The 288,358-nt window shown below is 44.1% G+C and overlaps 1 protein-coding gene across 1 annotated transcript; it reads left to right on the top strand.

The window, feature by feature from the left end:
• The first annotated feature begins 71,021 nt into the window (after positions 1–71,021).
• Positions 71,022–283,336, top strand: HRH2 (histamine receptor H2). The gene is made up of 3 exons (XM_044277768.1): positions 71,022–72,278; positions 222,896–223,056; positions 283,020–283,336. Exons 1-2 carry the CDS (start codon positions 71,161–71,163, stop codon positions 222,906–222,908), a joined length of 1,131 nt encoding a protein of 376 aa, XP_044133703.1. The 5' UTR covers positions 71,022–71,160; the 3' UTR covers positions 222,909–223,056; positions 283,020–283,336.
• The last annotated feature ends 5,022 nt before the right edge of the window (positions 283,337–288,358 follow it).

The following is a 288,358-nucleotide window of genomic DNA, read 5'->3' as shown; positions in this document are numbered from 1 at the left end:
ACGTACTGACTGATGGTTCGGCACCATTGAACTACTGGGTCTCTAAATTGTCCACGTGGCCAGAGCTAGCCTTTTATGCCTTGGAGGTGCTGGCCTGCCCGGCGGCCAGCGTTTTGTCTGAACGTGTATTCAGCACGGCAGGGGGTGTCATTACAGACAAACGCAGCCGCCTGTCTACAGCCAATGTGGACAAGCTGACGTTCATAAAAATTAACCAGGCATGGATCCCACAGGACCTGTCCGTCCCTTGTCCAGATTAGACATTAACTACCTCCCCTTAACCATATATTATTGTACTCCAGGGCATTTCCTCATTCAATCCTATTTTTATTTTAATTTTACCATTATATTGCGAGGCTACCCAAATTTGAATGAACCTCTCCTCTGTCTGGGTGCCGGGGCCTAAATATATGCCAATGGACTGTTCCAATGTTGGGTGACGTGAAGCCTGATTCTCTGCTATGACATGCAGACTAATTCTCTGCTGACATGAAGCCAGATACTCTGTTACGGGACCTCTCTCCTCTGCCTGGGTGCTGGGCCTAAATATATGCCAATGGACTGTTGCACTGGTGGCTGACGTGAAGCCTGATTGTCTGTTACGGTCCTCTCTCCTCTGCCTGGGTGCTGGGCCTAAATATCTGACAATGGACTGTTGCATTGGTGGCTGACGTGAAGCCTGATTCTCTGCAATGATATGAAGACTGAGTCTCTGCTGACATGAAGCCAGATTGTCTGTTACGGGACCTCTCTCCTCTGCCTGGGTGCTGGGCCTAAATTTATGAAAATGGACTCTTACAGTGGTGGGTGACGTGAAGCCTGATTCTCTGCTATGATATGAAGACTGATTCTCTGCTGACATGAAGCCAGATTGTCTGTTACGGGACCTCTCTCCTCTGCCTGGGTGCTTGGCCTAAATTTATGAAAATGGACTGTTGCAGTGGTGGCTGACGTGAAGCCTGATTCTCTGCTATGACATGCAGACTGATTCTCTGCTGACATGAAGCCAGATTCTCTGTTACAGGACCTCTCTCCTCTGCCTGGGTGCTGGGCCTAAATATATGCCAATGGACTGTTGCACTGGTGGCTGACGTGAAGCCTGATTGTCTGTTACGGGACCTCTCTCCTCTGCCTGGGTGCTCGGCCTAAATATCTGACAATGGACTGTTGCATTGGTGGCTGACGTGAAGCCTGATTCTCTGCTATGATATGAAGACTGATTCTCTGCTGACATGAAGCCATATTGTCTGTTACGGGACCTCTCTCCTCTGCCTTGGTGCTGGGCCTAAATTTATGAAAATGGACTCTTACAGTGGTGGGTGACGTGAAGCCTGATTCTCTGCTATGATATGAAGACTGATTCTCTGCAGACATGAAGCCAGATTGTCTGTTACGGGACCTCTCTCCTCTGCCTGGGTGCTTGGCCTAAATTTATGAAAATGGACTGTTGCAGTAGTGGCTGACGTGAAGCCTGATTCTCTGCCATGACATGCAGACTGATTCTCTGCTGATATGAAGCCAGATTCTCTGTTACGGGACCTCTCTCCTCTGCCTGGGTGCTTGGCCTAAATTTATGACAATGGTCTGTTGCAGTGGTGGCTGACGTGAAGCCTGATTCTCTGCTATGACATACAGACTGATTCTCTGCTGACATGAAGACAGATTCTCTGTTACGGGACCTCTCTCCTCTGCCTGGGTGTCGGGGCCTAAATATCTGAGAATGGACTGTTCCAGTGGTGGGTGACGTGAAGCCAGATTCTCTGCTATGGGACCTCTCTCCAATTGATTTTGGTTAATTTTTATTTATTTAATTTAATTTTTATTTTAATTAATTTCCCTATCCACATTTGTTTGCAGGGGATTTACCTACATGTTGCTGCCTTTTGCAGCCCTCTAGCCCTTTCCTGGGCTGTTTTACAGCCTTTTTAGTACCGAAAAGTTCGGGTCCCCATTGACTTTAATGGGGTTCGGGTTCGGGACGAAGTTCGGATCGGGTTCGGATCCCGAACCCGAACATTTCCGGGAAGTTCGGCCGAACTTCTCAAACCCGAACATCCAGGTGTTCGCTCAACTCTAGTGTTTTCTTAATAACAGAATAGAACAGCACTAACTAACACATGTATCTCACACTGCCAGAAGCAGCAAAGGCTGCAAATTTAGTATTTTGCCCAAAATGGGTGTTTTTTAAATAACAGAATAGAATACTCTTATTATTGTGTATTTCACACAGACAGATGCAGCAAAGGCTGCAAATTTAGTATTTTGCCCAAAATGGGTGTTTTTTTAAACCCAGATTATTATTGCAGTATTTTTAGCTTGTATGTCACACTAACAAATGCAGCATAGGCCCCAGATGTAGAATATTGGTAAAAATTGTTTTTTTTTTAAACCCATAATATTATTGCATTATTTCAAGCTTGTATCTCACAATGACAGATGCAGCCAAAGCTGGCCCAAAATGGTTGTTTTTATAATAACAGAATAGGATATCAGTATATAACGCTTGTATTTCACACTGACAGATTCCACGAGGGCTGTAAAATGTAGTATTTTGCCCAAAAAGGGTGTAAAACCCTCAAAACTATTGCTGTATTTCAAGCTTAAATTGTACACTGACTAATGCTGCATAGGCCCCAGATGTAGGGTACTGCCAAACATGGGTGTTTTTTAAACCCTGAATATTATTGCAGTATTTCAAGCTTGTATCTCACACTGACAGATACAGCAAAGGCTGCAAATTAAGTATTTTGCCCAAAATGGATGTATTTTAAAAGCAAAACTGAATAAAACAGCAGTATCTAATCCATGTATCTCACACTGACAGATGCTACAAAGGCTGCAAAATTAAGTTTTTTTTAATACCAGAATAGAACACCAGTATCTAATGTGTGTATTTCACACTGACAGATGAAGCATAGGCCACTTATGTAGGGTATTGCCAAAAATGGGTGTTTTATTAAACCCAGAATATTATTGCAGTATTTCTAGCTTGTTTGTCACACTATCAAATGCAGCATAGGCCCCAGATGTAGGGTGTTGCCAAAAATTTGTGTTTTTTTAAACCCAGAATATTATTGCAATATTACACTGACAGATGCAGCCAAAGCCCCAAATTTAGTATTTTCCCCAAAATGTTTTTTTTTCTTTTTTAAAATAAAAGAATAGAACACCAGTATCTTACGCATGTATCTCACATTGACAGATGCAGCAAAGGCTGCAAATTTAGTATTTTGCACAAAATGGGTGTTTTTTTATTAACAGAATAGAAAAACAGTATCTAATGCGTGTATCTCACACTGGCAGATGCAGCAAAGGCTGCAAATTTTGTTTTTTGCCCCAAAATGGGTGTTTCTTTAATAATAGAATATAACACCAGTATCTAACGCGTGTATATCACACTGACAGATGCAGCAAAGGCTGCAAAATAATGTTTTTTGCCTAAAATAAGTGTTTTTTTTATAACAGAATAGAACACGAGTATCTAACGCGTGTATCTCACACTGACAGATGCAGCAAGGGCTATAAAATGTTGTATCTTGCCCAAAAAGGGTGTTTTTCAAAACCCAGAAAATTATTGCTGTATTTCAAGCTTAAATTGCACCCTGACAAATGCGGCATAGGCCACAGATGGAGGGTATTGCCAAAAATAGGTTCTATTTTAAATCCAGAAAATTATTGCTGTATTTCAAGCTTGTATTTAACAATGACAGATGCAGCAAACACTGCAAAAATAGGATTTTGCCCTACATGGGTGTTTTTTTAAATAATAGAATATGACCGCAGTATATAACGCTTGTATTTCACAGTGACAGATGCAGCAAGGGCTGTAAAATTTTGTATTTTGCCCAAAAAGGGTGTTTTTAAAAAACCCAGTAAATTATGGCTGTATTTCTAGCTTAAAGGGAACCTGTCACCAGTTTTATGGTGTCCTAACTAAGGGTAACATAAATAAGTGACTGATTCTCTTGCTGGGTAACTTTTATAATTGACCCAGTCAATCTGCCAGCATCTTGTATTGAAAAGCTCCAGCTGATAATGATGGGTCCTGAATAGGGATGAGCGAACCCGAACTGTATAGTTCGGGTTCGTACCGAATTTTGGGGTGTCCGTGACACGGACCCGAACCCGGACATTTTCGTAAAAGTCCGGGTTCGGGTTCGGTGTTCGTCGCTTTCTTCGCGCTTTTGTGACGCTTTCTTGGCGCTTTTTGAAAGGCTGCAAAGCAGCCAATCAACAAGCGTCATACTACTTGCCCCAAGAGGCCATCACAGCCATGCCTACTATTGGCATGGCTGTGATTGGCCAGAGCACCATGTGACCCAGCCTCTATTTAAGCTGGAGTCACATAGCGCCGCCCGTCACTCTGCTCTGATTAGCGTAGGGAGAGGTTGCGGCTGCGACAGTAGGGCGAGATTAGGCAGATTAACTCCTCCAAAGGACTTGATTAACTGATCGATCTGCAGCTGTGGATCATTGAGCTGCTGATCCTCAATTGCTCACTGTTTTTAGGCTGCACAGACCGTTTGTCAGTCTCATTTTTCTGGGGTGATCGGCGGCCATTTTGTGTCTTGTGGTGCGCCAGCACAAGCTGCGACCAAGTGCATTTAACCCTCAATGGTGTGGTTGTTTTTTGGCTAAAGCCTACATCAGGGTGAAGCTGTGACACCAAGTGCATTTAACCAGCAATAGTCTGTTCATTTTTTGGCCATATACAAAATCAGGGGCAAGCTGCGCCTGTCACCAAGTGCATTTAACCCTCAATGGTGTGGTTGTTTTTTGGCTAAAGCCTACATCAGGGTGAAGCTGTCACACCAAGTGCATTTAACCAGCAATAGTCTGTTCATTTTTTGGCCATATACAAAATCAGGGGCAAGCTGCGCCTGTCACCAAGTGCATTTAACCCTCAATGGTGTGGTTGTTTTTTGGCTAAAGCCTACATCAGGGTGAAGCTGTCACACCAAGTGCATTTAACCAGCAATAGTCTGTTCATTTTTTGGCCATATACAAAATCAGGGGCAAGCTGCGCCTGTCACCAAGTGCATTTAACCCTCAATGGTGTGGTTGTTTTTTGGCTAAAGCCTACATCAGGGTGAAGCTGTCACACCAAGTGCATTTAACCAGCAATAGTCTGTTCATTTTTTGGCCATATCCCAGTCTAATTCTGTCACTAAATCCATACCGGTCACCCAGCGCCTAAATACTAGGCCTCAAATTTATATCCAGCTAAATCTGTCCCTAGTGCTGTAGCTGGGCGAGTTATTTAGTGTCCGTTCAAGCACATTTCTTGTTCTGGGTTGAAATACAATTCCCAATTTAGCAATTTCATAATTTAGTGGTTCCTGCTATATCAGAGCTCTTTGAAATCTATCCCAAAAAGGGTATATAATATTGAAGGTGCACATAGGGTCATTCAGAGTAACTTCACACACACCCGCTACTGTGTATTTCCAAGTCTAATTCTGTCACTAAATCCATACCGGTGACCCAGCGCCTAAATACTAGGCCTCAAATTTAATTCCCTCTAAATCTCTCGTTACCCACCGCTGTACTGTTGTTGCTGGGCAAGATATTTAGTGTCCGTCAAAGCACATTTTTTGTTCTGGGTTGAAGTACAATTCCCAATTTAGCAATTTCATAATTTAGTGGTTTCTGCTATATCAGAGCTATTTGAAATCTATCCCAAAAAGGGTATATAATATTGAAGGTGCACATAGGGTCATTCAGAATAACTTCACACACACCCGCTACTGTGTATTTCCAAGTCTAATTCTGTCACTAAACCCATACCTGTCACCCAGCGCCTAAATACTAGGCCTCAAATTTAAATCCCTCTAAATCTCTCGTTACCGTTGTCCTGTTGTAGCTGGGAAAGTTATTTAGTGCCCGTCAAAGCACATTTTTTGTTCTGGGTTGAAGTACAATTCCCAATTTAGCAATTTCATAATTTAGTGGTTCCTGCTATATCAGAGCTATTTGAAATCTATCCCAAAAAGGGTATATAATATTGAAGGTGCACATAGGGTCATTCAGAATAATTTCACACACACCCGCTACTGTGTATTTCCAAGTCTAATTCTGTCACTAAATCCATACCGGTGACCCAGCGCCTAAATACTAGGCCTCAAATTTAATTCCCTCTAAATCTCTCGTTACCCACCGCTGTACTGTTGTTGCTGGGCAAGATATTTAGTGTCCGTCAAAGCACATTTTTTGTTCTGGGTTGAAGTACAATTCCCAATTTAGCAATTTCATAATTTAGTGGTTTCTGCTATATCAGAGCTATTTGAAATCTATCCCTAAAAGGGTATATAATATTGAAGGTGCACATAGGGTCATTCAGAATAACTTCACACACACCCGCTACTGTGTATTTCCAAGTCTAATTCTGTCACTAAACCCATACCTGTCACCCAGCGCCTAAATACTAGGCCTCAAATTTATATCCAGCTAAATCTGTCCCTAGTGCTGTAGCTGGGCGAGTTATTTAGTGTCCGTTCAAGCACATTTCTTGTTCTGGGTTGAAATACAATTCCCAATTTAGCAATTTCATAATTTAGTGGTTCCTGCTATATCAGAGCTCTTTGAAATCTATCCCAAAAAGGGTATATAATATTGAAGGTGCACATAGGGTCATTCAGAGTAACTTCACACACACCCGCTACTGTGTATTTCCAAGTCTAATTCTGTCACTAAATCCATACCGGTGACCCAGCGCCTAAATACTAGGCCTCAAATTTAATTCCCTCTAAATCTCTCGTTACCCACCGCTGTACTGTTGTTGCTGGGCAAGATATTTAGTGTCCGTCAAAGCACATTTTTTGTTCTGGGTTGAAGTACAATTCCCAATTTAGCAATTTCATAATTTAGTGGTTTCTGCTATATCAGAGCTATTTGAAATCTATCCCAAAAAGGGTATATAATATTGAAGGTGCACATAGGGTCATTCAGAATAACTTCACACACACCCGCTACTGTGTATTTCCAAGTCTAATTCTGTCACTAAACCCATACCTGTCACCCAGCGCCTAAATACTAGGCCTCAAATTTAAATCCCTCTAAATCTCTCGTTACCGTTGTCCTGTTGTAGCTGGGAAAGTTATTTAGTGCCCGTCAAAGCACATTTTTTGTTCTGGGTTGAAGTACAATTCCCAATTTAGCAATTTCATAATTTAGTGGTTCCTGCTATATCAGAGCTATTTGAAATCTATCCCAAAAAGGGTATATAATATTGAAGGTGCACATAGGGTCATTCAGAATAACTTCACACACACCCGCTACTGTGTATTTCCAAGTCTAATTCTGTCACTAAATCCATACCGGTGACCCAGCGCCTAAATACTAGGCCTCAAATTTAATTCCCTCTAAATCTCTCGTTACCCACCGGTGTACTGTTGTTGCTGGGCAAGATATTTAGTGTCCGTCAAAGCACATTTTTTGTTCTGGGTTGAAGTACAATTCCCAATTTAGCAATTTCATAATTTAGTGGTTTCTGCTATATCAGAGCTATTTGAAATCTATCCCTAAAAGGGTATATAATATTGAAGGTGCACATAGGGTCATTCAGAATAACTTCACACACACCCGCTACTGTGTATTTCCAAGTCTAATTCTGTCACTAAACCCATACCTGTCACCCAGCGCCTAAATACTAGGCCTCAAATTTAAATCCCTCTAAATCTCTCGTTACCGTTGTCCTGTTGTAGCTGGGAAAGTTATTTAGTGCCCGTCAAAGCACATTTTTTGTTCTGGGTTGAAGTACAATTCCCAATTTAGCAATTTCATAATTTAGTGGTTCCTGCTATATCAGAGCTATTTGAAATCTATCCCAAAAAGGGTATATAATATTGAAGGTGCACATTGGGTCATTCAGAATAACTTCACACACACGCTTCTGTGCATTTCCAAGTCTAATTCTGTCACTAAATCCATACCGGTGACCCAGCGCCTAAATACTAGGCCTCAAATTTAATTCCCTCTAAATCTCTCGTTACCCACCGCTGTACTGTTGTTGCTGGGCAAGATATTTAGTGTCCGTCAAAGCACATTTTTTGTTCTGGGTTGAAGTACAATTCCCAATTTAGCAATTTCATAATTTAGTGGTTTCTGCTATATCAGAGCTATTTGAAATCTATCCCTAAAAGGGTATATAATATTGAAGGTGCACATAGGGTCATTCAGAATAACTTCACACACACCCGCTACTGTGTATTTCCAAGTCTAATTCTGTCACTAAATCCATACCGGTGACCCAGCGCCTAAATACTAGGCCTCAAATTTAATTCCCTCTAAATCTCTCGTTACCCACCGTTGTACTGTTGTTGCTGGGCAAGATATTTAGTGTCCGTCAAAGCACATTTTTTGTTCTGGGTTGAAGTACAATTCCCAATTTAGCAATTTCATAATTTAGTGGTTTCTGCTATATCAGAGCTATTTGAAATCTATCCCTAAAAGGGTATATAATATTCAAGGTGCACATTGGGTCATTCAGAATAACTTCACACACACACGCTTCTGTGCATTTCCAAGTCTAATTCTGTCACTAAATCCATACCGGTCACCCAGCGCCTAAATACTAGGCCTCAAATTTATATCCCGCTGAATTTGAATACAATACATTGGGCCAAATAATATATTTGTTGTTGTGGTGAACCATAACAATGAGAAAAACATCTAGTAAGGGACGCGGACGTGGACATGGTCGTGGTGGTGTTAGTGGACCCTCTGGTGCTGGGAGAGGACGTGGCCGTTCTGCCACATCCACACGTCCTAGTGTACCAACTACCTCAGGTCCCAGTAGCCGCCAGAATTTACAGCGATATATGGTGGGGCCCAATGCCGTTCTAAGGATGGTAAGGCCTGAGCAGGTACAGGCATTAGTCAATTGGGTGGCCGACAGTGGATCCAGCACGTTCACATTATCTCCCACCCAGTCTTCTGCAGAAAGCGCACAGATGGCGCCTGAAAACCAACCCCATCAGTCTGTCACATCACCCCCATGCATACCAGGGAAACTGTCTCAGCCTCAAGTTATGCAGCAGTCTCTTATGCTGTTTGAAGACTCCGCTGGCAGGGTTTCCCAAGGGCATCCACCTAGCCCTTCCCCAGCGGTGAAAGACATAGAATGCACTGACGCACAACCACTTATGTTTCCTGATGATGAGGACATGGGAATACCACCTCAGCATGTCTCTGATGATGACGAAACACAGGTGCCAACTGCTGCGTCTTTCTGCAGTGTGCAGACTGAACAGGAGGTCAGGGATCAAGACTGGGTGGAAGACGATGCAGGGGACGATGAGGTCTTAGACCCCACATGGAATGAAGGTCGTGCCACTGACTTTCACAGTTCGGAGGAAGAGGCAGTGGTGAGACCGAGCCAACAGCGTAGCAAAAGAGGGAGCAGTGGGCAAAAGCAGAACACCCGCCGCCAAGAGACTCCGCCTGCTACTGACCGCCGCCATCTGGGACCGAGCACCCCAAAGGCAGCTTCAAGGAGTTCCCTGGCATGGCACTTCTTCAAACAATGTGCTGACGACAAGACCCGAGTGGTTTGCACGCTGTGCCATCAGAGCCTGAAGCGAGGCATTAACGTTCTGAACCTGAGCACAACCTGCATGACCAGGCACCTGCATGCAAAGCATGAACTGCAGTGGAGTAAACACCTTAAAACCAAGGAAGTCACTCAGGCTCCCCCTGCTACCTCTTCTGCTGCTGCCGCCTCGGCCTATTCTGCTGCTGCCGCCTCGGCCTCTTCCTCCGCCTCTGGAGGAACGTTGGCACCTGCCGCCCAGCAAACAGGGGATGTACCACCAACACCACCACCACCACCTCCGTCACCAAGCGTCTCAACCATGTCACACGCCAGCGTTCAGCTCTCCATCTCACAAACATTTGATAGAAAGCGTAAATTCCCACCTAGCCACCCTCGATCCCTGGCCCTGAATGCCAGCATTTCTAAACTACTGGCCTATGAAATGCTGTCATTTAGGCTGGTGGACACAGACAGCTTCAAACAGCTCATGTCGCTTGCTGTCCCACAGTATGTTGTTCCCAGCCGGCACTACTTCTCCAAGAGAGCCGTGCCTTCCCTGCACAACCAAGTATCCGATAAAATCAAGTGTGCACTGCGCAACGCCATCTGTAGCAAGGTCCACCTAACCACAGATACGTGGACCAGTAAGCACGGCCAGGGACGCTATATCTCCCTAACTGCACACTGGGTAAATGTAGTGGCAGCTGGGCCCCAGGCGGAGAGCTGTTTGGCGCACGTCCTTCCGCCGCCAAGGATCGCAGGGCAACATTCTTTGCCTCCTGTTGCCACCTCCTCCTTCTCGGCTTCCTCCTCCTCTTCTTCCACCTGCTCATCCAGTCAGCCACACACCTTCACCACCAACTTCAGCACAGCCCGGGGTAAACGTCAGCAGGCCATTCTGAAACTCATATGTTTGGGGGACAGGCCCCACACCGCACAGGAGTTGTGGCGGGGTATAGAACAACAGACCGACGAGTGGTTGCTGCCGGTGAGCCTCAAGCCCGGCCTGGTGGTGTGTGATAATGGGCGAAATCTCGTTGCAGCTCTGGGACTAGCCAATTTGACGCACATCCCTTGCTTGGCGCATGTGCTGAATTTGGTGGTGCAGAAGTTCATTCACAACTACCCCGACATGTCAGAGCTGCTGCATAAAGTGCGGGCCGTCTGTTCGCGCTTCCGGCGTTCACATCCTGCTGCTGCTCGCCTGTCTGCGCTACAGCGTAACTTCGGCCTTCCCGCTCACCGCCTCATATGCGACGTGCCCACCAGGTGGAACTCCACCTTGCACATGCTGGACAGACTGTGCGAGCAGCAGCAGGCCATAGTGGAGTTTCAGCTGCAGCACGCACGGGTCAGTCGCACTACAGAACAGCACCACTTCACCACCAATGACTGGGCCTCCATGCGAGACCTGTGTGCCCTGTTGCGCTGTTTCGAGTACTCCACCAACATGGCCAGTGGCGATGACACCGTTATCAGCGTTACAATACCACTTCTATGTCTCCTTGAGAAAACACTTAGGGCGATGATGGAAGAGGAGGTGGCCCAGGAGGAGGAGGAGGAGGAGGAGGAAGAGGGGTCATTTTTAGCACTTTCAGGCCAGTCTCTTCGAAGTGACTCAGAGGGAGGTTTTTGGCAACAGCAGAGGCCAGGTACAAATGTGGCCAGCCAGGGCCCACTACTGGAGGACGAGGAGGACGAGGATGAGGAGGAGGTGGAGGAGGATGAGGATGAAGCATGGTCACAGCGGGGTGGCACCCAACGCAGCTCGGGTCCATCACTGGTGCGTGGCTGGGGGGAAAGGCAGGACGATGACGATACGCCTCCCACAGAGGACAGCTTGTCCTTATCCCTGGGCAGCCTGGCACACATGAGCGACTACATGCTGCAGTGCCTGCGCAACGACAGCAGAGTTGCCCACATTTTAACCTGTGCGGACTACTGGGTTGCCACCCTGCTGGATCCACGCTACAAAGACAATGTGCCCACCTTACTTCCTGCACTGGAGCGTGATAGGAAGATGCGCGAGTACAAGCGCACGTTGGTAGACACGCTACTGAGAGCATTCCCAAATGTCACAGGGGAACAAGTGGAAGCCCAAGGCCAAGGCAGAGGAGGAGCAAGAGGTCGCCAAGGCAGCTGTGTCACGGCCAGCTCCTCTGAGGGCAGGGTTAGCATGGCAGAGATGTGGAAAACTTTTGTCAACACGCCACAGCTAACTGCACCACCACCTGATACGCAACGTGTTAGCAGGAGGCAACATTTCACTAACATGGTGGAACAGTACGTGTGCACACCCCTCCACGTACTGACTGATGGTTCGGCCCCATTCAACTTCTGGGTCTCTAAATTGTCCACGTGGCCAGAGCTAGCCTTTTATGCCTTGGAGGTGCTGGCCTGCCCGGCAGCCAGCGTTTTGTCTGAACGTGTATTCAGCACGGCAGGGGGCGTCATTACAGACAAACGCAGCCGCCTGTCTACAGCCAATGTGGACAAGCTGACGTTCATAAAAATGAACCAGGCATGGATCCCACAGGACCTGTCCGTCCCTTGTCCAGATTAGACATTAACTACCTCCCCATAACCATATATTATTGGACTCCAGGGCACTTCCTCATTCAATCCTATTTTTATTTTCATTTTACCATTATATTGCGAGGCTACCCAAAGTTGAATGAACCTCTCCTCTGCCTGTGTGCTAGGCCTAAATATATGCCAATGGACTGTTGCAGTGGTGGGTGACGTGAAGCCTCATTCTCTGCTATGACATGCAGACTGATTCTCTGCTGACATGAAGCCAGATCCTCTGTTACGGGAGCTCTCTCCTCTGCCTGGGTGCTGGGCCTAAATTTATGACAATTGACTGTTGCAGTGGTGGGTGACGTGAAGCCTGATTCTCTGCTATGATATGAAGACTGATTCTCTGCTGACATGAAGCCAGATTGTCTGTTACGGGACCTTTCTCCTCTGCCTGGGTTCTGGGCCTAAATTTATGAAAATTGACTGTTGCAGTGGTGGGTGACGTGAAGCCTGATTCTCTGCTATGATATGAAGACTGATTCTCTGCTGACATGAAGCCAGATTGTCTGTTACGGGACCTTTCTCCTCTGCCTGGGTTCTGGGCCTAAATTTATGAAAATTGACTCTTACAGTGGTGGGTGACGTGAAGCCTGATTCTCTGCTATGATATGAAGACTGATTCTCTGCTGACATGAAGCCAGATTCTCTGTTACGGGACCTCTCTCCTCTGCCTGGGTGCTGGGCCTAAATTTATGACAATGGACTGTTGCAGTGGTGGCTGACGTGAAGCCTGATTCTCTGCTATGACATGCAGACTGATTCTCTGCTGTCATGAAGCCAGATTGTCTGTTACGGGACCTCTCTGCTCTGCCTGTGTGCTAGGCCTAAATATATGCCAATGGACTGTTGCAGTGGTGGCTGACGTGAAGCCTCATTCTCTGCTATGACATGCAGACTGATTCTCTGCTGTCATGAAGCCAGATTGTCTGTTACGGGACCTCTCTGCTCTGCCTGTGTGCTAGGCCTAAATATATGCCAATGGACTGTTGCAGTGGTGGGTGACGTGAAGCCTCATTCTCTGCTATGACATGCAGACTGATTCTCTGCTGACATGAAGCCAGATTGTCTGTTACGGGACCTCTCTGCTCTGCCTGTGTGCTAGGCCTAAATATATGCCAATGGACTGTTGCAGTGGTGGGTGACGTGAAGCCTCATTCTCTGCTATGACATGCAGACTGATTCTCTGCTGACATGAAGCCAGATTGTCTGTTACGGGACCTCTCTGCTCTGCCTGTGTGCTAGGCCTAAATATATGCCAATGGACTGTTGCAGTGGTGGGTGACGTGAAGCCTCATTCTCTGCTATGACATGCAGACTGATTCTCTGCTGACATGAAGCCAGATTGTCTGTTACGGGACCTCTCTGCTCTGCCTGTGTGCTAGGCCTAAATATATGCCAATGGACTGTTGCAGTGGTGGGTGACGTGAAGCCTCATTCTCTGCTATGACATGCAGACTGATTCTCTGCTGACATGAAGCCAGATTGTCTGTTACGGGACCTCTCTGCTCTGCCTGTGTGCTAGGCCTAAATATATGCCAATGGACTGTTGCAGTGGTGGGTGACGTGAAGCCTCATTCTCTGCTATGACATGCAGACTGATTCTCTGCTGACATGAAGCCAGATCCTCTGTTACGGGAGCTCTCTCCTCTGCCTGGGTGCTGGGCCTAAATTTATGACAATTGACTGTTGCAGTGGTGGGTGACGTGAAGCCTGATTCTCTGCTATGATATGAAGACTGATTCTCTGCTGACATGAAGCCAGATTGTCTGTTACGGGACCTTTCTCCTCTGCCTGGGTTCTGGGCCTAAATTTATGAAAATTGACTCTTACAGTGGTGGGTGACGTGAAGCCTGATTCTCTGCTATGATATGAAGACTGATTCTCTGCTGACATGAAGCCAGATTCTCTGTTACGGGACCTCTCTCCTCTGCCTGGGTGCTGGGTAGTGTTGAGCGCGAATATTCGAAAAGCAAATTTTTTTCGCGAATATCGCAACTTCGCGATTTCGCGAATATTTCGAATATAGTGCTATATATTCGTAAAAACGAATATTCGTTTTTTGTTTCCCCCCCCCCCCCACAAAATTACAGTACACATATAATTGATTGTTTCCCAAAGGTCCAACAGCTCAGATCTTACTCACATTGCCTAGAAAGTGATTGAGGCGCGAATCTTCGTAAGGCGATTTTATTAGCGCACATGCGAATATCGGCACGTCCCAGAACAGAGGCAAAGGGCTTTGCATTCATACATTAGTGAATTGAGTTGCGAATCTTCGTAAGGCGATTTTATTAGCGCACATGCGAATATCTACACTTGTCCCAGAACAGAGGCAAAGGGCTTTGCATTCATACATTAGTGATTGAATTGAGCTGCGAATCTTCGTAAGGCGATTTTATTAACGCAAATGCAAATATCTACACTTGTCCCCAGAACAGAGAGGCAAAGGCCTGTGCATTCATATAGTATAGCACCATATTCGCGAATACGTAGAACTTCGTAAAAGTCGATTTACGAATATTCGTATTTTTTATTTTACTTTCCACCTTACAGATTACATTGATCTGTACTCTGTCAACTACTGTCATCACCCCCCACTGTATCTCGATTGATTCCCAAAAGTCTCACATTCCCTAGAAAGTGATTGAGGTGCGAATCTTCGTAAGGCGATTTTATTAGCGCACATGCGAATATCTACACTTGTCCCAGAACAGAGGCAAAGGGCATTGCATTCATACATTAGTGATTGAATTGAGTTGCGAATCTTCGTAAGGCGATTTCATTAGCGCACATGTGAATTTTGCATAGCATATGTATTATGCGATAATTCGAATTATCGCATATGCGAAATAATAACGAATTTGAATAATCGCGAATATTTTACGAATATTCTTTCGAATATTCACAAAATTTCGCGAATTCGAATATGGGACATGCCGCTCAACACTAGTGCTGGGCCTAAATTTATGACAATGGACTGTTGCAGTGGTGGGTGACGTGAAGCCTGATTCTCCGCTATGACATGCAGACTGATTCTCTGCTGACATGAAGCCAGATTGTCTGTTACGGGACCTCTCTCCTCTGCCTGGGTGCTGGGCCTAAATATATGCCAATGGACTGTTGCAGTGGTGGCTGACGTGAAGCCTCATTCTCTGCTATGACATGCAGACTAATTCTCTGCTGACATGAAGACAGATTCTCTGTTACGGGACCTCTCTCCTCTGCCTGGGTGCCGGGGCCTAAATATCTGAGAATGGACTGTTCCAGTGGTGGGTGACGTGAAGCCTCATTCTCTGCTATGACATGCAGACTAATTCTCTGCTGACATGAAGACAGATTCTCTGTTACGGGACCTCCCTCCTCTGCCTGGGTGCTGGGCCTAAATATATGCCAATGGACTGTTGCAGTGGTGGCTGACGTGAAGCCTCATTCTCTGCTATGACATGCAGACTAATTCTCTGCTGACATGAAGACAGATTCTCTGTTACGGGACCTCCCTCCTCTGCCTGGGTGCTGGGCCTAAATATATGCCAATGGACTGTTGCAGTGGTGGCTGACGTGAAGCCTCATTCTCTGCTATGACATGCAGACTGATTCTCTGCTGACATGAAGCCAGATTCTCTGTTACGGGACCTCTCTCCTCTGCCTGTGTGTGTGCTGGGCCTAAATATATGCCAATGGACTGTTGCAGTGGTGGCTGACGTGAAGCCTCATTCTCTGCTATGACATGCAGACTGATTCTCTGCTGACATGAAGCCAGATTCTCTGTTACGGGACCTCTCTCCTCTGCCTGTGTGTGTGCTGGGCCTAAATATATGCCAATGGACTGTTGCAGTGGTGGCTGACGTGAAGCCTCATTCTCTGCTATGACATGCAGACTAATTCTCTGCTGACATGAAGACAGATTCTCTGTTACGGGACCTCCCTCCTCTGCCTGGGTGCTGGGCCTAAATATATGCCAATGGACTGTTGCAGTGGTGGCTGACGTGAAGCCTCATTCTCTGCTATGACATGCAGACTGATTCTCTGCTGACATGAAGCCAGATTCTCTGTTACGGGACCTCTCTCCTCTGCCTGTGTGTGTGCTGGGCCTAAATATATGCCAATGGACTGTTGCAGTGGTGGCTGACGTGAAGCCTCATTCTCTGCTATGACATGCAGACTGATTCTCTGCTGACATGAAGCCAGATTCTCTGTTACGGGACCTCTCTCCTCTGCCTGTGTGTGTGCTGGGCCTAAATATATGCCAATGGACTGTTGCAGTGGTGGCTGACGTGAAGCCTCATTCTCTGCTATGACATGCAGACTAATTCTCTGCTGACATGAAGACAGATTCTCTGTTACGGGACCTCCCTCCTCTGCCTGGGTGCTGGGCCTAAATATATGCCAATGGACTGTTGCAGTGGTGGCTGACGTGAAGCCTCATTCTCTGCTATGACATGCAGACTAATTCTCTGCTGACATGAAGACAGATTCTCTGTTACGGGACCTCTCTCCTCTGCCTGGGTGCCGGGGCCTAAATATCTGAGAATGGACTGTTCCAGTGGTGGGTGACGGGAAGCCAGATTCTCTGCTATGGAACCTCTCTCCAATTGATTTTGGTTAATTTTTATTTATTTAATTTTTATTTTAATTCATTTCCCTATCCACATTTGTTTGCAGGGGATTTACCTACATGTTGCTGCCTTTTGCAGCCCTCTAGCTCTTTCCTGGGCTGTTTTACAGCCTTTTTAGTGCCGAAAAGTTCGGGTCCCCATTGACTTCAATGGGGTTCGGGTTCGGGACGAAGTTCGGATCGGGTTCGGATCCCGAACCCGAACATTTCCGGGATGTTCGGCCGAACTTCTCGAACCCGAACATCCAGGTGTTCGCTCAACTCTAGTCCTGAATATTCATGAGCTCCTGACTCTCCCCGCCCACCTGCTGCTGATTGACAGTAATTTTCCATATGAATCAGTAGCAGGTGGGCAGGGGAGTGGCTATAGCTCTGAATTAAATATACGCTGGACTCAATGACATCACGCAGGACTCAAATCAGCTAATTAGCATGTGGCATGCAGCATCTTTGTGTGTATATTATGAGGTAACCATCTGTCACACCAGTGTGAATACATCTAAGGTACTTTTTAGTAGTTAATGATTGTATATAATTAGATTATAATCAAATATCCACATGACAGGTTCCCTTTAAATTGCACACTGACAAATGCGACATATGCCCCAGATGGAGGGTATTGCCAAAAATTGTTGTTTTTTAAAACCCAGAAAATGATTGCATTATTTCAAGCTTAGTTTGCACACAGACAAATGCTGCTAAGGCCACAGATGTAGGGTCTTGCCAAAAATGGGTGATCTTTTTAAACCTAGACTATAATTGCAGTATTTCAAGCTTTTCTTTGACTGTCACAAATGCACATATGCTGTGCTGGTGCACATAACTTGAATAAAATGGCCGCCGCCGCCCACCTAAATAACAGACGGATAAAAGTAATTTTTCTGGGTCACTGGGCTCAGGGCAGGGTAAAAAAATTGTGCACTGCACCCACAAAACATAATCTAGGTAGATCGCTGAGTTAACAAGCACTTCAGATTAAAGATTCTGTCCTATTCTCCCCCTCATAGAAGCATCATTCTATCCCTACCCTAAACGAACCCGAACTTTACAGCTCAACCCTACAAATCAGTTCAGCCAATTTTGATTAGTTTAGAAGAAACAGTTTTGAGCAAACAAATTATACATAAAACAAATTTGTTATGAATTTCCAAAGAAAATCCAATTTCAGTGTATCTGAAACTTTTGTAATTTGTCCTGCACAAATTGATCAAAATGGCAACTACCATTTTACGAATAAGAAGACAGAGAAGATGGTGTCTGCCACCAAAAAGGGATTTTTGTTTTATCCTTTATGTCCAGTTATACAAAAAAAAAAATATCTCTGCACATATAACTGTAAGTCACTGGAGCAGTTTAAGCTGGCACCTATAGTATATAGAAGCATTGTGTACACCTCATTTGGAAAAATTCATCTGACGTATTAGTATGAGTCAGATTGGTATAAGTCGGATTGCTATAGTGTACTAATAATAATATAGTTTTATTTTCATATAAAAATATAAGGATCAAATTCAAACAATATCTGTATTGAGTTATTTTGTAAGAATGTCAGAGATACTCAGCAACCGGGACCGTGGTTAATGTGGACCAAGGGGTGGTGAGGTTCTCCGCAATGGGTATCTTGGATATTGCCCTTGCCGCTAATCACTTACGCTGACCGGCTGAGGAGCCAGTAGAGGATGAGGAAGCGGAGTAGGAGGATGGAGCAACAGGAGGCAAACTGAAGCGCCCTGCAATCCTCAGTGGTGAAAGGACATACACCAAACTGCTATCCGCCTCAGGCCCAGCCGCCACTGCATTTACCCAATGGGCTGTTATGGAGATATAACGTCCCTGACCGTGCTTACTAGTCCACGTATCCGTAGTTATGTGGACCTTGCCCCAGATGGCTCCACTTGTCCTCCACTTGATTGTGCAGGGAAGGGATGGCTCGCCTGGAAAAGTAGTGGTGGCTGGGCATGACGTACTGTGGGACAGCCACCAACCTAAGGCTTTTAAAACTCCCCGTCTCCACCAGATGGAATGACAGCATTTCAAAGGCCAGTATTTTGAAATGCTGGCATTCAGGGCCAGGGATCGCGTGTGGGTAGTGGGGTACCTCCTCTTCCGCTCCAGCGTTTGGGATATGGAGAGTTGAAAGCTTCCAAGGGAAATTGTGGCGATGCTCGGTGACCCAGGTGGTGGTGTTGCTGGCAGATCCTCTGTTTGCGGGGTGGCAGGTAATACTGTCACTCCAGAGGTGGATGAAGAGGCTAAGACTTAACTGTAAGTCACTGGAGCAGTTTAAGCTGGCACCTATAGTATATAGAAGCATTGTGCACACCTCATTTGGAAAAATTCATCTGACGTATTAGTATGAGTCAGATTAGTATGAGTCGGATTGCTATAATAAAATAGTTTTATTTTCATATAAAAATATAAGGATCAAATTAAAAAAAAATATCTGGATCAAATTTAAACAATATCTTATATGTATTGAGTTATTTTGGAAGAATGTCTGAGATACTCAGCAACCGGGACCGTGGTTGATGTGGACCAAGGGGTGGTGAGGTTCACCACAATGGGTATCCTGGACAGTCTTCAAATAGCCATATGATGCCCTGATGGTTTAGGAAGATGATAATTCATATGTGCTGCTCATCAAATAAGCATAGGCTCATCAAATAGATTACAATGTAAACATCAATCCACTTGGGATGTGGTTGATCCAGCAAGTGGTAGACAAACAAAACAAAAAGTGACTACTTCATCTACTGAAGGACTATATATATTATATCGCAGTGCAAAAGTGAAGTCCACTTGTAAACAGATCTGTTGAAAAATCTATTAAAAAGTCATTTGCAAAAAAGATTGTGCCTATAAAAAGGATATTGCACCTATAAGAAGGATAATTATAAGCATAAACTGGATAATTCCACCTGTAAAAGAGAGAGTAATTCCACCTGTAGAAAAAATATTCGCCAGCAAATAGTTCATCCACAGTATGACCGCAATGGGTGAAAATGCAGAAGGTTTAAAATGTGTTTAATTTAATAATTCATCCAGCAAATTATTCCTCTATTGAAAGACTGTGTTGTTTATTGAAGTATATAGATGTGAGTCATTCATCTATTGTAAGACCGTGTTATTTGTTGAAGTACTTCTGTTTGTGCAACAATGTGCAACAATATAACATTTCATTGCTCCAAATAGGGTAACATAAACATTGTGAATGAGTCTATAGGAATAAATTTGTTGCTCAATATAGATTCCTTATATATTTCTGCAGTTTTCTTAAACTCCAGCAATTTTCATATACCGGCTTGATAGATTTTAATTACGTAGGCGATAAGGCTGGATAGTATAACCTTACTCACGGTTGTTCTAACAAGGAATCAGCCCGACTGAATCGTAACAGATGGGGGATTGAAGAATTTCCCTCAATGTGAAACATGTATGCCACAGATTATGCAGTCAACATCACGATATTTGGAGTGACACGGTAGTGATGTCTGTGGCCGCGGCGTCAACGTGCCTACAGAACTCACGGTGCTTGAGTCTTCCGCCTAATCATATTCATCCCACTTGGTGGCCAAATCTCAGTGTGAAATATTTGTACTCAAACTAAAGAGATATTGCAGGCAGAGTGTTTGTGCAGGTGCATTACATTCTACTCCACCTACATTCATAGTTAGTCTGTACTTTAGGTACTGTGCGGTCAGTATTACAGGTGTAATTAATCTATATCAATGTGCAGTGCACCAAGATTCATAGCTAATTCTTCCTGTTAAACAAAAAGGAAAGCATACAGCACCCTTTAGTAAAGCCAAAAACCTGTGTGCACCCCTGCAATGGAAAAAAAGAAGAAATAAATGAAGGCAGCACCGATAAAGTAGTAGAGAAAAAAAAAAGATCTTTTAATTCATATTGTGGCAGTCCAAATACATGCTTTTTAATCTCTTCTGTTAGCTGTAGATTTACTGTGCATCAGTATTTCAGCTTACTGTTACTGTCAGGTCTAATTTAAGCGTGCAGTGCCCCAAGATTCCAGTAGTGGCCCTTTAACAGAGTGGGGAGGGTGGCAACAGCTCAACAAGATGCACACAGTGATAGACTACCCATTAATACTGAGGCAGAGTAATCTATATATATATATATATATATATATATATAAAGAAGGACGTATATATGTGTGTGTGTATGTTCCGCGATTAATCAAAAATGCAACCATTGATATCAACGAAACTTCGTATACACATCCCTTGCTACCTGGAAAGAAATCGTGTGGGGTCACTGCTCTCTAGGATATACTTTTCTTGACAAATTCCCCCAAAATGACCTGCATTACCCAATACAAGCCTGCAAGACTTTTTCTTCATATCCCAACTGTCATACACACGGTCACATGTTCCTTACCAGCCAATAGAAGCTCACAGGCCCTTAGTCTCTACATCCACACAGTTTTACTCCAGATTTCCATAAGAACCCAGCCATTTTTCTTCACTTCTGTAGGTCAGCTTTAGGCTAGGGCTACACAACGACATGTCGTACGACAGTAAGTCGAACGACACATAGGGCACAACTACACTGCTACATGTGTCGCATGACATTGACGTTGCACAACAATTTTTAGAATGATATTCCATGGTGTTGCACTGTGACATGTGACATTTTACGACTGCGACCTGACAGTCTCTGAAAAATCTATCTTGGATGGATTTTTTGCAAGTGTCGCGTCACACTCGCAGAATGTAAGATTTTGCAGTGCGACACCATAGCCTATCATTATCAAAATTGTTGAGACAAAATTTTGTGCGACACATGTCGTCGTGTATCCTTAGCATTAAAGGGGTGAAGGTCACTGGCGGTGTGACGAATACCGTAGCCCGACTGATGCCGGACGTCAACTACATCGAGCTCAAGGGTTACCAAGGCATGACGTTACACCCTCCTGGAGGAGCGGGTAAGGTTCGTCTTGGTACAGTTTTCACAGATTCTTCCTGTCCACAGGGGCACAGAGCAACAAGCTGAGAGAAACTTTTCACTGCCCCAGTGAAACAGTGCATTCTCATCCCAGAAAGACTGCCACCATTTCTTTGTTTGACATTAGCCCGGTCCGCTAACGGGATTATATAGGGTAAGAAACCAACCCGTGGTAGCGTATTACTAGGTCGAAACACGGACATGGGGATTTGTGATCTAGATACAAGACAGCACAAAATTAAATTATATATTTAATCACCTTAAGGGCTATCTAGACAATACACTATACACACAAGGATATATACAGTTGTCTGAGGTTACAAATACAGATGGCATGGTACAAACAGATTTAAACAGAACAAAGGTCAGTTTACCAGGTTTAGGAGTCCTTTGGGTGGTGATGAGTTCTTTGCTGTAGTCACATGGAGGGCAGTGATGTCAGCAGGTCCCACTAAACACATGGCACGATGTGGCCCTCCTTCAGAGTAAAGACACGCCCACTTGCTGGCACAAGCCTTTTAATCTGTAGCTTGCCCCTCCCCTCCCAGCCTCCCAGGGGTGCACTTCCCTCTGCTGGGCTGGCAGCACATGAGCCACAAAACCAATTAGGGATCATGGCTCCAGACCAGAATGTCGCTTGGAGGTGTTTCTGGGACCAATGGACCCACCTGTGTTCCGGCTACAAGTATAGTCTGTGACGCGATGTCACGCCACTGTCCAGACCTTACTCATAAAAATGTCTTTATGACTGAGGTCCGATTGACCGTCCGTTTATTATGAACCACTTCCAAGGAGAATTAGAGTTCTACCTTAGCCAGGTAACAGGATGTCCAGATATGCCCGTTCCTGTAGCTATGATTACTCTGTTACCCCCCTGCTGAGAGTATTGCACAGTCAGGGCAAGCTTCAAAGGAGAGAATTGAAACCTAGGATACAGGTTCAGTGTAAGTTCAAAGGAAACCTTCAGACATGTGTCCCCCAACGGCTTTCATAGCCACCCAGGGTAAACGAATGCTTATTCCCAACTTCCCTCCACTGTCAAAGGAATGGCATGTGGTGTCCACAGGGAGGGCCTGGGAGCCAATCTCTTAGTCACCCAGGACAACATATTTGGCCATAACTCGGGCCGGAATTAGGGTACCGGCATGGGAGCCCCTCAAAACGAAGCTTATATCTAGGGGAGCAGACAGAACCCAGACATGACAGAGCTAGGACACCCCTCATATGAGAAACAGGGTACCAGTCTCCTGTAAGGCAGAGGGGTGGCATGTCACCCACGAAATTGTTTATAAAATCATGGGGAACCCAGCCAAGCGCCCGATTTTCCATAACTATTGCACAAGCGAAATTCTGGGTCCTTTTGGTAATAATGGGAAAACTCTGGCCGTGGGCGGCAGTGAGGCAAAGCAGACCCACCTTAGGAAACACCCACTGAACAGCTTCCCCTGTTTAGTGACTGACCGGGCCAAACCCCTGCCGATCCCAGAATATGGTACATAAAAATTCCTGCACAAGAAAAAAGGGGACTTTTTGCTCTGTGGACACACTACCGATAGGCTGCCCGTTGGAACGTAAGTTTGTGCCTGGATTTTGCATAGGTAAGGTCCAAGATAGTAATTTCTCTTTTTATCCCTGTTTATTTTACACATGCTTCCCAGCTTGCTATTGCACTCTTTTCTGTAAATTTTTGTATGCATTGTTTGTCTTACTTCTGTGTTACTCAAAGTAATAGATATTTTTATATCTTTTAAATTGTCTCTCTCTTATTGCTCTAAGCCACACTGCAACAAAGTACTTGTACGCCCTGAAGAGACCTAGCTGTTTTATAGTCAACTCGTATTAGAGACATAACTAAGTTGTGACTTGATTGGTGTTTGATTGTAGCGTGGTATCGGGGCTGATCTGTGAGTGGTCCGAACCCCTAACCCTACAATTACAGAGTCGTTCCCTCATGAACGTGGTGGCAGCAGAAAATAAGGGGGATCCAGGATTGACTGTTTGGGTAATTCTGTACCTTCCCACTGTCTCAGCCCACCCCCAGTTGGGCTTTTCTCCCCGCTGGGCCATCCTGGTAGTCATAAATCTGAATTAAGCGGGGGTGGTCGTGAGTCCAAACCTGGTACCGTTGTGTGGTTTCTGTGGGGAGATATGTATATCTCCCTTCCCTGGCCTCCCAACACCAGACTATGACCACGGGCATGTTCATCATGGCCACAGGGACACAAATATGTATCTGGTTTGTGTCTGGGATGGCTGGGCGATTCATAATACCTTATAAATCGCCGGTTCCATGCTGTCTGCTAAATTTGATTGAACTGGAGACTGGCCTAGACCCTCTGCAGAGAGGTCTTTCCTGTTCCATTAACTGGGTTCCTGGCTGGCTGAATGGATGTGTGAAATTGTAAACAAAGGTGGCCTGCTAGAGGTTCTCTGCCATATGGCTGAGCTTTGAAGCAGGACCCTCCTGTGGAGTTCACTACCTCTGCTATCTGACAGCTGATGGCTGGTGTTGGAACATGGCGGACAGCAAATATTAATCCATATTCCTCACAGGCGGGCGCTGTAGAGATCACTGTTAAAGCACAGTGCGCTCTGGAGGTCACTGTTAAAGGGGCAGGCACTGTGGAGGTCACTATTAAAGGGGTGGGCTCTGTGGAGGTCAATGTTAAAGAGGCAAGCACTGTGGAGGTCACTGTCAAAGGGGCAGGGCACTGTGAAGGTCACTGTTAAATGGGCAGGGCACTGTGAAGGTCACTGTTAAAGGGGAAGGCACTGTGAAGGTCACTGTTAAAGGGGCAGGCACTGTGAAGGTCACAGTTAAAAAGGTGAACACAGTGGAGGTCACTTTCAAAGGGGCGGGTGGTTTGGAGGTCACTGTTAAAGGGACGGGCACTGTAATGGTCACTTTTAAAGAGGTGTTCACTGTGGATGTTACTGTTAAGGGGGCAGGCCACTGTGGAGGTCACTTTTAAAGGGGAAACTGCTGTGAAGGTCACTGTTAAGGCAGCAGGGTTCTGTGAGGTCACTGTCAAGGGAGTGGGGCGGGCTACTGTGAAGGTCAAAATTAAGGGGATAGGCTGCTGTGGAGGTCCCATTCTAAAGTGGCAGGGCACTGTGGGGGGGGGGGGTCAGTGTTAAGGGGTGGGGGACTGTGGAGATTGCTCTTAAAGGGGGGGTGCTGTAGAAGTCACTGTTATGGGTGATACTGTCGATATCTTTTAACAACACACACAAACATTAAATGAAATAGATAAAATATACCCATGCGAAGCCAGGTCCTTCTGTTAGTTCTATATACAAACAAAAAGATTATCTGCGAATGTACCAGCATTTCAATAAGATGCAAAGGACTATATATTAGGCTGTCCTTTAATACTGAAGCACAGTAATTCTATATCTAAACTATGAGTTTAAGGCCTCAAGCACACAACAGTATTTTTTCACGGTCCGCTTGACGTTGACACAATATGGTGCAATTGCAAACAGATCCGTCCCCCGTTGACTTTTAATGTAAAGTCAGGAGTCCCTTTATACCATCGGATCAGAGTTTTCTCCAATCCGATGGTATATTTTAACTTGAAGCGTCCCCATCACCATGAGAAACGCCTGTATGTTAGAATATACTGTTGGATATGAGTTACATCGTGAAACTCAGATCCGACAGTATATTCTAACACAGAGGCGTTCCCATGGTGATGGGGACGCTTCAGGTTAGAATATACTAAAAAACTGTGTACATGACTGCCCCCTGCTGCCTGGCAGGTGCTGCCAGGCAGCAGGGGGCAGGCCCCCCCTGTTTTTAACTCACTGGTGGCCAGTGCGGCTGGCCCCCCCTCCCTCCCTGTAGTTAACTCGTTGGTAGCCAGCCCCCCCTTCCCTCCCCTGTAGTTAACTCGTTGGTGGCCAGCCCCCCCTCCCTCCCCTGTAGGTAACTCGTTGGTGGCCAGCCCCCCCCTCCCTCCCCTGTATAACTCGTTGGTAGCCAGCCCCCCCCTCCCTCACCTGTAGTTAACTCGTTGGTGGCCAGCCCCCCTCCTTCCCCTGTAGTTAACTCATTTGTAGCCAGTGGGCCCCCCCTCCCTCCCCTGTAGTTAACTCATTTGTAGCCAGTGCCCCCCCCCCTCCCTCCCCTGTAGTTAACTCATTGGTGGCCAGTGGGCCCCCCTCTCTCCCCTGTAGTTAACTCATTGGTGGCCAGCGGGCCCCCCCTTCCCTCCCCTGTAGTTAACTCGTTGGTGGCCAGTGGGCCCTCTCCCCTCCCTCCCCCTCCAAATTAAAATCTCCCCCCCCTATCATTGGTGGCAGTGGAGAGTACCGATCGGAGTCCCAGTTTAATAGCTGGGGTTCCGATCGGTAACCATGGCAACCGGGACGCTACTGCAGTCCCGGTTGCCATGGTTACTTAGCAATTTGTAGAAGCATCATACTTCCCTGCAAGCTGCGATGTCTGTGTCCGGCCAGGAGCTCCTCCTACTGGTAAGTGACAGATCATTAGGAAATGCACAGCACAGACCTGTCACTTACCAGTAGGAGGAGCTCCCGGCCGGACACAGACGTCGCAGCTCACAGGTAAGTATGATGCTTCTGCAAATTGCTAAGTAACCATGGCAACCGGGACTGCAGTAGCATCCCGGTTGCCATGGTTACCGATCGGAGCCCCAGCGATTAAACTGTGACTCCGACCAGTACTCTCCACTGCCACCAATGATAGGGGGGGAGATTTTAATTAGGAGGGGGAGGGAGGGCCCACTGGCCACCAACGAGTTAACTACAGGGGAGGGAGGGGGGAGGCCCACTGGCCACCAATGAGTTAACTACAGGGGAGGGAGGGGGGGGCTGGCCACCAACGAGTTAACTACAGGGGAGGAACGGGGGGCCACTGGATTCCAACAAGTTACCTACAGGGAAGGAAGGGAGTACTGGTTACCAACGAGTTAACTACAGGGGAGGGAGGAGGGGGGCACACTGGCTACCAATGAGTTAACTACAGGGGAGGGAGGGGGGGCGGCCGCACTGGCCACTAATGTGTTAACTACGGGGGGGAACGGGGGCTGCCTGGCAGCTCCTGCCAGGCAGCAGGGGGCAGTCATGTACACAGTTCTTTTAGTATATTCTAACCTGAAGCGTCCCCATCACTATGGGAATGCCTCTGTGTTAGAATATACTTTCGGATCTCAGTGAAACAGCGCTCTGAAAAAGCTTTTATGCAGACGGATCTTCGGATCCGTCTGTATGAAAGTAACCTACGGCCACAGATCACCGACACGGATGCCAATCTTGTGTGCATCCGTGTTCTTTCACGGACCCGTTGACTTGAATGGGTCCGTGAACCGTTGTCCGTCAAGAAAATTGGACAGGTCATATTTTTTTGATGGACAGGATACACGGATCACGGTCTCGGCTACAAAACGGTGCATTTTTGAAAGTCAATGGGTCCGCGAAAAAAAAACGGAAAACGGCACAACGGCCACAGATGCACACAACGGTCGTGTGCATGAGGCCTAACTGTGAATGTGCTAGCATATCAGCAAGATGCAGACATAGATTAAATGGGATTGTGGCAGCAGTTCAACAAGATGCACACAGTGTTCTCCCTACAATATCTAAAAACTCTCCCTAGCCAATATTCTACAATAAGAAGCTTTCTGCAACACAGTCCCTAACACATAAGTGTTTATCATGTCTTTCCCTATTATTGCATCAAAATCAACAACACCTCATACTTAATCAATATTTAAACACACTTTATCAATAGTTCAAAAATTAGATTAAAACAATGATAAAATGTTCATCAGTTGGCAGCAACCAGATATCCAACAGAGGATATAGGGGGCGCCACAATATCTGGCCACAACAATCCACATTATAATTCAAAAACTCATAGTACAGCCGGAAAACAAGAAATAACTCAGAATGCTAAAAGGACTCCAAAAGGAATTCTCAATCAGTAGTATACAATGCTATAAGCAGAACAATAAAAGAGAGGCAAATAAATGGATTACAGAGCGATATTGCGGCGCCCTCCTCCCTATAACGGTCACGGATAACAGAAAATGAAAAATATTGCGTCTCAATGGTACAATAGATTTACGGATAGGGAGTGAGGATGCTAAAACTACAAATTTTATTAGGTATGCGTTAAAAGGGGCAGGGAAATACAACCCTAAAATACATAAGGACCACCTATCAGAGATGATAGAGTTGAACCATGCACAGAGGACTTTTAGAGCATAGGCCTTGAGCATGGGGGGCTAGGAAGACAACACACTCTCAGTCTGTACCCTCCAGTCCATCAACAAATAAGGGTATTTTCTGTAAATTTTTTATATAAATATAGGTAAAATATATTGACCAGAATTTACCACTAACATGAAATACGTTTTGTCCAAGAAATTAATCTCAGAATCAGTTAGATAAGAAAACAATATTACATATTCCATAAATATTACAGTTATTACCGCATAAACTTACATGTCATATTTGCAAAAATAGGCTCTGACAGAACGGTGAAAAATTACTACGTCCGGAAGGGTTGAAGAAAAAACACTAAATGGTGGATGTTTTCTATACCTCTCCACTTGAGCCAAAGACAGCAATGATAATTTGTAGGAAAGACACAGCATTAGACAATATTGAAATAGATTTGCACCCAGCCAATTATTATTATTATTATTATTATTATTATTATTTATTATTAAAGCGCAAGTCATTCCATAGCGCTGTACAATGTTGGGTATATATTAGTGTTGTGCGAATCAAAGTTTACAAAGTGGAATTCAATATGAGTTTTAGGAAAAATTTGATTCGCCACAAATCAGAATTTCTTGTGGTAACAAATCCATTTTTCCTGAAATGGTGGTAAAAACAAACAAACATACCAGCATGATGACGTGGTGATGTTAACATGTCAACGTGCAAGAAAATTGGTGTGTTTTCGCCAATAAAGATGGTCACAATCAAAAGGATGAGCTGAGTATGTATTTATTTATTTTTTGCTTTAACCCCCGATTAACCCCTTAATAGGCTGAATGTTGCAGATGACGCATTCAGGGTTGAATGCAGCATTTGAGGGGTTGAATGATGTGGGAGACAATCACAATTTCCTGTCATTGCATCCTCTTCATATAAGGGAATGCGATTCATTATGGAGTAATTTTTAACAAATCAAATTTCCTGGCGAAATTCAGCGAAGCAGCCAAATGAAGTTTTTTTTTTAAACTTTGCTTATCACTAGGGATGAGCGAACCCGAACTGTATAGTTTTGGGGTGTCCGTGACACGGACCCGAACCCGGACATTTTCGTAAAAGTCTGGGTTCGGTTTCGGTGTTCGTCGCTTTCTTGGCGCTTTTTGAAAGGCTGCAAAGCAGCCAATCAACAAGCATCATACTACTTGCCCCAAGAGGCCGTCACAGCCATGCCTACTATTGGCATGGCTGTGATTGGCCAGAGCACCATGTGACCCAGCCTCTATTTAAGCTGGAGTCACATAGCACCGCCCGTCACTCTGCTCTGATTAGCGTAGGGAGAGGTTGCAGCTGCGACAGTAGGGCGAGATTAGGCTGATTAACTCCTCCAAAAGACTCCATCCAGTGATCGATCTGCAGATGTGGATGATTGAACTGCTGCTATTGAATTGCTCACTGTTTTTAGGCTGCCTAGAGCGTTTTTCAGTCACTTTTTTCTGGGGTGATCGGCGGCCATTTTGTATCTTGTGTTGCGCCAGCACAAGCTGCCACCAAGTGCATTTAACCCTCAATGGTTTGGTTGTTTTTTGGCTAAAGCCTACATCAGGGTCAAGCTGTCACACCAAGTGCACTTAACCAGCAATAGTCTGTTTATTTTTTGGCCATATACTACATCAGGGGCAAGCTGCGCCCGTCACCAAGTGCATTTAACCCTCAATGGTGTGGTTGTTATTTGGCTAAATCCTACATCAGGGTGAAGCTGTCACACCAAGTGCATTTAACCAGCAATAGTCTGTTTATTTTTTGGCCATATACTACATCAGGGGCAAGCTGTCACCAAGTGCATTTAACAATCAATGGTGTGTTGTTTTTGGGCTAAATCCTACATCAGGGTGAAGCTGTCACACCAAGTGCATTTAACCTGCAATAGTCTGTTTATTTTTTCGCCATATACTACATCAGGGGCAAGCTGCTGCTGTCACCAAGTGCTTTTAACCCTCAGTAGTGTAGTTGGTCAAGCTGTCACACCAAGTGCATTTAACCAGGAATAGTCTGTTTATTTGTTGGCCATATACTACATCAGGGGCAAGCTGCGCCTGTCACCAAGTGCATTTAACCCTCAGTAGTGTGGTTGGTCAAGCTGTCACACCAAGTGCATTTAACCATCAATAGTGTGGTTATTTTTTGGCAATATCCCAGTCTAATTCTGTCAGGAAACGTATACCTGTCACCCAGCGCCTAAATACTAGGCCTCAAGTTTATATCCAGCTAAATCTGTCATTACTGGTGTGGCTGGTCAAGTTATTTAGTGTCCCTCAAAGCACAGTTTTTGTTCTGGGTTGAAATACAATTCCCAATTTAGCAATTTCCTAATTTAGTAGTTTCTGCTGTATCAGAGCTATTTTAAATCTATCCCTAAAAGGGTATATAATATTCAAGGTGCACAGCGTAACTTCTGCCTTCCCGCTCACCGCCTCATATGCGACGTGCCCACCAGGTGGAACTCCACCTTGCACATGCTGGACAGACTGTGCGAGCAGCAGCAGGCCATAGTGGAGTTTCAGCTGCAGCACGCACGGGTCAGTCGCACTGCGGAACAGCACCACTTCACCTCCAATGACTGGGCGTCCATGCGAGACCTGTGTGCCCTGTTGCGCTGTTTCGAGTACTCCACCAACATGGCCAGTGGCGATGACGCCGTTATCAGCGTTACAATACCACTTCTATGTCTCCTTGAGAAAACACTTAGAGCGATGATGGAAGAGAAGGTGGCCCAGGAGGAGGAGGAGGATGAGGAGGAGGAAGAGGGGTCAATTTTAACACTTTCAGGCCAGTCTCTTCGAAGTGACTCAGAGGGAGGTTTTTTGCAACAGCAGAGGCCAGGTACAAATGTGGCCAGCCAGGGCCCACTACTGGAGGACGAGGAGGACGAGGATGAGGAGGAGGTGGAGGAGGATGAGGATGAAGCATGGTCACAGCGGGGTGGCACCCAACGCAGCTCGGGCCCATCACTGGTGCGTGGCTGGGGGGAAAGGCAGGACGATGACGATACGCCTCCCACAGAGGACAGCTTGTCCTTACCCCTGGGCAGCCTGGCACACATGAGCGACTACATGCTGCAGTGCCTGCGCAACGACAGCAGAGTTGCCCACATTTTAACCTGTGCGGACTACTGGGTTGCCACCCTGCTGGATCCACGGTACAAAGACAATGTGCCCACCTTACTTCCTGCACTGGAGAGTGATAGGAAGATGCGCGAGTACAAGCGTACGTTGGTAGACGCGCTACTGAGAGCATTCCCAAATGTCACAGGGGAACAAGTGGAAGCCCAAGGCCAAGGCAGAGGAGGAGCAAGAGGTCGCCAAGGCAGCTGTGTCACGGCCAGCTCCTCTGAGGGCAGGGTTAGCATGGCAGAGATGTGGAAAAGTTTTGTCAACACTCCACAGCTAACTGCACCACCACCTGATACGCAACGTGTTAACAGGAGGCAACAATTCACTAACATGGTGGAACAGTACGTGTGCACACCCCTCCACGTACTGACTGATGGTTTGGCCCTATTCAACTTCTGGGTCTCTAAATTGTCCACGTGGCCAGAGCTAGCCTTTTATGCCTTGGAGGTGCTGGCCTGCCCGGCGGCCAGCGTTTTGTCTGTACGTGTATTCAGCACGGCAGGGGGCGTCATTACAGACAAACGCAGCCGCCTGTCTACAGCCAATGTGGACAAGCTGACGTTCATAAAAATGAACCAGCCATGGATCCCATAGGACCTGTCCATCCCTTGTGCAGATTAGACATTAACTACCTCCCCTTACCCATATATTATTGCACTCCAGGGCACTTCCTCATTCAATCCTATTTTTATTTTCATTTTACCATTATATTGCGAGGCTACCCAAAGTTGAATGAACCTCTCCTCTGTCTGGGCCTAAATATATGCCAATGGACTGTTCCAATGTTGGGTGACGTGAAGCCTGATTCTCTGCTATGACATGCAGACTAATTCTCTGCTGACAGGAAGCCAGATTCTCTGTTACGGGACCTCTCTCCTCTGCCTGGGTGCCTGGGCTTAAATATATGCCAATGGACTGTTGCAGTGGTGGCTGACGTGAAGCCTGATACTCTGCTATGACATGCAGACTGATTCTCTGCTGACTTGAAGCCAGAGTCTCTGTTACGGGACCTCTCTCCTCTGCCTGGGTGCTGGGCCTAAATATATGACAACGGACTGTTGCACTGGTGGCTGACGTGAAGCCTGATTCTCTGCTATGACATGCAGACTGATTCTCTGCTGACATGAAGACAGATTCTCTGTTACGGGACCTCTCTCCTCTGCCTGGGTGCTGGGCCTAAATATCTGACAATGGACTGTTGCAGTGGTGGCTGACTTGAAGCCTGATTCTCTGCTATGACATTCAGACTGATTCTCTGCTGACATGAAGCCAGAGTCTCTGTTACGGGACCTCTCTCCTCTGCCTGGGTGCCTGGGCCTAAATATATGCCAATGGACTGTTCCAATGTTGGGTGACGTGAAGCCTGATTCTCTGATATGACATGCAGACTGATTCTCTGCTGACATGAAGACAGATTCTCTGTTACGGGACCTCTCTCCTCTGCCTGGGTGCTGGGCCTAAATATATGACAATGGACTGTTACAGTGGTGGCTGACGTGAAGCCTGATTCTCTGCTATGACATGCAGACTGATTCTCTGCTGACATGAAGACAGATTCTCTGTTACGGGACCTCTCTCCTCTGCCTGTGTGCTGGGCCTAAATATATGCCAATGGACTGTTGCAGTGGTGGCTGACGTGAAGCCTGATTCTCTGCTATGACATGCAGACTGATTCTCTGCTGACATGAAGCCAGAGTCTCTGTTACGGGACCTCTCTCCTCTGCCTGGGTGCTGGGCCTAAATATATGCCAATAGATTGTTCCAATGTTGGGTGACGTGAAGTTTGATTCTCTGCTATGACATGCAGACTGATTCTCTGCTGACATGAAGACAGATTCTCTGTTACGGGACCTTTCTCCTCTGCCTAGGTGCCTGGGCCTAAATATATGCCAATAGACTGTTCCAATGTTGGGTGACGTGAAGCCTGATTCTCTGCTATGACATGCAGACTAATTCTCTGCTGACATGAAGACAGATTCTCTGTTACGGGACCTCTCTCCTCTGCCTGTGTGCTGGGCCTAAATATATGACAATGGACTGTTGCAGTGGTGGCTGACGTGAAGCCTGATTCTCTGCTATGACATGCATACTGATTCTCTGCTGACATGAAGCCAGATCCTCTGTTACGGGACCTCTCTCCTCTGCCTGGGTGCTGGGCCTAAATATATTCCAATGGACTGTTGCAGTGGTGGCTGACATGAAGCCTGATTCTCTGCTATGACATGCAGACTGATTCTCTGCTGACATGAAGCCAGATCCTCTGTTACGGGACCTCTCTCCTCTGCCTGGGTGCTGGGCCTAAATATATGCCAATGGACTGTTGCAGTGGTGGCTGACTTGAAGCCTGATTCTCTGCTATGACATGCAGACTGATTCTCTGCTGACATGAAGACAGATTCTCTGTTACGGGACCTCTCTCCTCTGCCTGTGTGCTGGGCCTAAATATATGCCAATGGACTGTTGCAGTGGTGGCTGACGTGAAGCCTGATTCTCTGCTATGACATGCAGACTGATTCTCTGCTGACATGAAGCCAGATCCTCTGTTACGGGACCTCTCTCCTCTGCCTGGGTGCTGGGCCTAAATATATTCCAATGGACTGTTGCAGTGGTGGCTGACATGAAGCCTGATTCTCTGCTATGACATGCAGACTGATTCTCTGCTGACATGAAGCCAGATCCTCTGTTACGGGACCTCTCTCCTCTGCCTGGGTGCTGGGCCTAAATATATGCCAATGGACTGTTGCAGTGGTGGCTGACTTGAAGCCTGATTCTCTGCTATGACATGCAGACTGATTCTCTGCTGACATGAAGACAGATTCTCTGTTACGGGACCTCTCTCCTCTGCCTGTGTGCTGGGCCTAAATATATGCCAATGGACTGTTGCAGTGGTGGCTGACGTGAAGCCTGATTCTCTGCTATGACATGCAGACTGATTCTCTGCTGACATGAAGCCAGATCCTCTGTTACGGGACCTCTCTCCTCTGCCTGGGTGCTGGGCCTAAATATCTGACAATGGACTGTTGCAGTGGTGGCTGACATGAAGCCTGATTCTCTGCTATGACATGCAGACTGATTCTCTGCTGACATGAAGCCAGAGTCTCTGTTACGGGACCTCTCTCCTCTGCCTGGGTGCTGGGCCTAAATATATGCCAATGGATTGTTCCAATGTTGGGTGTCGTGAAGCTTGATTCTCTGCTATGACATGCAGACTGATTCTCTGCTGACATGAAGACAGATTCTCTGTTACGTGACCTCTCTCCTCTGCCTAGGTGCCCTGGCCTAAATATATGCCAATAGACTGTTTCAATGTTGGGTGACGTGAAGCCTGATTCTCTGCTATGACATGCAGACTGATTCTCTGCTGACATGAAGACAGATTCTCTGTTACGGGACCTCTCTCCTCTGCCTGGGTGCTGGGCCTAAATATATGCCAATGGACTGTTGCAGTGGTGGCTGACATGAAGCCTGATTCTCTGCTATGACATGCAGACTGATTCTCTGCTGACATGAAGCCAGATCCTCTGTTACGGGACCTCTCTCCTCTGCCTGGGTGCTGGGCCTAAATATATGCCTATGGACTGTTGCAGTGGTGGCTGACGTGAAGCCTGATTCTCTGCTATGACATGCAGACTGATTCTCTGCTGACATGAAGCCAGATCCTCTGTTACGGGACCTCTCTCCTCTGCCTGGGTGCTGGGCCTAAATATATGCCAATGGACTGTTGCAGTGGTGGCTGACGTGAAGCCTGATTCTCTGCTATGACATGCAGACTGATTCTCTGTTGACATGAAGACAGATTCTCTGTTACGGGACCTCTCTCCTCTGCCTGGGTGCTGGGCCTAAATATATGCCAATGGACTGCTGCAGTGGTGGCTGCCATGAAGCCTGATTCTCTGCTATGACATGCAGACTGATTCTCTGCTGACATGAAGCTAGATCCTCTGTTACGGGACCCCTCTCCTCTGCCTGGGTGCTGGGCCTAAATATATGACAATGGACTGTTGCAGTGGTGGCTGACGTGAAGCCTGATTCTCTGCTATGACATGCAGACTGATTCTCTGCTGATATGATGCCAGATTCTCTGTTACGGGACCTCTCTCCTCTGCCTGGGTGCTGGGCCTAAATATATGCCAATGGACTGTTGCAGTGGTGGCTGACGTGAAGCCTGATTCTCTGCTATGACATGCAGACTGATTCTCTGTTGACATGAAGACAGATTCTCTGTTACGGGACCTCTCTCCTCTGCCTGGGTGCTGGGCCTAAATATATGCCAATGGACTGCTGCAGTGGTGGCTGCCATGAAGCCTGATTCTCTGCTATGACATGCAGACTGATTCTCTGCTGACATGAAGCTAGATCCTCTGTTACGGGACCCCTCTCCTCTGCCTGGGTGCTGGGCCTAAATATATGACAATGGACTGTTGCAGTGGTGGCTGACGTGAAGCCTGATTCTCTGCTATGACATGAAGACTGATTCTCTGCTGACATGAAGCCAGATTGTCTGTTACGGGACCTCTCTCCTCTGCCTGGGTGCCGGGGCCTAAATATCTGAGAATGGACTCTTCCAGTGGTGGGTGACGTGAAGCCAGATTCTCTGCTATGGGACCTCTCTCCAATTGATATTGGTTAATTTTTATTTATTTTATTTTTATTCATTTCCCTATCCACATTTGTTTGCATGGGATTTACCTACATGTTGCTGCCTTTTGTAGCCCTCTAGCCGTTTCCTGGGCTGTTTTACAGCCTTTTTAGTAATGGGGTTCGGGGTCGGGATGAAGTTTGGATTGGGTTCGGATCCCGAACCCGAACATTTCCGGGATGTTCGGCCGAACTTTTCGAACCCGAACATCCAGGTGTCCGCTCAACTCTACTTATCACTAGTATATATGCTAGTAATATCATAAACAAATCAATCATAAGAAAAATGCCCATTATACATGTACTGTACTATATCTCATGAACTGTTTACTGGCAAAGTTCCTATAGTGAGTTTGAACCATACCAAATAAAGGAAAGAATGTAAGATAGTAACACTAGAATATATAAAATGTTGAAAACAATATAAACAGTTTAAATCATGTTTTTTCTTACAAAAAAAGGTTTGTAAAGCACGGAAAGTCAGTGGGAAAGTAGCATTTGTACTGTTAGTTCAGTGGTAATAAAGGAAACTACTGATAAAAGCTACATTAAAGCAATTCCTTTAATGACTAATTGCAGTGCAATAATAAGTACAGTACACAATAAGGATGAGTCACTAGAAGATTTATGATTACATAACATGATTATGAACAGTATTGGTGTATGAAATCTAAAGTGACTTCAAATACCAAACTTAAACCACACAATGTTACATAGCATTCATGTCAATGAACGAACAGAAGATAGAGCAATGTATGAGGCTTGGTACCACAAAGTGATTTATTTCAAGTGTTTATTTCTTCTAATGTCAATGATTATGACTAGAGATGAGCGAATCGATTCGTCCCAAAGTCTAATTTCCTTGCGCTTTGTGGTAACGAATCACAAGTGCTGTCTGATATAATCAGTTTTGGGGTGTGTTCATTTTAAATGTAAAAAAGATGCTGTAAAAGGACTGCAATCTTTCACTCTATAGTAGAATCTTGGGCCACTGCACGGTTCTCTATACCTGACGCTAACATTGATAGTGTCTGTGACAGACTCTCTGCTTATAGATTTCACCACTATTCATTTGCCCACCTGGTTATTCATTGGATGCCCACTGTTCCCTTTTCTATATGGCTCCTGTAATGTATTTGACTTTATACCCTTTTTTTCTGCCTATGAGTGATTAAGTTAGCCCATTATGTTTCGTAATTGTATTACAGGCAGAGCCTATTGCATTTTGTTAATTGTGTTGGGTAATTGTATCTGTCCTAATTATCCCCCTGACCTAATTATCGCCCAGGCAGAGGGGAGGGATTGTGTGTCCTGTTTCCATTGCTCTGTGTGTTTGTCACGCAGTTCCCCATCAGGTCCAGATGGGAGGTCCCCTTGCAATGGCCAAGTGTGGCACCAATAAAGGAAGTTCATCTTCACTGTCAATGCCGAGTTCTGTCTCTTATTGGGGAAAACGCTATATCACAGTTCACTAGCTCTTGTAAGAGCTGTTCCTGCTTCCCTCACAAATGACCCTGGAGTTCCTGCAGCACCTCTCACTATTGGGAAAAAGATGTCTCTGGCATTGAAACCCTTCTGCTACAAAGTGTCACTTAACAGTGACCTCCACAAACCTCTACAATACCCCGCCCCTTAACACTGACCTCCATAGTGGACCGTCCACTTAACTGTGACCTCCACCGTTCCCTTCCCTCTTAACAAAGACCTACACAGTGCCTGACCTTTTAACAGTGACCTCCACAGCATCTCGACCCCTTAACAGTGACCTCCACAGCGGCCGCCCCTTTATTAGTGACCTCCACAGTACCCCATCTCCTTAACAGTGATTTCCAGAACACCCCACCCCCTTAACTGTGATCTCCACAGCAGCCTGTCCCTAGGGTGGCCAGAGGTCCGGTTTTAGGCCGGACAGTCCAGCTTTCAGACTCCCTTTCTTCTGTCCAGCGCAGGGCCTGTACTTCAAGAGCCCCAACACAGATGTATCCAAGACATGGGCTCCAATTGTTGTGTTCCTTGTGTCAAGCCACTGATGACCCAGAGACATCAGAAGCATTTTACCTGGGGTAAGGAGAAAAAGGATTGCACTGTCGCTGTCACAATGTAAGTGGAGAGGGCGAACACCAGAAGGAAAATGACCTGGAACTAGGCCTGATGGCAAGGGAAGCAGTAACCACCTAGGAAACCCTAAACCTAGCCCTGACTCCTGTCAGAATGAATAGACCGTGAAGGTGGAAATATTCATACACCGGAAACTCTAGTAACCCTGAAAATCCCTAGAAGTAGTGACAGGGTCTGAGACTACTGGTTCCTTCCCAGATGAACGAACAAGCATCTTCCTGAGGCCTAGTAAACAATGAGCAAATAGGAACAACAAAATACAAAGAGAAGTACACTTATCTTCAATAGAAAATGGATGAGCAGGAACTCGGATGAGAACCAGACACCAGTTCTTCCAACTCCAGGCAGATAGTATCAACCACATAGAAACATAGAATGTGTCGGCAGATAAGAACCATTTGGCCCATCTAGTCTGCCCAATATACTAAGTACTATGGATAGCCCCTGGCCCTATCTTATATGAAGGATGGCCTTATGCCTTTCCCATGCAAGCTTAAACTCCTTCACTGTATTTGCAGCTACCACTTCTGCAGGAAGGCTATTCCATGCATCCACTACTCTCTCAGTAAAGTAATACTTCCTGATATTACTTTCAAACCTTTGCCCCGCTAATTTAAAACTATGTCCTCTTGTAGCAGTTTTTCTTCTTTTAAATATTCTCTCCTCTTTTACCTTGTTAATTCCCTTTATGTATTTAAAAGTTTCTATCATATCCCCTCTGTCTCGTCTTTCTTCCAAGCTATACATGGTAAGAAGTGTAAGTCCAGACTAAATAGAGGAGCAGTAATGACCACAAGCTACACCTGAGACAAAAGGTGTGGTCATTACCAACAACAACACTGCAACAAGTGAAAACTGAGAGGCTGTCAGAAAACCTCACATGCAGCCAGTCTCTCAGATCTTCTAACCTCTGTCATGGGAGGGATTGTGACAGTTGCTCAGTGGTCCAAAGTCATGTTTTCAGATTAAAGTAAATTTTGCATTTCATTTGGAAGTAAAGGTCCCAGAGTCTGGAGGAATAGTGGAGGGTAACACAATCCAAGTTGCTTGAGGTCCAGTGTAAAGTTTCCACAGTCAGTGATGGTTTGGGAAGCCATGTCATCTGCTGGTTTTGGTCCACTGTATTATATCAAGTCCAAAGTCAGCATAGCAGTCTACCAGGATATTTTAGAGCATATCATGCTTCCTTCTGCTGACAAACTTTATGGAGATCTTGATTTAATTTTCCAGCTGGACTTAGCACCTACCCACACTGCCAAAAGTACCAATACCTGCTGGTTTGATTGGCCAGCAAACTCACCTGATCTAAACCCCATAAAGGGTCAAGAGGAAGATGCCACTCCACATTGACGCAGTAATTCATATAAAAGAGCCCCGACCAAGTATTGCATATACTGTACATACTTTTCAGCAAGCCAATATTTCTGCATTAAAAATAATTTTTAATTGGTCTTATATAATATTCTAATTTTCTTTGATACCAACTTTTGGGTTTTCATTAGCTGTAAGTCATAATAATTAACATTTAAAAAAAATATCACTTGAAATAAATCACTCTGTGTGTAATGAATCTATATAATATATTTTCGTTTTTGAATTGAATTACTGAAATAAATTGACTTTTTTGATGATATTCTAACTTATTGAAATGCACCCATATTAGATTGGTGGGGGTCCTACTGCTGGGACCCCACCAATGATGAGAACGGGGGCTCCAATCTGTGAATAGCAGATAAATTAATCTAACTGTAATACCCCTTTAAATTAGTTGTCCCACGAAAAATATTCTACAATTTTCAAACCACCCCTGGATCTGAATACTTTTGTAATTGCATGTAATTAAACATTTAGAATAGTGACCGAGTTATTCAAGAAAATGTATCTATATAGCACCACCTGCTCTTCTTTTCTTATTTCTTTGTCCTACTTACTGAGAAGGCCATGCTCAGTTTCATCCTGCAACTGTCTCCTGAGCTGTGAGTGGGAGAAAGCTAACTAAGAAAGACACGTCCGCTGAGACACTCCTCTTGAGCTGCCAGTTTGATATAAGTCCAGCAGAACAATTTGAGCAATTAATGGGGAGATCTATGGATCCATGTGAGGTACAGGACTGGTTCTAGCTTTGTTAGAAAGAGATTGTCATGTATTTCATGATGTCTGATTACATTTTTTACATTAATCATTGGATAACGACTTTTAGCTAATTGGGCCCATTTCCCAGCTGTCAGCAGCAATAGGTGAAAAAAATAATAATCTTGAATCTCATGAATGACTCAATGTACAATGTACAATATATAACATATTATGATTAGGGATGAGCGAACTCGAACTGTATAGTTCGGGTTCGTACCGAATTTTGGGGTGTCCGTGACACGGACCCGAACCCGGACATTTTCGTAAAAGTCCGGGTTCGGGTTCGGTGTTCGTCGCTTTCTTGGCGCTTTTGTGACGCTTTCTTGGCGCTTTTTGAAAGGCTGCAAAGCAGCCAATCAACAAGCGTCATACTACTTGCCCCAAGAGGCCATCACAGCCATGCCTACTATTGGCATGGCTGTGATTGGCCAGAGCACCATGTGACCCAGCCTCTATTTAAGCTGGAGTCACATAGCGCCGCCCGTCACTCTGCTCTGATTAGCGTAGGGAGAGGTTGCGGCTGCGACAGTAGGGCGAGATTAGGCAGATTAACTCCTCCAAAGGACTTGATTAACTGATCGATCTGCAGCTGTGGATCATTGAGCTGCTGATCCTCAATTGCTCACTGTTTTTAGGCTGCACAGACCGTTTGTCAGTCTCATTTTTCTGGGGTGATCGGCGGCCATTTTGTGTCTTGTGGTGCGCCAGCACAAGCTGCGACCAAGTGCATTTAACCCTCAATGGTGTGGTTGTTTTTTGGCTAAAGCCTACATCAGGGTGAAGCTGTCACACCAAGTGCATTTAACCAGCAATAGTCTGTTCATTTTTTGGCCATATACAAAATCAGGGGCAAGCTGCGCCTGTCACCAAGTGCATTTAACCCTCAATGGTGTGGTTGTTTTTTGGCTAAAGCCTACATCAGGGTGAAGCTGTCACACCAAGTGCATTTAACCAGCAATAGTCTGTTCATTTTTTGGCCATATACAAAATCAGGGGCAAGCTGCGCCTGTCACCAAGTGCATTTAACCCTCAATGGTGTGGTTGTTTTTTGGCTAAAGCCTACATCAGGGTGAAGCTGTCACACCAAGTGCATTTAACCAGCAATAGTCTGTTCATTTTTTGGCCATATACAAAATCAGGGGCAAGCTGCGCCTGTCACCAAGTGCATTTAACCCTCAATGGTGTGGTTGTTTTTTGGCTAAAGCCTACATCAGGGTGAAGCTGTCACACCAAGTGCATTTAACCAGCAATAGTCTGTTCATTTTTTGGCCATATCCCAGTCTAATTCTGTCACTAAATCCATACCGGTCACCCAGCGCCTAAATACTAGGCCTCAAATTTATATCCAGCTAAATCTGTCCCTAGTGCTGTAGCTGGGCGAGTTATTTAGTGTCCGTTCAAGCACATTTCTTGTTCTGGGTTGAAATACAATTCCCAATTTAGCAATTTCATAATTTAGTGGTTCCTGCTATATCAGAGCTCTTTGAAATCTATCCCAAAAAGGGTATATAATATTGAAGGTGCACATAGGGTCATTCAGAGTAACTTCACACACACCCGCTACTGTGTATTTCCAAGTCTAATTCTGTCACTAAATCCATACCGGTGACCCAGCGCCTAAATACTAGGCCTCAAATTTAATTCCCTCTAAATCTCTCGTTACCCACCGCTGTACTGTTGTTGCTGGGCAAGATATTTAGTGTCCGTCAAAGCACATTTTTTGTTCTGGGTTGAAGTACAATTCCCAATTTAGCAATTTCATAATTTAGTGGTTTCTGCTATATCAGAGCTATTTGAAATCTATCCCAAAAAGGGTATATAATATTGAAGGTGCACATAGGGTCATTCAGAATAACTTCACACACACCCGCTACTGTGTATTTCCAAGTCTAATTCTGTCACTAAACCCATACCTGTCACCCAGCGCCTAAATACTAGGCCTCAAATTTAAATCCCTCTAAATCTCTCGTTACCGTTGTCCTGTTGTAGCTGGGAAAGTTATTTAGTGCCCGTCAAAGCACATTTTTTGTTCTGGGTTGAAGTACAATTCCCAATTTAGCAATTTCATAATTTAGTGGTTCCTGCTATATCAGAGCTATTTGAAATCTATCCCAAAAAGGGTATATAATATTGAAGGTGCACATAGGGTCATTCAGAATAACTTCACACACACGCTTCTGTGCATTTCCAAGTCTAATTCTGTCACTAAATCCATACCGGTGACCCAGCGCCTAAATACTAGGCCTCAAATTTAATTCCCTCTAAATCTCTCGTTACCCACCGCTGTACTGTTGTTGCTGGGCAAGATATTTAGTGTCCGTCAAAGCACATTTTTTGTTCTGGGTTGAAGTACAATTCCCAATTTAGCAATTTCATAATTTAGTGGTTTCTGCTATATCAGAGCTATTTGAAATCTATCCCTAAAAGGGTATATAATATTGAAGGTGCACATAGGGTCATTCAGAATAACTTCACACACACCCGCTACTGTGTATTTCCAAGTCTAATTCTGTCACTAAATCCATACCGGTGACCCAGCGCCTAAATACTAGGCCTCAAATTTAATTCCCTCTAAATCTCTCGTTACCCACCGGTGTACTGTTGTTGCTGGGCAAGATATTTAGTGTCCGTCAAAGCACATTTTTTGTTCTGGGTTGAAGTACAATTCCCAATTTAGCAATTTCATAATTTAGTGGTTTCTGCTATATCAGAGCTATTTGAAATCTATCCCTAAAAGGGTATATAATATTGAAGGTGCACATAGGGTCATTCAGAATAACTTCACACACACGCTTCTGTGCATTTCCAAGTCTAATTCTGTCACTAAATCCATACCTGTGACCCAGCGCCTAAATACTAGGCCTCAAATTTAAATCCCTCTAAATCTCTCGTTACCCACCGCTGTACTGTTGTTGCTGGGCAAGATATTTAGTGTCCGTCAAAGCACATTTTTTGTTCTGGGTTGAAGTACAATTCCCAATTTAGCAATTTCATAATTTAGTGGTTTCTGCTATATCAGAGCTATTTGAAATCTATCCCTAAAAGGGTATATAATATTGAAGGTGCACATAGGGTCATTCAGAATAACTTCACACACACGCTTCTGTGCATTTCCAAGTCTAATTCTGTCACTAAATCCATACCGGTGACCCAGCGCCTAAATACTAGGCCTCAAATTTAAATCCCTCTAAATCTCTCGTTACCCACCGCTGTACTGTTGTTGCTGGGCAAGATATTTAGTGTCCGTCAAAGCACATTTTTTGTTCTGGGTTGAAGTACAATTCCCAATTTAGCAATTTCATAATTTAGTGGTTTCTGCTATATCAGAGCTATTTGAAATCTATCCCTAAAAGGGTATATAATATTGAAGGTGCACATAGGGTCATTCAGAATAACTTCACACACACGCTTCTGTGCATTTCCAAGTCTAATTCTGTCACTAAATCCATACCGGTCACCCAGCGCCTAAATACTAGGCCTCAAATTTATATCCCGCTGAATTTGAATACAATACATTGGGCCAAATAATATATTTGTTGTTGTGGTGAACCATAACAATGAGAAAAACATCTAGTAAGGGACGCGGACGTGGACATGGTCGTGGTGGTGTTAGTGGACCCTCTGGTGCTGGGAGAGGACGTGGCCGTTCTGCCACATCCACACGTCCTAGTGTACCAACTACCTCAGGTCCCAGTAGCCGCCAGAATTTACAGCGATATATGGTGGGGCCCAATGCCGTTCTAAGGATGGTAAGGCCTGAGCAGGTACAGGCATTAGTCAATTGGGTGGCCGACAGTGGATCCAGCACGTTCACATTATCTCCCACCCAGTCTTCTGCAGAAAGCGCACAGATGGCGCCTGAAAACCAACCCCATCAGTCTGTCACATCACCCCCATGCATACCAGGGAAACTGTCTCAGCCTCAAGTTATGCAGCAGTCTCTTATGCTGTTTGAAGACTCCGCTGGCAGGGTTTCCCAAGGGCATCCACCTAGCCCTTCCCCAGCGGTGAAAGACATAGAATGCACTGACGCACAACCACTTATGTTTCCTGATGATGAGGACATGGGAATACCACCTCAGCATGTCTCTGATGATGACGAAACACAGGTGCCAACTGCTGCGTCTTTCTGCAGTGTGCAGACTGAACAGGAGGTCAGGGATCAAGACTGGGTGGAAGACGATGCAGGGGACGATGAGGTCCTAGACCCCACATGGAATGAAGGTCGTGCCACTGACTTTCACAGTTCGGAGGAAGAGGCAGTGGTGAGACCGAGCCAACAGCGTAGCAAAAGAGGGAGCAGTGGGCAAAAGCAGAACACCCGCCGCCAAGAGACTCCGCCTGCTACTGACCGCCGCCATCTGGGACCGAGCACCCCAAAGGCAGCTTCAAGGAGTTCCCTGGCATGGCACTTCTTCAAACAATGTGCTGACGACAAGACCCGAGTGGTTTGCACGCTGTGCCATCAGAGCCTGAAGCGAGGCATTAACGTTCTGAACCTGAGCACAACCTGCATGACCAGGCACCTGCATGCAAAGCATGAACTGCAGTGGAGTAAACACCTTAAAACCAAGGAAGTCACTCAGGCTCCCCCTGCTACCTCTTCTGCTGCTGCCGCCTCGGCCTATTCTGCTGCTGCCGCCTCGGCCTCTTCCTCCGCCTCTGGAGGAACGTTGGCACCTGCCGCCCAGCAAACAGGGGATGTACCACCAACACCACCACCACCACCTCCGTCACCAAGCGTCTCAACCATGTCACACGCCAGCGTTCAGCTCTCCATCTCACAAACATTTGATAGAAAGCGTAAATTCCCACCTAGCCACCCTCGATCCCTGGCCCTGAATGCCAGCATTTCTAAACTACTGGCCTATGAAATGCTGTCATTTAGGCTGGTGGACACAGACAGCTTCAAACAGCTCATGTCGCTTGCTGTCCCACAGTATGTTGTTCCCAGCCGGCACTACTTCTCCAAGAGAGCCGTGCCTTCCCTGCACAACCAAGTATCCCATAAAATCAAGTGTGCACTGCGCAACGCCATCTGTAGCAAGGTCCACCTAACCACAGATACGTGGACCAGTAAGCACGGCCAGGGACGCTATATCTCCCTAACTGCACACTGGGTAAATGTAGTGGCAGCTGGGCCCCAGGCGGAGAGCTGTTTGGCGCACGTCCTGCCGCCGCCAAGGATCGCAGGGCAACATTCTTTGCCTCCTGTTGCCACCTCCTCCTTCTCGGCTTCCTCCTCCTCTTCTTCCACCTGCTCATCCAGTCAGCCACACACCTTCACCACCAACTTCAGCACAGCCCGGGGTAAACGTCAGCAGGCCATTCTGAAACTCATATGTTTGGGGGACAGGCCCCACACCGCACAGGAGTTGTGGCGGGGTATTGAACAACAGACCGACGAGTGGTTGCTGCCGGTGAGCCTCAAGCCCGGCCTGGTGGTGTGTGATAATGGGCGAAATCTCGTTGCAGCTCTGGGACTAGCCAATTTGACGCACATCCCTTGCTTGGCGCATGTGCTGAATTTGGTGGTGCAGAAGTTCATTCACAACTACCCCGACATGTCAGAGCTGCTGCATAAAGTGCGGGCCGTCTGTTCGCGCTTCCGGCGTTCACATCCTGCCGCTGCTCGCCTGTCTGCGCTACAGCGTAACTTCGGCCTTCCCGCTCACCGCCTCATATGCGACGTGCCCACCAGGTGGAACTCCACCTTGCACATGCTGGACAGACTGTGCGAGCAGCAGCAGGCCATAGTGGAGTTTCAGCTGCAGCACGCACGGGTCAGTCGCACTACAGAACAGCACCACTTCACCACCAATGACTGGGCCTCCATGCGAGACCTGTGTGCCCTGTTGCGCTGTTTCGAGTACTCCACCAACATGGCCAGTGGCGATGACACCGTTATCAGCGTTACAATACCACTTCTATGTCTCCTTGAGAAAACACTTAGGGCGATGATGGAACAGGAGGTGGCCCAGGAGGAGGAGGAGGAGGATGAGGAAGAGGGGTCATTTTTAGCACTTTCAGGCCAGTCTCTTCGAAGTGACTCAGAGGGAGGTTTTTTGCAACAGCAGAGGCCAGGTACAAATGTGGCCAGCCAGGGCCCACTACTGGAGGACGAGGAGGACGAGGATGAGGAGGAGGTGGAGGAGGATGAGGATGAAGCATGGTCACAGCGGGGTGGCACCCAACGCAGCTCGGGTCCATCACTGGTGCGTGGCTGGGGGGAAAGGCAGGACGATGACGATACGCCTCCCACAGAGGACAGCTTGTCCTTACCCCTGGGCAGCCTGGCACACATGAGCGACTACATGCTGCAGTGCCTGCGCAACGACAGCAGAGTTGCCCACATTTTAACCTGTGCGGACTACTGGGTTGCCACCCTGCTGGATCCACGCTACAAAGACAATGTGCCCACCTTACTTCCTGCACTGGAGCGTGATAGGAAGATGCGCGAGTACAAGCGCACGTTGGTAGACGCGCTACTGAGAGCATTCCCAAATGTCACAGGGGAACAAGTGGAAGCCCAAGGCCAAGGCAGAGGAGGAGCAAGAGGTCGCCAAGGCAGCTGTGTCACGGCCAGCTCCTCTGAGGGCAGGGTTAGCATGGCAGAGATGTGGAAAACTTTTGTCAACACGCCACAGCTAACTGCACCACCACCTGATACGCAACGTGTTAGCAGGAGGCAACATTTCACTAACATGGTGGAACAGTACGTGTGCACACCCCTCCACGTACTGACTGATGGTTCGGCCCCATTCAACTTCTGGGTCTCTAAATTGTCCACGTGGCCAGAGCTAGCCTTTTATGCCTTGGAGGTGCTGGCCTGCCCGGCAGCCAGCGTTTTGTCTGAACGTGTATTCAGCACGGCAGGGGGCGTCATTACAGACAAACGCAGCCGCCTGTCTACAGCCAATGTGGACAAGCTGACGTTCATAAAAATGAACCAGGCATGGATCCCACAGGACCTGTCCGTCCCTTGTCCAGATTAGACATTAACTACCTCCCCATAACCATATATTATTGGACTCCAGGGCACTTCCTCATTCAATCCTATTTTTATTTTCATTTTACCATTATATTGCGATGCTACCCAAAGTTGAATGAACCTCTCCTCTGCCTGTGTGCTAGGCCTAAATATATGCCAATGGACTGTTGCAGTGGTGGCTGACATGAAGCCTGATTCTCTGCTATGACATGCAGACTAATTCTCTGCTGACATGAAGCCAGATTGTCTGTTACGGGACCTCTCTCCTCTGCCTGGGTGCTGGGCCTAAATTTATGACCATGGACTGTTGCAGTGGTGGCTGACGTGAAGCCTGATTCTCTGCTATGACATGCAGACTGATTCTCTGCTGACATGAAGCCAGATCGTCTGTTACGGGACCTCTCTGCTCTGCCTGTGTGCTAGGCCTAAATATATGCCAATGGACTGTTGCAGTGGTGGGTGACGTGAAGCCTCATTCTCTGCTATGACATGCAGACTGATTCTCTGCTGACATGAAGCCAGATTGTCTGTTACGGGACCTCTCTGCTCTGCCTGTGTGCTAGGCCTAAATATATGCCAATGGACTGTTGCAGTGGTGGGTGACGTGAAGCCTCATTCTCTGCTATGACATGCAGACTGATTCTCTGCTGTCATGAAGCCAGATTGTCTGTTACGGGACCTCTCTGCTCTGCCTGTGTGCTAGGCCTAAATATATGCCAATGGACTGTTGCAGTGGTGGGTGACGTGAAGCCTCATTCTCTGCTATGACATGCAGACTGATTCTCTGCTGACATGAAGCCAGATTGTCTGTTACGGGACCTCTCTGCTCTGCCTGTGTGCTAGGCCTAAATATATGCCAATGGACTGTTGCAGTGGTGGGTGACGTGAAGCCTCATTCTCTGCTATGACATGCAGACTGATTCTCTGCTGTCATGAAGCCAGATTGTCTGTTACGGGACCTCTCTGCTCTGCCTGTGTGCTAGGCCTAAATATATGCCAATGGACTGTTGCAGTGGTGGGTGACGTGAAGCCTCATTCTCTGCTATGACATGCAGACTGATTCTCTGCTGACATGAAGCCAGATTGTCTGTTACGGGACCTCTCTGCTCTGCCTGTGTGCTAGGCCTAAATATATGCCAATGGACTGTTGCAGTGGTGGGTGACGTGAAGCCTCATTCTCTGCTATGACATGCAGACTGATTCTCTGCTGACATGAAGCCAGATCCTCTGTTACGGGAGCTCTCTCCTCTGCCTGGGTGCTGGGCCTAAATTTATGACAATTGACTGTTGCAGTGGTGGGTGACGTGAAGCCTGATTCTCTGCTATGATATGAAGACTGATTCTCTGCTGACATGAAGCCAGATTGTCTGTTACGGGACCTTTCTCCTCTGCCTGGGTTCTGGGCCTAAATTTATGAAAATTGACTCTTACAGTGGTGGGTGACGTGAAGCCTGATTCTAGGCTATGATATGAAGACTGATTCTCTGCTGACATGAAGCCAGATTGTCTGTTACGGGACCTTTCTCCTCTGCCTGGGTTCTGGGCCTAAATTTATGAAAATTGACTCTTACAGTGGTGGGTGACGTGAAGCCTGATTCTCTGCTATGATATGAAGACTGATTCTCTGCTGACATGAAGCCAGATTCTCTGTTACGGGACCTCTCTCCTCTGCCTGGGTGCTGGGCCTAAATTTATGACAATGGACTGTTGCAGTGGTGGCTGACGTGAAGCCTGATTCTCTGCTATGACATGCAGACTGATTCTCTGCTGTCATGAAGCCAGATTGTCTGTTACGGGACCTCTCTGCTCTGCCTGTGTGCTAGGCCTAAATATATGCCAATGGACTGTTGCAGTGGTGGCTGACGTGAAGCCTCATTCTCTGCTATGACATGCAGACTAATTCTCTGCTGACATGAAGCCAGATTGTCTGTTACGGGACCTCTCTCCTCTGCCTGGGTGCTGGGCCTAAATTTATGACAATGGACTGTTGCAGTGGTGGCTGACGTGAAGCCTGATTCTCTGCTATGACATGCAGACTAATTCTCTGCTGACATGAAGCCAGATTGTCTGTTACGGGACCTCTCTCCTCTGCCTGGGTGCTGGGCCTAAATATATGCCAATGGACTGTTGCAGTGGTGGCTGACGTGAAGCCTCATTCTCTGCTATGACATGCAGACTAATTCTCTGCTGTCATGAAGCCAGATTGTCTGTTACGGGACCTCTCTGCTCTGCCTGTGTGCTAGGCCTAAATATATGCCAATGGACTGTTGCAGTGGTGGGTGACGTGAAGCCTCATTCTCTGCTATGACATGCAGACTGATTCTCTGCTGACATGAAGCCAGATTGTCTGTTACGGGACCTCTCTGCTCTGCCTGTGTGCTAGGCCTAAATATATGCCAATGGACTGTTGCAGTGGTGGGTGACGTGAAGCCTCATTCTCTGCTATGACATGCAGACTGATTCTCTGCTGACATGAAGCCAGATTCTCTGTTACGGGACCTCTCTCCTCTGCCTGTGTGTGTGCTGGGCCTAAATATATGCCAATGGACTGTTGCAGTGGTGGCTGACGTGAAGCCTCATTCTCTGCTATGACATGCAGACTAATTCTCTGCTGACATGAAGACAGATTCTCTGTTACGGGACCTCCCTCCTCTGCCTGGGTGCTGGGCCTAAATATATGCCAATGGACTGTTGCAGTGGTGGCTGACGTGAAGCCTCATTCTCTGCTATGACATGCAGACTGATTCTCTGCTGACATGAAGCCAGATTCTCTGTTACGGGACCTCTCTCCTCTGCCTGTGTGTGTGCTGGGCCTAAATATATGCCAATGGACTGTTGCAGTGGTGGCTGACGTGAAGCCTCATTCTCTGCTATGACATGCAGACTGATTCTCTGCTGACATGAAGCCAGATTCTCTGTTACGGGACCTCTCTCCTCTGCCTGTGTGTGTGCTGGGCCTAAATATATGCCAATGGACTGTTGCAGTGGTGGCTGACGTGAAGCCTCATTCTCTGCTATGACATGCAGACTAATTCTCTGCTGTCATGAAGCCAGATTGTCTGTTACGGGACCTCTCTGCTCTGCCTGTGTGCTAGGCCTAAATATATGCCAATGGACTGTTGCAGTGGTGGGTGACGTGAAGCCTCATTCTCTGCTATGACATGCAGACTGATTCTCTGCTGACATGAAGCCAGATTGTCTGTTACGGGACCTCTCTGCTCTGCCTGTGTGCTAGGCCTAAATATATGCCAATGGACTGTTGCAGTGGTGGGTGACGTGAAGCCTCATTCTCTGCTATGACATGCAGACTGATTCTCTGCTGACATGAAGCCAGATTCTCTGTTACGGGACCTCTCTCCTCTGCCTGTGTGTGTGCTGGGCCTAAATATATGCCAATGGACTGTTGCAGTGGTGGCTGACGTGAAGCCTCATTCTCTGCTATGACATGCAGACTAATTCTCTGCTGACATGAAGACAGATTCTCTGTTACGGGACCTCCCTCCTCTGCCTGGGTGCTGGGCCTAAATATATGCCAATGGACTGTTGCAGTGGTGGCTGACGTGAAGCCTCATTCTCTGCTATGACATGCAGACTGATTCTCTGCTGACATGAAGCCAGATTCTCTGTTACGGGACCTCTCTCCTCTGCCTGTGTGTGTGCTGGGCCTAAATATATGCCAATGGACTGTTGCAGTGGTGGCTGACGTGAAGCCTCATTCTCTGCTATGACATGCAGACTGATTCTCTGCTGACATGAAGCCAGATTCTCTGTTACGGGACCTCTCTCCTCTGCCTGTGTGTGTGCTGGGCCTAAATATATGCCAATGGACTGTTGCAGTGGTGGCTGACGTGAAGCCTCATTCTCTGCTATGACATGCAGACTAATTCTCTGCTGACATGAAGACAGATTCTCTGTTACGGGACCTCCCTCCTCTGCCTGGGTGCTGGGCCTAAATATATGCCAATGGACTGTTGCAGTGGTGGCTGACGTGAAGCCTCATTCTCTGCTATGACATGCAGACTAATTCTCTGCTGACATGAAGACAGATTCTCTGTTACGGGACCTCTCTCCTCTGCCTGGGTGCCGGGGCCTAAATATCTGAGAATGGACTGTTCCAGTGGTGGGTGACGGGAAGCCAGATTCTCTGCTATGGAACCTCTCTCCAATTGATTTTGGTTAATTTTTATTTATTTAATTTTTATTTTAATTCATTTCCCTATCCACATTTGTTTGCAGGGGATTTACCTACATGTTGCTGCCTTTTGCAGCCCTCTAGCTCTTTCCTGGGCTGTTTTACAGCCTTTTTAGTGCCGAAAAGTTCGGGTCCCCATTGACTTCAATGGGGTTCGGGTTCGGGACGAAGTTCGGATCGGGTTCGGATCCCGAACCCGAACATTTCCGGGATGTTCGGCCGAACTTCTCGAACCCGAACATCCAGGTGTTCGCTCAACTCTAATTATGATATAATGAATAATCTTTATTTACTTAGAACTTCACAATTCCTTTAAGATTTCAGGCCAGACTTCACATAAAAACTACTGTTTTTATGTGAAGTCTGGCTGTACAAAAACTACTGTACAAAAAATGAGTTGAAAAAATTGAGACAACAAGATATGGATGACATTTAGGCTTTTGAGATATACAGTAATTATGGTTAGTTATGAATTTTATAATTGACACTATTTTTTTGCAATGTTTTAGCATTTATTTAGATGAAAGATATCAAAACTGGTATTTCATATGTCAGTCTTGATGTGGTTTATGCAGGAGTGAGATGCTCTGGTCTCTTAATTAATTAGATGCCACTCTAGCCATCTGTACAACAAAATAGTCCATAGCAGCTATAGGCTGATGTAAATTTAAGCTATCACTTGTTGGTTTCAGGTGTTGTAATGACCGGCGTCACACACAGGGAGGAAAACAGGGAAAGCCCTGCCCAAGGGAGAGGGAAAGGTGGTGACCCCTAACTCACCTTGCGGCTGGCACCTGACTGCCCTGACGTCCCTAGACAGGTTCCTCACCCGTGCGGCGATCACGTGCCTAAACCCTGGCTTTCCCTGAAATGAGCCCTAGATAGTGAACGGGCCGGTGGGATCGCTAGTTCGCACCACTGCACTAAGAGGGAAACACCAGGGAGAGGACAGACAAATACAAACAAACACAAACACCCAGGTGGGCGACCACAGCAGTCCACAAAGGTCCAACAGGGATCCGGAGGGTAGCGTTCTGAAACAACCATCCGAGAACGCAGCAACACAGCTCCAGTGGGTCAGAATAGATGTCCAGGCAGGAAGCTCTATCTCTGGCAACCAGAGAAGTGTGAGAGAGGAATATAAGGAGGTTTGGGAGTGCTGGACAAGGAACAGCTGAGGAGAAGGAGCTACGGGTCCCTGAGTGAGCCAAAAGGGTTTGCAAAGCAAACCCAGAAAGCTACCATAAGGAAAACAGCCCTATCTTAAATAGAGCGTGCAGCCAACCGCTGCGACTTCCTGACCCCGGGTATAACGGAGTCAGGCGTGGTTCTCGATACCCTCGTGACAGGTGTAAATGATAGTACTGTAAATATGCTGGGCTGTGGAGGCCACATCTCCTTCATAAGCCATGTGTTGAGCCAGGGAAATAAGCAAAACTGGGGTTTAGATCATTTGACGGATTCCCCCTATGTGTTTATGCACTAAGCAAGTCTTCTATGTTTGATTTATTTTCTTACGTAATGTCTGAAATCAATCAGTGATGGAAGGCCACTTGAAAGGCATCCTTCCAAACACAAAGTGAGGATTATAGCAAAAAGAACATGTTATAAAAATGTGGCAAAAAGTCAATTTTGTAGAAAAAAATAAAAGTAGTTTGCCTATGAACGACAAACATAAACTCCATACCTATTTGTCTGCCTTTATATCTGTTATACATTAGGATATGTTAATTGAGATGGAAGTGTTGAAGTGTTAGTGGACTCAGGGAATTGTATTTCAGCCAAATCAGGTACCAAAGGCAAAATAAATGAAGGGGTTTGGCATTATCACAATCTATACGCAACAAGCTATTGAGGTGGCTCACCTGACTAGTGTATTGGATGAGGTGCAACTGTATAATTAGTTCACCCAAACCAGAAGAGGATAAAGTATAAACAACAAGAGAGGTTTGAAATACAGGCACTCAAGCAGCTGGAAATTAAATTAGTGTGATGCGGACAATTCTGGATGTGTTAAAATGTGTAAATATAAACCTTTTATTTTATATCACAATAGATATAAAATTAAAGAGAATAAAAAATTAAAGAGTAGATGGCATATAAAAAAATCTTGGAAAAAATGTAAAAACAAAAAAGGACGGTGGTTAGTTATGGTGCCGACAAAGATAAAGATAAAAAATATAAAAAAATGATAGTCAGTACTGAGATGATACAAAGTGTTTTTAGTATATCCAAAAATATGGGATCTCCCCTTCTAATACTGAAGACGATCTCTGATTGTCCAAAGGGGGAGTATCCGTTAGTACAGATTTTATGGTGGGAACAGCCAGAGGGAGAATTGAGTGGAAAAATGAGCCCCTTCAGAATAATCCCTCCAAATTACACATTTAAGGTCTTACAGTCTTCTTATTGATGAAATGCTGAGCTTTACAATGGAATTAATTAAGTGAGGGGGGGGGGGGGTATCCCTTTAGAGCTATCAGCCCCTTAAAGTGTTCAGGGGGATACAACCCTTTGGGGTGAATGGTCTTCCTGTATATGTTAATTGCGATCAAATGGCAGGGGTGTTTACAGTGAGGGGCATAAGCTACCTTAGTGTGGTGTCCCACACTGTAGCGGTGTTGTGCCTTAATACCTTAAAATCCCCTGCAGTCTGTCCTCTGTGATTCTGTGCTGTTGCTTGGCGGCTGCTCCTGAGCAGCTCGTGGGCAGTGTGCGTCTCCTCTGTCCGGCATTCCACATGGTGGTGATGTCACCGGATGTGATGATTTTTCGCGGTCAGCCGAGGGATGCTATAAGGTGGTGCTGTAGTCGCGGGTATCCGCTTTCACAGTATTGAGATTCCCTGTGGCTGGATCCATGTGTGTGTTCATCCAATCTTAGTCCAGAATATGCAGGGTTTCTTGGGTACCATACGCGTTACGGGGAGTGTCCTTCCCCTTCATCAGTGGTACCTGCATGTTCCTAATTCGGGCTTTATATACCGTCTGGCTGAGTACAATTATCTAATCAATTTGATTAATCAATAAAGGCTATACTGAGATAAATGGGATATTATAAAACCATCTGTTTGAGTGTAGCTGACTAGTAGTTATTTTTGATTAATCAATAAAGGTTATAAAAAAAGAGATGTAAACAATAGGTTGGGATCCGTTCTAAGTGTCAATTGTTGTGGTGATTATTTTTTAGAGATAATTCGTTATTTTATAACCCTGCATATCCTGGACTAAGATTGGATGAACACACACAAGGATCCAGCCACAGGGAATCTCAATACTGTTTAAGCGGATACCCGCGACTACAGCACCACCTGATAGCATCCCTCGGCTGACCGCGAAAAATCATCACATCTGGTGAAGTCACCACCACGTGGAACGCCGGACAGAGGAGACGCACGCTGCCCACAAGCCGCTCAGGAGCAGCCGCCAAGCCACAGCACAGAATCACCAAGGACAGACTGCGGGGGATTTGAAGATATTAAGGCACAACACCACTACAGTGTGGGATGCCACACTAAGGTACCTTATGCCCCTCACTTTAAACACCCCTGCCATTTGATTGCAATCAACAGATACAGGAAGACCAGTTCACCCCAAAGGGGTTGTATCCCCCTGAACACTTTAAAGGGCCGACAGCTCTAAAGGGGCCTAGCCCCCTCACTTAATTAACTCCATTGTAAAGCTCAGCATTTAAACAATAAAAAGACTGTATGACCTTAAATGTGTAATTTAGAGGTATTATTCTGAAGGGGCTCATTTTTCCCTCAATTCTTCCTCTGACTGTTCCCACCATAAAAGTGAATCCCGTACTAAGGCCTCATGCACACGACCGTTGAGGGTCCGTTGAAAACTCGGCTTCTGCACCGTTTTTACACCGCGCCCGTGACCTGTTTCCAGGCCGTGAAAAAAAATATAACCTGTCCTATTTTTTTCAGCTAACGGCTAACGGATCGCGGCCCCATTCAAGTCAATGGGGCCGTTAAAAACGCGGTTGCACACCCGTTTGACACCCGCGTCCGTGTCCGTTTTATTTATTTAATTTGCCATGGGCACTCTGTCTGACAAAAGTTGTGGCAATAAATTGAAAAAATATAATATGTACAGGAAGTTTAGGGTCACAGGTTATGCTAATTTCTAGCCACCTGTGTCTGGAAGCTTCTGTGTGTGGTGAGGCAGCCATTAATTTTCCAGACAAAATGCCTAGGTGGAATGTTGAAAAATTAATCACCCTGGTCCAGGAGAGGCCTGAGATTTGGGATACCCACAGCAATCTGTATATGGATCGTACCAGAAAAGATGCTGCGTGGGAGCAGGTGGCCCGTAGCCTCCGCAGAAACAAATGGGCCAAAGCAGATAGCAGAGGCCGTGCCGACTTAGGTAAGTGAAAGCAATGTAGTTGACTGTGCCTGTCCTCTGGATGGCAGCCAGATTTTGTTTTTAACCCTGAGTTCCCAATAGTGTTTTCTGTGCGGTGCAGCTTCATTTTCCATAAAGGGCTGCACATGCTTTGTTAAAGTGACGTCTATTACATACCATACAACACCATTTCTAAGTGTAAATGGCTGTCCCTCCCTTTGCTCCAGCATACAGTTCTCATGTTTATAATCACATGTTTGTGCCCTTTTTGTCCCAGACACATGTCCTTGTATTTGAGCATCTTAGAGTTGTGACCTACACTTTTTTTTTTTAAAGTTAGGGCCACAAGGCTTACACGACTAGTATCCTCCATCTTGTTCGTCTGCATTAGTATCCAGACACCTGCTGGACTGTACCATGTGCTGTTTATTCTGTCCTTTTTTGTTGGTACCTTGTTTTTCCCTATTTGCTCCCTTTTTTGTAAAATGACATTTTATGCTGGTTTATTTGGTTCCATTAAAAAAAAATTTTTATTATTTTTTTTGCTTCATTATGAACAGTGAAACAAACCAAAACACGGTGGGCCAGTTGCCGGGACCAATTTCGGCGTGAGGTCTCTAGCAAGGGCCGTAGTGGAGAGGGTACCTCCCGGAAGAGACCGTATATCTACACTGCCCAGTTGCAGTTTCTCAAACCCGTTATGGACTTGAGGCCGTAATTAATTTATGATTTGTTGTTCCATTTCTCATTGTGCTTAATCTTTCAATTGTGTATGCCTCACCTAATGTGTACACGAAAGTAATGGGTTCATTTGTGTTGTACTTTGGAAGGCATATACTTTCTGGGGGCCTGCCATGTACAAAATGACTCAATCCCGCATTTTTTGTAGGCACACGCCAAGCATGCCTGAATAGCTGTAAGTTAACCAGTCCTTCTTGGACTTGTCGTTGTGCATCAGATGGTGGGCATCAGTTTGCACATGCCTGGGGTAGGTTGTGTCCATCACTTTATGTGGAAGAGTCACACCAGTCAATCCCGCTGCTGAGCTGTATGATGAGACGACACGTGTAGTGCGCATATAGCACCCCCCCTCTCTGTTTGGTTCCCGCTGCCGCAAATTTGGGCAGGTCCCAGAACATAGATGTTTGTAATATTGTAAGGATTTCACAAACGACAAGCCACGTGCGCTCTGCACGCATTATCTCATCATACAGATGTTCTGCGTGTTTGGCTCCTGTTGGTGCACCACGATAATCTTTGGAACTTTTCATAGGGATAGGTCATTTATACCTCAAAATGTACATGTCTCCCGTTTTGATGCGAGTCCTGATTAGTATATCAGTTTTGACATTAGCGGGTGCTTTTATAGTTCCCATATAGATACCTTTTATTTTTACTGACATGTCGGAATTTGAAACCCATTTGGTATTGCCCACGTCATTTACATTGCTTTCAATGTATGGCACCAGGACCAACATTGATTCCTTGGTTTGTTCGTGTACAATGAAAAAAACCCTGAATCCTATGAAATTGGTTTAAAATGATGTTCCTTCTAGGCTTGACCAGCCGTCTTTGAATGACTGCTCTCATCATGCTCAATTGTGGACCAGTACATGTTATTAGTTAGCCGTAAAAGAAGTTCAACCAGTTAGACCCTACGTCTTGTATGTTGGTATGGTTGAAGCATAATTAAGGGGGGGTGTTATTAAGGGAGAGGGTGTAATTAAGGGGAGAAGAGAGGGTGTAATTAAGGGGGGGGTGCAGGAGTTGTTCATTTTATTGATGGGGATTTGGATTTTTTTTCTTTTTGGTGCAGATGGAAAGTGATTTTTTTTTAAGGGGGTGCAGGTTTTTATTTTATTAACCACCTCCGGACCGACTAATGCAGATGTGCGGTCCGGAGGTGGCAGCGCTGCGCACAGCGACGCATATACGCGTCATCTCGCGAGACGCGAGATTTCCTGTGAACGTGCGCACACAGGCGCGCGCGCTCACAGGAACGGAAGGTAAGCGTTAGCGAGTGGATCTCCAGCCAGCCAGCGGTGATCGCTCACTGGCAGGCTGGAGATGTGATTTTTTTAACCCCTAACAGGTATATTAGACGCTGTTTTGATAAGAGCGTCTAATATACCTGCTACCTGGTCCTCTGGTGTCCCTTTTGTTTGGATCGACCACCATAGGACACAGGTAGCTGTGTAAAGTACCACAAAACACCACTACACTACACTACACCCCCCCCCCTGTCACTTATTAACCCCTTTTGAACCACTGATCACCCCATATAGACTCCCTGATCACCCCCCTGTCATTGATCACCCCCCTGTCATTGATCACCCCCCTGTAAGGCTCCATTCAGAGGTCCGTATGATTTTTACAGATCCACTGATACATGGATCGGATCCGCAAAACACATGCGGATGTCTGAATGGAGCCTTACAGGGGGGTGATCAATGACAGAGGGGTGATCACCCATATAGACTCCCTGATCACCTCCGTCATTGATCACCCCCCTGTAAGGCTCCATTCAGACGTCCGTATGATTTTTACGGATTCACTGATACATGGATCGGATCCGCAAAACACATGCGGATGTCTGAATGGAGCCTTACAGGGGGGTTATCAATGACGGAGGTGATCAGGGAGTCTATATGGGTGATCACCCCTCTGTCATTGATCACCCCCCTGTAAGGCTCCATTCAGACGTCCGCACATGTTATGCGGATCCGAAAATTTGTAATAAATATTATTGAAAACATTGAAAAAAGTTTGTGCATGTTTTCTTAACTTTCTTGGGGGGGGGGGGGGCAAACAAAGGGTTCGCCCCGGGTGCCAAATGCTCTAAGTACGCCCCTGCTCACAGCAGCCATTTTCTAGCACATGTTCCCCCTGACACAAGCCTTGCACATTACTGGTGAAACTTAACAAGTAGTATACTGCTTACCTCAACGTGACGATGAGCCTTTCCTCAGGAGTAATGCTGCGCCTCATATTGGTGTCCATAAAGGTAAGGACAGTACGTAGAGACGACAGCAAGCGATCAAATGTACCCACTGACATCCGACAGAAGGAAAAGAACTTCTCTGGATGCAGCCGCAGATCTTGGTAGAGGGTATGGAAGTGTCCTTTCCGGTAGCGTTGGGAAACAATCAGATGGACCCAAAAATGTCGCCTTCTAGTCGGTTCATCATTCAACAAAGGAGGGCACGGACCCCATTGCCGAGAAACAAGCCAATGCAGTAAGACCTCTTCCTCTGAACCCGACATGGTGATACAGCAAAGAGAGCAGCCAAAATAACCTCTGTACTCTGGAAAGACTACAGAAAATGGCCACAAATGCATACTCAGGTGCCCCTGATTTATACCAGTATCCTGGGTGGAGATATTAAAATGCCATTTTTTTCACCATTCCAGGATTTCTGACGGGCAGTAAAAAACACGGCAACACGGACACACGGAAGCGCAACGGAAGCAAAAACGGCCACGGATCACGGAACAACAGAACCAGGTTTTGCGGGACGCTAAAAAATACTGTTGTGTGCATGAGGCCTAATGGATACTCCCCCTTTGGACAATCAGAGATCGTCTTCAGTATTAGAAGGGGAGATTGCATGTTTTTGGATATACTAAAGACACTTTGTATCATCTCAGTACTGATTATCATTTTTTATATTTTTTATCTTTATCTTTGTCGACACCATAACTAACCACCGTCTTTTTTTGTTTTTACATTTTTTGCAAGATTTTTTATGTCATCTATTTTTTAATTTTTTATTCTCTTATCTTACCACAATGTGATATAAAATAAAGGTGTATATTTACACATTTTAACACATCCAGGATTGTCCGCATCACACTACTTTAAATTCCAGTTGCTTGAGTGCCTGTCTTTCAAACCTCTCTTGTTGATTATCACAATCTACCTCATTGCTTTTAATAATGACGTTGTTTTCCAGACACACATAATTAAAGATTTCAGTTTAATTCGAGCAAAGTTTGGAAATAAGCTAATTACAAAATTTGCTCCTGTTTTGTGCTTTTGACTCTTGCCTGATTTTGGCTCACAAACACAAATGAAAATCACTGACTAAACACTGACTGAAACATTGACATGATAAGATATAAAATGAACAAAAACAGCTCCGAACCCCTCAAAGAGTAGTAATGTAATGCAAAAACAGGAGCCCTGAAGGCTTTTTAGATGGTGAATGGAGCAAGCACTGTAATTACACTCACTTCCAAGATGATAGGCACTGTAGTAAACAGGAAGCAGCGCTCACAAGGAGCGCCACCTCCTCTTGAAACAGCTGATCGGCAAGGGTGCCGGTTGTCAGACCCCTGCCAATCAGATATTGAGGATCTATTCTGAGGATAGGTCATCAATGTAACACTCCTGCATAACCCCTTTAAGTGCATGTAACAGATCTCACTAGATGCTCAGACTGCGAGGTACCAAAATGACACAGAGAAGGAACTGGACGTCAGTTTCTGGCATGGATAAGAGGGCCAAGATTCTCAGGTGACAATAGAAGGATTCATGCATCAAACCAGAGATGATCTGGAATGTACTTTATTAAATCCACAAATAATGTGTTTCGTGAAACACTCATCTTCTTCAGATATAAATGGTCCATTTATATCTGAAGAAGGGGAGTGTTTCACCTAAATGCGTTATATGTGGAAATAATAAAGTATTTTCTGGATCATCTCTGGTTTGAGGCATGAATCCTATTGTCACCTCAGAGTTTGGGCCATCTTATCGCTGCTTGAAAAATTGGCATGTGAACTAAGCCTAAGAAATTATGGATTACACCATATTTGTAACTTGATCTGAGAGATTTATATACCACATTAATATTTTTCGACAACACCAGAGACAATACAGTACAGCAATACTTTCTTCATGCATACTATGATAAATATGCGTTCCATTAAATACATGTAAATTAGGATTTGCTTTTCTGACATTGCACAAAATGTTTGTCACGCTAGAAATAATCCACATCTGCCATCTTTACACATGTAACTGTTCACTGTGACTGAAAAAAAAATAGACTTACAAATAATGTATTACTGGATACCTCACAATATGAAAGAAAGTGTAGGAAGATTATCTCATAAAGGTACTAATTACAGAAATACAGATGAAATGCCATGTGTTGAAGTAATAGTGTGATATTAGTAGAATTAATTGGAGCTAATTGGAGCATAGACAGAAAATATGAAATATAATTATTTTGCACATTTCATTATTCATTCACATTTCATTGGAAGCAGACTAGGCTGAAAAGCTTCCGATTTGTTATTTTTTTTAATTAGCCTTAAAAAGGTATCAACAATTGGGGAATCTCAGTTTTTATCCTTTCTATCTATTGGCCAGAATGGTGGAAAGATAGCATACATCTGGTAAGCAATGGAGGAGCAAGTTGAAAAACAAATTGAATTGCATCACAACGGTATGGTTGTATTCGCCCTCTAGTATTGACCACTTAGTGACCACCAATAAGTCTAGTCTAGGCAATGCACAGGTCTCTCGTACAGAGAGGAGGAAGAGTAGGAGCTCAGATCTCTTATGACAGGTGGGCTTCTGCTATAACAGTATGGATCATCACAATCACCAGTCCAGCCCATTTAACTCCTTAGATGCTGTGACCGCAGCATCTAAGTGGTTTCAGAAGGAGAGGGCTCCCACTGCCACCCTTCGGAACCACCAAAAATGAGATCAAGGGGTGCTGATGCCCATACATGGCAACTGGAGATATAATGAAGTCCTGCAGGCCTGCCCTCTGTGTTGTCAGACTAGCAGTGTCTTACTGAAAGTATAATGTACTACATTACATAAGTAGTATAGTGCTTTATGGAAACGACCAAAGTCCCTCGGGGGACTAATAAGAATAACGTAAAGAATTTGTTTTGTAAAAAATAAAAAATCTCTTGGCTGATTCTAACTAAAAAATTATCCCATAATTTAACCTCTAAAAAAAAAAAAAAAAAAAAAAAAAAAAAAAAAAAAAAGCCAGCATTGCTGTTTCAGGAATTTCAACAAGAAATTTGGTTCCTTCTCAATGGGATTGTTTTGGAGGAAGGCATATCAATTTATAGAAAATGTATTTCAGATGCATGAGACAGAGACATTTCTACAACAATTCTGCAGCATGCAGATACACTATACTGCTTCCTCTGTTTGGTTTTATCATTAGCAAACAATCAATGCTTGTTCATTTTAAAATATACACCACTTGTGTGTCCAAAAATAGTCTGACACTGTTCCCCAACTGGGAACGTTCATTTGTTAACTTGTTTATACATTGCTTGGAGGAGAAAGAGAGAAGTGGCATAACATAAAATTATAAGAAAAAGATGCTCCACAGTAGGGCAATACAACTGTTTGCTAGAACAGATGTGTAAGAGCTTACTGGTCCTTTTGTTTGTTAGGCAGAGTTGTAACTGCATGCCCTTTTAAAGCAGAATTGGATCCTAAATAAAATGATAAATAAAGGTTAAAAAAATCCCTGCAGTCACTATGTCATGACCTTACTGTGTGAACCAGACTGAATAAATATTTACATTTTCAATGCATTTTATGCAGGCAAGAAAAGATGCCCTATCCAAATCATGCTATGCTTTGACAAAATATGTCACAGACCCCCAAAACTCCACAAAAACACCATAAATAATAATGTCTGCAGACTTGCAGACTATTCGGCATTACACTGTAGACTTTAAAGTAATATCCAACCGCAGTGTTTGCAATAATTTCAATAAAAACGTCATGAAAAATCAGCTTTAATGTACTTTTTAATGTAGGTGACTGATGAACCTATACAAACATTAGCTGGTGAGATATATAATGCCATGGAGTACAAATGCCATCACACTTGAGGAAGGAATAGTAAAAGCTTCTGCATCTCATTCCGCTAACCCCCTTCCCGGGCAAGTAATGGAGGGTGTGGATAAGGGCTGTTTCACACGAGCGGATGCCGTGCGTGACATCCGCTGTGTGAATGACAGCCAAGACCCGATGCAGACAGCAGAAGCACGGAGCATTAACATGACTGATAATGCTCCGTGCCTCTCTGTGCTCTCTTTACTACAAAATCACAGTGACAACTTTATCTCACTGTGATTTTGTAGTAAAGAGATCACAGAGAGGCACGGAGCATTATCAGTCATGTTACTGCTCCGTGCTTCTGCTGTCCGCATCGGGTCTTGGCTGTCATTCACGGAGCTATACACAAATACTGCTCTTCTATAGGAACATTGTCACAGGGTCACTTTGAAAATGGCAGGCAGAGGAAAAGGTAGGCCTTTCCGCAGGGGTGGTAGGGGTTGGGCAGATGCACCAGGCTGGAGCCTAAGTGGGAAGTTGGAGAAGGTGCGTTACGTCAAAGGACGCACCAGACTTGGTTGAGTGGCTCACTCAGCCTTCTGCTCCTGCACCCTCCTCATCCTCTGTATCTGCACCCTCCTCACTCTCTGCTATGAGCACCCCCAAAGACACCACGATCACCACCATAGCCCCTCCACTCGAGTCAGAAGAATTATTTCCCCATCAATTCCAAGACCTTACCGATGCGCAGCCATTCTTGGCATCGTATGAGGAAGAGGAGGTAGCAACGGCCGCCACCCAGTGGTCTGACGATAGTACCCAGATCTGCCCAAGGAGGGTGGTCCCCGCTGTTGCTGCCTACTCTGAGATCTCTAATGTCAGTGGTGGTGAAGGTGATGATGATGACATGTCGATAGATATCACGTGAGTGCCCACAAAAGATGAAGAGGACGGGAGTTCAGAGGGAGGCGGAGCAGCAGATAGGAAGGAGAGAGTGGAGAAGCAGGCAGATCTCGCAGTGCATAGGAGGCGAAAAGCAGACTGCAAATGTATCTGGAGCGAGCCATCCACCATGTTCGGTCACATCTGGCGCTCTCAGGACGCTGCAGTGTGTTTTTTTTTTTTAACTTGTCAGCTGCTTATAATAATGTTGCCATCTGCAGCCTGTGCTGTCAACGCATAAGTCTCAGTAAACCCAACACTCACCTAGGGACGACCGTCTTAAGAAGGCACCTGGTCTCCCATCACCGAGCCCAGTGGGAGCAACGCCATCAGAACCCACAAACCCACACTCCTGGTGCTCCACATCCTGCCTCTTCTCCTTCTCCTCTCTCCTCCCATTTGTTCTCCACTCCACCTTCCACCATGCCGTTGTCGTGTTCATCTGGCACAAGACAGGCTTCCGTGGCCCAAATGTTCAAGCGTAAAAAAAATTATGACGCCGGATAAACCTCCTGCCCAGCGTCTGGCCGCTGGCTTGTCGGAACTGCTAGTCTGCCAACTACTGCCATATAAATTGGTGGACTTGGAGGCCTTTAGAATATTTGTGGCCATTGGTGCATATTTCTCCCAAAAGGGCATCCTAGCGATATATGGCCACGTTCAGCGGCAATTTAATGTATCTCTGGCACAGTGTCGGTGCCAAGATAAATCTGACCACAGACATGTGGTCTAGCAAACACGGGCAGAGAAGGTACATAACTGTTACTCCCCACTGGCTGAATCTTCTGACGACCGTCAAGCATGTAACCCGTGGCACCCGTGTGGATTTTATGTTACCACCACGGATTGCATGCAGGCCTGCCTCTTTTTCTCCTCCTCCTACTCCATCCTCTGTCTCCTCCTCGGCTGACTCCTCCTTTTCCACTGCTACCGCCTCTTCAGCTGCACCCCCAGGCTTCCCAGAAACTATTCGACGTGCCAGGTGAGACGTTGCCATGCTGTGCTGCAGCTGCTGTGCTACACTGGTCCTGCACTGCTTTCAGCTCTGTGGTCACAGGCAAATCAGTGGCTAATCAGGCTCAATTTGACAGTTGGTAAAGTGGAGCGCGTCAACGATACCAATCTTCAGAGCATGCTGAAACAGGGAAAAATCACACACATGCCGTGCATGGCACATGTCCTGAACTTAGTTGTGCAGCAATTTGTTGCCAAATGCCCCGGGGTCCAGGGCATCTTGTGGCAGGCCAGGAAAATCTCTGTCCATTTTAGAAGATTTTACACGCCCATGGCTCGCCTTACTGACGTTCAGCGGTGACACCATTTTCCTGCAGACATCTATTGGTTTTATAGTCTTATGACAAGAGTATTAGCCTTGTAATAAGACTATGAAACCAATAGATGGAGCTGTTCATGAGTCATTACAAGCAGGGCAATAGTCCTCAGATACACCCTAGCTTATATTACCGCAGATAAAGTGCTAGAAGATGTGTGAATGATAGCAGCAATCCGATATACAACTTAGTGTTAGCACAGGCTATTATAGGCTGAGTGCTACACGGTGTGTGCCCCACTTACTAGCGCCCCAACAAGATGAACAGTGCCATCTATTGGTTTTATAGTCTTATGACAAGAGTAATCGTCTTGTCATAAGACTATGAAACCAATAGATGGTGCTTCTCATGAGTACTGTAGATCGCAAATATTCTAACCGCAAATTTTTAGCACAAATTTTCCATGCAAAAGGCTACACTAATAAACTTGTTATAAAACTACTAAACCAATAGATGGTGTTGTTCATGAGTAGTGTAGATAGAAAATTTTCCATGCAAATGGTTTTTTAGCTGGAAAACAAGGCAGATTCTGCTCATTTACATGTCTTTCCCATATGCCCGTGTTTATGCAAAGAGATCTGGTTTGGAATGTCTCATAGTGCACAAGGCTGCCATTGTAACGTATGCTGACTAAGCCGGTAATGTGTCTCATAAATAGATTGATGGCTTACATATACCTGGCTTTTGGCATATAGCTTTTGTGTGGTTGTCTATTGTATGTCGTAGATAATAGGAGTCCAAGACGCATCCAGCCATTATCTAAATGCTGTTTTCAAACCATTTTGATGGGGTTTCCATCAATTTCTAATCTTTTTTTTGTGAACCAGGCCCCCTCTGTTTTTCAGAGCAGGGGGTGGCCGGTTTGATGCTCAGGTCACCCATTGACTTTCATTGTATTAAATTCTGCTTGAGCACCTGCAGTATTCGGCCGAGCCCTTGGATGTGCCGAGCATATCAATGCTCAAGCCGAACAGCAGTTCAGCCGAGCATGCTCGCTCAACACTAGGCCTGTCACGCCCTGCCCTGTGGGTGTTCTGAGGAGATCTGTCAGAGTTGCTGCATGTGACTCGATCTGACAGTTTGTTATGTTGTGGGTTTGAGCAGAATCCCACCTCCTCCCAAGTGTTGCTCTTTGGGTAATTAGTGAGGCTATTTATTCCTTTCTCTCCCTATAGCCTTTACGGGTTATAGTTCTGCCTTGTGTGAGCTCTGGAAGTTTGGTGGATCGTCTGCTCCAACACATCTCTAGATAAGTCCTTTTCCCTTGTTCCTCCTGTGTCTGTTTTGACTAGGCCTCTAGGATGATGCTAGCTCATTTGGTTGTTGAAGGAGCTAGCGTCACCCTAGAGGAGTCAGAGCAGGCATATTTGTATCCTACCGGCAGTACCCGATTTCTCCTGCCTGCCATGGTGGCGCTAGACTCTTGAAATTTTGAGTTAAAGGTATTTGTTGACAGTCGCGCAGGGGTCAATCTAATTGATTTTCAATTTCTTCAGAGTCATAGTTTTAAAACTAGCACATTAATAGATACCAAAGAGATACCAGTGTTTGCTATAAATTTCTCTCCCCTCTTGCAAAGATATCTAACTCATATTGTTCAGGATATTCATTTGAGGGTGGGTGATTCTCATGTTGAGTTCATTTCTTGTTTTGTTATGAAATGTTTGCCTGCTCCGATGGTTCTTGGTTTACCATGGTTGATAAAACATAACCCTACCATTGACTGGCAAACAAGACAAATCAGTAATTGGAATGATTTTTGTCTTAGTGTCTCTTTTTTGGGGGTGTCCACTAAGGCTACTTTCACACTTGCGGCAGTGTGATCCGGCGGGCAGTTCTGTTGTCGGAACTGGCCGCCAGATCCGCCGATCTGCCGCTGACTGAAAGCATTTGTGAGACGGATCCGGATGCGGATCCGTCTCACAAATGCATTGCAAGGACGGATCTGTCTCTCCGCTTGTCATGCGGACCGACGGATCCGTCTTGTACATTTTTCTAATTGTTACCGATCTGCGCATGCCGGAATGACGGATCCGGCATTCCGTATTCTGAATGCCGCATCCGGCGCTAATACATTCCTATGGGAAAAAATGCCGGATCCGGCGTTCAGGCGAGTCTTCAGTTTTTTTTCGCCGGAGAGAAAACCGTAGCATGCTACGGTTTTCTCTTTTGCCTGATCAGTCAAAACAACTGAACTGAAGACATCCTGATGCAAACTGAACGGATTACTCTCCATTCAGAATGCATGGGGATAAAACTGATCAGTTCTTTTCCGGTATAGAGCCCCTGTGACGGAACTCTATGCCGGAAAAGAAAAACGCAAGTGTGAAAGTACCCTAAGGTGTTGCCTCAGTTTCTTTCCAATTTTTAGGACGTATTCTCGGAGGGTGGAGCTCAGGAGTTGTCCAATCACCAAGAGTTTGATTGTCCGGTCAATCTTATCCCCGAAGCAAAATTGCCCAAATCTCGGTTATATAATCTTTCTCAACCCGAAAGAGTAGCTATGCGGGAGTATATTGCCAAGAGTTTGGCAAAGGGACATATTAGACCATCTAAGTCTCCTATGGCCACTGGCTTCTTTTTCGTAAAGAAGAAGGACAGATCCCTTAGACCATGCCTAGATTTCCGGGAACTGAATCTCATTACTGTCTGTGATCCTTATCCCCTTCCCTTGATTCCGGATCACATTCTTGGTGACAAGGTGTTTTCTAAGTTGGGTTTAAGAGGAGTTTATAATCTGATCTGAATAAGGGAAGGAGATGAATGCAAAACGCCCTTCAATACCCCCGAGGGTCACTTTGAGAACCTAGTCATGCTCTTTGGTTTAACTAATGCTCCAGTAGTCTTTCAGTGCATTATCAATTACATTTTTCATCATTTGGTGGGGAGGTTCGTTGTTATTTACCTCAATTACATACTAATTTACTCTTCCGATATGAAGACTGATCAGGATCTTTTGAGACAAGTGTTATTGATCCTTCGGGAGAATAAATTGTATGCTAAGTTGGAAAAATGTGTGTTTGCTGTTCAGGAGCTGCCGTTTTTGGGGTACTTGCTTTCTGCCTCCGGTTTTCGTATGGATCCCGAAAAAGTCCATGCGGTACTGGAATGGGACCGGCTGGAGAATCAGAAAGCCCTGATGTGGTTTTTAGGATTTACTAATTACTACAGAAAATTCATCCTAAATTATTCTACCATTGTCAAACCTTTGACAGATATGACTAGGAAGGGCGCTGTCTTCTCTGTCTGGTTGGATGAGGCTTTACAGGCTTTTTCTGCTATTAAGAAATGTTTTTCTTCTGCTCCCATTCTGATGCAACCTGATGTGTCTCAACCATTCATTGTGGAGGTTGACGCATCAGAAGTGGGAGTCGGAGCAGTCTTGTCGCAGGGTCCCTCTCCTAGCAATTGGCGCCCGTGTGATTTTTTCTCCTAGAAACTCTCGGCCGCCAAAATAAATTATGATGTTGGGACTAGAGAGCTGTTGGCCATCAAATTGGCCTTTGAAGAGTGGCGTCATTGACTAGAAGAGGCTACTCATCCGATTACGGTATTTACTGACATAAGAATCTGGCTTACCTGCAATCTGCCGGCTTGATGGTCATTGTTTTTTTTACCAGGTTCAATTTTGTGGTCACCTATCGCCCTGGGATTAAAAACGTCAAAGCGGATGCGTTGTCGCGTAGCTTTTCTGGGGGGGGGGGGGGGATTCGGAGGATCCCGATCCAATTTTGGCTGGTGGGGTGGTGGTTTCTGCTCTTTACCCCGAGCTGGAGACGGAAGTGTTGGGGGCTCAAGATTAGGCACCTGATTCTTGTCCTCCAGGCAAGTTGTTTGTTCCTTCTGAACTGAGATACAAGATGTTTAAGGAACATCATAATACTGTCATAGTGGGACATCCTGGAAGTAGATCCACTATAGATCTTATTTCCCAGAGATTCTGGTGGCCAGGGTTGCGTAAAGGTGTTGAGGGTTATGTAGCAGCTTGTGAGACCTGTGCACGCGTGAAGGTGTCTCACACTCGGCCATCAGGATCTTTTCTTGCTTTGCCCATCCTATCTCGTCCTTGGATGCATTTGTCCATGGACTTTATTACTGATTTGCCGAGTTCCTCTGGGAAAACTGTGATTTTGGTGGTAGTGGACCGCTTCAGCAAGATGGCTCACTTTGTACCATTATCAGGTTTGCCCAATGCGAAAACTCTTGCTCAGGTTTTTATTGATAACATTGTGAAATTACATGGCATTCCCTCTGATGTGGTGTCTGATATGGGGACGCAATTTGTTTCCAGGTTTTGAAGGGCGTTTTGTTCTCGTCTGGGTATTCAGTTGTCTTTCTCTTCGGATTTTCATTCTCAGTCGAATGGTCAAACAGAGCGCACTAACCAAAACCTTGAGATCTATTTAAGGTGTTTTGTCACTGAGAATCAGGATGAATGGTCCTCGTTCTTATCTTTAGCTGAGTTTGCCTTGAATAACCGTAGGCAGGAGTCAACTGATAAGTCACCATTTTTTGGTGCATATGGTTTTCACCCTCAGTTTGGTACTTTTTCTAGGACCAAATCTTCTGGGATACCGGAAGAGGAGAGATTATCTTCCTTTTGGTCATCTATCTGGTGGAATATTCAAGTTAATTAGAAAAAAATGGGTGAAAGATATACACGGATGGCTGACAAGAGACGTATGACTGGTGTGTGGGTGATTTGGTGTGTTTGTCCACTAAAAACATTAAGCTGAAGGTACTCTCTTGGAAATTGGGTCCAAGATTTATTGGCCCTTACAAAATCTCAGCCATTATCAATCCAGTGGCGTTTCGTCTGGAACTTCCGCAGGCTTGGAAGATCCATAATGTGTTTCACAGGTCCTTGTTGAAGAAATATGTGGGGGCTGCGGAACCATCTCCTTTGCCTCCTCCTCCTGTTTTGGTTGATGGTAATCTGAAGTTTAAGGTCTCTAGAATTTTCAACTCACATGTTTTTCGGGGTTCCCTTCAGTACCTGGTGCATTGGAGGGGATAGAGTGCAGAGGAAAGAATGTGGGTTCCGGCTACCGATGTTAATGCTGGCTGCATTGTGAATGTCTTTCACAGGGCACACCCGGATAAAGTTGGGCAGAGGTGGCCAGAGCTCACCCGTAGATGGGTGCGGGTACTGTCACGCCCTGCCCTGTGGGTGCTCTGAGTATATCTGTCAGAGTTGCTGCACATGACTCGATCTTACAGTTTGTTTTGTTGTGGGTTTGAGCAGAATCCCACCTCCTCCCAGGTGTTGCTCTTTAGGTAATTGGTGAGGCTATTTATTCCTCCCTCTCCCTATAACCTTTGCGGGTTATAGTTCTGCCTTGTGTGAGCTCTGGAAGTTTGGTGCATCGTCTGCTCCAACACATCTCTAGATAAGTCCTTTTGCCTTGTTCCTTCTGTGTCTGTTTTGACTAGGCCTCTAGGGTGATGCTTGCTCCTTTGGTTGTTGAAGGAGCTGGGTGCCTCTTTCCCTCTTCCCTACAGCTAAAGGGTTTGGTTCAGTGCATTACAGTCTTAGGTATGTGGGCATGTGCATATTTACCATCAAGATTAGCACATGGGCATAGAAGCTTAGGGAAAGTGTTTTAGGGATTGCTAGGTGGTGACTCCTTTGTTCTCTAGCATTTGGGGCCTAGTCAGTTGTTTTGTTTGTTCTGTTCCGAACCCATTATGGTGTGTGTCCATTGACTATAAATATCCAGACAGTCTCCACTTATTTCTGCAATAATGTTCCTAAACGTCCTTGCTATTCGTCTTCTATGACCTTATAGATAAATAAATAAATAAAAAAATACATGCAAAATAAAAATATATTAAAAGAAACACCACAGCTTCTAGCCTTACCCCCTATTTTTCCTATTTTTTTTATGTTCTGCATATACGGTAAGAAAAAAATGCTAAAATGTTTTTAAAATAATGTCCCATGTCTCACTGAAAAAAAGGTCAAAATAAGTTATAGATTTCATAGACATGCTTAAAATCTGAAAATTTGTGTAGTCAGAAACTGGTTTAAATTGCCTGGTTGAACAGTTACATAGCATATTAAATGTATATAAAAACCATTAGAATTTATGTAATATATTACACAATAGATGTGACTTAACTGACACAACTCCCATAAATATTTTTCAAGACTTGATACTTTTAATCAAAATCTAATTTTTTTCATTTTTTTTCAGGTTGATATAAAGTTTTTCAGAAGCCCTCCTGCCAATTGAGAAATATGCTCCAAACTCAAGACTGCCGCAAGTGCAAAAGCAATGTTGTTGCTGCTCGCTATGAATTATCTATTATAGTAAGAGCTTTAAGATGGCAGCACAAATGGTCAGCACTAATAAATGTGGAAAAGGCAACAAAATCCAACATTTAACAAATTGACTTGACGTAGAGGAAAAAAAAAAACAAGGATAAATAGATACATCAGTGGACCCTATCAAGCAATTTCATACTAACCAGTGGGGTCCAGCAATGCATAGCTGAATATTGCATTGCTGGACCCCTCTATACAACTATACTAATGACTAAGATCCTCCACAAAATTTCATTTTATTCTTAGCCACTCAAAGCAATGTGTTCTATCATGGACGACGACCTTAAGAATTCAGTTTCTTTATGTTGGAAGACAATTCTATATAATGTGCTCATTGGCGTTGTGCTAGCTCTAATTATAGTCATTACCATATGTGGAAATGTGGTGGTATGCCTGGCGGTTGGATTTGACCGACGCCTCCGAAGCATGACAAATTGTTTTATTGTCTCTTTGGCTATCACAGACCTTCTGTTGGGTATTCTGGTGCTACCCTTTTCAGCCTTGAACTTGTTACATGAAGAATGGCCATTTGGATCTACATTTTGCAATATTTATACAAGCCTGGATGTTATGCTGTGCACAGCCTCTATTCTAAATCTTTTCATGATCAGCTTGGATCGTTACTATGGAGTTACAGCCCCTCTGCGTTATTCCATGCTCGTGACTCCTTGCCGGGTAGCCATAGCTATGGGAGTTATATGGGTGGTATCACTCATGGTCTCTTTCTTACCAATACACCTTGGCTGGAATACAAAAGATAAATCTATCCAAAACCTTAGAGGAGATGGAAGCAAACAATGCAAGTTGGAGCTGAACAAGGAATATGTTTTAGTGGATGGCTTACTAACGTTTTATCTTCCTTTGGTCATAATGTGTCTGATGTACTACAAAATCTTCAAGATTGCCAGAGAACAAGCCAAAAGAATAAATCATGCTAATTGCTGCAATGCGGTTAGCCCAACACTACCTACTGTTCGAGAACACAAAGCTACTGTTACTTTGGCAGCTGTGATGGGGGCCTTCATAATCTGTTGGTTCCCTTATTTTACGGTATTTACATATGAAGGAGTGAATGACATTGAAGTTGATGAAACAGCCTTCCTAATTGTTCTTTGGCTAGGCTATGCCAACTCTGCTCTCAACCCAATTTTATATGCTGCTCTAAATAGGGACTTTCGTACAGCCTATCAACGCCTCCTTCACTGTAGACGTGTAGGTCCACTTAGCAATGAAACCCCATTTACCCTGATTCACATTCGACGTTCAGGAGAACGAACTCTACAAGATATGCAGAGGATTCATGAAGACAAGTCACATAATCTACAAGAAAGTAACGGAAAAGAATGTAGCCCTTTCATCAAAGATGTTAAAGACAGGTAAAATTGAAATACTGAAATGATAGATAATATTAATTTAAAAAAAATATTTTTATACTTGTGATAAATTATTTTTCTACAAAAATCTATCATTCATATTAAGAATGGAATGAATAACTTGTAATCCCTAAGCAGTTTCTCAACATACATTTATTCTGAAAACTTTTACTTGAAATTAAAAGGGTATTCAATTTTATGAAGTGATGGTTTTGAATTATTTTGGCTGTGCTATGTTTCAGAGCAGGTTTAGTTCTTTATTTCTGCTCACTGTCTTTCACCGTTCTCCCCTTGAATCACATTATCTTCATCTGTCTGCTCTGTTGCCAGACTTCCATCTCCATATTATGTGATCATTATTCAGTTCATGTCATTATTAGTGTGATATTTCTATGTATTTATTACCTACAAATGTTGATACCTGCTTCATATATTTTTCTTGCAACTATATGGCTGTTATGCAAACCTGCTCTGCTATTGACAAGTAGGTGCTTGGTGTGCCTATTCTCAAACCTGCTGCCACAGGACCAATCACATCCAAGAAGAGAAAGATGAAGCAGTATTGCAGACTTTTTACTTCTAAGAATGCTGGGGTGGGGGCAGGGCCAGTGCAAGGGTTTTTGCCAACACAAGCAAGGCTACATTTTGGCGCCCCCCACCCCCCCCCCCCCGCAGCTCACCTGGCCCTGATCCCTCCTGCAGCAGCTGGCTCTCCTCTGTGTGGTCCTGGTATCTTCTCTCTCTCTACATCAATCGCTGGTTTGAGAACCGTATTTTTGGTCCTATAAGATGCACCGGCCCAAATATGCACCTAAGTTTTAGAGGAGGATAATACGAAAAAAAAAAAAATTCCATTGCATCTCAGGTCAGACCAGCAATCAGACCCCCAATGTTAATCATACCTCAGCTCACAGCCCCAATCAGACCCCCAATGCCTAAGATCAGCCCCCCATGTCAGCCATCATGCCCCCATGTTAGCCATCATGCCCCCCATGTTAGCCATCATGCCCCCCATGTTAGCCATCATGCCCCCCCATGTTAGCCATCATGCCCCCCCATGTTAGCCATCATGCCCCCCATGTTAGCCATCATGCCCCCCATGTTAGCCAGCAGCCCCCCATGTCAGCCAGCAGCCCCCCATGTCAGCCAGCAGCCTCCATCCATCAGCCCCCCATTATCAGAAATCATGCCCCCATGTCAGCCATCATGCCTCCATGTCAGCCATAAGCTCCACATGTCAGCCATCAGCCTCCATCCATCAGCCCCCCATTGTCAGCCATCATGCCCCCCCATGTCAGCCATTATGCTCCCCCCATGTCAGCCATCAGCACAAATATAAAATTATAATGCCTTACCTCTCCTGCTCCTGGACGCCACCTCTCCTCACCACCAGTGCTCTCTCTCTTCTTTCTGGTTCTCGGCTGTCAGCTGTGAAGGCTGCGCACAGTAAGGTCACATGGTGCGCAGCCCTGCACAGCAGACAGCCAAGGGGAGGACCAGGAAGCAGTGAGTACAGATCCTTCACCGCTTCCCAGTCCTCCGGTACTAATGAAGCGCTTCCAAAATGGAACCGCTTCATTAGTTTTCACCCGATAGGACACAGGAAAAAAAACAACGTCTTATGGGGCGAAAAATACAGGGTAGTAAAAAAAAGTAGAAATTTTTCCGCCCCCCCCCTTCTTTACGGCCTAAGGCAGCCGCCTGGTCTGCCTTATTAGAGCGCCGGGCATGGGTGGGGGTGGATGTTCCTCTGTGGATACTCCTACTTACTACTTAGGCCCCTTTCACACAGGCGAGATTTCCGTGCGGGTGCAATGCGTGAGGTGAACGCATTGCACCAGCACTGAATCTGGACCCATTAATTTCTATGGGGCTGTGCACATGAGCGGTGATTTTCACACATCACTTGTGCATTGCGTGAAAATTGCAGCATGCTCCTCTTTGTGCATTTTTCACGTAATGCAGGCCCCATAGAAATGATTATAAGGGAAAATAATATCATTTTGAATACAGAATGCATAGTACAATAGGGCTGTAGGGGTTAAAAAATAAGTAAAAATACATTTAACTCACCTTAATCCACTTGTTCGTGCAGCCGGCATCTCTTCTGTCTTCTTTTGTGAGGAATAGGACCTTTGATGACGTCACTACGCTCATCACATGGTCCGTCACCATGGTGATCGATCATGTGACGGACCATGTGATGAGCGTAGTGACGTCATCAAAGGTCCTAGTCCTCACAAAAGAAGACAGAAGAGATGCCGGCTGCGCGAACAAGTGGATTAAGGTGAGTTAAACAATTTTTTATTTTTATTTTTTACCCCTCCAGCCCTATTGTACTATGCATTCTGTATTCAGAATGATATTATTTTCCTTTATGACCATGTTATAAGGGAAAATAATGCAATCTAAACAACCTTGAACCCAAACCTGAACTTCTGTGAAGAAGTTTGGGTCTGGGTACAACATTCAGTTTTTTCTCACGCACGTGCAAAACGCATTGCACCCGCGTGATAAAAACTGAACAACGGAACGCAATTGCAGTCCAAACTGACTGCAATTGCGTACCTACTCGCGCGGGTTTGCCACAATGCACCGGGACGCATCCGGACCTAATCCGGACACTCTCGTCTGCAATGGGCCTTAATGTTGCCTGAATAAGGACAATTTGGTCGGAAATGTTGCTGCTGGCTACCATTTTACTCACACCTTATGAAACTCTGATATAAGAAGTAGTTGCAGCAAAAAGTCTGGACTTTTGCTTTATATTTCTCTGTGTTCTAGGCAAGGCATAGGGCATGTAGTCACCTGAACTACTTCTACAGTCAAGATGGTAAACAGACATTATTCTCTTCTCAAAGAAGAAAAATTTATGAACACTGTTAGGCCTCTTTCACACGAACGTGTGCACTCCGTGGGCATATTGCGGACCGCATTTGTGGACCCGCAACACACGGACGCCATTCTGTGGGCAGTACGCATCCCGGATGTGTACCCATTTACTTGAATGAGTCCGCAAATCCGAAGATGTGGAATGATGCTGAACGGAAGCACGGAACGGAACCCTACGGAAACACTCCAGACTGCTTTCGCAGGGTATCGTCCTGTACTTCCGTTCTGCAAAAAGATAGGACATGTCCTAAAAGAACATGTCCTATCTTTTTGCGTAGCAGGTGGATTGCGGACCCATTAAAGTGAATGGCTCCGCGATCAGCTGCGGCTGCCCCACGGTTAGTATTCATGCATTGTGGCCGCAGCACGGCCACGGGGCGCACACGTTTGTGTGCAAGAGGCCTTATAAAGCAGCTAGGTTAAAAAGTGATCAGCAGTAGGTATATAGAGCAGACATTCAAAATTTGTCTGGTTTTGTGACCAGACACTCACTGCAAGCTGTGGTTTTGCGAAACGGAAAAAAAAACCCGGATCCATCACCCATTGACTGGTTTGTTCCATTTCAATTTCACACAACTGCATCCTAACACAATGGATGTATGCTGATATGTAATCAAAACGTGACCATTTTGGTCAGATCTCAAAACTTCAAAACAAAATGTATATGTGAAAGTAGCCTTAGGCCCCTTTCACACGAACAAGTATTCCGCGCAGGTGCAATGAGTGATGCGAACGCATTGCGTCAGCACAGAATCCAGAGCCATTCATTTCAATGGGGCTGTGTACATGTGTGTTGGTTTTCACGCATTACTTGTGCGTTGCGTGAAAATTGCAGCATGTTCTATTTTCACGCAACGCTGGCCCATAGAAGTGAATGGAGCTGTGTGAAAATCGCATCGGCAAGCAAGTGCGGGTGCAATGCGTCTTTCATGGATGGTTGCTAAGACATGTTATTTGTATACCTTCAGTTTTTTATCACGCGTGTGCAAAATGCATTAAATCGCATTACACCTGTGCGATAAAAACTGAACGCGATCGAAGAAAAAACTGAATGACTTTGTTTGAGAAATTGCGCAATTTTCACTGAACGCATTTGCGCGCATCCGGACCTAATCCACACACGCTCGTCTGCAAGGGGCCTTAAAAGTGGTAAATGCAGCGGGCTTGCTCCATACACTACGGGTGCTGGCTTTATCATATATCCGACACCTGCCCACACTGACAGGAAGCAATGAAGCCCCTGTCATTTAGCCCCTCAAGTGCCACGATCAATGCTGATCACAGCACCTGTGAGTGAAGAGAGAGGGATGCGGCTCTCTCTTCCTTCCGATCGGAGCCCCAGCAGATGTATGGTAATGCATTGTAGAGGGGATCAGACCCTCAAAAGTTGAAGTACCAGAGTGGGAAAGAAATTAAGTTTAAAAAATCTAATGAAAAGTGTTTTTAATAAATTAAAAAATACATGAATTATATAAAACTGAAACAAACAAAGAAAGTAGACATATTTGATATTATTGCATCCGTAACCTGCTCTATAAAAATAGCACATGATCTATCCTGTCAGATGAATGTTGTGTGGGGATGTACTCGTGGTAGGCTACAGTAGCGGCGGCAATATTGAGTCAATCACAGACAGTCTTTTTGATACACCATGACTTTATTCACACCAAAGGCATAACAGGCAGTTTGCAGACCACACAGGTGCATATCCTCCAGCATGCATAGAACAAAAGTCCTTCCATAGAAAATAAACAGCAGGTTTGAGTCACCTTGTTTTGGACAGACCACAGCGGTCCTGCAGGCTTGTAAGCTACCTGCCTTTGTCTCCCTTAGGCCAGAGCCCCTTCAGCTAGTAGCACCACAGGTACCAGGGCTATCCTTCAAAGTGTGCTGCGCCCAGACTCTCCTTTACGAGCACTGACTCTGTGGAAATCTCCGGCACAGCAAGACACACCCCACCCCCATCTTCAGCAGGCTGGGTTCTTTAAAAGGTCCAACTCGACCAAAAACCTGGGCTGGCCATGGGGAACAGGCACCCACCCAGCTCTTTACCTGTTCCCAGTAAGAACCGGCCCGCCACTGTAACCGCAATGATCCGGTTCTTACTCCACCGAGGCCAGGACCTCTGGTGGCACGTATTGTCCGTCCATTATTATCCCGGGGACTCTCCTACAGTTGTAAAAAGTAAAAAATAAAAACTGCCAAAACATCCATTTGTTAGTTACCTCACAAAAAAATGTAATATAGAGCAATTAAAAATCATATGCACCCCAATATAGTACCAATAAAACTGGCACTTTATCCCCTAGTTTCCAAAATGGGATCACTTTTTGGGAGTTTCTACTGTAAGGGTGCATCAGGGGGGCTTCAAATGGGACATGGCATCTAAATCCCAGTCCAGAAAAATCTGCCTTCCAAAAACCATATAGTGCTCCTTTTCTTCTGTGCCCTGCCGTGTGCCTTTACATCAGTTTACGACCACATGTGGGGTGTTTCTGTTAGGCCTTCTGCACACGACCGTATTTTTTTCTGTTTCCGTTCAGTTTTTAATGGATCCGTAAAAACAGCGGAAGGTACTCCGTATGCATCCCGTTTACATATTTCCATTCCAAGATAGAACATGTCCTATTATTGCACGCAAATAACGTTCCATGGCTCCATTCAAATCAATGGTTCCGCAAAAAAAAATGAATGCATCCATATGTCTTCCGTATCCGTTCCGTTTTTGCAGAAGTTTTTGCCCAGCCCAATTTTTTTTAATGTACTTACTGTTTAAGCATTATTGTATGCTTCAGTTTCCGTTTACCAAATGGAAAAACAGAACAGCAAAACGGAACTGAAGCTGAAACACTACTGAAACAAAATAATAGGAAAAACCAATCCGTTTAAAACGGACCGCAAAATACAGAAAAAAACCATACGGTCATGTGCAAGAGGCCTAAACAGCAGAGGCAGGGTGATAAATATAGAGTTTTGTTTGGCTGTTAACCCTCGATGTGTCAAAGAAAAAAAAAAGAAGAATGAAGATAGAAGAGAAGCCGGGCTGCGCGAACAAGTGGATTAAGGTGAGCTAAATTTTTATTTTATTTTTTAACCCCTCCAGCCCTATTCTACTAAGCATTTGTATTAAGAATGCAATTATTTTCCCTTATAACCATGTTATAATAATAATAAAATCTACACAACACCTAACCCAAACCTGAAAAAGTCTGGGTTCGGGTCTGGGTACTATACATGCCGATTTTTCTCACGCGCGTGCAAAATGCATTTTTTTTTTGCACTCGCTCGGAAAAAATTTGCATTTTCCCGCGACGCACCCGCATTTTATCCGGGCCAAAAACATGACGCCTAATGGGAAAAAATAAAACATGTGATTTCCTATTTTTTTTCCCCATCTTGTCCACCCAAAAAATTGAATAACGGTGATCAAAAAAGTCTTACATACTACAAAAAATGATACCAATAAAAACTACAGTTTGTTATGCAAAAAACAAGCCCTCATACAGCTCTGCAGACCGAAATATAAAAAAGTTATGGTTGTCAGAATATGGTGATGCAAAGAAAATGTAGATTTTTCCATTTTTTTTTATTAGTAAAAAAAAATAAAAAATATTCAAGATTGGTATTGCCACATTTGTATTTAGCCGCAGAATAAGGGTGTCAGGTCATTTTTAGTACATTGTAAACGCTGTGATGTCAAAACTCCAAAAACCTTGCCAGAATTAAATTTTGCCACACAAAAGACTTTTTTTCCCATTTTATAATAGAAGATATGGTAAATTAAATGGTGGCATAAAAAAATGCATCTTGTCCTACAAAAAATAAGCCCTCATATAACTATGTGAACGGAAAAATAAAAAGGTTATAGCTATTGGAACGTCGAGAGGAAAAATCCAAAATGTAAAAATGGAAATAGGTCTTTAAGGAGTCGAAAACACAACTAGGTTTGCACAGACTTGTCTAATGTTTAGGGGAACGCATTAGAAAGATAAAATCTGATAAAATTGGAAGTTGTATAGCCAAATGATTATATGGCACATGTTTGTATTGATAGCTGTCTGATAAAAAAAAATGATGGATGAACATGAATTCTGATTTGCTGCTATGTTTCACGAAGGCTATGTTTTAACTGAGACAGTTTTGAGATGAGGCTCTTAGGCCTCTTACACACGAGTGTTGCGGGAAAAGGTGCGGGTGCGTTGCGGGAAAATTATTTTTCCACTCGAGTGCAAAACATTGTAATGCGTTTTGCACACTCGTGAGAAAAATCGGCATGTTTGGTACCCAAACCCCAACTTCTTCACAGAAGTTCGGGCCTGGGATCGGTGTTCTGTAGATTGTATTATTTTCCCTTATAACATAGTTATAAGGTAAAATAATAGCATTCTGAATACAGAATGCATAGTACAATAGTGATGGAGGGGTTACATTTTTTTTAACTCACCTTAATCCACTTGCTCACGCAGCCCGGCTTCTCTTCTTTGCTGTGTACAGGAAAAAGACTTGTGGTGATGTCACTCCGGTCATCACATGGTCCATCACATGAGCCATCACCATAGTAAAAGATCATGTGATGGACCATGTGATGACCGGAGTGACGTCACCACAGGTCCTTTTCCTGTACACAGCAAAGAAGAGAAGCTGGGCTGTGTGAGCAAGTGGATTAAGGTGAGTTAATTTTATTTTTTTTAACCCCTCCAGCGCTATTGTACTATGCATTCTGTATTCAGAATGCTATTATTTTCCTTTATAACCATGTTATAAGGGAAAATAATAAAGATCAGGTCCCCATCCCGATTGTCATCTAGCAACCGTGCGTGAAAATGTCACCGCATCCGCAATCGCTTGTGGATGCTTGCAATTTTCACGCAGCCCCATTCACTTCTATGGGGCCTAAATAGAGCTTGCTGCGGTTTTTACGCAACGCACAAGTGATAAGTGAAAATCACCACTCATATGAACAGCCCCATAGAAATGAATGAGTCCTGATTCAGTGCGGGTGCAATGCGCTCAACTCACACATTGCACCTGCACGGAAAAGTTCTCTAGTTAAAATGATCTAATTTTCAGTTTTATTTTCTATATCTAAAATTATTTGTTCAAACTCCTTTTGTAGAATAGTAGAAGCAAAGCATTTTGCTTCTGATTTCAATGAATGTTTGGTATTTGTTTAGATGATCTATTTTTAAAGTAAAATTTGCAGACAACGCAGGCTCTTAACTTTGCACTGCTGGATCCTGAACCCTTAATTCATCACAGCTGCATTTGATGCTTGGTTGTCTCACTTTGATTTCGCTATTTTTGGAAAAAGATTATCAAAATTAGGCAGTAACGGAAGCGTATGTGACTCTTTAGTATGGAGCTATTCATTCTCTGTGCACTGCCATACAGACTCCATTGAGTGCCATATGTGCAGTGAAATCCTCCTCTAGAAGCAATGCTTTTAGGAGAGGATACTATGTTATTTTATGAATCAGTGAAAACTGGATTTGCATGATCCTTATGATATGACATATAATAAATATATTTTTCACTGGTTTATATGATATATGGAATGTATAAATATGATGTACCTTGAAATGATGCATTAGGTTAGTGTCTTGCATATACCTTGCATACTTTACTATGATTTTTTTTCAAATAAGTGAAAAATAAAGTTTGTATTTGGATATTTTTCAGAGAAATAGAACTGTCTCGCTAGTGCGACACTTTGGAAGATTCTTCCTATGAGGCAAAGTCTGACTTTTTTAAAGAAAAAAAATCACGGAAAATAATGCACTAACACAATAAATGCAAGCATTATATATGGACTAAGCCCTCACTTTGATATGATAAAATCTGAGACTCTCAGCCACTATATTTTGATCAAAACACAAATTGTGATCAAAACACAAATTTGAGGATGAGGATTTTCAGCTGGTAGAAAGAGTCCTCCTGGCAGTGTCTTTCCAGATGCTTTTTTTTAGCTGGACACTAGGCAGAAGAGGTATCTGATCATAAAAGCTTACAATGTGTCAACAATTGTCATCTTTATAGGCCTATTTCACTCTGTCCGACCCTTTCCATATCCCCATAAAATTAAATAGAAAATCATGGTAGGAATCTCCATTTAGGACTGCCCCTTTGTTAGCAAAAGTTTTTTTTTTTTTTTTTGCTGGACTTTATTTTACAGCAACCAACATATAACGCATAAACATATATCTGTATTAGTGTTGGGCGAGCATGCTTATACAGCAAGTATTCCTATACAGCAGAAGTTTCATTATTTTTTTTTTTTTAAGTAACATAGTAACATAGTACATAAGGCCGAAAAAAGACATTTGTCCATCCAGTTCGACCTGTCATCCTGCAAGTTGATCCAGAGGAAGGCAAAAAAACCCTGTGAGGTAGAAGCCAATTTTCCTCACTTTAGGGGAATAAAAATTCCTTCCCGACTCCAATCAGGCAATCAGAATAAATCCCTGGATCAACCATCTCTCTCTAGTAGCTATAGCCTGTAATATTATTACGCTCCAGAAATACATCCAGGCCCCTCTTGAATTCCTTTATTGTACTCACCATCACCACCTCCTCAGGCAGAGAGTTCCATAGTCTCACTGCTCTTACCGTAAAGAATCCTCTTCTATGTTTGTGTACAAACCTTCTTTCCTCCAGACGCATAGGATGTCCCCTCGTCACAGTCACCGTCCTGGGAATAAATAGATGACGGGATAGATCTCTGTACTGACCCCTGATATATTTATACATATTAATTAGATCTCCTCTCAGTCGTCTTTTTTCTAAAGTGAATAACCCTAATTTTGATAATCTTTCAGGGTACTGTAGTTGCCCCATTCCAGTTATCACTTTAGTTGTCCTCCTGTGGACCCTCTCCAGCTCTGCTATGTCTGCTTAGTTCACTGGAGCCCAGAACTGTACACAGTACTCCATGTGTGGTCTGACTAATGATTTGTAAAGTGGTAGGACTATGTTCTCATCACAGGCATCTATGCCCCTTTTGATGCAACTCATTATCTTATTTGCCTTGGCAGCAGCTGCCTGACACTGTTTTTTGCAGCTTAGTTTGCTGTTTATTAAAATTCCTAGATCTTTTTCCATGTCAGTGTTACCGAGTGTTTTACCATTTAATAAGTACGGGTGACTTGCATTATTCCTTCCCATGTGCATAACTTTACATTTGCCAGTGTTAAATCTCATCTACCACTTATCTGCCCAAACCTCCAATCTATCCAGATCACTCTGTAGTAGTATACTGTCCTCTTCAGTGTTAATTACTTTACACAGTTTAGTGTCATCTGCAAAAATTGATATTTTACTATGCAAGCCTTCTACAAAGATCATTAATAAATATATTGAAGAGAATAGGGCCCAATACTGACCCCTGAGGTACGCCACTAGTGACAGTGACCCAATCTGAGTATTTACCATTAATAACCACGCTCTGTTTTCTATCACTGGGCCAGTTACTTACCCACTTACAGATGTTTTCTCCCAGTCCGAGCATTCTCATTTTATATACTAACCTTTTATGTGGTACAGTGTCAAATGCTTTGGAGAAGTCAAGATACATGACATCCATTGATTCGCCGCTGTCAAGTCTAGAACTTACCTCCTCATAGAAACTGATTAAATTTGTTTGACATGATCGATCCCTCACAAAGCCATCCTGATATGGCGTTATTTGCTTATTTCCGTTAAGATGCTCTAACATAGCATCTCTCAGAAAACCTTCAAACAGTTTACCCACAACAGATGTTAAACTTACCGGCCTATAGTTTCCAGGCTCTGTTTTTGGACCCTTTTTGAATATTGGCACCACATTTGCCATGCGCCAATCCTGTGGGACATTCCCTGTCAATATAGAATCTGCAAATATCAGAAATAAGGGTCTGGCTATGACATTACTTAATTCCCTTAGGATACGAGGGTGTATGCCAACCGGTCCTGGCGATTTGTCTATTTTAATCTTTTTAAGTCGCTGATGTACTTCTTCCTGGGTCAGACAGGACACTTTTAATGGGGAATTTATTTCAACATTCGGCATGTCATCTGACAGTTTATTTTCCTCAGTGAATACATATTTAACAGCTTTGCTTTCTCCTCGTCGCTCTCTGCGACTAACCATGCAGCTCTATAGTCTAGTGGTTAACATTCTTGGCTGTAATGTAGAAGGTTGTGAGTTGAAATCCCATCAGAAACTTTTCAGAAATAGAGGCTATGTTTAATTTAAACATATATGTATACACACATTTTTAACTATATTTACACACATATATATATATATATATATATATATATATATATATATTTGTGGTCATGGCTACGGCCAAGAGGTATCTGAAGAACCCTAGGGAGAAAACAAAGGGAACAACCTAACCCAGCTAGGCGTGTCTTAGCTGACCTGACTAAAAGGCTTGTTGTGTGCCCTAAGCCATGATCGTGGGTAGGCTCATAAGTGGGCAAAAACCAAGCCAAGTAGGGTAGAAAAGGAATTTGAATGGCATGTACAAACTCATCCCCAAGCCAACTGCAAGGCGTCCGGGATCTAGAGCAAAAATTCGGGGTACGTGAGGCAAGACCAGTAGGAAACCTACAACCCATCTTGTGGATGACAAGGCCAGAGACATGATGCTCAATATTGCGGATACTGCCCCAAAGCGGAATGGAGGACCGGGAATACGTTGTTAAATGGATCATAAAAACTAACTGAAACTTGTAAAGTTTGGTTCTAGTGCGAGTACTGGCAATGCCCTAGCGTCAGGAGATTGTGGGACCGAAACCTAACTGCCTAGATTATGCAGGAATGAGGGCCAAAAAGAACAATGTAGATAGGAAGGGAATCCTTGAATAGTTCCCCAGACAACAGCTATCCGCGCGTTGTTCTACTGTGCTCCCCTGAGAATTGTTTTTACGCTTGAGACGTGAAGACCGACCTACTATCTGAATCTTCTACCATGAGGAAATGCTGGACCTTGTCCAAAATCCGATTCAACGTGGTTGTAGGGAGTCGGAGGTTAGTGCGGCAAGAAGCTATGAAGCCATAATATACAAGATTCTGTCTATGCCCTCCCATGAGTGAGGGAATGCAATGCAATGAAGCTACTGGCGAAAATGGATTCCTGTTCGTGGTAAAAAGGCGCGGGTACCTGGTTGACAAGATATGATCGACTACTATCAGAGACTGAAATGCTAGAGCGAATTGCCCTACTTATTCTTCCTCTGGCAGGACCTGAACGAAAGCATGCACAATTAAAGAAAGACGAAATATCTGTGTAAGACATGACAATGATGCTGTAGGGCGAACCGGACCAGTTTGCGGTCAAAACATAAAGTGAGCGATAAACATGGATTATTAGGAAATTAGGGAAGCAGGTGTGTATGCGATACATAGGGGCCAAATCAGCCTAGATGCGCAGACAACCAACCAGGCAATCAGCCCAGCAGGACTGAAAATAGTAGTTGGGCCCCCGAAGTCAAGGGGCCGAAGCAGTCGTCGGGCCCCAGAAGCCATTGATCAACATGGATTATTAGGAAATTAGGGAAGCAGATATGTATGCTAAACATAGGGGCCAGCCTAGATGCACAGATGGACAGCCAACCAGGCAATCAGCCCAGCAGGACTGAAAACAGTCGTCGGGCCACCGAAGCCAAGGGGCCGAAGCAGTCGTTGGGCCCCCAAAGCCAAGGGGCCGAAGCAGTCGTCGGGCCCCTGAAGCCAAGGGGCCGAAGCAGTCGTCGGGCCCCCGAAGCCATGGGGCCGAGTTTTTTTAATTTTTTTTTAAGAATTAGAACTATGAAAAGTGACATGAATAAGGTGCAGGTGAAATTAAATCATGAGCCTGAACGATGTGGCAGGCGATACCCAAGATAAACTACGTGGCCTGAATAACATGCAAGGCGAAATATTGTTAGGAATGAGACCTGACCGACGTGGAAGGTGACCCCAATAGTTCAACTGCATGACCTGAAAAGACGAAGGGAAACGTGACAGAAAATGGAGATAATAACGGACATTAACTAAAATTAATAACATAAGCTGGCAAGCAGGTAAAGATATGAGTCATTCAAAAGCAAAACTGCACAGGTGGACAGACAACCATTGGTCAGACCCCTGAAGCCATGGGGCTGAAGCAACCACCATGATGCGAACCTTAGAATTAAGGACGGCTGGGGAAATTATTGGGGCTTAACCCAACGGGTTTAGTAAGCAACCGGGACTCGATAACCTAGAAAGACAAAGACATGGACTTGCATAACCATGACCCCCTACAACAGAATCCTGGGACACTAACCAGCCTACAACCATGTTGTACCCTTAACAAACAAAACATGAAAAAACGGTCATGGGCCCCCCGGAGCCATGAGGCCGGATCAGTCATAGGGCCCCGAAGCCAGAGGGATGACGTTGCGGTGACTATAAGTAATTAAAACGTAAGCCAGACCTGATGGCATATGAAGCGACTTGAATGATTGGATTGGCTAGAAGGTGGAATAAGGAACATGACTGCCAATAGGCGTTAAAAATATAGACATTAGTAATCCGAAGCGCGTGCGTACATAAAACACTAACCACCGCGAACCATAAATGTAAACATGAAATGCCTGGGGCTTTGCAAGTTCGCTACAAATGAACAGCTTGTGAAAACATAGCAGGAACCTTACTCCTATCGGCCCACTGACCTCCGCTGAGGAGCTGTTTGGTGAACTGGGGCAGTAGACCAATCTGAGTGAATACGAACCAGAAGTAAAAGGAGACCAGTCTGAGTGATTACGAACCAGGATTAAACAGAAAGTAGGCCTATGGAATGTAACAGACCACCGAGGAAAGGAACGTAAGCTTGAAAAGAACGCAGTTATGTTTGTCAGGAGAGAGGTACCAGAGTGGTGGGTGCAGACTGCCCTGGTGAGATTGAGCAAAACCATGATGTAGCAATAAACAGGAGAATCCAGCTTTGAGTGGGAGCAGAGTACAACACATGATGTAACAACAAATAGGTGAATGCAGCTTTGGATGTGAGTGGTACCTAAAAACATGGTATAGGCGCAGCTCTGAGTATGGGTAGCGCATGAAAAGCATGGTATAAAGACAAGATGTGAAAAGCAGACATGCGGACGCAGCTTTGGATGTGAACGGAATATTAACTTGATGTGACCGCAGACATGGAAAGCGGCTTGGGTGAGTGGGGTATACAACCTGGTGTAGCAGTAGAAGTGTGAACACAACTTTGGGTATAAGCAGAGCATGAAAATTGGTATAAATGCAGCTCTGGTTGTGAGTGGAGCAAGGTGGGAACACCAGGGTGGTGCGTCCAGAGCATGAAAACGGAGTAACAGTAGCAGCTATGGCTGTAAGCCGAGTATACAACATGTAATAACAGGCATGTAATACGGATCCGGCTGGGGTCGGAATGAGATGTAACAGCCAACAGGTGAGCGCAGCTTGAATGTGAGACCAATCTGAGTGAATACGAACCAAGAGTAGAAAAGTGCAGTACAGTAAGGACATGCGGATGCAGCATAAGACATGAAATAAAAGCCGAAAGTGTAAAAGCCGCTCAGGATAACAGCAGAGCATGAAAGTATGAGATTGTGGAGAAGCTCTGCCTGTATATTTGTGTTTAAATTGTATTGGAGCTGTCATTTGGCATTCTGGGCACTAGAGGCCGCTGTTTTGCAGCACAGTCAGCATGCTTCTGGGTGAACCAGGAAGTAATGATCTGACATGGTGGAAGGATTATGCTGTGAGGGGCTGAATCCGATTCCATCCTGGCTTGCGGATGTCCGGCAGTGAATGGGCACTCAAAGGAAGGAGAGTATCTGCTGTACCCTGTCAGGATCCAGCACTTTGAAAGAAAGGTTGTCCCAGAAAGACCAGTTCCAGTGTATGGACAGAAAACCTTAGCATCAAGCAAGGCCGCACGGTTGCTGAGAGCTTGGTGGCCTTCCCGGGTAAGCGCCATCCTAGGGCCCAGAACGGACGCATGTCAGTACACCAGATTACCAATTGTACTTTAAAGTTTAGCGCCTAAAGTAACAGAGACTAGCCTAGGCCTTGTATGCGCTAGTTAGATAGGGTTATAGCTTTGTTAGGCCTTATTGTACTGGACTGCAGTGCAGTAATTGATTTGCAGGCTCTGCTGCGTCTGCCACCGGTTAGGTGTGTCTTCTATAGCGGAGTACGACTTGTAGGCTCTGCTGTGTACGCCAACAGGCTAGGCCTGTCCCTCGGACAGGGACAGTGACTGTGGGCCTGGGGTATTACGTATACTGTTTGTACGTGTGTTAATACTGTTTCCAAAGTAAAGTTTATATTCTTGCATGTAAAGCTGGTGTCAGTGTTGCTTCCATGTCTGTGACTTTGCTGTATCCTGGGGAGCCCACCCCGGTACACGGCTTACGAAAGTGAAATGCATGAAGTTTAAAGATGGTGGTAGCGGGGGGAGGCGGGTGGGGAGACACATGGCATGGAACAGCTACAGCAAAAGGCCCAAACAATAAACACTGTGTCCGATCTCCAAACATGACGTCACGTGCAGCCCGGGTAACTCTTACTTCAGCCGGTTTGCTGTAAAGAAACTTTTCATACGAGACGAACGAAGCAAAGTGAAACATGTAAGATTTATAGGAACCAACTCTTATTACCAACAAACAAAATTGAAAAGCAAATGGAAGTATTTAGGCCCACGAACAAACCTGAGGTAGCAGATTCTGAGGTGAAGCCTCTCGTTCGCTTGCAAAATCGGATCCGACCAGCCAGGAGAGACGGCCCCGGCCCAACCTACTTACATAGTATGGTGTGTGCATGCTACGGTAGCAGAGAGCAAAATAACAAGCTCCATGCTGCAAAGAAAGACTCCTACCACCAGAGAAGCTGGTCTGCTAATGGCACCTGAAAACACACACCTGTGAGTGAGGGTGTGGCTTGTATATGAAGAGCCTCCGCCCCTCCCACAAATGCAGGCTGACTAATCAGCCTTACCAACATATATATATATATATATATATAAAGTGCAAAGAGAGAGCAGCAGCACTGTGCAGGTGTAGTCGGGTGCAAAAATCCTCTGACCTTAGGCTGTTCGGTCAATAATGTTGTAGGTATTGCAAAAACGAGGCAGCACTCCAGAATAAAGCAAAACGACCCTCTTTATTTCCCCTGTGCAACGTTTCAACTGCTCATTGCAGTCTTTTTCAAGCATATATATATATTTAGAATATATAATATATATAAATATATTATTGCTAAAACATCAGTAGTAGTTTCCCACATATTATGCATTCATATATATCAGAAGTATGATAATATATATATATATATATATATATATATATATATATATATATATATTTGTAATTAGTATTTACAAAAAAAAAATGTGTATATATATATATATTGTGAGGCAGTGACAGGCCTCATGGTTGTTAGGGGAGATATATGGCAGGATTTGCTGCATCTTTTAGACCAACCTATAAGAAAAAACTTACATATAATGTATAGATTACACTGGGGTCTAGTATAATATACTGAGCCAACCCAAAAACAGAACCAATAACCCCAAAGAAAAGTGGGAGACACACATATAAAATATATGTAATTTATTGAGACATGATCACATAACAAACAATATATGAAACAAAAGGCACAAGTGTACAGGAGGGGGGGAGACCTCATGTAAGGGGGTCAAATAAAACCTCTCTCCCAAACACCCAGCTGGCAAGGAAAAGATGCCACAGCCCTAGGTATACATCAGCATGAAAATTGTGAGAACTGTAGGTTCACTCAAAGTAACATGTACTGGTATGTATGTTGCATGCACAGAAAGATAAATGAAAAAATGTACAAATAGCACAAGGCAAACTAGCCCACCCAAAAACCTGGGGTGGCCGCATAAGATATGCACATAGCCATTGAACTGTACAATACAGACAGAGGCAAGTGTGCCAAGTGCAGGTGGTAATAGAGATATAAACATAAATGTAACAACTAACTGATCAAAACAACAAAACATGTATTACCCATGATATGCTGGACCCAGAGCGTGTGTTTTGCTCAGTTAGTTGTTACATTTCTTTTTATATCTCTATTGCCACCTGCACTTGGCACACTTGCCTCTGTCTGTATTGTACAGTTCAATGGCTATGTGCATATCTTATGCGGCCATCCTAGGTTTTTGGGTGGGCTAGTTTGCCCTTTTGTTTCATATATTGTTTGTTATGTGATCATGTCTCAATAAATTACATATATTTTATTTGTGTGTCTCCCACTTTTCTTTGGGGTTATTGGTTCTGTTTTTGGGTTGGCTCAGGATTTGCTGCATCTTCCCCACAATCAACAGGTCTGAAGCAAGAGTAGGTGCAGTATTCACCTGGGGATAAAGGAATCCTCAGAGTGAGAGGGGTAGGTGTCTTGCACACAGAAGGCTGGAGTGATTCTGTCTGGTCTGAGCTGGGAGGGCTGAGAGACCACTATCCCTCAAGAGACACTGGTATGTGAGCAGCTTGGAGGTTGGACTGGAAAAACCACATCTCATCACGGGTGTGAACAGTGTTACACAAGTTGAGACAGGGACAGGTTATTAATGCATTAGTTAGAGCCTCGATGGGCAAGTGTTTATTATTTTGTTTTGCTTGTGCTTGTGTGCCACAATAAATGCACTGTTTGGACCTGAAAGCTGGTGTCTTGAAGCCATATGTGTGAGGATGAGCCCCTGAAAGATAGCTACCCCTCACAATTGGTGGAGGATGCAGGCAAAAGGGCACCAGTGCACCTGCGGGCACCAGCAAGGCCGTGTCCATGCAAAAGGGCATGACAACAGGTTGCTAAGGGCACCATCAAGCATTGTCCATGAGGAGTGCTGTGAAAATTGCTGTATGGTGATGTAAAATGTTGCTAGCGGCATGCATTCAGGCTGAACAGTAAAGGCAGTGTTGCTGGGAGCAACGACAAGGCAGAACGAGCTGGTGCTGCTGACTGCTGCTGTAAGGCTGGGTAAAGCATAAAGGGCCAGTAGCCCTAATTTACATTGACTGACCTATGTAAATTTTTGGGTCAAAATGGCTACCTGGGCGAAAGATGGTCTGGTGTGGCGGAAAGTTCTCATACTGGAGGTGATGTCCTCTGGGGAAGTGGCCCGGTTTGGCGGAAAACCGGGGCCACAGAGAAAGTAATGAAGCACCTGGTGCAGGAAACAAATTCCTTGTTGAGGAAGCCGAGTGCTGCACTTGGAGAGGCTGTTCTGAACTTGGCTGAGAGTGGAGTGCCGGAGGAAAAGATGTATGCCGTTGCCAAGGGCAACCAATGGGAAGAGAGTGAGATGGAGAGTGGTGCAGCTTTCAAGATTTCTGGTATTCCCTTCCAGTGGGTACAGAATCCTAAAGTGTGTGGCTGGAGTGACCGTCCAGGAGTTTGGAGTCAAGGTGTTCCGATGGCAATTACTGCACTGAGGACCCTGTGTGTGTTTGGGTGACTAGGAACCAAGGGCTGGAGGTTCCCAACCTCCCGGGCAAGGAAAATAAGTGCTGTGGAGACGTGCGTACAGCACTTGGGAGCGCCAAACCTGTGATGGCTGTGGGTAAGAGCGTTCCAGTTGTTTCTTATACAGCAGTTAAAGCTACAGGGAGCAAGGCTCTGGAGGTTGGTCAAGTTGCTGACCAGTGCCCTAATGCCTCAGAAGCCCTGTGTTGTGGCATGAGTCGGCAGCAGTTGCTATCTGTTGAGCCAGTCGGTGTAAAAACACCAGGACCAGAGACTGCCACACAAATGTGTGACCTTATGGTAAAGTGCAGTCCAGTTCAGGCATTGTTGGACGCAGAGAGCCAGGTGATCCTGATACTTGCCAGCCGGGTGGCTGGGAACTTTGTGTGGGACATTCGTGGGGAAAGCATGAACTATCCGGTGGCTCTCACTGAATGTGAGACTTCAGTAAGGAACTGGGACTTATGAACTTGGTAATACTAAAGTGCACATACATAAGGTGAAGTGGGGCTGCGGTGTCCTTTTGGCATGGGGACTGAGGGGAAATAGAAAACCTTCTGCAGCTAGTGATGAAACTCCTGCAGAATCGGTACTGACCCCTTTAAGTGATGTGACCATTGAAAACAATGGTAACCCTAGTGCAAAGTAAAGGTGCCCATTCTTCTGCAGTGCCTAATGAAAGTAAGATGTCATATGAAATATGTGACAATGTTGATGACACACCTTTTCCATTGCAAGTTGTGATCAGGGGAGAAGGTTGGTAAAAAAATGTCACTGATGTAAAAATGGTGATAATGTGGCAGTGCTGGAGGGTTTACCGCCCGTGCCAGATGTTATTAATGACATGTGTAGTATGCATGAAGGATGTTCTGCGACCTATGGCAACTCGGAGAGTAAGGGCTGCCTTGTCGAAGTCCTGGAAACCCAAGGTGGTTGCTAGTGACAACCAGACATTGGTGGAATCTGACAGGATGAGTGGCAAGTCTGTGAGCTTGATGTTTGTTATAAACTGGGCTCTGCTTGGGTGGGTCTGGCAGAACAAAGGGAAGGTTATAGGCCAGGTGGATGCCCTCTCACCAGCCTCCCATGGTTTTGCATATGTTCTGCCACAGTTGTTAGGGGAGATGTATGGCAGGATTTGCTGTGTCTGCCACACAATCACCAGGTCTGAAGCAAGACTATGTGAGGTGCAGTAATCACCTGGGGATAAAGTAATCCTCAGAGTAAGAGGGGTAGGTGTCTTGTACACAGAAGGCTGGAGTGTTTCTGTGTGGTCTGAGCCGGGAGGGCTGAGAGACCACTATCCCCCAAGAGACACTGGTGTGGGAGCAGCCAGGAGGCTGCTGGAGGTTGGACTGGGAAAGCTGCATCTCATCACGGGTGTGAACTATGTTACACAAGGTGAGACAGGGACATGTTATTAATATATTAGTTAGAGCCTGGATGGGCGAGTGTTTATTATTTTGTTTTGCTTGTGCTGGTGTGCCACAATAAAACCTGGTGTCCTGAAGCCGTATCTGTGAGGATGATCCCCTGAAAGATAGCTACCCCTCATGATTATATATATTTTTAGTAATTACTATATAAATATATATATATATATATATATATATATATATATATATATATATATATATAGTAATTACTAAAAATATATATAATCATACTTCTGATATATATGAATGAATAGTATGTGGGAAACTACTACTGATGTTTTAGCCATAATACATTTGCATATTTTATAATATATTATAAATATATAATAATATATGCAAATATATTATGGCTAAAAACTTATATATATATATATATATATATATATATATATATATATATATATATATTTAAATTAAATTTAGCCTCTATTTTTAAAAAGTTTCTGGCAGGATTCAAACTCACAACCTTCAACATTACAACACCCAGAATGTTAACCACTACACTATAGAGCTGCATGGCCGGTTACTTAAAAAAAAGAGACTTCTGCTGTATAGGAATACTTATACAACAAGTATTCCTATACAGCAGAAGTCTCATATTTTTATTTATTTATTCATATAGGGATTTTGAGGAAAGAATAAGTAAAATTTGCCACCTGGGAAATACTTTCTTGGTCAATTACTCTAGATCATTGCAAAAAATTAAAAAATAAAATAATTGTTTCATAAGATATATAGATACACAAAGACAGATAGATCGACACTGTAGATGCAGATTAGTGTTGGTCGAGCACCAAAGTGCTTGTGTACAACACTTCCCAATGCTTGGGTGCTCTACAGAGCACCCAACCACAATGGAAGTCAATGGGAGAACACAAGCATTAAACCAGGCACCCCCTGCTCTCAAGAAGGGAGGGTGTCGAGATTCTAGTTCAGCTTAGAAGTCCCTGCTCTGACTCCGTATATGGAGTCAGTGCTTGGGGACACACAGTGTATTTAAATGTAATTTAGCCTCTATTTCTGAAAAGTTTCTGGCGGGGATCAAATTCACAACCTTCTACATTACAGCCCAGCATGGCCAGTTACTTAAAAAAAAATAAAAAAATCTGCTGTATAGGAATATTTATACAGCAAGTATTCCTATAAAGCAGACGTCTCATATATATATATATATATATATATATATATATGTATATATATATTTTATTTTTTTATTTTTTATTTTTTTCAGTAACTGCCCATGCAGCTCTATAGTGTAGTGGTTAAGAATCTTTGCTGTAAAGTAGAAGATTGTAAGTTTAAATCCCGCCAGAAATTTTTCAGAAAAAGAGGTAAAATTGGATTGAAATACACTGGGTGTCCCCAAGTACTGACTCCATATATGGACATAGCTATATATGGAGTCAGAGCAGGGACTTCTAATCCGAACTAGAGTCCCGACACCCTTCTTGAGAGCAGGGGGTGCCTAGTTTAATGCCTGGGTTCTCCCATTGACTTCCATTGTGCTCTGTAGAGCACCCGAGCATCGGGAAGCTTTCTACACAAGCACTTTGGTGCTCGACCAACACTAATCTGTATCTATCTACAGTGCTGATGTATCTGTCTTTGTGTATCTATATATCTTGTGAAACTATATATATATACATATATATATATATATATATATATATATATGTATATAATTTTTATTTTTATTTTTTTGCAAGGATCTAGAGCAGGGGTGCACAACCTGCGGCCCGGGGGCCACATGCGGCCCTTGATACCAATCTATGCGGCCCCCAACCATCTGGTAACAGACATGTATGCCTATGTCTTGTGGCTGCTCATATGTATTTTTCAGGTATTTATCCCATTAGAGGGGAGTCCTGGAAGTGTAACTAGACATTAATGGTATATAATGTGTGTTCAATATGCCACAAGTATAATATTTCAGTTGTTAATACACCTTAAAATTTTCATTTCGGCCCTCGTCATTGGTTTAGTCTGGCAATGTGGCCCCCAACCAGGAAACGTTGTGCACCCCTGATCTAGAGTAATTGACCAAGAAAGGATTTCCCAGTTGGCAAATTTGAATTCTTCTTTCCTCAAAATCCCTATATAAATAAAGAACTTAGCTGTGGAATTTCTCCAGTGTCTACTGTTTACCTAAACTAGGAGGGATAGCTAACTTATTTATCCAAACCCTTAAAAACAAAGTTTATCAAATTACTTATGGTTTTATAACAAATCCTGAACATATGTATTCAGTTCAATAAAAGGACATCTTAAATCTAAATGTTTGAAATGTAGTCATGTGATATACAGGAATATATCGGGACATTTGGAATTTTTATCCAACACGTTTCTTAATTAGAGCTGGCATATGGACTCAATAGCTTCTATTTATTTTGCATGTTTCATAAATCCTTTCTTCACTTCAGAGTTTGCAGCGTTATCATAGTCAGGACAGATATTGCTTATCATCATATCCATTACAATGCCTTTCCTGGCAGACAGTACAGTATATTATGATAAATACAAAGTGAGGGATACTGCCCTGCCGTCTTTATTCCCTTATGTGGCATGGGGCAGCAGACAAAAAATTTCAGCAACAGACAGAGGGGGTCATTTATCAAACTAGTGTAAAGTAGAACTGGCTTAGTTGAAACCAATCAGATTCCACCTTTCATATTCCAAAGGAGTTGTCAAAAATGAAAAGTGGAATCTGATTTGTAGATATGGGCAACTAAGCCAGTTCTATTTTGCACTAGTTTTAAACCCCAGGAGTCTGTAAAAAGGCTGCTCTTTTGCACATAGGCACATGACCATGTACATGTGCCCTAGCTATATCCTTTTCTGGGTTGTTACACACAGGTGTCTTCAGTGTTTAATGGAACAATAAATGAGTAGCTAGAGCTTTGTTGAGTAGTCTCTTTACACTGTTCTCTAGTACAAAGAAACATCTTTCCATAAAAATGGTCAGCATTCCCATCCCTACACTATATTATAAACAAACTGAAACAACAGTTAAACTTTATAGTTACCCTTTAAACTTATTACAATCTTGTCCCAGCCAAATCCACTGGTCAAATCCCATTTTTGGTCTATCTGCCTCATTTGACACAATAGATCACTTAATACTACCTCTCCTTTTTTGCTACTTTAGCTGGAAGGATACTGTGCTAGTGTGGTGTTCCTCCAACTCTCAGTGGGTCTTCATAATGATGATTTACTTACAGTACATCCTTTTGGGACATCTTTTGCTATAGCTTAGGTCTCCATCTGTAACAACAATCCTCCTTGCCCGATATCTCATAACATCATGCCCGATATCTCAAAGTTATACTCTCCAAAATGCTCTCATCTCCATTTACAAACCAACATTTACTAACCCACATCTTCACTCATGCAAGGACCTATAACTGTTATTTTCCCTTATAGCATCTTCTTACTCCAATCTGCAGGACTTCATCTATATTATATCATTATATTATTGCACAGTGCCATTACGCTAACATTTCCACTATTAAGTATGTTTTTTTTTTTTTTTAACTCCTCAAGGAAGCTTATGTGACATAACAATGGTGCATCTCACATGCACAACCTGACCAGACAGCAGATATTTTAGTACTTTATATCCATGCTGGCTCAGGTACTTGCTGAAAGCTGGGCAATAGAATTTACAGAAAGAGGTATTGTCACTCTTCAAGGCCTAAATGGTCTATTTAAGGTATATTTATTATAAACACAAGATAGTGAGATAAAATTGCATATACCATATATAAAAAACAAATACATAAAACTATATACTAAAAACTACACATGCGGTAAATAAATTGGACACAGTCCGTTACTAAGGAATAAAATACTGCTAAAACAAGCACCATTTCCACAATATTCCCAGTATTGAAAAGCTGCAAACATACACTACCATAAATTGATATTAACATTAGCAACCACTGTCAACTGTACAATCAATCTTACACTTGATTTTCAACTGCATATAAAATGAAGTTAGATAAGTGTTATAGTAGCACATTTTATATATATGTGTATATATATATATATATATATATACCCGGGGTCAGTAAGTCGCAGCGGTTGGCTGCGCGCTCTATGTAAGATAGAGCTGTTTCCTTATGATAGCTTTCTGGGTTTGCTTTGCAACCCTTTTTGGCTCACTCAGGGATCCGTAGCTGTTCCTTGTCCAGCACTCCCAACCTCCTTATATTCCCCTCTCGCACTTCTCTGGTTGCCAGATATAGAGCTTCCTGCCTGGACTTCTATACTGACCCACTGGAGCTGTGTTGCTGCGTTCTCTGGTTGTTGGTCCAGAACGTTTCCCTCCGGATCCCTGTTGGACCTTTGTGGTCTGCTGTGGACGCCCACCTGGGTTTATGTGTTTGTCTGTATTGTCTGTCCTCTCCCTGGTGTTCCCCTCTTAGTGTCAGTGGTGCGGACTAGCGATCCCACCCGTTCACTATCCAGGGCTCATTTTAGGGAAAGCCAGGGTTTAGGCACGTGATCGCCGCACGGGTGAGGAACCCGTTTATGGACGTCAGGGCAGTCAGGTGCCAGCCGCAAGGTGAGTTAAGGGTCACCACCTTTCCCTCTCCCTTGGGCAGGGCTTTCCCTTTTCCCTCCCTGTGCGTGACGCCGGTCATTACATTATATCTGGCCCTTATTTTATGTAGGTAAAAAAAAAAAATTTTTTTTTTTACCTACTTAGAATCCAGTATGGATCCAATTGCTGCTCTGTCCAAGCAATTTCATGGCCTGTCTTTGGAGGTGGCAGGATTGAAGGCGTCGGTCCTCCAGCAACAGCAGCAATTACAACTGACCGCAAGTCCAGCGGTTGCTACTGGTAACCAGGTTGTTGCGGAACCCAAGGTCCCTCTCCCTGACAGATTTTCTGGGGGAAGGGACAAGTTTTTGACATTCTGTGAGGCCTGTAAATTATATTTTAAACTGCACCCTTACTCCTCTGGTAATGAAGAACAGCGTTTTTTTTTATTTTATTTCCCTGCTGCAGGGGGACCCGCAGTCCTGGGCGTTCTCTTTACCCACTGATTCCCAGGCTCTTCGGTCAGTGGATGAGTTTTTCGGAGCCTTGGGTCTCATATATGACGACCCTGACCGAGTCGCACTGGCTGAATCAAGATTACGGAGACTCCTACAAGGAGAGCAGCCGGTAGAGTATTTCTCTGACTTCCGTAGGTGGGCTACGGATACCCAATGGAACGACCCGGCTCTCAGGAGTCAGTTCTGCTCTGGGTTATCCGAAAGGGTTAAGGATGCACTTGCATTATATGAGACCCCCTTTTCCCTTGATGCGGTTATGTCCCTTTCTATCCGAATAGATAGACGCCTTAGGGACAGGTTGAAAAAACCGGAGCAATTGGTAACCCCTCCCAAGCAGCAGTTAGTCTGTACAGACTTAGACGAGCCTATGCAGCTAGGAGGAACCACTCGTCAGGTCTGCCCTCCTGAGGTTCGCCGTAGGCGTGTTTTTTTTTGTTTTTTTTTGTGGGGAGAGGGGTCATTTCATTAATGTCTGTCCTTCTTTCCTCAGAAACTAAAGACTGTCGGAAAACTACTAACCCCAGGCTGTGTGGAGGATGTCAGCCGGGGGGTATATGTTTCCTCCATACGTACATCGCAATTTGTGTTGCCAGCGGTTATTGTTTTTGGTGTTAAGATGGAGACTATTTCTTTCTTTCTAGACAGTGAAGCAGGGGTAAATTTGATAGATGCCCATTTTGCCCGCACTATGGGTTTGTCTCTCTGTACGCTACAGAGACCTATTCCCATATTCGCTATTGATTCTGCTCAGAGAAACCTCACCCACATTGTTCATAATTTACACCTTCGGGTAGGGGACCACCATAACGAGATGCTTTCATGTTATGTTCTGGAGGGGCTTCCCACTCCGGTAGTGCTGGGCCTTCCCTGGTTGGTAGCGCACAATCCAGTGGTGGATTGGCAGGCCAGGGAGATATCGGAGTGGAGTGAGCATTGCAGAGAAAATTGCTTAAATAGCAATTGCTTAGTCGCCTCCATAACTACCCTACCTACATTTATTTCGAATTTTGAGGACGTTTTTTCTGAAAAGGGTTATCAGAAGTTACCACCTCACCCTCCTTATGATTGCCCGGTTAACCTTATTCCCGGCGCAAAATTACCCAAGACCAGGTTATATAATCTTTCGGGTCCAGAGAGACAAGCCATGAAAGATTATATCTCCAAAAGCTTGGCTAAGGGACACATCAGACCCTCTTCTTCACCCGTGGCTGCAGGGTTTTTCTTTGTTAAAAAGAAAGATGGGGGTCTGCGTCCTTGCCTAGATTTTCGCAAATTAAATTGGATAACCATCTGAGACCCATACCCTCTTCCTCTCATTCCTGACCTGTTTAACCAGATTGCGGGTGCTAGGTGGTTCTCCAAACTTGATCTTAGGGGGGCCTACAATCTGATTCGTATCAAGGAGGGGGATGAGTGGAAGACAGCTTTTAACACCCCGTGAGGGGCATTATGAAAATCAAGTTATGCCTTTCGGTCTGACCAATGCTCCTGCCGTCTTTCAACATTTCGTTAATGACATTTTTAGTCATCTAAAGGTTTGTGGTAATATACCTAGATGATATTTTAATTTATTCGTCTGATCTGAGAACACATGAGGTGCATGTCAGACAAGTACTGCAGGTCCTACTGACGAATAAATGATATGCTAAAATTGAAAAATGTGTCTTCGCCGTTCAGGAGATACAATTCCTAGGTTATTTTTTATCTGCTTCAGGTTTCCGTATGGATCCTAGGAAGGTCCAGGCAATTTTAGATTGGGATCTTCCTGAGAACCTCAAAGCACTGCAACGGTTCTTGGGCTTCGCAAATTTCTATAGGAAATTCATAAAAAATTATTCAGTTATTATAAAACCCCTTACTGACATGACTAGGAAGGGGACTGATTTGTCTAAATGGTCTGACGCCGCTAAAGTTGCTTTTTCCTCTCTAAAAGAGAGGTTTACCTCGGCATCTGTACTAGTCCAACCTGATGTCTCTCAGCCTTTTATTGTTGAAGTCGATGCATCAGAGGTGGGAGTGGGGGTGGTGCTGTCTCAGGGTCCGTCTCCTGGCAAATGGCGTCCTTATGCTTTCTTTTCTAAAAAACTATCTGCAGCAGAAAAGAACTATGATATTGGCAATAGGGAACTATTAGCTATTAAACTAGCTTTTAAAGAATGGCGTCACTTTTTAGAGGGGGCAGTCCACCCCGTCACTGTGATTACGGACCACAAAAATCTTCTGTACCTCGAATCAGCTAAGCGTCTCACTCCTAGACAAGCTAGGTGGTCCCTATATTTTACCAGGTTTAACTTTGTTATTACCTATCGTCCTGGGGCAAAAAATACCAAGGCTGATGCACTATCTCGTTGTTTCCCTGGAGGGGGTAATGTGAGTGATCCGGTACCCATTCTTCAAAGAGGAGTGGTTGTTTCTGCGGTACACTCTGCTCTGGAGGGGGAAGGTGTTAAAGGCCCAAGGGGGATGCCCCTCAGAGAAATTGTTTGTACCGTTGAACCTGCGTTTCGAATTATTAAAGGAACATCATAATTCGGCACTTGCTGGGCACCCGGGTAGTAAAGCAACATTGGAGCTATTGTCTCGTCCTTTTTGGTGGCCAAGGTTGCGTCTGGATGTATTGGGTTTTGTGTCTTCTTGTTCTACCTGTGCGCGCGCAAAAGTTTTGCATACACGTCCTGCAGGGTCTCTATCACCACTCGTCATTCCCAATAGACCATGGACACATCTGTCAATGGATTTTATCACTGACTTACCTTTGTCTTGCGGGTAAAACAGTTGTTTTGGTAGTAGTGGACAGGTTTAGCAAAATGGTACACTTCATTGGGTTTCCCGCACTACCTAATGCTAAGACTCTTGCTCAGGTATTCATCAGTGAAATCGTGAAGCTTCACGGGGTCTCTTCCGATGTTGTTTCGGATCGGGGTACCCAGTTTTTTTCTAAATTTTGGAAAGCTTTTTGTTTCTGTTTGGGGGTACACTTGTCGTTTTCCTCAGCTTTCCATCCTCAGTCGAATAGACAGACTGAGCGTACCAACCAAAACCTTGAGACATATCTAAGATGTTTTGTGTCTGAAAACCAAGAGTTGTGGTCATCATATTTACCGTTAGCTGAGTTTGCCATAAATAATCGTCGTCAGGAATCCACTGGCAAGTCACCATTTCTTGGTGCATATGGTTTTCATCCCCAATTCTGTACTTTCAAAGAGGGGGGGTCTTCTGGGGTTCCCGAAGAGGAACGGTTTTCGTCATCTCTTTCATCGGTATGGCAGAAGGTGCAAGCTAACTTGAAAAATATGGGAGGTAAATACAAATGCATGGCTGATAAGAGACGGTCGCCAGGTCCGGACCTAGGAGTGAATGACAATGTGTGGTTGTCTACTAGGAATATTAAATTAAAGGTTCCCTCTTGGAAACTGGGTCCTAGGTTCATTGGCCCTTACAAAATTGTAGCCATCATCAACCCCGTGGCTTTACACCTGGAGCTACCTCAGACTTTTAAAATCCATAACGTCTTTCATAAGTTGTTACTCAAAAAATATGTTCCACCTCTAAAACCGTCACCGCTGCCATCCCCTCCTGTTGTTGTGGATGGTAATCTAGAGTTTCAGATATCCAAAATTGTTAATTCTCGTCGGGTCCGCCGCTCTCTTCAATATCTGGTGCATTGGAGAGGAAGAAAGAATGTGGGTTCCTGCGTCTGAGGTAAATGCCAACAGGCTAGTTCAGGCTTTTCATGCCTCTCATCCTGAGAGACCTGGTCCTGAGTGTCCGGAGGCCCCTCGCAGAGAGGGGGATACTGTCACAAGGGTGTCAAGAACCACGCCTCAAATACACCACTGGTCAAAAGACCAAAAAAAAGTCCCTATAGGGGTCTACTAATTTGGAAAATAAAAGCCAAATACTTTATTTAGTTCATTTAAAAAGGGGAGTTGATACCCCACAAAAACCACACATTTTAAAACTATCAGGTGGCATTGCAAATTTGTGTAAGGATTTGCTTTTCTCTCATTTAATTTGAGAAAATATATGTGCAGGTGGGTGGTTGGTGACAGTTTACCACAATTGGATATACCCTATTGCTTGGTGTCCTGGGACCTGGGCCCAAGTTCCGGACACCGCTACGCTGGTTGTCTCTACACTGGTACCAAACAGCACCACACTGATTCAACACACACAGAACCTTTAGCCCTACTGATACGTGGGGTTTACACATTTGCTGCCAACTGAACTAAAACAAGCGCCTAACACTAGTCCCCACCCGACATGTTTCGCTGCGATGCGGCTTCGTCAGGGGTTCGGGGTATTAGCGTCGGCGCGCTGAACAAACAAGGGTTTTATGCCTTAGGTAACGCCCCAGTTTGTATGTTGCAGGGGACCCATTGGTCATATCCGCAAAGGGGGGCGTGTCTCCGAAATCACGTGTGCAGGCGCCTAGCGATGAGGTCACCACAGGCTGCATACGTCCGGCCATAGCACTGTTTGAACAGCTGTTGTGCTATTGGTTGCGGCCGTCGGGGGCGTCGCTCGTACATGACGTGCACCGGCGCCCAGCGATGACCTCATCACCAGGCGTCCACTCACCCCGAGCCAGTCATTGACGCCGTCTGATGACAGCGTGACCATCGTCATCACCTCACCTCCCCGTGAGGGAAGTGGGAGTGGTTATCTCAAAAGATACAATGCCAGAACATACACTGGATACATGTTGGGTGAAATGACTGGATACAGGCAAATAGACATTATTTGCTTAGATAGGGGGAGAAAAGAGCAAGGTGAAGAGATACACATTATATTAACCTGATAACAGAAGAAAGAAAGCACCGCGGCACTCACCACTGGTCACAAAGTTGCTGTTTGCAGTTTTATTTTTCAAATATGCATCGTGGACGCAGACAGAACACAGGTGAATAGACAGGCTACAGCTGTTTCGCGCTGTGTTGCGCTTTGTCAAGCCTCCTGTGACGTGAAGGAGGAGGGGGCAATAAATACCCTCATCTCATGCACGTCACTGGTTACAATCAAGTGGTATAAAAAACAAATGTGTGCTAAAACCAATCAAATGAAAACAGCTAAGTCATTCTTGTCATTTAACCCTAGAGGGCCCATGGCCTGTGTTTTGATTATCCATGCAGCTTCTCTCTGCAGGAGAATGCGTTTTCTGTCCCCCCCTCTCATGGGGGTGTGGACCACTTCTATACCTGCACATCTCAAAATTTCACTGTTTCCTGCATGTTCATTATGTATATGCTCAATTAATCTAGTTGCTCCATTTCTGGTGATAATAGATTTTTTGTGTTCCCTGAAACGTACATATAGGCACCTGTGTGTCTTTCCAATGTAAAATCTCCCGCATGGGCACAAAATCACATACACAACATATTGGGTCTTGCAGTGTATAAATTGTTTGACTACATGTCCTACATGTCCCAGCTGCAGATACTTCTGCTTGTATACATGTGCGCACATAGAGCAGTGTCCACATGCGAAGTTTCCTCTGGGAGCACTCCTGCCCAGCCAGTTATCAACTGGACGGGGGAGGTTGCTCCTGACAACCGCGTCTCCTATAGTTTTACTTCTGCGAAAACTGACAATGGGAGGATTGTCTACCATGGCTGCCAGGGAGGGATCCCTCTGCAGCATCTGCCAATTATTCAAGATCACTGTTTTGATAGTGGAAGCCATTGGTGAAAAGTCGAATGTGAACACTGCTCTACGCTCGCCATCATTATTTTGTTGTCTCCTCTTTTTCGTGTGGATGTCCCTACCCAGAACCTCTCTCTTGTGCAAGCACTTCAGATATGCGTTATCTATTATCTTCTCCGGGTAACCCCTCTGTAAAAATCGTCTCTTCATGTCTCCACATTGCTCTTTAAACTCAGTGTCATCTTTCACAATTCTAGCAAGACGCATGAATTGGCCGTAAGGAATGGCGGTTTTTACGTGAGGTGGGTGGTAACTTTTATAATGTAATAGTGCATTCGTGGACGTACTTTTTCTATAAATAGTGGGGTTTAGCTGACCATCTTTAACCCTCACTTTGACATCAAGAAAATCCAGCTCCTCCGCACTAATTGTGCTGGTGAACCGCATGTTCATATTGTTCGCTTGATTCAAATATTCCACGAATGCACTAAACATGTGTAGATCACCCGTCCAGACAATGAATATATCATCGATATATCTAAGGAAAACCTTGATATATCGAATGAATGGATTCTGGACATTGTAGATATACCTCTCTTCAAAAATAGCTAAAAATAAATTCGCCAAGGTACATGAGACAGGTGTCCCCATTGCTGTGCCAGACAATTGTTTGAACCATTCCTGATTGAAAGTAAAGGCATTATGTGTCAGTATGAATGAGAGGGATTCTGTGACGAAATCAACATATTCGTCACTTTTGCTAATACTGCGCAAAATTTCCCTAATCGTCTCTATCCCCAGTTCCTGTGGAATCCTGGTGTATAGACTCTCCACATCTACCGCGGCTAAATAAAAGCCGTCCTGCCATTGTATATCCTTCAAAGCCTCCAAAAAATCTGTGGTATCTTCCAAATAGGAACGGACCCCCTTTAACACTGGGCGCAACATCCAATCCAAATATTGGGACAGGGGTTCGGTCAAAGAACCGTTCCCTGACACTATGGGGCGCCCAGGTGGGTTTACCAGCGATTTATGGATCTTGGGTACTATATACCACACAGGTTTGATGGGGAACTGGGGATAGAGCTTTTCGGCCATGCGCTTAGTTAGAAAACCTCTGTCAACATACTTCCACAATAATGCTCTTAGTTGCTGTTGATATTTGGGAGTGGGGTCAGAGGTGAGGGGGGCATAGGTATTGATATCTTTGAGTTGTTTATAAGCTTCTTGCATATAACATGTCCTATGCATGACTACCACATTGCCCCCCTTGTCGGCTGGTTTGACTATGATCTCTTTACATTTCTCAAGCCAAGCCAGAGCCCTGTGCTCACCCACACTAAGATTAGACTGAGTCTGTGGGTATATCAGTGCTTTGGTTTCCTTCAAGACTTGCTTGAAAAAGAGATCCAGACTACCTCCAGCCGACAAAGGGGGGGTAAACGTGGATTTAATTCCTTGTCTAAAGGGCTCTGATTTTTGTATATGTGTCTGTACCTCAGAATCCCCACTATTCTCCAAGTCTAACAGTGTGAGAACTAACTGTCTATCCTGCTCTTCTACCCCATGTGCCAAATGAAAGCCTAATGGACCTATAGGTGCAGATGGTGTTTTCTGGACATGTTCTGTAGTATACTTATACGTTTGGAAATGTTTATGCAGATTTAATTTCCTTATAGCTTTGAACATGTCTACTTCAAAATTCACCACATTAAATTCAGATATCAGTCCGTAATTAAGGCCTTTGGACAATAATGAGAGGCAGTCACTGTCCAGAACAATGTCTGTGAGATTAACCACATTGTGACCTGGTGAAAGCTGATTTATCTCACCCACATCTAGTATCGTCTCCACGCCACTTGCTTCCGCTTGTATCCGCCCCTGTATGGTCTTGCGTCTTGTCCTCCCCCTTCGTGTACCTCTCCTAAAGGGGGTTGTTGTGCTGCTGCTTCTTGGCCTGCTTGTTCTTCATGTAGATTTGTTCTAGCGCTGTTAAATTCCTCAGAGGTGCTTGAGTCGGACTCGGAGGTCCAATAGTCGCGTGGTCGCCTATTCCTCTTACGTCGGCCTCTGTCACTGTATCGCTGTTTAGTAGGTTTCCAGTCAAAGACGCGGTTATTATCAAAGTCACTCTTATCCCGTAAAAACTTGTCCTTCTTACGTTCCTTTATTGCAGCTTGTATAGGTATTAGCTGCTTTTCCAGTTTTTTCATAAATGCTTTATATTGATTCTCCGTGCGTCTCATTCTCAAGTCATTTTTGACCTGATTTAGCTCCAGAATCACTGTGTTATATTCCTTTTGGTTGCGGGACAACACTAGTCGCATCAAGTTAAAGGAGTGTTCCAGGTGCACGGCTTTCCATTGTTCCACGAAAACCGGATCGTCGTTAAACTGGGACACTTGTTTGTATACCCGAAGTCCTCTAGGGACTCTATTCTGGGCCACGTAGGATTGCAGGGAGTGAACAGTCCAGAACAGGCGCATTTCCCTGCAGCAGCACAACAACCCCCTTTAGGAGAGGTACACGAAGGGGGAGGACAAGACGCAAGACCATACAGGGGCGGATACAAGCGGAAGCAAGTGGCGTGGAGACGATACTAGATGTGGGTGAGATAAATCAGCTTTCACCAGGTCACAATGTGGTTAATCTCACAGACATTGTTCTGGACAGTGACTGCCTCTCATTATTGTCCAAAGGCCTTAATTACGGACTGATATCTGAATTTAATGTGGTGAATTTTGAAGTAGACACGTTCAAAGCTATAAGGAAATTAAATCTGCATAAACATTTCCAAACGTATAAGTATACTACAGAACATGTCCAGAAAACACCATCTGCACCTATAGGTCCATTAGGCTTTCATTTGGCACATGGGGTAGAAGAGCAGGATAGACAGTTAGTTCTCACACTGTTAGACTTGGAGAATAGTGGGGATTCTGAGGTACAGACACATATACAAAAATCAGAGCCCTTTAGACAAGGAATTAAATCCACGTTTACCCCCCCTTTGTCGGCTGGAGGTAGTCTGGATCTCTTTTTCAAGCAAGTCTTGAAGGAAACCAAAGCACTGATATACCCACAGACTCAGTCTAATCTTAGTGTGGGTGAGAGCACAGGGCTCTGGCTTGGCTTGAGAAATGTAAAGAGATCATAGTCAAACCAGCCGACAAGGGGGGCAATGTGGTAGTCATGCATAGGACATGTTATATGCAAGAAGCTTATAAACAACTCAAAGATATCAATACCTATGCCCCCCTCACCTCTGACCCCACTCCCAAATATCAACAGCAACTAAGAGCATTATTGTGGAAGTATGTTGACAGAGGTTTTCTAACTAAGCGCATGGCCGAAAAGCTCTATCCCCAGTTCCCCATCAAACCTGTGTGGTATATAGTACCCAAGATCCATAAATCGCTGGTAAACCCACCTGGGCGCCCCATAGTGTCAGGGAACGGTTCTTTGACCGAACCCCTGTCCCAATATTTGGATTGGATGTTGCGCCCAGTGTTAAAGGGGGTCCGTTCCTATTTGGAAGATACCACAGATTTTTTGGAGGCTTTGAAGGATATACAATGGCAGGACGGCTTTTATTTAGCCGCGGTAGATGTGGAGAGTCTATACACCAGGATTCCACAGGAACTGGGGATAGAGACGATTAGGGAAATTTTGCGCAGTATTAGCAAAAGTGACGAATATGTTGATTTCGTCACAGAATCCCTCTCATTCATACTGACACATAATGCCTTTACTTTCAATCAGGAATGGTTCAAACAATTGTCTGGCACAGCAATGGGGACACCTGTCTCATGTACCCTGGCGAATTTATTTTTAGCTATTTTTGAAGAGAGGTATATCTACAATGTCCAGAATCCATTCATTCGATATATCAAGGTTTTCCTTAGATATATCGATGATATATTCATTGTCTGGACGGGTGATCTACACATGTTTAGTGCATTCGTGGAATATTTGAATCAAGCGAACAATATGAACATGCGGTTCACCAGCACAATTAGTGCGGAGGAGCTGGATTTTCTTGATGTCAAAGTGAGGGTTAAAGATGGTCAGCTAAACCCCACTATTTATAGAAAAAGTACGTCCACGAATGCACTATTACATTATAAAAGTTACCACCCACCTCACGTAAAAACCGCCATTCCTTACGGCCAATTCATGCGTCTTGCTAGAATTGTGAAAGATGACACTGAGTTTAAAGAGCAATGTGGAGACATGAAGAGACGATTTTTACAGAGGGGTTACCCGGAGAAAATAATAGATAACGCATATTTAAAGTGCTTGCACAAGAGAGAGGTTCTGGGTAGACACATCCACACGAAAAAGAGGAGACAACAAAATAATGATGGCGAGCGTAGAGCAGTGTTCACATTCGACTTTTCACCAATGGCTTCCACTATCAAAACAGTGATCTTGAATAATTGGCAGATGCTGCAGAGGGATCCCTCCCTGGCAGCCATGGTAGACAATCCTCCCATTGTCAGTTTTCGCAGAAGTAAAACTATAGGAGACGCGGTTGTCAGGAGCAACCTCCCCCGTCCAGTTGATAACTGGCTGGGCAGGAGTGCTCCCAGAGGAAACTTCGCATGTGGACACTGCTCTATGTGCGCACATGTATACAAGCAGAAGTATCTGCAGCTGGGACATGTAGGACATGTAGTCAAACAATTTATACACTGCAAGACCCAATATGTTGTGTATGTGATTTTGTGCCCATGCGGGAGATTTTACATTGGAAAGACACACAGGTGCCTATATGTACGTTTCAGGGAACACAAAAAATCTATTATCACCAGAAATGGAGCAACTAGATTAATTGAGCATATACATAATGAACATGCAGGAAACAGTGAAATTTTGAGATGTGCAGGTATAGAAGTGGTCCACACCCCCATGAGAGGGGGGGACAGAAAACGCATTCTCCTGCAGAGAGAAGCTGCATGGATAATCAAAACACAGGCCATGGGCCCTCTAGGGTTAAATGACAAGAATGACTTAGCTGTTTTCATTTGATTGGTTTTAGCACACATTTGTTTTTTATACCACTTGATTGTAACCAGTGACGTGCATGAGATGAGGGTATTTATTGCCCCCTCCTCCTTCACGTCACAGGAGGCTTGACAAAGCGCAACACAGCGCGAAACAGCTGTAGCCTGTCTATTCACCTGTGTTCTGTCTGCGTCCACGATGCATATTTGAAAAATAAAACTGCAAACAGCAACTTTGTGACCAGTGGTGAGTGCCGCGGTGCTTTCTTTCTTCTGTTATCATCATAACTACTATATCACCGACAGAGCACCACCGTGAAGGTTCGGGATCCAAGTGTTCTATGTGCTCCAGTGACTGCATGGGTGCATGTAGCAGTGCCGGTTGCGTTCTTTTCTCTTACTCTCTGTGATACATTATATTAACCATTTTATTAGGCTAACACCAGCGATTTATACACTATATATGATTCGCTGGTCAGAATTATGTAACTCCATTTGTCATATAGTATCTATCACCCTGCTCCATTTTACCACAGCATATATAGCCTTGTCGGCTCTAAAGAGAGGTTTTATAGGAATAATCTTGTCCCTTTATGAAATTTTATAGATTTATTTTATTTTTATAATTTTATCCTCTCATAGATGACGAAATTTTTTTTTTGCAGAATGTTATAATTTTTATTATTTACAAAAAGGCAGAAAAGGAGAAGCCTTCATTGAGGCCGGATGGAGTTTGACTTGACAGTCTATATATCCATTTGGCCTCTTCTCTTAGCAGTCTGATGTCCAGATTTCCAGATCTGGGGCCCAATTTGACTTGGGAGAGCCCCCAGAATTTCAGTACATCTATCCGGCCATTGTGAATATATGACACATGTCTATATAGGGAAGTATCTTTTTTTGTGTTAATTGCACTAATGTGTCCCGAAATCCGTCTCCTCAGTTCCTGAACCGTCTTGCCAACATACAACTTTGGACATGTGCAGGAAGCTATATACACTAAACCACTGCTCTTACAGTTAAACCAGTCACGAATTTCATACTCCCTCCCATCAACTGGGTTCACGAATCTTTTAATCTTTGGTAGGAAGCTACAGAAGGAGCAACCACCACATGGATATGAACCGGTCACCTTCGATCTTAGCCAATTGCTGTTTTCCTGTCCTATTTTGGGAAGGAAACTATGTACCAATTGGTCCCTTAAACTTGGACCACGTCTAAAGGTGACACTAGGATGAGGTGGGAGCACCTGACGTAGATCTGGATCATTAAGGAGAATTTTCCAATATTTCCTTAGGATGTTTGTCATCAGTCGATGATGCCCATCAAAAGTACCTTTACACCGGATGGTCTTGCTGTCCTGGGAGGTCACAGGGGGGGCAGTCCTGCATGAGATAAGGGAATCTCTTGTAAGGGTCTTTGCTCGATTAAAAGCCCTTTTAAGAACCTTTCGAGGGTATCCCCTATCGCGGAATCTATTATATAGATCATCCGCTTGGATCTTAAACAATTCATCCGTTGAACAATTTCTCCTGGCACGTAGATATTGTCCAAATGGTATTCCATTTTTTAATGCAGTTGGATGCCAGCTTGAGAAATGCAAGAAACTATTTGTTGAGGTAGGTTTACGATAGATATCGGTCTGAATCTGTCCAGACTCATCTTTTTGTATCGTCAGATCTAAGAAATTTATTTGGGTCGGATTAATTTCAAACGTAAAATGCATACCGATATCATTTGCATTAAGTAACTCAACAAAGTCAAGGAACTGTCCCCTCTCCCCCTCCCAGAACAGCAAGACATCATCAATGAAACGGCCCCAATAGCTAATGTACTTAGTGTAGAGTTCCATAATTTCAGAAAAAACAATATTGTGCTCCCACCACCCCAAGAAAAGGTTCGCGAACGTCGGGGCACAAGGCGTGCCCATCGCGGTCCCGTGAATTTGGTGAAAGAAAGTTCCATTACATAAAAAATAATTGTGTGTGAGGACAAACATTAATAATCGTATTACAAAATCATTATGTCTGTGAAATGACGTACTTTTCGTGTACAGAAAAGATTTAACCGCCTCAATACCTAATTTGTGCTCAATATTAGTGTATAGGGCCTCGACGTCGAGGTTTGCTAAAAACGTGGATTTTGATAATGTGACATTAGCTATTTTGGATAATACATCATTTGTGTCCTTAATATAGGAAGGTAATTCTGTCACAAAGGGCCTCAAAATGGTGTCAACATACTCACTAGCAGGTTGGGTTAATGCATCATTCCCCGAGACAATGGGTCTCCCTGGGATTGGGACCCTATTTTTGTGCACTTTGGGAAGTGCATAAAAAGTGGCGATGGTTGGATGTTTGTTATATAGGAAAATAAATTCCTCCTTAGAAATTAATTGGTTGTCTCGTGCCTCCTTGAGGATAACATGCAGTTTAGTGAGGTAGGTACTTGTTGGATTGGTGTCTAAAGTTTCATATATTTTTTTATCACTTAGTAATTTTTCAACCATCAGGTCATATTCATTCCTATCTTGCACCACTATATTTCCCCCCTTGTCACTTGACTTGATTACAATTTTGTCATCTTTTTTTAGGGATTCCAAAGCAGAAACCTCCTCACTGTTCAAATTACTTTCCCCACCAAGTTTGTGCAGTTTAATAGTCCTGATTTCATCAGTGACTAAATCCACAAATGTTTCGATATTTTTATATTGGGAAAATACGTCATTTCACAGACATAATGATTTTGTAATACGATTATTAATGTTTGTCCTCACACACAATTATTTTTTATGTAATGGAACTTTCTTTCACCAAATTCACGGGACCGCGATGGGCACGCCTTGTGCCCCGACGTTCGCGAACCTTTTCTTGGGGTGGTGGGAGCACAATATTGTTTTTTCTGAAATTATGGAACCCTACACTAAGTACATTAGCTATTGGGGCCGTTTCATTGATGATGTCTTGCTGTTCTGGGAGGGGGAGAGGGGACAGTTCCTTGACTTTGTTGAGTTACTTAATGCAAATGATATCGGTATGCATTTTACGTTTGAAATTAATCCGACCCAAATAAATTTCTTAGATCTGACGATACAAAAAGATGAGTCTGGACAGATTCAGACCGATATCTATCGTAAACCTACCTCAACAAATAGTTTCTTGCATTTCTCAAGCTGGCATCCAACTGCATTAAAAAATGGAATACCATTTGGACAATATCTACGTGCCAGGAGAAATTGTTCAACGGATGAATTGTTTAAGATCCAAGCGGATGATCTATATAATAGATTCCGCGATAGGGGATACCCTCGAAAGGTTCTTAAAAGGGCTTTTAATCGAGCAAAGACCCTTACAAGAGATTCCCTTATCTCATGCAGGACTGCCCCCTCTGTGACCTCCCAGGACAGCAAGACCATCCGGTGTATAGGTACTTTTGATGGGCATCATCGACTGATGTCAAACATCCTAAGGAAATATTGGAAAATTCTCCTTTATGATCCAGATCTACGTCAGGTGCTCCCACCTCATCCTAGTGTCACCTTTAGACGTGGTCCAAGTTTAAGGGACCAATTGGTACATAGTTTCCTTCCCAAAATAGGACAGGAAAACAGCAATTGGCTAAGATCGAAGGTGACCGGTTCATATCCATGTGGTGGTTGCTCCTTCTGTAGCTTCCTACCAAAGATTAAAAGATTCGTGAACCCAGTTGATGGGAGGGAGTATGAAATTCGTGACTGGTTTAACTGTAAGAGCAGTGGTTTAGTGTATATAGCTTCCTGCACATGTCCAAAGTTGTATGTTGGCAAGACGGTTCAGGAACTGAGGAGACGGATTTCGGGACACATTAGTGCAATTAACACAAAAAAAGATACTTCCCTATATAGACATGTGTCATATATTCACAATGGCCGGATAGATGTACTGAAATTCTGGGGGCTCTCCCAAGTCAAATTGGGCCCCAGATCTGGAAATCTGGACATCAGACTGCTAAGAGAAGAGGCCAAATGGATATATAGACTGTCAAGTCAAACTCCATCCGGCCTCAATGAAGGCTTCTCCTTTTCTGCCTTTTTGTAAATAATAAAAATTATAACATTCTGCAAAAAAAAAATTTCGTCATCTATGAGAGGATAAAATTATAAAAATAAAATAAATCTATAAAATTTCATAAAGGGACAAGATTATTCCTATAAAACCTCTCTTTAGAGCCGACAAGGCTATATATGCTGTGGTAAAATGGAGCAGGGTGATAGATACTATATGACAAATGGAGTTACATAATTCTGACCAGCGAATCATATATAGTGTATAAATCGCTGGTGTTAGCCTAATAAAATGGTTAATATAATGTGTATCTCTTCACCTTGCTCTTTTCTCCCCCTATCTAAGCAAATAATGTCTATTTGCCTGTATCCAGTCATTTCACCCAACATGGCTCCAGTGTATGTTCTGGCATTGTATCTTTTGAGATAACCACTCCCACTTCCCTCACGGGGAGGTGAGGTGATGACGATGGTCACGCTGTCATCAGACGGCGTCAATGACTGGCTCGGGGTGAGTGGACGCCTGGTGATGAGGTCATCGCTGGGCGCCGGTGCACGTCATGTACGAGCGACGCCCCCGACGGCCGCAACCAATAGCACAACAGCTGTTCAAACAGTGCTATGGCCGGACGTATGCAGCCTGTGGTGACCTCATCGCTAGGCGCCTGCACACGTGATTTCGGAGACACGCCCCCCTTTGCGGATATGACCAATGGGTCCCCTGCAACATACAAACTGGGGCGTTACCTAAGGCATAAAACCCTTGTTTGTTCAGCGCGCCGACGCTAATACCCCGAACCCCTGACGAAGCCGCATCGCGGCGAAACATGTCGGGTGGGGACTAGTGTTAGGCGCTTGTTTTAGTTCAGTTGGCAGCAAATGTGTAAACCCCACGTATCAGTAGGGCTAAAGGTTCTGTGTGTGTTGAATCAGTGTGGTGCTGTTTGGTACCAGTGTAGAGACAACCAGCGTAGCGGTGTCCGGAACTTGGGCCCAGGTCCCAGGACACCAAGCAATAGGGTATATCCAATTGTGGTAAACTGTCACCAACCACCCACCTGCACATATATTTTCTCAAATTAAATGAGAGAGAAGCAAATCCTTACACAAATTTGCAATGCCACCTGATAGTTTTAAAATGTGTGGTTTTTGTGGGGTATCAACTCCCCTTTTTAAATGAACTAAATAAAGTATTTGGCTTTTATTTTCCAAATTAGTAGACCCCTATAGGGACTTTTTTTGGTCTTTTGACCAGTGGTGTATTTGAGGGTTAAATCCCGAGGGTCCTACTAGGGCCTATTTTCGAAGAACCACGCCTGACTCCGTTATACCCGGGGTCAGGAAGTCGCAGCGGTTGGCTGCGCGCTCTATGTAAGATAGGGCTGTTTCCTTATGGTAGCTTTCTGGGTTTGCTTTGCAACCCTTTTTGGCTCACTCAGAGATCCGTAGCTCCTTCTCCTCAGCTGTTCCTTGTCCAGCACTCCCAACCTCCTTATATTCCCCTCTCACACTTCTCTGGTTGCCAGATATAGAGCTTCCTGCCTGGACTTCTATACTGACACACTGGAGCTGTGTTGCTGCGTTCTCTGGTTGTTAGTCCAGAACGTTTCCCTCCGGGTCCCTGTTGCACCTTTGTGGTCTGCTGTGGTCGCCCACCTGGGTTCATGTGTTTGTCTGTATTGTCTGTCCTCTCCCTGGTGTTTCCCTCTTAGTGTCAGTGGTGCGGACTAGCGATCCCACCAGCCCGTTCACTATCCAGGGCTCATTTTAGGGAAAGCCAGGGTTTAGGCACGTGATCGCCGCACGGGTGAGGAACCCGTCTAGGGACGTCAGGGCAGTCAGGCGCCAGCCGCAAGGTGAGTCAGGGGTCACCACCTTTCCCTCTCCCTTGGGCAGGGCTTTCCCTTTTCCCTCCCTGTGCAAGATGCCAGTTCCACTCCTGGTTTTGGCTTCTAAAACTGCAAGCAGAAACCTGACCATGTGGCTGTACTCTGATGAGGATATAGTTGAATTTAGGAGGCAAGATTGCATATTTACCACAGTATTTTTTTTTCACTTTATAAGATGCACTTCCTCCCCCCCCCCAAAAAAAATGTAAATACTATTGAGCTATTACATTATAGAAGCATTCACTAGTATGCAGGAGGCACACTTTGAACGTAGCGCTGCTAGCATTGCCTGTACTCACCGCTCCCTGTTATCCTCTGAGTGCCGATCTGCACAGTCTTGACTGCGTACAGCATGAAGACGTAGTGCGAGCACTATGACCTAATGCTGTGCAATGCCAGGACACAGTGCAGGCCAGGCCCGGAGAAGAACAGGGAGTGGTGAATGCATAAAAAGTGGCTGGAAGTGCAAAGTGGCAGTGCAATCTGGGGAGGTAGGTTCATTTTCCCCCTTCCATTGTAGATTGTAAGTTCTTGTGGGCAGGGACCTCTTTTCCTGTGTACCAGTCTGTTACTAAGTTCATGCCCATTATACTGTACTTGTATAGTTTTATATTATGTATGTGGAACCCCCTCTTGATGTACAGCGCCATGGAATTAATGGTGCTTTCAAATAAATAATAAGAGATTCTGATATTGAGGTCTGATCTAAGGTCTGATATGGGGGTCTGATCTGAGGGATGATAAAGACTGGGGTGTAACTTGGAGCTCTGATGAAGATTGGGGTCTGATCTCAGGTCTGATGTAAAAAAAAAATATTCTGATCTTCCTCCTCTAAAACCTAGATGCATCTTATAATCCAATGCGTTTTATGAAACATAAAATATTGTACATTGTAAGTAAAGATGACCGAACTGTAAAATTTAGTTAAATCCCCTGCAAACAAATGTGGATAGGGAAATGAATAAAAATAAAAATTAAAGTTAACCAATATCAATTGGAGAGAGGTCGCATAGCAGAGAATCTGGCTTCATGTCAGCAGAGAATCAGTCTTCATGTCATAGCAGAGATTCAGGCTTCACGTCACCCAACACTGGAACAGTCCTTTGTCATATATATAGGCCCCGGCACCCAGGCAGAGGAGAGAGGTCCCATAACAGAGATTCAGGCTTAATGTCAGCAGAGAATCAGTTTTCATGTCATAGCAGAGAATCAGGTTTCATGTCACCCAACACTGGAACAGTCCATTGTCATATATTTAGGCCCCGGCATTCAGGCAGAGGAGAGAGGTCCCATAACAGAGATTCAGGCTTAATGTCAGCAGAGACACAGTTTTCATGTCATAGCAGAGAATCAGGTTTCACGTCACCCAACACTGGAACAGTCCATTGTCATATATTTAGGCCCTGGCATTCAGGCAGAGGAGAGAGGTCCCATAACAGAGATTCAGGCTTCATGTCAGCAGAGAATCAGTCTTCATGTCATAGCAGAGAATCAGGTTTCACGTCACCCAACACTGGAACTGTCCATTGTCATATGTTTAGGCCCGGGCACCCAGGCAGAGGAGAGAGGTCCCATAACAGAGATTTAGGCTTCATGTCAGCAGAGAATCAGGCTTCATGTCATAGCAGAGAATCATGCTTCACGTCACCCAACACTGGAACAGTCCATTGTCATATATTTAGGCCTCGGCACCCAGGCAGAGGAGAGAGGTCCCATAACAGAGATTTAGGCTTCATGTCAGCAGAGAATCAGGCTTCATGTCATAGCAGAGAATCAGGCTTCACGTCACCCAACACTGGAACAGTCCATTGTCATAAATTTAGGCCCCGGCACCCAGACAGAGGAAGGAGGTCCCATAACAGAGATTCAGTCTTCATGTCAGCAGAGAATCAGTCTTCATGTCACAGCAGAGAATTAGGCTTCACGTCACCCAACACTGGAACAGTCCATTGTCATATATTTAGGCTCCGGCACCCAGGCAGAGGAGAGAGGTCCCATAACAGAGATTCAGGCTTCATGTCAGCAGAAAATCAGTCTTCATGTCATAGCAGAGAATAAGGCTTCATGTCACCCAAAACTGGAAAAGTCCATTGACATATATTTAGGCCCTGGCACCTAGGCAGAGGAGAGAGGTCCCATAACAGAGATTCAGGCTTCATGTCAGAAGAGAATCAGTCTTCATGTCATAGCAGAGAATCAGGCTTCACGTCACCCACCACTGGAACAGTCCATTGTCATATATTTAGGCCCCGGCACCCAGAGAGAGGAGAGAGGTCCCATAACAGAGATTCAGGCTTCATGTCAGCAGAGAATCAGTCTTCATGTCATAGCAGAGAATCAGGCTTCACGTCACCCAACACTGGAACAGTCCATTGACATATATTTAGGCCCTGGCACCCAGGCAGAGGAGAGAGGTCCCATAACAGAGATTCAGGCTTCATGTCAGAAGAGAATCAGTCTTCATGTCAAAGAAGAGAATCAGGCTTCACGTCACCCAACACTGGAACAGTCCATTGTCATATATTTAGGCCCCGGCACCCAGACAGAGGAAGGAGGTCCCATAACAGAGATTCAGTCTTCATGTCAGCAGAGAATCAGTCTTCATGTCACAGCAGAGAATTAGGCTTCACGTCACCCAACACTGGAACAGTCCATTGTCATATATTTAGGCCCCGGCACCCAGAGAGAGGAGAGAGGTCCCATAACAGAGATTCAGGCTTCATGTCAGCATAGAATCAGTCTTCATGTCATAGCAGAGAATCGGGCTTCACGTCACCCAACACTGGAACAGTCCATTGTCAGATATTTTTAGGCCCCGACACCCATACAGAGGAGAGGTTCATTCAACTTTGGGTTGCCCCGCAATATAATGGCAAAATAAAAATAGGATTGAATGAGGCTGCGTTTGTCTGTATTGACGCCCCCTGCCGTGCTGAATACACGTTCAGACAAAACGCTGGCCGCCGGGCAGGCCAGCACCTCCAAGTCATAAAAGGCTAGCTCTGGCCACGTGGACAATTTGGAGACCCAGAGGTTGAATGGGGCCGAACCATCAGTCAGTACGTGGAGGGGTGTGCACATGTACTGTTCCACCATGTTAGTGAAATGTTGCCTCCTGCTAACACGTTCCGTATCAGGTGGTGGTGCAGTTAGCTGTGGCGTGTTGACAAAACTTTTCCACATCTCTGCCATGCTAACCCTGCCCTCAGAGAAGCTGGCCGTGACACAGCTGCCTTGGCGACCTCTTGCTCCTCCTCTGCCTTGGCCTTGGGCTACCACTTGTTCCCTTGTGACATTTGGGAATGCTCTCAGTAGCGCGTCTACCAACGTGCGCTTGTACTCGCGCATCTTCCTATTACGCTCCAGTGCAGGAAGTAAGGTGGGCACATTGTCTTTGTACTGTGGATCTAGCAGGGTGGCAACCCAGTAGTCCACATATGTTAAAATGTGGGCAACTCTGCTGTCGTTGCGCAGGCACTGCAGCATGTAGTCACTCATGTGTGCCAGGCTGCCCAGAGGTAAGGACAAGCTGTCCTCTGTGGGAGGCGTATCGTCATCGTCTTGCGTTTCCCCCCAGCCACACACCAGTGATGGGCCCGAGCTGCGTTGGGTGCCACCCCGCTGTGAACATGCTTCATCCTCATCCTCCTCCACTTCCTCCTCGTCCTCCTCATCCTCTAATAGTGGGCCCTGGCTGGCCACATTTGTACCTGGCCTCTGCTGTTGCAAAAAAACTCCCTCTGAGTCACTTCTAAGAGACTGGCCTGAAAGTGCTTAAAATGACCCCTCTTCCTCCTTCTCCTCCTCCTGGACCACCTCCTCTTCCATCATCGCCCGAAGTTATTTCACAAGGAGACATAGAAGTGGTATTGTAACGCTGATAACGGCGTCATCGCCACTGGCCATGTTGGTGGAGTACTCGAAACAGCGCAACAGGGCACACAGGTCTCGCATGGAGGCCCAGTCATTGGTGGTGAAGTGGTGCTGTTCCGCAGTGCGACTGACCCGTGCGTGCTGCAGCTGAAACTCTACTATGGCCTGCTGCTGCTCGCACAGTCTGTCCAGCATGTGCAAGGTGGAGTTCCACCTGGTGGGCACGTCGCATATGAGGCGGTGAGCGGGAAGGCTGAAGTTACGCTGTAGCACAGACAGGCGAGCAGCGGCAGGATGTGAACGCCGGTAGCGCGAACAGTCGACCCGCACTTTATGCAGCAGCTCTGACATGTTGGGGTAGTTGTGAATGAACTTCTGCACCACCAAATTCAGCACATGCGCCAGGCAAGGGATGTGCGTCAAACCGGCTAGTCCCAGAGCTGCAACGAGATTTCGCCCATTATCGCACACCACCAGGCCAGGCTTGAGGCTCACCGGCAGCAACCACTCGTCGGTCTGTTGTTCTATACCCCGCCACAACTCCTGTGTGGTGTGGGGCCTGGCCCTCAAACATATGAGTTTCAGAATGGCTTGCTGACGTTTACCCCGGGCTGTGCTGAAGTTGGTGGTGAAGGTGTGTGGCTGAATGGATGAGCAGGTGTAAGAAGAGGATGAGGAAGCCGAGTAGGAGGAGGAGGCAACAGGAGGCAAAGGATGTTGTCCTGCGATCCTTGGCAGCAGAAGGACGTGCGCCAAACAGCTCTCCGCCTGGGGCACAGCCGCCACTACATTTACCCAGTGTGCAGTTAGGGAGATATAGCGTCCCTGGCCGTGCTTACTGGTCCACGTATCTGTGGTTAGGTGGAACTTGCCACAGATGGCGTTGTGCAGTGCACACTTGATTTTATTGGATACTTGGTTGTGCAGGGAAGGCACGGCTCTCTTGGAGAAGTTGTGACGGCTGGGAACAACATACTGTGGGACAGCAAGCGACATGAGCTGTTTGAAGCTGTCTGTGTCCACCAGCCTAAATGACAGCATTTCATAGGCCAGTAGTTTGGAAATGCTGGCATTCAGGGCCAGGGATCGATGGTTGGCTAGTTGGGAATTTACGCTTTCTCTCAAATGTTTGTGAGATGGAGAGCTGAACGCTGGCGTGGGACATGGTTGAGATGCTTGGTGACGGAGGTGGTGGTGTTGGTGGTACATACCCTGTTTGCTGGGCAGCAGGTGCCAACGTTCCTCCAGAGGTGGAGGACGGGGCCGAGGCGGCAGCAGCAGGAGAGGCCCCTGCATCGTCTTCCACCCAGTCTTCCTCCCTGACCTCCTGTTCAGTCTGCACACTGCAGAAAGACGCAGCAGTTGGCACCTGTGTTTCGTCATCATCAGAGACGTGCTGAGGTGGTATTCCCATGTCCTCATCATCAGGAATCATAAGTGGGTGTGCGTCAGTGCATTCTATGTCTTCCACCGCTGGGGAAGGGCTAAGTGGATGCCCTTGGGAAACCCTGCCAGCAGAGTCTTCAAACAGCATTAGAGACTGCTGCATAACTTGAGGCTCAGACAGTTTCCCTGATATGCATGGGGGTGATGTGACAGACTGATGGGCTTGGTTTTCAGGCGCTATTTGTGCGCTTTCTGCAGAAGACTGGGTGGGAGATAATGTGAACGTGCTGGATCCACTGTCGGCCACCCAATTGACTAATGCCTGTACCTGCTCAGGCCTTACCATCCTTAGAATGGCATTGGGCCCCACCAAATATCGCTGTAAATTCTGGCGGCTACTGGGTCCTGAGGTAGTTGGTAAACTAGGACGTGTGGCTGTGGCAGAACGGCCACGTCCTCTCCCAGCACCAGAGGGTCCACTGACACCACCACGATCATGTCTGTTTCCCTTACTAGATGTTTTCCTCATTGTTACCGTTCACCACAATAAGAAAAATATTATTTGGCCCAATGTATTGAATTCAAATTCAGTCCTTTTTTTTTTACAGACACCTAACTTTATCTGGCTTTCTATTTAGGTACCGTATTACACTAATACAGGCATAACAGTAACGACAGATTTAGCTGACTATAAATTTGAGGCCTATTATTTAGGCGCTGGGTGACAGGTATATGTTTACAGACAGAATTAGACTTGGAAATGCATAGTATCTCATTGTTTTTCATTTATTATATTTGTCATATTAGTTATCTGCAAAATAAAAGGGGAACGACGTATGGTTCATTTTTTTCTTCTTTGTTTCTTACATATTAAAAGAAATCACTTTGAGCTTTTCAGAAGGCATATTTACCTAATGTAGGCAGTGTATATACAGTGAGAAAGCATTCTTCAGATAAGACAGTGATAAGAAAGTGAGAAAAGGTGAATATATATAGGACAAAATAGACACAAGTACAGGCACTTAGTGTCCTATTGCACCTGCAGATCAAGGAGACGATTGTCAGGAAAGGAGCATTCCTTCCCAGGAATCACCTGCTTGCTAGCAGAGGAGACTGCTGCTATTACATGCAGAGATCTCCTTCTCAGCAGAGATGAGCACATTTTTCAAAAATTCACTGATTTTTGATCCGTCGGAGCAATAACCCCCAAAAAATGAACCCTGTCTGTTGAGCATCCTCCTTTACTCGGTCAGCATTTGGTCAATAATCCATCAGTATTGCTAATGCAAAAAAGACATGAGTGTAATGACCGGCGTCACGCAAAGGGAGGGAAAAGGGAAAGCCCTGCCCAAGGGAGAGGGAAAGGTGGTGACCCCTGACTCACCTTGCGGCTGGCAACTGACTGCCCTGACGTCCCTAGACGGGTTCCTCACCCGTGCGGCAATCATGTGCCTAAACCCTAGCTTTCCCTAAAATGAGCCCTGGATAGTGAAGGGGCTGGTGGGATCGCTAGTCTGCACCACTGACACTAAGAGGGAAACACCAGGGAGAGGACAGACAATACAGACAAACACATGAACCCAGGTGGGCGACCACAGCAGACCACAAAGGTCCAACAGGGACCCGGAGGGAAACGTTCTGGACTAACAACCAGAGAACGCAACAACACAGCTCCAGTGGGTCAGTATAGAAGTCCAGGCAGGAAGCTCTATATCTGGCAACCAGAGAAGTGTGAGAGGGGAATATAAGGAGGTTGGGAGTGCTGGACAAGGAACAGCTGAGGAGAAGGAGCTACGGATCCCTGAGTGAGCCAAAAAGGGTTGCAAAGCAAACCCAGAAAGCTACCATAAGGAAACAGCCCTATCTTACTACATAGAGCGCGCAGCCAACCGCTGCGACTTCCTGACCCCAGGTATAAAGGAGTCAGGCGTGGTTCTTGACACCCTCGTGACAGTACCCCCCTCTCTACGAGGGGCCTCCGGACACTCAGGACCAGGTCTCTCAGGATGAGAGGCATGAAAAGCTTGAACTAGCCTGTTGGCATTTACCTCAGACGCAGGAACCCACATTCTTTCCTCGGGACCGTAACCTCTCCAATGCACCAGATATTGAAGAGAGCGGCGGACCCGACGAGAATTAACAATTTTGGATATCTGAAACTCTAGATTACCATCCACAACAACAGGAGGGGGTGGCAGCAGTGACGGTTCTAGAGGTGGAACATATTTTTTGAGTAACAACTTATGAAAGACGTTATGGATTTTAAAAGTCTGAGGTAGCTCCAGGCGAAAAGCCACGGGGTTAATGATGGCTACAATCTTGTAAGGGCCAATGAACCTAGGACCCAGTTTCCAAGAGGGAACCTTTAATTTAATATTCCTAGTAGACAAACACACATAGTCATTCACTTCTAGGTCCGGACCTGGCGACCGTCTCTTATCAGCCATGCATTTGTATTTACCCCCCATATTTTTCAAGTTAGTTTGCACCTTCTGCCATACGAATGAAAGAGATGACGAAAAACGTTCCTCTTCGGGAACCCCAGAATTGAAAGTACAGAATTGGGGATAAAAACCATATGCACCAAGAAATGGTGACTTGCCAGTGGATTCCTGACGATGATTATTTATGGCAAACTCAGCTAACGGTAAATATGATGACCACAACTCTTGGTTTTCAGACACAAAACATCTTAGATATGTCTCAAGGTTTTGGTTGGTACGCTCAGTCTGTCCATTCGACTGAGGATGGAAAGCTGAGGAAAACGACAAGTGAACCCCCAAACAGAAACAAAAAGCTTTCCAAAACTTAGAAATAAACTAGGTACCCCGATCCGAAACAACATCGGAAGGGACCCCGTGAAGCTTCACAATTTCACTGATGAATACCTGAGCAAGAGTCTTAGCATTAGGTAGTGCGGGTAACGCAATGAAGTGTACCATTTTGCTAAACCTGTCCACTACTACCAAAATAACTGTTTTACCCGCAGACAAAGGTAAGTCAGTGATAAAATCCATTGACAGATGTGTCCATGGTCTATTGGGAATGACAAGTGGTAATAGAGACCCTGCAGGACGTGTATGCAAAACTTTTGTGCGCGCACAGGTAGAACAAGAAGACACAGAATCCATTACATCCTGACGCAACCTTGGCCACCAAAAACGACGAGACAATAGCTCCAAAGTTGCTTTACTACCTGGGTGCCCAGCAAGTGCCTAATTATGATGTTCCTTTAATAATTCGAAACCCGGGTTCAATGGTACAAACAATTTATCTGAGGGGCAAGAGACTGGGGCGTCCCCCTGGGCCTCTAACACCTTCCCCTCCAGAGCAGAGTGTACCGCAGAAACAACCACTCCTCTTTGAAGAATGAGTACCGGATCACTCACATTACCCCCTCCAGGGACACTAAGAGGGACCACTGACACTAAGAGGGAAACACCAGGGAGAGGACAGACAATACAGACAAACACATAAACCCAGGTGGGCGACCACAGCAGACCACAAAGGTCCAACAGGGATCTGGAGGGAAACATTCTGGACCAACAACCAGAGAACGCAGCAACACAGCTCCAGTGTGTCAGTATAGAAGTCCAGGCAGGAAGCTCTATATCTGGCAACCAGAGAGGTGTGAGAGGGGAATATAAGAAGGTTGGGAGTGCTGGACAAGGAACAGCTGAGGAGAAGGAGCTACGGATCCCTGAGTGATCCAAAAAGGGTTGCAAAGCAAACCCAGAAAGCTACCATAAGGAAACAGCCCTATCTTACTACATAGAGCACGCAGCCAACCGCTGCGACTTCCTGACCCCGGGTATAACGGAGTCAGGCCTCGTTCTTGACACCCTCGTGACAATGAGTGAATCAAAAACAGAGATGACACATGCACTGAATATTTGCATGTCTTCTGTGTTTTGTACCTACTCCTGCTTTTGGCTACCAATTCATAAGCCAATTCTGATCGGACCATACAGGCCTTACAGCTGCTACACAGAGGAACCATTGTGCATCTCATTTTTCCTTCCTTCTGACAGAATAGAAGAAGGGTCAAATAAATTATGATGTCAGCAAAGCCAAAAAGGCAAAATAGGCGCCCAGTGATGAAGTAGGGATAGTGTGAACATCATGAGAAGTCCCATGAGAAGTCCACAGAGTGGCCCAATGACAGAGTGTGGAGGTGGCTGCAGCATCAGGAGGCCACACAGTGGCACAATTACACAGTGGCACAATTACACAGTGTGGAGGTAGCAGCAGCATGAGGAGGCCACAGAGTGGCAAGATGACATAGTGTGAAGGTGGATTGCAATACCAGTACCAGCTGAAGATGGTAGGTGAAAGAAGGAGCACTTGGCATCAGATTTGTGTCATCAGGTGGGTGGCAGCATCAGAATAGTAGCTGAGGCAAAAACGGTCTCTTTTGTCAAAGTGTTGGTGTGGCACCATGGATGATCTTGTCTGATGCATCAGACATTGGTGGATGGAAATCCTGGCTGATCCACGCCTGATTTATCTTGACAAAGGTCAGTCTCTCCACATTTTGGGTGGACAGGCGAGTTCTCCTTTGGTAACTATGGCCCCCACCGCACTAAACACCCGCTCTGATGTCACACTACTGGCTGGACAGGACAGCTTTTCCAGGGCAAACTCGGCCATTTGCGGCCAGAAATCCAGTTTGGCTGTCCAGTAGTCCAGTGGATCTTCAATGACGGATGGCAGGGTGCACTCCAAGTATGCCACCACCTGCTGGTTCCGGTTCTGCTCAATTTTCAGTTGTCGTGGAGAAAGCCAGATTTTTTGCTGAAGGACACAGAGCAGTTCTTCCCCTGTGTGACTCTGTTTGCCCAGGTAAACTAGGTGCAGAACAGTGTGAGAGTGATGAAGGGTTGCACATGGCTTGCATATACTACATGTCTCCAACATAATTCTTGGATCTCTACATAAAAATAATATATTTGCTGTAAATCAAAGAGGGGGCTAGCTGGAGACATTGAATTTACAAGAGATACAGAGCAGCAGAGTTCAGTTACCTCTATTTGCTTCCCGCTGTTTACTGCTCCTGAATTAAAATTGGGGCAACCAGCTTCAGCTTGCTATGATGTATATGCCTATGGAGTCCTTTTGTTATGGCTTTGGAAAGGGAGCAAGAACTTTACACACAATTCTGATGGAACTCCTGATCTTAAGAAATGGGACTTGGACACCAAAGCAGATGCTCTCCTATCATGTTTTGTGTGCTGTGGCGATCGCATGCAGATGGAGCAGATAAAAACATATGAATATTTTCAACTTACTGAAGCTGCTTGATTTAATTCTGAATAGATGGTAAAGTCTGCTGGTGTGTTGCCATTAGCGTCTTCATTATGTTTACTGCAGGACCCATGACAACTTAATTCGGTAAATTTTCCCCAAAAAAGGCCTGTGTCACATAAAGAATTTCACCACTAAGTAGTTCGGTCCATACCGCAAAAGGAGGTGTACAATCACTAGAGATGAGCGAATTGAAGCTTACGAAGTGGAATTCGATCCGAATTTTAGGAAAAATTTGATTCGTAGCAAATGCGAATTTCTTTGCGCTTCGTGGTAACGAATCACAATTTTTCATAAAATGGCGGCTACGCGTATGAGGACATGGGGCAAGGAACTCTGGGAAGGTGAGCTGACCCATAATGCCATGCATGCAACCAATCAGCAGCCAGCCAGCCCTGTGATGTCACAGCCCTATAAATGCGGCAGCCATCTTAGAGTCAGACATTTTCAAGTGTTCTGAGTGCAGGGACAGACATAAGAAGTTGCTAGGGACAGCAATTGGAAAAGCCTCATTGTGAAAAAAACAAAACGATTTATGAGTGCAGGGAAAGGATAGGGAAGAATCATTTCACAGCATCTTAGTGCAGGGAGAGACGTCAGAAAGCTCCAGGAACAGTGCCATAAAAGCGATTTACAAGTGCAGGGAAAGTATAGGGAGGAATCATTTCACAGCATCTTAGTGCAGGGAGAGACGTCAGAAGGAGCTAGGGACAGTGCTAGAAAAGCGATTTACAAGTGCAACTAAAGATTATTTGGGGATCCACATAGCCATTATACAGTTCTGTCATTCCAGCAATTTGTACTTGGGGTGCAAGTGCTATGTTGAAAAGCCATGTATATATATATATATATATATATATATATACAGTGGAGGAAATAATTATTTGACCCCTCACTGATTTTGTAAGTTTGTCCAATGACAAAGAAATGAAAAGTCTCAGAACAGTATCATTTCAATGGTAGGTTTATTGTAACAGTGGCAGATAGCACATCAAAAGGAAAATCGAAAAAATAACTTTAAATAAAAGATAGCAACTGATTTGCATTTCATTGAGTGAAATAAGTATTTGAACCCTCTAACAAAAAAAGACTTAATACTTGGTGGAAAAACCCTTGTTTGCAAGCACAGAGGTCAAACGTTTCTTGTAATTGATGACCAAGTTTGCGCACATTTTAGGAGGAATGTTGGTCCACTCCTCTTTGCAGATCATCTCTAAATCCCTAAGGTTTCGAGGCTGTCTCTGTGCAACTCTGAGCTTGAGCTCCCTCCATAGGTTTTCGATTGGATTAAGGTCCGGAGACTGACTAGGCCACTCCATGACCTTAATGTGCTTCTTCTTGAGCCACTCCTTTGTTGCCTTTGCTGTATGTTTTGGGTCATTGTCGTGCTGGAACACCCATCCATGACCCATTTTCAGTTTCCTGGCAGAGGGAAGGAGGTTGTCGCTCAGGATTTCACGATACATGGCTCCGTCCATTTTCCCGTTTATGCGAATAAGTTGTCCTGTGCCCTTAGCAGAAAAACACCCCCAAAGCAAAATGTTTCCACCCCCATGCTTGACTGTGGGGACGGTGTTTTGGGGGTCATAGGCAGCATTTTTCTTCCTCCAAACACAGCGAGTTGAGTTAATGCCAAAGAGCTCTATTTTGGTCTCATCAGACCACAGCACCTTCTCCCAGTCACTCTCTGAATCATTCAGGTGTTCATTGGCAAACTTCATACGGGCCTGCACATGTGCCTTCCTGAGCAGGGGGACCTTGCGAGCCCTGCAGGATTTTAATCCATTGCGGTGTAATGTGTTTCCAATGGTTTTCTTGGTGACTGTGGTCCCTGCTAATTTGAGGTCATTAACTAACTCCTCCCGTGTAGTTCTAGGATGCTTTTTCACCTTTCTCAGAACCATTGACACCCCACGAGGTGAGATCTTGCGTGGAGCCCCAGAGCGAGGTCGATTGATGGTCATTTTGTGCTCCTTCCATTTTCGAACAATCGCACCAACAGTTGTCATCTTCTCTCCCAGCTTCTTGCTAATGGTTTTGTAGCCCATTCCAGCCTTGTGCAGGTCTACAATTTTGTCTCTGACATCCTTGGACAGCTCTTTGGTCTTTCCCATGTTGGAGAGTTTGGAGTCTGCTTGATTGATTGATTCTGTGGACAGGTGTCTTTTATACAGGTGACTAGTTAAGACAGGTGTCCTTAATGAGGGTGACTAATTGAGTAGAAGTGTCTAACCACTCTGTGGGAGCCAGAACTCTTAATGGTTGGTAGGGGTTCAAATACTTATTTCACTCAATGAAATGCAAATCAGTTGCTATCTTTTATTTAAAGTTATTTTTTCGATTTTCCTTTTGATGTGCTATCTGCCACTGTTACAATAAACCTACCATTGAAATGATACTGTTCTGAGACTTTTCATTTCTTTGTCATTGGACAAACTTACAAAATCAGTGAGGGGTCAAATAATTATTTCCGCCACTGTATATATACGCACCAGAGGTGGACTGACAACTCATGGGGCCCCTGGGCAATAGGAGATTATGGGGCCCCTGTCTCCCTACCCACCCTCAAGCCACACCCACACACATCCTTACCCACATATTGCGCCGCACCGGCTTCAGGCTCATGTGGGCCCTTGGGCAATAAAGTCTCAGTGGGCCCCCCTATACAGTGATAACTCTCTGAGTACAGATAATATAGTATATAGTAGATGTCCCCTGCAGTCCTATGTAACAACACAGATAACACTAGTGCTGATAATGTGGTAGTGTTACCTGCAGTACTATGTAAAAACACAGATAACACTAGTCCTGATAACGTGGTAGTGGTGCCTACATCCTTAGTGTGCCTCCCTGTGTCTCTCCCACAGACTCCATGCTGGAGGCACTGCTTCCTCTGCCATCTTCATCTTGCCCCGCACAGAACATCCTGATGCAGCTGCGTCAGAACATAGGAACACTGTGGGCATGGTGATGGTGACACGCACAGGGAGAGACACACAGGGACATACACACACACACGGACATACACACATAGGGATATACACACACACACAGGGACAGACACACACACACACAGGGACAGACACACACAGGGACAGACACACAGCTAGGCCTCACCATACTCCAGCCAGGCTCATCTCAATACAGGAACAGACAGGGTCACTAGTGGAGGGGAGCAGGGTTAGTAGTGGGGGGATAGGAAAAGGGGGAGCAGGGTCACCAGTGGGGTGACAGAAGGCGGAAAGAGCATAGTCACCAGTGGGGTTACAGGAGGAGGGGGCAGCAGGGTCACTAGTGGGGTGACAGGAGGAGATGGAGCAGGGTAACTAGTAGGGTGACAGGAGGAGGGGAAGCAGGGTTACTAGTGGGGGGGAGCATGGTCACTAATGGGATGACAGGAGGAGGGGGGAGCAGGGTTACCAGTGGGGGGACAGGAGGAGGGGAAGCAGGGGGGAGTAGGGTCACTAGTGGGGGGACAAAATGAGGGGGGAGCAGCGTCAATAGTGAGGGGCAGCAGGGTTACTAGTAGGGGAGCAGGGTTACTAGTGGAGTGACAGGAGGAGGGGAGCTCAGTGGCACTAGTGGGGTTACAGGAGGAACGGGGAGCAGGGTTACTAGTGGGGTGACAGGAGGAGGGAGGAGCAGAGTTACTAGTGGGGGGAGCAGATTTTACTATTATGCGGTAAAATCTTTAGTGACGTATCTTGATGAACTTGGGACTCTTCCGGGCTCAAAGCTATCTTGACCCTTTGTCTTCTCATTGTCTGTAGCTAATAGAGGCCTGTTCATGCCAGGCAGGTTCCCCCAGAAGGATCAGGGTCGATGAGCAGCTGATACCGCACTTCAGGGCCATTTCGACAGCTGAACGAGGGGTGCGACCATATAGGGTGCGTGTCTCCAGCAAGAGGAAGGGGGCGCCAACGGTCGGAGAGCAGATTGGGGGAGATGAGCACTTCCATTGAGGAAGCGGTCATCTCCATAGTCATCTGTATCGCTGTCCTCAGTACAGCGATACAGATGGCTGTGCTGCGGCGGGGCAGGGGAGGGAGAGGCATCTCCCTTCCTTGTTCCTCTGATAGGCTGCCGGCCAGAAACAGGAGTGTGGCTTTGTGGGTTCTGACGGTGTTGCTCCCAATGGGAGGCCAGGTGCCTTCTTAAGGCGGTCGACCCTAGGTAAGTGTTGGGCTTATCGCAACTTATGCGTTGACAGCACAGGCTGCAGATGGCAACACTATTGTCAGCAGCTGACATGTTAAAAAAAGGCTCACACTGCAGAGCCATGTGCCTGCGTCCTGGGAGCGCCAGATGTGACCGTGCATGGTGGATGGCTCATTCCAGATACATTTGCAGTCTGCTTTTTGCCTCCTGTGCACTAAGAGTTCTGCCTGCTTCTCCTCCTTCTCCTCCCTATCTGCTGCTCCTTCTCTCCCTCTGAATTCCCCTACTCTTCCTCTCTTGTGAGCACCCATATGACATCCATCGACACGTCATCATCGTCCCCTTCACCACAACTGACATTAGAGATCTCGAAGTAGGCAGCAACAGCGAGGACCACCTTCCTTGGTTGAAGCTGGTGTATCGTAGGTCTCAATCTATATTTAGTAGAAGCCAATGTATCAAACCCCTCAATCAATATTTTGTGGAAGCCGGTGTATCACACCATTGAATTTTTTTGGGGGGGCAACGGGTATATCACACCATTTGCTATTACTTATTCCAATAGCGTTTGTCCCTCTATCTAGCTGCGGTATCTCAGCAGCACCGTACACAACCTCTGCACAATGCAAATGCACTATAATATACTTTCTATGTTAGAAGGTATATTATAGGTATATCACACCCCTTAATCAGATTTTTTTGGGGGGCAACAGGTATATCACACTAGTTGCGATTAGTTATTCCATTAGCGTTTGTCCCTCTAGCTAGCTTCTGTATCCCAGTAGAACTGACAACTGCTACACAATACAAATGCACTATATAGACATTATATTAAAGGTATTTCACATCCCTCAATCAGTTTTTATTTTTGGGGCAACAGGTATATCCCACCTGTTGCAATTAGTTATTCCAATAGCGTTTGTCCCTCTATCTAGCTGCGGTATCTCAGGAAAACCGCACACAACTGCTGCACAATACAAATGCACTATAATATACTTTCTATGTTAGAAAGTATATTATACGTATATCACACCCCTCTATCAGTTTTCCTTTTTTTCGTGGGGGGGGGGGGCAACAGGTATATCACACCTGTTGCAATTACCTATTCCAATAGCATTTGTCCCTCTATCTAGCTGCAGTATCGCAGCAGAACCGCACACAACTGCTGCACAATACAAATGCACTATAATATATTTTCTTTGTTAGAAAGTATATTATAAGTTTGTCACACCCCCCTGTATGTCACACCTATCGATTGCACACCTATACCAAAAGGACTTAAAGAGAGTCTGTCACCACTATATGACCATATACAGCACTTACATGACGCTGTAGCACACCTATACAGGATTCTAATGGTACCTTTGTTATTTTCTTTAGACATCCAGAAGCAGGAAAAACGACATTTATTTCATATGCAAATGAGCACTCCTAAGTGCCCAGGGGCGGTGTTCCGTGTGTAGGTGCCCAGGATGCTCTGCCTTTTTAACCGTTACTCCTCCCCCAGCCTCTTCCTTTGCCCGCCCTCCCATTCACTTGTATCATCCCTAGGTCCGGCCGAGATCCCGCACCTGCGCACTGCTTCGCCGGATGGCGCATGCGCACTAGTTGAATTGATGCCGTATCCAAAATGGGCATTACAGTGTGCATGCCCCGGCCCGGCAAAGCAGTGCGCAGGAGCGGGATCTCAGCCGGACCTAGCGATGATACAAGGGAATAGGAGGGTGGGCAAAGGAAGAGGCTGGGGGAGGAGTAACGGTTAAAAGGCAGGGCAGCCTGGGCACCTACACACGGAACACCGCCCCTGGGCACTTGCGAGTGCTCATTTGCATATTAAATAAATGTTGTTTTTCCTGCTTCTGGATGCCTAAAGAAAATAACAAAGGTACCATTGCAATCATGTATAGGTGTGCTACAGCGCCATGTAAGGGGTGTATATGGTCATATAGTGGTGACAGACTCCCTTTAAAGGACTTTTGTGGCCCTATTAGCTAGCGTTTGGTGTCCCTAAGAGTCTGTCCCTGCTCCACACAGCAACCTCTACCTACACTGGCAAAAAACAGAATGTAAAATGGCTGCCAGATAGGGTTTATTTATGGGGTAGGGGTCCATGTGCTGAAATGTCTCAATTGGCTGTCCTGTCCCACCTGATGGATGTGTCATCGGTCAAAGTTCTGCACAATGCAAAGAATATAGCTTCAGCGGACATCGCCATATGGTCTCCTGTTTGGCGAACCGCGAACAAGCAAAGTTCACCGCAAAGGCCATCTCTACGCAGGGGAGACCATCTACGGAAAAAGTGTACTGGATATCACTGATATTTTAGGGATGTGCACATTTTAAACAGGAGATGTGGCGCAGATCATTTTACTGTTTGCAGCGGACACTGTCTACGAAAAAAGTGCACTGGATGTCACTGATATTTTAGGGATGCGCACAATTTACACAGGAGATGTGGCGCGAATATAACTGTCTGCAGCAGCCAATCACACAGTATTTTGCGCAGTATGCGCAAAAAATATATATTGCTGCTGTCACACACAATAGTCCTTAAAAGGACTTGTTATCCCTTTCTATGCTCAGCTCTCCCTGACTTAGAATGAGCCGAACACGCATCATCGGTTGCTATCGCTCCGGCCAGCCAATCACTGTAATGCCAGTAGCCAACATGGCTACTGGCATTACAGTGAGGGCAGCACTTACCTGCATGTTTATTGGCTGCTTAGCAGCCGTGAAACGTGTGGGGAAAAGACTCGAGCATTGCGCTCGAGCACATGCGGTACGCAGCCCAGTATCTCCATGTGCCGAGCATAGCGATGCTCAAGCCGAACTGGTATTCGGCAGGAGCATGCTCGCTCAACACTACTGTTCACTAAAATTCCTAGGTCCTTTTCCATGTTAGTGTTACCCAGTGTTTAATGATTTAGTATGTACTGGTGATTTGCAATATTCTTTCCTATGTACATAACCTTACATTTGTCAGTGTTACACTTACACCTCTCTAATCTATCCAGATCCATCTGTAGTAGTATACTGTCCTCTTCCATGTCAATTACTTTACATAGTGTAGTGTTATCTGCAAAAATTGATATTTTACTGTGCAAGCCTTCTACAAGATCATTAATAAATATATTGAAGAGAATAGGGCCCAATACTGACCCCTGAGGTTCTCCACTAGTGACCCATTTTCAGTGTGTAACATTAATAACCACCCTCTGTTTTCTATCACTGGGCCAGTTACTTACCCACTTACAGACATTTTCTCCCAGTCCAAGCATTCTCATTTTATATACTAACCTTTAATGCGGTACAGTGTCAAATGCTTTGGAGAAGTCCATATATACGACATCCATTGATTCGCCGCTATCAAGTCTAGAGCTTACCTCCTCATAGAAACTGATTAAATTAGTTTGACATGACCGATCCCTCATGAAGCCATGCTGATTTGCTTATTTTCATTGAGGTACTCCAAGATAGCATCTCCTAGAAAACCTTCAAACCATTTACCCACTGTCAGAATAGAGTCCTTAAATATCAGAAATAAGGTTCTGGCTATGACAGTACTTAATTCTCTTACGGGTGTTTATCCCATCTGGTTCAGGCGATTTGTCTGTTTTAATCTTTTTAAGACTCTACTGTAATTCTTCCTGGGTCAGACAGGGCACTTTTAATGGGGAATTTACGTTTACATTCTGAATTTCATCTGACAGTTTATTTTCTTCAGTGAATACATATAAATATTAAAAAGTATAAATCTGAAGGTGTCGGCCCGTTAAAGAGTAATGAGGGGGGAGTCGCAGAGAGCGACGAGGAGAAAGCAAAGCTGTTAAATATTTTTTTCTCCAATGTATTCACTGAGGAAAATAAACTGTCAGATGACATGCCGAATGTTGAAATAAATTCCCCATTCCTGACCCAGGAAGAAGTGCAACAGCGACTTAAAAAGATTAAAATAGACAAATCGCCAGGACCAGATGGCATACACCCCCGTATCCTAAGGGAATTAAGTAATGTCATAGCCAGACCCTTATTTCTGATATTTGCAGATTCTATGTTTACAGGGAATGTCCCACAGGATTGGCGCATGGCAAATGTGGTGCCAATATTCAAAAAAGGGTCCAAAAACAGAGCCTGGAAACTATAGGCCGGTAAGTATAACATCTGTTGTGGGTAAACTGTTTGAAGGTTTTCTGAGAGATGCCATGTTAGAGCATCTTAACGGAAATAAGCAAATAACGCCATATCAACATGGCTTCGTGAGGGATCGATCATGTCAAACAAATTTAATCAGTTTCTATGAGGAGGTAAGTTCTAGACTTGACAGCGGCGAATCAATGGATGTCATGTATCTGGACTTCTCCAAAACATTTGACACTGTACCACATAAAAGGTTAGTATATAAAATGAGAATGCTCGGACTGGGAGAAAACGTCTGTAAGTGGGTAAGTAACTGGCTCAATGATAGAAAACAGAGGGTGGTTATTAATGGTACATACTCAGATTGGGTCACTGTCACTAGTGGAGTACCTCAGGGGTCAGTATTGGGCCCTATTCTCTAATATATTTATCAATGATCTTGTAGAAGGCTTGCATAGTAAAGTATCAATTTTCGCAGATGACACTAAACTGTGTAAAGTAATTAACACTGATGAGGACAGTATACTACTACAGAGCGATCTGGATAGATTGGAGGTTTGGGCAGATAAGTGGCAGATGAGGTTTAACACTGACAAATGTAAAGTTATGCACATGGGAAGGAATAATGCAAGTCACCCGTACTTGTTGCCAAGGCCAATAAGATAATGAGTTGCATCAAAAGGGGCATAGATGCCCGTGATGAGAACATAGTCCTACCAATTTACAAATCATTAATCAGACCACACATGGAGTACTGTGTACAGTTCTGGGCTCCAGTGAACAAAGCAGACATAGCAGAGCTGGAGAGGGTCCAGAGGAGGGCAACTAAAGTAATAACTGGAATAGGGCAACTACAGTACCCTGAAAGATTATCAAAATTAGGGTTATTCACTTTAGAAAAAAGACGACTGAGAGGAGATCTAATTAATATGTATAAATATATCAGGGGTCAGTACAGAGATCTATCCCATCATCTATTCATTCCCAGGACAGTGACTGTGACAAGGGGACATCCTCTGCGTCCGGAGGAAAGAAGGTTTGTACACAAACATAGAAGAGGATTCTTTACGGTAAGAGCAGTGAGACTATGGAACTCTCTGCCTGAGGAGGTGGTGATGGTGAGTACAATAAAGGAATTCAAGAGGGGCCTGGATGTATTTCTGGAGCGTAATAATATTACAGGCTATAGCTACTAGAGAGAGATGGTTGATCCAGGGATTTATTCTGATTGCCTGATTGGAGTCGGGAAGGAATTTTTATTCCCCTAAAGTGAGGAAAATTGGCTTCTTCCTCACAGGGGTTTTTTGCCTTCCTCTGGATCAACTTGCAGGATGATAGGCCGAACTGGATGGACAAATGTATTTTTTCGGCCTTATGTACTATGTTACTATGTTAATACAGTGGAGAAAAACATATTTAATAGCTTTGCTTTCTTCTCACATCTCTCTGCAACTCCCTCCTCATTACACTGTAGAGGGCTGACACCTTCAGATTTTATACTTTTTATCATATATATATATAAATGAAGAACATTTTAGGGTTAGTTTTGCTCTCTTTGGCAATTAATCTCTTAGTCTCTAGTTTGGCTGCTTTTATTTGTTTTTTACATATTCAATTTTTTTCTTTATAGTTTTTCAGTTTTTGCCCTCCTGTTTTAGTCTTTTTGTCATTTATTGCTTTCTTTACAGTTCTATTTATCCACATTGGTTTATTCTTGTTCCTTAACCTTTTATTCCCATAAGGTACGGATGTAGTAGAGTTAACACACATGCTTTATGAGACGTGTTATCTAAACTAAATGCGTTAAGCAAACACCTGCAATTGCTTTTCAATGGCTTTTGTTTGAAGATAACATAATAAGTTCATAAATTGGAGTTAACAGTTTGTGTGTTAACCCTGCTATATCTGTATGTATCTCTCACAATTAGATTTTAGGATGCTTTTAAAAATATCCAATTTTTTGGCTGTATTTTTATTTTTGAGGACTTTGTCCCAGTTCGTTAGGCCTATGGCCTCTCTTAGTTGGCTAAATTTAGTTTGGTATTTTTGTTGCTCCCTGAAGAAACACTCTTTTGAATAATAATTGGAAGGTTATTACTTTATGTTTCACTATTTCCCAGGTGTCCCCCAACCTGCACGTCTGTTGTTCTGTCCAGTCTATTGGTTAATACTAAGTCCAGTATGGCTGTCTCTCTAGTCGGGTCCTGAACCAATTGGGAAAGATAATTGTCTTTGGTTATTACCAAGAACCTGTTTTTTTTAATGAGATATACAAGTTTCAGTTTCCCAGTCTATATCAGGATAGTTGAAGTCCCCCATAATTACCACCTCATTATGATTTGCCGCCTCGTCTATCTCGTTTAGTAGTAGATTTTTTGTGGACTCTGGTATATTAGGTGGTTTATAATAAACTCCTATTAGTAATTAATTATTGTCTTTGCCTCCATGTATTTCTACCCACAGTGACTCCACATTTTCATGTCCCTCACTTATATCTTCTCGGAGTGTGGGTTTTAGACAGGACTTTACATACAGGCAGACTCCTCCCCCTCTCCGGTTTTGACGATCCTTTCTAAACAGACTGTAACACTGTACATTAACCGCCCAGTCATAGCTATCATCCAGCCATGTCTCAGTTATTCCCACTATGTCATAGTCCTCATCACACATCACTAATTCCAGTTCCCCAGTTTTATTAATCAGGTTTCTGGCATTAGTTTACATACATTAAAGAGGTTTATGCATATTTTGTACGCTACATTTTTCTTTCTGAGCTGTTCTAGTCCCTCCTTCCATTCCTCCCTGTCCCATGACCTTGCCCCCAGCCTCTATTTGCGCTATAGGCCTTTTTCAACGTTTATACTACACAAGGCTTTTCAACATATAGCTATATAATATATTTTCAATTTGCCTACGGAGTCCTTTTGTTATTGCTTTGCACAGGGAGCAAGAATGTTACACACAATTCTGATGGAACTCCTGATCTTAAGAAGAGTCTCTAATGTCATATCTTGTGTGCTGTGGAGATCGAATGCAGATGGAGCAGATAAAAACACATGAATATTTTCAACTTACTGAAGCTGCTTGATTTAATTGTGATTGTAAAGGCAAAGTCTGCTGGTGTGTTGTCATCAGCGTCTTCATTATGTTTAATGCAGGACCCACAATGAAGCAATTCGGTCCATACAGCAAAAGGAGGTGTACAAATATCCATCAATTTTCCCCCAAAAAGCCTGTTTCACATAAAAAATGTCACACTACGTAAATCAGTCCATACAACAAAAAGAGGTCTACAATCACCTATCAATTTTCATGAAAAAAAACCTGTTTGAAATAAAATATTTCACCAACGAAAGGATAATGGAATTCGGTTCATGCAGAACAAAGTCTACAATCACCCATCAATTTCTCCAAAAAAGCCTGTTTCACATAAAAAATGTCACCATCACCACTATGTAATTCGGTCCATACAGCTAAAAGGGCTTCACCAATTATAACTGCACCGCTGAACAGCAAAAAGGCCCTTATTTTTTTCCACTTTTCCACTACACAAGCAATTTCAACATATAAGCGCAATGCTGAACGGCGAATATATTTTTATTTCCCCACCAATACATGGCAAACAGGGCTTTAGAAGATATCACTGCGCCACTGAACGGCAATTAGGCTCTAATTATTTTCTACTTTTACACAACACAAAATGCTTTTCCTGCACTTATAAATCGTTTTTTCACCACAATCAAGTCTTTGACATCACTGTCCCTAGCGGCTGCAGACTTCTCTCCCTGCACTAAGTACAATGGTAAATGGCAGAAATTAAGATGGCTGCCGCTATTTATAGGGATGTGACGTCACAGGGCTCACTGGCTGCTGATTGGCTGCATGCATAGTATTATGGGTGATCCTGCCTTCCCAGGAAAAAATGTGATTCGTTGACACGAAGTATAAGGAAATTTGGCTTGGGTGCGGATCGAATTTCACTTTGTCAGCTTCTATTCGCTCTTCCCTACTCCTCAGTATGAGGAGGAGCGATCGCTAATGCCATCGTTCATCCCGAAAATCAATCACTTTTTACTAGCAGCAGATCATGATTACACATCATGATCTTCCACCGACAAACAAGGATTTTTAAACATATTGATAGATTCCAATAAGGCCGAGTTTACATGAACATGTGTGACCCGTGCCCGTGCTGCGGCCCGCAAATTGCGGGCTGCAATACACGATTGCCAGCCGTGGGTCAGCCGCATCGGATCGCGGACGCAATCACTTTAATGGGTCCATGATCCGCCTGTTCCGCAAAAATATAGGACCTGTTCTATCTTTTTGCGGAACGGAAGTACGGCCGTTGCGCAATTCCGGATTTGCGGACCCGTTGAAGTGAATGGGTCCGCATCTGTGATGCGGAATGCACATGGAACTGTGGCCGTGTATTGCGGGCCACGGATCACACATGTTCGTGTGAACTCGGCCTTACCCGAACAAGCATTTGCTCATTCATCATGTAATCCAGTGTTTCCTAACCAGTGTGCCTCCAGCCATTGCAAAACTAAAACTCCCAGCATGCCTGGACAGCCTTTGGCTGTGCGGGCATGCTGGGAGTTGTAGTTTTGCAACAGCTGGAGGCACACTGGTTGGGAAACACTGATGTAATCGGCGGCAGTATTACACAGCCAGATCATTGCTAACAAGAGTCATATGAACGCTTGTTAGCGATGATGTGCACAATTATCTTCAGGTGTAATAGGGTCTTTAGTGTAAAAAATGAATGATTAAAAGGTTTATTTAGCAATCTAAAACATATTGAGCAGTAATTAAGATGTAAAATCGAATTAAGAAGTAAAATATATCCACTGGAGACTGTGAATTATTGAACAAACTAAAATTTAGAAGCAAAGCAACAAGACTGGTAAGCGAAATTTAGTGTGTCCTATAGAATGTGATCCCAGTTGGGCATGTGTGATAATGGTTAACTATAGTTACTATATGATAACGGGCCCTTCTGAAACTTCAAAGGCAGACTAAAGCATTGTTTTGTTAAGAAGTGTACTGACCTCTTATGCCAGAAAGCTCATGCACATTTGTTGAATACTCATCTGTCCATGCAGTGCAGGACTAGACAGGACCTCTAAACTCTCTGCTCTGGCTATTAAATGAGGGGCTTATATGGAGCCCCTCTATTATCTCAAACTTTCTTAATAAGGTATTTGAAAATGGGATTTCTAAACCAGATAACCCCTTTGAATCTCCTTTACAGGATACAGTCACATTTGCATTTACATTTTTATTATTGTTCACTTTCTTCCAAATTTAAAAAATAGGCTACTTTCTAAATATTCTTAATTTAAATGTCCTACTGTTTTGCTACTGTAGTGTCTTTGCAACTCATGTACATAGCTGTTGAGCTACTGCATTTGACAAATTCAACCGTACACTTCTCTTGGCTTCTGTGGGCTCTCTTTGCGTTTCCTTACATTATCTCACAATAGGCAAATGTTACAGATACTGTATTGGTTTGGAGGGAGATAACGTTTTACACTGCAGATCAGAGTGTGGAGAGGGTAGAAAACAATCATGTCTTCAGAGAAGGGAGAGATCACAGTATCCATATTGATAGCAGAGTGCACAAATTGCCAAGTCTGTAGAGGGAGAAGGTGAGTCACTCAGGCTGTGTACCAATGTAAAGAAGGAGGAGAGAGCAACCATCGCACAATATGCGGGGGGGGGGGGGGGGGATAAGAATACACTCTCATCAGCATCACTTTCTATCAGCACAAGGGAGAGCAGATTCCTCATGAGCTGTATTTCAATAATGAAACTGAACCTTTACATCCTGGACTCACATATTTCACTATGTCTTAGGGTATATTCACACATGATGCAAACATGAAAGTAGAAGCAGGTTGTAAACTATTTTAGAGGCCTGAAAATGAATAAAGAGTTAAAGACTGTAGCCTGATATTTAGTGCTAGTGTTTTATTGCAAGGTAACAAATCATAACTCTAAAAATAGTTTTCCACTTCGAAGGTGTCCATAGACTTTACATTTTGCAATTTCTGCCTTTGATATGCATTGTTCTATTAACAAAACCATAAAAACCACTGCATATGCAATGAGTAAGGAGCAGGTATAATGATGACAGGAGAACTGTAGGAAATAATGAATATATATGCTGAATTTCCAGAGATGAATATAAAGTTTTTTTCTAAGTACCTATACAAAGGGATAAACTCTTCTTTTAAATCAAATTTACAAAATGCAGAATGGTTACAGTTTGTGGACTGAAATTACCTGAGCATCTTTAGCAGCAAACAGGAGACTCTCTCTATCCTATTATCTAATGCTAATATTTTTCTCTCTGAATTAAAACAAATAGACTTGTCCCTACAATTAGGTTTACAGGGGCTTAACCTCTCTATGAAACCCCTTTTACCCACCTATATCCTGTGGTTTGTGTGTTGCTAAAATGTATCTTGTAGTGATTGCGGCAAATCTAATTTTTTCTAAACTTTGGATTGAACTCTGCATTGGATGCTTCTATTCGCTCAACACTAGTTGCCACTGTTATACAGTGGCAGCCAGTGGTGTACATAGAGAAGTAAGAGCCCCATAGCAAGGATCAAACAAGGCCCCCCAAACAGGCCAGAAGGGTTTCCGCCTAAACCCTTTTCAATGACCCTTGGGCCATATTTACACTGCCTTATTTGCTAAAAGGTTAGAGTCCTGACCAAGTTTTCACCTCCAGTAGAAGAGGATATAATCTCAACTAAGACTGGGACCTCTCTTGCCCTGGGCCCCATAGCAGTCGCATGGTCGGCCGCTATGTTAGTTATGCCCCTGGTTGCAGCAATGCTGGATTTGTCAGTCTTGTATGATACCACATCACAAACCTGCTTGGCAGTAAATAAATCTAAGGGAAGAATAGTTGAATATATACTGGAACACCTTCCCAATTAAAATATACCTTTTAATAATATTCTATTAAAATCTGGCCTACAGCCAGACTACACACACAAGGAAGGTCGACAAACAATGTCCTATAATGGCAAAAAATTGCTACAGTTACACCTTGTTACGGTTACTCCCAGGCTAGCTGGAAGCTGGACCGCTTGGATAGTCTGGATCTCTGTTTAGGGAGAGAGAGAGGAGCCGCTTCGTCTCGATATCCAGAAGGATCCTGTAAATGTAGAACAATCCCACTAGCTATTTTTCAGCTAGGATAATCTTTCCCCCACAAAACGAGGCGAGGCTGCGATTTGAAGGTCAAACTAGGACTGACTGCCCTGGGGCCTACAGACTCTTTTATTTACAATCCACAAACATAGCACTGCCCACAGGGGTTTGAAATACAACCAATCAATCCGTACAATAAACACAGACATTCCCACTCAAAATCCTCCTCTCTGGCTGTGATAAGATTACTGAATACAATGGCGAATATAATTATCACAGGCAGAGAAATACAGTTTTATAAAACATATCACAGGAACCCCAAAACATGCAATAACCCCATAACAAGTATATCCTCGGAACCGGGGGATCTGGGTGAACCACATATCCGAAATTCACCCAGATCCGTTCAGTAGTCTGGAAGATACAGTTTTATGCCAGTTACACCGAAAATATACAAGTTATACAGAAAATAGTCACTAATAAATGTGTCCCCTGTTTGGTAGTTTCAAACTACTGAATGATGTCTCTGTGCACCAAATACCGGCGAGATGGCACCGTGTAGAAAAGTCCAAACAGTGTCTGTGAGTTAAAATGGCCGCCATCCATTGTTCTCACCATGTGCTTCATCCATTCAGACTAACAGGGTAACTAACAGTTTTGTAACACACCTATATATAGGTAAAAATACACGACTGGTGAGCAATCCTGGGGATTTTGGTTACCCCCACACAAGGTACTCTAAGTGTAGGGCACAGCTGAGGACCAAGAAAAATCGTTAAGGAAACCAATATATTGTAGTTCACTGATGACCTTATTGCATAGGTTCACATGATACACATTCCGTGATTGTTCACGGTTAGCTGAAATACTAAATATGTATATCGTGAATATTCACATATTGTTGAACCACAACAAAGGTTACTTGGTAACTTACAATTTGCTGAAATACCAGGACAGATGGAATCAGAAGGTTACTTGGTTACTCACGATTGCTGAAATACCAGGGCAGATGGAATCAGATGGTTAGCTCAGTCGTCAATGGGTGTAGTGCTCCATAACTGGATGGAGATCTAGTGCTGGTAGAGGAAGCGTTAGGATGATTATACTAGTGCTAAATAATCATCCTAACACTTCCTCTACCAGCACTAGATCTCCATCCAGTTATGGAGCACTACACCCATTGACGACTGAGCTAACCATCTGATTCCATCTGCCCTGGTATTTCAGCAATCGTGAGTAACCAAGTAACCTTCTGATTCCATCTGTCCTGGTATTTCAGCAAATCGTAAGTTACCAAGTAACCTTTGTTGTGGTTCAACAATATGTGAATATTCACGATATACATATTCAGTATTTCAGCTAACCGTGAACAATCACGGAATGTGTATCATGTGAACCTATGCAATAAGGTCATCAGTGAACTACAATATATTGGTTTCCTTAACGATTTTTCTTGGTCCTCAGCTGTGCCCTACACTTAGAGTACCTTGTGTGGGGGTAACCAAAATCCCCAGGATTGCTCACCAGTCGTGTATTTTTACCTATATATAGGTGTAACTGTAGCCATTTTTTGCCATTATAGGACATTGTTTGTCGACCTTCCTTGTGTGTGTGTGTGTAGTCCGGCTGTAGGCCAGATTTTAATAGAATATTATTAAAAGGTATATTTTAATTGGGAAGGTGTTCCAGTATATATTAGTCTTGTATGATATCATAATGCATCAGACATCTACACAATGATGGGTCCTATTGCTTACTTGGTTTCAGAATATTAAACATAGGTGATGGAACTTTTTAATGGGATCTTCATAGACATACAGTGCTGCCCATAATTATTCATACCTTAAAGTTACTTTTATTCAACCAGCAAGTAATTTTTCTGACTGGAAATGACATAGGTGTCGCCCAAAAGATAATAAGACAATGTACAAGAGGCATTATTGTGGAACTAAACATTTCTCAGCTTTTATTTACATTTGAGCAAAAAGTGTCCAGTCCAAAATTATTCATACCCTTCTCAATAATCAATAGAAAAGCCTTTATTGGCTATTACAGCAATCAAATGCTTCCTATAATTGCAGACTAGCTTTTTGCATGTCTCCACAGGTATTTTTGCCCATTCATCTTTAGCAATGAGCTCCAAATCTTTCATGTTGGAGGGACTTCTTGCCATCACCCTGATCTTTAGCTCCCTCCACAGATTCTCAATTGGGTTGAAGTCTGGACTCTGGCTGGGCCACTCTAAAACGTTAATGTTATTATCTGCTAACCCTTTCTGCACCAATTTTGCTGTGTGTTTTGGGTCATTGTAATGCTGAAATGTCCACTGGTGCCCAAGGCCAAGTTTCTTTGCAGACTGCCTGATGTTATCATTGAGAATCCTCATGTATTGCTCTTTTTTCATGGTGCCGTTTACTGTGATTAGGTTCCCTGGTCCATTGGCTGAAAAACACCCCAAAGCATTAGGTTCCCACCACCATGTTTGACAGTGGGGATGGTGTTATTTGGGTTAAAGGCTTCTTCTTTTTTACGCCAAATAAAGGAAACATCATTGTAACCAAACAATCAAATTTTTGTTTCATTTGACCATAACAGAGAAGACCAGAAGTCTTCTTTGTCCAGATGAGCTTTTGCAAAGGCCAAGCGAGCTTTTGTGTGCCTTATCTGGAGAAGTGGCCTTGAGACATTGCCACCAGCAGAGCCTAGATTCACCAGGCTGGCCTTGGTGGTGATCTTTGGATTCTTTTTCACCTCTCTAACTAACCTCCTGCCAACACAGGTGTCACTTTTGGCTTCCGACCACGTCCTCTGAGATTTTCCACAGTGCGGAACATCTTGTATTTTTTACTCAAATGTAAATAAAAACTGAGAAATGTCCCCCCCCCCCCCCCCACAATAATGCCTCTTGTACATCGTCTTATTATCTTTTGGGAGACACCTATGTCATTTCCTGTCCAAAAATGACTTGCTGGTTGAATAAAAGTAACTTTAAGTCAAAATTTGCCAAGGGTATGAATAATTATTGTCAGCACTGTATGTGTATCATCCTTTGTCAATCACCTCACTAACATATGATGTTCATGACTGCACATTGATTTGTTTTGTTTTTTTAGTAAAATCATAAATTTTTCCATCTGTCATTTTTAAGCTGAAATGAATGAGATAACTACAATAAAAACTAACTGGTGGATGTGAACACAAATTTAAAGTGCTTCAAGTCAAATAATAAAATCTATAATTAATGCAAGTGACCTTGCTATGATCACAAAAATTCTGACTGGATGTGAATTGGTTCACATAAGGCTACATTCACAAGAATGTGGTGTTTTGCGGATCCGCAAAACACGGATAACGGCCCATGTGCTTTCCGCCACTATCATAGAAAATGCCTATTATTGTCCACAATTGCGGACAAGAATAGGACATGTTCTATTTTTTATTTTTTTTGCAAGGCCGTGGTATGGAAGTACGGATGCGGAGAACACACAGTGTGCTGTCTGCAACTTTTGCGGCCCCATAGAAATAAATAAATTCACACCCGTTCCGCAAAATTGGGAAACGGATGCTGACTCATTCATATGGTCGTTTGAATGTAGCCTAAGGCTCAGACATAACACAGGAATAGCTGAACAAAATGGGTTTTGCTCTAAAACATAAGGGTTAGTGGTACTTCAGCAAGGTTCCAAAACTTGGAAGCTACAAGTGATACTTCAATGAGGCTTTAGGTGTAACTGTCATTTCAGTTTATTTTTAGTATAGTATTTTTTAGTATATTTAGTATTATTTGTTCAAGAAACAGGGTGTGATTTTTTTTTTTTTTTTTTTTAGCAATGCTCTGAGTGTTGCTAAGTAGAGTCTGTCAATAGTCATCAATGTTCTACTGAATGCTAAGGACACCTATATGTAACAAGTCAGCTAGGCAAGGTAATGGGCAGTGATAGTTAGGACATGTATACAGTACACAATAAAGGACTGGGCTAGTGACAAGAGGCTGCTGAAAGCCTCTGAATGTTACAGGAAGCTGTCTTCAGCACTCAGTAGAGAATGTTACAGGAAACTGTCTTCAGCACTCAGTAGAGAATGTTACAGGAATATGTCTTCAACACTCAGTAGAGAATGTTACAGGGAGCTGTCTTCAACACTCAGTAGAGAATGTTACAGAAAGATGTCTTCAACACTCAGTAGAGAATGTTACAGGAAGCTGTCTTCAACACTCAGTAGAGAATGTTACAGGAAGATGTATTCAACACTCAGAAGAGAATGTTAAAGGAAGCTGTATTCAACACTCAGTAGAGAATGTTACAGGAAGCTGTCTTCAGAACTCAGTAGAGAATGTTACAGGAAGCTATCTTCAGCACTCAGTAGAGAATGTTACAGGAAGCTGTCTTCAGCACTCAGTAGAGAATGTTACAGGAAGATGTATTCAACACTCAGAAGAGAATGTTAAAGGAAGCTGTATTCAACACTCAGTAGAGAATGTTACAGGAAGCTGTCTTCAGAACTCAGTAGAGAATGTTACAGGAAGCTATCTTCAGCACTCAGTAGAGAATGTTACAGGAAGCTGTCTTCAGCACTCAGTAGAGAATGTTAAAGGAAGCTGTCTTCAGCACTCAGTAGAGAATGTTAAAGGAAGCTGTCTTCAGCGCTCAGTAGAGAATGTTAAAGGAAGCTGTCTTCAGCACTCAGTACAGAATGTTACAGAAAGCTGTCATTAGCACTAAGTAGAGAATGTTACAGGAAGCTGTCGTCAGCACTAAGTAGAGAATGTTACAGAAAGCTGTCTTTAGTACTCAGTAGAATGCTGAAGACTGAAGACAGACTCTCCTTAGCAACACTGTTAGAACTTTGCTGAGAAGACTTTTTATACCCCGTTTTCAAGTAGAAAAAAATACATCTTTCCCTTATAAAGTATATTACAAAAAAATATTTAACATCACTGTCCCTACACTATATAAAAAAAAAAAAAAAAAAAAACTGTTACAATTTAATTCTTGGTAGTTTCAGTTTGCTCAATATTCCAGAGGGCACTGTAGTTAAGTGCAATGTTAGTCAGTTGATGTCACCTCTTCCACCCTTGCCTTTTGACGTCACATATACCAGCTGGGCTCTACTTAGGGCTGGTTGCTTATAGTCACACTCAGTTCCCTGAATCCTTCATGCCTTTTCTTGACTGGTGTTTCCCAGAGGTCCTCCTCACCAACGCTTCCTTTGGCCTCATAACAAGACTTATCTGTCCCTCTATCACACTACTGAAATTCTCTTCCAGGAGCTATGTTGGGACTCACTGTCCACAACCAGGGACTTACATTAGCTGCAACACACAACTCTCCATTGGCAAGAGCAAACCTGTAAATGAGCTGCACTCCAGCAATTAAAAGAAAGGACTGCAATTAATAATAAGTGGAAAAGGATTTGGAGGGACTTTTAGTTTGAGTAGAGATGCAGTTTTCGTGCAGTTAAGAAAGAATTCACACATGAAGTTATGGACCTGTACTATCACAAAATATGGGGATATACACATGTGGGAACTTTCACTAAATATTTGTGTACAAATGTTTATGTTAAGGTTTTCTGCATAATATGCTAGGCATCAATTTGGCTTATAACTTCTAAATTGTTGCCGCAATTTTGGCAAATTTTTATGAACACTGCAATTGTGATTTGACTGACTTATGAACACACGCTAAATAAAATGTTCCCCATTATTTATATATGGATTTAATCCTTATATATAATGTAAGTGGTATGATATTAACTATTTTTAGGTGTTTCAGAACTATAATATTTTGCAGCGTATCAAAAGTTCTCTAGTCCTGATCACAGAATAGAAACCAGACTGAGAGGGATCATAGGTATTTCTGTCATGTAAACACTTGTATTAATAAATGGATCAAGGTACCGTAGGTGGAAGTCCATGTTACGCATTTTGCATTGGGGCCTAGGAGTCTTAAATTAAGATTTTATGATGGCAGGTTATGGGCTAGGATTCTTGTTGTGTAGGGTGAAGATAATTTCAAATTCTTACTGAATGTTCATGGAATATTATCTGATCAAATAGGAATACACATCACAATAAATCAGTCATCTGATCCTGACTAAGCATTGAGTCAATGGCATTTGTTACAATAATCCCCAATTAGTATTTTTAAACCTATTTGACTACCACTAAAGTGATATCATGCTAGCATATACATTTCGGTGCCTTTCAACATTGTTCATTTGTTCAGCAACCACAGAAAGTACAAACAGCATACAATTAACCTTTACTTCAGGCTTGTCACCTTGACAAATGACCATCACACAATTTCTGAAGCTTTGACTAGGTGGAGGCACAGCAAAGTACAATCAGCTGCATACACTTTAAATGCAGGTTTTTTGTTAGCTTTTGACTCAGCAGGTCATGCACTTTACAAGCTTGATCTCTTCAATATCACCGTTCCTTATTCTTCTTTCATGTACTTGTCACTAACTGGCATTTTCTTTAAGTGAAAGACTTGCTCTAGAACATCTTGTAAACTCTTGTAAAGTAGAGCATAACCATTGATTTTACAAAGCAGAGGTTAGATTCTGATTGAATGTTCACTAGAAGCATTGATATGAAATGTTGAAAGGATCAGATATACAGTGCCTTGCAAAAGTATTCATCCCCTTGACTTTTGTATTTTGTTACATTACAGCCTTAAGTTCAATGTTTTGTTAATCTGAATTTTATGTGATGGATCAGAACACAATAGTCTAAGTTCGTGAAGTGAAATGAGAAAAATGTATAAATAACACTATTGTTTAGAAATAGAAAACAGAAAATTGGCATGTGCGTATGTATTCACCCCCTTTGTTAGGAAGCCCATAAAAAGCTCTGGTGCAACCAATTGCCTTCAGAAGTCACATAATTTGTGAAATTATGTTCACCTGTGTGCAATCTAAGTGTCATATAATCTGTCATTACATATACACACCTTTTTTGAAAGACCCCAGAGGCTGCAACACCTGAGCAAGAGGCATCACTAACTAAACACTGCAGTGAAGACCAAGGAACTCTCCACACAAGTAAGGAACAATGTTGTTGAGAAGTACAAGTCAGGGTTAGGTTATAAAAAAAATATCCAAATCTTTGATCCCCAGGAGCACCATCAAATCTATCATAACAAATGAAAAGAACATGGCACAACAGCAAGCCTGCCAAGAGACGGCCGCCCACAAAAACTCACGGACAGGGCAAGGGAATTAATCGGAGAGGCAGCACAGAGACCTAAGGTAACCCTGGAGGAGCTGCAGAGTTCCACAGCAGAGACTGGAGTATCTGTACATAGAACGACAAAAAGCCTTACGCTCATGGAGTTGGGCTTTATGCCAGAGTGGCCAGAAGAAAGCCATTACTTTCAACTAAAAACAAAAAGGCACATTGTGAGTTTGCGAAAAAAGCATGTGGGTGACTCCCAAAATGTATGCAGGAAGGTGCTCTTGTCTGATGAGACTAAAACTTAACTTTTCGGACATCAAAGAAAACGCTATGTCTGGCGCAAACCCAACGCATCACATAACCTAAAGAACACAATTCACACAGTTAAACATGGTGTTGGCAGCATCATGCTGTGGGGATGTTTTTCAGTAGCCGGGACTGGTCAGAGTTAAGGAAAGATGGATGGTGCTAAATACAGGGATATTCTTGAGCAAAACCTGTACCACTCTGTGCGTGATTTGAGGCTAGGACAGAGGTTCACCTTCCAGTAGGACAATGACCCCAAACACACTGCTAAAGCAACATTTGAGTGGTTTAAGGGGAAACATGTAAATGTGTTGGAATGACCTAGTCAAAGCCCAGATCTCAATCCAATAGAAACTCTGTGGTCAGACTTAAAGATTGCAGTTCACAAGCGCAAACCATCCAACTTGAAGGAGTTGAAGACGTTTTGCAAGGAGGAATGGGCTAAATCCCAATGGTAACATGTGGCAAGCTCATAGAGACTTATCTAAAGTGACTTGGAGCTGTGATTGCCAAAAAGGGTGGTTCTACAAAGCATTGAGTTTAGGGGGGTGAATAGTTATGCACATTTACTTTTTTTGTGGACATGTTCTGTAAATGAAATGATGCAAATCCTCAAACAATCCATGTTAATTCCAGGTTGTGAGGCACCAAAATACGAAAAAATGTCAAGGGGGTGAATACTTTTTCAAGGCAATGTATTAAAGAATAAACAATGGATTGTAAGACATTAAAAAAATAGATGTCAACCGTGTCTAAAAGCTTGTCCTAAATCAGCTTTGTCATTCTTATGTTAGATGCATCTACTAAGTTAAAAATAGAACTGAATTCATACCTCCCAAGAGTCCATTTTTTTGGTTGGGAGTCATTTATCTAAGATGTTGTGGCTAAAAAAAAAAAAAAAAGTCCCAAGGAATGTCACATGGGACATTTCTTGTGTATGTTTGAGACATTTGCAAAAAATAACATTTGGTGAGCCTCACCACTTTTAGAAGTGGTGTGAAAAGTAGGTTGGGATTAAAGATTAGAACAGTGCTATGGCTCGTCTAAGATGCGTGACTTCTTTTTTTTTTTTTAATCAATACAAAGTTGCATCTTCACTCCAGGTCACCCCCTGGTGTACTTTCCCTGACAGTGACTAAACCACATTGCACTTGTGCAAAATTTAATACAACAGAGTGCCACTTCATAAATTAGGCTCAGCAACTTAAAACAGGCACCTAAAACACTGCAAATGATTAATCCCCCCAGTATTTTGAAAAACATTTGTTTGTTCCGCTACATTTCTTAATTTGTGTTTGAAAGGAATTATTTTTATTTATTTTTTTCTTTTTACTCCACTTTTACAGTGATGTGTCCTTTTAGGTTTTTCAGATCCTGTGATTGGGGCGGAAAGATGGGGTGTGGGGGGGGGGGGGGTGTTAGATGAGTTCTTGATGTAGCCCCACAGAAAATAGTTGCAGGGTATTAAATCTGGTGATTGTGGAGGCCAGAGCAACATTGGTGAATCATTCATTTTGGCTTAGCCGATACAACTTTCTAGTAGAGTTTAATTCAGGTATCAGGACAATATCCAACTGGAATTGAGAAGGAGCACCATCTTGCAGATAAACTACATTTCCTCTATTTGTGGCATAAGTAGGAGTGGCCATGGACAGTATCTTCAGCAAAAAAGGAAGGGACTGTAGGCTTTGCGCCTGCTCATTATGCAGAACGTGTTTATGTTGAGTGAGCCCCTCTTATGCTTGATAAGGGCCCTTGGGTTTTCTAAGTCACAGATTCTAACATTGTGGTGAAAGGAAGCTTCATCACTGAAGACTAGACTCTTAGCACATTCTTCTAATTGGCCTTGTAAGTCAATCACAGCATTTTGGTTTGCCATCTGGTTTCAGCTCCTGAAGAATTTGTAATCTGTATGGCTCACAACGCAGACATTTTCGGAACATACCCCATACCATTATTTTGCGATACTTGTAGTTCCATGCAAGTTAGCCTGGTCAACTTTCTAGGACTACAGTATGTCCATACATGGATCAAAACCTGTTCCCTGTTTCCTCTGAAGCCTTTGGGAGGCCCAGACTTTTCACATGACATAAACAGCCAGTGGAATCAAATTGCTTCACCCAATGTGAAATGTAGTCTCTGTGAGGAGGACAATACCAAATGTATTTTGAACATTTTATTGTACTGTCACAACAGACCCAATTTTTGCCAATTCCAGCAAGCTAAAAAAAAAATCTTGCTGTAAAGTTGCCCCTTAAACCTGCCTCTTTGTGTGCAGGTTTAAAGTAACCTGTACAAAATGGGACAAATACATAAAACTGTCTAAAAGAAAACTGACTTTGATTCAAGCATATAATTTGCTTACTTTATCTGCAGGCCTTTATTTTTGCAACATTCTTTATGAATCCCCCTTTAGAATTGCAGTTTTGCTGTGTACTGTGTCAGCTACAATAGGACTGACAGAATGGCAAAGGCAGTGCTTAAAGGCCATCAATACATGGTAGGTTTGGGAGCCATTGTCATGCCTCCCCTCTGACTGCAATGACAAACTCAGTACCCTGCAATGACATCACAGGACCTGATGTGATGAGAGAAACCTCTCCTTTTCTGTAACCACTTAGAACCACTGAAATGTCACAATCATCTTAGACTATAGCATCTAAGGGATTAAACTACCAGCATAAGAGTTAACTCTGATCTTAGCAGAGAGCGTGGAGTGCCAGCTGTATATTGCCGCCACCACTCGCCAGTTTTTTTTATAGATGTATTAAGCCCTTTGTAAATTTCAAAGGCTACAGCTGACCACTCAGATTATATTATTTTTTTTAAAGAACTTTTTTTCGTCATTTATTGCCCCTTTTATAGTAGCTGTAAGCCATGTGGGGTTTCATTTTAGCAGTTTATACTCTTGAAGTGTAATTACTCAATGTGGTTTTAAAACTCTCCCATTTATGGTCCATTCACACGTCCGCAAAATGGGTCCGCATCCGTTCCGCCATTTTGTGGAACGGGTGCAGACCGATTCATTTTCAATGGGGCTGGAATGTGCTGTCCGCATCCGCATTTGCGGATCCGCATCCACATTTGCGGATCCGCACTTCTGCATCCGTGCATCCGTTTCCGCAAAAAATAGAACATGTCCTATTTTTGTCCGCAATTGCGGACAAGATTAGGCCTTTTCTATTATAGTGCCGGCAATGTGCGGTCTGCAAATTGCGGAATGCACATTGCCAGTGTCTGTGTTTTGCGGATCCGCAGAACACTTACGGACGTGTGTATGGACCCTTATCCTCAGTATTATTATGAGACAGTAGCTGCCCTGAAATGCTGCTTTCTACCCGGAGAAATTTATATTTTTTTAAATTCTGTGCTTTTGCTTTAATGCTATTATTTCCTGTTATAGGCAAATGTGTGTGCTGCTTATTTTCACCACCTCCATATAATTAAAATGCACATTAAGTCAAGTTAACCATGTGTAATCCAAACACGCAGGTGAATTGCTTTGAAAGTGTATTTCAGAAACTTTTGCCGGCCTGAGTCCAGCTAGGTATTCAGGGAGCTCATGAGCCAGAGTTTTTACAATCTAAGCATAATATCTGTCCATCTAGCCAAATTGAAACGCTGCTTTTAGTGTAGCACCTCCTCAGCTGCTGCTGAAAGCTTGCAGTGCTCAGAACAAGATGCAGGCTCCATGCTCCTACAGGAAAGGAATGCAGTGAATGGAGTTAGTAGCTGCATAGCCACAATGAAAATGCTGCTGGTAGGGCAGTCTCTTTCATTTCAAGACCAAAGAGACTGTAGTGTAAAGAGGGGCAGGCGGCGCATGCTTCCTTCGCAGCACCACTGGCAACCTGCGCAAGGAGAGGGGCAAGGACTTGGCTTGCGTCTTCGTCTCCATGGCAGCAGGCGAGCCGAGCGCTGATAATGATGATCGGTGCTCGGCTGAGTTGGGCTGCTGTGAGTCACGTGACGCTGGCCACGTCATGTGACTCACCAGCCAGGCCTATTTAAACAGACAGCCTGCTGGCCACAGATTGCCTGTGATTAAGGTATTTATACACTCCTGTGTTCCTGGCATTGTGTTCCTGAATCCTGACCATAGCTCTGCTCTTTTGACCTCGCTTCTGCTCATCCCCTGTTGCTTGTTGTGATCTCCTGGTACTGACTTCTGGCTTGTGTTTGGACTCGCTCTTGTTGCTCCCTTGTACTGATTTAACTTCCTGGTATTTGACTTCGGCTCGTTTGACTTTCTTTGTGTTCTGAGTTGTCCTGTCTATTGTTTTCCCCTGCACTTACTTAAGTTGGGGACTGCCGTCCAGTTGCGCCCCGTTACCTAGGATGGATCATGCAAGTAGGTTGGGGCAGTCAGGGGTGCACGCTTCCCTACCCTTGTCCGTGACAGAATCACAGGTCCACCTACATTATGGAACAGATGCGAGTGCTCACTGATGAGGTCCATTACCTTGCACAAATTGTACAGGAGTTAGGGGAAAGATTACAGCAACAGGAATCTGCTCATACCCTACCTGTACTGGGTCCCTCCGTACAGCACATGGAACCCCACGTTAAGTTGCCGGATCAGTTTTCGCAGGACCGCAGATGTTTCCTTGCATTTAGGAAGAGCTGTAAGTTGTACTTCCGTTTACGCCCCTATTCTTCTGGATCCGAACAGCAAAAAGTGGGGATTTTTATCTCTCTGTTACAAGGTGACCCACAGGAATGGGCATACTCCCTGCCCACTGACTCCCCGTTTCTTATGTCTGTGGAAGCATTTTTGCAGGCTCAGGGTGTCCTCTATGATGAACCGGATAGGGTGACCATGGATGAGTCCCAGTTGAAATCCCTCACCCAGGGAAACCGACCGGTAGAGGAATACTGCACTCAATTTCAGAAGTGGTGTGTTCCCTTCGGGATGGAATGAGCCCGCTCTGAAATGTCAGTTCAGGGCAGGACTCTCCAAAAGTCTTAAAGATGTGCTAGTTAGCTACCCCTGTCCTGACACTTTAGAACAAATTATGACTCTTGCTGTGAGACTGGACAGACACATTAGGGAACATCAGCAGGAGCATCTGTTCTTTCCACAGGCTATGACCAAACCTGACTCCTTTCCTGCAGGAGTCAAGGCGGAAACTCTTTTGGATGAGCCCATGCAACTTGGCATGACGAGGAGAGACCAACGTTGCCAGTGCAGTACATGTTTCTATTGTGGCGACTTCAGCCATTGGGTACGACATTGCCCCAAGGTCCCTCCTTCCGGAAGGTCACCCAAGCCAGATGTTTTCAAGGATAAGGTACTTTCAGAGGTGGAAAATAAAAAACTATTAGTACCAGTGATGATTGATTTCTTTTGATTCCAGTAAGGGTACTGGGGAGGCCTTTATTAACTTGGGTTCCGTCTCTAGTTTTGTTGAATATAAATGTATTCTCTCTATGGGAATACCCATGTTGGCTCTTCCTAACCCCATCCACATAGTTGCCATTGACTCTACTACCTTGGTGGGTGGGACAGTCAAATTTTGTACTCCTGAAGTTACTATGACTGTGAGGATTTGTCGCAACGAAATTTGTTATTTTCTTGTATTGGAGAACTTACCTGTAGAAGTGGTTTTGGGCATGCCATGGCTTCAACTTCATAACCCTGTCATTAATTGGTCTACTGGCGAAGTTGAGAAGTGGGGTCCTAAATGTGTTTCCTATTGTTTACCGGTTGTCCAGGCTGGAATCACGATTGAATCTAAAAACCTCCCTCCGCACATTAGTGACTTTATTTATGTTTTTTCCTCATCTGATGTTGGGAAGCTGCCATCCCACAGACCATATGATTGTGCCATTAATCTTGTTGCATGGTCTACATTTCCAAATGGCCGTATTTATAATTTATCTGGTCCTGAGTGAATCTCTATGAAGGAGAATCTCAAAGAAAGTTTATTAAAGGGTCATATAAGACCCTCTGTTTCATCTATGGGGGCAGGGTTCTTTTTTTGTGGAGAAAAAGGATGGAGGTTTGAGAGCCTGTATTGATAGGGAATTAAACAAAATCACTATTCAAAATCAGTATTCCGGGGGAGGGGGAGCCGGACGAGCATGGAGGAAGACGTTTGATTCCTGAACTCCGGACCGTGTTCCCTGGCCTAACAGCATACAGCCATCTATAATAGCTCAAACAAGGGGTAAACTGAGCAAAGAGCGGGGAGCTGCCACGGAGGGCACCTCTAGAGAGAAAAAGTTGCAGGGGGACCTGGATAAGTTCTTCAAACAGAAGTCCTTCACTCCGGCTGGAAGAGAGAAAATGGCGTGGGCAGCACACGAGGAGGACTCAGATGGAGACAGCTCCTGTGCCCTATCTAAATATGCAGGGTGAGTCACACCCTATGCTGATTACTCGGGACTTTTTAAAACTTTGATGCAAGCCCTGTCCCCGGTCATAAAGGAATTAGCTGATATAACGGCTGAAGTGAGACAAATGGGGCACAGAGTAGAAGTGCTGGAGGACGTGCAGGAAGGGTTAGTGCGCCACAGCTCTGCATGCAGTCCCAACTAGAAAAAGTATGCACACGGCTTAATAATGCCTACCTGTACATCAAAGACCAGGAGAACCATGGGAGGTGGAAAAATTTGCAGCTGCGGGGCATCCTGGAATCGTTCCCGCTGAAGGCTCTGTCGGACACGATGAGGCAGATTTTCGCATCGCTGATAGGCGAAAAAAGAGCTGGCGCCATTGTGATCGAGCGCACACACAGAGCGCTTAGACCCAAGCCATCGGCAGAAGACCCTCCTCGGGACACTGTGTCTGCGCAGATTAACTATCTGGACACCGCAGATATCCTTAAAGCTGCCAGAGACTTGGAGAAATCCTGCTAGAGAATCACAAGATTCTTATTTTTTAAGATCTTGCTGCCAGTACCCTCACCAAAAGAATGGCCTTAAGGCCGCTGACAGCAGCACTGAGAGAGAGAAAACCGCCAATGAGATGGCTATTCCCTTTTGGACTGAGCACTGCAGTGGATGGGAAACAATTTACTGTCCGAGTACCTGGAGATCTACAGCGGCTTTGGGAAGCTCTCAAGATGGAACCGATAGACATCCCATCCTGGATGTCAACGGATCTGGCCGGGAAGCTGCTGGATCTCCCTACCTCAGAGCCCTGGCGTCCATTGCAGAAACTCAAATCCCCTAGGAAGAAACCATCTTCCTTGGCTATGTTATGTTATGTTTATCTTGCAAATTGTCCCATAGCCTTAGAATTTCTTTCACTTTAACCCCATAAGTTAGAGGAGGGAGCCTGGAAAGGCACTCCCCACCAGAGTTATACAGGCCTAGATGGCTGGCCATCACTTATGTTGAAAAAACCTTAGAAAAATAATGGAAGATAGGCTACACGTACAGAATTAAATCAAGAAAGAAGTGAAATTAATGTGCTTAATTAAAAACGATACCTTTATTATTAAATGGGTAAGTACAAAAAAGCGATTTGCTCAAGTGATGTCTTAGATACGATAAATATTCAACAAAAAACCTCCTACTATAGATAGGATGGATAATTAATTAATACTTCACTAGAAAGGTGGGGGTGGTAGGTAAATCCGTGTGAAAAATTATTTCCCTAGATAACCATATGGATCTAGTATCCTGAAGCACAGGGATGTCCCCTGATGGTGGAAAATGAGATAAAAAAAGGAGGGGGGTTAATCTCTATTCTTCCCAAAGGAAGTTTGAGAGTTTCCAGCAGGGCGCAGGGGAAGGATCTGAAAATGTATTAGCCAAGGCAAGGAGTGTTAGATCTTTTCGTATTTTTGGTATTAGAGGGATATTAGGCTGCCAGGGGGAAACAAACCATCAGGGGGAGTCCCCTAATGGATGAGATATAGGCACAAAAGGTAGAGCAAACAATTTTTTTTCACCCCTTTACACGGCACCACCATCCCTTAAATAAGAAATGTACCAAAAAATAAAATTATTTGCTTTTTTAGATAAATTATTAAAATTCAAGTTTCATGCGTTTAAAATTCAAATTACTAGCATATATATTCACAGGTTCAAATAGTGGTTATGATGTCATATTATAAATATATTAAAAACAATTTTGACTCGCTTCACCCAGGAGGTACCGGATGGGATAAAGTCAAGACACCCACCGGATCACCTCCTTCGCCTGGGTCGCCTATAAGATCTCATGGAATGACAGTAGTCCAGTCGAGTTTCTTGTCAATCGTCTTTTATTCAAACCACAGGGTGGGGTGAAGGTATCTTGCTCTACGCGTTTCAGGGTATAAAAGACCCCTTCATCAGGAGCATATGACATCATACATCTTTTGAGGGGTATAAATACACAAACTGTTTGTAGAAAAAGTGCCAAAAGCGATGGAAAACGTCACTTCCGATTTGCGTTCCAGCGTGGAACGCACCGGAAGTGGCGTCTCCTCTTACATGCAGATAATGTTCTATAGAAGTCATAACATATAAGTAATACAATATAATTCAGTTATTGTAGCATAAGACTTAGTGATCCAGGTTTATTAGCATGATTTGTCCTGTAGTCTGGGCAGAGTCCTGGGCGTCACTTCCGGTTTGCGTTCCACATAGGAACGAGCCGGAGGTGGCGCTTTTCTATTTATACAGGTCATTGTAGCTTAAATGCTCTCATCTCGGCGGCTCATATTTGCAGCATTCATTCGAATGCTGAGTTTTGGCTATCGGCTGGTATCGGAACGTCACTTCCGGTGTGCGTTCCAGCGTGGAGCGCACCGGAAGTGACGATCTCCTTATCCAAATGACTCAGTTAGAAGGATAACACACCACCTGCTACTCTTTCCACTATGAATGGTAGAACACAAAGACAAAATGTAGCACCAAGTCAAGAGACATAATTATCCAGAATAAAGCAACAGGCTACTTACAATACTGCCCTACAATGAATCACAATACAAAACTGCTCTCGGCAGGAATCCATCCCGACTCAGATTAATACAGTGATATCTCATCCCCCAGGAGACAAGGGGAAAAACGAGAACATCAGTATTTCAGAATCAATTCTTAATGCATCTATACATTCCCACTCCAGTGACCAATCTGAGACATTTTTAGCATTACCTCCTAATTTTTCTGAGAGTCCTTTTTTAGGGAAGCTTTCACCTGCACCACCAACAACACCTTTGAACACCCCACTGAGAAACAATATATCCAGTACACAGATCCTCAGTCCTTTCTTCACTCCGACAGGTCCGACACCAGTCCCAAACCACCGTCCCCAAAAAAATCACACAATTATTCAGTCCAATACCAATAACAAGAAAAAGACTCATAAAAGAAGACGAGGGTGTAGAGGAAGAAAGCCAAAGAACACCAAAAAAGAAAAAAAACAACCTCACTCCTCCCCTTCAGACTCCACCCAACCTGTAGAAACAACTACTTCTCTCTTAGAGGCACCAACACCAACTGAAGAACCCAACATAATAGCCCAAAAGAAAGGCATCTTTAACCTCTCTAAATATAACTTAACATCCGATGAAATACTACTCTTAAGCAAAGGCCTATCGTTTTGCCCCACCTAATATCCTGATCCATTTGAACTATTCGTGGACCTCAACCAATACATATGTAAGCTAACTCTAAAAATACATTTCACAATAAAAAATTTGAACAAAGAAAATGGTATAAACCCCACCCCTGACATAAATACTATGCCACCGATAAACTCCGCCTCCATAGAAACATCCGAACCAGCACCGATCCAATCAAACTTAAAATTGAAATCATCCTTTTATCCCTTAGAAAGCAGGGGTCCACATTTAGAGAGTTTCTTTAATATAGTCCTTGATGACGTAAAAACCCTTACAGATACACAAATAGATAAACCAACACTCAACCTCAGTAGATGTGAAAATAAAGCCCTGAAAAATCTTAAGCAAAATAAAGAAGTGGCAATAAAAAGTGCAGATAAGGGAGGGGGGATAGTCATCATGGATCAAAACTATTATCTTGAGGAATCAAGATATAGTACTCATCAGATGCTGAGTACTATAGCATCATCAAGGAAGATCCCACTCCATCCTTTAAAAAGGAATTGCGGGCTGTGATGCGTGAGAGCGTCTGACGTGGGACGCTAGAGCTCCGCCCCCGCCCCCCCTCCGCCTCTCCTGCACGCCGGCCGCTAGCCGTCCGTACCCCCGCTGGTACCATCGCCTGGATGCCGGACCGCCGCAGCCCATGCTAGCCTGCCGACCACCGCAGCCCATGCGCTGAGGCCGTGCCCGCCCTGATTGTCGCCCTGATTCCAAGAGTCCGACGCTGGTGCCCGGACCTGTATCGCTGTCCCCGGAAGACCTGAGACCTGAGTCGGAGTACAGTGCACAGTGTACTAACCTGCGGTGCTAAAGGGGAGCTCTGGTTGATACCCGATAACCGACATTCGCCTGCTAACAGTGAAAACCCTGGCCCTGACAGAGAGGATATCTGGGGAGATACTTTCTCGGTCTCTGTGATTTTGTCTTTATTTGATCTCTACCGACCCCTATTGCACATATTGACTCTTAAGTGGTAAGGCCAGCTCCGCCTGTAATATCTGAAAGGCGGCCACTTCAGCAATTTGGAAGTGGAAAACTAAAGAAGGACTGTCCATAGGTTCTTGTGGTAAAGTTAGCTACCCCTGTTAAGTACCCCTGAGATTGCAGGCGACAGCGGGTTAGCTGGCCGCTGTAGATGTGACTGCGACTATTGGGGTGCAGATTGACGCTGCCGTAAAATAAAGGAGGCAAATCTACACTGAGACAACTGGAGGCAGTTACTGAGAGTGGACCGCGCCAGTGTGAACTGAACTGAGTCAAATAAAAAAAATAAAAAATAAAAAAAAGAGGCGAACGGGGGAGGGGGTCTGGGGTATGGAGTGCAATGTTTAACAATTCTAACAACCCCGACTGGGATCCCCCCCCCCCCCTCAAGATATCTAACTGTACTATACCCTTCCGAACTAATCAGTTAACTGACTATACCCCCTATATGTCTGGATTCCAGACCCCGACCCTCAACCCTCTAAGGAGCATCTCCGTCTTTGACCGGATCCTATTGATATTGTGGACTTCTTTTTTTTTTTTTTTTCTCTCTCTTTTTTTCTTTTCCCTCTGAACTAACCCTTGTATTTAATCATGGACGCAATGTATTGATTGTATCGGGTTTCTGTGATTAACTGGGGAGGAAAAAGGAAAAAGATAAGGGGGGGAGAGAAGGGGGAGGGGGAGGAAGGAAGGGGAAGAAAGGAGGAGGGGGGGAGGGAAGGAAAGAAGGATAGGAATAAAGAAAGAAAAGAGGTGAGGGGGGGAGAGGAGAAGGGGGGAAAAAAGGGGGAAGGAAGGGAGGAGGAAAGGAGGTGAAAAAGAAATAAAATAAAAAAAAGATAATAAAAGTGAAATAGGTTTAAGAAAAGAGGAAAGAGATCTTAAAATGCCGTCAAAAAAAAGGGAAGAACAACGTGGCCCCGCGGGGAGTACTATTAGGCGATCAGCAGGAGGGCTTGAAAGTGGGCCTAAACAAGCGAGTCTAAATAAGTACCTGGCCCCGAATTCACCTGGGCTTAGATCCCCACAAAAAGAAAAAATGGCGGATGCCAGAGTACAGGATTCGACACATGAGAAGCCAACGGAGGGAGGAGAGGGGGATAGGGGAATACCTGTGACATACACAGAAACGGATGTAAAAATGGTGCAGGATATACTCTGCACTGTCTCAAGGATGGAAAATTTAATGGGTAATTTAGTAACCCAGCTTGGGGCAGTTCAGACGGACGTCATGGTTATCAGAGCCGAGATGGAAAAAGTAAGACAGCGCCTACAAGAGATGGAAAAAAAGATTCCCACCCTAGAGAAATCTGTGCAGAAACTAGAGAAGGAGGTGGCCCTTTTAAAACAAACAAATGTTAAGATGGAACAAAAATTGGTAGACCAGGAGGATAGATCAAGAAGGGCTAATATAAGATGTGTGGGGGTCCCAGAGAGAGCGGAGGGAGGAAACTGTACTGAATTTATGGAAAAATGGTTGAGGGAAAATAGTAAAGTAGGTACTCTTTCTCCCCTATTCTCCGTTGAAAGAGCACACAGGGTCCCCACAAAAAAATAGGGCACCAGGGGACTATCCCAGATCTATACTGGTGAAATGTTTACTATCTAAGGACCGAGATGGAATACTAGCTGATGCAAGAACCTCAGAAAAATATTATATACAGGGTGTAAAGATCAAACTCTTTCCGGACTATTCATTTAGCACCAACGCACAAAGAAGAGAATTTATATCTGTCAAAAAAAGATTAAGAGAGGCCGGTATAAAATATAGCTTACTTTTTCCGGCAAAACTAAGGGTGGAACATAACGGCAAGATTTCTTTCTTTCAGACTCCGGAGGAAGTCAGTGACTGGGCGGATGGAGAGGGCCTCTGAGGCTGCGGGGGGGCAATAGGAGTCACGCTAAGATATGGAGTCGCCCGGACTGCTGTACAGCAGAAGGGGGGACTATATAGAGGGGGGGCGAGGGTGGGGCTGGGGACGTGGCGAAAAGCTTTTTTTTTTTTTTTTTTTCCTTCTCCCCCTCTGTTAGATGGTTAGGATCCTTTCACTGAATGTGAGGGGGCTCCGTGAGAGGGTTAAAAGATATGCTATCCTTGAGTGGATGAAGAGGTTCCTGCCAGCTATCATCTGCCTCCAGGAGACACATTTGGATAAGGGGTCAATAAGATGGTTGGAGAGGGGATGGGTGGTGGCGGGATATCACTCTGTATACACCACTTACTCCAGAGGGGTTTCAATTTTGATACATAATAAGATTAAGTTTGAATCTCTGGCTTGTGAGATTAATGATCATGGTAGATACCTCTTTTTACATTGTTCTGTAGAAGGGATTAAAACTGTAATCGCAAATATATATATTCCACCACCATATAAATCAGATGTTTTGTATCAATTGTATAGATTTATGTTGAATAAACAGGAATGTATATTGATTGCGGTAGGGGACTACAATGCGGTTATGGATCCACTCAGGGATAGGACGCCTAGCAGAGGGGGAGGAGCACAAAATGTAGATTTATGTAAAGTAGCCCATGAATTCAATTGGGTAGATGTTTGGAGGGTTCAACACCCGGATGAAATTAGATATTCTTGCTACTCAAAAACACACCAAACTTGGTCGAGAATAGATATGACTTTTGGAAATAAAAATCTAATGTCCCTAAATAGGATCACGACAAAATATATACCTATGGCCTTGTCAGACCATAATGCAATGACAGTCGAATTGGATCTGAATAAGGACAATACTCCACCGCTGTTTAAGTTCAACTCCCATTGGCTATCATTGATTTCAGATAAAGAGAGCGTAACTGAGGAATTAAAAAAAAAAATTATGGAAAATAACGGGTCTGCCAGTAGACTTGTGGTTTGGGACACCTTCAAGGCATTCTTGAGGGGAGTACTGTTCAAAAAGGTAAACCAGTGGAAAAAAAGAAACAGAGAGAATGGGAAGGCATTGGAGAAAAAATTGCAAGAGGCAGGTATGGCATGTATGAGATATCCTACTGTACTAAATAAGAGAGTTTGGGAGGAAGAACAGGAAAAGATGAAGATCTATCAATTAGAGAAAAGCAGGAAAGAACTGCTCTTTCAAGGCATCCAACTAGCCTCAGAGGGTGAAAAGGTCGGTAGAATACTAGCAAATATAGTGAGAAATCAAAAAGGGAAATCATGGATAGGTGCAATTAAAGATAAAACGGGTAAATTAACCACCACACCCGAAGGTATTAAAAAAGTGTTCTGGGAATACTTTATAGAGCTATATAAGTCTAGGGTACAATATTCAAAACAAGAGCTAGATTTATACCTAGATAAGATCGCCTTTAATAGGATATCTAAGTCCCAAAAAGAATATCTGGAAAAAGAAATAACGGTAGAAGAAATAAATCTAGCCCTGGGGAAGGTCAAACCCGAGAAAGCACCGGGTGGGGATGGGCTTCCTTTTGAAATATATAAAACCTTCTCCCAGGTTCTAACACCAGAATTAAAGACAACACTGGACGAGGCCCGAAAGTTAGGCGACCTACCGAACTCTATGAAGGAAGCAATTATTACGCTAATTCCAAAAAAAGGAAAAGAACAAACGGATCCCAGTTCATATAGGCCAATATCCCTGTTGAATACAGATGTTAAAATTCTGGCAAAAGTTTTAGCGGATAGGCTCTCAAGGGTTATCAAAGTAATAATAAATAAAGATCAGACAGGATTTATACCGGGCAGAACAATATACTCTAATATAAGAAGGACATTCCTTAATATCGAAGCTAATAGATTGGACACAGGGGAGAAAGCGATACTCTCACTGGATGCCCAAAAGGCATTTGACTGTATCGAATGGGACTATTTATGGGCAGTGTTAAGGAGATTTGGTATAGGGGAGGGATTATTAGGGTGGATTCAGTTAATATATCTAAACCCTAGGGCTAGAGTGGCAGTGGATGGGAGCTTGTCCCTGCCTTTTGCCCTATTTCGTGGCACAAGGCAGGGATGCCCTCTCTCCCCACTGCTATTTGCTATGGCAATTGAACCTCTGGCAAATATAATAAGAAACGATAGGGAGATTAAAGGTTTCCAATATGCGGGTGGAGAAGAAAAACTGTTAATGTATGCGGATGATATTTTACTTTTTTTGCAAAACACTGGAGACCAGTTTAATAGAGTGATAAAGATAATAGATAACTTCGGGTTTTTTTCGGGTCTAAAGATAAATTGGGGGAAATCACATATGTTAGTATTAGGAGATAGACAATTACAAGGAGACACACGGGTGCATGTTCTCAAAAAACATGAAAACTTTAAATATCTCGGCATACAAATCTCCGGAAATATAGAAGAATATGAAAAATTAAATGTCCTCCCCCTAATAAAAGAATTAAGAACTAAAATACATATATGGTAAAAACTGCCAATGTCAATCCAAGGCAGGGTAAACCTAATAAAAATGGTCCTTCTCCCAAAAATACTCTTTATATTGCAAAATGCTCCAGTGATAATATCGCAGACTACTTTTAAATTACTAGATAGACTAATGGGGGACCTCATTTGGAAAGGTGCGATCCCTCGGATAAAGAAGGAAGTCCTCCAGCTCCCAGTGCAGGAGGGAGGTTTAGCGGTTCCTAACTTGTTTCTTTACTATTTAATAATTCAATATGGGAACATAAAGGGTAGTTTAGATAGTCAAGTGGGTAGGCAAGAACTAAATAGATGGGGTTGGAAAGAGGGAGGTAACCACTTAGAGGTGTTGGAATCAGGTTTCTTGGGGAAGAAAAATTCTGATAATAGAATATTAAACTTAATAGAATATGTATGGGGGGTAATTAAGAAGACACTGGAGATCAAAGGGTTTTTGAAATATACACCGATATGGAAAAATCTAAATTTAAAAGAATTAGAAACAATAAGGGACTATATAGATTGGGAAAAAAGAGGAATGACATATCTAGACCAGATCTTCGAGGAAGATAAGCTGAAAGATTTCAATACAATGATATTGGAATTTGGGATCCCCTATATTGATACGTATAAATACCTCCAACTCAGGAATGCACTGCGGACAATGGTACAGGAGGACAGGTATAGAAGGGAAAAATCAGACAGGTTGGATAAGTTTACTATAGTAGGGGAAGGAGCAGGAACAACAGCAAGGAGATATAGGCTTTTGATGGAAGGAAAGAGAAAAAAAATCACAATGCTTGCGGTGGGAAAATGGGAGAAAGATCTAGGCTCCCTTACAGAAGAAAATTGGAGAGATGCCCTTAGAAACTACGCTACAATCTCGGATAGGGGCTCACACAAGATCTCACAATTCTTTATAGTGCACAGACTACATCGATCTCCATGGAGGTTGAAAAGAATGGGAGTAAAAGCAACAGATAAGTGTCCAAAATGTTGGGAGGAGAGAGCAGATTTAATACACTGTTTCTGGAGATGTCCCAAGCTCCATAGATATTGGACAGAAATAATGGAAACTGTATTCGTGCTCCTGAAAGTTCGGCTGCCTAATGACCCAATAATCTGTATTCTAGGGGCAACTGAACATCTGAAGTTAAATAAAAAAATACGACTGGTTTTGAATAAAGTATTATTTCAGGCCAGATTGCTTATACTCAGGAAATGGATAAAAGCAGATTTACCGACGGTGGGACAGTGGAGAAAAATGATAGACAATGTAATTAAAGAAGAACGTGCGATGGAGAATAACAAAAAAAGGTCAATAAATCTCGACCAGGTGTGGAAAAACTGGCTACTTTAGTGTTGTAGGAATTATTATTATTTTTTTTTTCTCTCACGTCCCCATGAGGAGGGAGGGGGGGAGGAGGGGGGGAAATGGGAAAAGGAAGGGAAAGGAAAAGGAACTGTAGATATTAACTGTGAACTGTTGATCGTTGCTTATTTGACTTTTATGGATCTGTTTTTGTGTGAAACTCAAATAAAGAATAATAAAAAAAAAAAAAAAAAAAAAAAGGAATTGCAAATCCTGATTGATTCAGAAAACAGCACAGGAATTTTAAATAAAAAGGAAAAATCTTTTGTTTCCAATACCCATCCAACAATAGCCCGATTTTATTTTCTTCCAAAAATCCATAAATCCATTACCTGTCCACCCGGCAGGCCAATCATTTCGGGGATCGATTCTCTTACTTCCAACCTTTCAGCTTACATAGACAAATATCTTCAGAAATATGTTCTCAAACTTCCTTCCTATCTTAGAGACTCCTCCCACCTTATTAATATATTAGATGAGGTTGTATGGAAGCCCTACTACATTTGGGTTACGCTTGATATAGCCTCACTTTATAGTAATATTCAACACGCTCTGGGCCTAGAAGCAATACGATACTTTTTAGACAATGATGAAGAGATGTCCTCAATACAAAAAGATTTCATTTTGGAATCAATTTATTCTATTCCGAAACATAATTATTTTATTTTTAATGAACAATTCTATACTCAAAAGAAAGGAACAGCCATGGGGACAAAATTTGCCCCATCATACACCAATTTGCTTGTGGGACACTTTAAACAAAAAACAGGATTGATGTTGAACAAAAATATTGTAATATTTAAAAGATTCATAGACGACATCATATTCATATGGGACAACAGCACAGAGGATTTAGTAAAATTAATCAAAGAAACTAACCAAAACAATTGAGGCTTAAAATTTACCTCTGAATACCATCCGAAAGAGGCAACCTTCCTTGATATCAATATTAAAATCACAGCAAACAAAATCACCACCAGAACTCATTTTTAAAAATGTAGAGTCAAACAGCTATTTAGATTATTCAAGCTGTCACTATTTAAAATGGAGAAATAATATACCGTATGGACAAATGAAACGAGTCAGGAGAAATTGCTCAGACACAAAAGTAATGGAAAAACAAATAAAAACGCTGAAAGAAAGGTTTAGGGATAAGGGGTATCCAAAAAGACTGATCAACAGCTCTGCCAGGCGAGCCACTTCTATAAGTCAAGACACTGCGCTACAACCTGCCCCAGTTAAAATCACTAAAGATGATAGATATCAGTATAACCTTATCACCCGGTATACTATTCATCACACCAATATCAGACAAACTCATAATAAACATTGGGGCATCCTCCTCAAAGACCCTAGTCTCAAAAAAATCTTACCAAAACAACCCTCAATTACGTTTAGGAGAGCCAAAACTGAAAAAAATTTGATTGCACCCTCATGTCCAAAAATAACCATGAATTCTGAGATCACCCCCATCGACACTGCAGATAGGATGGGAATATGTAAATGTACCTAAAAAAAAAATGTCTTTGCTGCCCTATGATTACCCATGGAGTCAAAACAGTCAGTATCCCTAATCCTAAAAAAAACAAAAGACAAGTCCCTCTGGACCATCAAACAGGAACTAAACTGTGGGTCAAAAAATATAATTTACCTCCTCTACTGTCTGTGTGGTCTAAAGTACATTGGAAGAACCACACAGACAGTTAGAGAGCGGATGAACGAGCACCACTCAAACATTAGACGCAGTATTCTTACCCACAGCGTCTCGCGACACTATTCAGAGACACACAACAGTGACCCATCAAGCTTGAGGGTGTCACCGCTAGAACAGACACCAAATGATCAGCAAATTTGTCGCAAAGAGATGCACTGGATATACAAACTCAACACCCTTGCCCCTTTTGGACTTAATGAGACTCTTGAATACTCAAACTATTAAAATACTGTCATATTTTATTAAAATTTTAAATATTAAAATGTTTTATTTATTTAAACTTTATTTTATAGATATAAAAAATATATTTATTTTTTTCCTCCTTATATTTACATATATAACGCTTGATCACAGCAAAAACAATGCCACAACAATTATGTTTTTTCGAACACCCGTATATACATACTCTTATTACTATATGTATTAGCACATCATCTTTTAAAACTAAATTATTCATAAATTTTTATACGGCCTGTGACAGAGTGTCTGGAGAAGTAGTGGATGGGGTCTATGTGTGCCCAAGATTTCTCACTTCTGTCATTTAAAAGCAACCAGGGAAATGTTCAGGAGAGGTCTGTGCAATTCGGCCTGTGTTGCTGGAGTGGGGAGAGAAGGGTGGGCCCCACTCCATCCGGACAGTCCGGCTTTTGGGCTGTCAGGTAATTCTCAGGTGTGCTAGCCTGATATAAGGCTGAGAATGCAGACACAGCTCTCTCAGCCTGGGAACAGGTTACCTGCATGGAGCCTGTGCGAGCACTTCAAGAGGTACGGACTTTGCTATTTTGTGTAGGTGCTTGGTATTAGGCCGGCACTTGGTCAGGGAGGGTTCATGCTGTATAGTTAGAGCCGGACAGGCTTAGGATTTTTGTTTGCTATGTTTTATGTTCTGTACCTCAACCTGACAATAAAACTGGCTGAGGTCAGTTAAACGAAGTTCCTGCCGTGTGGACTGTAACTTCTTCGGTGTGCCTGCTAAACGGTGCCTGTCTACCCAGGAGACGACAGCCCCGCTACCTAATCCCTTACAGGCCATTTAAAATGTTTATTGCTATCATAGATATCTATCTATTTAACATTAATAATTTAACATTTTTAGTACGTTTTAGGAAAGTACCATATGGAAATAGGCACAGCACCTTTTGAATACATACATGTATATATATTTTTATATATATTTTTTCCAATATGTATAGATACAATTATTATTATTTTTTTTATATATTGTTGTGTGTATATATATATATATATATATATATATATATATATATATTTATATATATGTATATATGGTTCTCCCTGCTACACAATTACTTCCTCCGGTTCATATTGCCCTCTACACACATCCTTGAACACATTTTCATAAATATAAAATAATATAGAAACATAGACCCCAACACATAAAGAATTATGTCTCCAACTACAGTAAAATGGAAATCGCTGATGCGTTCCAAAGTGGACCGCAAACCAAGTAGCTTTTGAACTAGAATATATATGGAGAGAATGTTTAAAATAAAAATAAAAAACAATGAGAGGCCTGGCCATAGGGTCCTAACAATTTAAACACAATACACCTGATGGAAACAGAGAAGATTAAAAAGCAACTTCACTTTATCCTTCTAACCGAGTCATTTAGATAAGGAGATCGTCACTTCCGGTGCGCTCCACACTGGAACGCACACCGGAAGTGACGTTCCAATACCAGCCGATAGACAAAACTCAGCATTCGAATGAATGCTGCAAATATGAGCCGGCGAGATGAGAGGATTTAAGCTACAATAACCTGCATAAATAGAAAAGCGCCACCTCCGGCTCGTTCCTATGTGGAACGCAAACTGGAAGTGACGCCCAGGACCCTGCCCAGACTACAGGACAAATCATGCTAATAAACCTGGACCACTAAGTCTTATGCTACAATAACTGAATTATATTTTATTACTTATATGTTATGACTTCTATAGAACATTATCTGCATGTAAAAGGAGATGCCACTTCCAGTGCGTTCCACGCTGGAACGCAAACCGGAAGTGACGCTTTTCATTGCTTTTGGCGCTTTTTTCTACAAACAGTTTGTGTATTTATACCCCTCAAAAGATGTATGATGTCATATGCTCCTGATGAAGGGGTCTTTTATACCCTGAAACGCGTAGAGCAAGATACCTTCACACCACCCTGTGGTTTGAATCAAAGACGATTGACAAGAAACTCGACTGGACTACTGTCATTCCGTGAGATCTTATAGGCGACCCAGGCGAAGGAGGTGATCCGGTGGATGTCTTGACTTTATCCCATCCGGTACCTCCTGGGTGAAGCGAGTCAAAATTGTTTTTAGGATCCCCTCCATGTAGGTCATTCACATGGTTAGCAACAGAAGTGTCCGGGGTCGAGGTATGTGCGCAGATGCAGAGCTTGACCACCCATGTACTCCCCCTTACCCCTGGAGCCTTATATGCAATTTATGTTTGCACTACAGCACCGTAAGTGCCCATAGGACTCTTGAGGTCCTCACATTTGATATTATGTTTTATTCTCGTTTATATGTCAAGTATGTCGCCTTGTTCTGTCCAGATCATAGTCACCAAGAACACTGTCGGTATATGTAAGCTATGGCGGAAACTAGAATAGTTTCTCTAAACGTCAGCGGTATGAACACCCCGCAGAAGAGGAGTCAAGTATACCATACGCTTAGGAAGGAAGGATCAGACTTGATCTTTCTACAGGAAACGCATTTCCGACATCTCCATCTTCCTAACCTACATAGTAAGCAATTTCCTGTTTGGTACCACTCGACATACTCCTCTGCCGCTAGGGGAGTGTCAATAGGGATGAGTAAAAACCTGCCCTTCACTCTTCTATCTAAGCTGAAATATGTAGAAGGCAGGTACCTTTTCCTTAAAGGGCAATGTTTAAATGTGAAGGTGACATTTGCTAATCTGTACTAGCCTAATGTGCACCAAGTTAAATGGCTTATCAGGACACTTCACCAGCTGAAAGCCTAATCTGCTGAGGGCACAGCGAGACAAGGCCTTTATACCTGCTATAAGAGCTAAAGATGGGACCAGGCTGCTCACCACCCCTGCTATAGCCCAGGAGTTCTGCAACTTTTATGCTTCTCTTTATAACCTGAATCAGGGCAATGTCCAACATAGGCAATTGCAGGAAAAAATAGATGATTTTCTAATGTCGGTTAAAATCCCCACATTGTCGGAACCTGACAAAGTTAAGCTACTTAGTCCATTCACAACGGAGGAGGTAGAGCAAGTATTTCGAACCATACCTGTGGGTAAGAGCCCAGGCAGGCCCAGATGGGTTTCCCATCTCATATTATAAGAAATTTAAAGATGCCCTGCTTCCACACTTTTTACGTGTTTGCAATGTCCTGTTGGAGGGGGACCCCCTCCCCTCCCATGCCCAGACCGCCCATATCACTATCATCCCTAAAGAAGGGAAGGATGCAGAGCTTTGTGGGAGTTATAGCCCTATCTCTTTGCTTAATACTGATTTAATGTGTTGGGCCAAGCTGCCTAACCACCGTGTAGCAGGTCTTCTTCCCAAACTAATTGGAGGGGGGTTTGTGCCTGGAAGGGAGGGGAGGCATAATATAAGCAGAGTTCTACATGCAGTGTTCCATGCGAAACAGAAACATGCCCCTCTTGTGCTGTTTGGAACAGATGCTGAGACGGCGTTCAACAGGGTTAGCTGGTAATACATGCACAGCACCCTGTTGGCATTCGGTTTTCCAAAAGAGTATGTCTGCGATTTTCGCCATGTACTTTGCTCCCTCAGCGAGAATCATGGTTAATAGGGCCCTGTCAAACGACTTCTCCATCAGAAATGGCACAAGGCAGGGGTGCCCCCTTTCCCCTACACTTTTCATTCTCTCCTTAGAAACCCTGTTATTGAAATTTAGGCAGACACCCTGCATTAAGGGCTTACGAGTAGGGAACTTTACTCACACAATGGCTGTGTTTGCAGATGACCTGCTGCTTATGATACCCAACCCATTAGAGGCCCTTCCCATGATACTAGAAATATTTGACCAGTTCAGTGTTGTGTCAAACTTCAAGATAAATTACGACAAGTCAGAGGCGTTGGGAATTGCACTTGACTGGGATTGGAAAGTAGGGTGAAAGCTATATGCCCTTTCAAGTGGCCCGCCAGTGCCATCAAATACCTGGAAGTGAATGTTCCCAGTAACCCTAACCTTCTCTTCCGGCTTAACTTTTCCCCTTTGCTTGATAAGATCTAAAGATTTTGTAACAAGGAGCTCATCCTCATTAATCTCGTGGCTAGGTAGGAAGAATACACTTGCCACATATATTTTGCCCCAACTCCTCTATCTGCTGCGTTCGCTGCCTTTGGTCCCGCCTGACAGCTACCTGCGTAAACTAAAGACAACCTTTAGTAAATACTTATGGGGGGGGGGGGCAAGAGAGCTAGACTCTCCTACGCACTATTAACTAGACAGAGGAAAAGAGGGGGGATCTCACTTCCTGAGGTGAGCTTGTATGTACAAGCCATACAGCTTGAGAGGTGGTTGTCATTGGTTAGGTCATCTCCCTTTCCCATGCATGTTGATTTGGAACGAGCGTTATTGGGGTACTAAAGAGAGCGATTGTTGTGGCTTCCCAAGAATAAGACAGACAAGGTAATTTTTGTATCTCTACATCAGAGGATTACTTTGCTGCCCTAACAGGGACATCAAATTGTATAGGCACTTTCCTACAAAAAGGGGAGTTCGAGGCGACATGCCGCAGGTTCAATCGCTCACAGCTTCTACCGCTACCTGATCCCACTTGGTTGGAAAACTATGTCGCGCTGCCTAAGTTGCTGCAAAAATGTCTCTCCTTAATATATAAGCAACTGTTGACAGAAAGGGGTCAGACTACCCCATCGTACATCTCTGCATGGGAAAAGGAGCTTAATATACAGCTAGATGATAAGGAGAAACTAAGGGTACTGGCCAACTCACATGGTTTCTCGAGATGTGTTAAAGTGCAACAGAACTCCCTTAAGATCCTAACCAGGTGGTATAGGACACCTGCCTTCCTACATATTATAGGGGTGCTCTCAGCAGATAGATGCTGGAGGTGTCTAGATGGCACAGGGAATATTTCCCACATACTGTTTGAAACTAAGAGCTTTCTGGCGAGAGGTGGAATCCTCTTTAAACCAGATTTGCTCAACACACATTCAACTATCGGCCTCGCTAGTTCTGCTATGGCTACCATGAAACACCCTGACCCCTAATAGACATAACCTCCCAAATCATATGATCACTGTGGCTAAGCTCCTTATCCCGTTAAAATGGAGGGATCCCGATACCCCACGATTGAGATGTGGTATTAGAGGCTGCAGGATTTTTGCCGAATGGAGGAATTAGCAGGTTGGGAGAGTGGAAACAGGGAGGGCTACATGAAAACGTGAAAATCGTGGCTAGATCATTGGAAACAAATGCATAATGGTTCTACTTAACCGAATCCCCTTGCAAGCTGAGAGGGTGTGTGGAGTAATTCTCCCACTTTTTGAGTGGTAATGCATATAAAGGCTTCTTATGTTTGTACCTCAATGGGTTCATATCGCCATCCATACCATCCACGACCTAATTGGTGATCATATATCCAGGATTAGGGCTAGAAGGAGGCGACATGAGTTGTGTTTTTTTTTCTTCTCTTGAATTGTTAATTAACCACTTATTTTAGATTGCATGGACTCTGAACCTAGGTTAACTTACTACGATTTTGTCATGTGGTTCATGATTCATGAATGTTGGGCTTATGCCCCTAACACTGAGTCATACGTACTATAACACATGCATCTCCATTTTGCTTGTCCATGCCAAGTATTTTATCAGATCTGATTATATTGTACTTATGCTTCATTATTGTCAATAAAAAAATATTGAACACAAAGTCAGTATTCCCTACCATTGATTCCAGACTTGGGCACTCAGGTGCTTGGGGCCTGTTGGTTTTTTAAGTTTGATTTAGGCCTCCTGCACACGAACGTTTTTTTTACACGGTCCGCAAAAACGGGGTCCGTAGGTCCGTGATCCGTGACCGTTTTTCCGTCCGTGGGTCTTCCTTGATTTTTGGAGGATCCACGGACATGAAAAAAAAGTCATTTTGGTGTCCGCCTGGCCGTGCGGAGCCAAACGGATCCGTCCTGAATTACAATGCAAGTCAATGGGGACGGATCCGTTTGATGTTGACACAATATGGTGCCATTTCAAACGGATCCGTCCCCATTGACTTTCAATGTAAAGTCTGGAGTTCTGTTATACCATCGGATTGGAGTTTTCTCCAATCCGATGGTATATTTTAACTTGTAGCGTCCCCATCACCATGGGAACGCCTCTATGTTAGAATATACTGTCGGATATGAGCTACATCGTGAAACTCATTTCCGACAGTATATTCTAACACAGAGGCGTTCCCATGGTGATGGAGACGCTTCAGGTTAGAATATACAAAAAAACTGTGTACATGACTGTCCCCTGCTGCCTGGCAGGTGCTGCCAGGCAGCAGGGGGCAGACCCCCCCCCCCTGTTTTTAACTCATTGGTGGCCAGTGGGCCCCCCCTCCCCTGTTGTTAACTCGTTGGTGGCCAGTGTGCGCACCCCCCTCCCTCCCTCCCTCTATTGTAATAATAGCATTGGGGCCAGTGTGCGCGCCCCCCCAACCCCCCCCCCTCCCTCCCTCTATTGTAATAATAGCATTGGGGCCAGTGTGCCCAACCCCCCCCCCCCCCCGATCATCGGTGGCAGCGGAGTAGAAGATTCATACTTACCTGGCTGCTGGCTGCTGCGATCTCTGTGTCCGGCCGGGAGCTCCTCCTACTGGTAAGTGACAGGTCTGTGCGGCGCATTGCTGTCACTTACCAGTAGGAGGAGCTCCCGGCCAGACGCAGACATCGCAGCAGCCAGCAGCCAGGTAAGTATGAAAATCTTCTACTCCGCTGCCACCGATGATCGGGGGGGGGGGGGGGGGGGGGGCGCGCACACTGGCCCCAATGCTATTATTACAATAGAGGGAGGGAGGGGAGGGGGGGGTTGGGGGGTTCGCACACTGGCCCCAATGCTATTATTACAATAGAGGGAGGGAGGGAGGGGGGTTGGGGGGGCGCGCGCACACTGGCCCCAATGTATTAAAACAATAGAGGGAGGGAGGGAGGGGGGTGCGCACACTGGCCACCAACGAGTTAACAACAGGGGAGGGGGGGGCCGCACAATGATATTCAAACTGGGGAGGGGGGGGGTCTGCCCCCTGCTGCCTGGAAGCCCTGATCTCTTACAGGGGGATATGATAGTACAATTAACCCCTTCAGGTGCCGCACTATCATATCCCCCTGTAAGAGATCGGGTGCTGCCAGGCAGCAGGGGGCAGTCTTGTACACAGTTTGTAGTGTATTCTAACTAGAAGCGTCCCATCACCATGGGAACGCTTCTGTGTTAGAATATACTGTCGGATCTGAGTTTTCACGAAGTGAAAACTAAGCTCTGAAAAAGCTTTTATGCAGACGGATCTTCGGATCCGTCTGTATGAAACTAACCTACGGCCACGGATCACAGACACGGATGCCAATCTTGTGTGCATCCGTGTTCTTTCACGGACCCATTGACTTGAATGGGCCCGTGAACCGTTGGCCGTGAAAAAAATAGGACAGGTCATATTTTTTTCATGGCCAGGAAACACGGCTCACGGATGCGGCTGCCAAACGGTGCATTTTCCGATTTTTCCACGGACCCATTGAAAGTCAATGGGTCCGTGAAAAAAAACGGAAAACGGCACAACGGCCACGGATGCACACAACGGTCGTGTGCATGAGGCCTTAAAAGGAGCCTAGAATTTGATTTGTATTAGGGAGGGGGGACGAGTGGAAGACAGCTTTTAACACTCATGAAGGTCACTTTGAATATTTGGTCATGCCGTTTGGTCTCTGTAATGCACCAGCGGTATTTCAAAACTTTGTTAATGACATTTGCAGGAACTTTATTGGCAAATTTATGATAGTTTACTTGGATGACATCCTGATCTTTACACCTAGTTGGGAAATCCTTGTCACCCTTGTCACCCATACCAGGCAAGTGCTAGAAGTTCTTAGGGAAAATCTATTATTTGCCAAGAAAGAAAAGTGTATTTTTGGGGTACAAGAGATTTTGTATTTAGGTTATATACTTACCCCTCAATCTTTTAAGATGGATCCGGGGAAAGTATAAGCCATTTAAGAGTGGGTGAGACCTTCCTCCCTTAAGGCGTTGCAAAATTTTCTGGAGTTTGCTAATTATTATCAAAAATGTATTAAAAACTTTTCGGTAATTGGTAAACCTCTGACCGACCTAACCAGGAAGGGGGCGGATTTTGTTTCCTTATTTTGCCAGATCAAGAAAAGCCGTTTATTGTCGAGGTCGATGCTTCTGAGGACTGAAGAAGAGCAATTCTCTCTCAGGGATCATCTAATCTTACTAATTTAAGGCCATGTGCGTTTTTTCCCCCAGAAGTTCTCCCCTACCGAGAGAAATTACGACATTGAGAACCGAGAACTGCTCGCTATTAAATGGGCTTTTGAGGAATGGCAACATTTTTGGAGGAGGCTCAGCATTGCATCACTGTTCTTATGGATTATAAAAATCAATTGTTTTTGGAATCCGCAAAACTTTAGAATCCTAGACAAGCACGGTGGGCGTTATTCATTATGCGTTTTATTTTTTCATTTACTTTCAGGCCAGGAAGAAAAAATGTAATAAAAGCTGATGCCTTGTCCCAAAGTTTTCATGCCTTTCAACCGCCAGACACTCCTCCTGAACCTTTTTTTCCCACTGGTATCATTGTGGCCACCATGTCCTCCAATCTTACCACCGAAATTGAGGCGGCACAACATCTAGCTCCGGTACAGTCTTCCCATGATAAATTGTTTGTTCCAGTTCACTTACGTCTCTGGCTTTTTGGTGAGTGTCATAATTCAGTCTTATGTGGACACCCCGGTGTTTATGCCACCAAGGAACTCATCTCCAGGTCCTACCGGTGGCCCACGTTATCTAAAGATGTGAGGTATGTGCCACAGCCGAAACGCCCAGAACTTACCCGGCTGAGTTAAGACCACTGCCCATTCCCATTATACCGTGGTCACATATTTTCATGGATTTTATCACCGACTTGCCAGTCTCCGAGGGTAAATTGGTGGTATGGGTAGTGGTTGATAGATTTAGTAAAATGGTGCATTTTGTTCCACTGCAAAGCTCCCTAATGCTAAAACTTTGGCTTCTCTGCTTGTGGATTATGTGGTACGTCTCCATGGGATTCCAGAGAATGTTGTCTCTGATAGAGGTGTTCAACTTGTTTCTAGGTCCTGGAGAGCCTTCTGTCATAAATGTGATGTTTCTTTGTCCTGTTTCAGTCGTTGGAACAGTTCTTGAGATGTTATATTTCTGATAATCAACTGTTGTGGGTGCGACATCTACCCTTGGCTGAGTTTGCTATAAATAACTGGGTGAACTCATCCGCAGGAGTGTCACAATTCTTCTGTATTCTTGGGTTCCATCCACGATTTTATTCATTGTTGCCATCTTCTTCACAAGTTCTAGAAACAGATAAATTGGTTAGATAACTGTGCACAGTCTGGGCCCAGGAACCTGAAGAAAGCCCAGGAGGTTCAGAAAATCAAGGCTGATAATAGACCATGGGGTGGATTTTGTGGTGGGTGAGAAGGTATGGCTATCTACCGAAAATCTGTCTATTAACCATCTAATAAGTTTGCTCCACGATTTATTGGTCCTTACGAGATTATTATGTTTATTAACCCTGTATCATTTAAACAAAAACTACCTGATTCCTTTCACATTCACAATGTGTTTCACAAATCTTTACTAAAGAAGTATGTGTCACCTGTTGTTCCTTCAGAGGAACCTCCGCCTCCAGTGGGGGTTTCCGGACAAATGGAATTTGAGGTTTTAAAGATTATTGATATTAGAAAGGTCTGGAATTATTTCCAGTATCTGGTGCATTAGAATGGTTTTGGGACAGAAGAGAGGTCTTGGGTGCCGATGAGTAAGTTACATGCTGCCTGATTGGTGAAGAGGTTCCATCTGGCTCCTCCAGAGAAACCTAATCCTATGACTTTGGGTCCGGTGGACCCTAATAGAAGGGGGGGTACTGTAACGAGGGGCAGGCGGCGCGTTCTTCCCTCACAACACCGCCGGCAACCTGCACAAGGAGATGGGCAAGGACGTAGCCTGCGCCGATAATGATGATCGGTGCTCGGCTGAGTTGGACTGCTGTGAGTCACATGATGCTGGCCACATCATGTGACTCACCAGCCAGGCCTTTTTAAACAGGTAGCTTGCTGGCCACAGATTGCCTGTGATTAAGGTCTTTATACGCTCCTGTATTGCTGGCATTGTGTTCCTGAATCCTGACCTCCGCTCTGCTCTTTTGACCTCGCTTCTGCTCATTCCCTGTTGCTTGTTGTGATCTCTGGTACTGACTTCTGGCTTGTGTTTGGACTCGCTCTTGTTGCTCCCTTATACTGATTTAACTTCCTGGTATTTGTTCTGATTGTCCTGTCTTTTGTTTTCCCCTGCACTTACTTAAGTTAGGGACTGCCGTCCAGTTGCGCCCTGTTACCTAGGATGGATCGTGGAAGTAGGTAGGGGCATTTCACTGCCAGGCTGTCTGCATTCTTCTAGGATTCTTAACCCCTTCAGCTGCACAGCCTGGGTAGCTGCAGCAGTGACAATTCTGGGCACAGGAGCTGACAGACTAGAGAGAGAATTGCACAAGAAGGTAGGGGGAAGATCCTGTGTGTATTAGCAGTGTCATTATACAGGTGGGACTTGTAGTTCTACACTTACAAGTTGCTGTTGATTCTCCCAGCTCTCAGGGCATCTCTTTTATCCACTCCCTTAGCAGTGACATTATACAGCTGGGACTTGCTACATGCTGCTGATTCTCCTAGCAGGCAGACATGTCACTCAGGGAAGCACTTGTATTCACTCCCTTAGCAGAGCAGGGGGAGGGGCAGAGATTGTTTTTATTGCATGTAAACAAAGGGCCAGAAAAGAACCAGGGAAATGAGGAAATATATATATATATATATATATATATATATATTTTTTTTTTTTGCATAAAACTTTCTTAACTTAGTGCTGCCCATCAGATTTTTAGTGCTATATATTTTTTTCTTCATAACTCTGACAACCCCTTTAAAGAGGTTACATATTAAGGCCTCATGCACACGACCATTGTGTGCATCCGTGGCCGTTGTGCCGTTTTCCGTTTTTTTTCGCGGACCCATTGACTTTCAATGGGTCCGTGGAAAAATCGGAAAATGCACCGTTTTGCAGCCGAGGCCGTGATCCGTGTATCCTGTCCGTCAAAAAAATATGACCTGTCCTATTTTTTTGACGGACAACGGTTCACGGACCCATTCAAGTCAATGGGTCCGTGAAAGAACACGGATGCACACAAGATTGGCATCCGTGTCCGTGATCCGTGGCCGTAGGTTGCTTTCATACAGACGGATCCGAAGATCCGTCTGCATAAAAGCTTTTTCTGATCTAAGTTTTCACTTTGTGAAAACTCATTTCCGACAGTATATTCTAACACAGAAGCGTTCCCATGGTGATGGGGACGCTTCTAGTTAGAATACACTGCAAACTTTGTACAAGACTGCCCCCTGCTGCCTGGCAGCACCCGATCTCTTACAGGGGGATATGATAGCACAATTAACCCCTTCAGGTGCGGCACCTAAAGGGGTTAATTGTACTATCATATCCCCCTGTAAGAGATCAGGGCTGCCAGGCAGCAGGGGGCAGACCCCCCCCTCCCCAGTTTGAATATCGTTGGTGGCACAGTGTGCCCCCACCATCGCCCCCCCTCCCTCCCTCTATTGTATTAAATCGTTGGTGGCACAGTGTGCCAACCACCATCGGCCCCCCTCCCTCCCTCTATTGTATTAAATCGTTGGTGGCACAGTGTGCCAACCACCATCGGCCCCCCCTCCCTCCCTCTATTGTATTAAATCGTTGGTGGCACAGTGTGCCAACCACCATCGCCCCCCCCCTCCCTCTATAGCAGTAACATTGGTGGCAGTGTGCGGTCTCAACAGTAGAAGATTCATACTTACCTGCTTGCTGCTGCGATGTCTGTGTCCGGCCGGGAACTCCTCCTACTGGTAAGTGACAGTTCTTTAGCAATGCGCCGCACAGACCTTTCACTTACCAGTAGGAGGAGCTCCCGGCCGGACACAGACATCGCAGCAGCAAGCAGGTAAGTATGAATCTTCTACTGTTGAGACCGCACACTGCCACCAATGTTACTGCTATAGAGGGAGGGGGGGGCGATGGTGGTTGGCACACTGTGCCACCAACGATTTAATACAATAGAGGGAGGGAGGGGGGCCGATGGTGGTTGGCACACTGTGCCACCAACGATTTAATACAATAGAGGGAGGGAGGGGGGCCGATGGTGGTTGGCACACTGTGCCACCAACGATTTAATACAATAGAGGGAGGGAGGGGGGGGGGCGATGGTGGGGGCACACTGTGCCACCAACGATATTCAAACTGGGGAGGGGGGTCTGCCCCCTGCTGCCTGGCAGCCCTGATCTCTTACAGGGGAATATGATAGTACAATTAACCCCTTTAGGTGCCGCACCTAAAGGGGTTAATTGTGCTATCATATCCTCCAGTAAGAGATCGGGTGCTGCCAGGCAGCAGGGGGCAGTCTTGTACAAAGTTTGTAGTGTATTCTAACCTGAAGCGTCCCCATCACCATGGGAACGCCTCTGTGTTAGAATATACTGTCGGATCTGAGGTTCACGAAGTAGCTCATATCCGACAGTATATTCTAACATAGAGGTGTTCCCATGGTGATGGGGACGCTTCAAGTTAAAATATACCATCGGATTGGAGAAAACTCCAATCCGATGGTATAAAACAACTCCAAACTTTACATTGAAAGTCAATGGGGACGGATCCGTTTGAAATGGCACCATATTGTGTCAACATCAAACGGATCCGTCCCCATTGACTTGCATTGTAATTCAGGATGGATCCGTTTGGCTCCGCACGGCCAGGCAGACACCAAAACGACTTTTTTTTCATGTCCGTGGATCCTCCAAAAATCAAGGAAGACCCACGGACGAAAAAACGGTCACGGATCACGGACCCACGGACCCCGTTTTTGCGGACCGTGAAAAAAAACTGTCGTGTGCAGGAGGCCTAACAACGTATATAAGGCCGAAAAAAGACATTTGTCCATCCAGGTCGGCCTTTTATCCTGCAAGTTGATTCAGAGAAAAGGCAAAAAAAACTGTAAGGTAGAAGCCAATGTTTCCCACTTAAGGGGAAAAAAAAATTCCTTCCTGACTCCAATGAGGCAATCAGAATAACTCCCTGGATCAACGACCCCTCTAGGTACTATAGCCTGTAATATTACTACACTCCAGAAATACATCCAGGCCCCTCTTGAACTCTTTTAGTTAACTCACGATCACCACCTCCTGAAGCAGACAGTTCCATAGTCTCACTCCTCTTACAGTAAAGAATCCTCTTCTATGTTTGTGTACAAACCTTCTTTCCTCCAGACGCAGAGGATGTCCCTCCTCACAGTCACAGTCCTGGGGATAAATAGATAATGGGAGAGATCTCTGTACTGACCCCTGATATATTTATACATAGTAATTAGATCTCCCCTCAGTTGTCTTTTTTCTAAAGTGAATAACCCTAATGTTGATAATCTTTCAGGGTACTGTAGTACACCCATTCCAGTTATTACTTTAGTTGCCCTGCTCTGTACCCTCTCCAGCTCTGCAATATCTGCCTTGTTCACAGGAGCCCATAACAGTACTCTATGTGTGGTCTGACTAGTGATTTGTAAAGTGGTAGGACTATGATCTCATCACGGGCATCTATGCCCCTTTTGATGCAACCCATTATCTTATTGGCTTTGGCAGCAGCTGCCTGACCCTGGTTTTTACTGCTTAAGTTGCTGTACACTAAAATTCCTAGGTCCTTTTCCATGTCAGTGTTACCCAGTATTCTACCATTTAGTATGTACTGGTGACTTGCAATATTCTTACCCATATGAAGAACCTTACATTTGTCAGTGTTAAACCTCATCTGCCACTTCTCGGCCCAAGCCTCCAATCTATCCAGATCCCTCTGTAGTAGTATACTGTCCTCTTCCGTGTCAATTGCTTTACACAGTTTAGTGTCATCTTCAAAAATGTATATTTTACTGTGCAAGCCTTTTACAAGATCATTGATAAATATATTGAAAAGAATAGGGCCCAATACTGACCCCTGAGGTACTCCACTATTGACAGTGACTTAATCTGAGTGTGCACCGTTAATAACCACCATCTGTTTTCTATCACTGAGCCAGTTACTTACCCACATACAGACATTTTATCCTACTCTGAGCATTCTCATTTTATATACTAACCTTTCATGCAGTACAGTGTCAAATGCTTTGTAGAAGTCCAGATATGCGACATTCATTGATTCGCCGCTGTAAAGTCTAGAACTTACCTCCTCATAGAAACTGATTAAATTAGTTTGACATGACCTGACCGATTCCTCATGAAGCCATGCTGATATGGCGCTATTTTCTTATTTTCATTGAGGTACTCCAAGATAGCATCTCTTAGAAAACCTTCAAACAGTTTACCCATGACAGATGTTAAACCTACCGGCCTATAGTTTCCAGGCTCTGTTTTTGGACCCTTTATGAATATTGACACTACATTTGCTATGCGCCAATCCTGTGGAACACTCCCTGTCAGTATAGAGTCCTTAATAGTGATGATCGAGCATGCATGGCCGAACACTTGTTCAGCTCGAGCATCTTAATGCTCAGCACACGGCAGTACTCAGCCAAGTACCATATGTGCTGGAGCGCCATGCTAGAGTCTCCTCCCTGCACGTTTCTTGGCTGCTACTCAGCCAATAAACGTGCAGGTAAGTACTGCCCTCATTGTAATGCCAGTAGCCATGTTGGCTACTGGCATTACAGTGATTGGCTTGCCGGAACGCTTTATCGAGTGCTATATATACTATATTCAAAGTCAGGGAAAGCTGAGCATAGGAAGGGACAGAGAGTATAATTGAATTATTTTTTTTGTACAAAAACATTTCAGAGACCCAAAAGTACTTGTAAGGACTATTGTGTGTGACAGCAGCAATATATTGTTTGTAGCGCAACCTGCACTAAATTGCTCAGTGTTAGGGAGAGCTGTGCATAGAAAGGGACAGACAGTGTAGCGAGTGCAATGGGAAGAGTTTTATACAAAAAACTTTTCAGAGACCCAAAAATCCTTTGTGACAGATGCAATATATATTTTTAGCGCATCCTGCGCTAAATACCGTGTAGTAGTCCACTGCGGACAGTTAAATTATCCGTGCCACATCTCTTGTTGCACATCTCTAAAATATAAGTGACATCCAGTACACTTTTTCCGTAGAAACTGCGAACAGTGACATTACCTGTGGTCCCTGTCCTGTATAAAGTTTCCTCATTACAATTACCTTTGTATTTTTTTTGGCGCATACACTTCCAAATCCTACGCTACTGTAAGTGTGACATACTTTCAAGCATATATCATATTTAATATCAAAAAGACGAGCAGTAAGGGATGGGAAGTGGCCGTGATGCTGATGGTGCACGCAGAGAACGTGGCCCTGGGTGCGAAAAAACAATGCCTGCTGCCAGAGCACAAGAAAAACAATCATCCACTATACCTAGCTTCATGTCCCAGTTTGCAGGGCAGCGCAGGATAATGCTCGTGAAGTCACCCCAGTGCGAGCAGATGGTCGGTTGGATTGCAGCAGATAATGCTTCCAGTCGGTTAAGCACCACCCTGTCTTTCTCCAAGTTCAGTCTCAGTAGCAAGGAGTCTAGTCAACACAATTCTCACCCTGATCATTGATCCCAAACTCGGATATTCCGATCACCTCTTTTCATCGCCATTACTTGATTTGGCCCTCTCACCAAGCACGTTTGAAGAGGGACATGATTCCCAACCTCTTGAGCATCCAGAGTCACAAGAAAATGACGGTGGGTAACAGCAATTAGCGTTTAATAAGGTGGATGATGCTGAAACACAGTTGCCAATGAGTCAACCGCAATTACTGTCTCAAGAGGTTGATGAAGAGGATGAGACACAGATGTCAATCACTGAAGTTATGGTTAGCTCAACAAATCAGGAGGATGATCAGAGTGAGGAAGTGGAAGAGGAGATGGTGGATGATGAGGTCACATACCCAACCTGGAAAGGTGAAAAGCTTAGCGAGGACAGCAGTACAGAGGGGGAGGGTCCTGCAACACCACAACAGGCTGGAAGAGGTAGTGGGGTGGCAAAAGGGAGAAGGAGGGCCACACCAAACAGGCCGGCAACTGTTTCCCGGAGCACACCCTTCCGAAAATCTCCCCGGCCAAGGAGTAGGTGTTCTGCAGTCTGGCACTTTTTTGAGGAAAGTGTGGATGACAAAAGAATTGTAAATTGCAACCTGTGCCATGCTAAAATGAGAAGGGGCGTGAACACTAGCAACTAGAGTTGAGCTAACAACTGGATGTTCGGGTTCGGGATCCGAACCCGACCCGAACGTCGTCCCGAACCCGAACCCCATTGAAGTCAATGGGGACCCAAACTTTTCAGCACTAAAAAGGCTGTAAAACAGCCCAGGAAAGGACTAGAGGGCTGCAAATGGCAGCAAAATGTAGTTAAATACCCTGCAAACAAATGTGGATAGGAAAATAAATAAAAATACAAATAAAATAAATGAAAATTACCCAATATCAATTGGAGAGAGGTCCCATAGCAGAGAATCAGGCTTCATGTCACCCACCACTGGATCAGGCCACTGTCAGATATTTAGACCCCGGCACCCAGACAGAGGAGAGAGGTCCCATAGCAGAGAAGCAGGCTTCATGTCATAGCAGAGAATCAGGCTTCATGTCATAGCAGAGAATCAGGCTTCACATCACCCACCACTGGAACAGGCCATTGTCAGATATTTTGGCCCTGGCACCCAGACACAGGAAAGAGGTCCCATAGCAGAGAATCAGGCTTCATGTCATATGTCATAGCAGAGAATCAGGCTTCATGTCATAGCAGAGAATCAGGCTTCACGCCACCCACCACTGGAACAGGCCATTGTCAGATATTTTGGCTCTGGCTCCCAGACAGAGGAGGGAGGTCCCATTGCAGAGAATCAGGCTTCATGTCATAGCAGAGAATCATGCTTCATGTCACCCAACACTGGAACAGGCCACTGTCAGATATTTTTAGGCCCCAGCACCCAGACAGAGGAGAGAGGTCCTATAGCAGAGAATCAGGCTTCATGTCATAGCAGAGAATCAGGCTTCATGTCATAGCAGAGAATCAGGCTTCATGTCATAGCAGAGAATCAGGCTTCACGTCATCCACCACTGGAACAGGCCATTGTCAGATATTTTGGCCCTGGCACCCAGACAGAGGAGAGAGGTCCCATTGCAGAGAATCAGGCTTCATGTCACCCAACACTGAAACAGGCCACTATCAGATATTTTTAGGCCCCGGCACCCAGACAAAGGAGAGAGGTCCCATAGCAGAGATTCAGGCTTCATGTCATAGCAGAGAATCAGGCTTCATATCATAGCAGAGAATCAGGCTTCATGTCATAGCAGAGAATCAAGCTTCATGTCACCCACTACTGGAACAGACCATTGTCAGATATTTTGGCCCTGGCACCCAGACAGAGGAGAGAGGTCCCATAGCAGAGAATCAGGCTTTATGCCATAGCAGAGAATCATGCTTCATGTCACCCACCACTGGAACAGGCCACTGTCAGATATTTAGACCCCGGCACCCAGACAGAAGAGAGAGGTCCCATTGCAGAGAATCAGGCTTCATGTCATAGCAGAGAATCAGGCTTCACGTTACCCACCACTGGAACAGGCCATTGTCAGATATTTAGGCTCCGGCACCCAGACAGAGGAGAGAGGTCCCATTGCAGAGAATCAGGCTTCATGTCATAGCAGAGAATCAGGCTTCACGTCACCCAAAACTGGAACAGGCCATAGTCAGATATTTTGGCCCTGGCACCCAGACAGAGGAGAGAGGTCCCATAGCAGAGAATCAGGCTTCATGCCATAGGAGAGAATCATTATTCACGTCACCCACCACTGGAACAGGCCATTGTCAGATATTTTTGGGCCCCAGCACCCAGACAGAGGAGAAAGGTCCAATAGCAGAGAATCATGCTTCATGTCACCCAACACTGGAACAGGCCACTGTCAGATAATTTTGGGCCCCGGCACCCAGACAGAGGAGAGAGGTCCCATAGCAGAGAATCAGGCTTCATGTCACCCACCACTGGAACAGGCCACAGTCAGATATTTTTAGGCCCGGCACCCAGACAGAGGAGAGAGGTCCCATAGCAGAAAATCAGGCTTCATGCCATAGCAGAGAATCATGCTTCATGTCACCCAACACTGGAACAGGCCACTGTCAGATATTTTTAGGCCCCGGCACCCAGACAGAGGAGAGAGGTCCCATAGCAGAGAATCAGGCTTCATGTCATAGCAGAGAATCAGGCTTCATGTCATAGCAGAGAATCAGGCTTCATGTCATAGCAGAGAATCATGCTTCATGTCATAGCAGAGAATCAGGCTTCATGTCATAGCAGAGAATCAGGCTTCATGTCATAGCAGAGAATCAGGCTTCATGTCACCCAACACTTGAGCAGGCCACTGTCAAATATTTTTAGGCCCCGGCACCCAGACAGAGGAGAGAGGTCCCATAGCAGAGAATCAGGCTTCATGTCATTGCAGATAATCATGGTTCATGTCACGCAACAATGGAACAGGCCACTGTCAGATATTTTTAGGCCCCGGCACCCAGACAGAGGAGAGAGGTCCCATAGCAGAGAATCAGGCTTCATGTCATAGCAGAGAATCAGGCTTTATGTCATAGCAGAGAATCAGGCTTCATGTCATAGCAGAGAATCAGGCTTCATGTCATAGCAGAGAATCAGGCTTCATGTCACCCAACACTGGAACAGGCCACTGTCAAATATTTTTATGCCCCGGCACCCAGACAGAGGAGAGAGGTCCCATAGCAGAGAATCAGGCTTCATGTCATTGCAGAGAATCATATATAGTAAAGGAGACCACGGCACTCGTTTTTCGTATATATGAAAAAATATTTTTATATTTTCATTATTTTCATTTCATGATATTTTTATCTTATTTCATCATTTCATCATTCATCATTTCATTGTTTGTTAGCATCCAGGAATGCATAGACTTGGCCAACGTTTAACGTTTCGGTCCTTGTATGGGACCTTGATCACGGCCTTTGTCCGGGCTGCATGTTGCCTGCGTGAGGATCTGCCTATTACACAAGCCAGTGCAAAGTGACTGGGGAGAAGTGATCACTGCCACAGTCGTGCTGCAGATAATCAGACATCTTTCATCCTGATAAAATATGCAAATCAGCCGACAAATGAGCAATTCCTTGTTAATCGACTGATCAGCTGCACGATTATACCGGCCAGATATAAAATATGATCGCTCCTATGAACACTTGTTCCCAGTAATTGTCCCAAATATCGTGCTGCAGCATAACCCCTGAAACTGAAGAGTTATACTTACCTGCTCCCCGCCTCTCTGGTTCTTCGAACTGCCTCCGCTGTTTACACCTGGCAGTGCATGGACATGGTCATACACCACTCCAGACAATGACTGGCTTAGGCGGTGATGTGTCACTGCTGAAGCCAGTCATTCACTGGAGCTGTGCAAGTGACCATGGCCATGCACTGACAGGTGTAAACAGAGCAGGAACCGGAAGATGGAGGCAGCAGAGGCAGTGCAGAGGACCAGAGCGGAGTGGAGCAGGTAATTATGAATTTTCTATTTCAGAGGCCATGCTCCAGGCCTCATTTTTACCAGAAAAGTGGAGACATTTCCTATTTATAAATCAGCGGTTTCCTTCACTGCAGAGGACGGAGCTCACTGATTATCATCATCTCCTGCCAATCCAGTTATAGGCGCCCTGCAGTAGCACATTACCTTGCTAGTGGGGAAGGCGCCTATTGGTTAACGCTTGAATGACCAGGCCCGAAAAGGCCTTAATGACCAGACACTTTTTTGTGATTTAGTGCGCGTGGTGGTTCAAATGGTTGTAACTATCTTATTTGTTGGACTACCAAGATAATTTTTGCAACAATTTTTATTTGGTGGAAACTGTACAATACGTTTTTAAAAAGTATATATTTTTTCAAACTATAGCTCCTTAGGCTTTAAATATGCAAACTGACACCAAAATAAATTATTATAATTAGATCTCCATTTTGTGTATTTTGCTAAACAATATGAAAAGTTTCACGTGAATGGGACGGTAATGGTGACTGTTTTGATTGATTGGTGTGGGTGTCTTTTCTTTTATGTATGAATTTTTTTTAACTTTATATATTTCTGCTACATAATATGTCCCCCAAGAGGTCATAAAAAGACCTTGGGGGACACTGTCACTTTTTGAAATTTTTCACTTTTTCATAAAAAGACGGTGGTGGGACACTCTCTTTTATTAAGCACTTTTTCCTTTTTATTTTTTTAATTTATTTAGTTTTCAAATTTTTTAAAATAATTTTTTAACTTTTTTAAAATATATTTTTACCACATAATTTGTCCCCAAGAGGTCACTAAAAGACCTTTGGGGGACAATAAGTGACTTTTTTTTTTACTATTTCCACTGTAACTGGATCATCCAAAGGAACCCCAGTTAAAGGCAAACCAGCCTGCTGCGGAGGCTTTGTACCAGGGCAGCGCTCCTCTGTTCCCGAGACACCCAGAGATCACGTGATCGCTGGGTCTACACTGCAGAGCGCTCATAGAGGAGAAGGCAGAAGCGCTAATAAAGCGCTTCTGTCTTCTCCTCGGCTTCCCCGCTCTCACTATTAGCTGGGGACCCTTTCTGATCCTGCTACAGTGCAGGAGCAAAACCTGGGATCCATCTGCTGTGCGGCGCTCTGTGCAGAAACACAGCTGATTGCAGGATCAGCTGTGTTTCTGCCCAGCAGGCCGGGGGCCGCAAACCATGGCCCTGGGGGCCGCATGCGGCCCGTGGGCCGCAGGTTGTGCACCCCTGCACCTAACACTATCTGGCTATCTATTTAGGTACCGTATTACACTAATACAGGCATAGCAGTAACGACAGATTTAGCTAAATATAAATTGTAGGCCTAGTATTTAGGCGCTGGATGACAGGTATACGTTTACGGACAGAATTAGACTTGGAAATACACGGTAGCGTGTGAAGTTATTGAGGATGACACTATCCTCACCTTAAATCTAATATACCCTTTTATGTATAGATTTAAAGTAGGCCTGATACAACAGAAACCACTAATTTAGGGAATTTCTAAGTTGGGAATTGTATTTCAACCCAGAACAAAAATTGTGCTTTAACGGACACCAAATAACTTGACCAGCCACAGCAATAATGACAGATTTAGCTGAATATAAATTGTAGGCCTAGTATTTATGCGCTGGATGACAGGTATACGTTTACGGACAGAATTAGACTTGGAAATGCATGGTAGCGTGTGAAGTTATTGAGGATGACACTATCCGCACCTTCAATCTAATATACCCTTTTATGGATAGATTTAAAGTAGGCCTGATACAGCAGAAACCACAAATTTAGGGAATTGCTAAGTTGGGAATTGTATTTTAATCCAGAACAAAAATATATCCTTTGCCAGACAGCAGACAGTATTACAATTGGCTAGCCACAGCTGAAACACTAGATTTAGTGTACTGCTATTTTGGCAATTGTATTTCACCCCTCAATAAAATAGCAAGCACAGCCAAGCCCCTGATGTAGGATATAGCAAAAAAAACAAAACAACACACTATTGATGGTTAAATATACTTGGTGGCAGCTTGTGCTGGAGCACCACAAGATACAAAATGCCCGCCGATCACCCCAGAAAAAAAGTGACTGAAAAACGCTCTGGGAAGCCTAAAAACAGTGAGCAACTGAATAGCAGAAGATGAATGATTCACAGCTGTAGATAGATCAATTCGGTAAGTGTTTTTGCTGAGTAAATCCCAGTTTAGTGCCTAATCTCGCCCTAACAGCCGCAGCTGCATACTCTCCCTACACTGATTAGAGCAGAGTGACGTGCGGCGCTATGTGACTCCAGCTTAAATAGATGCTGGGTCACATGCTGCACTGGCCAATCACAGCCATGCCAATAGTAGGCATGGCTGTGATGGCCTCTTGGGGCAAGTAGTATGACGCCTGTTGATTGGCTGCTTTGCAGCCTTTCAAATAGCGCCAAGAAAGAGACGAACACCGAACCCGAACCCAGACTTTTACGAAAATGTTCGGTTCCGTGTCAAGGACACCCCAAAATTCGGTACGAACCCGAACTGTACAGTTCAAGTTCGCTCATCCCTACTAGTAACCTCACCACCACCAGCAGGATCCGCCACACGGCATCAAAGCACTGTAATAGGTGGGCTGAACGCCTGGGTCCACAATCTGTGTTTGTGGTTCACACCACTGCCTCCTCTTCCCCTGTGTTACGTGCTGGTCAATCCCCTGTCAAAGGCACAGGCCCGTATGCCTCCCGCCCTGCACCTGGACCTTCGGAAGCACCATCAGCGACCATATCCACTTCGCTTGAAATTGACAGCTCATCGGCTGTTGTGCGATGTGAGCATGCGCTGGAACTCCACGTTCCACATGTTGACCAGGCTTTGTGAGCAGCAGAGGCAAGTAGTGGATTGCCAGCTGAAACATGGTCGTCGCCTTTCTAGTCAGCTTCCGCTCTTCACAAGCAAGGAGTGGGCATGGATGTCTGACCTCCGTGAGATTTTAAGAAACTTTGAGGAATCAACACAGATGGTGAGCGGTGATAACGCTATTATCAGCGTAACCATCCCACTTCTATGTCTACTCAAATGCTCGCTTCTCACAATTAAGGATGACGCTTTGCATGTGGTAGAGGTGGAAATGGGGGAAGACATTACACAGGGTGATAGCCAAACCACCCTCAGTCCGTCTTCTCAGCACGAATTGGAGGATGAAGATGAGGAGGAGGAGGAGCAGTAGATGTTTTCCTCCGCTACAGAGGGTAGTACCCATGGAAGTTTTTTTTCCATCTGTTCAGCGTGGGTGCACAGAAGAGGAGGAAGAGGATGAGGAGATTGAGAGTGATCCTCCTGATGATGACAGCGAAGTCTTGCCTGTTGGTACTCTGGCACACATGGCTGACTTCATGTTAGGCTGCCTTTCCTGCGACCCGCGCGTTATACACATTATAGACAACACGAATTGCTGGGTGTTCACCCTTCTCGCACCCCGCTACTTCTCGTCTCTCATTCCTCTAGTGGAGAGGACGAACAAAACCGTGCAATACCAGAAGATCCTTGTTGAAAAATTGCTCCATAAATCTCCAGCTGACAGCGCTGGCAGCAGTGTACGTAGTTCCTTAGGCAACAGAGGAGGGGAGACAAGTGGAACACACAGCAGTTCCAACAGAGGCAGGGCAACACTCTCCAATGCCTGGGACAGTTTTATGGCACCCCGCCAGCACCCGCACCCTGATGCGCAGCCTAGTGTCACAAGGAGGGAAACATTTTGGAAGATAGCGAAGGAGTACATAGCAGAGAGTGTCAGCGTCCTCAATGATCCTTTAGTGCCTTACAACTACTGGGTGTCCAAGCTGGACATGTGGCACGAACTGGCGCTGTACGCCTTGGAGGTGCTGGCCTGCTCTGCTGGCAGCATTTTGTCTGAGCGGGTATTTAGTGCTGCTGGTGGCATTATAACAGATTAGCGTATCCACCTGTCAACTGAAAATGCTGACAGGTTGACTTATAAAAATTAACAAGGCCTGGATTGACCATGACTTCTCAACTTCACCAGAGGAAAACTGATGAACACAAAGACACTTTAAATGTGTTGTTTATAATGTACTGAATACACTGTATTGCATGCACCCCTTAAACTACAAACAAGGGTATATGGTTGAATCTTTCTTTTCTCATCCTCCTTCTCCTCCTCTATCATATCAGCACATGCTTATTTGTCACATATAATGCTCTTGCATATAATATTTTACAGGGTCAGCTCAGCTTCAGGCCCTCGTATATAATTTTTTTAGAGGGTCAGCTTACCAGCAGTTCTGATGCCGGCACAGGGAAGGAACACTATACCAGCACTGCGCATGCGCGAACTTGCGGCAAGCTATAGTTGATGAAAGGAAGAGATTCAGAGGACATAGGCGGTGCTGGGCTCCTTGACAGGCGGGCGTGGCTGGGCGCGGCTGGGCTCCAGGCAGGTTAGTACAGCCCCTTGGACACATACAAGACTCATTTACTTATCTATAAAATACTTTTTTTAAGAAATTAGAACCACACAGCCCTATAGGACAGATATATTGCGGACATGCTAGCGGCGATCTAGCCGTGCATGTCCGCAGCTCTAGAGCCCAAAACTTGGTGACAGAATCCCTTTAAAATAACATAAAATACAGAAAAAAAAAAAAAAAAACTATCTGGATCTAGGAGTAGGAGGTTGAAGAGGCGGTGGATGGGTGGATGTGGTGGTGTAGGGTTGACGTGGAGATGTAGGTGAAAGCGGCGGGGAAGGAGGAATAGGTGGGAATGCTATCATCAGCGTGCGCTTGTAGTCGCACATCTTCCGACATCAGTAACAGATGTTTTCACAAAATTTAGTTCCCTGTCAGCAATGCAGAGCAAGGGTTCATTCACGGCAAAAGGGGTTCATGTCACCCAGCAATAGAACAGAGGATTTTGAGATATTTAGGCCCCTGTCAGCAAAGCAGAGCAGGGGTTCATTCACGGCAAAAGGGGGTTCATGTCACCCAGCAATAGAACAGGATTTTGAGAGATTTAGGCCCCTGTCACCTAGGCACAGCAGGGGTTCATTCACTGCAAAAGGGGGATATTGTCACCCAGCAATAGAACAGAGGATTTGGAGAGATTTAGGCCCCTGTCACCCAGGAACAGCAAGGGTTCATTTACGGCAAAAGGGGGATATTGTCACCCAGCAATAGAACAGAGGATTTGGAGAGATTTAGGCCTCTGTCACCCAGGCACAGCAGGGGTTTGTATATACCAAAAATGGTAAAATGTCACCCGACAATTGAAAATAAGATTTTCTTCAATTTAGGGCACTAAACTTTTTTTTTCATTAAAATGGCTCTAAAATAGTCCTTGAAAAGGCTAGAGGGATGTAAAAGGCAGTAAATTGTGCTTAAGAGCATGGAAACTGCTCTGCAAACAAATGTGGATAGGGAAATAATTTAAAATGAAATAAAATAACTGAAAATTACGAATTATTAACCTGCAACTCAGAGAAGGAGGTGGAGGTTGAGGAGGCGGTGAATGTGGTGTTGTAGGTGGAGGCAGCAATGGAGGAGGAACAGGTAGCCAACAATGTTTTTTTAAATTTTTTTATTGGGGTAGGTAGCCCCCAAAATATTGGGACAAATAAAAAAGAAAAGAAAACAAAGAATCATTGCACTTGACTTGAGTACAAGAATGTATGTTTGATGGGGGTATAAATGTCTATTCTGCACAAGGTACAGACAAGTCTTGTGGGATCCAAGCCTGGTTAATTTTAATGAACGTGAGCTTGTCCACGTTGGCTGTGGACAGGCGGCTGCGTCTGTCTGTAATGATGCCTCTTGCCGTGCTAAATAAACGTTCAGAGAGTACACTGGCTGCAGGGCAGGCCAGCACCTCCAAGGCATACAGGGCAAGCTCTGGCAATGTGGACAATTTGGAGACCCAGAAGTAGAATGGGGCAGAACCATCAGTCAGTACGTGTAGGCATGTGCACAGGTTGGGTACTGTTCCACCATGTTGTTCAAATGCTGCCTCTTCTAACACGCTCCATATCAGCAGTTGGGGCCGGTTGTTGCGGCGAGGTGACAAATCTTTTCCACATGTTGGCCATGCTAACCCTGCCTTCTGAGGTGCTGGCGCTGACACGGATGCATTGGCGACCTCTTCCTCCTCCCATGCCTTCGCCTTGTGCTTCCACTGTTCCCCCCCCCCGTCAGTTGGGAATGCTCTCAGGAGCGCGTCTACCAGCGTGCGCCTGTAGTCGCCCATCTTCCGATCATGCTCCAGTGAGGGAATTAAGGACGGCACATTGTCTTTGTAATGGGGATCCAGCAGGGTGGCCACCCAGTAGTTAGCACACATTAAAATGTGGGCAACTCTGCAGTCGTTGCGCAGGCACTGCAGCATGTAGTCACTCATGTGTACCAGGCTGCCCAGAGGTAAGGACAAGCTGTCCTCTGTGGGAGGCGTATCGTCTGCGTCCTCCGTATCCCCCTAGCCACGCACCAGTGATGGGCCTGAGCTGCGTTGGATACCACCCCGCTGTGAACATGCTTCATCCCCATACTCCTTCTCCTCCTCATCCTCCTCCTCCTCGTCCTCCAGTAGTGGGCCCTGGCTGGCCAACTTTTTACCTGGCCTCTGCTGTTGCAAAAATCCTCTTTCTGAGCCACTTCTAAAAGACTGGCCTGAAAGTGTTAGAGATGACCCCTCTTCCTCCTTCTCCTCCTGGGCCACCTCCTCTTCCATCATCGCCCTAAGTGTTTTCTCAAGGAGACATAGAAGTGGTATTGTAACGCTGATAACGGCGTCATCGCCACTGGCCATGTTGGTGGAGTACTCGAAGCAGCGTAACAGGGCACACAGGTCTCGCATGGAGGCCCAGTCATTGGTGGTGAAGTAGTGCTGTTCCGCAGTGCGACTCACCCGTGCGTGCTGCAGCTGAAACTCCACTATGGCCTGGTGGTACTGTATTATGCTGCAGTTTGTCCGCACAAAAATCAGAGCAGAAAATTGTATTCCTTTTGTATTCCGCAATGTGTGCAGGTACCCTTAGATAACCAGTGGTATGCTTGAACAGCATTACCAACCATCACAAGAGAAATTAAGCTGCAGTTAGAGCAGCAATTTGAACTGGGCTAGAAAATAAAGAGCAAAATCAAAGCAGTTTCTATTTGTTTCTTTTGTTGCCTGGACAACTAGAAAAAGTCTGGCTTTCAAATTGTAAAAAGCAGTAGGTGGCTCTATCACAAAGAATTTATTAGACACACTTGATAATAGTTTAGCTGAAAACATAGAGGGGATTTATAGCAAGGGTAATATTCAAAGTAAATTTTGTTTGAGTCTATGTTGGCGTACTTTATGCCTCTTATTATCAAATGTTGCATGTTATTTGATAAATTTGTCTCATACTTCCAGCGAGCACCTGATGAGCTGGTGCAGAGGATAGGAGTAGTAGTTCCCCTGACAAGACGCAGAGTCACCATTTTCTTCCTCAGGCTTTTGCTCCCTCGGGTTTGCAGCAATGAAAATAAAGTTTTAAGAGTCATGCCAGAAGAAAACATAAAACAGTCTCTCTTTACTACAAAATATAACTTGTGGCACATCTGGCAGCAATAAATTCAGTTGCAGTTTCACTGCAGTTTCTCTGGCACCAGGTGAGGTGGTATTGTGGCTGGTTGGATGGCAATAGGTTAGCACTAGCAAGCACTTGTGGGTGTAGATAGCCACTGTAGTACAGGCTTAGGGTCAATTCACACGTTCGTAGTGTATTGCGAATCCGCAATACACCCGGCCGACACCCCTATAGAACTGCCTATTTATGTCCGCAATGGCGGACAAGAATAGGATATGTTCTATTTTTTTCGGGAGCAGCGAATCGGAAGATCGGGGCCGCGCTCTGGAAATGCAGATGCGGAGAGCACATAGTTGTGCTCTCCGCATCCATTCTGTCCCGATAGAGAATGAATGGGTCCGCACCCGTTCCGCAGAATTGCGGAATGGATGCGGATAACACTTGCGGACGTGTGAATGGAGCCTTAATGTTAGTCTGTCCTAGCAATGGTTTAGGTAGGTTGGTTTAGGTAGGTGATGGTGTCTCAGCTGTAGTCCCTCACTTTGCAGCAGTGTATGTAAAGCTGTATTTTGATGATCACTCTGCTGTATTGTCCCTCAAGTTTTTTCTTGAGGCAGGAATGAGTTATTCTCACAGGAGAAGAATATCTGGTTCCTGAGTTTCCCTCTGGAGTGTTGGTCTCAAAGGGGGATTAGATACAGTTCCTGGGAGTAGGAGCTTTTCATGTACTTCCTCACCTCTTCTGGTGGAATAAAACCCAAAGCATCACATTACATTTAATATGAAACATTAAACAATTGCAAATACCCCCAGGTCTGTGTCAGAGTTTGGTGATCCCACCATATTCTCCCAATCCCAGCTAGGACATTAGCAGTGAGTCCCTGCCAACATCAATGTATCATAAGGCAGCATGGCACTTAATTGCATCATAAGGTGAGCTAAACTCAAGGGTGTTGTCCTGGCGGTTCCATGATATTCACTCTTTAACCCCTGTACAGGGATTTGGACTTCTCGCAGGGAACTAAGCAGGCTGCTACTTCCTGGTAAAATCTGGGTATAGATGTCAGCTGACCCATAGGGTCAAAACACATCCAAGGTCTGGGCAGGGTGAGTACATGCATATTCCAGATAGCAATTCAAAGGTTGGGGCAGTCTGAGTATGTGTGTAGTCTGCGCAATGTCATGCCAGGTGGCATGAAGCAGAATTGGTAGACAAGCAGGGTACAGTACCTGGGTAGTCAGACAAGAGATTACACCTTTCCTAGTTACTAGAAAACCTCAGAGATCAAGCAAGGTGGTGGATCCATAGCCCAGTTAAATAGGGAGGCTGATAAGCACATTAATCAGCAGCTGGAAAGGGAGTAAGAGGAAAGGATAAAATCTTGCAGTGCTGAAAGGAAGTTCACTGAGCACTGGTTCCAATACACACAGGGAGAGGAGAGTAACTCTAGCACCTGCTTGGAACAGCAGGACAGTGGTGGGCACAGACCAAGAATAATCAGTGGCACTCTATACATCGAGAGACATACAGCGAAACAAAATGGGCAGAGCTAGGTGATGAGTAGGGGTGAGCAAATCGAGCTTCGGATCCAAGATCTGAAGTTGATTTGTTCATAAAATTAGTTTTAATTCTGGACAAGACTTCACTGAATAACATCAGACTTCAATTATACGACTTTGAAAACAGTTTAAAAAAGAATCCGAAGTTGGCTTCTGTAGAGTTATCAGTCTTTTTAAAATGTTTTTAAAGTCAGAGAATTGAAGCTCAATGTTATTCACCAAAGTCTTGTGCGACTTCAGACTTGCAGTTTGCATTTAAATGCTGTACGGAAACAAATCTCTGTACAGCATTAAAATGAAGTTTATGAATGAATCCACCTCGGATCTTGGATCTGCAGCTTGATTTTCTCACCCCTAGTGATGAGGGTAGGTGTTCGAGAACTGCCAGGAGGGTTTTGATAGGAGAAGTAATACTGTAGCTCACAGGAATTTAGCCACACTGGGCACATTTGTCATGTACAATTTTACACCCATTTTTGAACCTGTTTTTCTGGGGGTTTGACAGTTTCAGTTTCTCCTATTTATCATGTGTGTCTATTTGAGAGGAAACATCAGTATTTTGCCATTCTTTTTTGATTTTTTTAGGTGTGTGGTATTTTGTAGGTGTTATTTTTGTCTGGTGTGACTTTTGAAGGTAGCCGACTAATGGTTTAAAAATCCGCATTCTACAAATATGGTTTAAATAAAATTACAAATATGGTTTAAAAGTTGCAAATTAGGCTAAGTTCAGACTTTTTTTCCATCTGATTTTTTTCCATCACTAAGTGCGGGTCAAAAACACAGAACAGGTGCAAACCTATCCATGATATCTGATCTCTGTGTAAGCTGCCCTACGGGTTTTAGCTCACAATAACTGATGGAATTAACTGATCAAATAACTGAACTGTGAACTCAAAACAGGCTGAAAAAGAAGCCTGGTTTGGAGTGGACACTGGCGTCGCCGGGGGGGGGGGGGGGGGGCAGAGGGGGCCACGGCCCCCCCTACATGAAGCTGTGTCCCCCCCAACTAAAATGTCCCCCATTCATTTTGGTGGTGGATGGTCTATGCTGCGCTGCTGTGCACTATGTAGGCACTAGGCAGCCCTACCGGACATCTTCTTCACATCTGATGATCTCGGACTTGGTGCCGTTGCGGTCTCACTCTCTAGTCTCCACCCACCGCTGCCTGCGCCGTACCGGTCTTCAGTCGGCACAGGCGCACTGAGAGGAGGACGCTCGCTCGGCCGCTCCTTCCTCAATGCGCCTGCGCCGATGACATCACATCTACACCTGGCTCAGGTGCACTGAGGAAGGAGCGGCCGAGCGAGCGTCCTCCTCTCAGTGCGCCTGCGCCGATTGAAAACCGGTATGGCGCAGGCGCCAGATTTTGAATGCAGACAGGGCCAGCCAGAGGACGAGCACGTTCGCTGGCCCTGTCAATCAACATGAGGAGGGGGCGTCTTTATGAAAGGAGGATGCGGCTGCTACCAGCAAGTAGCCGCCCTACTTGCTGGTAGAAAGGTAATTTACATATTATAAAAGTCCGACCAAAATGAGTAAGAGCATTATATATTGATATATCGCATTATAAGGAATTTAAGTTGGCAAAAAAAAAAAATATGACTTTAGTGCGGTGACAGAAGCCCTTTAAGCCAGCCAGGGCCAGACTAGAGAACAGACAGTGTGTGGCGTGGCGTGGCCCTACCCTAACCTACCGATACCGAACAGACTGGACTGAGCCTGACCTAGTGGTGACGGTGTGTAGCAGGTTAACGTAATAATAATAAGGTACAACTTACAAGTAGTGACTGAGTGGACTGACTAAGTCTCTTTCTATTCTAACTAGAGAGATTAGATCAGACTCTGACTGAGTCTGAGAGGAGAGCTGGCTGGTGGGTGGCCCAGAATCTTAAAGGGGTTCTGCACTTTAATTTAATTGGTGATCTATACTCTGGATAGATCATCAGCTTCTGATCGGCGGGGGTCAGACACCCGGGACCCCCGCCGATCAGCTGCTTGAGAAGGCACCAGCGCTCCAGTAGCGCCGCGGCCTTCTCACTGTTTACCGCCAGCCCACTGACATCACGACTAGTATCAACTAGCGTGGGAGTGGCTAAGCTCCATTCAAGTGAACAGAGCTTAGCCACGCTCAGGCTAGTTGATACTAGTCGTGACGTCAGTCAGTGGGCCAGCGGTAAACAGTGAGAAGGCCGCGGTGCTGCTCGAGCGCCGGTGCCTTTTCAAACAGCTGATCGGCGGGGGTACCGGGTGTCTGACCCCCACCGATCAGAAGCTGATGATCTATCCAGAGTATAGATCATCAGTTAAATGAAAGTGCAGAACCCCTTTAAAGTTACTGTCAGTGCAGCCTGGATGATTACAGTGTTTACTTTACCGTTTAGAGAAATCATGTTCAAATGTGAGCGGTGGGAGGGTGATCTGTGGTCTGTGGATGTCATGAGTCATTACACTGTTATAGGGGGGAGGGATCTGTGGATGATACTCTTATAGTGTTATAGGGAGGGGGATCGGGGGTCTTTGGATGTCATGACACTGTTAAGGGGGGAATCTGTAGATGACACTGTTATAGGGAGGGGGATCTGTAGATGACACAGTTATGGGGGGGGGATCTGTGCCACTCTGTGGATGACATTGTTAGGCTCCATTCAGACGTCCGTAACAGCGGCAATGTGCGGGTCCGCATTTTTTTTTCGGGAACGGAATTGCGGACCTGGAAGTGCGGGTCCGCATTTCCGTATCCGGCAGCACGTCGTGCTGCCCTATAGAAATGAATGGGTCCGCAATTCCGTTACGCAAATTTCGGATGTGTGAATGGGGCCTTATAGGGAGAGGGATCCCGATATGACACTGATATGGGGTGGATCTGTGGATGACACATAGCATAAGATGCTATAAACGGTATGTGTCATCCACAGATCCCCCTCCATAAGTGTCATCCACAGATCCCCAGGCAGCTAGGACATGTTGAAATCTGAGTGATTGGGGTTTTTCTTCCTTGTTGCGGTTTTAGGTATTGGGTAAAGTATCGCAGCATTTCTAAGCATACTTGTGTAAATGTATCGTTGTTATAGCTGCCCCCCTACTTTTGTCCTGGCCCCCAGTGTGCCCCCCCAAAATTTGAAAGCTAGAGACGCCACTGGGAGTGGAGTATAAATAAGACTGTTTATATGCCTAATTCAGGCCCAAAAACGGCGCACCAACATAAATCATAAATAAGGCGCAAAACAAAGACAACACCAAACTTAAAACTCAAAATAGGCGCAACATTCACAAATGCCTCCAAAAAATTTGCAAAAACAGTTGGTAAATAAGACTTAAAAAATAAGACAGTCGTAAACATGCCCTATTGTGTTAACCTTTAGAATTTAAAGGGGCTACAATCCTCTGAAAATGGTCATACGGCACTTAAAAATTAATTAAAAGTGGAAATTTCGGTGCTACACTTAGCAGCTGCTGATTTTCGCCTAATGAAGAGTAGATAGTAGATAGAAGTAGGTTCTGGGCTCCCCCATCTGGACAACGGAAGTGTGCATCTCATTTATAAGGGAGTTATTAGAAAATTATGTTGTCTTGTGATACAGATGAAAGGGGGTGCTTTTTATACTACTGTAGTATCAGACTGTCCGTTGGGAAAAGTGAGTCTTTATAATGCAATCCAAAATAATTTATTTTTTACAATTTCGGCAGGATATTTGAAAACATGTTATTTTAATGTGTGTGCCCCTGGTAGTGATAATTATCTTTATGTGTGACAGTAGAAAAATGCCCCCTTATAATTTGTTCCGGTACACAAAATGGCCCACTTATAATGTGTGTCATTGCGAAAAAAAAACCCTTATAATGTGTGCCAGTACAAGAAATGCCCCATTGGGTGGCAGTAACAAAAAAAAAACTCCTTAGTGCCCCCCATAGAGCCAGTGTCCCCATAGTGCCCTCATGTGTGCCAATGCCCCCTACTGTGTGTCAATACAAAAATCCTTTTCTTAGTGCCCCCAGTTGAGCTTAGGTGCCCATATTGCCCCTATAATTCTTAAAGTATAAAATACTTCTACATAGTGCCCCCAGTAGATGTCCCCATATTGCCCCCATAATGTGCCAGTATAAAATGCCCCTATAGAATGCCCCAAGTAGATGCCCCCATAATGCTCCTCTCCCCCTTCCCCATAGTGGCATCAAAATATGTGCTAGTATAAAATTTCCCTATAGTGCTCATCCCCCACCCTTATAGTGCACAGTGCGTGACAGTATATAATGACCATACATAATGCCCCCCAGTAGATGCTCCAATAGTGCCCCTTTCCCCTGCCACTTCTCTATAGTGTCCCCCATAATGTGTGCCAGTATATAGGGTCCTAAGTAGGTCATCTGTGCAGCCAAACTGGCTGCATAGATGGTATGTCCACCCCTGGTGTCTAACTTGAAGAGGTTCTCTGGGGCTTTAACTAACCTTTCTATTTTAACCAACCTGTGGAAGTTAGAGAGTTTCAGCAATACTTGCATCATGCTATGTCTTCCTGTTCAGCGGTATAATTTACCTGCAGCTGAACAGGAACTCACAGGAGCGCATCTGTTCAAGACTTTCGCGGAAGAGCCCAAAGCCAGTCGGGCAGTCACGTGATCACAGGAAGGGTAAGTAAATACTGCACGGTGGCTCAGTGGTTAGCACTGGTGCCTTGCAGTGCTGGGTTCCTAGGTTCCAATCCTACTATGGACAACAGCTGCATGGAGTTTGTATGTTCTCCCCATGTTTTTGTGAGTTTCTTCCAGGTATTCCAGCTTCCTCCCACACTCCAAAAACATACTGATAAAGAATTTAGATTATGAGCCCCATTAGGGACAGCTTGATGCTAATAATGCAAAACATAGAAACATAAAATGTGTCGGCAGATAAGAACCATTTGGCCCATCTAGTCTGCCCAATATACTGAATACTATGAATAGCCCGTGGCCCTATCTTATATGAAGGATGGCCTTATGCCTATCCCATGCAAGCTTAAACTCCTTCACTGTATTTGCAGCTACCACTTCTGCAGGAAGGCTATTCCATGCATCCACTACTCTCTCAGTAAAGTAATACTTTCTGATATTACTTTTAAACCTTTGCCCCCTTAAAACAATGTCCTCTTGTAGCAGTTTTTCTTCTTTTAAATATTCTCTCCTTTTTTACCGTGTTGATTCCCTTTATGTATTTAAAAGTTTCTATCATATCCCCTCTGTCTCGTCTTTCTTCCAAGCTATACATGTTAAGGTCCTTTAACCTTTCCTGGTAGGTTTTATCCTGCAATCCATGTACTAGTTTAGTAGCTCTTTTCTGAACTCTCTCCAAAGTATCAATATCCTTCTGGAGATATGGTCTCACTAGTGCTCTGTAGAGCGGCATGAGCACCTCCCTCTTTCTACTGGTAATTCCTCTTGCTATACACCCAAGCATTCTGCTAGCATTTCCTGCTGCTCTATGACATTGTCTGCCTACATTTAAGTCTTCTGAAATAATGACCCCTAAATCCCTTTCCTCAGATACTGAGGCTAGGACTGTATCACTGATTTTATATTCTGCTCTTGGGTTTTTACGCCCCATGTGCATTATCTTGCACTTATCAACATTAAATTTTAGTTGCCAGATTATTATTATTTTTTATTTTATTTTTTTGATTTTTCAAAAAAGCTTTATTTGTAAAAGCATGAGTACAAAGTAACAGAGGCGCAACGGAGAGTTATGACAGATCTCCGTGCACCAACATAAAAGTTGACAATTCAACAACAGTATGATGTATACAAGATCATAGGATGAATACAGAACATTACGACATTTTACTCTTATTGCTAGTAACATTCTAATAATAGGTATCGTAAATTCGGGCATATGACCAAATTCCAAGAGAGATACAACCCTTCTGGACAATCTTACCCAGACAATGCTAGTATACTACTGATTATATGCGCCACTGCGAGTGTGTTAAGCATATTGGGAAAGGAAATGTGCAATACCCATCGACCTGTAGGTATCTGATATCTATCCAATCTTAAAACCTCTATAATTTTCCCATTCCAGCCATGTGGATCTAAATTTAAGAATAGATCTGCATTCCCAGTTAGATATTTCCTCAAGCCTGTATATTTGGTCCACTCTAGCGCACCATTTTTCAATCGGAGGGACTTCTGGTGACAGCCAATGGAGTGGGATCATAAATCTAGCTGCATTAATTAGTTGTTTATAGAGGCCTATACTGTATTTAGAGTCTTAGTGGTTTTAGGAAATAAATTTAACAAAGCCATCTCCGGTTGAGGAGCCAGAGAAGAAGAACAAACTTTATTGCATATCTCGAATATCTGTTTCCACCATTCCTTTAAGGGAGCACGGTCCCACCATATGTGTAGGAAAAAGCCTCTAGCTCTTGAGCATCTACAACATGTGTCTGATGCTGACGCTGAGTATAAACATGTTTTGTCAGGGGTTTTATACCACCTGGCTACTACTTTATAGCAGTTTTCTTGAATTCTAGCACATCTTGATGCTCTGTGTGGGGAAATCATTATCCTATCTATTTCCTGTCTGGAAAATGTTTTATTCAAATCTCTTTCCCAGAGTCTAATGTAAGCCGGGGTAAAGAGAGCAGCTGGCATTCTTAGTTTATCATATATCTGGGAAATTAATTTGGTTGGATAATGCATGCTTTCTAAGAGACTTTCTAGCCAGACAGGTGGGCGGGAGAAATCCTTACTTTTTATATTTTGTTGAAGGTATGACCTTAGGAAGAGTAGAGGGGAGGTATTTGTATGACTATAGTTAAGCTTAATTTTCAGATCTGCTAAGGAAATAGGCTGAGAGTCGCTCAATATGTCCCTAACATGAGTTGTGGAGTTTTTAAGTGAGCCCACCACACTATCCAGCAAAGCTTTAGGTGCCACGTTCATAATGTCTCTAATTTGCAGGGTTATAGAGGGATAAGGAATACAGTGTTGTGAAACTTTGAGCCCCTTCCAAACAGAATGATTGAGGAAGCTAGTGGGGGTAGGTATTGATCAGTTCTATGGCCTAATAAAAAGGCCCTAAAGGAGCAGCCCAGTAGATCTTGTTCCATGGAGACCCAAGATTTGTTGAGAGGTTCCCTCAGCCAGTCTATCGCTCTGGCTAGAAGAACCGCTTTACCATAAAGTTTGGGGTCTGGGAGGGCAATACCACCCCATTTTTTTTGCACTTGTAAGACAGTCTAGGTCTTTTATTAAACCAGATAAATGAACTAAAAAGGGATCTCACCTTTTTATAGAATAAAAAGGGGACTTGTATGGGGAGAGTCTGTTGTAGGTATGTTAGTTTCGGGAGGATTAATGAGGCCAGAATGTTTTTCCTCCCAAACCACGAAAGTATTGGCAATTCCAGGTTTTTAATTGTTTTAGTGATCTCTAATAACAAGGGGTCATAATTCCGAGCTAACCATTGAGATGGATGTGTGCTAATTTTGACCCTTAAATATGTCAGGAAGGGGGCTGTCCAGTTAAAGGGGGAAGCCTGGGCTAATTTTTGTTTTGTTGAGGTAGATAAGCCTGAACAGATGATAAATTATTTGCTATGGTTCACTTTAAAATTTGAACAAATTCCGTAATTTTCCAGATGTTGATAGATACTAGGCAGCGCGGTTTTTGGATTGCTGATCATTACAAGCATATCATCCGCGAAGGCTGCTATTTATGTTCTTGATCTCCAAGGGTTATGCCTTTAATAGTAGAGTAGTTTCTGATTGTTTGAAGAAGGGGCTCAAGTGTCAAAACAAATAGCAAGGGGGACAATGGGCACCCCTGTCTAGTGCCATTCCTAATACTAAAAGGGTGTGATATTGTACTGTTAACTGAAATAGAGGCGGAAGCATTAATGTACATGGCATCTATTGCGTGCATGAAGGCATGTGGGAAATTCTGGGATATGAGGACTTGCTTCATGAAGGACCAGTTGACTCCGTCAAAGGCTTTTTCGGCGTCTGTGCTGAGAAGAGCTACCGGTGTTGATTTTTTTTTGGGCATAATGTAAGATATTTAAGACTCTAGCTGTATTGTCTTTACCTTCTCTGCCTTTGACAAAGCCAACTTGGTCCCTATGAATAAGCGAGGGGAGGATTTTCGCTAATCTATTAGCTAATAGCTTGGCGAGGAATTTTAGATCAATGTTAAGGAGAGAGATGGGCCTGAAGTTAGAGCACTGAGTATGGTCTTTGCCCTCTTTCGGAATAAGGATGATGTTAGCTTTTGTCATATCAGCCGAGAGAGGTTTGTTCTGTAAGGACGCATTGTATATTGGAAGCAAATGTGGGATCAAGATGTCGAAAAAGGCAAAGTAGTAAGGGGTAGGGAGCCCATCTGGGCCAGGGCTTTTCCCTTTGGGTGATTTTTTTATGACTTCTATCAATTCATCTTTGGTAAATGGGACTTGGAGGGATGTTTCGTCTTCCTCTGAAAGTTTTGAGAGTGGAAGATCCTTCAAGAAGGCATTGCATGGATACTTGTTTAGAGTGATGTTTGTGGTTTGATGGGGGGGGGTCTAAATTGTATAAAGCCTCATAATAGTTCCTAAATTGGGATGCAATTTTTGAGGGATCGAAGATCCAGGATCCTGATGCCTCTTTTAGTTTATGTACATAGTTATCTAGTTTTCTTTTTTTGATTCTCTGGGTGACAAACTTTGAAGCTTTATCGCCGTGTGCAAATATCTTCTGTTGAGAGTGCAGGTAATATTTAGCCGAAGCTGTATTTAATAGGTTTTTAAGAGATATTCAAAGTTTACCAAGTTCTTCTAGATGTGTTTTAAGAAGCGAGCTTTTGTGTAAACCCTCCAATTTTTTGATTTGTTCATATAATGAATCCAATTGTTTTTCTCTCTTCTTTTTGAGATAGGAACTTAAATTTATACAGTGGCCCCTGATGAAAGCCTTGTGGGCATCCCAGAGAGTCTGAGATGAAATATCTTGAGTGTTATTTAGGATGAAATATTCCTCTAGTAAGAGTTGAAGTCACTTTCTTGTCTCTGGGATCCCCAGTAGGGATTCATTCAGCCGCCAAGGTTTGTTGTAGTTCCTTTGTTGAGGTGCCGACACCGATAGATAAATCGGGGCATGGTTTGACCATAAGAAAAATCCTACCTTAGCCTCAGAACATAGCTCAATATGATGTTTAGTAATAAATAGGTAGTCCAAGCATTGGTACGAATTGTGGGCATAGGAATAAAAAGTATATTGAGAAGCTTCTGGGTATAGAGTTCTCCATGTATCTATAAAGTGTGAATTCCATAGACTCGTTGTTAAGGAGCTAAGGGCTTTTTGGGAATGCACTGTCTTATGTTAGGAAGAGTCTAATAGGGGGTTTATTGCTACATTAAAGTCACCACCAAATAGGGTGATGCCCTCTTGAAAGGGAGTGGCTAAAGACAGGACTTTTTTGAGCCAAATGGTTTGTTTAAAGTTCGGTGCATAAACATTAATGAATGTGTATGATTGTGATCCTATTTTCCCTTTAATCATTAAGTATCTACCTTCAGGGTCTATGATCTGGTCGCTAAATAGAAAGGGGATATTTTTTTTAAAACCTATGCTCATTCCCTTCGAGTTAGAGGAGGGGTCCACAGTGATTCCAGTGAGGGTATTGCGAGAATGAGAGGTTAGGAAATCTGTTTATCTTTAGGCGAGTCTCTTGGAGGAATAAGACATTAGCTCTGTCTCTCCTCAACACCCCAAATATATGGCGCCTCTTAGATGGCGAGTTAAAGCCATGGACATTATATGATGCTATCCGTAAGTCCGCCATTGGAGGTGTGGAGGAGAGTCCAAACCGTCTAAATAAGTAAGAGATGTATGAAGCAATGTCTGAAACATCATGAGAGATTTTACTGACCAGGTTATAATGTGTGAAGACTTAAGGGTGATATGGTGCAGCTTGTCCCTCTCTTGAAGTCTTCCTTGCGATCTAGGATCATACGTAACAAAATAAACAACATAAATAACCCAAACACAATAATAAGCATGATCAATGATCACCTTAAAGGGGGAAAAAAGGGGTCCACTCATTTAGGAACCTTCCGCTACCATAGTATAAAGTATCTGTAGGTAAGGGCTAATCCGCACATATACAGACAGCCCCCCCCCCCCCCCCCCGCCCCCACAGGTACCCGACCTTATGCGATTAAGTGATCGGAAATCCTAGAGGTTTAAGATTTGCATTCTGCCTGAGAGTAAGTTCAGAAAAATAGCATGAATAAAATATGGCGAAATACTTGCGTATTTTGTCTGCCACTAAAGGTATCCTGAATTGGAAGCAGGGAAGACGAGGGGGGGGGGGGGGTGTGGGGGTAATACGTGTAAAATATAGCAGTAAGCTAAGGGGGTGTAGGGAGGGGGGTAGAGAAGGGGGTTGAAGTGGGAAGCGGCAGAAGGTCTATAACAGAACTAAATCAGGCATTATATCAGCAAACAAAGGATATAATCATACTAGGGAAATCTAGATTGACACAGCAACCTAGGAGTTAACAAATAGAACATATCACTTTTGTTTGCCTCATACAGGGCCCAAAAATGGGTCTGAAAACCTACAACTACAATTAAGTATTAGGATACTATGAGGAAACACATAAAACTTGTATATTCAAAGGAATACTACCAGTCCCTTAGCTATCGGGTGGATAATACATCTTGTAACAGGAATCACGATCTTTCCTTAAGAGGCGGGCGGATCCCGATCAGAAGTAATCCGCGTTGATCCTCCTGGGTGTTAATGGAGAGTTCTTCATCTTTTGTCGCTGTGTTTTGGGTGTTCTTCTGGTTTTAAATGGGGCTGAATATTGGATCATCGGGAGTGCTGCTAGGTCTTGTATACTGTCCCAATTATCAATCTTCAGTGGCTGTATCTCCAGATAGTCGAACAGCGGGGACAGATCCGCATGCGATTGGATATTGTGCCTGCGACCCTCTATGGCAAAGGAAAGACCAAACGGGAAGGTCCAGAGGTATGGAACTTTCTGAGCCCTGAGCCAATCCGTCAAAGGTTTGAGGGCCTTCTTTAAGGTCACTGGAGCTAGATCCTGATATATGCTGATGGATGCCCCATTGTAGCTTATTTCAGCGGCGTTACGGGACTTAAAGAGGACCGCTTCTTTATCTTGATAATTAAGGAAACGGCATATTATGTCCCTTGGCGGATCTGAAGCATTGGGTTGGGGCCTCAGAGCTCTGTGGGCCCTTTCAAGGATAATTTGCGACGGGTATTCCGGACCTGATGGAATCTCTGAAGCGGCAACGGCTTCTGGAACTCCTCGATACCGGAGGTTATTCCTCCGGCCGCAGTTTTCCTGGTCTTCAAGTGCTGTGTGGACCGCATTCATATGATCTTGGCACTTCTTGAAGCTGACTGTAGCCGCCATTTGCCATTCTTGCATGGAGGTTTGGGCCGATTCCAGAGTTTCCACTCTGCCTCCGATATGTCTCATCTCTCGTCTGAGGGAGGCCAATTCATGGGCGACTGGTTCCAGGGCTCTCGCTAACGTCTTTTTCAGGAATTTCCTGGAGATCGGTAAGCGTTGAGAGCCTCTTGCTTCCTCATTATCACTGTCTGCCTCTGATGCCTCATGTTCGCTTGTGGCCGCATCAGCTTGAGGAGTGGGCGCCATCTTGGATTCTTGAGCGACACATATCGCCGCCGCTTTCTTTATAAATTTATCCATGTCACCCTCTCCAGACATGTTCTTTTGGTGGCGGGTAGCTTCCCCAGATTTAGGGTTCTCGATTTTCACCATGTTTTGCCGGGTATGCTAGCGTAAGCTGTGTAGGGAGAGACTCGATGTAACGGAGCTCAAGCACTTGCAACCATTCCTTTCCGGCGCTAGCTCCGCCCCCCCCCCCCCCTTAGTTGCCAGATTATTGACCATTCCTCTAGTTTTCCTAAATCCTTTTCCATTTGGTGTATCCCTCCAGGAACATCAACTCTGTTATAAATCTTTGTGTCATCAGCAAAAAGATACACCTTACCATTGAGGCATTCTGCAATTTCACTGATAAAGATATTAAACAATATGGATCCCAGAACAGATCCCTGAGGTACCCCACTGGTAACAAGACCATGGTCTGAATATACTCCATTGACTACAACCCTCTGTTGTCTGTCCCTCGGCCACTGCCTAATCCATTCAACAATATGGGAGTCCAAGCTCAAAGACTGCAATTTATTGATAAGCCTTGTATGTGGGACAGTATCAAAAGCCTTACTAAAGTCTAGATAAGCAATGTCTACTGCACCTCTTCCATCTATTATTTTAGTCACCCAATCAAAAAAATCTATAAGATTAGTTTGACATGATCTCCCTGAAGTAAACCCATGCTGTTTTTCAACTATCAATCCATGGGATATTAGATGTTCAACAATCCTCTCCTTAAGTATGGTTTCCATTAATTTCCCCACTATTGATGTCAGGCTTACTAGCCTATAGTTGTCCGATTCCTCCCTACTACCTTTATTGTAAATGGGCACATTTGCTCATTTCCAATCTTCTGGGACGACTCCTGTAACCAGTGATTGATTAAATAAATCTGTTAATGGTTTTACTAGTACACCGCTAAGCTCTTTTAATAGCTTTGGGTGTATCCCATCAGACCCATGTGACTTATTTTTATTAATTTTAGACAACTGACTTAGAACCTCTTCCTCTGTAAAAACACATGCATCAAAAGATTCATTAGTCTTCCTCTCTAACTGAGGTCCTTTTCCTTCATTTTCCTTTGTAAAAACTGAACAGAAGTATTCATTGAGGCAGTCAGCTAGTTCTTTATCTTCTTCCATATACCTTCCTCCTTTCGTTTTTAATTTGGTAATTCCTTGTTTTAATTTCCTTTTTTCATTTATGTATCTGAAGAATGTCTTATCACCTTTTTTCACTGACTGAGATAATTTCTCTTCTGCCTGTGCTTTAGAAGCTCTCATAACTTGTTTGGCCTCTCTCTGCCTAATCTTATACATTTCCCTGTCATCCTTGTTTTTATAATTACTAAATGCTATATTTTTGTTTTTAATTATTTTGGCCACAGTGGTCTCTTTCTTTTTTTGCTTTTACTGACAAGCCTAATGCAATTATCTGTTGCCTTCAATAGTGCCACTTTTAAGTAGTCCCATTTCTCCTGGACTCCATTGAAACTGTTCCAGTCTGATAGGGATGTATACCACTAATCTAATTTTAGAAAAGTCAGTTTTTCTTTTTGTGTGGTGTGACTCAGTCACTGTAATTATAGTAAACCACACTGACTGGTGATCACTAGATCCCAAGCTTTCCCCTACAGTAATATCAGATACCAAATTCCCATTTGTGAATACTAAATCTAAAATGGCCTCCTTCCGGCTTGACTCCTCAACTGCTTGATGTAGCGATAATCCCAGTAGGGAATTTAGAATATCTGTACTCCTGGCAGAACTAGCTATTTGGGGTTTCCAGTTTACATCAGGAAGATTAAAGTCTCCCATAATGATAACTTCCCCTTTCAATGTCATTTTAGCTATTATCTCAACTAGTAGATCATCTAATTCTTTGACTTGGCTAGGTGGTCTGTATATCACACCTACACGGGTTACCTTATGATTATCAAGCTGCAACGTAACCCAAACTGACTCTAAATTGGTCTCGCTAACTTGTATTAGATTAGATTTTATGCTATATTTCACATACAGGGCCACCCCTTCACCCTTTCTTGCCTTCTCTGTCTTTCCTATATAGAGAGAACTCTGATATTGTTATATCCCAGTCATTACTCTCATTGAATCATGTCTCAGTAACAACCACAAAATCTATATTCTCAGATGCCATTATAGACTCAAGTTCATTGATCTAATTCCTAAAACTGCGAGCATTTGTAGACAAGACTCTGAGCTTGTCGTTTCTTAACCTATGTGCTACTGGCATCTTCTGGCATTGTTCCAAGGGGCAGTCGGACTTCTGGATTATCACTCTTCTGCCTCCCTTTCTTAGTTTAAATTCTCCTTAGAAAATACTTTGAACTGTTCACTGAGGACATTCGTTCCCTTGAGAGAAAGATGCAAACCATCTTTCTTGTACAGTTCTTTTCCATTCCAACTAGAGCCGACATGAGACACAAAGCCAAACCTTTGGTTCAGACACCATTCACCAAGCCATACATTGAATTCCTTAATGCGCATCTGTGTCACGGCTGAGGATGGGGAAAACCCTCAGCCGTGTGATGCCAGAAGAATGATGGTTGATGCAAGGCCAGGACAGGATCAGGGAGCAGGTCACCTCCTATCAATCTGTAATTCTGACCCTGTCTCCTAGCCGTATGAGTCGACCCTGATGGTAGGAAGGCTCATACTCCGGAACCTAATATTCCTACTAGCCCTCAGAGTGGCCCTGGACTAGGAGGAGGGTAAGACGAGTTGTTCCTCCTAGACACGTAGGAACAGGAGTCTCACTGGCCAAGCTACGTAAAAAGGTTAACATGAACAGCTTATGGCAGGTAAATGCTACAAGTAACACCTACCTGCCACAGACACAAAGCCTGGAACCCATGCAGAAGCGCTGCTGTCCACAAGATATATGGCGGACACAGCACACACCACACATCACACAGGAACCCAGGACCATAAACTGCAATAACAAGGAGACCAAACACACACCTTCATAACAATCTGACTGTCATGCTGAAGGTTACGCACAGGCAAAACTGCAGAGAATGAAACAGTCGATGCAACCTCTCGTATATCATTACCAAGAAAAGCTTGCTTCACCTTTGAAACTTCATTGCAAGCCAGATCAATTGTCACAAGATGGACAATAACATCCACCTCACTTTCCTGCTTTGCTTGCTTAACAATATTAAGGATATGTCATCAGTCCCTGCTTGTGGTAGCACCAGGGAGACATCTCACAAAACCATTTTCCTCAAACTTCACACCTCTTATGATAGAATCGCCCACCAACAACTGCTTACTATCAGTCCCCACCTTATCCTTTTTGTCTTTGGCTGCAGTCTTGCATACCTTAGGCATAGGAGATGATTGTTACTCACCCACTGTGCCTGAGCCATCCTCTATGTTGCTCTTGCACTCTGAAAGTGCTGCAAATGAATTATAGAGAGCCACAGACTGTGGGACATGTCTTCTATCAGCAACTCTAAGTCTACCAGAACCTTCAGTAACCCTTCTTCCATTTCTAGGGGGCCTCTGTGGCAGTGGCATTGCAATATTCCCAGCCTGAGTTTGCTTAACAGTTAATTTACAAATCTCAGATTTCAAAAATGCCATTTCCTGCTCCATTACGGAGAGCTGTCTACAGATCAGACAGCATCCAGATTTCCAAAGAGTGGAACATGAAATAAAAGCACAACAATTCCTGCACAGAACCAGGTCTGCCATTTTAAAGAGAGGAAATATTTTAAACAAACAAATCTCTAATGCACTTAGAAAAGCTGCACTTTGACAAAGATGCAAGCTATAATTAGGCAAGCCAATACTATGTTGCTATATATACACACACTCCCACAAAAGCTCCTCCCCCAACAACACATTTAACACCTTAATGGCCCTATGCAATCAGGCAATAGCAAAAAACTGTCTAACAAATTCCTTACCTGTCTTGAAGAAGAGTGTCTTAGCCACCAAAAACACAGCTGAAGTTCTGCTGTTTTGAAGCAGAGTGTCTGAGTAGCCACCAAAAACACAGCTGAAGTTCTGCTACAGTGAAAAAGCTCTAAGTTAGTCTCCTGAATATCTCTAATGCACTTAGAAATGCTGCACTTTGAGAATGATGCAAGCTATAATTCTGGTACTTGAAAGTAACAGTTAGAGATAAGCGAAGTTCTTGGCAAGATTTGGCAACTTTGGAGCGACTGTGCTACTGGTGGCTTGCAGACATGCTATAGTGAAGAGCCGCACACAGATGCCTTGCATTTAATAAGAAAGACTGCACTGTATAGTCAGTCTTCATTGTTAATGGCTGCACGGCACCTTTAATGCATCCTGGTATAGGGTTTGGCTGTTTAGGTGGGGGGGGGGGGACAATATACTGTAAGTATCATTGCTGTTTTTGCCTTTAATCTCCTATAAGTTATTTGACAGTAAGCACAGAATATTAATCAGCTCTGTCATACCCACTTCTCCAGCCCCAGAGCTATCCTATCCTACAGATGGGAGCATTTCTTCTCGCATCTGCTTTTCCTCCTTTTCTACATCATCTAATATTGATGAGACTATCTCATCAGAAACATCCAGCTCCTCTTCTCTCTGCATCTTGATGGCTTTTCAATGACATGGAAACTTTGAAGAATGATTTGGAAGAAGTAAAACCAGCAAAAGATGAGGGTGGTCATCATTAAAACCTTGCTCCTCCTAAGAGGTGAAGACTGGCGGGTATTGGTTGGTATGCTGGGACTGGATTAATAAAAGCGTCCATCTTATTGGTATCGAATTACATATCTTAGTTTACGGCTGATGTAGGAATAAGTAAATGTAGGATTAAATAAATAAAACCGTCGCAGAATAAGTCTCCTTGTGCTCTCCCTCCACTCTCCCTCTCCAATATTCTTCTATTAATTGTTTTCAGCATCACTGTCCCTAGAGCATGAGTGCTTGCCATGTCTCTCCTATGCTGAGCTAATAGGACACTGCCGGAGACCACGAGGGATGAGGGTTTTATAGGGCTGTGACATCATAGGGTAAGCTACCTGCAGATTGGCTGGCTGCACAGCATTATGGGTAATCTTATGTTCCCGGGCTTGTCTCCTCTACACTTAGTTTCACTTTGTAACATGTGCAGCTGCCATTTTAGGAAAACCTGATTCGTTATCACGAAGCACGAGAAAATTTGGATTTGTTGAGCATCAAAGTTTTCCTAAACTTTGGACCTACTTCCTCTTTAAATTATTTGCTTTTCTCAACAATGTTTACAGTATTCTCAGAGAAAAATACGCTAGATTTTTGGCTGATCTTATAATAGCACATAAGCAAAAATTGACATAGTCAAAACATTGGAGAACATATATCAAACTGATGTAAAGTAGAACTGGCTTAGTTGCCCATAACAACCAATCAGATTCTTCATTTCATTTTGGACAGCTCCTTTGGAACGTGAAAGGAGTAATCTGATTGGTGGGTATGGGCAACTAAGCCAGTTCTTCTTTACACCAGTTTGAAAAATGTGCCCCATAGTTTTGTCTTATAGGTGGATAATGTAAAAAATATTATAGGGATTATATTATTATTATTTTTTCAATTTTATAACAAGTCAAGGAGACAATGATAATTTAGCTAATGGTCAGAGACCCATGACACATGTTCAGACTTTAGTAGATGACAATGGAGTCACACATTATCTCACACATATCATATGCATTCTTAAATAATCCCATTACAGATACAGATGTACAGATTATCAAAAGTTATTCAGAGCTTCTGGGATTGATTGGTATTGCAATAAATATTATACATAAATTTGTTTAGAACTCATGTTGACTTTAATCATATTATTATTGTTATTATTATTATTATTATTATTATTACTGGGCCCCAAGATATTGACCAAAATTATGGATGACTATTTAGCAATCCTTCTGTCAAGCAAATATTACTCCATCAAGTGGGCTTTGTGTTGTTTGGCTGTGGCAATATTAGGACAGTGGTAGCAAATCAGGACAGAGTAGCAAGGAGAGGTTTCTCCCCTCTAATGGCAATCAATGCTGAAAAAGCAACAATGTTAGTTGGGATTGGTAAGGGGCAGTTGTGGAGACACGAGGGTCAGTGGGTGCTCTTTTCTGCCAGCCTGGCTATCTTTAGAAAGACTGCACAGGGCCATACTACAACACCCGTGCTTCTTTCCTGTGGGTGGAATACTACTGAGACAACACAGGGTGAGGGTAAACGCTCTGGGAAAACTTTATTGGATAACCAACAGTCATCAGCATACAGTACAGTTCCAGCAAGGACACAGGATGGCACATGTGACAGAGAATCACCCTTCTGCTGACTCACCAGGGATTAAACCTTCGTTACTTTGGGAGGACCTAGGACCAACTACCTCAGCCAGTAGCACCCCTCTTTGGGCGGGCTCCCACCGATGGGAGGTAGCGGCAAGCATAGGGAGCCGGCAATGCACAGTGAGGCATGTGGCCAGGTGACCTGATCGTCCCAACCTGGACTCTCCAACCAAAACCATAGGCTCGAGGTTGGGCAGAAGAGCAGTTTGAAAGTCCACCAGCTGGAACCGTAGTCCCTAGGCTGACATTCTATAGAATAGCCACTGATGACAGGATCAGCCACCCTTTTATTTCCCTCAGCCACCATTTCAGTACATTGGCCCCCATAGGATTGGTGGGAGAGAATTGTGGCTGTTCCATTATTGGTTGTTAGTTCTGACTGCATAAGATTATTCTGAATTTACACTTCAGGCAGCAGGCTGAATGGCTTCTAATACACAGCATGGGGCTAATGCAATCCACAGGTGATGTAATTAGCAGGTCCTTTCCCATACATCTGCAGGCTTGTTAGCCAGACTAAAAGGCACATCATAGTTGATTCAAGTTGCTGTGGAAGTCAGAAAGCTACAGGAAAGACACATTAAATAATAGCTCATGTCCCTGACTGCCTCCCCAAAACGATGGACAAAGATACAGTACAGTCATGGCCAAAAGTTTAAGAATGACACAAATATTAGTTTTCACAAAGTTTGCTGCTAAACTGCTTTTAGATCTTTGTTTCAGTTGTTTCTGTGATGTAGTGAAATATAATTACACGCACACAAAGACTTTTATAAACAATTACATGACATTTATGCAAAGAGTCAGTTTTTGCAGTGTTGGCCCTTCTTTTTGAGGACCTCAATCAACTTCTGGGCCAATTCCTGACTGATAGCAACCCATTCTTTCATAATTACTTCTTGGAGTTTGTCAGAATTAGTGGGTTTTTGTTTGTCCACCAGCCTCTTGAGGATTGACCGCAAGTTCTCAATGGGATTAAGATCTGGGGAGTTTCCAGGCCATGGACCCAAAATGTCAACGTCTTGGTCCTAGAGCCACTTAGTTATCACTTTTGCCTTATGGCACGGTGCTCCATCGTGCTGGGAAATGCATTGTTCTTCACCAAACTGTTGTTGGATTGTTGGAAGAAGTTGCTGTTGGAGGGTGTTTTGGTACCATTCTTTCTTCATGGCTGTGTTTTGGGGCAAAATTTTGAGTGAGCCCACTCCCTTGGATGAGAAGCAACCCCACACATGAATGGTCTCAGGATGCTTTGCTGTTGGCATGACACAGGACTGATGATAGCGCTCACCTTTTCTTCTCCGGACAAGCCTTTTTCCTGATGCCCCAAACAATCGGAAAAAGGCTTCATCAGAGAATATGGATTTGCCCCAGTCTTCAGCAGTCCATTCACCATATTTTCTGCAGAAGATCAATCTGTCCCTGGTGTTTTTTTGGAGGGAAGTGGCTTTGCTGCCCTTCTTGACACTAGGCCATCTTCCAAAAGTCTTCGCCTCACTGTGCGTGCATAATGCGCTCACACCTGACTGCTGCCATTCCTGAGCAAGCTCTGCACTGGTGGCACTCCGATCCCGCAGCTGAATCCTCTTTAGGAGACAATCCTGGCGCTTGCTGAACTTTCTTGGACGCCCTGAAGCCTTCTTAACAAGAATTGAACCTCTTTCCTTGAAGTTTTTGATGATCCTATAAATTGTTGATTGAGGTGCAATCTTAGTAGCCACAATATTCTTGCCTGTGAAGCCATTTTTATGCAACACAATGATGGCTGCACGCGTTTCTTTGCAGGTCACCATGGCTAACAATGGAAGAACAATGATTTCAAGCATCACCCTCGTTTTAACAGGTCAGGTCTGCCATTTTTACCCAATCAGCCTGACATAATGATCTGCAGCCTTGTGCTCATCAACATTCTCAACTGTTAACAAAATGATTGCTGAAATGATTTTCAATGAAATGCAGTGGAAAGGTTTTTTTGGGATTAAGTTAATTTTTATGGCAAAGAAGGACTATGCAATTCATCTGATCACTCTTCATAACATTCTGGAGTATATGAAAAGTTGCTTAAGCAGCAACTTTTCCAATTTCCAATATTTATGTCATTCTCAAAACTTTTGGCCACGACTGTACACTTGGTGTAAATTAAGAACATTCTACACCACAAGTGGTCAGGTGTTATCATCAGTGAACATAATGTCATCACAGCAGTCTTGGACTGGATGGGAACATAGAGGGTTTTTAAATGATTAATTGATGCTACACACTTCACCTTTATACCCCTGGATTTCTGTATGTTTCGGTCTGTCTCCAAAAAGAAATGATACATGGTTGGTCATTATCCCCACTTCTTTTTGACATTGCCCAATGCTCAATTTAAATCTATTGCAAACTGCTGTATATAAGAATATCATAATTGAGACTAAGGAGATCAAGCTCACCTGTTTTAGATGCTTTGAGATTTGGATGAGGGGTACAATATTAACATTTAAGTGTTAACTTACACTCAGACATTACTTACTTCCATTTTCTCTCTACCCTCTCAGTTGTACCCAACTTACAGTATATCCTTTTAAAACATAACTTTAATAGACATATTAAAAGTTAAAACTCCAAAAAATTTAAAATAGCTAGTTCAAGGGCACATCCCAAATGACGAGGTTGCAAGAAAAATGTTCTGTCCCTTACACACAGCTACAAGCTCAGGTTCCTGGATTATGGACTCCCAGTAACACTGTGTATCATTCTTGTGTATCCGATGAACACAGCTATCGTATTCATCTCAACTAGCAGTTAGTATTCTTCCATTACACTTTTGTTCCATTTAATCCTCTTATTCTTTGTCGCAGTTTCTATGGGTTGAAGGGTAGAGTTCATACCCTGTTCTCTACCTAAATCACCTAATTTTGGAGTAACCGCCCTAATAAGAGTGCTTCCGCTCCACAGAGGCTGTCACTGGATGGCTCTAAACAAATAAGTAAAACAGATTTCCCCTTTTTGATAATATCAGGTTCTTCAGGGGACTCTTAGCATAGGCTCAATAGCTGTTAGGTATAGGGCATCTTGATATTGGAATACCCTATCTCAATAGATGTTATATTATAGATGCAGGCACTTTAGATAAAGTGGTCTGGGCAGGATTTCCTGCCACCAAACCTAGCCAAATGCATTATTTCCCACACCTTTTCTCTGTCTTTAAATGGCATCTGTCAGAAAATGTGTACCTATGAAGCTGGCTGACATGTTGATTATGAGCTTGGCAGCTGAAAGCATCTGTGTTGGTCCCATGTTCGCATGTGCCCGCATTGCTGAAGAAAATGAAGTTTTAATCTATGCAAATAATCCTCTAGAAACAACAAGGGCATTGCTGTTACACCTAGAGGTTCTGCTCTCTGCAACTACTGCACCCTTTGCACCCTAGAAGTCAGAGCCAGGTGTGATGACATTTACACTGTCTGGTCCTGTCAAATTCTGTCAGTCAAAGTGCAGAGGGAGTGACAACTGAAGAGAGAACTGAGCCTCTAGGAGTGAAGGCAACGCTACCGTTGCTCTTAGAGGCTCATTTGTAAATACTAAAATATATATTTTGTTCATCAATGCAGGCACATACAAACATGGGACCAACACAGATGCCTTTAGCTGCCAAGCTCATATGCAACAAGTCAGCCAGCTTCATAGGTAGAAATCTGCTGACAGTTAACTGGCCGTTAACCTTTCATTATTTCCAAAATACTGCCCCATAGATATTCAGGGAATTTTGGAGAGAAGGAGAAATTAAGAATTTTGTTTTTAAATGAGAAACAAGAGAGAGAAAAATGAGCCCAAGGAGACCTCTGAGTTTTATACACCAGATTTTAGGCCATTTGAAGCTTTTTTGATTTGAGTAGAATTGAATCAGACATGAATTGAAATGGTCGACCTATTCAGGCAAATCCAACCCAAATTGTATTTTGAGCCATTCACTTATCTCTACCCTCCATGTATCTAATTTGTTTTTGTTTTTTTCATTTTGGATGCTTTCGTGAAGATGTATGTGTATGTAAGACTCTGTTGTGTGTCAAATGCTCTACTTAGACCATTAGCAAAATATGTTGAATTTTCAAAAACGCTTTAGCATTTTTAAGCACAAAATCTAATGCTTTGATACAAAGCTGCATGAAGCTGGGGGATATTTTCACAATGTGCCAGGTGTCTACTTTTACAAAATGGGTATGGGTTATAAAATGATAATGTTTATTTAATTACTAACTTTATTTGTGTATGTCAAAAGTGAGCAAAATTGTCCTGAAACTTTCGACTATGATTGGGTTAACTTTCCAAATACCCAGTCCTTAAGGGGTTAATAGGCAATTAACATTATAATTTACCTGTTTTTAGTTTTCTGTATGGCTTAAATGTGTTTTGCATTACAATAGTATTAAGGTAGTCACTTGACATTACATGTTGATGCTTGCTCTGTTTCTCACTGCTCAGATCAAGGTTTTAAACCTGATTATTTAAAATATTGCAGCTTTTTCAACATAAATCAAAGTATAGCAAGGAAAAATGAAACCGGGGTAACTAACAAGGGGATTTATACCAATGTAGTAACTATAATCTATCTATACATAACCATAGAATGTTTTACTAAAAGAGACAGTTTTTTCTAATATATCATTTAACAGCTTGCTTTTCATACTGACAGCTGACATCCAAAAATAAATGTATTTGGACATAGTCTTCTCCGATTAAGGCTGAGTTCACATCACCGTTCAGCGTTTCCGTTCTCCTGCTCCGTTTAGGAGTAGGAGAACGGAATGGACGGAGAAGGCACATAACTGAGCCAAACTGAGCGCTTAGAACCCCATAGACTATAATGGGGTCCGTTATGTTTCCGCTCAGAAAATGATTTTGAAGCGGAGACAAAACTTTTGTCTCTGCTCCAAAATCATCTTCTGAGCAAAAAAATAATAACCCTGTTATAATCTATGGGGGTCCTTAGGCCCCGTTTGGCTCAGTTATGTGCCTTCTCCGTCCTTTCTGTTCTCCTGCTCCTAAACAGAGCAGGAGAACGGAAAGGCTGAACGGTGATGTGAACAAAGCCTAACTCTACATTCTCCATTGACTTTTCCATAGAGTTAAAAGCCTGTAGATTATGAAATGTTTAATATATAACAGTATATCATTTCAATCATACGCAACAGTCATGACGGGTAACACCTCCAGTTCAGCTCTGCATAAACTGCATCTGAGGATTTAGTCCGAGTTACACTTTGGGAGGATTTCCTGACATTTGGAGGGTACCTACAATGGAAGGCTCTGATATGTTACTGAACAGGCATAGACTGGCATATGTCAGCCATTGAATACAATTGTTAAAAAAAAAAGTATATTGTTTTAAGGGCAAGAAACTGCTGTCAGTTGCACTTTACTATAAATTTGAAAAAAGGTAGACTAGCTAGTGAAGGAAAAGGACATTTCTGAATGATTCCTTATGAATATGCGTTATTTATTTGCCAGGTTTTTCCCAAGGTATAATCTAAATGTAGAGCCAAGTTGCAATGTGCAAAGAGCCTTGATGGCGAGTGGCAGTAATGAACAATGGCAGTATTATACACCCACATATACTGTATGATACTATCAAAGCTAGCTCCTTTGCTTTGGCTGCTTAGATTGCATCACAGGGCATTCTAGTGACATAATCTGTATTCATCCTAAATATGAGCAGTCAGACTAGGGTTCGATAAAGGAATTGTCCCAACTTATGTAAGTCGGTCACACATATGTGCTGCTGCTCCATTCAGTGGAATGGGGTGTCCATGTGCATGTGTCACCATTACTCCATTCACCCTGGGGACTCTGGCACCTAATTTTTGTCATCGGTAAGGATTCCAGAGGTCGGATAAGTTCTTATGGTAGAACAAACATTTTAAGAGGAAATTTTTCTACCCATAACGATTAGAGATGAGCGAAGTTTTCAAAAATTTGATTTGGATGCTTTACCAAATTTACTCTTTGGTGGAACAAAATAAGGACATGGAGGCAGCGCCAATAAAGAAGTAGAGAAAGAAAGGTTCTTTTAATCTATGTTATGGCAGTGCAAACACATGCGTTTGAATCAATTTTGTTAGATGTGGAATGACTGTGTCACTATTAGGCTTAATTCACACTTTACTTATTTGGTCAGTAACTGTCAGACCAAAGCAGGTGTGGGTCAAACCCACATAACAGGTGCAAGTCTATTCTTGATACCTAATTAGAGACTAGGCTTATCTCCTGAATTTGCCTCTCAATAAATTATGAAAATAACTGACTGAATAACAGAAGTAGGAACTCAACCTTACAGTCAAAGTTAGCGTCAGGTCTAATTTATTGACATGGACTTAACCATGCAGTGGCCCAAAATTTAAGGATTGGCCCAATAACAGTGGGGAGGGTATCAGCAGTAAGGCTGTGTTCACATTACTGTTTATTTTTCCGTTCTTCTGATCCATCAGAAGAACAGCCCAAAAAAGCAGCTCCGCCTTCACTCAGTGTTTGGTTAGCAATTAGACCAGTATTGGTAAGGTAAAAACAGGAGTGGGTACAAAACAGAGATAACATCAGTCTATGTATAACAGAACAGATTACACATAAATGGCCCAGAATATGAACTATATAAAAGTGGCTATATTACACCAATTGTTGACAATGAGTCTGATGTAGTGTACGTCTATGTATAACTGAACAGATTAATTGTTAATGGTGCATCAGAATAATTAGGTACACCAGCTGTTGAGACTAATTCTGATGCTCAGACTATGTATAACAGAACAGATTTACAATGAATGGCACAGCATTGGAACAAGATGCACAGCGTGATATTTACCAAGCCTGCACTGGCCCTGTAGACTCCCTATGCTCTCCCTACAGTGTCTAAAAACGCTCCTTGCAATCTCCCTTTATTGTCCCTGCACTTTCCCTATCTACAATTCTACAATTAAAGCTTTAGTAAACTCTGTCCCTAGTACTTGGCACATCTGTCTGTATGCTCAGTTCACTGTAAAATGGCTGAGAGCAGGCGGGATTATACTTTTTATAGGGCTGTGACATCACAGAGGATGGGTATCTACTGATTGGCTTGCTGCATGGAATTTTGTGTCATATCTCCTTCCCAGGCTCTTTACTTTCCATTTGCAACACGTGTAGTGTAGTGTTTAGGAAACAATTGATTTGTTACAACAAAGTGAGAGGTAATCAGATTCATTGTGAATCAAAGTCTTGCTGAAATTCATATCACATTCAATTTGGTTACTTCGATTCGCTCAACACTAATAATGATGGCAGATTGTCAATTCAATTTGATTGATGCTCGTTATCCTTTCACTTTTCAATAATTGTGAGGGGCCTTCAGTGCTTTAAGTGAATAGGACAAGGCAGCAATAGCTAACAGAGTTGCCAATAAAAGTAAAGCATTGTGCAGTACAGTATTCATGTAAACAATGTACAGCATTGTTCAGTATAGTAGCTATGTAAACAATGATGAGGCTGCAGCACTTCCTCGAGCACCATTTCCCCTTTGAACAGCTGATTAATTTTTAAAACCTGGCTCACGCCTTTAAATAAATACATCTATTCTAATTAGTAACTGATGTATACATAAACATGTGTACATTAAAAATAGAGGTGAAGCTTCTCAAATCCTTTTTGGAGTCAATCTCTCTGCCCAAACTCTCCCCTGAACAAAAGCTAGACTTAGCTTCCCAATTTACTTTAGAGGAATTGACGCTGGCTCTAAAGCAATCCCCCCAGGGCAAAATCCCAGGCCCAGACGGGTTTCCAGTATATTATTATAGAACATACCAACAAATAGTCCTCCCTCACTTGCTCTCGGTCTGTAATTCAGCCTTAATGGGGAAACAGCTCTCTCGTGATATGACGACAGCCCACATAACCTTGATCCCCAAAGAGGGGAAAAACCCTAAACATTGCGCAAGCTATAGGCCCATTTCACTCCTCAACATAGACCTTAAACTGCTTGCAAAAATGTTGGCGAACCGCCTGGCCGCCTTCCTTCCCACGCTTGTGCATGGGGACCAGGTAGGCTTTGTCAGAGGCAGAGAAGGGAGGGGCAATACGACCAGGGTTTTGAATGCGATTTATTATTCTGCCCACCACTCCAGGCCATTACTCCTCCTGAGCACGGATGCAGAAAAAGCATTCGATCGAATTAGCTGGGATTACCTGAAACAGGTGCTATCTGGCTTTGGCCTGCCTGGTCCCTTTGTACAAGCTACCTTTGCAATGTATGCTCAAGCCTCAGCTTCGGTACTAGTCAATGGAGACTTAACTGACCCTTTTAGGATTAAAAACGGTACCCGCCAGGGATGCCCGTTATCGGCCTTGTTGTTTGTACTGGCCTTGGAGCCTCTCCTTATCAAACTGAGGGCAGATCAGGATATTCACGGAGTGACATTGGGAGGTCATGATCATAAGCTTGCTGCCTTCGCTGACGACATTATGATCATGACCTCTAACCCGGGCACATCACTTCCCATAATCCAAAACTATCTTGATACATACAGCCTCCTATCTAATTTTAAGATAAACAAGCAAAAGTCCCTAGTAAAATGTATAAAGATATCACGACATACTCAAATAGGCCTTAAAAAGCACTCTCCATTTGATTGGGCTTCTCCCTACCTCACCTATCTAGAAATTAAAATCAGTTCAAACCCCTCTGACCTCTTTGCCCTCAACTATCTTCCCCTATTGCAGTCTATAACGGCGGAAATAAATAGGTTGAATATACCTACCATTTCCTGGTTTGGCCGTAAAAATCTTTTAGTTTCATTGATGCTGCCTCGTCTTACCTACCTTCAACAGGTCTTGCCTATACCGGTCCCTAAATCATACTACATTTCCCTTAGGAAACTCGTTCGTTTGGAGCCAGAAGAAACCAAGAATCGCCTATTCCCTTCTATCCCAACCCAAGCATTTAGGAGGCATAGCTTTTCCGGATCCTGAGCTTTACGGTAGAGCTGTTCTGTTGTCTAGAGCGGTAGAATGGCTTAGAACCTCTAATCTTAGACCTTGGGTGGCTATGGAACAGGAATTGGTGAAACAACCCTTCCGCTCACTGTTGTTGGGTACTCCCAGAACAAACAACATCCCTTCCTCCCCCTTTCCATTAATCCAAGCTACCCTCCAGGCGTGGAAATACTTTCAATCCACACATTGTGGGATACCCTTTCCAACACCGCTTCTTTCAGTAGGAGATGTTATAGGCACTTCCCTCCCAGTGATAAGAGATTGCACTCCACGAGTCATCAGGGACTCAAACATCTCTATTTTCACACTTCTTCAACAAGATACCCATTCTCCCACATTAGGTGAAATTCAAACAAAATTAAATCTCCACCACATGTTTTCCCCGCCCTTATTGTGCTTGCAGTCATTCATCTCACGACATATCACGAGAAGTGACCAGCTTCGACCTTTGGTCTGGGTGGAATCTCTCATTATTCATCCCTCCCCCCCTAAAAAGCTAATTTCACAGCTGTACCGTAAACTTAATACCCCTCCATCACTTGTCAAGCCTGCATTCATTTGCAGATGGGAAAAAGATCTAACTGTCGATCTCCCAATAGTGGACCTGCCCAACCTGATGCTGACCCCGCACAAGTCCTCTCGCTGTGTTCGGGTGCAGGAGAATGGGTACAAACTTTTAACAAGATGGTACAAAACTCCAGATGTGACCTCCCTTTACTCGAGCACAGCGTCGGATGAATGTTGGAGATGCCTGGGAGACAGGGGGACGTTCTTCCACATATGGTGGTCCTGCCCTACAATCAATAAATGGTGGAAAGATATTTTTGATCTATGCAACCAAATTTGCCACACTAATATACCGCTATCCCCTTCTCTAGCATTACTCAACCTGAACACCCAAACAACCCCTCCTCATCCCCCAATACTCTTCAGACAGCTTTTAACTGCCGCTAGACTATTGGTCCCTAAGTTGTGGCTATCGACCTCTATCCCTCCAATGGAACAATGGAAATTGAAAGTTGATCAACTGTATAGGTTCGAGGAGATATCCTCCTGGGAAACACGCACACATAGTAATTTTTGCAAACGATGGAAGTTGTGGTCAGAGTATAGACACCCCAAAGGAGAGGCTAATTCTCGCTTATGATAGCCTCTTCCCTGAGCACTAATGGCTAGGTTGTGATAACGTCTTTATTGAGGTACTATAATCTTGTGAGCTGTGCTTCGACCATAACGTTTGTACAATTTCAATATGTCATGTGTCTTTTCGATAAAGATATTTAAACTAGGTGACAATGCCTCTTGTAACATGGAATTTTCCTCTGATGTACCAATTTTCGTCATGCTTGACGTGCAAGATACATGTACAAGTACCTTGCTATGTTCTTGTTTTACTAAATAAAAATTTTATTAAAAAATAAAGATAAAAAATAGAGGTGAAGCTACAAGATATGAAGCCACATCTGGGCTCAGTGGCACTAGAACAAAACTGTCGTACATAATTTCTTTATGAAACAGAAATTAATATTGGCAACTAATGTTAGTACATTATGACATTTAGAATCCCAATGTTCAACATTTCACTGATGGATATTTATTTCTTCTTTATATTTTAACCCTTTCCAGCTCAGGACCATAGGTTACTCATCGTCCCCGATTTGTAACCCTGTACAAGGCCCGCCACCATAACTTTAAACTTCAGAGTGCTCTATGCAGAGTCCAGCTGGATCAGTGGACCAGGTCGGATATTCCAGAAGACAAGGAAAATAGGGCCAAGAGCACCTTGGGTGAGTGTGGATTTTAAAATCATTCTTGAATTGTCATTGAGCCTGGAAAGGAATAAATCTGCATTTTTGTATGATTTTACTATAATGAAAAGTGGATGTGGACCCAGTGTACCAGCTAACCAGTTTGACTTTAGGCTACCTATAAGGGCGTTATCCTGGCAGTCACCTGGTTTTTAATCTTCAACCTCCATCTGGTCTTCACTGCAGGGGAGCTACCAGGCCACTACCTCTTGAGATAGTCCTTGTGTAGTTGGAGGCTGACTAATGGGGGTCACAGACACAGACACTAGCTGAGGTCAGGTCAGGCTGCGTACAAATGTATCCAAAAAACAAGTCTGAGGTCAGCACATGTGGCAATGGGTCAATATAAAAAACAGGCTAAGGTTAGGCAGGCAGTATAGAATCAAAGTCAATCATCAAGCAGAAGTTCAGTGTATGGTCAGTCAGACAGAAAACACGCACCTTTGCTAGCAAACTAGAAACTGGGAACCGAAGCTCAGGCACCTTCCTACTAGGAATGGTGCCTTAAATACCCAGGAATAACCAGCCATATGCTGGGGAAGCATTTGAAAGTGCACACGCAGACTGTTTAAGAGGCAGAGAGTGTGTGCGTACCTTAAGGAGAATACTAGGCAGAGGAGCTCAGGTTTAAGTCTGCAACAAAATAGGAGGACAGCAGAGGGTACCTGGAGCACTGGCATTTGGGCCTGCAGCACCATCATAACATTTACACGTTACAGGAAATCTTTGGTCATAAAATGACCTATTTATTTAACCCCTTAAGGACTCAGCCCTATTTCACCTTAAGGACTTGGCCATTTTTTGCAAATCTGACCAGTGTCCCTTTAAGTGCTCATAACTTTAAAACGCTTTGACTTACCCAGGCCGTTCTGAGATTGTTTTTTTGTCACATATTGTACTTCATGACACTGCTAAAATTGGGTCCCAAAAATAAATTTTTACCCAAAACTTTGAAAAATTTGCAAATTTAAAAGTTTCAGTTCCTCTACTTCTGTAATACATAGTAATACCCCCAAAAATTATGATGACTTTACATTCCCCATATGTCTACTTCATGCTTGTAGCATTTTGGGAATGATATTTTATTTTTTGGGGATGTTACAAGGCTTAGAAGTTTATAAGCTAATTTAGAAATTTTTCAGAAATCTTCAAAATCCTAGTTCAGGTTTAAAGTCATATTGTGAGGCTTAGATAATAGAAACCTCCCAAAAATGACCCCATTCTAGAAACTACACCCCTCAAGTTATTCAAAACTGTTTTTTCAAACTTTATTAACCCTTTAGGTCTTCCACAAGAGTTAATGGCAGATTGAGAAACAATTTCGAAATTTACATTTTTTTGAAAATTTTCCAATATAATAAATTTTTTACATGAGTAAAACAAGGGTTAACTGCCAAGCAGCACTCAAAATCGGTTGCCCTGATTCTGTAGTTTGCAGAAACACCCCATATGTGGTCGTAAACTACTGTTTGGCCGAACGGGAGCACATAGAAAGAGGGGAACACCATATGGGTTTTGGAAGGCAGATTTTGCAGGACTGGTTTTGTTTATACCATGTCCCATTTGAAGCCCCTGTTGCACCCCTAGAATAGAAATTTCAAAAAAGTGACTCCATCTAAGAAAGTACACCCCTCAAGGTATTCAAAACTGGGTTTACAAACTTTGTTAACCATTTAGGTGTTCCACAAGAGTTAATGGCAGATGGAGAAACAATTTAGAAATTTCAATTTTTTTAAAATTTTCCAATATAATAATTTTTTTCCAGGAGTAAAACAAGAGTTAACTGCCAAACAAAACTCAAAATGGGTTGCCCTGATTCTGTAGTTTGGTCATAAATTACTATTTGGCTAAACGGCAGGACATAGAAGAAGGGGAGCGTCATATGGTTTTTGGAAGGCAGATTTTGCTGTTCTGGTTTATTTACACCATGTACCCTTTCAAGCCCCCTGATGCACCCCTAGAGTAGAAACTCCATAAAAGTGACCCCATCTAGGAAACTACGGGATAAGGTGGTTGTTGTTTTGGGACTAATATGATTTTTGGTTGCTCTATATTATTCTTTCTTGAGGCAATGTACTAAAAAAAAAAAAAATATAAAATTGTTTCTACATTCGCTATTTAGTTTTGTGGAACACCTAAAGGGTTAACATAGTTTGTAAAGTAACTTTTGAATACCTTGAGGGGTGTAGTTTCTTAGATGGGGTCACTTTTTGGGAGTTTCTAGTCTAGACTACATCAGGGGGGGCTTCTAATGGGACATGGTATCCAAAAAAACCTGTCCATCAAAATCTGCCTTCCAGAAACCATATGGAGTTCCCTTCATTCTATGCCCTGCCGTGTGGCTATATAGCCATTTACGACCACATATGGGGTGTTTCTGCAAACTACAGAATCAGGGCCATAAATATTGAGTTTTGTTGGGCTGTTAACCCTTGCTTTATTACCAGCAAAAAGGATTCAAATGGAAATTCATCCGAGGCGTTTGGTCAAAAGTTATTTTTATAGCGACGACTTTTATGCACGCGACGATGCCCAATATGTATGGCTCTCAGACTTTGGAGACACTAAACAGGCATCCTAAAAACTGCAGCCCTCCAGATGTTGTAAAACTACAATTCCCACCATGCCCTGCTGATGGCTGTAGGTTGTCTGGGCATGCTGGGAGTTATAGTTTTACAACATCTGGAGGGCCGCAGTTTGAGGATGCATGCTCTAAGCACCAGGGCCAGCACCGCCTCTCCAAATGCACGGACTGTGATTGGTCTTGTATAATTACGCCACCGATCGCAGTCTTTTTCCGGTTCATCGGGTCACAGGACACCCGAATGGACCGGAAACGCAGAAAACCGCAGGTCTGAGTTGACCTGCGGTTTTCTGCGATCGTCAATACGGGGGGGGGGGGTAAAAATGACCCCCCCTGCGTTGTTACGGGATGCCGGCTGAATGATTTCAGCCGGCATCCCGTTCCGATTAACCCCCGCGGCGCCGGAATCGCGATTTCAAGCCATGACGTACCGGTACGTCATGGGTCCTTAAGGATTCAGGATCCATGCTGTACTGGTACGTCATGGGTTCCTAGGGGGTTAATCAAGTTTTGACGTTACATTTCTTTTTTTTATTGCATGGTATTTTCTTTTGTTTCCCTTATCATCTATTTGTTGTGGCAGTGACTATGAAACTACTTTGCAAATCAACGGATCCAAACAGGGGCTAAACTCAAAGGTGCCACCCTGGTGGATCCTTAACATTCACCCTTCAACCTCTATACTGTGATCTGGACTTCACTGCAGTGAACACATCCGGCCACCATCTCTTGTAGCAGCCGCCACATGGCTATCTGCTGATCTATAAGGGCCAAGAGACACTGGCATGTAGCACTAAATGGACAAGTCATACTCACAGTCAGTCCAGGCCAAGGCCAGGGCAGGCAGAACACAGTAACAGGTCTGAGGTCAGGGCCAGTAAAATACAATTAATATGGCTAGGCACAGATCGGTACACAGAGAAACAGAACAGTACACCTAGAAGGGAACAAAACATAATTTATCAGGCACCTTTGCATTGGGAAAGGTGCTTTAAGTACCCCCAGGTAACCAGTCATTGGCTGGTGTGAACCAAGGTGCATATGCTAACCCTTTAAGAATTGGGGAGTGTGTGCTTGAATGCCCTATGGGTAGGGATTAAAAGGCTGAGTTGATAAGCAGTCCAAAGCCTGCATGGAAGGATGGAGCTTGGAAGGAAGGATAGAGTTTGGGCATTCTGGGAAGAGAAGAATAGTGGGAAGCATTTCCATGCCACCGGTAGTGTTGAGCGCGAATATTCGAATATCAAATTTTTTTCGCGAATATCGGCACTTCGCTAATTCGCGAATATTTCGAATATAGTAATATAAATTCGATATTTCGAATATTCTTTTTTTTTTTTTTTTTTTTTGTTATATTTTTTTCTTTCCCACTTCCCTAAAGTTGTTCTTACCTGTCCTTTGGATTCCTGGCTTCCTGGCTGCTCCAGTCAGTGCCCGTTGCCGCTTCTGCCGACTTCCATGCTCATGGAGCGTCCCCATCACCATGGGAACATCTCCATATACTAGAATGTACTGTCGGATTTGAGAATTACGTTGAAATCGCAATCCGATTTTTTTCAAGTTAGGCTAACTAATATGGCATATAGCAGTGCTAAGTTAAAATCGAAATTCGATTATTATAACTTGAAAAAATCGAATTGCGATTTCAACGTAATTCTCAAATCCGACAGTACATTCTAGTATATGGAGTCGTTCCCATGGTGATGGGGACGCTCCATAAGCATGGAATATGGCTTCAATGGCTTGGTAGAATTAGCGAATTGACGAATATATTCGTTATATTCCACAAAACGAATATAACGAATGTATTCGTCATATTCCACAAAAGGAATATAACGAATGTATTCGTCATATTCCACAAAACGAAGATAACGAAGTATTCTGCATCTTCATTTTAGCTACCTATTCATCAATTTCGCTAATTCTAGCAATGATATAGGAAAGTTGACTATAGAGACAGCTAAGTATAATTCGCTATGCGATTATATGACTGCTTTTTTTATAAATAGTATAATTATAATAATTATCAGGTATTATAATTATTCTATTTATTTAAAAAAAAAACAGTCATATAATCGCATAGCGAATTACACTTAGCTGTCTCTATAGTCAACTTTCCTATATCATTGCTAGAATTAGCGAAATTGATGAATAGGTAGCTAAAATGAAGATGCAGAATACTTCATTATCTTCGTTTTGTGGAATATGACGAATACATTCGTTATATTCCTTTTGTGGAATATGACGAATACATTCGTTATATTCGTTTTGTGGAATATAACGAATATATTCGTCAATTCGCTAATTCTACCAAGCCATTGAAGCCATATTCCATGCTTATGGAGCGTCCCCATCACCATGGGAACGACTCCATATACTAGAATGTACTGTCGGATTTGAGAATTACGTTGAAATCGCAATTCGATTTTTTCAAGTTATAATAATCGAATTTCGATTTTAACTTGGCACTGCTATATGCCATATTAGTTAGCCTAATATGGCATATAGCAGTGCTAAGTTAAAATCGAAATTCAATTATTATAACTTGAAATAATCGAATTGCGATTCCAACTTGGACCTGGTTTACTATATGGTTGGCTTCAATGGCTTGGTAGAATTAGGGAATTGACGAATATATTCGTTATATTCCACAAAACGAATATAACGAATGTATTCGTCATATTCCACAAAACGAAGATAACGAAGTATTCGTCATATTCCACAAAACGAAGATAATGAAGTATTCTGCATCTTCGTTTTAGCTACCTATTCATCAATTTCGCTAATTCTAGCAATGATATAGGAAAGTTGACTATAGAGACAGCTAAGTGTAATTCGCTATGCGATTATATTACTGCTTTTTTTTTAAATAAATAGAATAATTATAATACCTGATAATTATTATAATTATACTATTTATAAAAAAAGCAGTCATATAATCGCATAGCGAATTATACTTAGCTGTCTCTATAGTCAACTTTCCTATATGATTGCTAGAATTAGCGAAATTGATGAATAGGTAGCTAAAATGAAGATGCAGAATACTTCGTTATCTTCATTTTGTGGAATATGACGAATACATTCGTTATATTCCTTTTGTGGAATATGACGAATACATTCGTTATATTCGTTTTGTGGAATATAACGAATATATTCGTCAATTCGCTAATTCTACCAAGCCATTGAAGCCATATTCCATGCTTATGGAGCGTCCCCATCACCATGGGAACGACTCCATATACTAGAATGTACTGTCGGATTTGAGAATTACGTTGAAATCGCAATCCGATTTTTTTCAAGTTATAATAATCGAATTTCGATTTTAACTTAGCACTGCTATATGCCATATTAGTTAGCCTAATATGGCATATAGCAGTGCTAAGTTAAAATCCAAATTCGATTATTATAACTTGAAAGAATCGAATTGCGATTTCAATAGGAGAGTAGCCTTTAAGTTAAAATCGAAATTCGATTATTTAAATCGCATATTAATCGCGATAACAAGAATAATGACGAATATTCGATTTCGACGAATATAAAACGAATATTCTATCGAATATTCGCGAATTTCGTCGAAATCGAATATGGCACCTGCCGCTCATCACTAGCCACCGGGAGGCAGAGGGCCAGAACAGGTGAACAAAGCAGTGGCAGCTTCGATCCACCACTGTAACATATCTATTGTTAAAAAACAATACTGAAATATTGTACTTTTTACACAAGCTTTTGACATGTTCTTACTTGTGGACATCACTTCTCAGCAGTCATCTCATTATCATTACAGGCAGGAGTAAATTTAATGTAACTTTAGTATTATAAAGTTTAGTGAAAATAGCGGGAAAATAGCGTGCAATCATACTACTGACAATAAGTTATCAGGACATTTCACCTCATCCACCCTCCTCCTTCTCCCTGCACAGTAAACTCTGTGCATGTCATACATCATGCCAACAACATGAGTTGTTTTTTGACTGTTGTTTCATATGCTTATGTAATTTCTATATTCTACAAGCCAGAAGGAGCAGGATTGGAGGATGTTAGTGGTAGTGGATCTCGCTGCAATAATCATTCACAGTGGCAATTCTCAAACTGATGCTTCCTAGGGCCAGGACAATGACAAGAGTGTGCACCTTTTCTTCCCTTGGGACACACCCTTTTGTTGGGGCTCCTGCCTGATGGTAGTTAGGGTGCCTTTGGTGTTATGAGTGTTGCACAGGTGCAAGGATTATAAGTGCTCTGATGCATATGGTGCTGGAATCAGTAACCAGGCCAGGTCTCTTGTTACTAAGCTGAAGAATGGGAGTTGCAGTACATCCAACGGTATGAAAACACAGTTTTAAACAATTCTCAGTGCAAATCATGCCAGATAGTAATGTATGGGTATATACCAGGATGAGGATTGCAGTACTGCTTCCCTCTATCTCTCCAAAGTCTCTCCTGCAGAATCGAAGGCTGGCATTATTATTCATGCAATGGTGACTGTAATTCCCAGCAGAGGAGTACGGGATTAAGATACCATGTCTCATTGTAAAGGGTGATTTAACAACGCCCCTCTTACTGCAATAAAGTCTCTATTTGCCTTAAACTGCAAGTACCTTACTGACTGATTCCAACGCTCGGCCATGCAGGTTAGTAACATAGTAACATAGTACATAAGGCCGAAAAAAGACATTTGTCCATCCAGTTCGACCTGTCATCCTGGAAGTTGATCCAGAGGAAGGCAAAAAAAAACCTGTGAGGTAGAAGCCAATTTTCCTCACTTTAGGGGAATAAAAATTCCTTCCCGACTCCAATCAGGCAATCAGAATAAATCCCTGGATCAACGATATCTCTCTAGTAGCTATAGCCTGTAATATTATTACGCTCCAGAAATACATCCAGGCCCCTCTTGAATTCCTTTATTGTACTCACCATCACCACCTCCTCAGGCAGAGAGTTCCATAGTCTCACTGCTCTTACCGTAAAGAATCCTCTTCTATGTTTGTGTACAAACCTTCTTTCCTCCAGACGCATAGGATGTCCCCTCGTCACAGTCACCGTCCTGGGAATAAATAGATGACGGGATAGATCTCTGTACTGACCCCTGATATATTTATACATATTAATTAAATCTCCTCTCAGTCGTCTTTTTTCTAAAGTGAATAACCCTAATTTTGATAATCTTTCAGGGTACTGTAGTTGCCCCATTCCAGATATTACTTTAGTTGCCCTCCTCTGGACCCTCTCCAGCTCTGCTATGTCTGCTTTGTTCACTGGAGCCCAGAACTGTACACAGTACTCCATGTGTGGTCTGACTAATGATTTGTAAAGTGGTAGGACTATGTTCTCATCACAGGCATCTATGCCCCTTTTGATGCAACCCATTATCTTATTTGCCTTGGCAGCAGCTGCCTGACACTGTTTTTTGCAGCTTAGTTTGCTGTTTATTAAAATTCCTAGATCTTTTTCCATGTCAGTGTTACCGAGTGTTTTACCATTTAATAAGTACGGGTGACTTGCATTATTCCTTCCCATGTGCATAACTTTACATTTGTCAGTGTTAAACCTCATCTGCCACTTATCTGCCCAAGCCTCCAATCTATCCAGATCACTCTGTAGTAGTATACTGTCCTCTTCAGTGTTAATTACTTTACACAGTTTAGTGTCATCTGCAAAAATTGATATTTTACTATGCAAGCCTTCTAGTTCTTTTTTTTTCTCTTTTCCTGAAGTACTGAGTAGTAATGATGATTTTCTCTATGTTAATTTCTTAAAAAGAGTAATTCTCTGAGAAAGCTTCAGTACACAGTCCCCATGGACCCTCTACACAACTACTCAGTCCTCTTCTCTCAAATCCTGCTTCTCCGCCATTACAGAAGAAAAACTCTCCACTCTAGTCTCCAGATCTCATCTGACCACTTGCGCACTTGACCCAGTCCCATCCCACCTCATCCCTAACCTCACCACAGTGTTTATCCCAGCCCTAACGCATCTCTTCAACCTATCACTAACCTCTGGTGTCTTCCCTTCTGCTTTTAAACATGCTACCATTACACCCATCCTCAAAAAGCCTTCACTTGACCCATCTGCTTTGTCCAGTTATCGCCCCATATCGTTTCTTCCGTATGCCTCAAAGCTACTTGAACAACACGTCCATTCAGAACTGTCCTCTCAGCTCTCCTCCTGCTCCCTCTTTGACCGCCTACAATCTGGCTTCCGACCCCACCACTCAACTGAGACTGCCCTACTAACAGCCAAAACCAAGAAACAATACTGTGTCCTCCTTCTCCTTGACCTGCCCTCTGTGTCCTCTGCCTTCGACACTGTTGACCACTCCCTTTTGTTGCAAACTCTCTCATCTCTTGGCATCACTGACCTGGCCCTCTCCTGGCTCACATCATACCTCACAGAATGGACATTTTGTGTCTCCCACTCCCGCACCACCTCCTCGTCTCATTCCCTCTCTGTTGGTGTCCCGCAAGGCTCTGTCCTAGGACCCCTGCTCTTCTCTATCTACACTTTTGGCCTGGGGCAGCTCATAGAGTCCCATGGCTTTCAGTATCACTCCTATGCTGGCAACACACAAATCTACCTCTCTGATCCAGACATCACCACCTTACTATGAAGAATCCCACAATGTCTATCTTCTATATCATCCTTCTTTGCCTTTCGCTTTCTAAAACTTAACATGGATAAAACAGAATTCATCATCTTTCCCCCATCTTGCTCAACCCCCCCAACAGACCTATCTATCACAATCAATGGCTGCACACTATCCCCGGTCAACCTAGTCCACTGCCTTGGAGTGACCTTGGATTCTGCCCTTTTCTTCCGACCCCACATCCAACCCCTTTCCACAACCCGCCTCCAACTCAAAAATATCTCCTGCATCCGTGCTTTCCTTACCTTTGAATCTGTGAAAATGCTTGTACATGCCCTTATAAATCTCCCGCCTAGACTACTGCATTACTCTCCTCTGTGGCCTTCCATCTAGCACTCTTGCACCCCTCCAATCTATCCTCAACTCTGCTGCCCGACTAATTCACCTCTCACCTAATTACTCCTCTGCCTCTCCCCTCTGCCAATCCCTTCACTGGCTCTCCATTGCCCTGCAAATTCACTTCAAAGTACTAACAAATACATACAAAGCCATCCATAATATGTCCCCTCCCTACATCTCTGAGCTACTTTCCTGATACATCCCCACACGCACTCTCCGATCCTCACAAGACCTCCTTCTCTCCTCTCCTCTTATCACCTCTTCCCACAATCGCCTCCAAGATTTCTCCTGTGCATCGCCCACACTCTGGAACTCGCTACCCCAACATATCAGACTCTCACCTACAGTGGAATCCTGAAACCTACCTCTTCAGACAAGCCTACAACCAGTGACTCTGCTGCCTCTATACCGCCATGACCAACTTCACCCACACCTACTGTGTCCTTCTCTCATACCATGTAGATTGTAAGCCCTCACGGGCAGGGCCCTCTCTCCTTCTGTACCAGTCTGTAATTTGTTTTGTTTATGATTAGTGCAATTGTCTATATTATGTATGTGCACTAGAGTTGAGCGAACACCTGGATGTTCGGGTTCGAGAAGTTCGGCCGAACATCCCGGAAATGTTCGGGTTCGGGATCCGAACCCGATCCGAACTTCGTCCCGAACCCGAACCCCATTGAAGTCAATGGGGACCCGAACTTTTCGGCACTAAAACGGCTGTAAAACAGCCCAGGAAAGGGCTAGAGGGCTGCAAAAGGCAGCAACATGTAGGTAAATCCCCTGCAAACAAATGTGGATAGGGAAATTAATTAAAATAAAAATTAAATAAATAAAAATTAACCAAAATCAATTGGAGAGAGGTTCCATAGCAGAGAATCTGGCTTCCCGTCACCCACCACTGGAACAGTCCATTCTCAGATATTTAGGCCCCGGCACCCAGGCAGAGGAGAGAGGTCCCGTAACAGACAATCTGGCTTCATGTCAGCAGAGAATCAGTCTTCATGTCATAGCAGAGAATCAGGCTTCACGTCACCCACCACTGTAAGAGTCCATTTTCATAAATTTAGGCCCAGCACCCAGGCAGAGGAGAGAGGTCCCGTAACAGAGGATCTGGCTTCATGTCAGCAGAGAATCAGTCTGCATGTCATAGCAGAGAATCAGGCTTCACGTCAGCCACCACTGCAACAGTCCATTGTCATAAATTTAGGCCCAGCACCCAGGCAGAGGAGAGAGGTCCCGTAACAGAGGATCTGGCTTCATGTCAGCAGAGAATCAGTCTGCATGTCATAGCAGAGAATCAGGCTTCACGTCAGCCACCACTGCAACAGTCCATTGTCATAAATTTAGGCCCAGCACCCAGGCAGAGGAGAGAGGTCCCGTAACAGACAATCTGGCTTCATGTCAGCAGAGAATTAGTCTGCATGTCATAGCAGAGAATAAGGCTTCACGTCAGCCACCACTGCAACAGTCCATTGGCATATATTTAGGCCTAGCACACAGGCAGAGGAGAGAGGTCCCGTAACAGACAATCTGGCTTCATGTCAGCAGAGAATCAGTCTGCATGTCATAGCAGAGAATGAGGCTTCACGTCACCCACCACTGCAACAGTCCATTGGCATATATTTAGGCCTAGCACACAGGCAGAGCAGAGAGGTCCCGTAACAGACAATCTGGCTTCATGTCAGCAGAGAATCAGTCTGCATGTCATAGCAGAGAATGAGGCTTCACGTCACCCACCACTGCAACAGTCCATTGGCATATATTTAGGCCTAGCACACAGGCAGAGCAGAGAGGTCCCGTAACAGACAATCTGGCTTCATGTCAGCAGAGAATCAGTCTGCATGTCATAGCAGAGAATGAGGCTTCACGTCACCCACCACTGCAACAGTCCATTGGCATATATTTAGGCCTAGCACACAGGCAGAGCAGAGAGGTCCCGTAACAGACAATCTGGCTTCATGACAGCAGAGAATCAGTCTGCATGTCATAGCAGAGAATGAGGCTTCACGTCACCCACCACTGCAACAGTCCATTGGCATATATTTAGGCCTAGCACACAGGCAGAGCAGAGAGGTCCCGTAACAGACAATCTGGCTTCATGTCAGCAGAGAATCAGTCTGCATGTCATAGCAGAGAATGAGGCTTCACGTCACCCACCACTGCAACAGTCCATTGGCATATATTTAGGCCTAGCACACAGGCAGAGCAGAGAGGTCCCGTAACAGACAATCTGGCTTCATGTCAGCAGAGAATCAGTCTGCATGTCATAGCAGAGAATGAGGCTTCACGTCACCCACCACTGCAACAGTCCATTGGCATATATTTAGGCCTAGCACACAGGCAGAGCAGAGAGGTCCCGTAACAGACAATCTGGCTTCATGACAGCAGAGAATCAGTCTGCATGTCATAGCAGAGAATGAGGCTTCACGTCACCCACCACTGCAACAGTCCATTGGCATATATTTAGGCCTAGCACACAGGCAGAGCAGAGAGGTCCCGTAACAGACGATCTGGCTTCATGTCAGCAGAGAATCAGTCTGCATGTCATAGCAGAGAATGAGGCTTCACGTCACCCACCACTGCAACAGTCCATTGGCATATATTTAGGCCTAGCACACAGGCAGAGCAGAGAGGTCCCGTAACAGACAATCTGGCTTCATGACAGCAGAGAATCAGTCTGCATGTCATAGCAGAGAATGAGGCTTCACGTCACCCACCATGTCCGACCATGTCCACGACCATGTCCACGTCCGCGTCCCTTACTAGATGTTTTTCTCATTGTTATGGTTCACCACAACAACAAATATATTATTTGGCCCAATGTATTGTATTCAAATTCAGCGGGATATAAATTTGAGGCCTAGTATTTAGGCGCTGGGTGACCGGTATGGATTTAGTAACAGAATTAGACTTGGAAATGTACAGAAGCGTGTGTGTGTGAAGTTATTCTGAATGACCCAATGTGCACCTTGAATATTATATACCCTTTTAGGGATAGATTTCAAATAGCTCTGATATAGCAGAAACCACTAAATTATGAAATTGCTAAATTGGGAATTGTATTTCAACCCAGAACAAAAAATGTGCTTTGACGGACACTAAATAACTTTCCCAGCCACAACAGGACAGCGGTAACGAGAGATTTAGCGGGATATAAATTTGAGGCCTAGTATTTAGGCGCTGGGTGACAGGTATGGGTTTAGTGACAGAATTAGACTTGGAAATACACAGTAGCGGGTGTGTGTGAAGTTATTCTGAATGACCCTATGTGCACCTTCAATATGATCTACCCTTTTAGGGATAGATTTCAAATAGCTCTGATATAGCAGAAACCACTAAATTATGAAATTGCTAAATTGGGAATTGTATTTCAACCCAGAACAAAAAATGTGCTTTGACGGACACTAAATAACTTTCCCAGCTACAACAGGACAGCGGTAACGAGAGATTTAGCAGGATATAAATTTGAGGCCTAGTATTTAGGCGCTGGGTGACAGGTATGGGTTTAGTGACAGAATTAGACTTGAAAATACACAGTAGCGGGTGTGTGTGAAGTTATTCTGAATGACCCAATGTGCACCTTGAATATTATATACCCTTTTAGGGATAGATTTCAAATAGCTCTGATATAGCAGAAACCACTAAATTATGAAATTGCTAAATTGGGAATTGTACTTCAACCCAGAACAAAAAATGTGCTTTGACGGACACTAAATAACTTTCCCAGCTACAACAGGACAGCGGTAACGAGAGATTTAGCAGGATATAAATTTGAGGCCTAGTATTTAGGCGCTGGGTGACAGGTATGGGTTTAGTGACAGAATTAGACTTGAAAATACACAGTAGCGGGTGTGTGTGAAGTTATTCTGAATGACCCAATGTGCACCTTGAATATTATATACCCTTTTAGGGATAGATTTCAAATAGCTCTGATATAGCAGAAACCACTAAATTATGAAATTGCTAAATTGGGAATTGTACTTCAACCCAGAACAAAAAATGTGCTTTGACGGACACTAAATAACTTTCCCAGCTACAACAGGACAGCGGTAACGAGAGATTTAGCGGGATATAAATTTGAGGCCTAGTATTTAGGCGCTGGGTGACCGGTATGGATTTAGTGACAGAATTAGACTGGGATATGGCCAAAAAATAACCACACTATTGCTGGTTAAATGCACTTGGTGACGGGCGCAGCTTGCCCCTGATGTAGTATATGGCCAAAAAATGAACAGACTATTGCTGGTTAAATGCACTTGGTGTCACAGCTTGACCAACCACACTACTGAGGGTTAAATGCACTTGGTGACGGGCGCAGCTTGCCCCTGATGTAGTATATGGCCAAAAAATAAACAGACTATTGCTGGTTAAATGCACTTGGTGTGACAGCTTCACCCTGATGTAGGCTTTAGCCAGAAAACAACCACACCATTGAGGGTTAAATGCACTTGGTGACAGGCGCAGCTTGCCCCTGATTTTGTATATGGCCAAAAAATGAACAGACTATTGCTGGTTAAATGCACTTGGTGTGACAGCTTCACCCTGATGTAGGCTTTAGCCAAAAAACAACCACACCATTGAGGGTTAAATGCACTTGGTGACAGGCGCAGCTTGCCCCTGATTTTGTATATGGCCAAAAAATGAACAGACTATTGCTGGTTAAATGCACTTGGTGTGACAGCTTCACCCTGATGTAGGCTTTAGCCAAAAAACAACCACACCATTGAGGGTTAAATGCACTTGGTGACAGGCGCAGCTTGCCCCTGATTTTGTATATGGCCAAAAAATGAACAGACTATTGCTGGTTAAATGCACTTGGTGTGACAGCTTCACCCTGATGTAGGCTTTAGCCAAAAAACAACCACACCATTGAGGGTTAAATGCACTTGGTGACAGGCGCAGCTTGCCCCTGATTTTGTATATGGCCAAAAAATGAACAGACTATTGCTGGTTAAATGCACTTGGTGTGACAGCTTCACCCTGATGTAGGCTTTAGCCAAAAAACAACCACACCATTGAGGGTTAAATGCACTTGGTCGCAGCTTGTGCTGGCGCACCACAAGACACAAAATGGCCGCCGATCACCCCAGAAAAATGTGACTGACAAACGGTCTGGGCAGCCTAAAAACAGTGAGCAATTGAGGATCAGCAGCTCAATGATCCACAGCTGCAGATCGATCAGTTAATCAAGTCCTTTGGAGGAGTTAATCTGCCTAATCTCGCCCTACTGTCGCAGCCGCAACCTCTCCCTACGCTAATCAGAGCAGAGTGACGGGCGGCGCTATGTGACTCCAGCTTAAATAGAGGCTGGGTCACATGGTGCTCTGGCCAATCACAGCCATGCCAATAGTAGGCATGGCTGTGATGGCCTCTTGGGGCAAGTAGTATGACGCTTGTTGATTGGCTGCTTTGCAGCCTTTCAAAAAGCGCCAAGAAAGCGTCACAAAAGCGCCAAGAAAGCGACGAACACCGAACCCGAACCCGGACTTTTACGAAAATGTCCGGGTTCGGGTCCGTGTCACGGACACCCCAAAATTCGGTACGAACCCGAACTATACAGTTCGAGTTCGCTCATCCCTAATGTGCACCCCTTATCATATGTACAGTGCTATGGAATAAATTGCGCTTTAATAATAAATAATAATCATAATAATAAAGACCTAGATCTCTGAGGAGTTATCACAAGTAGCTTCCTCTAACTTTCTCCACTAGCACGCTACTAACTGAGCTAGGGGCAGATCCATGTGCTTTCCACATCTGTATATCCATTCCACAAAAAGACAATACATGTCCTATGCTTGGCTACAAAATGTGGACCACGGACCAATTGAAGTTAATGGGTCAGCAAGAATATGTCCGCAAAATGAAGATAAATGTGGATGGCACACAAACCGCATTTGTATTTTGCGGAATGGAAAACAAACAAGGTCATGTGAGTGACCTATTGATTAAATTACGTTTTTATATTTAAAGAATTTTTGGTGATGTTTTAAATTTTCCATATTAATATCTATATTTGAACAAAAACCTATAAAATCTTACTGTTCTTACAATGGCCACTAAGATTAATAATAGGCACTACTTCTTGGTCTGTACAGATCACTTTAGTGCAGTTACCTGCTTATCTGTTATTCTAATCCTGCCTGTAATTATATCACCTCTGTGTATAGATAAGACAGGATCCTGAATTCACAATAGGTCATTATCAAAGCTTATCTATTCTTTCCTTGTACAATGACCTCTGCACAGGTCACAGAGCATGCCTAGAAAACTCTCCCATATAAGTCAGTGAGGTCCCCTCCTGACCATTGTGTCCATGTACCATGGGTCTGTGTAAAGCAATTTTCTTTATGCTTTCTAAAAGCTAGCACAGCTCAGGCACGATGGCAGGCCCCATAATCATGTTCAGAAAATAGAATAAATAAATCTACAATCAGAAAAAAAAAGGTGACACATTTTCTTTAAAGGGCAATATCTCTGGGTTTAGAAAAATGTGTTTTTAGATAGATTTATTTTTTAGAATTTAGATAGAAAACAAATATAAGAAGTATATTTGTCATTAGCTGTGGACATATTAAATTTATTATTATTGTTCTTTAATACTAATTCTTTATCATTTCCAATTGCTAAACAAAATGCATCTCACACAGCATTGTTAGCAATAAAACAGCAAGTACCTTATACTTGTTTTTATTAGTCTCACTTTATTCATTTGCCAAGTCGGGAAAATTGGAAACTAAGATCCCTTCTTATACAATAATACAAATAATGCTAAAAGGAAAACTATAAGCAGCACAATATCTAATATATAAAGTTGAGTGTATGTGTGTATGTCCGCTAAAAGAATCTGCACGTCACATTTAAATCACAAAATTTGGCACACAGGTACATCAGGTGTCCTGGAAGGTTTTATAAGCAGACTAAGTTTTATACTGACTTTAAAACCAGCCTCCAGGGCAGAAAAAAATGTGTGGGGTAGAGTGCTGGTTTGCAGAGTGTGATTGCATTTGTGTTTTTGCGTTTGTATCTGTATTTCGCCATAGCAATGTGCACCTATATAGGGTTGTGCGGGCGGAACCCCCCACATTTTTTTCTTTGTAGTATATATTGGAGGCGTGGCGATCTCCAAGCAGTCATGCACACCTGACCCGTTAGTCTGCCCTGGAGGCTGGTTTTAAAGTCAGTATAAAACTGAGTCTGCTTATATAGCACCTACCAGTAGCCATTTGGCTCCAGGGGAAGTATATAGTGGGCTCAGCATGCATGTTGGTACTTGCATCCCTGGATCCGATGAAAGCTGTAATGGCACCGGACAGGGTTAAAAGCAGAGTGTGCTTGGCGTGCATGCTTTACCTGCGCTCCCTGGACTTTGTGTGGCTGTTATGGCCCAAAACAGGTAGGAACTAGTGTTAGGGACCACTCATGAAGGCGACCTTGACGTGGTGAGTGGCTTATTACACTTGGCCAAAATGTTCACCAATGCCTTATTCAACATCCAGCATAAAGGCAGGGCAGAGTGCTGGTTTGCAGAGTGCGATTGCATTTCTGTTTTTGCGTTTGTATCTGTATTTCGCCATAGCAATCTGCACCTGCATAGGGTTGTGCGGGTTGAACCCCCCACATTAAATATACCTGTGCAAAGCCGGGTTCTTCTGCTAATATATATATATATATATATATATATATATATGTTGGTAAGGCTGATTAGTCAGCCTGCATTTGTGGGAGGGGCGGAGGCTCTTCATATACGAGCCACACCCTCACTCACAGGTGTGTGTTTTCAGGTGCACAGCTGCTGCTGGTTGCCATTAGCACACTAGCTTCTCTGGTGGTAGGAGTCTTTCTTTGCAGCATGGAGCTTGTTATTTTGCTCTCTGCTACCGCAGCATGCACGCGCCATACTACGTAAGTAGGTTGGGCAGGGGCTGTCTCTCCTGGCCGGTCGGAACCGATTTTGCTAGCGAACGAGAGGCTTCGCCTCAGAATCTGCTACCTCAGGTTTGTTCGTGGGGCTAAATATTTATATTTCTTTTTAATTTTGTTTGTTTGTAATAGGAGTTAGTTCCTATAAATCTTACAAGTTTCACTTTGCTTTGTTTGTCTCGTATGCAAAGTTACTTTAGCCGGTTTGCTGTAAAGGAAGAGTTTCCCGGGCTGCACGTGACGTCATGTTTGGAGATCGGATGCAGCGTTTATTGTTTAGGCCTCTTGCTGTAGCTGTTCCTTGCCACATGTCTTCCCCCTCCCCCCGCTACCACCATCTTTAGACTTCACGCATTTCACTGCTCCATGTACTTAAAAACCCTGCTGCACTTTTATTCTCTACTGTTATCCTGAGCAGCATTTACACTTTCGGCTTTTATTTCTTGTCTTATGTTTCTTATGCCTACTATTGCACCATGCTTCATACGCCTCACACCCTCAGATGCATCCACACGTCTTTACTGTCACAGCACTTTCCTACTCTGCTCATTCCCAGACCAGCTTTCCCTTTCCATTTGGCTGTTACGTTATGTTTTACTCCCTGCTCCCCTGAGCTGTGTCCACACGTCTGCTATTTTCATCATTCTTCACCCGTTAATCACATTCCAGCTACGTTCACCTGTTGGCTGTTACATCTCATTCCGTACCCAGCCGACAGCCGGATCCGTATTACACGCCTGTTATTACATGTTGTATACTCACAACCAGAGCTGTGTTCATGCGTCGACCGGTATACCATGTTTGCTCTGCTCACTATGAGAGCTGTGTTTACACGTCTGCTGTGACAACATGTTAACATGTTCATACTAGGCTTGTTTCAGAGCTGCATTCACGTTCACTGTTACATCATGTTTATGCTCCACTCACATTTAGAGCTGCTATTCTACCAATTTCATTCTCGGCCACACCCAGAGGTGCATTCACACTACGCTGTCAAATATTTTTTGCACTCCACCCACGACCAGAGTTGCATTCATATGTCTATCGGTGTATCATGTTTGCTCTACTCGCACCCAGAGCTGCGTTCACACGTCCTATGCTACTACAGGTTCTTTCCAGGCCCATTTCAAGAACTGCATTCAGTGTAAACTGTCAAAAAAAAATTCACTGGTATTAGAAATATCTCGGCAAAAGACAACTTTTCCAATCTTTTTATACAAAGTTGGCATTTGACTGAGATATTTATCTCACTCAGCATGGGTATATGTAAAATGACACCCCAAAACACATTGCCCAACTTCTCCTGAGTACGACGATACCACATGTGTGACACTTTTTTGCAGCCTAGGTGGGCAAAGGGGCCCACATTCCAAAGAGCACCTTTAGGATTTCACAGGGCATTTTTTACACATTTTGATTTCAAACTACTTCTCACACATTAGGGCCCCTAAAATGACAGGGCAGTATAACTACCCCACAAGTGACCCCATTTTGGAAAGAAGACACCTCAAGGTATTTCATGATGGGCATAGTGAGTTCATGGAAGTTTTTATTTTTTTGACACAAGTTAGTGGAATATGAGACTTTGTAAGGAATTTTTTTTTTTAAAGAATCATAATTTTCCGCTAACTTGTGAACAAAAAATAAAAAGTTCTATGAACTCACTATGCCCATCAGCAAATACCTTAGGGTGTCTACTTTCCGAAATGGGGCCATTTGTGGGGTTTTTCTACTGTCTGGGCATTGTAGAACCTCAGGAAACATGACAGGTGCTCAGAAAGTCAGAGCTGCTTCAAAAAGCGTAAATTCACATTTTTGTACCATAGTTTGTAAACGCTATAGCTTTTACTCAAACCATTTTTTTTTTTACCTAAACATTTTTTTTTTATCAAAGAGAACAATAAATTTTGAGAAAAAATTATATATAAAAAATTACAACTGAAAGTGAAAAATGTCATTTTTTTGCAAAAGTTTCGGTAAATTTCGATTAATAACAAAAAAAGTAAAAATCTCAGCAGCAATTAAATACTACCAAATGAAATCTCAATTAGTGAAGAAAAGGAGGTGAAATTCTTTTTGGGTGGTAAGTTGCATGACCGAGCAATAAACCGTGAAAGTAGTGTAGTGCAGAATTGTAAAAAGTGGTCTGGTCATTAAGGGTGTTTAAGCGAGGGGAGCTGAGATGGTTAATATTCCATTCACATCCAAAGCTGCCTCCGCATTTCTGCTTTTACATCTTGTCCTATACTCCATTCACTACTAGAGCTGCGTTCACATGTCTGCTTTTGCATCACGTCAATGCTCATTTATACGTCTGCTTTATAACCTGCTTTTCATGCGCTACCCATACTCATGAGCTGCGCCCATACAATTTTTTTTTTGTACCACTTGCATCTAAAGCTGCATTCACCCATTTGTTGTTACATCATGTGTTGCACTCTGCTCCCACTCAAAGCTGCATTCTCTTGTTCATTTGTACATCATGGTTTTACTCAATAATCTCACCAGGGCATTCTGCACCCACCGCTCCGGTACCTCTCTCCCGACAAACGTAACTGCATTCTTTTCAGGGTTACGTTCCCTTCCTTGGTGGTCTGTTACATTCCATAGGCCTACTTTTCTGTTTAATCCTGGTTCATAATCCCACAGACTGGTCTCCTTTTACTTCTGGTTCGTATTCACTCAGATTGGTCTCCTACCCCAGTTCACCAAACAGTTCCTCAGCGGAGGTCAGTGGGCCAATAGGAGTAAGTTTCCTGCTATGTTTTCACAAGATTTTCATTTGTTTGTCACAATAAGAGACTTCTCTTAGCGAACTTGCAATGCCTTAGGCTCTTGTTTTTCTCCCATCTCTGTTTCAATTTCGTATTTAAGTTTTGTAACGGACCGTTTCAGCAGACAAGGGGTTAAGATCCGTTTAGGCGATATGCCCCTTTCCGAGAGACAGGCACAGCTACTGCAGAACACCAACCTCCCGAACTGGATACAAAATAGCACTCCAAACTGAAACCTCACAAATAGCTGCCGGCAGACGAACAGGAAAAGCGTATCCGTCAGCTTACACTCCTGGCAATCAGTCTCCAACAGCATACAGGGAATCCCCCCAATAACGAGACAAGGCTCCGTCTTGAGGGTCAAGCAGTGCTCTGACTGTACTTCAAGTACAGCCTCTTTTATTGATAAAAACCAAACATAGTACTGCCCACAGGGTTTTGAAATCCAACCAATCAGTAATTCACAACACACACAATGTAAATACAGCAACCAATCGTTCCCGCCCCCTAGAGGACCAGAAGAGAGACTGCGACACAGGACAGATACAACATATCCCCACAATGCATCATGGTTTCCTCCTCTCTACCTGGGAGACGACCGAAGACAATCCAATTATCTCTCAGGACAAAGGGGAGATCGCCAATACACATGTGGAGACAACAGGACAGACATCCCCATTTAAACACACAATGGGACAATGGGACAATAGAACCACACCTAGCATATTCCTCCCAAGCTGACAAGTTACACTTATTATAAGTTGTTACAACTTTGTGAGGTTACATTGTCCATACATATAACTTACATAAATTTAAACAGTATAACTTGGGGACAAACCTATCCAAAATTCACTGGAATAGGTTCAGGGGTTTAAAAGTTACTATGGGCCATAATCCTGAGGCAAGAGGCTTTTAAACAGTCCCCTCCAAAACGCAGTGGCGAGGTTGGTTTCGCCACACATCTCCCCCCCCCCCAGGGAAGACTAACCAGATACCTGACCTCACGCCGGTCGGTACCTGAGTTAGTCTGGCAGCCCACCCACAACCCAATACTGGACGTGCTGAATTTCATAGCCTGTCTCTGTCCAGTGAATCCACCAAGATTATATTTGTAGCTGGTACTCCCGGTCTCTGAGTTGCTCCCTGGCTTGGAGTGGAGGTTGCTTTGTGGGCAGGGATCAGCAGTACTCTGCCCTGGTGCCAGCGTTACCACGGAAGAAGCCTGGTTGGAGTCTGGTTGTTGGAGAGGGAAACTGACTGTCTCCCCTTTGGCTAAACAGCCCTGTTGCTGGGGGACAGGACCGACTGTCCCTACCCCCTGTGCTGTAAGTGCAGAGACCACGGTCCCATCTGCACAGTTGTGGGGCTTACTGTCTCCCCCTGGTGCGTTAAGCTGCCGCTGGGGAGAGGGGGTAACGAGCTCCTCTCCCATACATACTTCCAGCCGCTGGGGAGGGCAACCGACCGCCTCTTCTCCCAATACAGTGTCCTGCTGCTGGGGAAAGGAGACTGGGCTCTCTATTCCCTGTAGGACACTCTGCCGCTGGGGAATGGAGACTGGGCTCCCAACTCCCAAAAAATCATGCTGCCGCTGGGGGGTAGGAACAACTACCTCTGCCCCCTGTAACTCAGCCTGCCGCTGGGGAGGGAGGCCGCTGCTCTCCCCTCCCTGCACTTCCCACTGCCGCTGGGGAATGGAGACTAGGCTCCCAATTCCCAAAAAATCATGCTGCTGCTGGGGGGCAGGAACATCTACCTCTGCCCCCTGTAACTCAGCCTGCCGCTGGGGAGGGAGGCCGCTGCTCTCCCCTCCCTGCACTTCACACTGCCGCTGGAGAATGGAGACTGGGCTCCCACTGTCCCGCAACCGCAACTTCCGATGGAGGTCCACCCAAGGTGGCAGCTGACTGTCACCTTCTGCCCGGTATAGTAGGGTCTTAGACACTAGACTCCTCACGAACTTCACGTATTTCTCAGCTGGATTGGGTCCGAAGAAGTTCAGCCGCAACCACATCATACGGTCAAATTCCTCCACAGAGTATCTGTACTCCACTGCTGGTTCCATCCTGGTGCTTTTAGGGTCACTGTACTGAGACATGCGTTGCCCTTAAATTGTAGAATCCACATAAATGGTGTCTCCTGTAGCTGTCCTTCTGGCTGTAGGAACGATCCCGCTGCTGCCACCAATGTAACGGACCGTTTCAGCAGACAAGGGGTTAAAATCCGTTTAGGCGATATGCCCCTTTCTGAGAGACAGGCACAGCTACTGCAGAACACCAACCTCCCGAACTGGATACAAAATAGCACTCCAAACTGGAACCTCGCAAGTAGCTGCCGGCAGACGAACAGGAAAAGCATTCAGTCAGCTTACACTCCTGGCAATCAGTCTCCAACAGCATACAGGGAATCCCCCCAATAACGAGACAAGGCTCCGTGTTGAGGGTCAAGCAGTGCTCTGACTGCACTTCAAGTACAGCCTCTTTTATTGATAAAAACCAAACATAGTACTGCCCACAGGGTTTTGAAATCCAACCAATCAGTAATTCACAACACACACAATGTAAATACAGCAACCAATCGTTCCCGCCCCCTAGAGGACCAGAAGGGAGACTGCGACACAGGACAGATACAACATATCCCCACAATGCATCATGGTTTCCTCCTCTCTACCTGGGAGACGACTGAAGACAATCCAATTATCTGTCAGGACAAAGGGGAGATCGCCAATACACATGTGGAGACAACAGGACAGACATCCCCATTTAAACACACAATGGGACAATGGGACAATAGAACCACACTTATTATAGTTACACTTATTATAAGTTGTTACAACTTTGTGAGGTTACATTGTCCATACATATAACTTACATAAATTTAAACAGTATAACTTGGGGACAAACCTATCCAAAATTCACTTGAATAGGTTCAGGGGTTTAAAAGTTACTATGGGCCATAATCCTGAGGCAAGAGGCTTTTAAACAGTCCCCTCCAAAACCCAGTGGCGAGGTTGGTTTCGCCACACGTTTCATGGTTCGCGGTGGTTAGTATTATGTATGCACGTGCTTCGGATTACTAATGTCTATATCAATGCCTGTTGGCAGTTATGTTCCTTAGGCCACCTTCTAGCCAATCCAATCATTCAAGTCGCTGCATATCCCATCAGGTCTGGCTTACGCTTTAATTACTTATCGTCACCGCAACGTCATCAATCTGGCTTCGGGGGCCCTATGACTTATCCGGCTTCATGGCTCCCGGGGCCCCATGACCGTTTTTCATGTTTTGTTTGTTAGGGGTACGACATGGTTGTAGGCTGGTTAGTGTCCCAGGTTTGCTGTTGGAGGGGGTCATGGTTATGTGAGTCCCCAAGGAATTCTGGTGCTGCATAAGTGGTTTATTTTAAAAAATTAAATAAAATCATAAGAGGCTCACACGAGTGGCTCTTCGCTTATAGGACCTCACGATTGGCACCGACACTTGTAGTTCGCATGGCCATCTGATACTTTCGTCATAAGAGACTCTCACGCATGGCTCCTGCCATAAGAGACTCACATGCATGGCTCCCGCCATAAGAGACTCGCACGCATGGCTCCCGCCATAAGAGACTCGCACGCATGCCTCCCGCCATAAGAGACTCGCACGCATGGCTCCCGCCATAAGAGACCAGCACGCATGGCTCCCGCCATAAGAGGCTAGCACGCATGGCTCTCGCCATAAGAGGCTATTCGCTTATAGGACCTCACGATTGGCACCAAAACTTGTAGTTTGCATGGGCATCTGATACTTCCGTCATAAGAGACTCGCACGCATGGCTCCCGCCATAAGAGACTCGCACGCATGGCTCCCGCCATAAGAGACTCGCACGCATGGCTTCCGCCATAAGAGGCTAGCACGCATGGCTCCCGCCATAAGAGGCTAGCACGCATGGCTCCCGCCATAAGAGGCTAGCACGCATGGCTCCCGCCATAAGAGGCTAGCACGCATGGCTCCCGCCATAAGAGGCTAGCACGCATGACTCCCGCCATAAGAGGCTAGCACGCATGGCTCCCGCCATAAGAGGCTAGCACGCATGGCTCCCGCCATAAGAGGCTAGCACGCATGGCTCCCGCCATAAGAGGCTAGCACTCATGGCTCTCTCCATAATAGGCTCTTCGCTTATAGGATCTCATGATTGGCACCGACACTTGTAGTTTGCATGGCCATCTGATACTTCTGTCATAAGAGACTCGCACGCATGGCTCCCGCCATAAGAGACTCGCACGCATGGTTCCCGCCATAAGAGACTCGAACGCATGGCTCCCGCCATAAGAGACTCGAACGCATGGCTCCCGCCATAAGAGACTCGCATGCATGGCTCCCGCCATAAGAGACTCGCACGCATGGCTCCCGCCATAAGAGACTCGCACGCATGGCTTCCGCCATAAGAGACTCGCACGCATGGCTCCCGCCATAAGAGGCTATTCGCTTATAGGACCTCACGATTGGCACCAAAACTTGTAGTTTGCATGGGCATCTGATACTTCCGTCATAAGAGACTCGCACGCATGGCTCCCGCCATAAGAGGCTAGCACGCATGGCTCTCTCCATAATAGGCTCTTCGCTTATAGGACCTCACGATTGGCACCGACACTTGTAGTTTGCATGGCCATCTGATACTTCTGTCATAAGAGACTCGCACGCATGGCTCCCGCCATAAGAGACTCGCACGCATGGCTTCCGCCATAAGAGACTTGCACGCATGGCTCCCGCCATAAGAGACTCGCACGCATGGTTCCAGCCATAAGAGACTCGAACGCATGGCTCCCGCCATAAGAGACTCGAACGCATGGCTCCCGCCATAAGAGACTCGCACGCATGGCTCCCGCCATAAGAGACTCGCACGCATGGCTCCCGCCATAAGAGACTCGCACGCATGGCTTCCGCCATAAGAGACTAGCACGCATGGCTCCCGCTATAAGAGGCTAGCACGCATGGCTCCCGCCATAAGAGGCTAGCACGCATGGCTCCCGCCATAAGAGGCTAGCACGCATGGCTCCCGCCATAAGAGGCTAGCACGCATGGCTCCCGCCATAAGAGGCTAGCACGCATGGCTCCCGCCATAAGAGGCTAGCACGCATGGCTCCCGCCATAAGAGGCTAGCATGCATGACTCCCGCCATAAGAGGCTAGCACGCATGGCTCCCGCCATAAGAGGCTAGCACGCATGGCTCCCGCCATAAGAGGCTAGCACGCATGGCTCCCGCCATAAGAGGCTAGCACACATGGCTCCCGCCATAAGAGGCTAGCACGCATGGCTCTCTCCATAATAGGCTCTTCGCTTATAGGACCTCACGATTGGCACCGACACTTGTAGTTTGCATGGCCATCTGATACTTCTGTCATAAGAGACTCGCACGCATGGCTCCCGCCATAAGAGACTCGCACGCATGGCTTCCGCCATAAGAGACTCGCACGCATGGCTCCCGCCATAAGAGACTCGCACGCATGGTTCCCGCCATAAGAGACTCGAACGCATGGCTCCCGCCATAAGAGACTCGAACGCATGGCTCCCGCCATAAGAGACTCGCACGCATGGCTCCCGCCATAAGAGACTCGCACGCATGGCTCCCGCCATAAGAGACTCGCACGCATGGCTTCCGCCATAAGAGACTCGCACGCATGGCTCCCGCCATAAGAGGCTATTCGCTTATAGGACCTCACGATTGGCACCAAAACTTGTAGTTTGCATGGGCATCTGATACTTCCGTCATAAGAGACTCGCACGCATGGCTCCCGCCATAAGAGACTCGCACGCATGGCTCCTGCCATAAGAAACTCGCACGCATGGCTCCCGCCATAAGAGACTCGCACGCATGGCTTCCGCCATAAGAGGCTAGCACGCATGGCTCCCGCCATAAGAGGCTAGCACGCATGGCTCCCGCCATAAGAGGCTAGCACGCATGGCACCCGCCATAAGAGGCTAGCACGCATGGCTCCCGCCATAAGAGGCTAGCACGCATGGCTCTCGCCATAATAGGCTCTTCGCTTATAGGACCTCACGATTGGCACCGACACTTGTAGTTTGCATGGCCATCTGATACTTCCGTCATAAGAGACTCGCACGCATGGCTCCCGCTATAAGAGACTTGCACGCACGGCTCCCGCCATAAGAGACTCGCACGCATGGCTCTCGCCATAAGAGACTCGCACGCATGGCTCCCGCCATAAGAGACTCGCACGCATGGCTCCCGCCATAAGAGGCTAGCACGCATGGCTCCCGCCATAAGAGGCTAGCACACATGGCTCCCGCCATAAGAGGCTAGCACGCATGGCTCTCTCCATAATAGGCTCTTCGCTTATAGGACCTCACGATTGGCACCGACACTTGTAGTTTGCATGGCCATCTGATACTTCTGTCATAAGAGACTCGCACGCATGGCTCCCGCCATAAGAGACTCGCACGCATGGCTCCCGCCATAAGAGACTCGCACGCATGGCTCCCGCCATAAGAGACTCGCACGCATGGCTCCCGCCATAAGAGGCTAGCACGCATGGCTTCCGCCATAAGAGGCTAGCATGCATGGCTCCCGCCATAAGAGGCTAGCACACATGGCTCCCGTCATAAGAGGCTAGCACGCATGGCTCCCGTCATAAGAGGCTAGCACGCATGGCTCCCGCCATAAGAGGCTAGCACGCATGGCTCCCGCCATAAGAGGCTAGCACGCATGGCTCCCGCCATAATAGGCTCTTCGCTTATAGGACCTCACGATTGGCACTGACACTTGTAGTTTGCATGGCCATCTGATACTTCCGTCATAAGAGACTCGCACGCATGGCTCCCGCCATAAGAGACTCGCACGCATGGCTCCCGCCATAAGAGGCTAGCACGCATGGCTCCCGCCATAAGAGGCTAGCACGCATGGCTCCCGCCATAAGAGGCTCGCACGCATGGCTCCCGCCATAAGAGGCTTGCACGCATGGCTCCCGCCATAAAAAGGCTCGCACGCATGGCTCTCGCCATAAGAGGCTCGCTGGAGTGGCTCTTGGCTTAGAGGATTTCACATCAGTCAGGCTCATGGTTTAATTTCACCTGCACCTTATTCAGTTATTATAGTTATAATTTCTTGATTAAAAAAATAAATAAATAAACTCGGCCCCATGGCTTTGGGGGCCCAATTACGGGCTTTGGCCCGATGACTGTTTTCTGGGTTGGTTGTCCATCTGTGCTTCTAGGCTGATTTGGCCTGTTTGTATCACATACATACCTGCTTCCCTAATTTCCTAATAATCCATGTTGATCGCTCACTTTATGTTTTGTCCGCAAACTGGTCCGGTTTGCCCTACAGCATCATTGTCATGTCTTACGCAGATATTTCATCTTGCTTTATTTGTATATGCTTTTGTTCAGGTCCTGCCAGAGGAGGAACAAGTAGGGTAATTCCCTCTAGCGTTTCAGTCTCTGATCCTAGTCGATCATATCTTGTCAACCAGGTCCCCGCGCAAAGTCTTTTTCCTTTTTACCATGACCAGGAATTAATTTTTGCTGGTAGCTTCATTGCAATTGCATTCCCTCACTGATGGGAGGGCATAGACAGAATCTTCTATATTATGGCTTCGTAGCTTCTTGCCGCAATAACCTCAGACTCCCTACAACAACGATGAATCGGGTTTTGGACAAGGTCCAGCATTTCCTCACGGTAGAAGATTCAGATAGTAGGTCGGGCTTCACGTCTCAAGCGTTAAAACAATTCTCAGGGGCACACAGTAGAACAACACCTGGACCACGGCTAGCAGATAGCTGGGGAACTATTCAAGGATTCTCATCTTATCTACATGGTTCTTTTTGGCCCTCATTCCTGCATAGTCTAGGCAGTTAGGTTTCAGTTCCACGATCTCCTGAGGCTAGGGCATTGCTAGTACTCGCACTAGAACCAAAACTTTACATGGTTCAGTTGGTTTTCATGATCCATTTCACAACGTATACCCGGTCCTCCATTCTGCTTTTGGGCAGTATCCGCAATATTGAGCATCATGTCTCTGGCCTTGTCATCCACAAGATGGGTTGTAGGTCTCCTTCTGGTCTTGCCTCATAGACCCCGAATTTTTGATCTAGATCCCTTACGCCTTGCAGTTGGCTTGTGGATTAGTTTGCACATGCCATTTCGAGTTCCTTTTCTACCCTACTTGGTTTTTGCCTACTTATAGCCCTACCCACGATCATGGCTTAAGGCACACAACAGGCCATTTAGTCAGGTCAGCTAAGACATGCCTAGCGGGGTTAGGTTGTTCCCGTTGCTTCTCTCTCTAGGGTTCTTTGGATATCTCTTGGCCATAGCCATGACCGCAAATATATATATATATATATATATATATATAGTAACGGGAGTTCAGGGCAGCACACCTAGTAGCAAGTACTGGGTGCCAGCGATGTCAACACTACCACAGTGTCGAATCCAGAATAAATTAAATAAATACACCGCAGCACATCCAATGGTGAAAAAAACTGTGGGGTCCTTTATTCACCCAAGCAGCGACGTTTCGGACCGCTTGCTGGGACCATTTTCAAGCAATGCATCATATACAACTATTGGTTTTTATGTGGTCGTGTCGAATTAACATACATAAGTGGTACTTAAACAATAATGTTCAAAACAGGATACAAAACATTTCATGTGAATATATCAAAACATCATATTCGAGAAGTGATGTAATAAAACGTATAAATACATATGACTCAAACATAAGAGTCTATCAGTACATAAAACATATACATATTTTACATAAGTGATAATCAACAGTGAATAATTGTCACCTGTGTGTGTGACACCGTAGGAGGGCCAGGCATGGAATTAGGCGAGCTCAATGGTAGGCGGATACAGAATTGCAAACTGTGCCACATGGATACGGCGTCCCGGAACTGGAGCTGTGCATGTCCGTGACGTCACTGGAGGAGCAGTCACATGTTCTCGAGTGATACGTCACATGACACTTCGCGTCATATGCAGCATAAGTATAGCGCTTAATGCAAGTACAGAACAGCGTGTAGAGGCTAAATATAAATCAGGATGATCTACCCAGGGTACAGTGCCGGGTGACGTGCTATCTTGCGATGCACTGTCATCCGGAATATGCGAACGGGGGAGGAGGGGACCAGCGGCAGCTGTTGCCCTGCCACTCCCTTCATTAACCCTTAGCGGGCAGAAAACTTCAGGAATGAGCCATATTAAGTAAAAAAAACGCATTCGGAAAGCGCATCAATGTGAATCAAGATGTAGGTACAATATAACCAGGGATAAACCGCATGTGTCCAAGGCATCCAACCTCCTGTTGAGCTAGGCCCTTCCATCCACAGGTCCTGTATGTGAAATAAAATGTGAAATAATAAAATATATTATCAAAATATATTTAGAATTAAAAAGGAAACAGATTTTTCGACACCAATAACGACAAGGTCATGAAAATTGGAAATCATATGAATAGCCATGGTTTGTACTCCACATTTAAGCCCCCCGGTTTAATCGTTTGCAATTTAAAGATCCATTCGGATTCACGTTTTTTTAAACATTTTTATGCGATTGCCTCCTATTCGCGGCAATGGGACATGGTCTAGGATCATGAACTTGAGATCACCTTCCCCATGGCCCATGTTCGCAAAGTGGTGTGAGACTGGCAAATCCTTAAGTTTTTTCCGTATAGAGAAACGGTGCTTGTTGAAACGGGATTTGGAATCGTATGTGGTCTCACCCACATACAATAACTTGCATGGGCACCATAAAACATAGATGACATCACAAGAGTCACAAGTTAAATACAATTTCAGAGAGTAAGAAACACCAGTGTTTGGATGAGTGAAATCATGTCCCTTCACCATGTACTTGCAGTTCACACAGTGAAGGCATGGATAACTGCCACACTTCTTAGGGGCTAAAAATGACTGCTATACACCTTTTTGTGAGCCAATGTCATTTTTCACTACTTTGTCTTTAAGATTAATGGCTCTCTTGTATGACGTAATAGGTCTATTACAGAGTTCAGGAATATTCTTATGTTCTGTACCAAGAATTGACCAATATTTGTTAATAATTTTACTGACTTTAGCACTGGCTTCACAAAAGGTGGATACAAAGGGTATTTTTTTTGATTGATCCCTCTTACTGCCCTGAAAAAGATCACCACTCTCTCTCTGGTTGATATGACTCAATTGTTGTTGTAAAACGGATGCTGGATACCGCCTCTGTTTGTAAGATTGTGTCATTCTTTCTAAAGTTTTGTCAAGTGCAGATGTATCACTCACTATCCTTTTGGCTCTGGTAAATTGGCTATACGGTAGTGACCGCACCATCGTCCGGGGATGAGCGCTGTCATACCTCAGGACGGTGTTGCGGTCAGTGGGCTGATTCCATGCCTGGCCCTCCTACGGTGTCACACACACAGGTGACAATTATTCACTGTTGATTATCACTTATGTAAAATATGTATATGTTTTATGTACTGATAGACTCTTATGTTTGAGTCATATGTATTTATACGTTTTATTACATCACTTCTCGAATATGATGTTTTGATATATTCACATGAAATGTTTTGTATCCTGTTTTGAACATTATTGTTTAAGTACCACTTATGTATGTTAATTTGACAGGACCACATAAAAACCCACAGTTGTATATGATGCATTGCTTGAAAATGGTCCCAGCAAGCGGTCCGAAACGTCACTGCTTGGGTGAATAAAGGACCCCACAGTTTTTTTCACCATTGGATGCGCTGCAGTGTATTTTTTTTAATTTATTATATATATATATATATATATATATATATATATATTCCTATTGTGAATGGGGGATCCTGTCTTATCTGTCATTCTAATCCTGCCTATAATGATATCACCTCTGTGTATAGATAAGAAGGTAACTGCAATAAAGTGATCTGTACAGACCAAGAAGTCTTACCTATTATTATGATCACATAGATTTGACCCCTCTGAAACCCATCTCTGATACATACCAATACAAGTCAGCATGTGGCACCACTGTATTGGCATATAGTTAAGGGTACCTTGGAGCCGAAGCAGAGTTCGGTTTTAAAGTGTTTTTTTTAAAAATCAATTACCAAAGTTATTCTATGAAAACCATACATTATAATATTGTACAAAGATGGATCCAAAGCTCGCTTCGCTCATCACTACATATAATTGTCCAAAATGTTTTGGTATACTGAAGCATTAAGAGTTCTCTTCAGTGGAAATATGGCCTAGGCCAACCATGGAAAAACAAGCTTATAGCATTATATCTCATCCATCAAACATTACAGTTGGCACAATGCAGTCAGGCAAGTAATGTTCTCATTGCATTTGCCAAACCCAGACTCATCCATCAGACTGCCAGGTAGTGAAGTGTGATTCTTTACTTCACTGAAGACATTTCCACTGCTCCAGGGTCCAATGGTGGCGTGCTTTACATCACTACATTTGACACTTGCCATTGTGCTTGGTGATGTAAGCCTTGCATGCAGCTGCTTAGGCATGGAAGCACATGCTATGAAACTCCTGGTGCACAGTTTCTATGTTGATGTTATTGTCAGGGGAAGAAATCTCATGAAAAGACTTGCAACGGTTGCATCCTATTATCTTGATTGAACTCAGTGAGCTCTTTACAATGACTCATTCTTTCACATATGTTTGTAAATGTATGGCTAGGTGCTGGATTTTATAAACCTGTGATAATGGGACCTCTTTATTAAGAGGTGAGTCTCAATATTTTTGTCCATATAGTATATGTATACAGTGTATAAAAATCATGCCTTGATTTGATTAGGTGTTCAACAGTCACTAATAGACTCAAAGTCACCTTTAATTTGCAGTACACTTCAACAACTGATAAGTTACCTGGCTCTACTGTTTCTTGGAATAGAGTCACTCAGGCGGGAGCTATACCTTTCATGCTTACTTAGCTAATTTTATTTCCACTGTTCTTTTTACTCTTTGAGTTTATTATTTTTTTTGCAAGAGGTCACTGTAAATGCTAATCTGTTGCAATGAGTCTACACTTGTAATCTCTAGATTTAAAGAATGTATTTTATTTTAAGTCTGATACTTTTGAATTCAGTACATTGATGACTGAAGCAAACATAACTATAGTAATAGCCTAGACTTTAAAGGGATTGCCAACAATGATATTTTCTTGTTAGTCTTGCCAAATTGCCCACAGTTAAAGAAAATGTATGCCTCAGTGTAGTTCTCGCAGTTTGCCTAACATTTAACATTATAGGATGTCTATCAATATGTATTCCAACACACTCTATTTCATATTTACAGTGATGAACAGAAGTATTTGAACACCCTGCGATTTTCTCCCACTTAGAAATCATAGAGGGGTCTGAAATTCACATTGTAGGTGCATTAACACTCAGACAGAATAAAAAAATTATAATAATAATCAGGAAATCACATTGTATGATTTTTAAAGAATTTGTCTTGCACTGCTGAACATAAGTATTTGGACACCAGAGAAACAGCAAGAATTCTGGCTCTCAAAAACCTGTTAATGTGTCTTTAAAAACCTCTACTACACTCATTAATCTAACTTAGTAGCACCTGTATGAGCTCTTTAAAGACACCTGTCCACCCCACAGTCAGTCAGACGCCAACTACTAACATGGGCAAGAACAAAGAGCTGTCAAGAGACACCAGAGACAAAATTGTGGACCTCCACAAGGCTGGAAAGGGCTACGGGGCAATTGCCAAGCAGCTTGGTGGAAATAGATTAACTGTTGAAGCAATTGTTAGAAAATGGAAGAGGCTAAAGACAACTGTCAATCTCCCTCGGACTGGGGCTCCATGCAAGATCTCACCTAGTGGGGTATTACTGATGATAAGAAAGGTGATAAATCAGCCCAAAACTACAAGTTGGTCAATGACATGACATGGAGGAGCTGGTCAATGACATGAAGAGAGCTGGAACCACAGTTTCAAAGATCACTGTCAGTAGAACATTACACCGTCATGGTTTCAAATCATGCATTGCATGGAAGGTTCCCCTGCTCAAGTCATCACATGTCCAGGCTTTTCTGAAGTTTGCCAATGACCATCTGGATACTCAAGAATAGGCATGGGAGAAACTCACGTGGCCAGATGAGACCAAAGTAGAACTTTTTAGTCTAAACTTCACTTGTCGTGTTTGGAGGAAAAAGAAGGATGAGTTGCATCCCAAGAACACCATCCCTACTGTGAAGCATGGGGGTGGTAACGTAATGCATTGGGGGTGCTTTTCTGTAAAGGGGACAGGACAACTGCACTGTCTTAAGGAGAGGATGAATGTAGCCATTTATTGTGAGATTTTGAGCAACAACCTCCTTCCCTCAGTCAGAGCATTCAAGATGGGTCGTGGCTGGGTCTTCCAACATGACAATGACCCGAAGCCCACAGCAAGGGATATATCCAAGGTGTAGCTTCCGTAAGAAGCATATTAAGCTTCTGGAGTGGCCTAGCCAGTCTCCAGACCTAAATCCAGTAGAACAACTTTGGAGGGAGCTGAAACTCCATGTTGCTCAGTGACAGCCCCAAAACCTGACAGATCTAGAGGAGATCTGTTTGGAGGAGTGGGCCAAAATCCATGTTGCAGTGTGTGCAAACCTGGTCAAGAACTACAGGAAATGTTTGACCTCTGTAATTGCAAACAAAGGCTTCTGTACCAAATATTAACACACATTTTCTCAAGTGTTCAAATACTTTTGTTCAGCAGTGCAAGACAAATAAATTCTTTAAAAATCATACAATGAGAGAAAAAATAATAAAAACTGGAAATCACAGAGTGTTAATGCACCTACAATCTGAATTTTAGACCCCTCCATGATTTGTAAGTGGGAGAACTTGTAAAATCGCAGGGTGTTCAAATACTTCTGTTCCTCACTGTAAATGTATATTCTTAACCAGCAGCGGAATTGACCATGACATGTTGTGTAAGTTGACCTACTAGCATTTTATATGTTGTAGTAATGGCCTTTATCCCATTCATTACCAATTTATATTTCCCCTGGAAGTGGAGCCCTGTAGATATGTGAATGCTGTTATATGCCTCCAAGATACTCAGGATCCACCAACCGATAGTTAAAGGGAACCTGCCATGTGGATATTTGATTATAACCTAACTAATTATATACAATCATTAACTTCTAAAAAGTACCTTAGATGGTGTGGCAGATGGTTACCTCATAATATACACACAAAGATGCTGCATGCTAATGAGCTGATTCGAGTAATGTGTGATGTCATTGAGTCCTGTGTATATTTAATTCAGAGCTATAGCCACTCCCCTGCCCAACTGCTGCTGATTCCTATGGAAACAAACTGTCATTCAGCAGCCGGTGGGTGGGGAGAGTCAGGAGCTCATGAATATTCATGACTCATCATTATCAGCTGGAGCTTTTTAATACAAGATGTTGGCAGATTGACTGGGTCAATTAAAGAAAGTGAGCCAGCAATTTGCTAAGCGAATCAGTCACTTTTTTATGTTGCCCTTAGTTAGGACACCATAAAACTGGTGACAGGTTCCCTTTAAATACATATGGCAAGATACTGTGTAACTAGAAATGAGCAAATAGATTCTAAACTAATTGGATTCATCAGAAATTTTTGCCAAATGAATCTGAAGTTCTGGCAATTTGCTTCAGACAAATCTCACAAAAACAATTTGCTTTTACAGGGACACAGGGAAGCGAGGAAGAAGACAGAGGATTACATACCTCTTGGACGGAACCTGGCCAACAATTCTTTGCAGGCAGTCTGTCAACTAATCAAGGGGCGAGATATTGGCTGGTCTATTAGGCTTTGTGCTATGTGTAAAGCGCAGACCATTGTGAGCTCAGTCAGTGATGTGAGATGACGTGTTTGCCAATTGAGATGTGTCTGGCAGACAACAATTACAGACACAAGCCAGCCACCTTAGGGGGTTGAAACAATGGCTTAGAGTTAGGGAAATATTTAGTTAGGTAGATTGAACTAATAGGTAGAAAATCCAGGTACTGGTGTGTAGTGTGTTCGTAGAAGGGGACATTTAATTATGCGTGTTAATTACCAGGAAAAGAACACTTGCAATCTAATTTTTATAGTGCAGCTCAAAGAATTATAGTGCATCAATATACCAGCTTAATTGAGCACATTTTAGTGCATCAATATGCCATTGTAATTGGCAATACCAGTGTGCAGTGTGTTTGTAAGAGGAGATGTTTACTTGCTCCTCTGTCTTTTAATTTCTAAAAAGAAAAAAACACTTGCAACTTTGCTTCCACTCATAATTAGGAAGTGCAATATATTTTCGTGCATCAATGAACTAGTGTAATTCAACACATTTTACTACATTAATATACCAATTTGATTCAGCGCCTTTTACTTAATTAATATACTGAAGTAAAATTGTCAATACCTAAGTGCAGAGTGTTCACAGAAGGGAAAGTATTTTTTCAGCCTGTCACGTACATACAGGTGACATGGGTATGATTGCAAGTGGTTATTTTACTCCACTCACTCAACCTTTTACTCACAACTCATTCACGCTGCACATTGAGCATAAATCACATGCCAACATAGTCCACACACCCCAGATACACACTACCATCATCTACTGAATTCATGGCCAATAAATACCCCAACATGCATTCATTGCTCTCCAGCAATCAGACAGCAAGGCAATTGATACATAGAGCATACAGAGACTAAAGTTAAAGCACTTTAATACCAAAAAAGGGGTTAATGCTTACAAAAAATACAAAAAGGAACAAAATAAAATGACATAAAACAAACAAAACTGTTAAAAGAAAAAAAAAGAAAGAAACTTACAAACGATAGTCCTTCTGAATCCTTGATGGTAGGAGGAAATATGGAAACACACTCAGATCTTGGCTGATCCAGACATGTGTAATAATAAAAAGTCTGTTAAACAGCAGAGTGGGAAAGAAAATACCTTGTCATCCGCAAGTGAGAATGTGAGTAGCTGTAGTAGTAAAAACAGCAATTGCAGCACAGTCAGCACTACACGTCCGACCAGTACCAATAGCAGTAGGCCACAGTTCTAGTGAGGACAAAGAGGATGACATTTTGGGCTAGATGCCCTACTCACCCTCTCAGTCACAGCCGGATTATGTCAATGTCACTACTGAGTCTAACGCTCTGCCTTTGAGACAGGTGTCAACACATTTATTCTGCTTCTCCTTCTTGCGGCCTCAAATAATCTTTTCATTTACATTTATGTCTTCACTGTGGCCTCCAAGTGGGGCACCTTTTTTTGCTAAGAAGAGGCAACAACAACTATGTGCTAAAGAATATACTCAATATAGTGAAAAGCGTCAGCATCAGCATTTGGACTGCCATTAGAAGAAGGTTCAGGTGGAGGCAGGGGGTTATACAGTTCCACACCTTCACCAAAATTTTATTCTGCTCTATGATATTTTCAATTTTGCCCAGCTGTTTCAACAATTTTTTTAAAAGTTGTCTCATTTTCAAAACGATTGTGCCCTTTCTCTGTCAAATTTCTTTTTATTGACAGCAATAAAAACCATCAAAACATTGTCAGAACATTCCATCTCCATTAGTTGCCAGACAGACTCAAGTATTGCATAGACAGAATACTTCGTTACAGGTAATACACGCGATCAGATACAAAATACATCCAGTTAAGTTGCAGAGAAATTTAACATAAACAACACCATTTAGACCTGGTCATAAGTATCTTAGATCCTATGAAAACTTATGGTGCAATTGCATATACGTGTTCCACATATATAGGCGTCATGTACCCCTGTGCAGTTCAGACAACACTGAGGGATACTTATATCTCCTAAATTGATCCTATGTGTACCCTTATAATTTTCAACGGCGAGGAGGAGGTAAAGTTCTAAACAAAAAAAAAAGGGGGGATAAAGAGGGGAGGGGGAGATGAACCGTGGTCCCTCAATGTGGAGGGAAGGGGAGTTTGGGTGATAAGATCTCCTTGGGGAGACCCTCCTGTACACACATACTTCAAATGCTTTCCATATGCACTCTACCTATGAGCGCTAAATAAACAGTCCTGATTTTAAATGGTCATGGCATGGAACTATGATATAAAGACTCTACTAAACGCAACCCTTTCTTCTTAGTGGGCCTGAGGGTCTATTCTCTGGTTCCTGTAAGTCAACCATGGGTTCCTTGTTTTTAAAAAGTTTTCGTGTCGTCTGTTCTCCCAGCCAGCTAGCTCCTCCATTCTACATATCTGGTCCACCTTTATTTCCCAATGTGGAATTGCAGGTGGTTCCTCGCTGAGCCACTTTTGTGGTATTAGGAGCCTCACAGCTTGTATTAGATGCGTAGGTAAGCTTGCTTTGGACGGAAACAAGGCTGGTGTGGGAAGCCAGAGGAGCACCAATTCTGGTGACAGCTGGATGTTTTTATTCATGACTTTATTTAATACCTCCGATACTCCATCCCAATATCCCCGTATCTTTGGGCATGACCAGAATATATGGGTTTGCGATCCACTCGCCTCCTTACACCTCCAGCACAAATCAGATGTGCAGAGTCCTTTTATGAATAATTGTTTCGGGGTCTGGTACCATTGAGTTAGTAACTTGGTATGCTCTTGTACCCTCACACATCTGGAAAATCCATGTGAGTGTGCATGAATACGCAATATGTCAGTTTCTGAGAATTTTAAGTCTAGTTCTGCGGCCCAAGTTTTTATATAATTTGGGATCCCTACAGGGTTTTGGATGTTAAGTGCCAAGTATAGTTTAGATATTAGTTTATTGGGGGGGACTTTAAATGCATCAGCTTTTCAAACCAAGTGATTTCTGCATTACTCTGTCTATCTTTTAATAGTGGTTTGCTGACAGAATTAAATTCAATGGAGTCCAGAAAATGGCAGGCTGACAAGACGCTATTCATGGGGTGTTGGTCATGAAGAGCCTTTGATGCCCCATCTAGGAATGCCTGCAATATACATCCTTTTTTTGTTTAAGCAAAGCGGACATGAGTTTCGTGCCTTCATCTCCATGAGAATAAAAGCGAAATTGCGAGTACTGGTACGTCTTCGCATAGCCTACATTTAGGTGATCCGTCAACTGTTTACGTAGGACGGATAACTTATCTCTGGCTTCTATGGCTCTAGACCTCTTATGTAGCGATTCAATATCAGCTATTTGCCGAAGTAGGTTATTAATGTGCTCCTGTCTGACCTTTTTGACTCTGCTGCCCAGCACAATGAGCTCCCCCCTCATGACTTGTTTGTGCGTCTCCCAGACGGTCGTGAGCGGCATGCCTTCCATGCAATTCTCTCTAAAAAACAAGGTCAGTTTCTGAGTGAGAGTAGTTAGCTCCGATTGTTTGTCTAAGAGTGTTTCATTTAACCGCCATTGTCTAGCGTGGATCGGCAAAGTTGGGAATTGGAGTGAAACCGGTCAGGGGCATGGTCCGATATTGTGATGGGTTCAATGGTGGACCGCTCCAGCCTGTCTGCACAGCTGCCAGAGATCAGGACATAGTCCAGCCTCTTATAGGTGTTGTGTGGGGCTGAAAAGAACGAGAAATCTTTATCAACAGGGTGAAGCAGTCTCCACGAATCCACCAAGTTGGCATCTGCCAGGTAATTATTAACCCTACCTATGACCGCCTGAGTTAATTGTGAAATGCCATCCGAAGCGTCTAGTAAGGGATTCAGCGTCATATTTAAGTCACCCCCTATTAGTCTTATCCCTTCTGCAAAGGAGGAAAACGTTTTCAGAGTACTAATAAGCCATTTTGCTTGACCTCTGTTAGGGCTATATAAGCTGGCCAGAGTCACTACCTGGGCACCAATTGAACCCTTCACAAATACGTAGCGCCCCTCTGGGTCCTCTTGTTTACAGATCAGTTGAAAAGGAACATTCTTAGATATGGCAATGCCCACACCTCTAGCTGCCTTACTATATTCACTAGTGAACCAATGCCGAAAATAAGTCCTGGGAAGGGTAGGCGCATGCGCCGACTTAAAGTGCAATTCTTGTAGGAAACAGATGTCAGTATGTAATTTCTTCATCATCCGTATAACTTGTGACCTCTTCTGCGGGGTGTTAAACCCTCTGACATTAAATTACGTACATTTAATTAATGCCATGATAGCGTCTGACTAGGTTCTTTAGAGCGAGCAATGGATCAGATGCATGTGTGTGACCAGGGAAACTCATTAACATAAAAAACACTACAAACAATTGATAAGTGGAGTAAAACTCCAACATGTGTGTCGGGTGACTTGTGCCTAACGCGCAGCCCATCACAAAAAGGCAAAGCGCGAATGGCCCAAGCCAGCCTGTACTAAGGCGCTTGCACCAGGACTGCGCCAGTGGATCCCTGGTGAGTGCCATCTGGAACTGAAGGCAGGTGGCAGTACGGGGGGAGAAAGCCAACCTGTCCCATGAGTCATGGCAAACAGACTCAAGTATGTTAAACCGCATAACAACCTAGCCTGGCTGGCCCTAGGGCCACACTCTGTCTCAAGCATACTATATCACAGTGCATATGTTATAAGGCGACTAATAAACCTTAACCCCAAGGCTCCAATCTATGCAGTAAATATGTATGTAAGTGACTGCATTCCCTGATCAAAACCAGGAAAGGGGGTACCACAGCGTCTATATTCAACTAACTGTGTCAGCCCGCCATGGAGCGGCCCATCCGCAGCATCACAGCCAGGGCCCCGTCTGGGACCCGACCACGAGGCGGCGGCTAGGCGTCTCATTAACGGTTATGAAAAAGGCAAACATAAATGGTTGTACAGTATACTTGCAGAACGGTGCATCAAAAATCAACGTCCACAGTGTGGCTTAGCCCGACCTCCCCGCTTCCAACAATCGCCATCTGTTTAGGCAATGCTGTTGAACCATGCATGCCGCTTAAGGCCTGACGTTGGACTTCCTTTTATTTGTTGCTTTAATCCACCTCTGCTCCACCGGTAGTTCAGGCAGTGGAACTCCCGTATCAGCCGACGGCAGCCAGGATGGTATGGCCAGTGGAGGTGTCTGAAGAAGGGACCATGCTACCGGTAAGTCCGCTGGAGTATGTATCGTGCATCTCTTGCCCTCTGAAGAGAAAGTTAGCCCAAATGGAAATAGCCACTTGTAGGGTAGTTTGATTGCCCGTAGATGATCTGTTAGTGGCCTCAGGATTCTCCTCTTGCTTAGGGTCGAGGGTGCTAGATCTTGATATAATAGGATCTTGGCTCCTTCATATGTCGGTTCCCTCTGTTCTCTGGCCGCTTTGAGTATAGCTGCTGTATCGACGTATCTTAGCAGACCACATACTACATCTCTAGGCGGGTCTGTGTCTTTTGGCCTCGGCCTCAGCGCTCTGTGGATTCGCTCCACACAGATCTCAGCAGCCCGCTCTGTTCCCAATAGGCCCGAAAAAATGGCGGCAGCCGCTTCTGGTAGTGCGTCATGAGGCACCAGCTCTGGGAGACCACGCAGCCTGATGTTTTTCCGGCGGCTACGATTTTCCTGGTCTTCTATTAGAGCAAAAGCGGTATCTAGTGAAGAGGCAATCGCTGCACTGTTGTCGCCCAAGGTATGAGCAAAAGTTAATATGGCTGCCTGATTGTGCTCCAACTTGTCCACCCGGTGCCCGATATGTTTCACATCGCTCTTGATCTCCGTGAGTTCCTGCATCACCGGCGCCAGTGCTGTTGTCAGAGCTTGCTGTATAAACTGGCGTGAAATGGGTGCCGATGCGTTCACACGGGTCTGGGTGTCTGTGTCAGGAGAGACGCCCTCTGCTCCTTCTGCGTCTTGTGGCCACTCATCTTGTTCAAGCGGCGCCATCTTAGCAGCACTTGCAGCCGGTGGTTTCTTGTGGAAGAATTTATCCATTTCTTGCGGATTTTTGTCCAACCTGTTGGGTTCTGGTTTATCTCTGGGGATAAATCTGCCTACTTTGCCCATTCTTGTACGGCTAGATAGCAGAATTTACAGGTTTGCTGGCTCACATGGAGAGGAGCTCTCTCACATGCGTCTGTCCCGGTCGGCTGTCAGGCTCCGCCCCGATTGTGCCCTTTCTCAAACATATACCCTGTTTCCTATACCCATTGACTTCTGGGAAGGCAATTTGGAACAGTGGAGAGAAGTGGTCTAGGTTGCTATCACTGTAATATCTTGACCAGTCTCCGCCATACTGTTAAAGAGGATATTCAGTGAAGCAGGTGGCGTCATTCTACCCAAATATGCAAAATTGCCCAGAACAAGTATCCAAAACATTGCCTTTGTAAAAATTAATCAGGAACATGGATCAGTGAGTATTTCCACACATTGTCATCTCAAGCTGATGACAATGAATAGAGCTGCCATTGCTGAACGTTGCTATTTATCACTGGTTCCATAATGTACTGCATTTGCAGCTGACACAGCTGCTACTACCCCTGGTTCCACTACCACTACCCCTAAATGGCTGCATATCGCCTACCTTGTTTATGAGGTTTCACGCTGAACTGCAGCTGCCCCCCAAAAAAGGTAGAATATTGGGGACTTCCTGAGAACAATGCTCAGTCGCTGCTTTTTTGGATTCAAAAGTGTATTTATAAGCACTGGCAGAAACCTACCCCCAAAAGTGTCTGAAGATTAGAGTTGAGTGAATACCTGGATGTTCGGGTTCGAGAAGTTTGGCCGAACTTCCCGGAAATGTTCGGGTTCGGGATCCGAACCCGACCCGAACTTCGTCCCGAAACCCATTGAAGTCAATAGGGAGCCGAACTTTACGGCACTAAAATGGCTGTAAAACTGCCCAGGAAAGGGTTAGAGGGCTGCAAAAGGCAGCAAAATGTAGTTAAATCCCCTGCAAACAAATGTGGATAGGGAAATGAATAAAAATAAAAATAAAATAACGTACACTGTTCCATCATCTTAGTGAAATGTTGCCTCCTGTTAACACGTTCCGTTTCAGGTGGTGGTGCAGTTAGCTGTGGCGAGTTGACAAAACTTTTCCACATCTCTGCCATGCTAACCCTGCCCTCAGAGGAGCTGGCCGTGACACAGCTGCCTTGGCGACCTCTTGCTCCTCCTCTGCCTTCGCTTTGGGCTTCCACTTCCCCTGTGACATTTTGGAATGTCTCAGTAGCACGTCTACCAATGTACGCTTGTACTCGCGCATCTTCCTATCATGCTCCAGTGCAGGAAGTAAGGTGGGCACATTGTCTTTGTACCGTGGATCCAGCAGGGTGGCAACTTAATAGTACACACATGTTAAAATGTGGGCAACTCTGCTGTCTTTGCGCAGGCACTGCAGCATGAAGTCACTCATGTGTGCCAGGCTGCCCAGAGGTAGGGACAAGCTGTCCTCTGTGGGAGGCGTATCATCATCGTCCTGCGTTTCCCCCCGGCCACGCACCAGTGACGGGCCCGAGCTGCGTTGGGTGCCACCCCGCTGTGAACATGCTTCATCCTCATCCTCCTCCACCTGCTCCTCATCCTCGTCCTCCTCGTCCTCCAGTAGTGGGCCTTGACTGGCCACATTTGTACCTGGCCTCTGCTGTTGCAAAAAACCTCCCTCTGAGTCACTTCTAAGAGACTGGCCTGAAAGTACTAAAAATGACCCCTCTTCCTCCTCCTCCTGGGCCACCTCCTCTTCCATCATCGCCCTAAGTGTTTTCTCAAGGAGACATAGAAGTGGTATTGTAACGCTGATAACGGCGTCATCGCCACTGGCCATGTTGGTGGAGTACTCGGAACAGCGCAACAGGGCACACAGGTCTCGCATGGAGGCCCAGTCATTGGTGGTGAAGTGGTGCTGTTCCGCAGTGCGACTGACCCGTGCGTGCTGCAGCTGAAACTCCACTATGGCCTGCTGCTGCTCGCACAGTCTGTCCAGCATGTGCAAGGTGGAGTTCCACCTGGTGGGTACGTCGCATATGAGGCGGTGAGTGGGAAGGCCGAAGTTACGCTGTAGCGCAGACAGGCGAGCAGCGGCAGGATGTGAACGCCGAAAGCGCGAACAGAAGGCCCGCACTTTATGCAGCAGCTCTGACATGTTGGGGTAGTTGTGAATGAACTTCTGCACCACCAAATTCAGCACATGCGCCAGGCAAGGGATGTGCGTCAAAACGGCTAGTCCCAGCGCTGCAACGAGATTTCGCCCATCATCGCACACCACCAGGCCAGACTTGAGGCTCACCGGCAGCAACCACTCGTCAGTCTGTTGTTCTATACCCCGCCACAACTCCTGTGCGGTGTCGGGCATGTCCCCCAAACATATGAGTTTCAGATATGAGTTTCAGGCCTGCTGATGTTTACCCCGGGCTGTGCTGAAGTTGGTGGTGAAGGTGTGTGGCTGACTGGATGAGCAGGTGGAAGAAGAGGAGGAGGAAGCCGAGTAGGAGGAGGAGGCAACAGGAGGCAAAGAATGTTGCCCTGCGATCCTTGGCGGCGGAAGGACGTGCGCCAAACAGCTCTCCGCCTTGGGCCCAGCCGCCACTACATTTACCCAGGGTGTAGTTAGGGAGATATAGCGTCCCTGGCCTTGCTTACTGGTCCACGTATCTGCGGTTAGGTGGACCTTGCCACAGATGGCGTTGCGCAGTTGTGCAGGGAAGGCACTGCTCTCTTGGAGAAGTAGTGGCGGCTGGGAACAACATACTGTGGGACAGCAAGCGACATGAGCTGTTTGAAGCTGTCTGTGTCCACCAGCCTGAATGACAGCATTTCATAGGCCAGTAGTTTAGAAATGCTGGCATTCAGGGCCAGGGATCGAGGGTGGCTAGGTGGGAATTTACGCTTTCTCTCAAATGTTTGTGAGATGGAGAGCTGAACGCTGCCGTGTGACATGGTTGAGATGCTTGGTGGCGGAGGTGGTGGTGTTGGTGGTACATCCCCTTTTTGCTGGGCGGCAGATGCCAACGTTCACTCCAGAGGCGGAGGAAGAGGCCGAGGTGGCAGCAGCAGAAGAGGCCGAGGCGGCAGCATCAGAAGAGGTAGCTGGGGGAGCCACTGCAGTTCATGCTTTGCATGCAGGTGCCTGGTCATGCAGGTTGTGCTAAGGTTCAGAACGTTAATGCCTCACTTCAGGCTCTGATGGCACAGCGTGCAAACCACTCGGGTCTTGTCGTCAGCACACTGTTTGAAGAAGTGCCATGCCAGGGAACTCCTTGAAGCTGCCTTTGGGGTGCTCGGTCCCAGATGGCGGCGGTCAGTGGCAGTCGGGTGTTCTGCTTTTGCCCACTGCTCCCTTTTTTGCTACGCTGTTGGCTCGGTCGCACCACTCCCTCTTCCTCTGAACTGTGAAAGTCAGTGGCACGACCTTCATTCCTTGTGGGGTCTAGGATCTCATCATCCCCTGCATCGTCTTCCACCCAGTCTTCCTCCCTGACCTCCTGTTCAGTCTGCACACTGCAGAAAGAAGCAGCAGTTGGCACCTGTGTTTCGTCATCATCAGAGACGTGCTGAGGTGGTATTCCCATGTTCTCATGTCACTACCAGAGCTTTGAGACGTTCTCACAGCTCTGTTTCTCCACCCCTGTGATGATGTCACTACTAGAGCTTGGAGGAGTTCCCTCTGCCCTGTTTCTCTGCCCCTGTGATGAGGTCTTTACTTTCGGTTTCCTTCCTCCCAGCTGTCTCTCCTGTGTTTGATTTTGTTGCCTTTAAATCACCCCTCCTCCTTTGTAGAGATGCGGATGATAATTTTCATTTGAGCTGTATCTCTCGCTTGAGTAGCTTCACCTGTGTGATATCTTTTCACTGGATCTGTGTTCTGCTGAAACAAGTACTTCGGATATTGTCTGCTGACTTTGGATCTGTTTTCACTGCAGCCGCAACTCCGTCAGATAAGTGTTCAGACATTGTGTGTTTCTGTTTCTTTGCTGACTGGATCCGAGGCGACCCCGGTTCCGTCCATATACTGAGCAGGGCACCGGTGGCCGTGCCCCTTCCACTATTGTAGGGGTTTCAGTGGTCATCAGCCTGAGGTACGCGGGCATGTCTCGATCCACCATATGGATCCGGACATGTGCATAGCAGCTTAGGGAGAGCTTTTAGGGTCTGACAGGGGTAACCCTTTATCCTCCCTACTTTGGGTCTGGTAAGTTGCTATTTACTGTGTGCAGCCGTGACATTATAATCCACCAAACCGTCCTTTTTTGACATGGATCCGCTTTCTGACCTGGTTGACCTCATGCAGGGTCTTTCTTTGGAGGTAGCGGATCTCCATTAATCTATGACTCAGCTTCAAGCATTGGGCTTTGCTCCGGCCCATGGAGTCTGTTGCGAGCCAAACGTTCTCCGGGGGCAGTGAGAATTTTGTTTGTTTCAGAGAGGCATGCCAACTCCATTTTAGCTTGTGTCCCCATTCCTCTGGTAATGAGGAACAGAGGGTGAGGATTGTCATCTCCCTGCTCAGGGGTAATGCTCAGACTTGGGCTTTTTTGTTGCCATCAGGGGATCCCTCCCTTCGATTCGTGGAAAGATTTTTTTGGCCGTGGGGCAGATATATGATGACCCGGATCGTGTTGCTCTGGCCGGAACAAACTGTCTGCAGAGCTTTATTGTTCTGAATTTCGGAGATGGGCAGCTGATTCAGGTTGGAATGATGCTGCACTCCGGAGTCAGTTCTCTCATGGTCTCTCAGAGAGATTGGAAGATGCGTTTGCTTTCCATGAGAGACCAACGTCCTTAGAGTCTACCATATCATTGGCGGTACGCCTTGACAGGCGTCTAAGAGAAAGAAACGAGACCTCTCTGTCCAGTCATTTTCAGTCTAGGGGCAGTGGTGCGGACTCATTCAGTGTGCAGGGTGTCACGAACTATGGATCCGATCGCTCCGGATCCCACAGCTCTGACGTAGTGGTCTGTGACGGAGTCTGCGCACACAGAGACCTCACGTGACCGGGGTATTACCATTCGGCTAACACCCCCCACTACACTTCGGTAACTGCCACCACGTGGGTTCCCGGTCCACGAGCCGACTATCCGGGTCATTCACTATCACACAGATCAGTGGATGAACCGGATATCACTTACTGACCAACCGCAGTCAATCACCCCCAGCTACAATTCCTAAATGCAATTTAACTAACTACCTGCTAACGTCTCTTCAAAGGCAAGGTACGTTGTTCAGCAGCTTAGAATATGGAAGACTTGGCTATTTTGATTTTATAATCTTTAATAAGCGGTAAAAAGCAGTGCATACAAATCTAATGAAAATGACTATAAATCTACAGAATAATAATAACAATATAAATAATCACGACAGTTCAAATGAAAGGGAAAAAGATGAAAGAATACTTAGTTTCTCTGGAGGGTTTCAGATGGTCGTTCATATGTCCTTTTTGAATCCTTGCAAACCCCTTTTCAGTATGTATCAGGGGAGACCCTCAAAGGTCTTCTGATACAGGGATATGCTGTCAATGTCCAATTAAGTGTCTGGTGATGTTCCATGGGTCTCTCTCCTCTGTCCTTGTGCATGGATTTTTATGAACTCTCCCATGGGCAGGAGACTTACTCCTGTCAGCCAATGGCAGCAGAGTGACTGTGAAGCTAGGGATTGGCCCCCAAGTGTTTTATGACCCCATCAAAGTTCTGTTCCTACAATGAGGATTATACTTAAGCTCGTATCTCCCTGATACATCGGCATATTTTTATACAGAATACATATTTGCGATCCTTATTTATTTACCTACAGAATGAGACCACACACGGTAATGCTGGGACCTGTAGTTCTTCTACCACCCATAGGTCAGCTAAGGAATCACATCCTCTAGTCATATTTGATACCCAATTAACCACAATACTCTGTAGAGCCTGGATCTGGTGTCAGAAAGGGCATAAGTTGATTCATAAATGAAATATGAAAGTAGACTGGTTTTATGCCCAGAGCTAATTAAGGGCTATTAGCTCTCCTCAAACCAGACCTGGAAATTAATGACGTCACGCTCCAGCCAGGCTTGACAGCGAGCTGATCTTATCTTAAGGGACAGGATGAGCTGGGCCTGGTATAGCCTTTATGACCTTTTATTGTTGGCCTTACAGAGTAGTGGTAATAAAAGTGTCCATCTATATCATAGGCGACCCAGGCTTCAGAAAGATGAGAGTTCACAGTTTTTTGTTTTTTTTTTTACATATGCCAGAAGCATATAAGATGGCTACCCAGAGGAATTATGTATGTATGCCGGCACATAGGGGCCTAATACTCTCTCGGTTCCCTCTGTGGAGGAGCCCATGCAGCTAGGTCGACTTGCCCCTGATAAAAGAGGATTTAGTCCTCAGAGAATGGTGTGTTTTTGTTGTGGGGGCATAGGTCATTTGGCAAATATTTGTCCGTCTAGGAAATTCTTGAACTGTACTAAGAGTTATAATAAGAGAAAAACCTCAAAAGGTAAATCATCAAACTCTGCTTCATCTGCTACTTTGGGCAAAGTTGATGTAGGAATTGATGCTTTTCCTCAGACCTGCAGTTCCCGTTTTCTCCTTTCTGCCAGGGTAGCGCTAGGGAGCAAAGTCATTTCTTGTGAAATTTTTGTTGATAGTGGAACGGCCGTCAATCTTATTGATACTCAATTTGTAGCCATGCATGGTTTTCAGGTTTGCACATTAGAAAAGGATATACCTGTTTTTGCTATTGACTCTGCTCCACTCTCACAGAGATCCCTGAAGGGCATTGTTCACAATATCCGGTTAGCGGTAGGTGACACTCATGTGGAGAATATATCTTGTTTTGTCCTTAACGGATTGCCTTCTCCTCTAGTTTTGGGGTTACCCTGGCTCACTAGACATAACCCCACTATTGATTGGCAAGGAAGGCAAATAAATGAGTGGAGTGAGTTTTGTAGAGAGAATTGTCTCACAGCGATTTTTGCAGAGGTGTCTACTAAAACGGTGCCATCATTTCTCTCTGATTTCTCGGATTTTTTTTCCGAGAGCGGTGTTCAGGAGCTACCTCCTCACCGGGAGTTTGACTGTCCCATTACCCTTATTCCCGGCGCCAAGCTGCCAAAAGCACGCCTCTACAACTTCTCACAACCGGAAAGAATCGCAATGCAAACTTATATCTCTGAGAGTCTCGATAAGGGGTATATTCGTCCCTCAAAATCACCTGTTGCCGCTGTTTTTTTTTTGTTAAAAAGAAAGATGGCTCTCTGAGACCTTGCCTAGATTTTAGGGAGCTGAACCGTATCACGATTCGCGATCCCTATCCCCTTCCTCTGATCCCGGACCTCTTCAACCAAATTGTTGGGGCCAAGGTTTTTTCCAAATTGGATTTGAGAGGCGTGTACAACCTGGTCAGGGTCAGAGAGGGGGATGAATGGAAAACGGCCTTTAATACCACTAACGGGCATTTTGAGAATCTCGTTATGCCTTTCGGCCTGATGAATGCTCCAGCCGTCTTTCAGCATTTTGTTAACAGTATTTTCTACCATTTAATGGGGAAATTTGTATTGGTGTATCTTGATGATATTTTGATTTTTTTTCCCCTGATGTTCAGACCCATCAGGATCATCTTTTTAATTTGAGGCCTATTATTTAGGCGCTGGGTGACAGGTATAGGTTTACAGACAGAATTCGACTTGGAAATGCACGGTAGCGTGTGTGTGAAGTAATTGAGAATGACCCTGTCCGCATCTTCAATCTAATATACCCTTTTATGGATAGATTTAAAGTAGGCCTGATACAGCAGAAACCACTGATTTAGGGAATTGTTAAGTTGGGAATTGTATTTCAACCCAGAACAAAAACTGTGCTTTGGCGGACACTAAATGAATCGACCAGCCTCAGCAATAACCACAGATTTAGCTGAATATAAATTTGAGTCCTATTATTTAGGCGCTGGGTGACAGGTATACGTTTACTGACAGAATTAGACTTGGAAATACACAGTAGCGTGTGTGAAGTTATTGAGAATTACCCTATCTGCACCTTCAATCTAATATACCCTTTTATGGATAGATTTCAAGTAGGCCTGATACAGCAGAAACCACTGATTTAGGGAATTGCTAAGTTGGGAATTGTATTTCAACCCAGAACAAAAGCTGTGCTTTGGCGGACACTAAATGAATTGACCAGCCTCAGCAATAAACACAGATTTAGCTGAATATAAATTTGAGGACTATTATTTAGGCGCTGGGTGACAGGTATACGTTTAGGAACAGAATTAAACTTGGAAATGCACGGTAGCGTGTGAAGTTATTGAGGATGACACTATCCGCACCTTCAATCTAATATACCCTTTTATGGATAGATTTAAAGTTTAGATTTCTGTTATTTTGGCAATTGCATTTCACCCCTCAATAAAATAGCAAGCACAGCCAAGCCCCTGATGTAGGATATAGCAAAAAAATAACCACACTATTGATGGTTAAATGGATTTGGTGGCAGCTTGTGCTGGCGCGCCACAAGACACAAATTGGCCGCCGATCACCACAGAAAAAAGTGAAAAATGCTCTGGGCAACCTAAAAACAGTGAGCAATTAAATAGTAGCAGTTCAATGATCCACAGCTGTAGATTGATCACTGAATTAAGTGTTTTTGAGGCGTTATTCACTGCCTAATCTCGCCCTAACAGTCGCAGCTGCAACCTCTCCCTACACTGATCAGAGCAGAGTAACGTACGGCGCTACGTGACTCCAGCTTAAATAGAGGCTGGGTCACATGCTGCACTGGCCAATCACAGCCATGCCAATAGTAGGCATGGCTGTGACGGCCTCTTGGGGCAAGTAGTATGACGCTTATTGATTGGCTGCTTTGCAGCCTTTCAAAAAGCGCCAAGAAAGTGACGAACACCGAACCCGAACCCAGACTTTTACGAAAATGCCCAAAATTCGGTACGAACCCGAACTATGCAGTTCGGGTTCGCTCATCCGTACTGAAGATCTATCTATATATACATATAAAAATAAATATGAGCAGAGACATGGTGCAATGAATTGACATTTGAAAAGCAATATTAAAAGCATCTTAAGAATTAATCCTTATCCTTGAATTATCTTACAGACAAGCGGTGTAAGAGAGAATCAAAAATAAAATGAATGAATACATAAATAAAAAAGAAATAACATATCTAGACCATGTCATTGCTTTTAGTAAACCATAGGCCTTAGGAATCTATAAAAATGTCATGTTTACGTTTTACCATAGGAAGTTTTAATTCAAAAGTTATAAAATGATTTAAATTCATTTCCTAATATTTTGGTGTAAAGGTGTTACTGGAAAGTTAACAGTGTGCAATTGCATTACGCGCAATAAATAAAGCACTACATATTACCAATTTAGATTTATATGAAGCAGATAAAAATTATATATCTCGGAGAAGACATATTTTCAGGTCAAGGATAGTCACATGAAATATAAATTCTTAACGAGATGTCACCTCTTTCCAGAACCGAATCAATCTAGGACATCAACTAGTAAGTTGGTAACAATCAGCAACAGGCCCAACACATTTAGGGCATTTATCTGTTTGCTTTTATAATGTGCTGGTCATTTCCATTGTGCGCGCGTGCCAGAAGCCAGTGATCATGCTGATACTGAGGACTAGAGTTGAGCGAGCCCAAGCTGTAAAGTTCGGGTTTGTACCAAACTGTAGGACTTTTGGACCCCGGACCCGAACTTTTCAGTAAAAGTTTGGGTTCGTTGTTCGACGATTTAATGGCGCTTTTTGAAAGAGAAGCCAATCAATAAGCGTTTAACTTGTGTGCCATTAGAAGACCTCACAGCTGTGATTAGCCAGTGCAGCATGTGACCCAGCCTCTATATAAGCTGGAGTCACATAGCACTGCACGTCACTCTGCTCTGATTAGTGCAGGGATAGGATGCTGCTGCTGTGAGGGAGAGAATAGGAAAGAATCTTTAATTAGAAGTGCTTGTTAACTCGCCAATCTACATAGATTTAGTTCTGTGGGTGCAGTGCACAATCTTTTTACCCTGGCCTGAGCCCAGTGACACAGAAAAATAACTTTTATCCGTCTGTTAGTTAGGTGGACAGCGGCGGCAATTTTATGCAAGTTCAGTGTACTAGCACAGCATATGTGCATTTGTGACAGTCAAATAGTCAGTTGGTAACAATCAGCCACAGGCCCAACACATTTAGGGCATTTATCTGTTTGCTTTTATAATGTGCTGGTCATTTCCATTGTGTGCGCGTGCCAGAAGCCAGTGATCACGCTGATACTGAGGACTAGAGTTGAGCGAGCCCAAGCTGTAAAGTTTGGGTTTGTACCAAACTGTAGGACTTTTGGACCCCGGACCCGAACTTTTCAGTAAAAGTTTGGGTTCGTTGTTCGATTTAATGGCGCTTTTTGAAAGAGAAGCCAATCAATAAGCGTTTAACTTGTGTGCCATTAGAAGACCTCACAGCTGTGATTAGCCAATGCAGCATGTGACCCAGCCTCTATATAAGCTGGAGTCACATAGCACTGCACGTCACTCTGCTCTGATTAGTGCAGGGATAGGATTCTGCTGCTGTGAGGGAGAGAATAGGAAAGAATCTTTAATTAGAAGTGCTTGTTAACTCGGCAATCTACATAGATTTAGTTCTGTGGGTGCAGTGCACAATCTTTTTACCCTGCCCTGAGCCCAGTGACACAGAAAAATAACTTTTATCCGTCTGTTAGTTAGGTGGACAGCGGCGGCAATTTTATGCAAGTTCAGTGTACTAGCACAGCATATGTGCATTTGTGACAGTCAAATACAAGCTTGAAATACTGCAATTATATTCTGGGTTTAAAAACATTCACCCATTTTTTGCGAGAACCTACATCTGTGGCCTTTGCCGCATCTATCATTGTTAAATACAATCTTGAAATACTGCAATAATTTTCTGATATTAAAAAAGCACCCATTTTTGGCAATACCCTACATCTGGGGCCTATGCTGAATTTGTCAGTGTTAAATATAAGCTTGAAATACTGCAATAATTCTCTGGGTTTCTAAACACCCTCTTTATGCAAAATACTAAATTTGCTACGTTTGCTGCATCTGTCAGTGTGAGATACATGCGTTAGATACTGCCGTTATATTCTGTTATTTAAAAAACACCCATTTTGGGCAAGATCCTAAATTTGCAGAGAATGAGAGCATCAAATAAGTGACATTGCCTAGGTCATGGTGCTGCTGGTGGAGTTCCTGTTGCAGGGAGAGGACGTGGTCGATCTGTGCCAGCCACACGCACAAGTGAAATACCTTCCTAAGGTGCGAGAAGGCAACAGAACCTTCAGCTTTATTTGGTCGTGCCTAATGCGGCTCTACGAATGGTGAAGCCAGGACAAGTCTGAGCCTCAAGTCATGCAGCAGTCTCTTCTGCTTTTTAAAGACTGTGCTAGCAGGGTTTCCCAGGGCCATCCGCATAGCCCGGCCCCAGAAGTGGAAGAGATTGAGTGCACCGATGCCCAACCACTTACCTTTCAAGATGAGTAGATGGGAGGACCACCGCAGCACATCTCGGATGATGACAAAAGACAGGTGCCAACTGCTGTGGCTTTCGAAAATGTGCAGACCGACAAGGAGGGCAGGGGTGAAGACTGGGTGGAGGATATTGTGGAGGACAATGAATCCCACATGGAATCAAGGTCATACGAGTGACCTATGTAGTTTAGAGGAAGTGGCGGTGGTCGCACAGAGCCACCAGCCCAGCAGAAGAGGGACCAGGGTGCAAAAAACGGAGTGGCCGTCCTCTAGACAGTACGCCTGCTACTGCCCACCGCAGCAAGGGACCAAGCACACCAAAGCAAGCAATGAGGAGTTCCCTGGCGTGGCAGTTCTTCAGACAATGGGCTGACAACAAGACATGAGTGGTTTGCACACTGTACAATCAGAGCCTGATGCAAGGCATAAACGTTCTAAACCTGAGCACAACCTGCATGACCAGGCATCTAAGTGAAAAGCACGAGCTAGACACCTCAAAAACAAAGAAAGGTCTCCTCCTCCTCCTGCTTCCTCTTCTGCTGCTGTCTCGGCCTCTTCATCCACCTCTGGAGTGACAGTGGCACCTGCCACCCCACAAACAGAGGATCTGCCAGGAACACCACCACCTGGGTCACCAAGCATCTCCACAATGTCTCACGAAAGCATACAGCTCTCCATCTCCCAAACACTGGAGCAGAAGAGGAAGTAACCCCCTACCCACCAGCGAACCCTGGCCCTGAATGCCAGCATTTCTAAATTACCAGCCTTTGAAATGCTGTCATTCCATCTGGTGGAGACGGAGAGTTTTAAAATTTTAAGGCGGTGGTACATCATGCCCAGCCGCCACTACTTTTCCAGGCGAGCCATCTCTTTCCTACACAACCAAGTGGGGGACAAAATCAGGTGTGCACTGTTCAGTGCCATCTGTGGCAAGAACCACCTAACTACGAATACGTGGACCAGTAAACACTGTCAGAGACATTATATCTCCATAACAGCACACTGGGTAAATGCAGTGGCGGCTGGGCCTGAGGCAGATAGCAGTTTGGCGCATGTACTTCCACCACCGAGGATTGCAGGGCGCTTCAGTTTTCCTCATAGAAACGGATTAAATTAGTTTGGCATGACCAATCCCTCATGAAGCCATGCTGATATGGCGTTATTTGCTTATTTCCGTTGAGATGCTCTAGGATAGCGTCTCTCAGAAAACCTTACCGGCCTATAGTTTCCAGGCTCTGTTTTTGGACCTTTTTTGAATATTGGCACCACATTTGCAACGCGCCAATCCTGTGGGACATTTCCTGTCAGTATAGAGTCCGCAAATATCAGAAATAAGGGTCTATGACATTACTTAATTCCCTTAGGATATGGGGGTGTATGCCATCTGGTCCTGGCAATTTGTCTATTTTAATCTTTTTAAGTCGCTGATGTACTTCTTCCTGGGTCAGACTGGACACTTTTAATGGGGAATTTATTTTTAGATGCTGCATGTCATCTGACTGTTCATTTTCCTCAGTGAATACATTGGAGAAAAAAATATTTAACCGCTTTGCTTTCTCCTCGTCGCTCTCTGCGACTCCCCCCTCATTACTCTTTAAAGGGACGACATCATCAGATTTATACTTTTTAACATTTATATAATTGAAGAACATTTTAGGGTTAGTTTTACTCTCTTTGGCAATTAATCTCTCTGTCTCTAGTTTGGCCGCTTTTATTTGTTTTTTACATGTTCTATTTTTTACCTTATAGTTTTTCAGTGCTTCCGTGCTACACTCCTATTTAAGTGATTTATATGCTTTCTTTTTGTAATTTATTGTTTTCTTTACAGTTCTATTTTTCCACATTGGTTTCTTTTTGTTCTTTAACCTTTTATTCCCATACGGTATGTACCTCTCACAATGAGATTTTAGGATGTTTTTAAAGATATCCCATTTTGTGGCTGTATTTTTATTTTTGAGGACTTTGTCCCAGTTAGTTAGGCCTATGGCCTCTCTTAGTTGGCTAAATTTAGCTTTTTTGAAGTTTGGTATTTTTGTTCCTCCCTATAGAAACGCTCTTTTGAAGGATAATTAAAAGGTTATTACTTTATGGTCACTATTTCCCAGGTGTCCCCCAACCTGCACGTCTGTTGTTCTGCCAGGCCTATTGGTTAATACTAAGTCCAGTATGGCCGTCCCTCTAGTCGGGTCCTGAACCAGTTGGGAGAGGTAATTGTCTTTGGTTATTGCCAAGAACCTGTTTCCCTTATGAAATATACAAGTTTCAGTTTCCCAGTCTATATCTGGGTAGTTGAAGTCCCCCATAATAACCACCTCATTATGATTTGCCGCCTCATCTATCTCGTTTAGTAGTAGATTTTCCGTGGACTCTGGTATATTAGGTGGTTTATAGTAAACTCCTATTAGTAATTTATTGTTGTTTTTAGCTCCATGTATCTCTACCCACAGTGACTCCACATGTTTATGTCCCTCACTTATATCTTCACGGAGTGTGGGCTTTAGACAAGACTTTACATAAAGGCAAACCCCTCCCCCTCTCCGGTTTTGATGATATTTTCTAAACAGACTGTAACCTTGTACATTAACTGCCCAGTCATAGCTATCATCCAGCCATGTCTCAGTTATTCCCACTATGTGATAGTTCTCCTCACACAACAATAATTCCAGCTCCCCAGTTTTATTAGTCAGGCTTCTGGCATTAGTATACATACATTTGGAAGGTTTATACTATTTGGACCAACCTCATCCAAGAGATATGCTAAATTTCTCAGCAATACACCAGTCGACCTGACATTTATACATTGCTATATCGATCAATCACATCCTATTTTATTATTTTAGATTATATATTCTCTCATTTAGTGTATTGTAATTTTGCATATATTTATTTTATTATTTTATTTTATTGAATACTATTAAATGTTACATGGATTTTATGCAAATACATTGATTCTGTGTGACTCCATCTATAAGAGTGCCCGTTCACCTTTACATCACTAGACAAAAGGAGAGCCGTCCTTTACATTTTTTGCTTCACCTATTTAAATTTACTGTCGGCTGTTGGGAAAGGGTTAACTTCCGAGCCTTCATGCTAAGATTGGGCCACCATGTGGTAATAATATTATTTGGTAGAGTGGCCTGGTTTACAGTAATTCAAGAGAAATTAATTCGTAATGAATCAAATTTCTTGGCGAACTTTGTCGATTTAAATTTTTTAAAACTTTGCTCATCTCTAGTTATCGCTAATGTCTTGGGTCTGTAAATATAGAGGCTATTTAAATTAATTAATATAGAGGCTATTTAAATTTATTGGTGTTGACTTGTTAGAAATAAAGCCTGTTTGGTCTGGGTAAATTAGACTAGACGTCACAGTTAATAAGAGTTAAGGGGCTATATGATTCTGAAAGGAGAGGATCCTTCCCATGATTGAGAACCAATTCCAACATTGCCTCATTCCAGAACTCAGGAGGTGTATTGGTATCAAATACATCCATAAGAACTTGAAGTTTTGGAAGAATGATGTAGCTATAAATTTTTATAAAATTTCAAAGGTATAGCATCTGTTCCTGGAGATTGTATGCCTGCGATAGTAAATTAATTAGTGATTACCGAGACTGGCACATCAAGCAATTAGAAATACAGAATAAGTCTTGCTCACCTGCTAGAATACACATAAGTTTTGAGAAAACATGTAGAACTGCTGAAGGACAAAACCGATATCCTGCATCTATTAAAACTGAGATCTTTATTAACCCTTTCATGACCAAGGGTCATTGATGCCCCAATGTCCAGGTCAAAATTTACAAATCTGACATGCGTCACTTTATGTGGTAATAGCTTTAGAACACTTTTACTTATCCACGCCATTCTGAGATTGTTTTCTCGTGACACATTGTACTTCATGATAATCATATATTTGAGTCAATATATTTCACCTTTATTTATGAAAAAATCCCAAATTTACCAAAAATGTGGAAAAATTCACAATTTTCCAAATTTCAATTTCTCTACTTCTAAAACAGAAAGTCATACCTAATAAAATATTTATTACTTAACATTCCCCATATGTCTACTTTATGTTGGCATCATTTTGGAAATGTCATTTTATTTTTTTAGGATGTTAGAAGGCTTAGAAGTTTAGAAGCAATTCTTACAATTTTTAAGAAAATTTCCAAAACCCACTTTTTAAGGACCAGTTCAGGTCTGAAGTCACTTTGTGGGGCTTACATAGTGGAAACCCCCATAAATGACCCCATTGTAGAAACTACACCCCTCAAGTTACTCAAAACTGATTTTACAAACTTTGTTAACCCTTTAGGCGTTCCACAAGAATTAAAGGAAAATGGAGATGAAATTTCTAAATTTCACATTTTTGGCAGATTTTCCATTTTATAAAAAAAATTTCTTTAATACATTGAGGGTTAACAGCCAAACAAAACTCAATATTTATTACCCTGATTCCGCGGTTTACATAAACACCCCACATGTGGTCGTAAACTGCTGTACGGGCGCACGGCAGGGCGCAGAAGGAAAGGAATGCCATACGGTTTTTGGAAGGCAGATTGTGCTGGATTGGTTTTCTGAACGCCATATGTTTTTTATTTTTCTGCCAATCGTCTTGTGCAGGGGCTCGTTTTTTGCAGAAAGTGTTGAGGTTTATATTGGTACCATTTTTGGGTACATAGGATTTTTTGATCATTCATTATTACACTTTATGGGGCAAGGTGACGCAAAAATTGGCTGTTTTGGAACAGTTTTCATCTATTTATTTTTACAGCGTTCATCTGAGGAGTTAGGTCATGTGATAGTTTTATAGAGAAGATCGTTACGAACGTGGCAATACCTAATATGTATACTTTTTCTTATTTATTTTAGTTTTACACAATAATAGCATTTCTGAAACCAAAAAAATGATGTTTTAGTGTCTCTATAGTCTGAGAACCATAGCTTTTTTATTTTTTGGGCGATTGTCTTAAATAGGGTATCATTTTTTGTGGGACGAGGTGACGGTTTGATTGGTACTATTTTGGGGGTCATACGCCTTTTTGATCGCTTGCTGTTGCACTTTTTGTGATGTAAGGTGACAAAAATTGCTTTTTTTTTACACAGTTTTTATTTTATTCTTTTATGGTGTTTATCGGACGGGGTCTATCATGTGATATCTTTATAGAGACGGTCGTTACGGACGCGGTGATACCTAATATGTGTCGGTTTTTTATTTTTCATTTTTTTGGGAAAAAATGGCATTTTTTTTATTTAACATATTTTTTTTTTTTTACTTTTTTTTTTTCACATTTTATTTTTTTTGTCAAGTCCCTCTTGGATCATGAAGATCCAGTGGGGCTGATGGCTGTACTATACTTTGCAATGCTCTTGCATTGCAAAGTGTAATACATTCAGATGCCCTGTAGGTGGCAACAGCGGACGCTTTTGCAAAGCGTCCGGTTGCCAGGGCAACCATCGGGGCTGCCATCACAGCGCAGCAGCCCCGATGGTGGAGAGAGGGAGCCCCCTCCCTCCATTAACCCCATAGATGCCGCTGCCGCGGCATCTCTGGGGTTACAGCAGAGTGTCAGCATAGAGCTGACACTCTGATGATGGCGGCGGTTCAGGAATGGAGCCACCGCCATCAAACACAGCAGGGGGGCAGACCGAGGGGGGGGCAGCGCTGGAAGGGGGGGCAGCGCTAGAAGGGGGGGGGCTTGAAATTGTCACGGGCAGCAGGAAGGGGCACTGGAGGACACAAGATGGGGCACTGTGGACATGGAAATGCTGGACAGATCGGCACAGAACGGGTGGCGTCTGCATGGATCGGGGTGGAGGGGGGCTGCACGGATCGGGGGGGGGGGGCACGAGGACACTGATTTCAGGCTCTGATCTGCAGAGCGCAGATCAGAGCCTGAAACCAGCATTTTTTCACTGCCGCGATCCGATTGGTTAGTCTGCACAGACTAACCAATCGGATCGATTGCCGGCAAGGGGCCACTCTGATTGGTCCCTTGCCGGCATTACTGCACTGTATGCTGTCCGTGACAGCATACAGGGCAGGGGCAGAAGCTTTAATCCAAGCGCTTTGCAGCGCTTGGATTTAAGAGCTGCCAGAACGTATATATACGTGGTAGCTGCACGGGGTATGTGCAGCTATCACGTATATATACAGATTGCGGTCGTGAAGGGGTTAAAGCATCTTAAAACTTGAAAAACAGGACAGCAGTGCTTCTACGTATTTTGGATTTATACACACCGATCCTTACTCATAACTAACCTCTGTAAAGTCTTCCATGGTACAGAGCATAGTCATCAATAAGGATCACAATATAACTTTGTGCTCTTCACAAGATCATTTCTGACAGATTTCAAAGTGACTTCTCATTATATAAGTATGTATGATAATATCAGTATGTCTTTAAAATTGTCAAATAATTATTCAATCTAATTATTGTCAATAGTGTTAAGCGAATTGAAGTATCCAAGGTGTACTTCAATTCGAATTTCAGGAAAAGTTTAATTCGACACGAAACTGAATTTCCACATAATTCTTGGTAACAAATCAATTTTGCCTTAAATGGTGGTAAAGAAAAAATCATACTCACCTCATCCATTTGAGCGTGAAGAGGCCTATGTGGCCATCTTGCTTGACGATCCTGCGTGAAATCTCATTGTGCAAGATGGCTGTGGTGGCCTCTTCACCCTTAAATGGATGAAGTGAGTATAATATATTTTTTTGATTAACCCCTGAAAGCCCTAATTTTTCATCTGAGATGCCGTGGTCAGCAATGAATGCAACATCTGAGAGGTTCAATTACGGGGGCATCAGTTCCCCATCAGTGTGCCTACTTACAAAGAAATGCACTTCATGATGTAGTAATTCATCAGAAATCAATTCCCTTTGTGAAATTCGGCGAAGCAGCCAAATTGAAGTTTGGTAAACTTTGTTCATCTCTAGTTGTGAATAACTGTATTTGAATCTTCTCTGGTTCATCACTGCTTCGGCTACATATCAACATGTGTCACTAGACATCAAGTCTCAGAAAAGTTGTGCAATTGCAACTTGTTTGTAACTTTACACATTATTGTAAGTTGCAATTTGAATATGAAAATGGCTAAATCTGAGAAAAGTTGCAGGCAAGTTACATAGATGTGACTTGCATTGTGAGCTACTGTATGTTGGCAAAGTCGCATGTGACTTTCAACAGAATTTGGATTGGATTTTTTGCATTTGTCATGTAGTGTAGTGATGGCATGTTGTGTGCCACATCATGACCCCATTTTTTTTTATTTTAGCAGTCTTGTATTTATATTATTCTGTATTTTCTTTTTCTTTTTTAGAAGGATTCATCCCAGATGGTGCAACATATGTTTGGATTACATGACCTGCAGAGCAACGCTGTGGCTTCTTAAATACCTCCCAAAACAAAGGACATGGACTTCAATGTTAAAGGAATCTCTGGCTGAAGCTCCAAACGATGTGCAAGTTCTGCAGCCCCTAACGTCACTGCCATCACAGCTTCAGGACACAGTAATGAAGTAAAAATATTTGATGTTTTCACATACAGGGCCAAGAAGACCCTACTGACCCAGATCCAAGTCACACATTCTTTGGCAATAAGCAATCTCATATTTAGAAATTGAACATTGCATTTGTCAATGCGAACTCATGAAAGGAATGACTAGAAATAAAGATGATGGGCATAGCAAACATATATATTTCTATATAAACTGCTTGGAAAGATGATTAAATGATTTGTACTGTGAAATACGGTTCAGCACTGTGAATGGAACTCATCACCCATCATTTATACTATAATATAAATGTCTTCAATGTGATGCATCACAGCATCTAGAGCAACTGTCAATGGCTTGGATGTCATATTTCATAAGTGTGGGCATGATAAAGGCTGTCAGCACTTTGAATTCTGGCCAAAGTTTCCATTATCAATACAATCCTTACATATTTATATGTGCGAATGATGGTTTCCTCATTAAAGATTTTACCTCATCCGTAACAAGGTACCTATACAATGGTTAAAAAATGTTATAATGTTGAACTAGCTGTATTTAATAATAGCAATACATTCACTCACATACGAGCACTTTTTGTATTAAAACTGCCTATATATTACTTATGTAAAGAATATTATGAACAGACTTCTGATTTAAAAAAAATGAAATTCAACTTAGTTTTTTTCTCATAAGATGTGAGAAATATATAATACATTCACAAATACAGGTCCTAGGAAATCAGCCACTCTCCCCATCTCCTGCTATGTTTGGCTGTAAACTTGATGCAGCATGAGCCCTCAACCCTGCCTTTTTTTAAATAAGAGACAGAAACGTGTAATATTAGCCCTATTAATTGACAATGGGAATAATCTGCATGTAAATCTGCTCAAGATCTGCAGACACCCACATCACATCAGTAGCAGTGCATAACCTCAGATTTCTGTCCATGAAATACACATCAAATTTCTATCCAAGGGGTTATCCAATTATTAATGTATAAAATGAAAGTCAGACATCTTATAGTACATGACAATCTCTAACAAAGCTAGAACCAGCCCTGTACCTCACATGGGTCCAGATATCTCCCCATTCATTGCTCTGCTAGATTTATATCAAGCTGGCAGCTCAAGGGGGCGTGTCTTCTGCTGCAGCTAAGGGGCGTGTCTCAGCTCTCCCTATCACAGCTCAGGATAGGATAGGTAAGCAATTGAAGGATAAAACTGAACATGTTTGGCATTCTCAGTGATCTGGACAAAGAAATGAGAAAAAGAACAAACAGCAAGTGATGCTATACAGATACATTTTATTGAATACTCAGTGGCAATTTTTTTGCCACAGTGCACAATTCACCTGTAACGGGGTTTTGAGGGCGCCCCCTAGTGTCTTTGGGGTCCCTAAACCTAGTTAACTCACTATGCCTGACAGGCGGATCCTGAGCCTCCGCTATCTGGGAGCTGGGGTACATGTCTGCGGCAGTGCCTCCACCCAGTGGAGCATCCGGGGTAGGGATGTGGGGTCCCACTGGGAACATACTTGGTGCAATGAGACTGACACAGCCTAACTGGAATTCACTTTATATAGTAAGCAGCAAATTAACCAACATACATAGGAAAATACAATAGAGTAACACAGATAACAATGCAATGTGGATTTTCCTCACCCACCCACAAGCACACCTGCATCCCACCCCCTTATCTTCGCCCTAGTGGCCGTTGGCGCACATAGGAGAGTTGGGGCCCTTATAAGTCCTGCTCTGCAGGGTCACTGAAGCAGCCTGAGCTGTGTAATGTCCGTCACTGGACTTCAGAGCCTTTACTGTGAGTGAGGAGACAGGTGCCCTGTGGTGATACAGGGAGAGGTTTGGCTTACCCTCACAACATGATTAGCCAGGTCAGTCAGCAGCAGTCTCCTCTCACTGGATTCACCAGACGTCTGGACTCAGTGCTTGTCTTTGCCAGCAGGTCCCTCTTTCAGCAGGTGTGATCTTGGGTGAAGCAAGTTCTCTCAGCAAGGTTCCATCTCTGTGCTGCAGTCTCTCACAACATGTCCTTTCTCTGGCTGAGCATGTAGTAACTTCCAGAAAGCTTCCAGGACCTACGATGATGTCACAATCATGTGACCAATGCTCAATGTTTTATTAACAGCATACTGAGTCCATCTGCCATCTACTGGGCATTTCAGCTAATGCAGCCTGTGTAACTTCACAGGGTTACACACCCTAAAAAAAACATAGAGGGAATTTATCAAGCTCTACATGGCAAAATTCTGGTTTCAAAAAGTTAGAAATAGGGGCTTGCTCAAATTTGTTTTGACTTTTTGAGCATTGTGCCTTCCAGTGCCACCTACAGATTTAAGCCTCATGCACACGACAGTATTTTTTCACAGTCCGCAAAAACGGGGTCCGTAGGTCCGTGATCCGTGACCGTTTTTTCGTCCGTGGGTCTTCATTGATTTTTGGAGGATCCACGGACATGAAAAAAAAGTTTTGGTGTCCGCCTGGCCGTGCAGAGCCAAACGGATCCATCCTGAATTACAATGCAAGTCAATGGGGACGGATCCGTTTGACGATGACACAATATGGTGCAATTTTAAACGGATCCCCCCCCCCCCCCATTGACTTTCAATGTAAAGTCAGGAGTCCCTTTACTTTCACACTTGCGTTCAGAGCGGATCCGTCTGAGACGGATCCGCTCATATAATGCAGACGGTGGCTCCGTTCAGAACGGATCCGTCGGCATTATATTGTTAAAACATTTCTAAGTGTGAAAGTAGCCTCAGACGGATCCGTCCAGACTTTACATTGAAAGTCAATGGGGGACGGATCCGTTTGAAAATTGAGCCACAGTGTGTGATCTTCAAACGTATGCGTCCCCATTGACTTACATTGTAAGTCTGGACGGATCCGCTTACCTCCGCACGGCCAGGCGGACACCCGAACGCTGCAAGCAGCGTTCAGGTGTCCACCTGCTGAGCGGAGCGGAGGCTGAACGCTGCCAGACTGATGCATTCTGAGCGGATCCGCGTCCACTCAAAATGCATTAGGGCTGGACGGATGCGTTCTGGGCCGGTTGTGAGCCCCTTCAAACGGAGCTCACAAGCGGACACCCAAACATTTTGAAGCGTCCCCATCACCATGGGAACGCCTCTATGTTAGAATATACTGTCGGATATGAGCTACATCGTGAAACTCAGATCCGACAGTATATTCTAACACAAAGGCGTTCCCATGGTGATGGGGATTCTTCAGGTTAGAATATACTAAAAAACTGTGTACATGACTGCCCCCTGCTGCCTGCAGACCCCCCCCCCTGTTTTTAACTCATTGGTGGTCACTGGGCCCCCCCCTCCCTCCCCTGTAGTTACCTCGTTGGTGGCCAGTGTGCGCCCCCCCCGCCCCCCCTCCCTCCCTCTATTGTAATGATAGCATTGGTGGCAGTGTGCGCCCCCCCGCCCCCCCTCCCTCCCTCTATTGTAATAATAGCATTGGTGGCAGTGTGCGCCCCCCCCGCCCCCCTCCCTCCCTCTATTGTAATAATAGCATTGGTGGCAGTGTGCGCCCCCCCTCCCTCTATTGCATTAACATTGGTGGCAGTGTGCGCCCCCCGCCCCTCCCCTTCCTCCCTCTATTGTTTTAATACATTGGTGGCAGTGTGAGGCCTCCCCTCTCCCCCCCCCCCTGATCATTGGTGGCAGCGGAGTAAAAGCATCATACTTACCTGGCTGCTGGCTGCTGCGATCTCTGTGTCCGGCCGGGAGCTCCTCCTACTGGTAAGTGACAGGCCTGTGCGGCGCATTGCTGTCACTTACCAGTAGGAGGAGCTCCCGGCCGGACGCAGACATCACAGCAGCCAGCAGGTAAGTATGCTTCTACTATTGCTAAGGCTAAGTAACCATGGCAACCAGGACTGCAGTAGCGTCCCCGTTGCCATGATTACCGATCGGAGCCCCAGCGATTAAACTGGGACTCCGATCGGAACTCCGCTGCCACCAATGATTGGGGGGGGGGGGGGCGCACACTGCCACCAATGTATTAAAAGAATAGAGGGAGGAAGGGGGGGGGCGCACACTGCCACCAATGTATTAAAAGAATAGAGGGAGGAAGGGGGGGGCGCACACTGTCACCAATGTATTAAAAGAATAGAGGGAGTAAGGGGGCGGGGGGGGGGCGCACACTGCCACCAATGTATTAAAACAATAGAGGGAGGAAGGGGGGGGGGGGCGCACACTGCTACCAATGTTAATGCAATAGAGGGAGGGAGGGGGGCCGCACACTGTGCCACCAATGCTATTATTACAATAGAGGGAGGACGGATCTTTGGACCCGTCTGTATGAAAGTAACCTACGGCCACGGATCACGGACACGGATGCCAATCTTGTGTGCATCCATGTTCTTTCACGGACCCATTGACTTGAATGGGTCCGTGAACCGTTGTCCGTCAAAAATATAGGACAGGTCTTATTTTTTTGACGGACAGGATACACGGATCACGGCCTCGGCTGCAAAATGGTGCATTTTCCGATTTTTCACGGACCCATTGAAAGTCAATGGGTCAGTGAAAAAAAAGGGAAAACGGCACAACGGCCACGGATGCACACAACGGTGCATGAGGCCTTAGTGTGAATATCTAGTCTGAGTTTTCAAGTAGATCACTTTTGTGTTACATTTATAACATGCAACTGTTCAAAAAGTTACATGCCAGACATTGCCCAGGGATACTTTTGAACTTTTTCTGAAATAGGCATAACCACATTGCACTTCTGCAAAACCTATCTTTACTGAGCACCATTTTCCTAAATTTGGAGCAGATTTTTATAGCAATTCCTGTCTAAAAACTAACCTCAAATACACCTACTTACTTTTGATCAGGGCACCAAAATCTGTGAAAGTAGCTTTCTCCATGGTGCTGCCAGTATTGGCTACAGTCAAAAAGATGTCTGCAACTAATATAGCAGATGACATCAGAAGGAGTTATTGTTATAAAATCAAGTACTGTACTGTGGTGAAGATATACAGGTCCTTCTCAAAAAATTTGCATAGTGTGATAAAGTTCATTATTTTCTGTAATGTACTGATAAACATTAGACTTTCATATATTTTAGATTCATTACACACCAACTGAAGTAGTTCAAGCCTTTTATTGTTTTAATATTGATGATTTTGGCA

The sequence above is a fragment of the Bufo gargarizans genome, chromosome 2, assembly GCF_014858855.1.
Source record: "Bufo gargarizans isolate SCDJY-AF-19 chromosome 2, ASM1485885v1, whole genome shotgun sequence".
NCBI classification, from domain to species: Eukaryota; Metazoa; Chordata; class Amphibia; order Anura; family Bufonidae; genus Bufo; species Bufo gargarizans.
This window is presented reverse-complemented; position numbering and strand designations above follow the sequence as displayed.

Coding starts and splice junctions, on each gene's coding strand:
- HRH2 (XM_044277768.1), top strand. CDS start 71,161: ATGTGTTCTATCATGGACGACGACCTTAAGAATTCAGTTTCTTTATGT.